Below are 264,541 nucleotides of genomic sequence, written 5' to 3' on the forward strand. Positions count from 1 at the left end.
GCTCCGGCTCCGGTGCCGCCTCGGGGGGATTCTAAAGCATCCCCGGCTCCACGCACCTCCTGCGGCCGGCACGGCCCGCCGGGGCCCGCAGCCGCCCGGCTGAGCTCCCCGAACCCCGCCGAGCTCCCGACTCGAGGTAGAACTGAAAGGGAACTTACTGCGCTCAGCCGGGTCTTATTCTGCTCCCCGCGCCGGGCACCAGCAGGGCTCTGCCAACTGACAGGCAGCTTAAATATTGCCAGAGAATCGGGGTTTGCCAGCGGAGCTGTTAACAGGGTCACAAGGGATGAGAAGGAATATTTATAGTCAAAGTTAAACTAATTGACCGAAGTTACTCTTTTGGTCTCCCGTGGCTCTGGTGAGAAGTGCATTATTTTCACTATCAGGGCTCCCGGGTCAAACTCCACGGAGTGCCATTCTCTTAAGCAATCTGTGCTCTATGCGAGGCACACAGAACAATAAAAAATCGGGGCTGATGTCCTCTGGAGCTGACGGCCCGTGGCACAGGGAGGAGCTGACAGCCTGTCCTGTGTCCGTGTTTGTGCCTGAGCCTCGCAGGGCGCAGATCCGGCCGTGGGCTGGGGTTTGTAGCACTCTGCCGAGGCTGGAGGTTAATCCAGAACCGAGTCCCTCTCTGGCAGCAGGCTGGAGGTTTGTCTTCAGCATCATCTGCCTGAAATCCCTGACAAACCATCAGGGCCAAAACACACGCAGAGTGATGCTGAATCTCACAGCACAGTGACTGTGGCAGGAGCAGCTCATAAACCCCAGAACTGGGGTGCCCAGATCCCAGCAGCACTGCTGAGCAGCCCCTTGCTGGGCAGGTGACCCACGAGCCTGCAGGGTGGATGGAGAATGGGCACTGTGCCCTCACAAGCCCAATCCTTGTCCCAGCCTTGAAGTTACCAGCAGGGATTTCACTGCAGGTGACCCACGGAGGGCATTGGAACCTGCCAGGGGCAGGGCTAGCTGGGATATTGGGAATAAACTCTTCCCCTGGCACAGGAGAAACTGTGGCTGCTCCATCCCTGGGAATGTCCAAGGCCAGGCCGGACAGGGCTTGGAGCAGCCTGGGACAGGGGAAGGTGTCCCTGCCATGGCAGGGCTTGAGAGTGGATGATCTTCAAAGTCCCTTCTAGTGCAAACTTGATAATTCCATACAATTTCACATCTCTATCTCATTGTTTCCCAGTCACAGCTCTGATGAACACAACTGTAACTCTTTGAATCTTGCAATTGGAGAGGCATTTATTTAATTTGCTATTTGGAAACCCCAATTTTTCCTGAAGGTGGATCCTCAAGGGCTGCAAACGCAGCACCAGGTGTCCTGTGCTGCCTGCCAGTCTGTGCCACCTTTCCCCCTGACTTACCACCCTCCCAGCCTGAAGCTGAGCTCCTTCTCTGTCCCTTGGCATCTTTCATGGCACCTGGAGAGCAATTACAGAGCGTGGCCCCTCAAGCCACAGTTGAGGTACTTATAGGGAAGTTCCCAGGTGGTTCCACTTTGCCTGGCACAAGCGTGCCCAGCTGTGATGCACCCTGGCTGTGCTCAAGCTGCTCATTTCCCCTCTGTTTCTTGCGCAAAAGGACGAAATCCCCAAATCCCCCGAGGTCTGGAATGGAAGCTGGGATTTCCAGGGACACCGTTTCCCAGCATTTGTCAGGGGATGGAAGTGGCACCCGAGGAGCAGGAGCAGCCAGGGCTGTGATCCCTGCCCTGCCCTGCCCTGCCCTGGCTGGGGTTTCCTTCCCAGGGCCAGGCTTTCCTGTGAGGGTGATCCCGAGGGCAGGGCTGGCCCAGGAGCCCTGAGCGAGGCTCAAAGTGCTGGATCTGGGCAGGAATGACCTCGTGGCTGCAGAAAACTTAGCAGAGCCCAGGAGAGGGGGGTGTGCAGGGAATGGTGTGGGTGCTGTGTGGCACGTGGGGATGGGGCCCTAGGACACCATTCCTGTTGGTTTATGGGCTCAGGAATGGGGACGTGGGGAATGAGGGCTCTTGGACACCATTCCTGTTGGTTTATGGGCTCAGGAATGGGGACGTGGGGAATGAGGGCTCTTGGACACCATTCCTGTTGGTTTATGGGCTCAGGAATGGGGACGTGGGGAATGAGGGCTCTTGGACACCATTCCTGTTGGTTTATGGGCTCAGGAATGGGGACGTGGGGAATGAGGGCTCTTGGACACCATTCCTGCTGCTTTATGGGCTCAGCCTGGGATGTGGGGAATGGGGCTCTGGGCATTGTTCCTGCTGGTTTATGGGCTTAGCAATGGGACTCTGGGACACCATTCCTGCTGGTTTATGGGTTCAGAAATGGGGACGTGGGGAATAGGGGCTCTGGGACACCATTCCTGCTGGTTTATGGGGCTCCAGGACACCATCCCTGCTGCTCCATGGGCTCAGGAATGGGGCTCTGGGCATTATTCCTGCTGCTCTATGGACTCAGGGATGGGGCTCTGGGACACCATCCCTGCTGCTCTATGGGCTCAGGAATGGGGCCCTGGGCATTATTCCTGCTGCTCTATGGGCTCAGGAATGGGGACGTGGGGAATAGAGGCTCTGGGACACCATCCCTGATGCTCCATGGGCTCAGGAATGGGGCTCTGGGACACCATTCCTGCTGGTTTATGGGGCTCCAGGACACCATCCCTGCTGCTCCCTGGGCTCAGCCGCACACCGCAGCTGCGGCAGCCGCGCTGGGCCGGTCCCTGGGGGCAGGAGGAGTCAGTCTGAGCGCTTGCAGCGGAATCTCAGGGTTGCTCGGGCCCCTCGCAGGTCAGCAGCTCCACCCTGCCCGCTCCCTGGAGCGCATCTCCGCTCCCGCGGCGTCGGTCCGTGCCCCAGGGCAGGAGGTGACGTGCCCGGCCGGGGACACCGAGCGTGGCTCTGCACGGAGCTGCTCCAGCCCCGGGCGGCTCCCAGGGCTGCTCTGAACCGGCTGGGGCTCAGCCCCTGATAGGGAGCTGCTCCTGTGCGTCTGCTCCCGGTGTCACGGGAGATAAACCCCCCTGGACGTGAACTCAGCCTCGGCCAAGAATTCTTTTCCAGAGGGAAACAATTCACTGGCTCATACAGCTCGCTAAATGTTTTCTTCTGAAGGCTGCAGTTAAAAATCCGTGCTATTTTAAGAATTTGCCGCTCGTTTTGGTCCCTCCGGCCTGGATGCTGTGGGGCAGGAAGGGCCTTCTCCCCACCAGCCCCAGCCAGGTGAGAGCCTGCAGGTGTCAGAGCCAGGATCGACAGTGCAGGAGGTGCAGAATCCCTGACACCATCACCAGCAGCAATTCTGGACAGAAGACAGAGGTCTGTGCAGTCAGGAGGCAGAAGGCAGTAGCTTTATTTCAGGAATAGCACATAGGCATTGGGTGGAGACTGAACTGGGAATATACATCGTCCCCTTATCAAATCTTATCACCAGAAGTTCTGGCTCTTTGAAAATATTCACATAAAAATACCAAAGGGGTTGGAGTCCTAACTATTTCAGAAAGTTACAACATGTAGCAAAATCTATGTACAGCATCTTCTGTCGGGACAGTTTCAAAAGAACCTGTGGTGGTTTAAATATTGGACAGGTTTTTTTAAAAAAAAGGAAAAAAACTCAACGGAATGCAGTGTGCAACATCCAAAAGGGAAAGAGGAGCAGAGGGAGCGTGGCCCTGTCCTGGACCTCTGGGAACACGAGGCTACCCCACTACCTGGCACTTAAAGCTGTATAAACGGAGAACACTTGTGAAAATATGCCTCACTTTCTACAGCGGGGTTTAAAAAAATACCAAAACCCGGAGATCCGAGGGTCGTAAGGTCTCCCGTAAATAACGAAATAACGAAATAATGAAATAATGACATAATGCACCGGTCGGTGATCGCGTCCCGGAGCGGCGGCGGCTGCGGGACACGGAGCCCTTGCTCCGGCCTCGGGCAGGCGGGACCTACACGGCGCTGGCTGCGGGGGGACAGGGGGACACGGGTGGCTTTTGCACGGAGGGGATGCTCACAAAGCACGGAGAGAGCTCGGGAGCCCCCGCAGGCGCAAAGCAGCGGCCGTGGAACGCGGTCCCTCCGTGCCAGGGGCACAACGGGGGCATCCGGGAGGGTCCGGGCAGCTGGGAGAGGGATGGGCACGGTGAGAGGTGGGGGTGCACATCTGGAGGTGGGTGTGCACATCTGGAGGGGGGTGTGCTCACCCAGAGGTGGGTGTGCACATCTGGAGGTGGGTGTGCACACTGGGATGTTGGTCTGCTGCACATCTGGAGGTGGGTGTGCTCACCCAGAGGTGGGTGTGCACATCTGGAAGGTGGCCATGGACACTCCTGGAGCTCCCTGGGATGTCCCCCATGAGACCTGCTCCTGCAGCAAAGGGGCTCCCAGGGTCGTGGAACCATTTATGTTGCGAGAGCCCTCCCAGGCCATCCAGGGCAGCTGCTCCCCCTGCTCTGCCAAAGCCACCCCTCAGCCAAGCACTGTCCCCGGGTGCCACACGCACGGACAGACAGACCGACAGCTGTTTCATCAGCTTTTGCACCCCTCCAGGGGGATGCCCTGCTCGCCCTGCCCCTGCCGTGCCCGGAGCAGCACCTGGGGCTGCAGAGCCCTCCTGCTCCCGTTCAGGCTCCCGGGCATTCTGTGCTTTCCAAGAGCCGCGGAACCGCTCGGGGCTGCCTGCTGGCGAGTTCCAACAACCTCGTGCTGATGGTGCTGCTCTCTTGGGAGGGTTTCAAGGCCCGTCAGCCTCTGGCACAGCTTTGTGCAGAGCTGAGGGCCAGGAAGGAGCCGCGAGCTGGAAGGATCAGACCGGATCCATCCTCGGGACCTCGGGGATGTGCCAGGAGGGTCCTGCTGCTCTCCACTGCCACTGGCTGCCAGGGGAGGGGACTGGAGCTTCTGGGCCACCTCCGGGGCTCTCTGCTCTGCTGTTCCCCCTGTGCTCTGCCCCGGGGCAGAGGGGCTTGGAGAGGGGCTGGACGGGGCTCAGCAGCATCCCCAGAGGAGCTGGGGGTGCCCTCCCTGCTGCTCATCCCCCTGCTGGGCTGCCCGGGGGCTCTGTGGCTCTCCCCCAGCCCAGGGCTGAGCCCCCAGGCTCGGGCAGTGCCCATGGGGGTGTGGGGAGGGTCCCCAGTCACAGGAGCAGTCACAGAGTTTGGGGAACGTGGTTCAGTGGGGTTTTACCAGATGGACACAAAGCCCGGGCTCGGGGATCTATGGAGGTGGAGGGTGCTGAGGAAGCTCTGTGAGGACCAGGGCTTGTCTGTGTGCCACCCTCACTGTGTCACCTGTGTCACCTTCGGTGCCTCCTCAGTGCCTGCCCGGCCCCTCTGCCGGTGACCCTGCTGGCTGGGAGCAGGAGGCAGCAGCGTATTTACACCAGGCTGGACAGGAGCAAATTGCACTTTGTTGGCAAGGAGCTGTCGCACCCCAGGTGGCTGCAGGCGGTCACCAGGCCAGGGGAGAGGTCATCCTGGGGCTGCGCTGGCTCTCGCCCACCTGCACGTCACTGAGAGCCCGCTGTGGGACACAAAGGGCACGGCTCAGGGGGCAGGGTGGGCAGGCCCTGGCACAGGTGCCCAGAGCGGCTGGGGCTGCCCCTGCATCCCTGGCAGTGCCCAGGCCAGGCTGGGCAGGGCTGGGAGCAGCCTGGGATGGTGGGAGGTGTCCCTGCCATGGGAACATGGGGTGATCTTTAGGGTTCCTTCCAATCCAAACCATTCCAGCATGAACAGGAACATGGGGTCATCTTTAGGGTCCTTTCCACCCCAAACCATTCCAGCATGAACAGGAACAGAGGGTGATCTTTAGGGTTCCTTCTACCCCAACCCATTCCAGTATGAACAACCACATCACTCTCCCCTGGGGCTTGGGCCCTCCCTCAGTGTCCCACCCTGGCCAGCTGATTTTTGTGTCACAAAAATTGCACCTCATCAGCATCAGAAAAGTTGCTTCTCACTCAGGCACAGCTGCTCACACAACCCCATCCCAGTCACACACAATAACACACCTCACTGACACCCACAGGACATCCCTGCTGCCCTGGAAAGCTTCAACTCACCTCAAACTTGCTCATGAATTCCGCAAAAATGCCAAAGAAGGCTTCGGAGGTCGTCATTTTTGAGTCCTCCCCGAAGAAGGACAGCACCTTGCTGAACTCCTCCATGGCCTTGTGCTGCAGGTCGTCCAGGGAGCGCATGGCGGGCTGGGCACTCTCCAGGAAGGACTGCAGGGCTTGGCTTAAGGGCAAAGAGCTGCTCCACGGCTGGCAGGGGTCCCAGCCCCTTATCAGATAGCTGGGTCCCAGCCCCTTATCAATCTCTTATCAGACAGCTGGGTCCCATTCCCCCCTTATCAATCTCTTATCAGATAGCTGGGTCCCAACCCCTTATCAATCTCTTATCAGATAGCTGGGTCCCATCCCCCCTTATCAATCTCTTATCAGATGGCTGGGTCCAATCTCTTATCACATGGCTGTTCCCAGCCCAGCTGGCAGCAGGGAGATGCTGACAGGCACACGTGGAGGTGCTGGCTGTCCCTGCCAGCACAGCTCCCAAGGACAGATGTCCCAGCACGTTCCTGGGGCTGTGCCACACAGGGACACCCCAAACCTGCTCTCCAGGCTGGCTGAGAGCAGGGACAGCTCCCAGCAGCACCAGGCACAGCCCCGGGCAGTGTCGGGGTCCCTGGGGGCACCAGGCACAGCCCCAGGGTCCCTGTGGGCACCAGGCACAGCCCCAGGCAGTGTCGGGGTCCCTGGGGCACCAGGCACAGCCCCGGGCAGTGTTGGGTTCCCTGGGGCACCAGGCACAGCCCCGGGCAGTGTTGGGGTTCCGGGGGCACCAGGCACAGCCCCGGGCAGTACCAGGGTCCCTGGGGGCACCAGGCACAGCCCAGGCAGTGTTGGGGTTCCTGGGGGCACCAGGCACAGCCCCGGGCAGTATCAGGGTCCCTGGGGGCACCAGGCACAGCCCCAGGCAGTATCAGGGTCCCTGGGGGCACCAGGCACAGCCCCAGGCAGTGTTGGAGTTCCTGGGGGCACCAGGCACAGCCCCAGGCAGTGTTGGGGTCCCTAGGGGCACCAGGCACAGCCCCGGGCAGTATCAGGGTCCCTGGGGGCACTGCTGCCCTCTCACAGAAGGATACGGTCATGACGATGGCAAACCTGTCCTCGGCGGTGGCGGGCATGCTGTGGCACGCCTTCTGGATGTCACTCACCGTGCTGTGCAGGTCCTTCAGGTCGGCTGTCAGGGTCCTCTGGTTCACTGCGGGGGACAGCGGGGTCAGCAGGGTGGGACAGCAGGGTGGGACAGCAGGGCTGGCTCTGCTCCCACAGGTGAGGTGAGGTGATCAGCCTGGGCCAGGGGCAGTTGTCGCCCTGATTTTTTAAGTTTTTCTCAGCCTTCTGATGTTGACATTCTTGTAAGGAACTTTCTCACACGCTTTGTGGAAATAATTCATTGTTTTGCATTATTTTATGGAGGAGGAGTGTCACAGACATCTTTTATGAAAAATCCTTTCTTTAGGGTTTTTCCTCAGCAGGGCTCAGGAACAAAATGTAAACATTGATTATCTGCTGCTGTGGAATGCAACAGGTGCATCTGTGATTGGTCTCATGGGGTTGTTTGTAATTAATGGCCAATCACAGTCAGCTGGCTTGGGCAGAGAGCCGAGACACAAGCCTTTGTTATCATTCCTTCCTATTCTATTCTTACCAGCCTTCTGATGAAATCCTTTCTTCTACTCTTTTAGCATAGTTTTAATGTAATATATATCATAAAACAATAAATCAGCCTTCTGAACCATGGGGTCAGAGCCTCGTCTCTGCCCTCATCCTCAGACCCCTGAGAACACGGTCACAGAGGAGGAATTTGATGGGCTGCTGGTTTGTCCAGTGTCACTGGGGAGGTGGCACTGTCACCCTCCAATCCACCATCACTCTAGGAAATCTATAAATGTTGGAGTCAGAAATTAAATGTTCCCTTTTTTCACCTTGAGAGCAGCAGGGTGCACTCGTGTTCCTTCATGTGCTACAGTGGCAGTCAGTCTGTCTGTCCACACTGCTCTGTGCCCATGTCCTGCTGTGCAGGCTGGGCGGACAGAGAGACAGACAGTCCTGCTGGGAGCAGCAGGTCACCAGGAGCTCCCAGTGCTCACACCCAGAGCAGCCAGGAGAGCCCAGACATGGCAAGGAGCGTGCAGGACTGGTGGTGATGGACATCCAGGAGGGACACGGGACACCAGGACAGGGGGACACAGTGCCAGGAGTTTGGGCAGCTGGGAGTGACGGAAGGGTTATTTAAGAGTTGGGCCAGACACAAATTCCAGCTGGGAAAGCTCCAGGTACAGACCTTCCTCCGGAGGAAATTCACAGCTCCAGGCTGGAGTTTGCTCCTTTATTTATGCACTGTGGCACTGATTCCCAAGGGAATTGCTCACAAACAGCAGGGGATGCTGGGCAAGGGGAATGCAGCTCGTGCTTTGCAGGGATTCAAGGCATCATTTAAGATCACAGACTGTGGAATCATTTAGGTTGGGGAAGCCCTCCAGGGTCACCCAGTCCAGCTGTTTCCCCAGCTCTGCCAAAGCCACCACCGACCCAAGCATCGTCCCCAAGTGCCACGTCCACAGGGCTGTTGAACCCTCTCAGGGATGGGCACCCCTGCCCTGGGCAGCTGTGCCAGGGCTGGGCAGCCCCTCCAGGAAGGAATTTTCCCTAAAATCCCACCCTGAGCCCAGCCTGAGGCCGTTCCCTGTGCTCCTGCCCCTGTTCCCTGGAGCAGAGCTTTGCCCAGGGGCAGCAGTGTGGGGTGGGTGGGTGACACCTCACTGTCACTGTCACTGCCAGCTCAGCCCTTCCCAAGGCTCTCTTGCTGCTCAGGACCTTTCCTGATGTGCCCAGGCTCCATCCTGCCCCAGGCACGCTGTGCAGCTCCAGGCTCACACCCAGCCCAGGGGCAGTGCAGGGACACTGGGGCTTGCAGCTCCTCTCTCCTTTACCTTTGGCAGCGAGCGGCACCGTGGGAAGGTCCTTGGCAAAGCCCAGGAGCTCTGGGAAGTGTTGGCTGAGGGATTTGGCGAGAATGTGCAGGAAGGTGGATTTCCCATCCACTGTCTTGGTCGTGTTCAGCTGCAGCAAAGCAGAACGAGTGAGGATCCCACCTGAGGGCTCACACACCGGGGTGGGCTGCTCCTCGTGCTGGGGCTAAGGGTTAAACTGCACATTTCATGTTCACACACAGTTAATGTTCACAGATCAGTGCTGGAGATGCCCCTCTGCAGGGCAGGGCTGTCCCCTGTCACCAGCCCTCAGGTGTCCCCCTGCAGCCCCTATGGGGTGAGCACCTCTCCCACCCAAACCTGGGCCTGGGTGGGCAGGATTCCCACCAGAACCACAGCAGAGCCTCTCTGAAGTCCCCCCTGTGGGTCAGTGCAGCCCCCTGCACCCTCCCAAAGGGTCCCAGGGTCCCTATGAGAGCAGCTCTGTGGGCACAAGGAGCCCCCAGCTCGGTGTGCCCTGCCCCAGAGCGAGCTGCTCTCCTCACCTCGGTGAGGAAGTTGATTTTAAAGCCTGTGGTTTTGCTGGTCTTGGGCTGCCCGTTGTTCAGGTAGTTCCCCATGGCCAGCACGAACTGCAAAGAGGAGAGCAGGGCATGAGGGGCTGGTCAGCTCCTGGCCCTGGGTCCTTCCAGCTCCTGGCACTCTGAATCTCTGTTCCCCACCCATTAATGTGCAGACCAACCCTGTCCCCATGGATTTAAGGAACTGGAGGGGGGGTCACTGGCCAGGAGCTACTGAGGAGTTTCATCCCTCCTCTGCAAATGCCTCTGAGGACACAGCAACCTCATTTGTCCCACCTGCTTCTTTTTTTAAAGCAAACCCAAATGAATCAACAGCAATTTGGGACAGCTCATCTGAGGAGGGTCATGCAGGACCTGCAGTGGGATTTGTTGTCTCTCTGCCAGGCTCAGCCCATCCCAGGACCCCAAAAACGCCTCCTCAGGGGGAGTGCAGTGTGGGGGTGCGCAGGGACCAGTGGTGGCTGTCCCAAGGAGAAGGGACCGCTCTGACCTCCAGGATCTTTGCCAGCTTCTTGCTGCTCTTCAGCTCCAGGGAGGCCTTGCAGATGCACTCGTAGCTGGCCTTGATCTCCTCGGTCTTCTCCTGCAGAGTGGTCTTGAAGTGCAGGCTGCGCAGGCGGATCTTGTACTCGGGCACCGACAGCATCTGGGCAACAGGGCAGGGTCACCTTCTGCAGGGCAGTGCCACCATCTGCAGTGCAGGGTCACCATCTGCAGGGCCACCTTCTGCAGGGTCACCTTCTGCAGGTCAGTGCCACCATCAGCAGTGCCACCATCTGCAGTGCCACAGCCCCTCTGCACAGGACCTCTGCTGCCCTGGGCATGGAGCAGGACTTACAGGTGGCACAGGGCAGGTGTGCTGCCATGGGATGGGCACTTCCACACCAACACCCACGGGTGACTTTGTCAATGGAAGATAAATCAGAGCTGGGCAAAGCCACTGTCACCAGGGAGCAAACGTGTTGGTGGCTCTGCAGCTCTGAACCAGCCCCTGCGAGCTGCCAGACCCCTCAGGCACCAACTGGGCATCACTCCCATGGTCCCAGTGCCACCAGCCCCAGGTGTGAGTGTGCTGCTGGCAGGGACAGGCACACTCAGCATCACCCAGGTGTGAATGCCCTGCTGGCAGGGACGGGCACACACAGCATCACCCAGGTGTCAGTGTGCTGCTGGCAGGGACAGGCACACACAGCCCAGGTGTGAATGCCCTGCTGGGGGGACAGGGCACACACAGCCCAGGTGTGAATGCCCTGCTGGCAGGACAGGGCACACACAGCCCCAGGTGTGAATGCCCTGCTGGCAGGGACAGGGCACACTCAGCCCCAGGTGTGAATGCCCTGCTGGCAGGGACAGGCACACTCAGCATCACCCAGGTGTCAGTGTGCTGCTGGCAGGGACGGGCACACACAGCCCAGGTGTGAATGCCCTGCTGGCAGGGACAGGCACACTCAGCATCACCCAGGTGTGAATGCCCTGCTGGCAGGGACAGGCACACACAGCCCCAGGTGTGAATGCCCTGCTGGCAGGGACAGGGCACACACAGCATCACCCAGGTGTGAATGCCCTGCTGGCAGGACAGGGCACACACAGCATCACCCAGGTGTGAATGCCCTGCTGGCAGGACAGGGCACACACAGCATCACCCAGGTGTGAATGCCCTGCTGGCAGGACGGGCACACACAGCCCCAGGTGTGAATGCCCTGCTGGCAGGGACAGGCACACTCAGCATCACCCAGGTGTGAATGCCCTGCTGGCAGGACAGGCACACTCAGCCCCAGGTGTGAATGCCCTGCTGGCAGGGACAGGCACACACAGCCCAGGTGTGAATGCCCTGCTGGCAGGACAGGCACACTCAGCCCCCTCCCAGAGCACGGTACCTGCAGCACGAACTGGTCGGGCTCGCTGAGCTTGCCAGGACTCTCCTTGTAGCTCTGGAAGCGCTGCACCTCCTCCCCGTCCGGGGCGTAGAGCAGCAGCTGCTTGATGTGGGAGGGCTCCAGGCGATCCGTCTCCATCGTCATCAGGATCTGCCGCAGCTCCGCGTGCGACAGCTTCAGGTGTGCGATCAGGATGGCTGGGGGAGGCACGGCCTGTCACTGTCACTGTCACTGTCACTGGGGGCAGCAGGGCACACCGGGCTGTGCCAGGGCTGGGGACACACTGCCCGGCAGGACAGGGGGACACTCCCCCATAGGACAGGGGGACACTCCCCCATAGTACAGGGGGACACACTGCCCGGCAGGACAGGGGGACGCTGGCCCATAGGACAGGGGGACAGGAGCAGGTCACCAACCTCCCCACGGAGTGAGACCCGTGCAGGTGCCCAGGCAGGCACAGCCCTGGCACAGGGAGGGTTTTCCCTCCCTCGGGACCCTGCAGGGGCTGCGTGGGGACCCAGGGGTGGCTCTGGTCCTGCAGCCCCCCAGGGCACAGCGTGCACCTCACCCACAGCCCCTGGGACCAGCCCTGCTCCCACAGCCCCAGAGCCAGGGGGATCCTGGGCAGGGTCCCACTGAGCCCTCCCACCCTCCTCCCCACCAGAAACACATCCTGGAGAGGCAGCACCACCCCTACACTGCCCTGCTTCCCTATAGGGGTCCCCAGGACCACCAGGCACATCCCATCCCCATCCTTGCCCAAAAGTTCCATCCTTGCCCCCAAAGTTCCCTCCTTGCCCTGCCCAGGCTGAGCACGGCCTGGGACAGCTCTGGGCTGCAGAAGAGTCCCAGTCCATCCTGGGCTGCAGGAAGAGTCCAGTCAGTCCATCCCAGCTGAGCTGTGCCCGTGGGATTGAGCTCATGGTCTTCCCCTTTACCTTTCCAGCTCTCTACATCCCACCTGTGGGCCCCTTTTGGGGGTACCTTCACTTACATGTGTTGTAGGCCTTTTTGTGGGACAAAATTTCAACCACGTCTTTCTTTTTAAAGTTTTCAGGCATGAGAGTTGGCTCTGGAAGAGAAACTGAAAGATTTAATCGTGGGTAAGGACAGGCTCAGGCGGCTCCAGCGGGAAGAACAGTGTCCTGCAAACATGAGACCACGAATGAGAGAGAGGAGGACGGATGCTTTGCACACAGCAATGGCTCCAGGAATCCTTGAATTCTGCAATTCAAAGATCTCCCCAATGGAGGGCTCAGCTGGAGCTGAAAAAGGCAAAAGGAGAGGTGAAACACACAGAAAATCCCAGACTGCTCAGAAAGATCCTACAAACAGTGTGCCCTGAGATGAGCCCCATTGCATTCCAGTGCCAGCTGGGCATCTTGGCCCCTGCAGGACAGCTCAGACATGCCACTGGCTTCACTGGAATGCCTCCCACAGGGTCACCACCACTCCACAGCCCAGCCTGGACCCCGCTCTGTGCTTGTGGCACCCAGAAACTGCTCTGGGAGAGGATCCTGTGGGGCTGTGGGTGATGGGAGCTGCACAGGCACAGAGCTCCAGAGCCATCAGCACAGCTCTGGGGACATCCACTGATTATCTGCATCAGGAGTGAAGTGCTGCTGGAGGTGATCTCCTTGGACACAGCAATGTTTTCATGGCGTTTTCAGCATTTCCAGAGCTCTCAAGCACTGGAGCTGCAATTGGTGAAAGCCTCAAGCTGGGTTTCAGTGCCCAATGAAACGTGGAGAGAAAATAGATCATGGCAGCAGGGATAATTAAGGGAGATAATGAAACCATCTCCACCTTAATGATCCACTGTGCCACAGCCACAAAATCCTGAGGATGAACAAATTCATGGCACGGGTGGTGTCACAGACTGGCATTGCCCTGCTGCCCATCCAGCCCCAGCTCCTCCCAGTCCCTCCCATCTGAAATGGTCTCTGCTGGCCCCAGGAGCCGTTCTGGGGCTCAGTACTTACTCGTGGGCTTCTGAGTGCCAAAGTGCAGCTCCAGGTCGAGGTATTTGACCATGTCACTGAGCTTGTCGTAATCAGAGTCCTCCCCGAGCTGTGGGAGGAGGAATAGGGGCTGTGCTGAGACGGGCACAGCCCCTCAGTGGCACCTGTGCTGGCACCTTCCCTGTCCCCACACTGAGCTCCTGCTCCCAGCACAGGCTGGTGTCACCTGCTGTGACCGGAGGCTCTGCCCTGCAGATTCACTCAGCTCCTGAACAGCTGGAATCCTACAGAGCACCTCTGGCCTCATTGCTCCTTGCACATGAGCCCCTCGCTGGAGGATAAACTGGGAATCACAGGAGCTTCGGGGATTGTTCTGCACAGAGGAATCACTGCGAGGAAGGATATTCCTCTCTGGAGTGCTGGGCAGAGGAACCTGCAGGGTTCAGTGCCTGCGGGACTGGAAGGTGATCCCACAGCTCCCCTCTGGCCGCTCAGGGCACAGGGAATGCGGCACGTCCTGACCACCGGGAGACAGCAGAGGCTGCGAGTGAAACCCCGGCAAGGGATGGGATCCAGCTCAGAGTTCTGCACCCTTTCATGGCCATCATGCCAAAGGGTGCTCCTGTCTTGTGTCACCCCTCAGCTCTGCTGTCCCTCCACTGTTCTGCCCTGTCTGGGGCTCTCCCATCACTGCTCCACCCATCCTCATCCTTTCACGCTGAAACCCCTCCCAAACAGCTGCAGAACACATCTGGAGGCAACCCCTGAGGGCAGGGAAGTGCTGCCCAGGATGCTGCAGACACAATCCGCACCTCAGAGGCTTTCCAAGGGCTCTGCCCAGCCCAGCAGTTTGTTCCAAACAGCTGAAGGATGCACGGGAGCCCTGCAGAGCCCCAGCCAGGTCACTGCTCCCCAGAACACATCTGGGACCCCCTGTACATCCCCTCCTCCCCTCTCCCGGGCCGTACCTGTCCCCAGATGGTGCCCTCCGAGTTCTCCACCTGCTCCCAGCGCAGCCTCTTGACGCTCATGTGGTTGGAGTCGCTGCGGCGGTGCAGCAGCCCGCGGTGCAGGGCGGGGGCGCAGGGCACGGGCGGCGGCGGCGGCGGCGGCGGCGGCGGCGGCACCGGGTGCAGGTGGCTCACCAGGGACTTGGGGACGGGGGCCACGCTGCCCTTGGGGGGCTCGGCCTTGGCGGGGCCGCCCTGGGGGTCGTGGAACGGCAGGGGGGGCGGCGGGGGCGGGGGGCTGAGCGGAGGCGGCGGGATGTGGTCCGAGAGCGTGGAGTAGGTCAGGGAGCTGCCCTCGTCGCTGCTGCTGATGTACTCGCTGCTGCTGACATCGTTGGTGACGTAGCTGCCCTGGTCATCCTGGAAACTCATCTGGGGAGCACAGGGCAGAGGGTGAGGGTGGCATCTTGTCCTCCATCCACCATCAGCCCTGATCCTCGTCCTCCATCTACATCCTCCATCCTCATCGTCCTCCATCCACATCCTCCATCCTTCTCATCCTTCACCCACCATCCTCCATCCTCCTCACCCTCCATCCACCATCCTCCATGACCCTCATTCTCCATCCACCATCCTCCTCATCCTCCATGACCCTCATCCTCCATCCACCATCCTCCTCATCCTCCATGACCCTCATCCTCCATCCACATCCTCCATCCTCATCGTCCTCCACCCACCAAACTCTATCCTTCTTGTCCTCCATCCACCACCCTCCATACTTGTCATCCTCCATCCTCCTTGTCCTGCACCATCTTCCATGTTCTTCACCCACATCCTCCATGCTCCTTGTCCTCCATCCTCCTCATCCTCCACCCGCATCCTCCATCCTTCATCCTCCACCCACATCCATCCATCCATCCATCCATCCATCCATCCATCCATCCATCCATCCATCCATCGTTCTCATCCTCCTCATTCATCCATCCATCCATCCATCCATCCATCCATCCATCCATCCATCCCCCATCCATCCATCCATCCATCCATCCATCCATCCATCCATCCATCCATCCATCCATCATCCATCCATCCATCCATCCATCCATCCCTCCCTCCATCCCTCCCTCCCTCCCTCCCTCCATCCCCACCACCCCGCTGTGTCCAGCCCCTCGTGCCACCTGCAGAGCCCAGGACGTGTCCCCTCACCCCTCACGTGGCCATCTCTGTACCCACGGCGCCTACAGCAGAGCCGGTGGCCCTCTCACCTCCTCGTAGTCGTTCTCGGGGGTGAGGAACTCATCGACGATGGTGACGCGGTGGCCCAGCTGCTCGCTGAGCGCGTCCAGGAAGCGGTCGGTGTCGCGGCTGCGCGGGGGCCGCGAGAAGGTGAACAGCTTCTTGCGCCGCGACAGCGGCGAGCGCGGCCGGCGCGTGGGCGACGGGGCCGGGCTGCTGTCCAGGCTCACGTAGGGGTTGGACTCGGTGCTGCAGGGCGAGGCCACGCTGCTGTGCAGCCGGTAGTAGCACGGCTGGCTCGCCAGCTCGCTCGGCCACGCCAGCCCCGGCTTGCGGCCACCTGCGGGACAGAGCTGTGGGTGGGGGTCCTGCAGCCCCCGGCGAGACCGTGCTCACAGGGGCGTCAGGGTGAGGGGAGAGACGAGGAGCTGACTCCATGGTTCAGGAGGCTTGATTTGTTATTTTATTATATATATTACATTAAAACTATACTAAAAGAATAGAAGAAAGGATTTTCTCAGAAGGCTGGCTAAGCTAAGAATAGAATAGGAAGGAATGATAATGAAGGCTCTGTCTCAGACTCTCTGTCCGAGCCAGCTGAGCTCTTTTTGTATAGATAATATATGTTTTAATATAACAGAGAATAGAATAGAATAGAATAGAATAGAATAGAATAGAATAGAATAGAATAGAATAGAATAGAATAGAATAGAATAGAATAGAATAGAAATCATAATATAATAAACCAGCCTTCTGAAACTTAGAGTCAAATTCTCATCCCACTCAGAGTGCCTGAAAATTCCACACTGCAGAGCCAGCCCTGAGGGTTCCCTCACCCACAGAACCATGGCGGCTGCCTTGTGAGATGGCACCAAGGGGACACTGCCCTGTGCGATGGCACCAAGGGGACACTGCCCTGTGCGATGGCACCAAGGGGACACTGCCTTGTGAGGTGGCACCAAGGGGACACTGCCCTGTGCGATGGCACCAAGGGGACACTGCCCTGTCCACACCCGCCAGGCCAGCACCCCCCCGGTCCCCTGAGGTCCCCAGAGGTACCTGCAGCAGCGTGTGGCAGCTCGGGGGCAGGGGGGGATGTCCTGTGCAGGGCAGCGTTGCCCACCTTGCCGCCAAAGCCCCCGATCAGGCGGTTCTCCAGCTCCGCGTACACAGCTGACATCTGGGGCAGGACACAGAGCTGCTGCCATGGCCAGGCCTGAGGAGCCCCAGAGAGCTGCCCCAGTGACCGGCCATGCCCTGGGGGCAGGACAGTCCCCACAGACCCGGCTGCCCAGAGCTGTGCCTGCCCCTGCATCCCTGGCAGTGCCCAGGCCAGGTTGGACAGGGATTGGGGCACCCTGGGACAGGGGAAGGTGTCCCTGCCATGGCAGAGGTGGCACCGGGCGGGCTTTGAGGTCCTTCCAACCCAAATGTTTCTGGGACTCTCTGGCCCACCAGTACCCATCTCTCACTCTCTAAAGGGGGGCTTCACCCCAGCCCTGTCTGAGCCCCCCAAGAGCCTCTCACTGATGAGGCTGTAGGGGCACACTGGCAGACATCAGCCTCATTAAGGGTGACTAATTGCCCGGGGACGTGACCTCAGAGAGGGGCAGGGACACCCTCAGCCCCTGCAGGTGTTCACCCCCACACACACCATTCCCTTTTCCTGCTGCCCTGTGCTCACAGCAAAGGAGCCGGGAACCCTCCTGTGCCCACACCACCCCGCAGAGGCGGGCAGAGCCCCACAGAGGTGCCCCCTGCCCCATCAATCACACCATTTTGGGGTTGGGTGTCTCCGGGAGGGACGTGCCATCTCCAGCCTGTCTCTCTCCAGGGATCAGGCGCACGGGGACCTCCACGGTGTCACTGCCTGCAGAGGGAGAGACAGAATCACTGCTCTGTGTGTGCCCCAGCCCCACAGCCCTGACCCACACGGGGCCCTGTGTGCTGCTGGGAGCCACAGTGACCCCCCTGGCCCAGCTCCTGGCTCTGGGGGTCCAAGGAAGCAGTGCAGGGCGGGTTTGGGGTCAGCAGACAGCTCCAAGCTGCTCTGTCCTTCCCTCGGGGCAGCTGAGGACAGGGCTGCTCCCACAGCTGGCCAACATCTGCCCAGCCACGGCTCCCCTGCAGCACACACAGCTGTTGGCTGCTCTCCAGGCTCTAATCCCCTCCAGAAGAGCTCCTCAGAGCCAGGGCAGAGGATCCTCCTCCCCTGGGAAGTGTCTCAGAGCCCCTGACAGCTGAGGGACACCACAAGGCCAGGAGGTCCTCAGGGAGGTCAGGGGCAGGTCAAGGTCGGGAGCACAGCTCAGGGCCCTTTGGCATCAGCCGGGGGAGATGGGACAGGCAGGGCTGTGTGCCCTGAAGGGAGGCTGGGCTGGGGCCTCAAATGGGGCTTGTCAGAGTCTCAAAGGGGCCCTGAACCACGATCTCCTTGCTCACATCATTCCACAAGTGTGGTTTGCCCTGTTAATTGGATGGACTCTGGCAATGTTCAGAGGGAAGCCATACATTTTATCCCCAGAAGGGGTGGGGAGCCCAGACCAGCAGGAGCAGTTCACATCTGAGTAATGAAAGGGGTTGGAAATAACATTCAGCCCTATGATCAAGTGGTCTATTGGTTCTTTCATTATGGAATTGCTGTCCCTGGATGTGGCTCTCAGTGCTCTGGGCTGGGTGACAAGGTAGGGATCAGTCACAGGCTGGACTCAATGATCTTCCAACCTCAATTATTCTATCATTCTGTAATTCTGTTATTCTGTTTCTGAAAACATGGATTCCCAACCAATACCTCACTGCTGGCTCTGCTCTGACCTCCCTCCACCTTTACCTCCATCTTTTCCCATCATTCTTGCTTAGGAATAGCTCAGGAATTTGTCTTGGGGCAGAGCAGGACACAGCAGGGACAGCCCCATGTCCCAGCACCAGTCACCCACCCTATCCCCCTATCCCCTCCCCAGTGCAGGGAATCCAGCCCCCTCACCCACCCTATTTCCCCCCTGGGACAGGGAATCCAGCCCAAATCACCCCCTGCTGCCCCTCTCCAGTGCAGGGAATCCAGCCCAAATCACCCACCCTGTCCCCTCCCCAGTGCAGGGAATCCAGCCCAAATCACCCACCCTGTCCCCTCCCCAGTGCAGGGAATCCAGCCCAAATCACCCACCCTGTCCCCTCTCCAGTGCAGGGAATCCAGCCCCCTCACCCACCCCATCCCCTCCCCAGTGCAGGGAATCCAGCCCAAATCACCCACCCTGTCCCCTCTCCAGTGCAGGGAATCCAGCCCCCTCACCCACCCTATCCCCGCCCTGGGACAGGGAATCCAGCCCCCTCACCCCCCTGCTGCCCCCTCCCCAGTGCAGGGAATCCAGCCCCCTCACCCACCCCATCCCCTCCCCAGTGCAGGGAATCCAGCCCCCTCACCCACCCTATCCCCTCCCTGGGACAGGGAATCCAGCCCCCTCGTCCACCCTATCCCTCCCCAGTGCAGGGAATCCAGCCCCCTCACCCACCCCATCCCCTCCCCTCGCCCACCTGCTGCCCCCTCCTCGGGCCGGGGGGTCCGGAGGCTGCCCCGGCACAGGGAGGCGCCTCGGATGGAGCTGCGGTACCGATCCTCAGCCTCGGCCTCGGCTGTGAGGAAACGCCTCTGTGAGGCACAGCCAGAGCCACAGCTCCCACTGCTGCTCCCCACCCTGCACAGGCACCCCCAGAGCCCCCCAGAGCCCCCCAGGGCCCCCCATGGAACCCACATTCCCAGGTGGCCGCTGGCTCCGTCCCTGGAGCTGAGCAGGTTCAGGGGCTCCTGCCAGCGCAGGGCAGGGATGGATGCTGAGGGATGGGACATCCAGTCCCTTTTTCTATCCAATCCCTTCTGCCATCCACCAGCTCATGGCCCAGGTGGAAATGCAGCCCTGAGCGGGGCTGGTCCCAGTAAAACCTTCCTGCCCCCAAAGAAGAGTTTACTGGGATGCTGTGGAAGGAGCACATGGCCCATGCACTGTCCATGTGCAGCTCAGGGAGGCTCACAGGATGGAGGGATCCATCCCTGAGGTACCCAGCACTGGGAGATCACCCAGTTTGGAGCCCAGGGGAAGGACCAGCCCAAACCCAGAGATCTCACCTAGCCATGGTGCTGCGGGGCACAGACACACAACAGACCAGAACAATGAAAAATGCTCATGCCCAGAGACTGCCCCGTTCACCCGAGACACTGAGAGGAGCCAGGGACCGGCCTGGGGCTGGGGACAGCAGCCTGGGACAGGGAGAGCTGTGCCTGGGACAGGGAGATCTGCTCCTGTCCCTCCCCTGGCTGGGCACTCCTGCTCTGCATCCCTGGAATGCAGCTGTGAACTGCACCCCGATTACAGGACATGAATTCCTGGGGATCCACAGCCCGTGGCTGAGCTGTGATCCTGCACACACAGAGCAGAGGGGCTCAGTGCAAACCCAGCGAGCAGACCCAGGGTGCACAGAGCACGTGGAGCACAGCATCCCATGCACAACAGGCAGGATTTGCACCAGGACTTGGGGCTGCTCTGTTTCCTGCTAAAGTCACTGTGTTCCTCCAAAACAACACTGTTTTTACCTTTGCTGGGTCTAAAATTAACACATCTGTGTGAGCAGCTGAGAACAGCAAAACTGGAAGCAATTAAGAGCGCACAGACACAGATTAGGACATTTCACTTCAAACCTGCTCTCCTGAGTCCACCACTGGCTTTGTGCTGCCACACAACCAGGTGAGGGTGATGCTGAGGGGGACCAGGGGATCACCAACTGCCTCTGTGTCTTCTTGGGAGAGCAGCACCACCTCTTCCAAGCAGGGATGTTCCTGTGGCATCCCAAGGGATGCTGTGTCACCTTAATTTCAGCTCTCTGATCTGAATGCTGCCCTTGCACCAGCTGTCCTGGACTTGCTCACCTCTAACACCTGAGCAGCTTCCAAAAGCCCCCAGAGTCACCCTCTGAGGTGCCATCTCTCCTCTCCATCCAAAACTGCACCAGCACAAGGGTCTGAGCTCCCAGCACCATCAGGACACGGCGTGTCCATCCTGGAGCACGGGGCTGCCTCTCACCTGCCAAGGCCTTGCACCCCAGAAACCTGTCCAGCTTTTGCTGGCAGTGCTCCTGCTCCTCGTAGCTCAGCAGCTGGTAGATAAACTGCCAGAGGACTTGCTTGGCTGGGGTGTCCAGCACCGGGTACACATCCACAATGAGAGTGTCAATGGTCCTGCAAAACAGGAGAGGGCTGGGCAGTGAGGGTGACAATGGTCCTGCAAAACAGGAGAGGGCAGTGACAGTGTCAGTGTTCCTGGAAACAGGAGGGTGGCAGCTCCTGGGGCCAAAGGCTCCATCTGATTTTGGTGTGTACATTAGGGAAAAGGGCTCTTGGGAGCAGCTGAGCACCCCATCCCATGAGAATAGAACAGCCTGCAACAGGATGAAATGGTGCCCTGGCACAGGTGCCCAGAGCAGCTGTGGCTGCCCCTGCATCCCTGGCGGTGCCCAAGGCCAGGCTGGAGCACCCTGGGACAGTGAAGGTGTCCCTGCCATGGCAGGGGTGGCACTGGGTGGGCTTTAAGGTCCCTTCCAACCCAAATATTCCATCATTCCACGGTCCTGTGACAGCCTCTGACAAAGCACTGCTGGGAGACCAAGCAAGGGCAGGAAAGGAGGTCGCTGCCCCAGGTGTGCCCTGCCTGACAGTGACCCTGGCAGTGCCCCGTGCCAGGGCAGGGGTCCCAGCTGGCAGGAGTTACCGGTGGTGGAAGAAGCCCTCCAGGGCCTTGCAGACGCTGAAACGCTCGGGGGGGGTCAGCAGGTGCTCCAGCTGCTGCGTGAACGTCCTTCCCTGGATCTTGATGCTAGAGGGGAGAATCTCTGCCACCCACTGCAGGGAGGTGAGGGCCGAGGAGCTGCTCGGGGACTCAGCAGAGTCAGAGTCTGCAAAATAAATATTCCATCTTTCCAAAGAAATATTCCATCTTTCCTTGGCTTCCCTCGAGGCCAGTGGAGCACTTTGAGGCCACTGGCTGCGTGCTTTGGAGTAGGTCAGGCTGGAGGGGGTTTGGAACAGCCTGCTCTGATGGAAGGTATGAGGGGTGAAATGAGAGCATCTTTAAGGTCCCTTGCAATCCAAACCATTCCAGGTGCTGGGGCTCTGTGCAGCAGGGAGCTGGTGGGGTTGCTGTGAGAGCACCTGCAAACGAGTTGGGGCATCCCAGGGCTCCTCAGGTGGGGCTGAGGGGAGCCCAGTGCTGCTCCAGAGGGAAGAGCCAGGCCTGGCTCCCAGCTCTGGGCATTTGGGAGCAGCACAGGGACCCTCCAGCCTCCTCAGCAGGATGACAATCCTGCACAGCTCAGCCCCGAGCACAGGTTGGTGCACAAACACCACCCTGCCCTGCCCCAGCACGCTGGGCTCTCAGCAGGCACCTATCCTGCATTGGGATGACAATCCTGCACAGCTCAGCCCCGAGCTGGGCTCTCAGCAGGCACTGATCCTGCATCGGGATAACAATCCTGCACAGCTCAGCCCCGAGCTGGGCTCTCAGCAGGCACTGATCCTGCATCGGGACAACAATCCTGCACAGCTCAGCCCCGAGCTGGGCTCTCAGCAGGCACTGATCCTGCATCGGGATGACAATCCTGCACAGCTCAGCCCCGAGCTGGGCTCTCAGCAGGCACTGATCCTGCATTGGGATGACAATCCTGCACAGCTCAGCCCCGAGCACAGCGTTGGGTTACTGCAGACAAGGACAGCACACACACTGCAGGAAGGACACTGCAAGGGACACCAGGGACAGCCACACAGCAGGATGAGCCCTCCTGGAGGGCAGCCAAGCCTGGGATCCAGCCTGATCCCAGCGTGCAAGGGCCACGTGCCCTGGGCAGAGGAGCATCCCCAGGCAGTGTGTTAAACCTGCTCTGCCCACGGAGGTGCCCAGCATGGTTAAACCTGCTCTGCCAGCACTGTTAAACCTGCTCTGCCCATGGAGGTAACCAGCATGGTCAAACCTGCTCTGCCCACGGAGGTGCCCAGCATGGTTAAACCTGCCCAGACCATGGAGGTGCCCAGCAGTGTTAAACCTGCCCAGCCCATGGAAGTGCCCAGCAGTGTTAAACCTGCCCAGCCCATGGAAGTGCCCAGCACTGTTAAACCTGCTCTGCCCACGGAGGTGCCCAGCACTGTTATACCTGCCCAGCCCATGGAGGTGCCCAGCACTGTTATACCTGCCCAGCCCAAGGAGGTGCCCTGCCATTACCCCCTGCCCAGCCCAAGGAGGTGCCCAGCACTGTTAAACCTGCCCAGCCCAAGGAGGTGCCCAGCACTGTTATACCTGCCCAGACCATGGGAGTGCCCAGCACTGTTATACCTGCCCAGCCCAAGGAGGTGCCCAGCACTGTTATACCTGCCCAGCCCAAGGAGGTGCCCTGCCATTACCCCCTGCCCAGCCCAAGGAGGTGCCCAGCACTGTTAAACCTGCCCAGCCCAAGGAGGTGCCCAGCACTGTTATACCTGCCCAGACCATGGGAGTGCCCAGCACTGTTATACCTGCCCAGCCCAAGGAGGTGCCCAGCAGTGTTATACCTGCCCAGCCCAAGGAGGTGCCCAGCAGTGTTATACCTGCCCAGCCCAAGGAGGTGCCCAGCACTGTTAAACCTGCTCTGCCCACGGAGGTGCCCAGCACGGTTAAACCTGCCCAGCCCATGGAGGTGCCCAGCACTGTTATACCTGCCCAGCCCAAGGAGGTGCCCAGCACTGTTATACCTGCCCAGCCCAAGGAGGTGCCCAGCCCAAGGAGGTGCCCAGCCATTACCCCCTGCCCCAGGAGCCGGGCAGCTGGCTGGGCTGGCTGGTCTCCAGCCCCTCCCTCTGCACTCTTACCGTTGGAGAAGCTGACAATGCCCTCTTCCACCACCAAGGTGGGCATGGCCCCGCTGCCCTGCAGCATCGACACCACCTTGTCGTGGGAGCAGTTCCTGCAGCACAGAGAGCTTGGTCAGAGCTGCCCAGGGCAGCAGGGAGCACACACAGCTGGCAGCTCCTTCCTCTGTCTGGGAAAGCCTCCTGGTGCTGCTCAGAGCCCCTCTGTGATTCCCTGGATTCTCTCCACCTGTGCTGCCCCAAGGCAGAGCCTGGCTCCTGCCCCACGAGTGGGCACCAAGGAATAACCATGGCGATGCCTGTGCCCACCCTGAGGAGTGCCACGGCAGAGTTAAGCTGCACCCAGACCCAGAAAATGATTTTTCCTTTAAATAACACAGCGCTGCAGGTCTGTCCTCGCCTGCCCTAATTCTGCGTGAGAAGAAAAGGCAAGGGGAACATGAAGTGTAATTTTGTAGGTGAGAAAATCTCGGGATGCCCTTGGAGAAGGGCATGGGCCAGGCTGGGACAATGCCTGCCAAAAGCAGGGCTCAGAGGACAATCCTCAGCCCGGTCTCCTTTTCCTGGCAGTGCTGCATCAGCCAAGAGTTCGCTGGATCAGCTGAAACGTGAGAACCCGAGCCCTGACAGAAGCAGCATCGCTTTAACCTTTAAATATTCATCACTCTCTCTTGTCCTGCAGCCTCCTCTCACCCTTTGCTCTTGGTTTTTATGCAGAAAGACACCCCCAAGGACACAGCACGGGTGAGGGGCACAAGTCCCTCTGGTCCCACTGCTTTGGTGCACAAACACACAGAATTAAATTCTAGGTACAAATGGGATTCCCACCTGACTTTAGGTTTATGACTTTAAGTTGATGTTGTGGGAGTGACTCCTGTGCTGGATGGGGCTCTGCTGCTCTCCAAAGCACAACCCCAGGTGTTTAACACCTACAGATTAACTCAGAGTGCCTGAAATTGGGAACTGGGGTGGGCTGCAGTCAGAACCAGGCTGTATAACCTGTCCTGCACAGAGAACCCAGAGGAGGAGCAGGGCTGGAGAAAATGCTCCTTTAGGGCCAGGTGTTGTACAGCAGCACCAAAGGGGCTGTCCCCAGCTGTCCCCTCAGGGCAAACCACGGCAGCACACGGGGACAGGACCAGCAGCTCCCATTCCCCCTGCCCAAGGGTGACCCCAGAAAACACAAACCCAGGGTGTGCCCAGCCCCTGCCCAGCTCGTACCTCATGTCCAGGCCGTTGAGGAACAGGATCCTGTCTCCAGCTTTGAGCGCAGCCTTCTCCGCCGGGCTCCCTGGGGGCACAAAGGGGCTCCAGCTGCAGCTCCCCTGCCTGGGATGGGCACCCAGGGGCATCCCCAGGCAGGGCACCCCTGCACCCGGCTGGGCTGGGCGGGCTGGGACCCTTCACCCAGCTGGGTGCAGCCCTGGTGGCATGTCAGGATGGTCACTGAACACATTTCCCTCTTCTCCCAACAAGGAGTGTGTGTCACTGACATATTTTCTGAAAAATCCCTTTGCCAGGGTCCTTTCTCCTGAGAAGCTGGGAAGCCTCAGCTCCTCCATGTTTTGCTGCTTTGGAATGTGATCTGGAGAATTGTTTACCCAGCATGTGAATTGTTTTTAATCAATGGCCAATCACGCCGGCTGTGTCAGACTGTCTGGTCAATCACAAGATTTTATTATTCATTCCTTTCCAGCTTTCTGATGTCTCATCTCTCTTTCTTTAGTACAGTTTTAATATATCATTTTCTTTCAATACAATATATATCGTAAAATGATAAATCAGCCTTCTGAAACATGGAGTCAAGATTCTCATCTCTTCCCTCGTCCTGGGGACCACCACAGGAGTGGATAAAGCCAAACTAAATTGTACCAAAGGTGCTCATTATTCCACTGGAAAAACTCCATCACTGAGCCTTGGGAGAGTCCCTTTGGCTCTTTCCTAGCAAACAGCACTCCACATTTGGAGCTCAGAGCAGAGATGAGTCCCTGGTGCCCCAAATCTGGTGTTCCTACCTGGCAGGACGGACTCGATCCACACCGGGGCATGGCCGCGGAGGGTGAAGCCAAAGCTCCTGTTGCCTTTATAAACTCGCACGGTTCTGGGGTGGAAAAGGCAAACAGGATGTCAGAGTACGAGATCCAGCCCTCGTTTCCTTCCCCAGCCCCTCCACAACCCTGTTAGCCCAGGTTCTCCTGAGTGCCCAAGTCCCCAACGCTCCCAATGCCCCCTTTGATACCAAAGTGTCTTTCAAAGGCGGTTTCAAAGTGCATTATGGGATAAATATAGAGATTTAAAGAATAAATATATGTGTAAGAGCTAACAATCATCTGGTTCCACCCCCCCATGACAGGGAGTAGGAATTGGATGATCTTTAAGGGCTCTTCCAACTCAAACCAGCTTGTGATTCTTTATTACAGAGAATTAGAGAGACAATGTGCTTCAGGGAGCAAAGGTCTCCAAGGCTGATGAGAGAGGAATTAAATTCCTCCAGGAAATTTTGGAAGGAGCATTAGGAAATCTCCCTGCTGGGAGGCAGATTGGAGCTGGGGCCTGTTCCTGCAGGGACCTGGGGGAAGGCAGCATTGCTGAGATCACTTCCAGCCAGTGGGATCCTGTGCTGGCAGGGAGGGACACTGGGCTGGGAGCGCATTTGGGACCAGCCACAGGGAAGATCAGCCTGGCAGGAAGGTGGGCAGGAGCCTGGATGCCCTGGATGCTCTCAGGCTGGCAGCAGGGTGGGCAGGAGCCTGGATCCCTGCTCTGCTGCTGGCTGGGTGGGGCAGGGTCTGCAGGATCTCCCTGCCCTCGGGCACTGCAGTCTGGCCATCTGGGCACGGAGGGAAGTGGGTTAATCCCTGTGCTGTGGGACAATCCCTGTGCTGGGGATTGTGCTTCCTTCCTCCCACAACACACAGACACCTGCTGGGGCAGGGCAGGGCCAGGCACCCACTCAAATCAAGGAATTACAGGGTTGGAAAAGACCTTTCAGGTTATGGAACCCACATGCCAAGCCAGCACCACCCCGTGCTCAGCGCTGCCCCATCTCATCGAGTGCCATATTCACATTTCCCCAGCATTTCCAGGGTGGGGACTCCAGCCCTGCCCTGTGACAATGCCTGACAGCCCCTGTGTGAAGGAGTTTCCCTGATATCCAAACTAAACCTGCCCTGCTGCAACTTGAGGCCATTTCCTCTCATTCTGTCACTCGTTACCTGGGGAAGGAGACCAACCCCAACCTGGCTCCATCCTCCTTCCAGCCTGCTCTGTGCCCTGAACCCTGCTGGCACAGCCAGGAATCCTGGCACAGCTGGGTACCCCAAATCCTGCTGGCACAGCTGGGTGCCTCCAATCCCGCTGGCACAGATGGGCACCCTGAATCCTGTTGGCACAGCTGGGCATCCTAATCTTGCTGGCACGGCCGGGCACTCCAGATCCTGCTGGCACACCCTGCATCCCAGCCAGCGAGGAGCAAACATCCCCTCTCAGCCTGCAGGTGCCACCCCAGCTGCTGACACAGCTCGTACAGCCAGCCCTGCAGAGCTGAGGGGACACAGAGCTGGGACAAGGGGCACAAAGCTGCCCAGCCTTCCAGAAGGAGAGATCCTGGTTCGCTATGGCCCCAGGGGATCTGCACACTGAGCGCCCTTCCCGCACTCCATCCCGCACTCCATCCATCCCACACTCCATCCATCCCACACCCCATCCATCCCCCACTCCATCCATCCCCCACTCCATCCATCCTGCACTCCATCCATCCCACACTCCATCCATCCCCCACTCCATCCATCCCCCACTCCATCCATCCTGCACTCCATCCATCCCACACTCCATCCATCCCACACTCCATCCATCCCTCACCCCATCCATCCCACACTCCATCCTGCACTCCATCCATCCCACACTCCATCCATCCCACACTCCATCCATCCCTCACCCCATCCATCCCACACTCCATCCTGCACTCCATCCATCCCGCACTCCATCCATCCCACACTCCATCCTGCACTCCATCCATCCCACACTCCATCCATCCCCCACTCCATCCATCCTGCACTCCATCCATCCCGCACTCCATCCATCCCACACTCCATCCATCCCACACTCCATCCCCCACTCCATCCATCCTGCACCCCATCCATCCTGCACCCCATCCATCCCGCACTCCATCCATCCCACACTCCATCCCACACTCCATCCTGCACCCCATCCATCCTACACTCCATCCATCCCTCACTCCATCCATCCCACACTCCATCCATCCCACACTCCATCCCGCACTCCATCCATCCCACACTCCATCCATCCCGCACTCCATCCATCCCGCACTCCATCCATCCCGCACCCCATCCATCCCACACCCCATCCATCCCACACCCCATCCATCCCACACCCCATCCATCCCACACCCCATCCATCCCGCACTCCATCCATCCCTCACTCCATCCATCCCTCACTCCATCCATCCCGCACTCCATCCATCCCGCACCCCATCCCACACTCCATCCATCCCGCACCCCATCCATCCCACACTCCATCCATCCCGCACTCCATCCATCCCACACTCCATCCATCCCTCACTCCATCCATCCCACACTCCATCCATCCCACACTCCATCCATCCCGCACTCCATCCATCCCGCACTCCATCCATCCCGCACTCCACCCCAAAGCCAGCAGGGCAGTACCTGCGGGCAGCCCCCGAGGCCACGTTGCTGCTGACGAGCGAGGAGGTTTTGCGGAGGCTCTTGCTGAGCTCCTCGTGGCTGCGGGGCACGGAGCTGGCGCGGGTGGACACGAGCAGCCGCTCCTGCTGGTCCTCGCTGCGGCTGCGGCGCAGGCGGTTGCCGTGCTCGCTGCGGGAGCGGCACAGCTTGCTGATGAGGCTCTGCGACACCACCTCGTCAAAGCGCTGCCGGTGCTTCTTGGGGATGAAAATCCTGGGGAACGAGGCGAGGGAGGGGAGTGAGGAGCAGGGCACGGGCAGGTGGGCACAGAGCTGGGGGTTCAGGCAGATGGGCACAGAGCTGCGGGTCTGGGTGTCCCTGTGAGGGAAAGAGCTGAACTCCTCATGTGAGCCTGGCCTCAGTCCTCACAGAGCTGAGAATGACGGGGCTGGGGACACCGAGGGTGCTGGGGACACCGGGACCTGACTGACTGCTGCCACCTGCATCTCTTCCTTCCATGCAGAGCTCAGCTGGAGCGATGATGATGTTGGAACCTTCCCCCAGTCCCACTCCTGGTACCCCAAAGCGCTGCCCCCATTTCTTGTCCCAAACTCTGCTCTCCTGGGCTCCAGCCGTGAATATTCCCTCATTCCAGCTCCCTCCACAGCCAGGCAGAGCCTGGTGGCCCTTGGGAGATGACGGTGCTGCAGAGACGGGCACGGTGATGCCAGAGGCAAGGGGACAGCCCTGGTACTCGCTCTGTTTGGGGTCACCTCCCCTCTGCCTGGTAGGAGCAGCCCGGTGCCCCTTGTGCCCTGCAGGGATGCCCAGGACACTCAGAGGATGCTCAGGGAGTGCACAGCAGGATCCCAGGAGGGAGGAGGAGGAGGCACCGCTCCCACCTGGGCCCAGGTGAGCTCCATGACCCGGCAGACCCTTCACCTTCTCCTTCTGCCTCACAGCAGGCAGAGGCGACACCTGCTCAGGATCCAGGGCTTCTGGAGGAGCCGGCGCCTCCGAGCGTTTCTATAGCAACTCCTGCAGCTGCGGCTCGTTCGCACAGAACCATCCCGAGAGCTCCGGCAGCGCCGCTTCCTTAGCACCGAGGGGCGTGAGGGGAGCGGGGCTGGTGTGATCACAGTTCCAAGGGCGGTATCACAGCCCCGAGGGTGTTATCACAGCCCCAGGGGTGTTATCACAGCCCCAGGAGTGTCAGCACACCTCACCCCGGCTGCCTGGGGACCACAGGTCCCACCTGAGCAGCGACTGGGCCAAACTGGTGCCACAGGAGCCGCTCAGAGGGGCAGCACCCAGGACACAGCCGGGGCTGGCAGGGCATCCCACAGGGCTCCCTCGGGCAGCTGCACCACGGGAACACAAAATCCTGGGTGGAGACAGGAGGAGAGGCTCCAAATCCCAAACCTACCGCGACCAGGACATCTCTGTTTCCCCCAGCCAAAGGCAGAGCTTGGAACAAGAGCTGGTGCAGGAGACAGAGCACGAGGCACCCAAAGCTGGCAGATGCTCACGCAGAGCATCTGGTGACAATTTAAAACAAGTAACAAAACACATTGGTGCGATTCCCAGGTGATTTGGGATTAAGCAGCAACTAGAGAAGAGTGACATTTTGCTAATAAATAGTTCAGCCTGTGGGACACAGGAGGATGTGAGTCCCCCAAGCTTCTGCTCCAGGCTGGGCACCCACCAGGGAGAAGTCTGGGTTCCTCACAGGCAAAATGAGCACAATCCCATTTAATTGGCCAAATTACATCTGCTCGTTCCAGCAGAGCTGTCCCACTTTGCAGCAGCCGCTGCTTCAGCCCTGGGCTGAGGAGCTCAGCCCCAGACCCGGACCAGGACCCAGCACTGGCTCAGAGGAGCTCAGCCCCAGACCCAGCCCAGGCCCTGGCCCTGGCACTGCCCCAGGACTGGCTCAGAGCTGGGGCACAGCAGGGCCCAGGCAGGAGAGACCCCACTCACTGCTACAAACAATCCCACCAGAGCAGGCAAAACCATTTCTGTGGCTGTTCCCCAGTGTCCTGCCATCCCCCAGGGCAAACCTGCCTTTGGGCACTGCCATGGCACCAAGGAGCAGTGCCCAGCTGGGGTTTCCCTCTGCCCACTGGGATTCACGGGGCAGGGATGTGCCCACGCTGTCTGTGGAGGTCAGGCAGGGCCAGGGTGCTACAGTGCTGGCTTTGTGCCTTCCTCTTCCTTCTCCTCCTCCTCCTCCTGGGGTGCTCCAGGTCAGCCCCAGCTCTGTTTCCTGTTGGACAGGGATGGGAAAGGCACCTCCATCCTGAGCCCTGTGCCCACTCCCATGCCCGGTGCCACTGAGGGCACCAGCCCTCCTCTGCAGCAGCTTTGCACTCACTCGGGAGAGCTCAGTCTGCTCGAACACATGGATGTGAATTCAGGGCATTTTCCAGGCCAGGAAAAGTCCCAGATGCTCTGGGCTGCTTCGCCTTCACCCCACCCCCAGAGCAGCCTGGCCAGGATGGTGGCAGAGTGGCACTGTGCCCGTCCCCTGCCCTCAGCTCCTCAGGACTCCCCCTTTGGTATCTCCCAGCCCGTGCCACACTCCCGTGCCACAGCTGCCAGGTGGGTCACTGGGCACCCAGCGCTGGGCAGGCAGTCCTGTTCCTGCAGCCCACCCTGCTGGGGGCTGCCTGCCCATTCCAGCCAGCCCCTGTGCCACACACACATGTCCTGTGAGGGACACCGACCTGTCCTGTGAGCCCCTGTGCCACACACACATGTCCTGCCACACACAAACATCCTGCCAGCCCCTGTGCCACACACACATGTCCTGCCACACACATGTCCTGCCAGCCCCTGTGCCACACACACATGTCCTGCCACACACACATGTCCTGCCACACACACGTGTCCTGCCAGCCCCTGTGCCACACACACATGTCCTGCCACACACATGTCCTGCCACACACACATGTCCTGCCACACACACGTGTCCTGCAAGCCCCTGTGCCACACACACATGTCCTGCGAGGGACACCGACCTGTCCTGGCCAGCCCCTGTGCCTCACACACATGTCCTGTGAGGGACACCGACCTGTCCTGGCCAGCCCCTGTGCCACACGCACATGTCCTGCCACACGCACATGTCCTGCCAGCCCCTGTGCCACACACAGCCGTGTCCTGCAGGGCACACCGAGCTGTCCCGGCCGGTCCCACCCCGCATGGCGGTTCCGGGGCTCAGCGGGACAGCCCGGGGACAGCAGGGCCGGGTCCAGCCTGTCCGGGGCCGGTGAAGCTGCCACAAGTTTGCCCAGCCGGGGAGCGAGGGGACCCCGAGCCCCGCTCCATCCCACGCCAGCCCCTCATCCTCATCCTCATCCCCCGGGCTGCCCTGCAGGGCTGGAGCCAGAGCGGCCCCACTGGGGCTCTGCCCGCCGCTCCCACCCCAATTCCCATCCCAGCACCGGTGCCAGGGCTGTCCCGGGACACAGCGGGGTCCCCCAGCCCCCAGAGGCAGCCGAGCCACCCAGGGACACCCGTGGGGGCTCTGCGAGCACCGCCAGCGCAGCGGGGACACGTACCGAAAATGCCGCGAGAAACTCCGGTCCTTTCCCATTTGTCGGGGTGCGGCGGCAACGAAAGGGAGACGCTTCAGATCCTCATGCAGCTGAGCCCCGGCTCACGCCCACGGTGCCAGCCGGTGCCGCCCCGCGTGTGGCACCCCCGCCGTGCCCGGGCACCGGCACTGGCACCGGGCACCGGCACCGACAGCAGGCACCGGCACCGGCCCCTCCGGCAGCTGCCAGCCCCCGGTGCGCCCCCGGCATCGGCCGAGAGCCCCCCTGGCCAGTGCCCGGCTCGGTCCTGCCTTCCCTCCTTGCCTCCTTCCCTCTCCCCAAAACTGCAGCGCTGTGCTCTCCAGCCCGTCGCTCCTGAGAAAGGAGGGCACGGCTCGGCGCCCAACTCCGGGGGGATGCCTCCCTGCTGCTAATTAGCGACTGCTCCAGCGCTTGTGTTTAAACTGCGTGCTGCGGGAAGGGGAGAGAAACCTTAAAGGCAAACGGCACCGGGGGTGGGGAGCTGGAGCTGCCAGGCTGGACCAGGAGCAGGAGCAGGAGCAGGGGCAGGAGCAGGGTCAAGGGCCCAAACCCTCACACAGAGCATCCTTTACCCCAAGGGGAACACAGCAACGCCCTTCAGCAGGAATAAAAGACAAAACCCTTCTTTAATTTACATAACGCACACATCACTGGTGTTTGATGAAGAGGATGTGAGGCTTCCCAGGGCTGCCAACATCACACACAATCCCCAGGTAGCAGCAAAGGAAGGAGAAATGGAAAATGCACGGTTTGGCCCCAAAACAGCCAGCAAAGACCTGACCTTGAGTTTGCCGATTGTGCAGGAAAACACGTCCCAGAGTGGATTAAAACACTGAGCTACACTTGGATTATGTCTGAACTGTGCTGTGGAAACCACTACCAGAAAAACCCTGCTGGCGGTCCCACAGCTCTGGGTCACAGAGACCCCCAAAGAGACCCCAGAAAGGCTTTTCCTGCAGCCCCAGGCTGCTTTCCCTGCTTTCCAGGCACTGGAAAACTCATTCTAAGTAACCCCTTCCCAAAATACAAGTTAGACCTTCAAAGAGACCCCAGAAAGGCTTTTCCTGCAGCCCCAGGCTGCTTTCCCTGCTTTCCAGGCACTGGAAAACTCATCCTAAGCAAGCCCTTCCCAAAATACAAGTTGTGGCTCCAGCAGGGTGCAGGGGGCCGGGTCGATCCCATCTGCATCCCAGCCAGGGTTTGATTCGCCCAAGGAATTTAATCTCCTATCAGGAGATTTCCCACCGAGGCATTTTGGTCATGACCTATTTGAACTCCGCCAATAAAAAAGGAACTCGCTCCCAATTGTCTCACTGCCGGCACGTTTTGTTCCCTGCTGCCCTAATTCCCCTCTTTTTTGGGCAGTTGAGCATATGCTGGGCCATCAGATTAGGGATTTCTTTTTTAATGGAAGTGAACAAGAGCTGCTTTTCCTCCATTACCGTCCTGTGACCCAGGTGGATTTCCAGTGGAAATGAAGGGACCGTGGGCAGTAGATCAGTGTCCACATCAGCACCAGGGACTCGGGGGGTTTCTCGAGCTCCATCCACATCCAAAAGAGCCGGGGAGCTCTCCCAGCCCTGGAGGGTGGGTACATGGAGGGGGTTGAGAAGCAGGGAAGCAGCACAACCCATAATATTTAAATCCTGATGGCTGAAATGAAATTTCTGATCCAGGGCCGGTCACAGATGGCTGGAGCAGTTTAATACAGGAGCACGCCAGGCAGTTTTATTGCCGTGAAAAACAAGCTGAGACAAATAGATTGTGTTGGGAGCGTTATTAACTCGGGCTCGGTGGGATTTCTGCCGCGCCAAGGGAGCCCCCGAGGGCAGCGATTTCGGCTGTGCCGCGATCGGGGCTGAGAGCGGGCTCGGCCCAGCCCAGCCCGGCACGGCCCAGCCCGGCACGGCCCAGCCCGGCACGGCCCCTTGGCTTTATCCCGGGAGCAAACGGAGCAAAACCCAAGCAGGGAGGAACAAAGCGCCCCAAACTGTCCTGCCCGCAGCCCTGAACACAACACGACTCACAGAGAGCCAGGAGAACATCTCACAGCCCAAAGAGAACCAGAGCTTCCCCTAAGGATGCAGCGGGGAACACACACATCCCCATCCCGGCCCGGTAACAGGACACTGCCTGTGTCACCGTGTCACCGCTGTGCCTGCTGCTGGCCCCAGCACTGGGCTCGGAGGGACGGCATCTGAATTCCCCCAGTTCCGCTGCAAACAGATGTTTTTAACCCAAACGGTGCTGCCGGGGGCTGGCACATCCCTGGCACGGCACCGCCGGGAAAACGCGCGCTGCAAAGGGACACGGTGCCCTGAGTGACACCGAGGGCATCCCCCGTGTCCCGCTCGGTGCCCTGAGTGACACCGAGGGCATCCCCGTGTCCCGAGGGTGGCTCCTGCCCCCAGAGCCCGGGGATGGAGCTGGCACAGCTCTGCAGAGCTCCGGGCGCGGGGCTGGCACCGCGGCTCTGCCCTGCTTTGGAACCAGCTCAGGAATCGGAGCAGCACCGAGGGATGTGACCCCCTGAAACCGGCCCAGAACAACCCACCCGAGGCCAGCCCGAGCGGGGACAAACCCCGCGGTGTGCCGTGATGGAAGAACCCAATGAGAGCCTCCCCCTCCCGGATCCCTCGGGCGGAGCAGCTCCTCGGATGCTAAGAGTTAATTAACTTCCAGCACACCTTGATTCCGCGGTGCCAGGGCTGCCACATTGCGGGATGAACCTGATTCAAACCCGTTTCCCTCGCTCGCAGCGCTCGTTACTCACCCGAGACAGCTCATCTTGCCCCCTGGCAGCCGGCTCTCGGCATCCTCGGGCACAGCTGTGCACTTTGCCTGCTCACATCAGCCATATGGGCAGGGGATGGGAGCGGGGAGGACGCGGCGCAGCACGAGCATCATCCCCGCTCCCCACAGCCCGGCAGAAGAAAGAAATGTCAGCAAATTGAAATCTGCGGGAGCTTAATTCCGGGCAAACGGGATGGAATCCGTTCGAGATCAAAAGAAAGGGGGGGAAACAATCCAATAGTGGGAAAGGCCGGCTGGAGGGCAGGGCAGGGCAGGGCAGAGCAGAGGCGGCTGCAGCCCCGGCAGGAACCGAGTGCCCGGCCGGGTCTGGGGTTACACTGAGCCCAGCGCCGGGCCGGGAGCTCGGCAAAGCCCGGGGGGAGCCGGGGGACAGCGGGGAGGGGACAGCAGAGACAGGCGGCAGCAGCACCAGCACACAAATAAATACAGCTGGTGCACAGGGAAGATCCAATCAGGGCAGCGCCAGGGTCAGTGGGAGACGGGGACGGAGCGGCGGCTGGCCCTGCGTGCCAGGGGACACAGGGGCACACAGAGCCTGCCAGGGACAGGGGACACACGGACACACAGCGTGCCAGTGCCAGGGGACACACGGACACACAGCGTGCCAGTGCCAGAGGACATGGGCACACACAGCCCGTCAGTGCCAGGGGACACACGGACACACACAGCCAGCCAGTGCCAGCCTCACAGGGATGCATGGCAGGTACTCCCGAGGTCCCAAGGAGGTCCCAAGTCCCCCTTGGGATGATCCCACAGGACAAGCCCCAGGACACCTCTGGGTCAGGTCTGAGGGGCCCTTCTGCCCACACTGCACCCACAGCAGTGCCCAGGGTGCCCCAGGAGAGCAGGACAGCCACAGCAGCACCCCCACACTGCCCCCAGCCCAGAGCCAGCACTGAAACCAGGACACCCCTGCATGAGCCCCCCCAATGGCCCTCCCAGCTGCGGGTGCTGCCCCAGGGCACAGAGCCCAGACCCCTCCGCAGCCACAGACAGACTGAACGGGCTGGAACCACCCTGAATCACAGAATCACAGCCCCCTGAAGCCAGAGCTGCTGGAGCTGCTCACACCCGCAGTGAGAGCACAGGCAGGGACAGCCCTTGCCTGCCATCAGAGAGACCCCGGCATCAGGCCCAGCCTGGCACTGCCCCAGCACCCACAGCTGGGAAACCTGCTCTGCAAGGCACCTCTTTTATTTCTTTTCTTGGCTTCATTTCATTAAGATTAGACAGTAAATCTTTTCCCTGAGCTAAATATTTCATTTCCATCAAAGCCAGATTAGCTGCCAGATCCATGGCGCCCCTCACCCAGCCCTGGGGTTAACCTTTCACAGGGGGCAGGGGCAATCAGGGGCTGTGACCCTGTTTGGGGGAGCCACAACGTGGTGCTGCCCCTGGCATCCATCACGGGCTGGCATGGGATGCCATGGGATGATGCCCATCCTTCTGGGGATGGCAGCACCGGCTCCAGCCTGGCTCTCCTCACTGGCACAGGCATTGCTGGGACAGGGACATGCTGGGGGGAACCTGCTGTGCCCCCCACAGAGGGGCTTGGGTCCGGAAGAAGATTTGGACACTTATTCAAATCCCCTCTGTGAGGGGAAGTAATCCTGCATAATTCCCCAGGGATGATGGCAGAGGGGATATCCGAGGCATTTGAGGTATTTTCACGGATCTTGCTGGGGAAAAGAATTTCCCTGAATTGTGGGTGGTGGGGGCTCATTTTGTGATTCAGTTTGGGGTGATGGGTCAGGCCTGGCTCAGTGCCATCCATCCCTCCCCAGCCCCAGCTGCTGGCACTCAGCTCCCCCCAGAATGCCCAGTGGGGCAGGACAGGCTGGCATGGGCACCTGGACAGGGTGACTGCAGGCAGCTGGCATCCCCTCTGCAGCCCGGCCCTGCAGGGCTCTGTGCCCGCTGTCCCCGGGTGTGCGGGGCTCTGGGGACCCAGAGCAGCCCCAGCATGGCAGGGGGACCCTGCATGGCCAGGGCACCAGCCACCCCCACCCTGCCACGGTGGGGCAGGGCACAGACCCCGCACAGGGACGTTGTTATGGAAACTGTAAAATCCTGCAATTGCTCTGATTAAACGGCAATTGGAAAGCTGGGCCCGGAGCGAGGCCAGATGGAGACCTGATTCCCTAATGGCCACGGTCTCAGCCTGGCTGTAATCCCAGCACGTGTCCCTGGGCCAGCCCAGCCCCAGCCCAGCCTCGCTGCCAGATCAGCTGGCACTGGGGCTCCAGAGGTGCCAGGGACCCCAAGCCCCATCACAGCACTGCCAGGCACCCCAGGGCCAGTGACCACGCCCTGGCACCCCGGGCAGCCCATGGCCCCAGCAGAGACCCCCCCAGCCCCCCAGTGCCAGAGCTGCTGGCAGGGCTGGCTGAGCCCTCACCCGCACCAGCTCTCACCCTGCAGAACCCAAATTATTTCTGGCCAGGCTTCTGGAGAATCTCCAGTGGCTCTGCAGCTAATTCCTCTCCCTTCCGCATCACAGCCAGGAATGGGAGCCACATCCCCTGCTGCAGGCAGAGCCAGTTGTTTGGTTGGTTTGGTTTGGTTCAGTGGCCCCAGGGCAGAGTGAAGGTGTCCCCGGTACCTGATGCTGTCCATGAGGGGCTGGTGGCGCTCGTGGGTGAGCAGCAGGTACAGGGAGCTGTGGTTTGGTTTGGTTTGGTTTGGTTTGGTTTGGTTTGGTTGGTTTGGTTTGGTTTGGTTGGTTTGGTTTGGTTCAGTTTGGTTCAGTTTGGTTCAGCGGCCCCAGAGCAGAGTGAAGGTGTCCCCGGTACCTGATGCTGTCCATGAGGGGCTGGTGGCACTCGTGGGTGAGCAGCAGGTACAGGGAGCCATGGTTTGGTTGGTTTGGTTTGGTTTGGTTGGTTTGGGTTGGTTGGTTTGGTTGGTTTGGTTTGGGTTGGTTTGGTTGGTTTGGTTTGGTTGGTTCGGTTTGGTTTGGGTTGGTTTGGTTTGGTTGGTTTGGTTTGGTTGGTTCAGTTTGGTTCAGCGGCCCCAGGGCAGAGTGAAGGTGTCCCCGGTACCTGATGCTGTCCATGAGGGGCTGGTGGCACTCGTGGGTGAGCAGCGGGCTCAGGCCGCGGGCCAGGCCCTCCACGCTCCGCTGGGCCGCGTACTGCTTCAGCACCGTGAACAGCTTCTCCTTCAGCTGCGGCTGCTGCCCCAGGATGGCGTCCACCTGCAGGGGGACAGGGGAGCCAAGGGGGGGACACTGAGCAGGGGCACTGCCACACGGACAGTGGGTCCCACTGGCTCAGCCAAGGTGGAGGGAAGCACGCAGGGAGCAGAGGGACCCCTCAGGGGTCAGCCATCACACACAGCTCTGCCCTGCTCCCACACACAGCCCGGGAATTGCTGGTCCAGACAGTCCCCAAGAACGGGGGTGTGACCCCAAACTCCCAAACCCTGCTGGGATGGGATCGGCTGGAGCCTGCCTGGCAGAGGATGCTGCCAGGGGCTTTTGGAGCTATTGAAGCTTTGTGCCTCACTCCCTGATCCCTCTGGGCAGCTCCATCCTGCCCTTAGCCCTGGGAAGCTGCTGGGAATGGGAGACAGAACATGAAGGTGAGTGCCAGCCCTGGAACCAGCACTGACCCCTCCCAGCCATGGCCCACCCTCTCCAGTTGGGACAGAGTAATTAGCTAATTACCATCGAGCCAATTACCTACATGGGACCCTCCTTATTCACCTCCTCCCTCACTGGGCACTGGGAGCTGGTTCCTCACCTGGACCTCTCCAGTGGGATGCAGGAACTCCCTGTGACTCCCTCTCTGTACCTGTGAGTGCTGGGATTTCCTGCAAGCGATGTTTTTGTGCAGGTTTGCCTGCAGGGTTTGCCTGCAGGACGGGGAGAGGAGCCCCTCACGCTTCCCTGGGCACTGTGCAGGGCTCTGGGTGCACCCCTGTGGTGGCACTGCCAGGGAGCCACAGGCATCCCCTGCCTGGGGAAGGGGAAGAGCCATTTAGAGCCATTTCTGCCGGTGTTGTCCCACCTGTCCCTCCCCAGGGAGGGTGACACTGGCACCAGGGTCCCAGCAGAGCCCCCCAGTGCTGCTGGCTCTGCACAGGCACTGCAGGGCTCCCAGCAGCAGCAGCAGCAGCAGCACTTCAAGGTTACCAAATCTGGGGCAGCACAGCAGCAGCGTCCCCTGGGCTGGCTCGTCAGCACGGCCCCCAGTCCAGCACAGGACTGACAGACACTCTGTGGTGGGATGGATCCCAGAGGGCTGCTGTGGGATTTCTGCCTGGGCTGGAATTGCAGGGCTTGGTGGGTGGGAATCACAGAATCACAAATGGTTTCAGCTGGAAGAGACCTCCCAGATGCTCGAGTCCCAGCTGTGCCTGATCCCAACCTTCTCACCCAGCCCAGAGCCCTGAGTGCCACATCCCTGAGTGCCACATGCAGCCCCTCCTTGGGCACCCCATCCAGCGCGGGGGTGCTGCCAGCCCTCATGGGTTCCCAGCGTGTCCCTGAGCACACAGGGGATGAGAGAAGGCTCTGCCCTGGAACTGGGACCCTGAGCACCTCCCTGGTGATGCCCCAGGATGTGGGACAATGGCACAGCCCTGCCCCAGAGCTGCTGGCACCACTGTCTGTCTGTCTGTCTGTCAGGCCATTCAGCCTGGGCTCCACCAAAGGAAAGAAGCTGGGAAAAGGTGAGCCGTGGGCAGTGCAGTGTGAAACACAAACCAGCAGCACCCTCTGACCCTGCAGCCTGGCAGCGGGCGGGCAGCAGTGCCCAGGAGCTCACAGCACCAACAGCACCGACCGGAGCTGGGATCCCGGGAAAGGAGGGGTAAAACACCCTGCTGGCTTTAGTGTTTGCTACATCACACAGAAACTGAAGCCGCTTCAAATTCTGTGCTGTGAATTCCCTCTGGAGAGAATCTGCCAGCTGAGCCGTGCCCCAGCAGCTCTGCCTTCCTGCCCAGCAGCTCTGCCTTCCTGCCCAGCAGCTCTGCCATCCTGCCCAGCAGCTCTGCCTTCCTGCCCCAGCAGCTCTGCCTTCCTGCCCAGCAGCTCTGCCATCCTGCCCAGCCGCTCTGCCATCCTGCCCAGCCGCTCTGCCATCCTGCTCCTGCCCCAGCAGCTCTGCCTTCCTGCCCATCAGCTCTGCCATCCTGCCCCAGCAGCTCTGCCATCCTGCCCCAGCAGCTCTGCCATCCTGCTCCTGCCCACGCTGCTGCTGGGGCTGTCCCGGCTGCTTGTGGGGCTGGGGAAGGAGGGGACAGAGGTGCTGATGGGGTGCTCACAGCACCACAACAGACTCGCTCTCCTGTGATCATCCAGGAATGTTTCACTCGGCTGAATGCGCCTTCAGAGGCGGCCCGGAACAACCGCCCCTCCTGGTTAATCTCCTGTAATCAGCAGGTATCTGTTTCCCACGCCCATGAATCCAAACCTCAGAGGGTATTCGTGAATCTTTAATGGAGACGCTGACTGAGGGGATTCGCCTGATACCCACAAATCTCTTTATGGATGTCTTGTTCCTTCATTAACTCGGGATAAAAAAAAAAAAAAAGCCCTACCAGCCTGGTTATTTTCATAACAGCATTTTAAAAGGCTACTTTGAAATGGAAATTAGAAAGATTGAAAAAAACCAACTGTGATCAAATTTATAATTAGCACAAGGCGAGGTGTTTGCTAAAATACCCACTAGGAAGCTTTCAGGAGCACAATGAAGATGTAATCACATTGATGTTTTCCCTTTTGCAACAAAATAAGAACTAAAACGTCTGCAGGGTGACAGGCTCAGACTTTGAAGGGACATCCAGGGACCACCAGAGCAGGATCTGCCCTGTGGGTCTCTCCTCGCTCTTGTTGAGCAAGGGAACAAGAACAAGAGAACAAGTCTCCAGCTGTGTCCCCTCGCTGCAGCCGCAGCATCATCCCCAGAGGCCCTCCAAGCCCTTTGCAGCACCATCTCTTCTCCCAGGTAATTTCCAGACCCTTCTCTCGGGTGCTCATGCGCCACATGACCAAGCCGGGAGCATTCCCCATCCACATGCCAAGGCTGGAGGTGGCAATCTCCAACTCTGCTTGGCACAGGGGGTGCCCAGCGCCCCAGCCCCTTACCCACACGCCGGCCTCACCTTCCTGCTGAACTCCTGCGCCTTCTGCCCCCTTACCCACACCCCGGCCTCACCTTCCTGCTGAACTCCTGCGCCTTCTGCCTCCTGTCGCGGTGCGCGGGGCCGGCGCTGGGCCCGGCGTCCCCCGTGTTATCTCCGGCGGTGTCCCCCGCGATGTCCCCCGCGATATCCCCGGCAATGCCCTCGGCAGCGTCCCCGGCATCGTCCCCAGCCGCGTCCCCTCGCTGCGGCCGCAGCAGCGCCAGGCGCAGGCACCGCCCGCGGCACGACCCCACGAGCGCGGCCGCGGCCTCGGGCCCGGCCACCGGGGTCCCGTCCACCTCCAGCAGGAGATCGCCGGGCTCCAGCCCGCAGGCCGCGGCGGGGGACGCGGGGCTCACGCTGGCCACCCGCGGGGGGCTCTCGCTGCCCAGCTCGAAGCCGAAGCGGCCGCGGGGCCCCGGGGGGACGCTGGCCCGCTGCAGCCGGGACACCACGCCGATGCTGGGGGGCACGCTGCCGCAGCGCCGCGCCAGGGCCCGCAGCGCCTCCCGGCCCAGGCGGGACACGGGCCGCCCCTCCAGCTCCAGCACCTCGTCCCCGGGCCGCAGCCCCGCCAGCGCCGCGCTGCTGCCCTCCTGCACCCACAGGACGTAGCACGGCCCCGAGCCGCTTATCCCGAACCCGAACGACTCGGGCCAGCCCTGGTTGGTCGCCGGCATGGCTGCGACTGCAAAAGAAGGAGGGAAAGAGGGAAAGAGAGGAGTTGTGGTGGCTGTTCAGTCCTTAGGGGTCGTTCCTGTAGATGCCGTGTGGAGCCCGTCGGGTGGGGGTTACAGTGTGTGCCGTGTTCCCCTCACTGTGGGAAGAAACGCCCCAAGAGCCTGTATTTCCTCTACGTTTCCTTAAAATAACAGCTTTTACTCTATCTTTGGCCGCTGGTGGGGCCATTGAGGAGGCCACATTGGCTGGGAAGGTTGGGGCTACACGTGGCACTCAGATGTGACTGGCACAGCCCTGGTCTCACCTGGGGCACCCACCTACACCTTCCCCAGGAGCCTCACTTTGGCATCTTCTTGTATTTATTTGTCCATCAAAATGATTAGTTCATTTCTCTGACATGCTACATTACTGTTATATTAATGTTACATCTCTAATGTTACATTAATGAATAGATGATCCAAGGACTTAACCAGCTTGATTTTAACCAGCCCTTCTCAACACTCAGTATTTTAGCTGTTTGCAACTAGAAAATTACTGTAAATTCATTGGAATTTGCCAGATCCTCTCAGCTCTCCCAGGATCATTTCTCTGTGCCCTCTCAGTCCCGTGTATGAGTTCTCCTGACAGCAGCATCCCAAAATGGCAGGATGATGGTTTTCAGCAGGACTCGTTTCACGTGAAGGGTTTGGCCTGGCTCCAGGATGCCCAAGGAGAAAGGGGCACAGCAGCCCTGAACATCTGCAGGAGCTGCCTTTGCCCGAGGTAGCCCGGCTAGCTGATGGGCACAGTGCCCTCGGATGCCCTTTCCAAGCTGTGCTGTCCCCATGACCCTGCCATGGTCCCTTCCAGCCTCCCTTTCCGTGACTCTGTGGTGTGTAAGTGCCTGCACTGTCCGCTGACACTCACTGGAGTAACCCACACGGGGTTTTCCTCTGTGTTTGATCTCAGCTGTCTGTGAAGACTCTTTTTAACCCCGTGTTTATTCTATCTGTGTCACTGAACACACATTAAGCACTTACAAAAATGAAAACCAGACAATTTTACCTGGGCAAAAATGAAACTCTGACAATTTTACCCGGGCAAATCACCCTACAGAGACCACGAGACTCAGAGGGAACGAGCTGAGGGTGAAACTCGGGGATGAAACCCATCTGTGACCAAACCCCGGGGGCTGCTGAGCACGGGCTCTGAGCGCTCCAGCGGGAGCCCAGTAAGCCCTGGGACAGTCCCAGCACTGCTGCTGCGGGCTGTGCTGCAGGAAAAGCCCGGCAGACCGGTGTGAGCTGCTCGCTGCACCTCTGTTCCTACTCTGGACAATTTCTACTCCGTCTCACCTCGCCGCCCCGGGCCCAGCACTTACAGAAATCCGCGGCCATCGGGGGCTCTCGGCGGCAGCAGCTCCGTCCCACCGGGGGCTCGCAGCTCTCCCGACTCTCCTCCATCACCCCTGGAAGCGCTTCCCACGTACCCGCAGCGCTCCTGGGAGCATCCTCCCGGTTCCCCGTGCTCCCCGGGGCCGGGCCCGCTCCGGTGCTGCCGCGGCACCGGGACACGGCGGGCAGGGGTGGCCGCCCCTTGCCGGCCTTCTCACGGCAGCCCCGAGCCCTTCCAGCGGCTCCAGCTCAGCGCCACACACGCACTGAGCTCCTTCTGGCCTTTTCCTTTCCTGATTAACCTTATCTCCATCGCACAGAGGAGCGCGGGCACACTAATTGCCGCGCTCGTCCTGGCTGAGCCTGGCGCTGACCTGAGCCTGCAGATCTGGGGGGAATTAGGAGCTGGAAGGAGGGAAAACAGATTAGTGCCCGTGGAGGGAAATCCTTCAGGCACAGGGCAAATGCGGAGCGACAGCGCCGTGCGGAGCGGGGGACCGCGCCGGGCACACCTGGGCGAGCCGGGACCTGGGCACAGGTGAGCGACACACCTGGGGGAGGTTTGGGGACTGCACGTGGTTTGCTGCAGCGATTTGGGGGTCGAGGGCTTTGGGGCTCACCAGGAGAGCCGTCCCCAGCCAGGCTGCTCCTTGGGGTCATGGCAGGGGGAGCAGTCGAGCCCCGTTTGGCCGCAGAGCCCCCCGCGCTGGCACCGACTGTCCCTTAAGCTGCTATTTCTGATTTTCTCCCCGGCTTCCTCGGCACTGAGGGATCCCAGGGCTTAGCACGCTAAGAGGTTTTAGGGAATTACGCGTCCTGCTGCGGCACCGGCGGGCGGGGCGGCTGCATCTCTGCATGGAGCACTCTGTGACCGGCCTCCCCTCGGCCCCGGCACGGGCTGTGCTGCCGGCACTGATGGATGGGCTGGGAAAACCTCCCTGGACAGCTGGCACAGCTGGCACGGGGCTGGGCACAGCCTAGGCAAGGAGAGCTGCAGGGTTTTCCTCCTGCTCAGGACCTCTGTGGCCATGTCACTGCTTCAGGGGATTGAAACCCACTTCTTCCTGCTCTCCCTGCTCCTCCCGTCCTCTGCAGCTCCTTTCTGGCAGGTTCTCCTGCGCAAATCTCCTTCTGAGCAGTGCTCCTGGAGCTTTGGGGCATCTGTTCTCCCATACTGACACACACAGCTCCTACAAACTCAGGCATCTCTGTTACTATTCCCTGCCCAAACAGTCAAAACCGCAATTAATTCCCTTTTTCTGTTGTTGTTGTTCAGCCAGTGAGGTAATTGCTTCTTTTCCCTCCATTTTTAACTGACTTGAGCACTTTAAACACAGACAGCGAATTTTAATCCTTGAAAGAGCTGAGTTCTGGGATCCCAAGTGAATGGATGTGCCTTCCATTAAGACCTTCTGCCAGACTTTGGCCAGATGAGAGTTTCTAAGTGATTTTCACAGTGCTTGGACTGAATGAGCTCCATCCCTCTGAGTCTCAGCCCCTGCCCAGCTGTTTGCTGGCTGGCTGTCCTTGAGCACAGCCTGTCAGGGCACCGAGAGTGGCACAGCTCCCCTGCCAGTCCCAATGTGGTTGCTGTCCCTGCAGCTCCTGGCCTGGCTGTGGCACACACAGACCCTGCCTGTCCCCCACAAATAAACTCCCTTGTGCCCACCCCAGCCCCTCCTGTGCCACCAGGCTTGCCAGGTGACATCCAGTGACCCGAGCCAGGCTGTTTCTGTACCCGCAGAAATTCTGCTGTCTCTGTAGGATGAGGAAATGGCTTTTTCCCTCCATCCTCCATCAGGACCCAAGAGCCTTGGGCTGCACTCCAGGACAGCTGTGCCCTGGGAACATTTTGGCTGCATTTCTCCCTCTCATGTCCTGTTCGGTGCACTGGGCTTACCAAGGGAAATAAATAGAGACTCTTCCTGAAACTCAAGCTCCTCTCCTGCCTCCCACCAAGACGAATAATCTCCTCTTTGGCCGAAGCCCCTGGGGCATCCCTGGAACGCTTACCTGTGCTGTCCGAGCTCCGGCCAGCGGCACAGCGGGACCCGGGGCTGGGCAAACCATGCCAGCAGCTCGGGAGCCGGTGGATCGGCGGCACGGCCGGCCCCGGACGGGTTTCTCTGGCAAGTTCCAGGCAGGCCCCGTAACCCGATCGGCCCCGGCGGTTTCAGTTGTCACACAACAGCTCGGAGGGCCGGGCCGGGCTCAGCATCCCGCGCGCTCCCGGCTCAGCCCGGCCGGTGCGGGGACACCGGGGGCACGGTGGGACCGGGCGGATCAGGGCTACCGGGGAACGTGCGCTCACAGCTCGGGGAAAGCAAATTTTATTTTAGAGACTTCACCAAGGGCCACAAGCCCGCCGGAATCTCTGGCGATGGCCGAGGAACGGCACGGGACGGGTGAGAGCAGCGGCAGGACGGAGGCAGCATCAGCCCGCACGGTGCCGATCCGGTGCCGGGGTCCGCGGGCTGGTTTCACCGGTGCTTTACCGCTTCACCGCCGTGCCCCGCTCCCCGCCGGGCCGCGGGCGCTGCCGGGGCCGCCGAGGCGCCGGAGGGCGCTGGAACCGCCGCCAACCCCGAGCGGCGCCGCTTCCGCCGGGCGCGGCTGCTCCGGGCCGGCCCCGGTGAGCCCGGGGCTGCGGCACCGCCCGGGAGGGGAACGGGGCCGGAGGGGATGGGGAACCCTGAAGGGAACGGGGCCGGGAGGGGATGGGGAACCCTGAAGGGAACGGGGCCGGGAGGGGATGGGGAACCCCTGAAGGGAACGGGGCCGGAGGGGATGGGGAACCCCTGAGGGGAACGGGGCCGGAGGGGATGGGGAACCCCTGAAGGGAACGGGGCCGGGAGGGGATGGGGAACCCTGAAGGGAACGGGGCCGGGAGGGGATGGGGAACCCCTGAAGGGAACGGGGCCGGAGGGGATGGGGAACCCCTGAGGGGAAGGGAACGGGGCCGGGAGGGGATGGGGAACCCCTGAGGGGAAGGGAACGGGGCCGGAGGGGATGGGGAACCCCTGAAGGGAACGGGGCCGGGAGCGGCTGGGGAACCCCTGAAGGGAACGGGGCCGGAGGGGATGGGGAACCCCTGAGGGGAACGGGGCCGGGAGGGGATGGGGAACCCCTGAGGGGAACGGGGCCGGAGGGGATGGGGAACCCCTGAGGGGAACGGGGCCGGGAGGGGATGGGGAACCCCTGAGGGGAACGGGGCCGGAGGGGATGGGGAACCCCTGAGGGGAACGGGGCCGGGAGGGGATGGGGAACCCCTGAGGGGAACGGGGCCGGAGGGGATGGGGAACCCCTGAGGGGAAGGGAACGGGGCCGGGAGGGGATGGGGAACCCCTGAGGGGAAGGGAACGGGGCCGGGAGGGGATGGGGAACCCCTGAGGGGAACGGGGCCGGAGGGGATGGGGAACCCCTGAGGGGAACGGGGCCGGGAGGGGATGGGGAACCCCTGAGGGGAACGGGGCCGGAGGGGATGGGGAACCCCTGAGGGGAAGGGAACGGGGCCGGGAGGGGATGGGGAACCCCTGAAGGGAACGGGGCCGGAGGGGATGGGGAACCCCTGAAGGGAACGGGGCCGGAGGGGATGGGGAACCCCTGAGGGGAAGGGAACGGGGCCGGGAGGGGATGGGGAACCCCTGAAGGGAACGGGGCCGGGAGGGGATGGGGAACCCCTGAGGGACCCGGGCAGGGCTCACCTGGAGCACAGGGGGATCCCCAGGGATCTTTTCCCTCTCTGGCACTCCCTTCCAGGAGGGCACAGCCGGGGGATGTCGGGCTGTGCTCCAGGGACCAGGGACAGGAGCAGAGGGAACGGCCTCAGGCTGGGCTGGGGAGGCTCACGGTGGGATATTTCGGAGAATTTCCCCGTGGAAAGGGTGCTCAGGGATTGGAACTGCCCAGGGAGGTTTGGAGTGCCCATCCCTGGAGGTGCCCGAGGATTTCCTGGAGGTGGCACTCAGAACTCTGGGCTGGGGACAAGGTGGGCATCAGGCACAACTGGCACTGCATGGGCTGGGAGGGCTTTTCCAGCCTAAAGGATATGGGGATTCTTGCAAAGAGACATAAAGCTGCCCTCGGTGCTGGCTGCTGCTGGAGGGGCTGCTCCATCCCTGGGCACAGGGGATGCCAGGCTCTGCTGCAGGGTGGCACCCAGGGGTCCAGCAGCCTCTCCTCTCCATTGCAGGGCTCAGGGAATGCCAGGCTCTGCTGCAGGATGACACCCAGGGGTCCAGCAGCCTCTCCTCTCCATTGCAGGGCTCAGGGAATGCCAGGCTCTGCTGCAGGGTGGCACCCAGGGGTCCAGCAGCCTCTCCTCTCCCTTGCAGGGCTCGGCATGGATTTCCTGACGCTGTTCCTGCTGTACCTGTGCTCCCTGCTGGCCGTGGCTGCCCTGCTGTGCCTGATCTCGGGAAGACAGGAGAGCTTCCTCACCAGGAGTGTCACCAGGGCCAGCCAGGTACAGCTCTGCGCTGCCAGGGGAGCCAGAAGCTGCCCTGCTGGCAACCTGCCCTGCTTTGTGTGCTAAAATTAGTGCAACTGCTGTATTTGTTATAAAAAAAAAAACCCAACAAAAGCCAGTGTGTGTGGTCAGAGTGATAATATATTCCATCCTGCTTTAACGCCTGCTCTCAAGGAAGTGAGATAGGAAGTAGAAATGCACTTCTCTGAGATGGTTCAATCCTGCCCAAGCAGGTTGTAAAAATCATTTGGGTCTCCCAGCCCTGCCCGTGCCTGTCTGGGGTGAGGTTGGAGCTTCCCACCATGCCAGAAGTGCCTTCCTCACTAACTCCACAACACATCTCAGAAAAATTAAAGAAGAATCGGGCCCCAGGGATTTGCAGTTTCGTGGTGTTGCTGCTGTCATCAAGAAGAAAAAGGTGGGGGAGGTTTGAGGATTAAAATAGGGAGAGAATTATGAGTGGTGGCAGATATTTGAGGGAAAGCTCTTTAATGTGTGTACTAATGCTGCAGGCTCTTGTTCAGTAAGAAAGAAGCAGGAATGAAGAGCTTTAAAAGAGGATTAAGAATTGGCATTTTATTGTAAAAACGGGGAATTGGGAAAGCATCAGTTCATTTTTCTGTCTGTTGGGCTGTGTCTGAATGAAAAGGGAAAAAAAATGCTGTAATATTTTTGGAAGGTAAAGGATGAGAAAATTATCACTTAAATTGAAAATTATGTTTAATGCTGTTCACAGGAGTTCAGACAGACTTTTTTTATTACTGGCATTATACTTCCTTTTGGTTTATAGACACACTGTGCAGAGAAATTGATTTTTTTCCCCCATATCTTAATAACTGCTGCTATGAAGTGTTTAAACAGCAGCAATTAAATTACTGCTGCGGTATGAAGCCACTGTCTGGGGGAGTCCAATCAATACTTGTGCCTGGGAAATAAATACAAATGAATGTAATCAATATTTTACCTGGGATATGAATACAGGCAATGTTAAATGTAAGGTCACAATAGAAGATAAATGACTTTAAGATAAGGAGCAATGCAAACCCCAGAGTATCAGAAGGGTCTGAAGATCTTAGAGAGCATCCAGAAAATGGACATGGGGTGGTGAAGGGCCTGGAGGAGCAGCTGAGGGCACTTGGCATTAGGCTGCAGAGTGCTGAGGTTTTCTGCAGGCTCTTTTCTGCTGGGTTGTGTTTCATTTTACAGCACAGTTGGGAAAAAAAATCTTCTTTTTGCAAACACTCATCCCTCGAGCCGCCGAGCTGAGACGCACCAGTTCACACCAAAATATTTAGCATCTTCTCAGCTCCACATATGCTTTTTGCCTCCTGGTCTTTCACATCTGAGGCAAGAAGCTCTCACTGCATATTTTCCCTCTGTGTCAGCTAGAAATAGGCACAGCCTCTCTAATTGCTGTGTTGCTATAGAGATGTGTCAGCTCAGAGCAGGCAATTCCTGCTACAGAGATCTGTCAGCTCAGAGCAGGCAATTCCTGCTACAGAGATCTGTCAGAGCAGGCAATTCCTGCTACAGAGATCTGTCAGAGCAGGCAATTCCTGCTATAGGGATCTGTCAGAGCAGGCAATTCCTGCTACAGAGATCTGTCAGAGCAGGCAATTCCTGCTACAGAGATCTGTCAGCTCAGAGCAGGCAATTCCTGCTACAGAGATCTGTCAGAGCAGGCAATTCCTGCTATAGGGATCTGTCAGAGCAGGCAATTCCTGCTATAGAGATCTGTCAGAGCAGGCAATTCCTGCTACAGAGATCTGTCAGAGCAGGCAATTCCTGCTACAGAGATCTGTCAGCTCAGAGCAGGGAATTCCTGCTACAGGGATCTGTCAGCTCAGAGCAGGCAATTCCTGCTACAGGGATCTGTCAGAGCAGGCAATTCTACTATAGGGATCTGTCAGAGCAGGCAATTCCTGCTATAGAGATCTGTCAGAGCAGGCAATTCCTGCCATAGAGATCTGTCAGAGCAGGCAATTCCTGCCATAGAGATCTGTCAGAGCAGACAATTCCTGCCATAGAGATCTGTCAGAGCAGGCAATTCCTGCTACAGGGATCTGTCAGAGCAGGCAATTCCTGCTACAGGGATCTGTCAGCTCAGAGCAGGCAATTCCTGCTACAGAGATCTGTCAGAGCAGGCAATTCCTGCTGCAGAGATCTGTCAGAGCAGGCAATTCCTGCTACAGAGATCTGTCAGCTCAGAGCAGGCAATTCCTGCTGCAGAGATCTCAGCTCAGAGCAGGCAATTCCTGCTATAGGGATCTGTCAGAGCAGGCAATTCCTGCTGCAGAGATCTCAGCTCAGAGCAGGCAATTCCTGCTACAGAGATCTGTCAGAGCAGGCAATTCCTGCTATAGGGATCTGTCAGAGCAGGCAATTCCTGCTACAGAGATCTGTCAGAGCAGGCAATTCCTGCTATAGGGATCTGTCAGAGCAGGCAATTCCTGCTACAGGGATCTGTCAGAGCAGGCAATTCCTGCTACAGAGATCTGTCAGAGCAGGCAATTCCTGTTATAGGGATCTGTCAGAGCAGGCAATTCCTGCTACAGGGATCTGTCAGAGCAGGCAATTCCTGTTATAGGGATCTGTCAGCTCAGAGCAGGCAATTCCTGCTACAGAGATCTCAGCTCAGAGCAGGGAATTCCTCAGGTACAGCCCTGCCTGGGGGACTCACTCCATGGTCAGGGGCAGCTCCTTCTTCAGCTGTGCTTGAAAGGACAGTCAGACCTGGAGCCATGGGCTGGAGCTGCACAAACTGCATTTTTGGGGATCTGGCTGGCTCTTTTTTTCCCCCCCTTTCTTTTCTGGAGGCCACAAGCTTTATCCCTTTGCTTATCTCCCCCCCTGATCTGTCAGATGGGCTGATGGAGCATATTGTAGCTGGGGAATTGCTCAGTTCTATCCCCTGCTTAACCCAGCCCCTCCCCACACCCAGCCTAAGCTCCTTAGAACTTTCACACATTAACCCAGATATGTTTGTTTGGGCCTGGGGGGAGTGTGGAACCCCTGTGGAAAACCCCAGCAGCATTCCTGCCTCTCTTCCTCCTTCGTGGAGAGGGGGCTCAGGCGTGGGAGCTGCCCAGGGAGGTTTGGGGTCCCCATCCCTGGAGGTGTCCCAGGAACACCTGGAGGTGGCACCCAGAGCTCTGGGCTGGGACAAGGTGGGCACAGGGCACAGGTTGGGATCCAGGAGATGGAAGGGCTTGTGCAGCCTTCTGTGATTCTGTGTTATGGCAGGGCTTCATGGTCTTGAAGGTCTCCTCCCCCACCTTTGATTCTCCTGAAAAGGAGCCTCCTCCCCAGTGCTGGGGCTGTGCAGGTCCACAGCTGAGGGAGGAGGGTTGTACTTCAATCTGAGCCTGCCCCGAGGCAGCAGGGATGGTCAGGTAACATTTCCTGCCATTTCCTACGTTCCCTGCCATTTCCTTCATTTCCTCAGGTGCTGTCACTGCTGATCCCCAGCCAGCTGCAGAGGGTGGCACAGCGGGCACTGCACAGGCTCTTCCACACAAGGTATTGCACTTTTGTGCCTTTGGAATTATTTTCTTCTCTTATTTCTGGTTACTGTTGGGATTCCTGCCACCAGAGCTCTAGTATTATCCTTAGGAATTCTGTCTCCATTGGGGATGCCTGCCAGGATTGATTCCTGGTTCCCTTTGAGGTTTGCCACGCTGCTGCCTCTGCCTTCCTCGCCCATTGTTTGGAGGGTGGAGCCCTGAAATGTTGGAACATATTGACAGACGTTGATAATGTGGCTCAGTAGCAGATGTTGGTGGCACTGGTGGGATCCTGCATCCCACAGGAATCACCACAGCCTCTGTGGCAGCTGCAGATGGAGCCAGACAGACTCATCTCCATCCTCTGCCTGCAATCCCATTAGTGCCAGCCCAGCAGGCTGGCTGTCCGGGTGGCTGGGGGGAAGCTGCAGAGCAGCCTGCTGGATTCAGGTGCATCCTGTGTGTCTGTGAACTCGGGTGCCTCAGGAAGGGTTCAAACACCTTTTCTCTGGGGACAGCAGCTCGCTGTGCCTGTGACTGCAGGGCTGCAGGTCTGCAGCTGTGCTGGGAGTGCTGGGCTGGCTTGGTGCCTGTTCTGCTGATGCCCTGCTCTAACACAGCCTGAGACAGAGAGGTGGCACTGCCAGGGTGCTGGGGGCACTGGGGATCTCCACATACCCTGGAACTGGTGCTCACTGCCCACCTCCTGCCACCCTTACTTCCTACCAGCTATTATTGCAGAGTTTTAAAGATTATTTTCTTTGCTTTCAGAGCAGAATGTTTTGTGGCCTATTGCTGTGGCATATTTTGTCAGCAGCAAGTGATTATAGGACTTTGTACTGACAGGGGGAAAAATCCAAAGTACATGTGAATAAAGCAGGGAATTGAGCTGACGTATTTAAAGGAGCATATGTGGGAAGAAGAGAAGGAGAAGGCAGTGGATGGAGAAAACACTATTAATATGCAATCCAAGCTGGCCTGAAAACCTAAAAGAGGTGTCTCCTTGCATTTGGGAAGTCTTTGATCACCTCTGGGCGTACTTGACCTGTTAATCAGGATGCTGGGTATTAAGCAGCCTGTCCCTTTGCTGGCAGGAGCCGTTTGTTTGTGGTGCTGCACGTGGCCCTGCAGGCTGCAGTGTTTGGGGAGTACACCTGGGAGGTGTTTGTGTACTGCAGGGAGCTGCAGTTCCACCTGCTGCTGCTGCTGCTGCCCTACCTGCTGCTGGCTGGCAACCTGGGCTGCCTCCTGCTCTGCTCGCGGGCCAACCCTGGTGAGATCACACCCTGCTCCCTGAAAACACAAAAACCTGCTGCAAATCCCACGGTTTAGTTCTTTTTCCTGTCTCTCTGGCAGGTACAGTGACCAAATCCAACGCTGCATCCCTGGCTAAGGTTTATGCCTACGATGGGGTGTTGTTCCAGAGAGGCCTCGTGTGTCCCACGTGCACCCTGGAGAAACCAGCCAGGTCCAAGCACTGCAGTAAGGATCTGAGATTCCTTGATAACCATGGCACTAAGAGCTTCCCAAGGGAATTCTGCCCCAGGAGCTGCAGTTCCCCCCACAGCTGTTCTGTTACCAGCTCAGGGCTCACAGGGCTGGGTTTGTGTTCCTGAGGTCCCAGGTCACAGCTGCATTTGCCCATCCCTGGAGCTGGTTGGGTGCTGTTGCTTCTCACAGAAATTACCAGTTCTGAGGGATAATTCAGGGTCAGGAACAGCTGATAACAGAAATTGTCACCTGTCAGGACCTCAGATCAGGATTTTCTGTTTCACAGTCACAGAACCCTGTACTGGTTTGGGCTGGAGGGATCTTTAAAGCCCATCTCATGTCACCCCCCACACCTTCCACTAGCCCAGAGTGCTCCAAGCCCTGCCAGCCTGACTGGAACCCTGCCAGGGATGAGAAGCCCACCACCTCATTTTACCATCTAAAATAAAGGTGGGAGCTCCAATCTCTGCCTTTCAGGTGCTTTGCCAGGCAGTGCTGTCAGAGAAACCAAAGCCTTGGAGCTGCAGTCTTGGTGAATAAAAGAGGAAATGGAATATGTTGTTTTGCTTAGGATCCACAATTGAATTTATTTGCTTCAAAAGCTGCCAGCTAAACCCTGACTGCAACTCCCACATATTTCCAGCTTAAAAAACACCTAAAGATCCACCTGCTTACTTAAAAACCAAGTGCCAAGAGCTCAGAATCTCTGCTGGTCAGAGAGACTCTGAGATATGTACAAGCCTCTTTCTCCAGCCTGGCAGTTGAAGGAGTCAGGATTCCTCTGTTCTTGTTCTCAAGGTTGTTTATTATTTCTTATCTGTAACATTCCTTCTCCAACCTGCCATAGGTCTGTCTGGCAGGTTGGGTTGAGGCACAGTGGTGTCATCTTTTATACTAAAAACTACGTGTGCATTATTTACCATAACTTCCCAATACCTATCACCTGTGTTAGACAGTGAGCTTCTGCCTTAAACCAATCCCAAAGTGCCAGCATCACCCAGAAGATGGGGGCTAGGATGGAGAAAGAAGGACAGGGTACACCCAAATTCCTCCATTTTGGGACCCCTAGCCCCCATTCTAAAAATTTAAAAATCTATTTTTCACCCTGTGACACGCTAACTATTATTCTACTTAAACTTTCTTGACTGTAATTCTTTATATAAAGGTGGTAATTTTCTCCCTGGGTCAGAATCAAAGGCACGGGGGCCTGGGGCTCTGTGCCGAGGTCCCTGAGCCCCCCGGGCAGGGCTGGAGCCCTCCAGGGCGCTCGGAGGAGTTCCTGGCTTCTGACCCCTGGGCTCTCCTTTTGCCTCTGCCTCCCGGAGGCGTGTGCAGGGCGTGTGTGCACCGCTTCGACCACCACTGCGTGTGGGTGAACAACTGCATCGGGGCTGGCAACGCGGGGCTGTTCCTGCTCTACCTGCTGTCCCTGACGGCCACCGCGGGCGCCGTGGCCGCTGTCACTGCTGCCCTGCTCGTGCGGGTGCTGCTGCTCTCCAGCGCCCTGCACGGCACCCACCTGGATGCCCAGGGCCAGGAGCGGCCCGTGGGGATCCCCGTCCTCGTCCAGGTCAGTGCTGTGCCACGTCCTGGCTGCTGCTCTGCTGTCAGGAGCTGTGTTCTGTTCCTCCAGCACGGGGGCGGACTCAGGGTTGGGACAGACTGCAGGGTTTGGGGACAGGCTGCAGGGTTGGGACAGGCTGCAGGGTTGGGGCAGACTGCAGGGTTGGGGACAGGCTGCAGGGTTGGGGCAGACTGCAGGGTTTGGGACAGACTGCAGGGTTGGGGACAGACTGCAGGGTTGGGGACAGACTGCAGGGTTGGGGACAGGCTGCAGGGTGTTGGGCAGGCTGCAGGGTGTTTTAGCTGTTTTATAACTAGATTTAGAAAGCTGCCACTGCTGAATCCTTCAGAAATGGGGGGTTTTTCTCACAGCACCTCCCATCCTACAGGTTCCTGTCTCCAGGATCTGTCACTCAGTTCATATGTGGTTCATAGAGAAGGAATTTCCATCCCAATGACTACCTGATGTAGTAAGGTTTAGGAAACAGCTGAGAGTCCCTGAGGTACCTTTGTGGAGGTGTTAAAGCAGGACAGCCCACAGAATGCAGATACAGTTCCACGTGCACATGGATGTGCATTCCAGCTGGGGCTGTGCAGTGCCCATGGGATTCAACCCTCCCACATTTTAATTTACCTTTCTCTTTCTCTGCAGCACCTTTTCTTGACTTTCCCCAGGATTGTCTTCATGCTGGGCTTTGTCATCCTGCTCACCCTGGTGCTGGGGGGATATTGCTCCTTCAGTCTGTATTTGGCCCTCACCAACCAGACCACCAACGAATGGTGCAAATCCCGAAGATTTGGGGGCTCCCCCCCTGTCCCCTCACAGCCTCATGACAGACCCCTCGTCTACAGAAACATTTATTCCAAAGGGATCTGGAGGAACTTAAAGGAAATCTTTAACCCTCCTATGACGTTGGAAAGGAAGAAGAAAACATGAAGATATCCTTGTTTCTCTGGGCATTTTAAAATGTTTTCTAAGACTTCAGTTCAGCAGTGGGCTTGGCTGCCCCAGGCAGACTATGGAACAAGATTCTGGAACTGCAGATTTGGAACAAGATTACTGCAGAATTCACATTGGTGCCTCATTGGAGCTCCCTCCCTCAGTGAGACTCGAGGCCAGCTCAGTCCTGGCCCCTGTAGAAGGATTTGGTTCATCTTCCCAAGGTGAATCTTTCTCTCTGGGAAGGGCTAACACAGAGCTCCTGTGAATTTTGAGGAAGCAGCATCTTTTTCTATCTTTCTTAGGGAAACAATTAAGCCATGACTGTGAACAATGACTGCAATAGGCTGTGTGTATTTAGCTGCAAGAATGATTTCTGGCAGGATCTTACCTGCAGAAACCATGTCCTGCTGCAGCTTTGGAGCACTAACTTCAGGAAGGAAATTAAAGTGTCCCTGTTCACCTCTCCTTCCAGAAATTCTTCTGAGTATAACAGAAGAGAAATTGGAAAAAAATGTAGTAAGAACTTTAAATAACTTTATTTTTAAAAATGTATTTATTTACATGCCAAATCTGTACAATATGCAATTAAAAATCCAAATACGGTTTAAAAAAAACCAAATTCCTATACAATATGGCTTTCCAGCCCCCAGGCTGGCTCTCAGAGCAGCCTGGCTGGCATTGCAGGGTACAATGATGCATTCACAGACCAGTACATAAGGCTACTTGTCCAGGATACCAAAGAAAGGAGAAATACTGCAGTACCGTGCCTTGGGAGGCCTGAAGGAGTGAGGTTAAAGGCATGAGAGTGTTTCCGTGGTGCTCAACACACACCACAACTCCTTAGGTTTGGTTTTCTCAACTTGTTTTAAATGCATATATTGAAAAAAATCCCTTGTGAGACCCCACATACTTGCTACACTTTCTGAATCCTTTTAAAAGCCAGACCACTGCCGTCCCAGTGGTGGGCAGAGTGGGCTGATTCCCAAAGGATCTTCCTTCATTCGAGGCTGCTGTACAGAATACTGAGTGCCACTTGTGACCTGTCAGTCTCCTCAGGGTGACCAGGCCAAGGCTTTAACTCCTGGAATTGGTTTTAGACTGAGAACACCTCGGACCTGCCCTGTCCTATCCCATTTTAGACCTGCACTATCCCATTTTAGACCTGTGCTATCCCGTTTCAGACCTGTCCCGTCCCGTTTCAGACCTGTCCCATTTCAGACCTGTCCCATCCCGTTTCAGAGCTGTCCTGTTTCAGAGCTGTCCTGTCCCGTTTCAGACCTGCGCTGCCCCATGAGTGTCCCCTGGCTGCGTGGGCAGGCCCAGCGCCCAGGAGAGCACTCCCACCCCTCACACAATCACAGTCTGCACCTCCACGTCCCCCTCCTGCGAGGCGATGACGAACTCGCCGGTGTGCTCCATGATCTCGATGTCCTCAGACGCCACCATGGTGACGGTGGCCTCCTGCGCGGCCAGGCCGCCGTCGGTGGCCAGCACGGCGCCGTCGCCGATGGCCGAGGCCAGGGTCATGGCCACCTGCTCGGTGAGGCTCTCGGGGGTGGCGATGGTGATGGTGTCGGCGGCGTCGGCGCCCGCGCCGCCCTCGGCCACCGTCACGTTCTGCACGATGATCTGGTGGCCCGAGTTGGCCTGGTTCACGATCTGCTGCACCACCTTCATGATGTGGCTGTCCACCTGCCAGGGACAGGGGCTGCAGTTACTGACAGAGTTAAGGGCAGTTGTCACTGCTCGTGTCACCCCTGGGGCAGTGACAGGAGCAGCTCTGCTCCAGCTGTGCACCCAGCACAGACTCTGCAATGTGCCACCCCTCCTGCCTTACCTCATGTCTTGTTCCCTCTATTATTTCAGTAGCTTCACTGGTCTCCATGTCTTCGGTAGAAGTCTGGAAGACAAAATAAGATTATTCTCTTTTTAGGTTCTTATAAAAAGAATTTTATCACCAAGATATAATTCACTAATCTTTTACACAAGTCTTTGTGCTCCCCTCACATGCAGTAGCTGCTCCAAAGATAACTCCTTGACATTCCCTCCCAATCCCATTATCAGGAACTACTTAAAATGAATGCACAATGTTTACAAATAACTGAAAGAGAAAGTCCTCCCTCAGCAGGATTTGGCCACGCAGCAGATTTTTCTCTTACTGGAGAAGAACTATGGCAGCACTCAATAACTGAGCTGTGTTACCCTGCTGGGATGAGAGCTGGCTCTGTGTGACAGAGGGGAGAAAGTGAAATGCAGAATTCATTGCTTTTGGCAGCCTCTGTTAGAAACAACACAGATTATCTGGGACAAAGTAAGATAAACAGAAATGGGAGAAAATAGGAGGGAAAGTTGAAGCAAGCTTGTGAGGACTTAAAATCTGGTGTGGTCAGAAGTTCTCAGGCTCAGCCTCCTGGCGCACACAGCACTTTGGGAGGGTGGGGAAGCTCCAAGTGCTTTCCCTCCAAACAAGGCTGATCCCACTGGCTCCTGGGGCCGTGCAGGCAGGGCAGGGCCTGTTTTACCTTCTCCCAAAAGCCTGGAGCAGGAACATGAACAAGTGCAGGGTTTTCCCTGACCAAAGCCTGTGCTCAGTTCCCGGTGGGCAGGCTGGCTGCCCCTTCTCACCTCGATGATGTACTCCTGGGTGTCTGCCACCACTGAGGAGAACTCCACCAGAACCGTGTGCGGGTCTTCTGAAAGGACTGTGGCTGCCAAGTTGTCAGCAGACTGACTCTCCTCTGACACCATCACTTCTTCCACCTCCTTCATAGCAAGGAGGCAGCCACCTGCAGGGAATTCCAGAAAAACATCACTGTTTGTGTCCATCTCCAGTAGCAGCTGAAGGTGCTTTGCAGCACCAGCAAGGGGATGCCATGGACGAGTGACCAGTGGCACTTGAGGGGCTCTTGGCCCACCAGGACAGGCATAGGAACAGCCCAGGAGAGTCCCTGTGACACCAGGAGCAGAGCAGCTCTCCAGTGCAATTCCAAACATGGGTAAATGCAGGTGGTAAAACCACTCAGGGTATCCAAGCCATGTGTGAAGAATATACAGGAAGAATTTGGGTATATTTTAAATCATTGATCTTTTCTGCTGATACATCTCAGTACCTCCTACAAAAGTCCATTTTTCCTCCAGTAAACTTGTATTATTCCTTTGGAATAACACCGTCAGCACTACCTGAAGAAGTCTGGAAATGCCTGCTTAGGAGCTAAAGGAGCAGCAAGCCCAGTGCAACTAATCCCACCAAACCAGATTATTGCTGAGAACTTTACTCAGACATTTCCTTCCCAGAACATGCCCACTTCCATGTGAGTCATTAAATCCACAGAATGACCATGTTGGAAGAGACCTTAAAGATCACAGAGTCGAACCTATGCCCTACACCTCAACTAAACCATGGCACTGAGTGCCACATCCAGGCTTGTCATAAACACATCCAGGGAGGTGACTCCACCACCTCCTGGGCAGGCCATTCCATTTCTTTCTGTAAAAATAATCTGATATCCAACCTGTATTTCCCTTGGTGCAGCTTGAGCCTGTGTCCTGTGGTTCTGTGAAGTGTGTGAGATGCACCCTCAGCACCACTCCCAGCCTGCCCAGCTCAGGCCCAGGGCAGCCCAGCCCTGCTCACCTTTGGTTCTGAGGTGCCTGCTGAGGGTGCCCTGCTCACCTTTGGTTCTGAGGTGCCTGCTGAGGGTGCCCTGCTCACCTTTGGTTCTGAGGTGCCTGCTGAGGGTGCCCTGCTCACCTTTGGTTCTGAGGTGCCTGTTGAGGGTGCCGTGCTCGGCGAAGCCGCGGCCGCACTTGTAGCACTTGAAGGGCTTCTCGCCGGTGTGGTGGCGGATGTGGCGCACCAGGGAGCCCTTCTCCCGGAAGCCCCGGCTGCAGTACTGGCACACGTAGGGCTTGTCCTCCAGGTGGGTACGGAAATGCACCTGCTGGGCGTTCTGCACGCACAGGGAGGCAAGGCAAGCGCTCAGAAAGGACACGGCCAACTCACAGATGTGAGGTTTTGCTCCCAGGGTGCAACTCAGCATCTTTTATAGGATGATTTTCTTGGGTGGTGGTTTAGGAATGGTACTTCCCAAGCCAGTGCTCACACCATGACTCTCCAAACCGTGAGGCACTCACTTGTTCCCCTCTCCCTCTCCCCCTCCCCTCACAGTGGGCTGGAGAGAATTGGAGGCACAAAAGGTGAAGATCGTGGACTGAAATAGGAACAATTTACAGAAACAGAAATAAGATAAAAAACCACTACTGGTGACAGAGAGTGAGGAAGAGGTGAGCAACTCACCTGCCCTGATAACAGAGAGAAGGAACCCCTTACACTCATACCAGAATGTTCTAGACATGCACCCTCCTGGCTACTGCAAAAATCAACCTCATCCTGGCCAGAACCAGGACACTGTTATCACATATTTGTTCCACACATGAAGGAACAGTTTCTTCAGAAATGTGATGGTTTTACAAAGACTGTTCTTTTGCCCACTAAACCAAAACGTCTTTCTGGAGTTTCAGCTCACAGAATCACTGCATGGTTTAGGTTGGAAAGAACCTTAGGGAACATCTTATTCCACCCCCCTGCCATGGCAGGGACACCTTCCACTGTCCCAGGCTGCTCCAAGCCCTGCCCAACCTGACCTTGGACACTGGCAAGGATGGAGCAGCCACAGGTTCTCTGAGCTCTAAGAGACAGATGAGCTCTTTGAGGAGCAAAGCCCTGGGGAGGCAGTGAGGGGTTGGTGAGGTGAGGCTGGGGCTCACCTTTGTCTTGTAGCGCTTGCCGCACTTGGGGCAGGCGTAGGGCCGCTCGTCCGAGTGCACGCGCCGGTGCCCCTTGACGTGGGCGATGGTTTTGTAGAGCTTGCCACACTCCCCGCAGCGGAAGCGCCGCTCGTTCACGTGCACCTCCTGGTGCTTCTTCAGCAGGTAGCCCTTGGTGAACTCCTTGCCACACTCCTCGCACTTGAAAGGTTTGTACTCTAGAGGGACACAGAGAAAAAGGTGTGGTTGATCAGGGTATCCTGCAGCACAAGGATGTGGTACGGGTGGAACTGAATTGTCACAAAAGCGACCTGGAGAAGGGGAGGAATTGTATTGTCACCAAGTGTGTGGGCTTTCACAGAATCCCAGAATAGCTGGGGTGCAAAGGGACCTCTGGTGATCATCCAGTGCAGCCCCCTGGAGCAGGTGACACAGGAACGTGTCCACAGCTCTGCCACCCTCATTGCAAAGAGGTTCTTCCTCATGTTAACATGGATTTTGTTGTGTTTTGATTTCTGGGCACTGCTCCTCATCCTGTCACTAAACAGAGTCTGGCACCATCCTCTGACATCCCTGGGAAGGATTTGTATGGATTGATGGGATCCCCTCTCAGCCTTCCCTTCTCCAGACTGACCAGAGCCAGGTCCTGCAGTCTCTCCTCATCAGAGCAGCTGTACCCAGCTGAGGTCACTGAGCTTGTGTCACACAGCAGCCCCAGCAGCCCTTTACCTGTGTGACTTTTGCTGTGAGCTTCCAGGGCAGCAACTTCATTGAAGGCTTCATTACAGTGAGAGCAAACGTAACGTTTGTACCCGTTGGTTCCTTCTGCAGGTGTCTGCTGGAGAGAAAATGGGAAAACTGCTTTTCTATTTTTGTACTGGTGTGTCCAGTTAGGATTGCTACCCAAATTCCCAATTAAACACTCCAGCTTTGACAGGAAAGAGATCTCCGTTGTGAAAGAGACAGCACATGTGTGAAGGAACATTTCCCTTAAATCACACCTGCACAATGTAACTCTAAAACCTGACACAAAGCCACAGGCACAGGCAGACACACAAGGACAACATGAGGACAACAGCTGCCCACACCCAAATACAGACAAGGAAAGTTAAAAAATTAATGTGCTGATGGAATACAAACATACAGACTCTGCTCCTTCCAGTTTAACACACTGCTCCACACACGGCTCCTCTTCTACTTCCATCCCTTTGTTCTCCAGCTCTTCTGGAGCTGCTGCCACAGGTTCATCCGGCTTCGGCACCTCCTCCAGAGCCACCCTCTCGATGACAATCCCCGAATTCCTCATGGCCTGCCTCAGCAGGTTCTCACTGTTCACTTCCCCCTCGCAGGGCAGCTCCTTGGGATGCGGCTGCTGCAGGAACAAAGAGAAGTTGGGCACAGCAAACCCACAGTGTCCTACAGCAACACTGCTGCGAGTGCCACTCTGTCTGGGTGTGCTGTGCTATGGGGCTGAAAGATCAGCCAGGGAATACCTTGGGCTGAGGAGGAGGATGAGGTGGATCTGTACTCTGACAACCCAAGGGATGACAAGCCCAGAAGGAAACCAACCAAAGGAAGCCCTTCGTTCCACACTCAGATTTACTGCCAGTACCCCAGACACCTCTGCTCTGAGGTGAAACATTCTTTGTGTAAAACACACGGAGGGTGTTTGAAGCAAACAACACTCACATCTGCCTCCAGGGGCTTTGCATCCACCATGGGCAGTCCCTGCATCTGCACATGGACCTCATGGAGCACGTTGCCTTTTGCATCTGTCACGAAGTGGATGACAGGGGAGGCCTCGATGGATTCGCTCGCTATGGAGGACACTGTGTCTGCGGTGGAGCTGCAGGGTCCTGCAAGAAATGAACCTGCAAGAAATGAAGGGGTGGGGAAATGCACCCCTCAGCAACTCCCTGTGCCCTAAAAATCTGCCTTGGAGCACAAGGTGCCTGTTAACACCACCTTTGTTACAGATTCTCAAACATTCTTGAGTTCACACCTGGCTTTGAGGTAATAACTTTGCTTTATAAATTACTTTTTTGTGGTATAAAAAACATAAATTCAAAACCATAAGATTATTTCTTATCATCGAATGGTTTGGGTTGGAAGGGATCTTGCAGGTCATCCAGTTCCACCTCCTGCTATGGGCAGGGACACTTTCCACCATCCCAGGCTGCTCCAAGCCCTGTCCAACCTGGCCTTGGACACTGCCAGGGATCCAGGGGCAGGCACAGCTGCTCTGGGCACCTGTGCCAGAAGGAATTTCTATTCCAAGTGCTGGGAGGGTTTGGCTTTATCAGACAGGAGGCAGGTCTTGGCAGCACCACTGACCTGGTGGCAGATCATCTTTGTTGACAACTATTTCTTTGGTCATGTTGAAGCGGATTTTTTCAGTGCAAGGTGTCAGAGATTTAAGGTGCCGAGTCAAAGCTCCCGATTCCCGGAAGCTTTTCCCACATTTCTTGCATGTGTAAGGTCTTTCATCTGGAAATGACAAGAATCAAAACAACCATTTGAAAGCCAGCACTGTGTGGATCAGCTCTGTGTGACGGGCTGAAGAACACGTTCAGCTTTCTACAGCACACGACTGTGCCTATCCCAGAACCTTCCACTGCCTCCCAGCACCCCAAATGCTGAGGAGCTCAATGGTCTCAGCAAAACATGGGAAGCAGCAAGGAATTCCTCTGGAAGGCAAAAGGATAGCCACAGACAGCTCCAGTGACAAGGAGCTCTTCTTTGGGAGAACTCTTACCCGTGTGCCGCCGATGGTGCCGGATCAGAGACCCCTTTGTCCTAAAGGAAGTCCCACAGAGTTTACACTCATAGTCCTTCTTGCTGCTGTGGGTGATCATGTGAGCTTTGAGGATGCTGGCCTAGGGAAAGAATTTCCAAATAGTTTAAAGATTTTACATTTTAGCTGTAAAGAACAACAAGGCTCCTTGTGAAAGCAGAACTTCCCTCTGGGAAGGGCAGGCAGTAAAGCACACTGCTACTGAGTCTAGGGAGCTCTTATAAGGTTCACAGCCAGCCTAAAAGGCTCCCTAGCCCACAACAGCAGAGGGGATACTCACAGTTTTAAAGGTCTTCTGGCACAGCTCACACACGTATCGCCCCTCCTTGTTCACCTGCAGCTTGACCTTGGTCAGCTCGCTGGAAGCGTCCTGCTCCTCACTGACCTCCCCATCCACGTGGCCATTCGGGTTCTCAAACACATGGTCCCCTGCTACAATGACCTCTTTGATGTGCCCACTGCCTGGGAAAAGGTGGGGACACAGTTGGCTTCTTTACAGGACAACAAACCATCATCTGCTGTCTCAGCATGTCATGCACGAAGAAGGAGAAAAGATATTTTAAACCTGCCACTTGAATCTTTGCAACCTTCTCATTATGGCAGCATAAAATGGGCACTTCTGGAACAGAGCTTAACATCTAATTTGTATTAATTGGTTGTATTAATTAGGCTGAAGGAGGGTAGGTTTACAATAGATATTGCAAAGGAATTGTTCCCTGGGAGGGTGGGCAGGCCCTGGCACAGGGTGCCCAGAGCAGCTGTGGCTGCCCCTGGATCCCTGGCAGTGCCCAAGGCCAGGCTGGACAGGGCTTGGAGCACCCTGGGACAGTGGAAGGTGTCCCTAAACATGGCAGGGGTGGCACTAGGTGGGCTTTGAGGGCCCTCCCAACCCAGCCCATCCCATGACCATTCCATGGCCCTGATGGGGGAGGATTGCAGGGCTGGCCCAGGGCTGCCTCCCAGAGCTCTGCAGGAACAGCCCCAAATCCCAGTGACACAGACGTGTCACCCACCCAACCACGACCCAAAGCCATCAGAAGAGGTCACAGATGAGGGAACAGCTACCAGACCCCCCGGGCACACCAAGGCACCCCAGAGCTCACCTACGATGGCCGAGGCGTCGCTGATCTCCTCTGCTATGGAAGATGCTTCGACAACAATGTGAGCAACAGTGATGGACTCCTCGACAGCAGGAACCACCTGCTGGCACAGAGCACCTTTCAGCAGGCAGGTCCTGCTTGCCCGAGCACGCTGCTCCCTCCCCTCCAACCCAACAGACCGTAGCATCCCAATCATTTCCAGCCCCGCCTGGAGAGGCCGCGGTCACCTTTTGTCCTTCGTGGCCCAGGAGCCCGGCGAGCGGGTCGGGAGGGCGCTGGCAGCCCTTCTGCAGCTTGTGCTGCACGAACTCCTGCAGGGAGCTGAACTCCGACTGGCAGCGCCCGCACTTGTGCACGTCATCCTCGTCTGCGGGGAAAGCTCCGTCAGCGGGGCGGGACACGGGACACGGGACACGGGACAGGCCCGAGGCACCGGGCGTTCGGTGCGTCCCCGCTCCCTGCCCCGGGATCCCGTCCCAGCAGCCCCCCAGCCCCTCCCGGCACCGGCATACACCACCCGGCCCCGCCGCTCCGCCCGGGGGATGCGGGAGGGGAGCGGGGAGACCCCGGCCGAGGCACACCGAGACCGTCCGCCTCCCGCCCCGCTGGCGGCACCGGGCCGGCCCCCTCACCCAGCGGGCCGCGCCGCCCCCAGGCCTGGCAGCGCCGGCCGGGGCGCCGTGAGGGCGGTACCTTGCTCGCCGAAGGGCGGCTGGAGGCCGATGAGGGCGGCGGGGGGCGCGGGGGGCCCGGAGCCCGCGGCGGCCGCGCCCCGGCCCGGCCCGGCCGCTTCTGCCGTAAGCGCAGCCGGCCCCGCGCCCGTTGCCATCGCGGCCCCCGTGTCGCAACGCGCCGCAAGATGGCGGCTTTACGGCCGTGTCGTCATAACAACGGGACGGGGCTCGGCGGGGAACGCGCCCACCGCGCGGAGGTTCCGGGAGCCGGCGGGCGGTGTCGGAGCACGGTCCCTCCCCTGCCCCCGGTGACCGCCGAGCCCTGAGCCCCGGCGGAGCGGAGCCCGAGCAGTTCCCGAGGAGTTACCGCGGAGTTGCCCAACGCATTACCGAACGAGCGCCGGGGCGCCCTGGCCAATAGCAGCGCGCGGGGGGCGGGCCCTCGGGCCGGGCGGCCAATGAGAGCGCGGCGCGCCAGGCGCCATCGGCGGCGACGCGCGGGAGGACGGCGGGGGGGGACACCGGGCGCCGGCTCCCGGCGGGGCGGGCGTGGCCGCCGGCAGCGCCGCCCAATGGGGACGCGGTCCGTGCGGGGCGCGGCCAATGGGGAGGCGCGGGCGGCGGGCGCGGGGCGCGGCGCGGCCAATGGGGTCCGCGGGGCGCTCGGGCGCGGCGGCGCGGCCATGGCGGACGGGATGGCGGCGGGCGGCCCGCGGCGCTGCCGGCGGCTGGAGGGCGAGGCGGCGCGGGCCGCGCTCGCCAACGCCGACACGCTGCTCTTCGACTGCGACGGCGTCCTGTGGCGGGGCGAGGCGGCCGTGAGCGGCGCGGCGGCGGCGCTGGAGCGGCTGGCGGCGGCGGGCAAGCGGCTGTGCTACGTGACTAACAACAGCGGGCGGACGCGCGCGGCCTACACCGAGAAGCTGCGGCGCCTGGGCTTCCCGCCCGCCGAGCCCCGGCACATCTTCAGCTCGGCCTTCTGCGCCGCCCGCTACCTGCGGCAGGCGCTGCCGCCCGGCGCCGCCGCCTACGTGCTGGGCAGCGCCGCGCTGGCCGCCGAGCTGGAGGCCGTGGGCATCCCGCACGTGGGCACCGGGCCCGCCGCCCTGCCCGGGCCCGCGCCCGCCGACTGGGTGCAGGCGCCGCTGGAGCCCGCCGTGCGCGCCGTGCTCGTGGGCTTCGACGAGCACTTCAGCTACGCCAAGCTGTGCCAGGCGCTGCGGTACCTCCTGCGCGGCGGCCCCGAGTGCCTCCTGGTCGGCACCAACCGCGACCACCGGCTGCCGCTCGAGGGCGGCGCCGGCATCCCCGGTGCGCGGGGCCGGGGGGGCGAGCGGGTGGAGCGGGTGGGCCCGGGGAGGGGCGCTCTCCGTGCCTCGGGGTCGTGGTGGTAAAACGCAGAAAGTTCCAGCTCAGCCTCAGGAAGGACCTTTCCCCTGGGGAGTGGCAGAGCCCTGGAGCAGCTGCCCAGGGAGGTCACGGAGTCTCTGTCTGGAGATGTTCCAGGCTCGCCTTGGCACATTCCTGTGTCACCTAATCCAGGTGGCCCTGCCTGGTACGGGGGTTGGACTGGATGGTCTCCAGAGGTCCCCTCCAGCTATCCTGGGATTCTTTGAGGCAGCCTCGGTGTCCTGGAGCCTTTCCTGCACAGCACCCCGGGGGAAAGGGAGGGAATCCTTATTGATCCTTTACTTGGGAATAGCAGTTCCCTTTCGACACTGCGGGACGGAATTCCCACCTCCTGGCAGACTTTAAGCACCACTTCCCCTGGGACCCACCCGTCCCTCTGCCTGCAAAGCTGAGGCGTCCATTCCCCGTGACCTGAGCGGATTTGTCCTGGCTCGTGTGGGTGCTGAGAGCCTTCTGTCTCTAATCCCTCCGCGTGATCCTGCAGGGTGCCTGGTGAAGGCTGTGGAGACTCTTGTCCCTAATCCCTCTCTGTGCTTCCCCAGGGACAGGATGCCTGGTGAAGGCCACGGAGATGCCTTCTGTCTGTCCCTAACCCCTGTCTCTGTGTTCCCACAGGGACAGGATGCCTGGTGAAGGCTGGGATGCCTGGGGAAGGCCGTGGACACTCTGTCTGTTCCCCTGGGACAGGGTGCCTGGGGAAGGCCGTGGACACTCTGTCTGTCCCTAATCCATCCCTCTGTCTGTTCCCCAGGGACGGGGTGCCTGGTGAAGGCCGTGGAGACGGCGGCGCAGCGCGAGGCGTTCATCGTGGGCAAGCCCAACCGCTTCATGTTCGACTGCGTGGCGCAGGAGTTCCCGGTGGACCCCGCTCGCACCATCATGGTGGGGGACAGGCTGGACACGGACATCCTGATGGGCAACAGCTGTGGGCTGACCACGCTGCTCACGCTGACCGGGGTGACGGCCCTGGACGAGGTGCGGGGCCACCAGGACAGCGGCTGTCCCGCCAGGCACGGCCTGGTCCCCGATTTCTACGTGGACAGCATCGCCGACCTGCTGCCGGCCCTGGGGCCGTGAGGGGCTCGGGGCAGCCCTGCAGCAGCCCCTGGCAGTAACCCACGCACTCACTAGGTACTCCCCAGGGTTAGAACCCTTCGCTTGTCTCCTCTCTGTCCTCTCGGTATGATTCTGTTTACATCTCAGTCTGAAATGCACTTTGAACAAAGGGGGCGTTACAGGGGCTGGGCTTGGGGCTGGGTTTGGTTATCATGCATCGATCCAGTGCTGGATCCACGGCACAGCTCCTCTGGGCTGAGCTGGAGCTGGGTGATCTGAGGGGAAGGATCGTGTCCTGGCCAGGCTGGGCCATGGCTCAGCCCGGTCTGTTCAGGGAAACGACTCTTGGGATGTGCAGTAACTCTGGTTGTGCTTGGAAGCACTTGTGGAGCTGGTGTTTGCCCTTGGGGTGACTCTTTTTCCCAGTTAGGGCCCTGTTGAGGGGCACAGCCCCACGTCAGGTCACACAGATTCATCTCTTTCATTTCACTGCACGTTGCACTTGTGATGCAGATTGGGATGATCCCCCATAATTCCAGACCCTGTCTGCTGACCAGTGTCTGTCCAAGGTCGAGAGTGTGTAAAGCACTTGTACACACTGGCACTCCCTGAGCATAAAGTTAGAATATATTTAAATTATAAATAGAGTCTATGATAATATATCTTGTTTCCCAGGAGGGAGGAGGAGAGGAATGTACTTAGCACTGATTTAATTCTCCTAAACGGTTGCATTTGGTAATGCAGAGAGTCTGTGGCCACACAGGACTGTCCCTCATTCCTGCTGCTTCCCAGAAATCCCAGGATCAATGTGTACCGAGCTCCTGCACTTCCCTCAGCATCACTGAGCCTCTTGCCTTGGCTTCAGTGCACAATCCCAGTTCCTGCTCAGTCCGTGGATGGGTGTAGTGCCCAGGACAGCTGTCCCCAGGGAGCCCCGTGGCTCTGGGTGTGTGTGACAGCAGCTCGTGCTTCCTTCCCATCCCTGAGGTTCAGATCTTCCGTGTGTGCCCGCTGGGGCTGGGCACGCTGGGTGGTGAGGAGTGCTGGCTTGCTCAGGGATGATTCTCTTTGATCTCCAGGTGGGATTGGGCAATGAGGGGCTCACCACAGGGTGGTTTTTGTGCTGCCTGAATCCCACAGTGAAAGCTTTTGCGTTACAGAAATAATTGAAAATTATATATGCAAATGACTCGCTTTTATTGCATAGATTCCAGTACCTACAGTTCAGTTTAAGCACTGGTTTTCCTTCCTGTCCAGCCGAGGAGCTCGGGCAGTGCTGATTTCCTGCCTGGTAACTTGTCACCTCCTTTGCACAGCAATAACCCTGCAGTGCAGAGGCTCTCCGTGTTCCCAGAGCACTGGCTGAACCTCTGCAAGGCTGTTGTTTGTGATGTGGAGTTGTGGAAGGAAGTGTGGAAAATCTCTCCTGCAAAGTCCCAGAGGCAGAGCTTACCCCTGGTCCGGGTAACATGGAGATGGACATTGTGGACTCACTGCAGGTCCTGTCTGATGTAACAGTGTGGGTTTGGATTCAGTCTCTGTTTCTGGTGCTTTTTGTGTCAGGAGAAGGCCAGGAGAGAGTCCAGCATCCCTCAGGCAGCTGTGTCCCTGCTGAGGGCTCTTGCTGGCCAGGGAGCCATTGCCTGGGCTCAGGGGTGCTGGAATGTGCTGCTGGCGCTGTCAGTCGTGCTTCAAATCTCTGTTCTGGCTTCCAAACTGTTCCTAATCCTCTACTTGAATTCCCATTAAACTCTCAAACCTGCTCTCCCCAGCGTTGTCTCACCGTGTGGTCTGGTCTGCTGAGCATTGGGAATCCTGGGGGTCAGGGATGGTTTGGGTTGGAGGGACCCCAAATCCCCCCCAGTGCCACCCCAGCCATGGCAGGGCCACCTCCCACTGTCCCAGGTGCTCCCAGCCCTGCCCAGCCTGGCCTTGGGCACTGCCAGGGATCCATGGCAGCCACAGCTGCTCTGGGCACCTGTGCCAGGGCCTGCCCACCCTCACAGGGAAGAGTTTCTTTCCGACACCTCATCTCACCCTCTGCCATTCCCCTTTGCCCTGCCCATGCCCTTGGCCAAAGTCCCTCTCCTCCTTTCTTGTGGGCTCCCTTCACCCAGTTTGTTCAGCCCCTGTGCATGATAGGAGTCCGAAGCCTGCATTTTCCCTGGGTAGACATCACCTGAAGGAATTCTTGGCTTTTCCTTGCCTCCACACCTTGGTTATGTCTGTCTGGAACGTTCTGGGGGCTCCTGGACTGCTCAGGATCAGGACACAGGTGACAGTGTGAGAGCAGTGCAGGCTGTGGCAGTGACTTGGTGGCACAGCCCTTTTCCCTTTCCCTGCAGGTGGCACAGGTGTGTCCGTGTGTCTGTGCAGCCCTGCAGGGACGGCAGGATCGGCGCCTGGCTCCAGCCCAGGAGCTCCCGTTGAAATGTGGGAATTGCCGCTGCCACCGGGCAGGCTGCCACTGTCCTCTGGCCATTTGATCCCTCCAGGAGCCTCACCTGGGCCGTGCAGGGCCGTGCCAGCCCCGGGGCACTCAAAGGGCCCCATTGTGGCTCCCACCTGCCCCGGGGCTGGGCAGGAAGAGCCGCGCCCGGCACTGACAGCAGCGCTCAGCTGCGCTCCCCGCTCGGGTTTCGGCTCCCGCAGAGCCCCCGGGCTGCCGGGGACAGGTGGTGTTTGTGGGCACAGGTATTTATGGCCCACGGACACACGGCCAGGGTCCCCCGGCGTGCCTGGAGCCGGGACCATGCCCAGCCTGAGCGTGGGCAGCAGGCAGAGCTGCAGCAGCCGGGTCCTCGTCTGACGGGAGGATGGAAGGAGGGCACGGTGCGGGCCCTGCTGCCCCTGCAGTGAGTATTGCTGAGTATTGCTGAGCATTCCTGAGTATTGCTGAGTATTGCTGAGTATTACTGAGCATTCCCTGCCCTGCAGTGAGTATTGCTGAGTATTGCTGAGCATCCCCTGCCCTGCAGTGAGTATTGCTGAGTATTGCTGAGCATTCCTGAGCATTCCCTGCCCTGCAGTGAGTATTGCTGAGTATTGCTGAGCATTCCCTGCCCTGCAGTGAGTATTGCTGAGTATTCCTGAGTATTCCCTGCCCTGCAGTGAGTATTGCTGAGCATTCCTGAGCATTCCTGAGCATTCCCTGCCCTGCAGTGAGTATTGCTGAGTATTCCTGAGCATTCCTGAGCATTCCCTGCCCTGCAGTGAGTATTGCTGAGTATTGCTGAGCATTCCCTGTCCTGCAGTGAGTATTGCTGAGTATTCCTGAGTATTCCCTGCCCTGCAGTGAGTATTGCTGAGCATTCCTGAGCATTCCCTGCCCTGCAGTGAGTATTGCTGAGTATTGCTGAGCATTCCCTGCCCTGCAGTGAGTATTGCTGAGTATTCCTGAGCATTCCTGAGCATTCCCTGCCCTGCAGTGAGTATTGCTGAGTATTGCTGAGCATTACCTGCAGTGAGTATTGCTGAGCATTCCCTGCCCTGCAGTGAGTATTGCTGAGCATTCCCTGCCCTGCAGTGAGTATTGCTGAGTATTGCTGAGCATTCCCTGCCCTGCAGTGAGTATCCCTGAGTATTCCTGAGCTTTCCCTGCCCTGCAGTGAGTATCCCTGAGCATTCCCTGTCCTGCAGTGAGTATTCCTGAGCATTCCCTGTCCTGAAGTATTTCCTGTCCTGCAGTGAGTATTCCCTGTTCCATCAGTGAGTATTCCTGAGTACTCCCTGCCCCTGCAGTGCTCCGTGCTTGCCTGATCCCATCCAAGGGGCAGAGCTCCTGCCATTTCCACGGATCCTGGGCGGGTTCTGTTGATCCCCAGCCCAGCTCCTGCCAGGAGCTGCTGCCACCTGGGCTGAGGTGCCTTGGGGGTGCCCGGGTTTACCTGCTCAGGTTCCAGGGCAGAGGAGCCACAGCCAGGCTGCTGGGGATGGGGGTGAGCTGTGCCCTCACAGCTGGGAGCTGCTGGAGCTCTTTATCTGCACCTTTCCCACCAGAGGGAATTCCATTGCTTATTGAAAACCTGCCAGGCACTGCAGGGCTGGGGCTCTGCTCTGCTGGAATTGACAGGATTTCACATAGGCGCAGTTTTACCTCACTGCTTTTCTCAGGGAATAACCTGGGAGTTCTCTGTTTCCAATAAAGATCCATAACTGTCCCCAGGCTGGGTGAGCCCATCCTCGTGCAGCTGGAGCACAAGCAATCCTGGGCATGGATTGAATGTCTCTGTCCTTCAGAGGATGGGGAAACAGGTTATTTTTCAAATGTGGGCTGTGTTTGAGATTATTGAAAGCACATTTTCTGCTTTGTAAAAATCCCGTTATGCGCCATGAAGTTAAATTTAATTGCTTCAATGTAAGAATTAAAGTAAATTAATAGAGCCAATAGAAATGTCACAGCGCTGCCAAGCTCTTTTCCTTGGTCTCATGGAGAATAATTTAGCAAGAAAATCCAGCAGAGCCCAGCACAGGGAGGGGACAGAAGCAGGATCCCTCCACACGGGGTCTGATTCCAATGCTGACTGTCCCGCTGGGGATTTCTGCTGTAAACCACGGTAATTTAATTTGTTGTTCCCTGTGTCTGGAAAGCTGCTGCTCCAGCCCTGCCCTGGGGCTTTGCAGCTTCCCTGGCTGTGCCAGTGCTGGGTACCAGGATGCTGGATCTGAATTCCAGCACTGTGGGGTTACTCCAGGTGCTGCAATGGTTTGGCAGCTCCGCACTCCAACCAGAGCGCACGAGGCTTTGTGTCATGAGCTGGAAATTTGTTTGGTGAAAGAGAATTGGCAGAAGAGTAAATTTTAACTCCTGTTCCTCCTTCTTTTGCCTGGCTCCCAGGACAGGAGGGCCCCAGCACACCTCCCAGCTCCCTCCAGGACCTTCTGGATCATCTTGTCCGTTGCCTTGTTGTTTTTTGCAGTTGTTGGTGTCAGTGTCGTGGGGATTCTCAGCTTCTCCCCCAGCTCTGCCCAGGTAAGGGATGCTGATCTGGGCAGGCAGCCTGGGCTGTGTGGGAAGCAGTTCCAGGAGGGATGGGTGGGCTGAGCCTGGCTGGATCAGTCCCTGGGCAGAGCAGGGAGGTGCAGGCAGGGCTGGGGGTCCCCTGGCCCTTTCCTCCAGCCCCTGCTGCCCTTGGCACGAGGGGCACTGGGGTGAGGATGGAGTTGAGGATCGCCCTTCCCCTGGGTCAGAGCCTGCTCCTCTCCACTGCTGAGCCGGCCAGGAGCAGGGGGAGCCCGGGGCCAGCCGGGGCTGTGGGTGGGAGATGCTGCACACAGGCACAGAGCAGCTGCTGGTGGGCGCTGCCCTCCCTCTCCTCGTGCCCAGGCTGGCTCCCAGCTCCTCCGAGTGACGCTGCAGGGCCAGCAGGACCCGCTGAGGAACCAGACAGCCGTGGTGGACAAGGCCAGGAGCACTGTCACCTACTACATCACCTCCCGGAGCAACCTGAGCGCCGTGGTGCTGTACGACAGCAGGAACGTGAGTGCTGGGGCAGCCCTGCCTCCCTCTGCACCTTTAATCATCAATGCAGAGCAGGGCAAAGGGAATGGGCTCTTCAGGGCTCTCCATGGCCAGGGTGGGCGTGTGCTGCCTGCTCCAAGGGCACATCTGTCCACATCTGTCCATCTGGCAGGGCTACGTGTGCTACAAGCCGCTGGAGCAGCGAGCCTGCTACCTGAGGAGGATGGAGCCCTGGGACCTGCAGATGGCTCTCAACACCTCCGAGCACAGCGTGAGCAGCGGCAGCAGCACTCCCGGGACAGCTGGGGGGCACTGGGCTTTGCCCTGGGTCACCGAGTGCTCTCCCTGTGGGATTTGCAGGGGGGACTGGGCTTTGCCCTGGGTCACCGAGTGGGATTTGCAGGGGGGACTGGGCTTTGCCCTGGGTCACCGAGTGCTCTCCCTGTGGGATTTGCAGCGGGGACTGGGCTTTGCCCTGGGTCACCGAGTGGGATTTGCAGGGGGAACTGTTCCCCAAGGAGCCGGGGCAGGGCTCTCCAGCCCCTGTTGTGGGGCATTCATTGCTCCCAGGAGCAGAGCTGTGCCCCAGGCTGGGCTCCAGCCAGCTCTGAGCAGCAGCTCCTGCCTTTATCCGTGCCCTGACTCCTGTGGGAAGCAGCCTGGGGCAGGGGACGTGTGTGTCCCATGGAGGTGAATGGCAGGGCTCCTGCAGGACCTGCTCCCGCCGGGTTCTGTTACCTGCTCAAAAATCTGGGGGAGGAAAAACAAAGGGGGTTTGTTACCAACTGCCAGGGAAGGACAAGGTTGGAGGCAGTCATGTACAAGGACCCTCAGAACAAAGTGTCAGTGGATGCCTGGGCAGGGGCAGATTCCATTCCCAGGAGATAGAAAGCCCCCTTTTTTTGTGTCCCTGCCATCTGCTTTCCATTTCCATTTTCCTCCTGGGGGCTCCTTGGTCCTTACTCCCAGAGAAGTGTGGGAACACAGGCTCCCAAAAGGGATGCAGGCAGAGGGAAGCACCTGCCCAGCCCTGAGGCTCCTAAATGGAAATAAAACTTGGCATTGCTGGGGTTGCCAGCAGCCCACAGACAGGCAATGAGAGCTGGGAGCTGGACAGGGCAGCTGGCAGGAGACACCTGCGGGGGCACAGAGCACTCCTGGTGCCCTGGGAGCTGAGCAGGGCTCTGGGGACACACCCAGTGCCTGCCCTGGAGGAACCAACGGGGCCCTTTCTTTCAGGCCGAGCAGCCGCTCCAGCCCAACAACCAGACCAAGTTCTACAGGGAGTTCCTGGGCATTGTGGCCGGGCAGCAGCTGGAGCCCGGGGCGCTGGGGGAGGCTGTGCAGAGCCTGTGTGAGCACTCCTCCATCCTCTGGGTGCGCAGAGCCCACGGTAAGCGGGGCACTCCCCTGGCAGGGCGGGCAGGAGCTTTGCCAGCACCTCTAAGAGGATCAGGCTGTGCTGCACAGCACCTGATGCACCCCAGGACAGGCTGCCAAGGGCCAGGACAGGGACAGGTGACCTCTAGTGCAAAATGAGACCATTGTCCACCACCCCTGAGTGCTGGCTCGTACCCACCCCTGTCCTGAGCCGTGGCACTGGGATGGGCTCTGAGCTGCCCCAGCACAGCACAGCACAGTACAACCAGCACCCAGAGCTGTCCCTGAGACATCACTGCTTAATCCCTGCCACCTTCATCCTCAGCCAAAGCAGCCTGCTGAGCTGTCAGCCTGCTCCATCTGACTCCAGCTTGAATGAGAAAGGTCATTCCCTGAGGCTTTCCCCTTGCTCAGCTCCCCAGGGACTCTGCACGAGTCCAAAGCATCCCTGGGGACCACAGCCCTGCTCTCACTGCTGTCCTTGCTCCTTGGCAGGGCCGGGGAGGCAGCGCCTCATCTACCTGTGCATTGACATCTGCTTCCCCAGCAACATCTGTGTCTCCATCTGCTTCTACTACCTGCCCGAGTGAGTGCTGCAGCCACAGCCCCTCTGTGCCCTCACACTTGGACTGGATTCCTCAAGGGCCTCTGACCTCCATGAGGAAGGGAACACCCACAGCATCCCCAGAGCTTCCTGCTGATTCTGTGCTGCAGGTCAGGAGTTTAGAGAAACAGGATCAGGAGAGCTTAGAGAAACAGCAACAGGAGAGTTTAGAGAAGCAGGAGGCCTCTGCTCAGCACTGTCAGCACAGACACTGCAGCTCTGCTCCAGTGCCTTGTCCATAGGAATTAGGAGAGCCAGGCCCAGAGGAATCCCAGGAAGCAGCTGGAGGTTTGGGGCTCCAGGCTCTGCTCAGCACAAGGTGGTTGCTGTTACATCTGGGGGTGGTTGGCTTTAGGAGAGCGGCTCTCCAAGGCACTCTGTGAAACACTTTGAATAAAGGGATTGCAAACCAAGACAAGAGCTGCTTCTCCTCTTTGCTCAGCCTCTCCCATCACTGGCAAAGGCTGAGGTTTATTTTGTTCCCACTCTGGGGTACAGGAACATCCAGAGCTGTCAGCAGCCGACGCCCCAGGGATTCCTGCAGCTGTACCCGTGTCCCTGCAGTGGGACCGTGCCTCCCTCTCCCATTCCCTCCCTCAGGGCCACACACGTGTCAGCAACGTCCAGCCTGGAGCTGAAGGCTGGTCTCAGCCCAGGCAGCTGCAGCTGCCCCTGTCAGAGCCCCAGCCCTCTCCACACAGGAGGGGATGGGTACAGAGCGTGTCCCAGGCTCTGGAGAGGCAAGGCAAGGCAAGGGGAAACAAGCAGAGGTGCTGTCCTTGCCACACGTTATCCCAGGACGCTGTCATTGAAGGCCAGGCAGACCACGGCTTTCTGGTGGCCACTGTACTCCCTCTTGATCTCCCCTGTCTCCACACACCACAGTCTGGCCAGGTTATCCGAGGAGGCTGGAACACAGAGTGAAAAGAAGAATGGGATGTGTATTACCTTTTAAGTTTCTCTTTTACTATTATTCTAAGAAATACTTTGCTGTTGCTTCATTCAGCCATCCTTAGGGCTGGTGATGACCAGCAAGGCAGAGCAGCTCAGTGCACTTCTCTGCACGTGGGGTTTAGCTCTTTTGGAGAGCACTGAGTGTGGAGATTACCAGAGGTGTGTTCAAGGGACTAACAGGCTGTGAGATGAACAGCACACTGGAGATCTCCTCTCCAGTTCCAACAGCTGCCCCAGTGCAGCAGCACAGAACGCTCCAGCCAGCAGTGGCTGCTCCCCTCACAGCCCCCGTGCCCCAGGCTCTGCCGTGTCCCAGCCGGGGTCACTGCTCAGGCCTGGCCCAGCCCAGGTGCAGCCTGACCTGTGACAATGTACTGGGAGTCCCCGGAGAAGGCGCAATCCCACATCCAGCCCCGTGACGTCTCCCCGGGGTTGTTGCTCTTAATGCTCAGCTCTGTCATCAGAGAGAAGTTTGAAGTCCTCCAGATCTTGCACGTCTGATCTGCAGAACAGGTGGCCAAGAGCCTGCAAGAAGGAGACATCTGAGGGCAATCTCATCAGTCACTGTCCCCCTGTGAGCCTCTGGTTACACAGACCTGGGCCAGGGCCAGTGACAGCCTGGCGACCTGTCCCCAGTGCAATCAGATCTCCTTACACCTGCACTGTCAGACTGAGCAGATTCCAGCTGAACAGACTCCGTGAAGGAGCTCACACTGCAGCAGCTGGAGAACAGCTGGAGAGCAGCCCACGGCTGCAAACCTTGCTGAGCTCAGGGAGTGGGACAGCCCTGACAGCAATGCTGTGGTGCCACATGCCCTGCCTCGTGTCCCACTCCTCCCTGGGGAGCTGCAGTGTGCAGCCAGCAGCAGCCACGGCTGGGGGCACGGCTGGGGGCACGGCTGGGGGCACGGCTGGCCCCTGCCTGCCCTGGGAGCGTGCTGAGGGCTCCACACTCACGTGGAGTCGGGGCTGAACTTGCACTGCAGGGCGTAGCGGTTGTGAGCCGGGATCTTGGTCTTGGGGATGAGCTGCGTCACCTCCTCGCCGATGCCGCCCGTCAGGTTCCACACGTAGCAGCTTCCCTGCAGCAGAGGCACAGAGGGCCCTGTGCCCAGGCCGTGCCCGGGCTGGGGGACGCCCACCCAAGCCCAGCTGCCACCCCAGCAGGGCTCACCGAGCTGTTGACGGCTGCCATGTAACTGGCGTCGGGGTCGATGTGCACCGAGTTCACCGACACCTCGGGCTCGGGGATCAGCTGCTCGTTGTGGTCGGTCTTCAGGTCCCAGATGTGGATGGCCCCGCTCTGGTCCCCCACGATCAGCTCTGCCTGCAGGGCACACGGCTCTGTGGGCACCGTGAGCTGCAGCCTGCAGCTGGCACCCACACTGTGCCCCTGCAGCTGCACCAACACTGTGCTCCTGCAGCTGGCTCCAACACTGTGCCCCTGCAGCTGGCACCAACACTGTGCCCCTGCAGCTGGCACCCACACTGTGCCCCTGCAGCTGGAACCAACACTGTGCCCCTGCAGCTGTACCAACACTGTGCCCCTGCAGCACCACTGCAGCAGCAGCCTGCATTTGGCACCTATGCTGTGCTCCTGCAGCTGGCACCCACACTGTGCCCCTGCAGCTGACAGCTGGCACCCACGCTGTGCCCCTGCAGCTGGCACCCACGCTGTGCCCCTGCAGCTGGCACCCACGCTGTGCCCCTGCAGCTGGCACCCACGCTGTGCCCCTGCAGCACCCCTGCAGCCCTGCTCTGAGGTGAAGCAGCACCATCCTGTCCTGCCTCCTCCCTCCCCAGCTCAGGGCTGTCCCCCAGCCTGTCCCAGCCGGGTACTGACTCCACGGCACCCTGCAAAAGGCAGTTTCCCTCCCCAGAAGGGTTTGCTGATTTCCCAAACCCCAGAGCAAACAGAGCTGTCCCAGGTCCAGGTTTGTGGCACAGCCATGGCTCCAAACGATAGCCACAGCAGCCAAGTGGCTTTCAGCACGTCTGAGAGGCAGCATTAAGGGCAGGCTGGCCACTGAACAACTGAAGCACTCAAGGGTGCAGATAGCAGAGAACACAAGCTGAAGTGGGTTTTTCTGTGTCTCTCCCCCTCTCAGGGGAAGGACAAGAGCCAAGGGCAGGAGTCCTGGCTCTGATCCCGTGCTCAGAGCAGAAGACAATGCTGGCATGTCTCCACTCCAACCAGGCCCTTATCGACAGCCCTGCGCTGTCCACAATTTTAGCAGGATCCCTAGAGGAGATCAGGTCATCAGCACAGCTAATCCTGTCCCCGGGAGCACAGGCTGCTTCTGAGGAGACAAACACCATCAGTGCATTTATCTGGCTGCACAAAAGGCTCTTCTGGGCTCCTCAGCCCCTCTCAGCAGGTGTAAATGCTGAGTGCAAAGTCTTCATGGCTTTACTCAGGCCGTGAGGAATCCCTGAATAACTGGATCAGCATCTCTGCAGAGGGAACTGCAGAGCCACTGAGCTGCCCAAACAAATGCTGCCACCTTTGGTCTAATTAACCACCTTCTGCTCACAAACCAGCACTCTGGCCCTCAGCAGCACCGTGTCAGGGATTATTTCACATCTAAGACCAATGTTAAGCAATATTCATTTAACATAACACACTCTCACACCACTGACACTACAGCACAGTGGATATTCTACATTATTTGGATAGTCTGGTCCAAATAACTGATCTCAAATTTAGCCTGAAATTCCTGATTTGCAAAATGAACTGCAAGGGAACATTTCCTTTACTCAGGACTTTACAGAGGTTTGCACGGCCCTGTCTGCAGGCAAAACCACAGCCCTGCAAGCCCAGCCCAGCCATTAGCACTGATTGATCCCTATTGATTTCCCTGCTCCTGCTCCCTTCAGCCTCTTCAAGTGCCCCCACTCTCCCTCTGCTCAGCAACAGCTGCTGAACCCACTGGGGAACTTCAACCAAACCCCACCCAAAGGCCCCAGGATGCTCTTCCTTGGCACTGTTGTCACCCTCAGGCTCCCCAGCTGCCCCCACTCTGCCAGCTTTGCTCCCATGCCATCCCCAGGGATGCTGGGGGGCAGAGCCTGCTCCAAGGGCGTGTTTGCTGCCATGGGATGAGCTCAGTGCAGCCCCTGTGCTGTCCCTTTGCAAAAGCCACCAGGTCATCAGCACAACCACATTGTGTGAAGCCCCCAGGCCATCTCTGTGGTACCCCAACTTCTGCTGGAATACATCTCTGCAGCCCCTCAGAGAGGAGCCACAGGAACAGGGTGCTCAGGGTGCCCCTGCATTCCTGGCAGTGCCCAAAGCCAGGGTGGACGTGGCTTGGAGCACCCTGGGACAATGGAAGTTGTCCCTGCCATGGCAGGGGTGGCACTGGACGGGCATTAAGCTGTTCCTCAGGATTCTGAGCTGGGAACCCCAGAGGAGGCAGCTTCCTCACCTGGTTGGGGTGCAGGCAGACACAGTTGATGGGAGCATTCACCTGGAAAATGCGCTGGCACTGCAGGTTCCGGGACCTGTGACAGAGAGGGAGGAGTTATGGCACCTGTGACAGAGAGAGAGGAGCTCAGGGCTTGTGGCACCTGTGACAGTTAATGAGGGGTGCTCAGGGCTTGTGGCACCTGTGACACTGAGGGAGGGGTGCTCAGGGCTTGTGGCACCTGTGACAGTTAATGAGGGGTGCTCAGGGGGTATGGGATTTGTGACAGTGCGGGAGGGGGGTCAGGGCTCGTGGCACCTGTGACTGAGGGATGCTCAGGGCTGCAGGGATGCACAGGGATCTCGGCCCCGCAGCCCGGGACAGCCCCGGTGCCCACCTGAGGTCCCAGATGCGGGCCATGCAGTCCTCCCCGCCCGTGTACATCCAGCGCCCGTCCTCGTGGAACCCCACCGAGGTGATGTTCTTGCTCACGCCGTCGTAGTTGATCACGGGGTTGGGGTTGTTGGAGTTCAGGTCGTACATGCGGATGTGCTGGTACCCTGCGGGCACCGGGCAGCGCCTCAGCACCGACAACGGCCGAGCACCGGGCAGAGGCTCAGCCCCTCAGGCTCACCTGCGGCTGCGATCATGCTCCGGTCCGGCGTGATCTCCAGGGCGTTCACCTGCTGCGGGCGCCGTTAAGGTCGGTACGCAGCATCAGCGGGCCCGAGCGGGGCCCGGCGGCGGCGGCGGGGCCGGCCCGAGCCGCGGGGCGGCGGGGCAGGAAGGAAGGAAGGATACGGAGTCCTGGTGCTGCACCGTGCGGGTGCAGATGCCGCTGTGCGCCTGCCAGAACCGCACCGTGTGGTCGTAGCCGGCCGTGGCCAGGATGACCGGGTCGCTGCCCACCGTGCCCTGCGTCGCGTTCATGGTGCCGCCGCTCCCGGAGCCGCCGCGCCCGGGGCGCTCCCTAAAGCCTGCGGGTCTGTGTCACCCCGCGGGTCTGTGTCACCCCGCGGGGCGTGGGCCCGGCCCGCGGCTCTCCCTCACCCCGTGTCCCCCAGCCCCGCTCCCGCTCCCGCTCCCGCTCCGCTCCCGGTTCCCGGCTCTGCGCGTGCGCCCGGCCCGCCCGGCCGCGTCCGGCGGGAGCGCGCGTGCGCGGGAACGGCGGGAACGGACCATATCCCGGACGTGGGGGAAGCAATGGGCGAGACCACGGAGCGCGGCGGGGGGAAAACGCGTGCTCAGCGTGCCGCCAGGGGGCGCAGGGCTGGAAACGGGGATCGGGATATGGGGTTGGGACATACATGGGATATGGGATTGGGATATGGGATATGGGGTATGGGGTTGGGACATACATGGGATTTGGGATATGGGATATAGGATATGGGGTTGGGACATACATGGGATATGGGATTGTGATATGGGATATGGGATTGGGATATGGGGTATGGGATTGTGATATGGGATATGGGATATGGGATATGGGATATGGGATATGGAATATGGGATATGGGGTATGAGGTATGGGATGTGGGATATGGGATATGGGATTGTGATATGGGATATGGGATATGGGATATGGGATATGGGGTATGGGGTATGGGGTATGGGATATGGGATTTGGGATATGGGATTTGGGATATGGGATATGGGATATGGGATATGGGGTATGGGATATGGGATTTGGGATATGGGATATGGGATTGTGATATGGGATATGGGATATGGGATATGGGATATGGGATATGGGATTGGGATATGGGATTGTGATATGGGATATGGGATATGGGATATGGGATATGGGATATGGGATGTGGGATATGGGATGTGGGATATGGGATTGGGATATGGAATATGGGATATGGGATATGGGGTATGGGATATGGGGTATGGGATTGTGATATGGGGTATGGGATATGGCATATAGGGTATGGGATATGGGATTGGGATATGGGATATCGGATATGGGGTATCAGATATGGGGTATGGGATATAGGATATGGCATATAGGGTATGGGGTGTGGGATGCAGGACATGGGACGTGGGACACACGCTGGGCACAGGGCACACACTGGGCGCCAAGTATGGGACACAGTACATGGGACACACGAGGGCACACATCGGGCACGCGACATGGGACACAGTACATGGGACACAGTACATGGGACACACACCGGGCACACACTGGGCACAGGACCTGGGGCACGGGACACCGGGCACACACCGGGCACGGCACACGGGACACGGTACATGGGACACACACCGGGCACACACCGGGCACATACCGGGCACGGGACACCGGGCACACAGCAGGCACGGCACACGGCACACGGGACACGGTACATGGGACACACACCGGGCACACACTGGGCACAGGACTCGGGCACAGGACACCGGGCACACACCGGGCACGGCACACGGGACACGGTACATGGGACACACACCGGGCACACACCGGGCACAGGACCCGGGCACAGGACACGCACCGGGCTCCAGGCACAGAGCACACACCGGGCATCGCTGGGCGGGGGCGGGCACTGGGCACACACCGAGCCCGAACGGGCGCTGGGAACCGACACCGGGCACGCGCCGGGCACGCTGGAACCGCCCCTCGTGCCGGGGTCGGGGCGGGCGGCGGCTCCGCGCTGTGCCGGTGCTCCCCGCCGTGCGCGTGTGCCAGGGGCGCTGGGCACGGTGCCCGCTGTGCGCGGCGGCGCCCGGTGCATCCCTGCTCGCCTGCCGCACCGGCGGGCACCGGGCCCTTTAAGAGAGGCGGCGGCGGCGGCCGTGCCCGTGCCCGTGCCCGTGCCCGCTCCCGGCGGTGCCCGCGGCCGCCCCGCGCCTGCCGGTAAGGGCCGGGGGAGCGGGGGGTGCTCGGGCCGGGGGATGCCCGCAACGCGGTAGGCACCGGTACCGGGAGGATGCGGGGGGATGCAGGTGCCCGGTGCCGCAGGGAAGCCCGGGGAGGATGCAGGGAGACTCGGGGGGATGCAGGGATGCTCGGGAGATGCAGGGATGCTCGGGGGGATGCTCGGGAGGATGCAGAGATGCTCGGGGGGGATGCTCGGGGGGGATGCTCAGGAGGATGCAGGGATGCTCGGGAGATGCAGGGATGCTCGGGGGGGATGCTCGGGGGGGATGCAGGGATGTTCAGGAGGATGCAGAGATGCTCGGGAGGATGCAGGGATGCTCGGGGGGGATGCTCGGGAGGATGCAGGGATGCCCTTGGATGACGCACGTGTGCCTGGGGCCGCAGGGGTGCCGAGCAGAGCCCAGAGGGTGCTGTGGAGGGCGGGAGTGCCCAGGGGATGTCCTTGGTGCGGGGCATTGTGGGGTGTGCCGGGTTTGGGGGTGTGGGTGGGCTATGGAAAGGGTCCCTTGTGCCCAGGGGCTGCTCCAGGTGTGCTCCAGCACCACGGGAGGGAACGGGAAGGGACAGGGACCCCTCTGCTGGTCCGGGGGAGTGGCACGGGCTGGCAGCACGGGCTGCTGAGGGCCAGGCGGGCCGTGGAATGCTCTGGAAGCACGTGAGCGTGCACACGTGTGTGTGAGCGTGCCCTCGAGGTGTGCAGGGAGCAGCACGGCACCCCCAGGGCTGCACTGCCGGGGCTGCCAGGGCACGGCGCCTGACTGTCCCCATGGCACGGGGACACGGCCCTGGCTGTCCCCATGGCACAGGGACATGGCCCTGGCTGTCCCCATAGCACAGGGACACGGCGCCTGACTGTCCCCATGGCACAGGAACGCGGCCCTGGCTGTCCCCATGGCACAGGGTCACGGCCCTGGCTGTCCCCATGGCACAGGGACACGGCCCTGGCTGTCCCCATGGCACAGGGACACGGCCCTGGCTGTCCCCGTGGCACAGGGACACACCCCTGGCTGTCCCCATGGGGCAGGGACACGGCCCTGACTGTCCCCATGGCACAGGCACACACCCCTGGCTGTCCCCGTGGGGCAGGGACACGGCCCTGGCTGTCCCCATGGCACAGGGACACGGCCCTGGCTGTCCCCTTGGCACAGAGACACGGCCCTGGCTGTCCCCATGGCACAGGCACACGGCCCTGGCTGTCCCCATGGCACAGGGACATGGCCCTGGCTGTCCCCTTGGCACAGAGACACGGCCCTGGCTGTCCCCACACTCCTCAGGGCTCCCCCTCCACCCAGCGCCCGCCCCTGGCCCTGGCAGTGCCAGCCCTGGGAGCCTGCCCTATTTAAATAAGATAAGGTGCATTACAAACACCGAACCCTGGCGGGCTGACAGCGTCTGTCTAAATATTTATCCCCGCTCGATCAGGCGCTGTGTTCCCATGGCAGCGCCATTAGCGCTTGGCATATTTATGGCCTTCCTGGGTGCTGGGCTCCCCACGCTGCGTGCCCGGGGGGCACCGACCCCCCTCCCGCGTGCCCCCTGTGCCCTCCCGTGTGCCCAACAGTGCCCCCTGTGCTGGCAGCCATCCCCAGCCTGGCACGGCCCTGCCGCAGCTGCCGGGAATGCCCGGGTGGCTCCAATCACTCCCTCCCTACCCGGTGCCATCCCCGGTGCTGGCATGTGCCCGGGTGGCTCCAATCACCTCCTCCCTACCCGGTGCCATCCCCGGTGCTGGCATGTGCCCGGGGGCTCCCAATCACCTCCTCCTTACCCGGTGCCATCCCCGGTGCTGGCATGTGCCCGGGGGCTCCCAATCACCTCCTCCCTACCCGGTGCCATCCCCAGTGCTGTCATGTGCCCCGGGTGGCTCCCAATCACCTCCTCCTTACCCAGTACCATCCCCGGTGCTGGCATGTGCCCGGGGGGCTCCCAATCACCTCCTCCCTACCCGGTGCCATCCCCGGTGCTGGCATGTGCCCGGGTGGCTCCAATAACTCCCTCCCTACCCAGTGCCATCCCCGGTGCTGGCATGTGCCCGGGTGGCTCCAATCACTCCCTCCCTACCCAGTGCCATCCCCGGTGCTGGCATGTGCCCGGGTGGCTCCAATCACTCCCTCCCTTCCCGCAGGGATGCCCCGTGCCCGCCCCGGGATGCAGCCCCATCCAGCCGCGCTGTGACCGGCCCTGGGCAGGGGTGACCCAGCACCCCTGGGATCCCCGGCGGGGCCCTGCTCTGCAGCCCCCGCCCTGTTTGCTCGGGCACCGGCCTCGCCCTGCGGGCAGAGGGAGGCGGAGCCGCCGCTGGCCCCGCGCTGGGGCACACCAGGTAGGAGGGACACGGGGCACTGCCCAGCGCGTCCCCGATGGGCACCGGGCCGGCCGGAGGGGCTGCCCCCATGCCGCCCTTCTCTGGGCCTCGTGCTGCCCCGGGCAGGGCAGCAGGGCACGGTGTGTGGGGCTGGGTGGGCTCGCCTGTGCTTGGGGCCCCCCTGGGCACAGACCAGACCCCCTGTGTGTCCCCAGAGACCCCCGAGATGGCCTTCCAGAGGAGCCACCGGCTGAACCTGCTGCGCCTCGTCGTGCTGCTCCTCGTGGCCTTGGCTGGCATCAAGTTCCTCTTCCGTGACAGGTGAGGTGGCAGCAGGGCCCCGGGGGGGTCCGTGGCACCCCCTGGGCTGGGCTTACGTGGTGCTGGTGCCCCCACAACCCCACGGACGCCCCCATCCCTGCCCCACTCCCTGCAGCCTCACCCTGGAGCTGCACAAGCACGTCAGCAAGGACAGCGGGTTCTGGGGGGACACGGGTGACGTCGTCCAGGACGTCATCCCCCAGAGTCAGCAGGTCCTGGAGGGCCCTGCAGCCAAGATAATGACCCTGAAGCAAAAGCAGCAGGTGCCCAGGGATGTCGGTGCCACCCAGATGAGGCTGGTCCACCTGGACCTCAAGGGAGCTGCGCCCAGAGTCTCCTACCTGGAGCAGGTGAGGGTGCCCAGGGACAGGGAGGAAGGATGCACTGATGGGCATGTGCCATCCTGGGCTGTGCCATGCCCGCTGCCCTGCCCTCCCTGCAGGTGTTCCCCCTCCTGTCCCAGCTGGGAGCCAACGGCGTCCTCATCGAGTACGAGGACATGTTCCCCTTCAAGGGGGAGCTGGAGATCCTCAGGTCCCCGTACGCTTACAGGTGAGCAGGGCAGTGTGCCCAGCTGGCTGTGGGGCTGTGGCCCCTGCAGGTCCGGGTGGGTGTGACCCACCTGGCACCGTGCCCACGATAACCACGCTCAGAGTGCCAGGCTGTGCTGCCGGGCAGACCGGCAGCTCCTCCTGCCCTGACAGGCAATGTTTGTGCCCCTCAGTAAAGTGCACGCATTGGTGGGGTAACCAGGGCCATGTGGGCAGGGTGCCAGAGGAGGGGAGGAGGGGGAAGTGCCCCCATGCCCTGCCCTGGCACTGAGCCTGTCCCTGCCCTCCCAGCGAGGAGGACATCGAGCGGGTCCAGCAGCTGGCGGAGCAGCACAAGCTGGAGGTGGTTCCCCTGGTGCAGACCTTTGGGCACGTGGAGGTAGAGGCTGCCAGCCCCGCTCCCCATGCCAGCTCAGAGGGGTTCCCCGGGCACCCCCTGACGGCTCCTCCCGCAGTTCATCCTCAAGCACGAGAAGTACCAGCACCTGCGGGAGGTCGAGCGCTTCCCCAACAGCTTCAACCCCCACGTGCCCGACACGCTGGCCCTGCTCAAGAGCGTCCTGTCCCAGGTGATCGAGAAGCACCGCCGCTCCTCCTGGATCCACATCGGGGCAGACGAGGTGGGCAGGGGCTCTGCAGGGACCCCAGCCCTCTCCCCAGGCACTGGGGGCGCCCCCAGGGCTGCTGAGCATCTCCCTGCCCCCAAATCCAGGTTTTCCACCTCGGGGAGGGGACGGACTCCAAGAACTGGATGAGCCAGCACAAGGGCGACGTGGGCACCATGTACCTGAGGCACATCAAGGAGGTTCTGGGCTTCCTGACGGCGCAGTACTGGGGGCTGCGCGTGCTCATGTGGGACGACATGCTGAGGAAGATCAGCGTGGGAGCCCTGCGGGGTGAGGGCACAGGGATGGCAGCGCTGGCACCCGTGCCAGGCTCCCCAGCCGCGCCCGCTGTGTGCCCGCCCCGGCAGGCATCGTGCCCTGTGCCAGCAGGAGCCTCTGCCCTGCCCTGGGGGAACGTGGCTCTCGAGGAAGCACAAGGAGCCCCAGGCTCCTGCTGCCAGCACCAACACCCCCTCTCCCTGCAGAGTCCGGGATAGCCAAGCACGTCTCACCCGTGCTGTGGTTCTACGCACCCGACTTTGAGGCTGAGCAGATCGGTAAGGTGATGTGCCAGGGCCCTGGGGGCGATGGGGGGAACCCCCCCGAGCCCCTGCAGCCCCCGGGGATGGTGGCACTGGTGGTGCTGTCCCGCTGCAGTGCAGTTCCTCACCAAGTACGTGGAGAGCGGCTTCGAGGCCGTGTGGTTCGCCAGCGCCTTCAAGGGCACCACGGGGCCGGCGCAGGCCTGGACCCCGCTGAGCTACCACCTGAAAAACCACCTGAGCTGGCTGAAGGTGATGCAGGCCGTGCCACGGCTGGCCCCGCTGCGCTTGCAGGGCGTTGTGCTCACCGGCTGGCAGAGGTGAGGGGAGCTGGGACCCTCTGTGCCCTCCCGGTGCCCACAGAGCCGTGCTGGCACGGTGCTGCCTGTCCCTGTCCCTGTCCCTGTCCCTGTCCCACAGGTACGATCACTACTCGGTGCTCTGTGAGCTGCTGCCCGTCAGCATCCCCTCGCTGGCCATCTGCCTGCAGACCCTGGTGAACGGTGAGCCCCAGCCCTGGCAGCATGGCCGGGCTCACCCCCAGCTCCCACTGCCTGCCAGAGCCCGTCCTGCTGGGCAGGGCGCTGGGGAGGTGGGAGGAAGAGGAGGAAGAGCTTCAGCTCACTCAGTTTTGGGGTGTGGTGAAGCCAGGGTGAGCCTGACGGTGTCCCTGCCTCTTCTGTCCCTTTCCTCGCCCTCCCAGGGGGGTTCACAGAGGAGGCAAAGAGGAAGGTGCTGGATGTGCTGGGCTTGGACAGCGTGCAGCTGGAGCAGAGCACCTGGTGCGTGCCACGTGCTGCGGGCAGCTGCACCACAAGGGGTGCACTGGAGGGAGGCAGGGCTTGGTCACCCAAATGGTGCCAGACCTGCCACAGTGCTGGGGTTCACCCAGCCCAGGGCACCCCACATCCTGAGCCTTCACCTTCCCCTCCCTTCCCCAGCGAGGGCAGGGGAGCGTTCCCTGGTGTGGAGATCTACCACATGGTGGAGCAGGTCAATGGCCACCTGAGGGAGAGCATCCTCAAGGTGCTGGAGGAGGAGAGGTAACAGGCATCGGTGCCTCTGGCCACGTATCTCCAGGGGAGGGGACCTGCCTGATGCGCAGCTCCCCATCCCCGGTGCCCCCCGTGCCCCAAGTCCCCTGTGCCCCTGCAGTGCCATCAAGGGCTGGTTCAGCCCCTACCACAGGAAGCGGCAGTTTGGGAACCCCCGCAACATGGAGAGCTTTGGCAGCAAGGTGCTGAAGTAGGTGCTGCCGGGGCTGGGAGGGGTCTGCCCGGGGCTGGGGGGCTCCCTGGCAGGAGGGAGCTGCACCCCTGCTCTGCCCCTCAGGCTCCATGAGGACTGGGAGAGCTTCGTCCGTGACCTGCGTGCCCAGCTGGACAGGATCTACTTCCCTGACACGGTGGAGGAGTGGCTGGAGGAGAACGTCAACCCCTACCTGGACCAGCTGCGGGACCTGGTGCGGGACTACCGAGCCATCATCCGCCTCAAGGGCCGGCCCAAGGCCACGTAGGGGCTGCAGCCGTGGGTCCTGCTGCCCCCTGGCTCTGGGGCCACCGTGGTGTGTGTGTGTGTGTGTGTGTGTGTGTGTGTGTGTGTGTGTGTGTGTGTGCTGGTATGGCCACCATGGTGTGTGTGTGTGTGTGTTTGGTGGTGATGGCCACCACGGTGTGTGTATGTGTGTGTGTGTGTGTGTGTTTGCTGGTATGGCCACCACGGTGTGTGTGTGTGTGTGTGTGTGTGTGTGTGTGTGTGTGTTTGCTGGTGATGGCCACCACGGTGTGTGTGTGTGTGTTTGCTGGTGACAGGCTGCTGCTGTCTGCGCTGTGCGGAGCCCCTGCACTGCCCCTCCACAATAAAGTATTTTCGTAGATGTTGCTGCTTGCTGAGGGGACACAGGGTGGAGGTCTGGGCTGCACCCTGTGCCAGCCCCGGACCCCTGCTCAGGCTCTGATGGAGCCGGAGGGGTTGGCAGACACAGGGCAGAGTGTGACAGAGCCCGTGGGGACACCCGAGTGCCTCGTGCTGGCCTCGAGGGTGGCAGTGCCATCCCTGCGCAGGACCCAGCGTGTGGCTGCTGCGTGTCCCAGGCCAGGCTGGCACCCGGGACGGAGCAGGGACGGAGGGACGTGCAGGGGCCCTGGCAGGCTCCCACCATCACCCGCTGCCCAGCACTGCGTCTGCTTTCAGTCCTCTGATCGCTGGGCGGGCTGTGAGCATAGCGGTGCCTTCCTCAGCCTCCAAACCCTGCCTTCATCTCCTCCTCCTCTGCAATTCCAGCACAGGGCCCCGTGTGCTCCCAGACCCCCCCTGCCTCCCCCCAGGCCGGGCACAGGCCCTGCTGTGCTGCTTTCCCATGGAAAGGCAGCTGTGCTGGGGGATCTCTGCGTGGGACGAGCCCTCCTGCTGCTGCCGCCGTCTCCGGTTCCCACAGTCAGATTCCCACGTGCCCGTTGCCCTCGGTGCCCACCCTGAACCCCCCGTGCCCCAGGCTCTGCCCGTTCCGGGCGCTGCTCTCTCCCGGCGAGCGCAGGGCAGGAACGGGGACATTTCACTGCACATTCTTGTGCTCTGCAAAGACCAACCCGACTTGGCAAGAGCCCGAGGGAGCCGCAGGAACGCCAGGCTGGAGCTCCTCCCGCAAACCCGGCTCAGGCGGGGAGAGGGACAGGGCTGGTGTGCCCCACGGCCCCACAGCCGCTGCCCGTGTGTGCCCCGCTCCCAGCGGTCCCGGTGCCCCGTGTGTGCCCCGCTCCCAGCGGTCCCGGTGCCCGTGTGTGCCCCGCTCACTGCGGTCCCGGTGCCCCGTGTGTGCCCCGGTCACAGCGGTCCCGGTGCCCCGTGTGTGCCCCGCTCCCAGCGGTCCCGGTGCCCCGTGTGTGCCCCGCTCACTGCGGTCCCGGTGCCCCGTGTGTGCCCCGCTCCCAGCGGTCCCGGTGCCCCGTGTGTGCCCCGCTCACTGCGGTCCCGGTGCCGGAGCTCGGTGCGGGGTGACCGGGTGTGGGGGCCCAGCAGGAGGGAGCCGTGGGGCACAAAGGGAGCTTTGTTGAGGCGCTCCGGTTGTTATCAGGTGGTGGCAGATGCGAGGGAAGCCCCCGAGCCTTGCGGAGCCCCCGGCCCAGCCCCCAGCCCCGGGCCCGGCCGCGGCTCAGGCCCCGTGCGGCGCCGGCTGCGGGATTAGAGGGCAGATTAGACGGCGCTCCGTGCCGGCAACCCAAATGTCCTGGATTGGAAAGTGGGGGTGGGGACAGGAGACGGACCCCGCCGTGCCCGAGGGGGGGTCAGCCCGGGGATGGGGCCTGGGCGGGAGCTGGGGGCACTGCAGGGACCCTTGGGCTCCGGCTCGGGGGGCACGGGCAGCCCGGGGCGGGCAGGGGGCATCGGGGACAGCCGGTTCCCTCCTCCATCTTCCCGTGTGCCGCGGGGCTGCAGCTCCCGGTGCCCGCACCCCGCGGCCCTGTGACCGCACCCTGGTGCCCAGCGCCGGTGCCCGACTGGCCCGCAGCCCTCTGGCCCCGTGTGCCCCGGCGCGGATTGCTGGAGCCGGGACCGCGCGAGGCTTTGAGCTGGGAACTCGTCCGGCAGGGCAGAAATTTGGGCTGATTCCGCGCGAATGATGTCGGTGCTCTGCTCTGATGGCACCGCGGGGACATTAGCGCCTCGTCCATCACCGGCCCCATTTCCTACCGGGCTCCTCGGCTTCCTCAGCCCTCGGCACAGCCGGGAACCCTCCGCAACCGTAATGTCTCGGTCGTTTCAGCCTTAAAAGTGAAGGGGACGAATGTCACCGGCCATTGTGTCAACAAAAGTGGAAAATGACGCGGTAATGAGCGCTTTATTTACAGAAATAAGGAATGCCGCTCCTGCCCGGATTCCGATATCGGCGCTGCTGCGATGGTCAGGCGGGACGGGGAGCGGCGAAGGGCGCCCCGGAGCCGGGCTGGGGAGCAGGGGGTGCCCCGGGAGGGGATCTGCTGGATCCCCCGGGACCCTCCCTCGGGAGACAGAGCCCCCGAGCAGCCGCGCTGCCCCTTCCCCTCCGGCCGCCGAGCCCCGCCAGCTCGGTACCGGCACGGCTGCGCGGCGGCGCCCACCGGGGCGTCCCCCGGGCCCGGCACCGGGGAGGGGATCCCCGCGCTCCGCCCGCAGCACCGGGCGGCCCCCGCCCTCTCCTCCTCCTCCTCCTCCTCCTCCTCCCGCTGCTCGTCCTCCTCCTCCTCCTCCTCCTCTTCCTCCTCTCCCGCGCTGCCCCCCGCGCTCCCGGTGCGGCCCCCCCGCCCCGCCGCGCCCCGCCCCGGGCGCCCGCCGCCGCCGCCGCCCCCGCCCCCGCCTCCGGAGCGGGCGGGCTGGGCGGGGGGGCCGCGCCGTGCCGAGCCGAGCCGTGCCGAGCCGCGCCGTGCCGCGCCGAGCCGCCCCCCGCCGCCCCCCGCCCCTCGCCGCGCCGCGCCGCGGAGGATGCTCGGGCCGTGAGCCCGCAGCCGGCAGCCCCGGCGCGGCGCAGCCATGGGCAAGGACCAGGAGCTGGTGCAGGCGGTGAAGGCGGAGGACATCGCGGCCGTGCAGAAGCTGCTGCAGAGGCCCAAGCCCGGCAAAGCCAGTGAGTGCGGCGGCGGAGGCGGCGGGGCCGGGCGGGGGGCGCCGCCGCGGGGGGACACACGGAGGGGGGGCGCGCACGGGCACCGGCGGCGGGCGCGGCGCCTCGGGGCCGCATCCCAGCGCCGCTCCCGGGGCCCGGCCGCGATGCCGCCCTGCCCGCCCCGGAGCATCCCCGGCCCTTCCCCGGCTGCGGCTCCGAGCGGGCGGGCGGGGACCGCGGACGTGCCGAGGACCCCCGGCGGCGGCCCGGGAGGGGCGGGGGGCGCTGCCCGGCGCGGCTCGGAGCATCCCCGGGCGCGGAGCGCTGCGAACGCTCCCCTCGCCGCTCCCGGGGCACCCCCGGCGGCTCGGGCTCCGGCCGGGCCGCCCTTGCCCCGCGCCCCGGAGCAACTCCGGACCCCCGGGAGCCGGGCCCGGTGCTCGCGGGGCTCCGGGCAGGGTTTGCGGCCGGGCGCGCCGCGTGTGCGTGCCGGGAGCGCGGCCGGGCCGGCGGGAGAGCGCCGGGGCTCGCTGCCCGCACACCCGCGTGTGTCCGCGCTGCCGCGGGCGCGTGTGCCGCTGTGTTTGGGTGCGTGGGGTGTTTGCGTGGCGGTGTGTACCCTGGCATCTGCGCGTTTGGCTGGGCTGTTGGTGTTCCTCGCTGAGGGGGTGTTTGGATGTCGCTCCCGGGTGTCTCCCGGAGCATCCCTGCGGCTGTGCCCGGCGCCGCGGGTGCGTGGCCAGGTGTGAGGCTGCGGGGGCGTACGTGTGCCGTGCGTGTGCGGCTCCGGGCGTACGTGTGTGTAGCTCCGTGAGTATCTACTCGCTGTAGGATGGAACTGCTCCGTCGAGGCGTTCCGCCCGGGACTGAATAATTCATGGTGCTGATGCAGCCGCAGGTTTCAGGCCTGGTGCCGGGGACGAGCTGGGCGGCCGGGGACGGTCCCTGGGTACGGACGGGGACCGCGGGGAGCGCTCGTGTGGCTCTGGGTCACTGGGCACACGGTCCCTCCGTTGCTGTGCCCACTGTCCCTCTCTGCAGGGCCGGCACTCCCCAAATGTGGGCGCCCCTGGAGCTGGGCAGGGCTGGTGATCTGTCCCCTGTCCCCTGTCCCTGGTCGTGCAGGGCCGTTTCTGGCCAAGCAGGGCCAGCGTGGGGCTCCGTGTCCTGGTGCTGAGCAGGGTTGGCATGGCATTCCCCATGTTCCTGCTCTGGTGTTGCATCCACCATGTCCACGGTGCCACATGAGGCCAACATGTGTTTCCTCATGCCATGCAGGGCTGGCGTGGCATGCTGTACCCCCTGTCCCCAGTGCCATCATTGCTGTCACTGCTGAGGGACTGGGCAAGAAGAACCTCCAGCTCAGAGCCCCCTTCATTCCCAACCCACCAGTCACTGCTGCTGCCGTGGCCTCTTGGGGCAGTGTGTGGGTATGGGCACAACGCCTGGCCTGTGCCCAGCAGTGTCCCCACACACCCTTCTCCAGCCCCTGCTGGCCTGGGCACACAGCTGGCGTTGCTGTGGGAACAACCAGAGGTGCTTGAGTGCCACCACCTTCTCCTGCATCCCTGTCCTTCCCAGGGCTCTGCTTCATCTCCCATGGCTGGGCCCACCAGGCAGGATGGCCGCGGGTGCCAGCAGTGCTCCCGTGCCAGGGTCACAGGTTAGGGACAAGGGACACTCGGTGGGGCTGAGCCTGCTGTTGGGGTGGATGTCACCCCTTTCCCTTGCTGGGCTGTCCATCCCCAGCTCTGCCGGACCCACAGTGCCAATGCCAGGCTTGTCTGGGGCCATTTCCCCACCGGACCCCGCTCTCCCCTGTGCCGGCGGGTGCCACGCGTGCTGTGGGTGCCGTGCTCCCAGCCTGGGGTGCTCAAGCACCTCTGGCCGTGGCGGTGGGGCTGGGGTGGTGCATGGAGCGGCAGACAGCGGGCAGGGCTGTCCCCACACTGTCCCCACGTCCCCTCCGAGTTCTGGTCCCACGCACGCCCGCGGCGCTCCCCGCGCGGCACCGCCGAGGTTTGTAACTTAGCTCTGTTATCTGATAATATCCTATTCATGTGGGGTTTAATACGCGAGATTTTGGAAATCCTTGCGTGAATTAGCGCGGGTTGCCATGGTGACAGGGGCCCCGTTGGTGTGAGTGCGGGTCCGGGCCGGGCCGGCCGCAGCGCGCACCGCGCCTGCTTCGGGCCATCCATAATTGATGAGGTTGTCTGAAAGTTGCGCAAATCAGATGCAGGGATTTGGCAGCAAACTGTTTCCCTCCCTGTCCCCTCCTTCTCCGTGCTACCTCGAAGAAATGTGGTGACTTGGCGTTTTCCCCTCGGCTCCAGCAGCCTGGCATGGGATGGCATGGGAGCGTGGGGTGTCTCCAGGAGCGCTGTGCCCGCTGTGCCATCCCTGTCCTGGGCACCTGGGGCTTTGGGCGGTGGGAGAGGAGCTGTGCCATGCTGTGCCATGCAGAGGATCCACAGTTCCGTGGCTGTGGAGGGTTGGAGCGGACTGGATCCTTCCCTGCCCGGGCTCATCCGCGTTGGGAATGGCTCCTGTGTGGTGCTGCCGGTGCTGAGTGTGGGACCTCCAGCCAAAGGATCCTCTGCTCCAGTTTCTCCTCCAGCCAGGCTGGGAGGCTCTATGAAGCACTTCCACCCATGGCAGCTTCGTGTGGCCGCGGAGATGTCCCAGCACGTGGCCCTGCAGCGGCAGGACAAGCACCCAGCACGGCAGGAACTGGCTGTGTGGCTGGAACCCAGGGCTGTGACCTGTGGGGCTGTGCTGCCCTCCCCATGCCTGGTCCTCAGAGCCACCCTGGTCCCCCAGGTTGCCATCAGGACTCGTGTCCTGGTGTGCTGTTGGAGCTCTGGGGCCACCCAGGGCTGGGTTAGCCAGGGCAGGGGGCAGATCTCTGCATCCCCTGTGTCCTGCCACATCAGGGTAGCCCTGGATAACCCAGCCCAGCCTGGCCCCACTGCCCAGGGTGCAGATGCTGAGGCCTGGGCAGCTCTCAGTGTGCCCCCGCTCTGGGCAGGAGAGCCCTGTTCCTGCAGTGCCACCTGGGCAGGGCTCTGAATGCTGCCCCGTGTGTCACTGGCAGCAGCTCTGATGTCTTGGGGCTCGTCCCATCAATCCTGTCCTGCTGCCATGTGTGTCACTGCCCCGTGTGTCACTGCCCCGTGTGTCACTGGCAGTGACACTGGCTTGTCCCATCAGTCCTGTCCTGCTGCCATGTGTGTCACTGCCCTGTGTGTCACTGGCAGTGACACTGGCTTGTCCCATCAGTCCTGGCCCTGCTGCCATGTGTGTCACTGCCCCGTGTGTCACTGGCAGCAGCTCTGATGTCTCAGGGCTCGTCCCATCAATCCTGTCCTGGTGCCATGTGTGTCACTGCCCTGTGTGTCACTGGCAGCAGCTCTGATGTCTCAGGGCTTGTCCCATCAATCCTGTCCTGCTGCCGTGTGTGTCACTGCCCCGTGTGTCACTGGCAGCAGCTCTGATGTCTTGGGGCTTGTCCCATCAGTCCTGGCCCTGCTGCCATGTGCAGGGAGCAGGTCCTGCCCTGCCTGGGAAGGGACCTCAAAGCTCAAAGGAGCCTCAAAGTAAGAACCCCCGGTGTCCTGCTGTCCCTGGGGAGCCGTCCTGGGATGTGAGTGGAGCTGCACTGGCTGGGTGGGGACGTTCCTTCACTGGTGCTCCAGGATTTGGGGACAGTGGGCAGCAGAGCCAGAGCACCTGGGGACGTGGGCTCTGGGCAGGGCCTCGCCAGCTGCCTCCTGCCCTCCCGTGTGTCCTCCTGCACAGTGGCCAGTTAATTCTGGCTTTTCTTGCCTGCATTTGATTGCATTCATAATCTGCTCTGATAACAGTATTTAATAAAACCGGGCTAATATGGTGCAGTTAGGAAATGTCTTTGACATTTTACAATTCAATTTCCATGCAGTAAAAGGCAGGGCAGATGCAAATCCAATTGTGGTGCAGTGCCCAGGGCACACGTGGCCGGCAGTCGCCGGAGCTGCCCGGTTCCCCCGGCCTTGGGAGAGAGCAGGAGCCTTCCCTGGGAGAGCAGGAGCCTTCCCTGGGAGAGCAGGAACCTTCTCAGAGAGCAGGAACCTTCCTTGGGAGAGCAGGAGCCTTCTCAGAGAGCAGGAGCCTTCTCAGAGAGCAGGAGCCTTCTCAGAGAGCAGGAACCTTCCCTGGGAGAGCAGGAACCTTCTCTGGGAGAGCAGGAGCCTTCTCACAGAGCAGGAACCTTCTCAGAGAGCAGGAACCTTCCCTGGGAGAGCAGGAGCCTTCCCTGGGAGAGCAGGAGCCTTCCCTGGGAGAGCAGGAGCCTTCTCAGAGAGCAGGAGCCTTCTCTGGGAGAGCAGGAACCTTCCCTGGGAGAGCAGGAGCCTTCTCAGAGAGCAGGAGCCTTCTCTGGGAGAGCAGGAGCTTTTCTTGGGATGCAGCCATCCCTGATGGCCCCTGCTGCTGCTCCCTGGGCACTGGGCAGAATCTCCCTGCCCACAGAGAAAGCCAGGCAGGGATGAGCAGGTGATGGTCACTGGAGCGCTGGAGCCCCGATGCTGCTGTCTCTGGAGCCATCAGTGCAGGGCCGTGCATCCCCCATGGCACGGCCAGGCTCTGCTCCCACGCCTCCCCTGTGCCCTTGGCAGGGACGGAGGGGCAATGCCCAGGGGATGGGCTGGGGCACAGGGGCAGTGCCAGCAGGGGGAGGTGATGGTGATTCCCAGGCGTGGCCCGGGCTGTGCTCTGAGCCCTGCTCACAGGCAGGCTCCCCCAGCTGCTGCCCAGCTCCTCCGTGTGTCCCCCATCAGCCTCTCGGGGCTCCCAGCCCGTGTGAAGCCTCGCTCCCAGCAGGACTTGGCAGGGAAGTGTGGGCTGGAGTGTGCCAAGTTTCCTTCCGCAGGGGCACCATTGCCCAGCCCGGGGTGGCTTCTCATCATTTTACATTTCCTGCCTCCGTGGCTGGGCAGAGCCGTGCGTGCACACCCTCAGTGCCCCCTGCCCCCAGCACAGCCCCGTGCCCAGGCTGGCTGCAGGGTCCCTGTCCCTGCTCTGGGGGATGGTTGGCAGCTGCCATGGAGGGGCGGTGAGCCGCGGGTTGGCAGCTCCGTTCCCAGCTCCCTCCTGGCCTGGATTTCTCTCAGCAGTCCCGAATGCCCCTGGCTGGGCACCAGCAGCCCTTTGGCAGCCCCTGTGCGGGGCTGTCCCACAGCTCTGTGCGCACCAGGGCCTCGCTGCCCCTGTGCTGGGGTGGCACTGGGGGGGACACGGCAGGGCCACCCGAGGGTGGCAGGGCTGGCACTGAGCAGCTCTGAGTGCTGCGGGTGCCCTGAGCTCCTCTCCACAGCCGTCCCAGTGGCTGCCAGCCCAAGGTGGTTTCCAGTAGCCAGGCTGGCGTCTGGCTCCTCTGCTCCTCTCTGCGCTCTGTTTAACCCTTCCTTCCCCTCCCCAGCTGCTGGGAATGGCTGTGATCAGTCCCCTGCCCATGTTGGTGTGCCCAGGTACCCCCAGCCCCTTCCCACACGTCTGCAGAGGCTGCAGCAGCGGTGCCTGGGGATGGCAGCTCCGTGCTGCTGTGCCCAGGGCCCGGGTGGGTCCCACAGCGGTGCTGGGTGCTCAGTGGGCACATCCCTGCCTCATGGCAGGTGGGAGCTGTGGCAGGGCTGGGGGTGAGTGCTGCAGGGGACAGCCCAGCTCTTGGGTGATACCTGAGCTTGTTTCCCACAGTTCTGTCTGTCCCCATACTGGTGCTGGCTGGTGTGTGCTGGGAATGGTGCTCAGCACTGTTGGGACAATGTTGGAGAATAAATTTGCTGATTTTTAATGACTGGTGCTGGTCCTGCTGGGCCAGGCTTCCCTTCCAGTGAGGGAGAGGCACTGGGAAGCAGAACTCAGGAGCGCCTGCATGGACACTGTTGTTCTGCCACTGTTTTGTGTCCTGTCCCTGGCCAAGTGCGCTGCAAGGGTGGGCCATGGCCAGCAGGTCACCGAGCCAGAGTGCAGCGCTGATGTCCCCTGTGCCCTGGCTCACCATCCCGTCCCACATCTGGGGCACTGGGTCTTGCCCTCCTGGTTCTCCCCTGCCCGGCAGGACGAGGGCTGGCTCATCCTGCCCGGCTGAGAGGGATCTTTAAGCGCTAATGAAATGTTAATAGTATTTTCCAACTCAATCCGGGAGTAGAAAATGAGGTGTTTAACGCTGGGCTCTGCAGCGACAGGAGCAATCAGCCTGAGAAATGGGAACTGGGATGCAGAGCTGGCCGGGCCTCTCCCGACTGCTCCCCGGTGACGGACGGGTCCCGGGGCTGGCACCAGCCACCCGGTGGGGCAGCACCGTGCTGGGAGGGAGAGCGGCTGGCAGCGAGTGCCAGCTCTGCCCGGCTCTCCTTGGGTGTCCCCACAAGGTCACCGCCAGCACCTGGAGAGCGCTGAGCAGGTGGAGGGGGCTGTGGGGCTGGGGTGCCCCAGGGTGCAGCAGGGTGAGGGGACCCCAGCGCTGTGCCCTGCCACGGTCATCTGGAGATGGACCGAGCTGGAGACGGTGCCCAAGGAGCCCCCACAGGCTCTGCTCCTCGGCACTCGGGTGGCTGGGGGCTCCTCCCGTGTGCCCACGTGTGCCCCTCTGCATCCCTGGGCATCCATTGGTGTGCATCCTGTGTGTGCCCAAGCTCCTGTGCATGCTGTGCGTGCCCCTGTGCATCCTCCGAGTGCCCCAGCCCCTGTGCATGCTGTGCGTGCCCCTGCGCATCCATGTGAAGGCGTGTGCATGCTGTGCCCATGTGCCTCTGCCCCGTGCCCCCTGTGCCTCTCGCCTGCCCGGCCATGGGGCCGAGGGGCCGAGGGGCCGGGCCCCGGGCACGGCGGGCTCGTGGCGGCGGCAGCAGCCGCTGATCCCTTCCAGATGTGGCTGCCGGAGCTCCCCGAGAGGCCCCGCGGGTTCCCGGCCGCGGCAGCCGCTGGAGCAGAGACAAAGCGGCGGCGGCTGCCCGGCTCCTGCATTGCAGCTGGGCTGTTTACGGCAGCGCGCTCCTCGCAGCCCTGCAGCGGCACAGCCCCGCTCCCGGGTGTGCTCAGCGGCTGCCTGAGCCTCGGCCCTGCCAGCCCTGCCAGCCCTGCCAGCCCTGCCAGCCCCTGCCTGTGCCCGCCGTGCTGGGGGCACTGGGGACACTGGGGGTAATGGGGGCACTGGGGGCACTTGGGACACTGGGACGGGTCCTGCCAGCCCTGTGCCTGCCCTGCAGCTCTGCCAGCCCCCTGGGAGCAGTGTGAGGCCTCCAGCCTCGCTCCCCGTGCTCCTGGATGATGCAGGGCATGGCCTGGCTGCACGTCCCTGCTGCCCACCCACCCTGGTGGTCGCTGGCACACCCCTGAGCTGCCAGGCCACAGAGCTGCCCGTGCCTGTCCTCCATGCCTGCCGGGAATGGAGCCCTGGAGCAGAAGGTGGGCACGGTGCCCCGGGCGGGGATGAGGACAAACCATGGCTCTGGAGGCACCAGGTTCAAACGGAACCCAGGGCCTGTTTAGCTCTGCATGGCCGGGAGCTCAGAGCCAGCGCTGCAGCAGCCCCCGGAGCCTCTGAGGGATCTGGGCTGCCTGCACACAGATGTGCACACACTCAGGGCACACCAGGAACTGACCTGGGCCGCCTGCACACAGATGTGAACATGTGTGCACACCAGGAACTGATCTGGGCCGCCTGCACACAGATGTGCACACATGTGCACACCAGGAACTGATCTGAGCTGCCTGCACACAGATGTGCACACATGTGCACACCAGGAACTGATCTGGGCTGCCTGCACACAGATGTGCACACACTCAGGGCACACCAGGAACTGATCTGGGCCGCCTGCACACAGATGTGAACATGTGTGCACACCAGGAACTGATCTGAGCTGCCTGCACACAGATGTGCACACACTCAGAGCACACTGGTCTGGGCCGCCTGCACAAAGATTTGCACACATGTGCACACACTCGAGGCACACCCTGAGCTCCCAGCACTTCCCAGTGCTGCTGCACCGTGCCGGGTTCATGGGAGGCCAGTGATCAGCGCCTGCCTTGGTTAATGGTGCTTTGAGATGCACAAAGCTCCGGTCCCGCCCTGCAGCCAGCGTGGACAGGGTCCCTCCTGCCAGGGGATGAGGAGGGGGAGGAGCTGGGGAGGATGAGGATGAGGATGAGGATGGGGATGGTGATGGGGAGGATGGTCTCTGCCCAGGGTGGAGGTGAGCAGTGTGTACCCATCTCTATCTGCTCCCGTGTCCCAGGAGGTGCAGTGCCAGCCGTGCTGGGATGGATGGATGGATGGACAGACACAGGTGACAGTGGCCCTGAGCAGCCACGTGCCCATCCCTGCCATGCCAGCCTCGCTGTGCCAGCAGCAGCTCCTTCCAGCCAGGGTGATTATTGAAAATTACCTGTTTGCCACAGGCTGCCAATTAGGGCTCCCTGTAAGCGACACCAACATTCATTTCCACAGAGACGAGCGTGGGCGTGCGGCTGGCACCAGGCACGGCAGGCTCTGGCACCAGGCACGGCAGGCTCTGGCACCAGGCATGGCAGGCACTGGGCACCAGGCATGGCAGGCACCGGGCACTGGGTACAGTGGGCAGCTGTGATGCTTGGTGCTGGTCCCACAGAGCCGGGCACAATCCCTCGTGTCCCACCCATGTCCCCCTGTCACATCCCTGTCCACATCTCTGTCCTGCCCATCCCCGCTCTGCTTCCCCACATTCCTGGGTGCCCTGGGCCGAGTCACCAGGGAGCCCCTGCCCAGCGGAGCCCCATGAGGTACTCGGGGCTCTGGGGGGCTGGCACTGCCCAAAGGGGTCCGGCTGATGCAGCGTGGCATGGCCTGGCTGCACGGCACCACACAGCAAAGGTCAGGTGAGGATATGGCTCGGGAGTACAGGGGGAGAGTGGGGATCTCCCTCCACGGGAGCTGCTGGAGGGTGCTGGGCCCCCTGGCCAGCCCCAGCCCTGGTGGGTCGGCTCTGCCCTGGGTACACCCGTGTCCCCTGTCCCCGCCTGCCCTGGCAGCCCACAGGCTCAGCCCCGCGCCATCCCGAGGGACTGAAAAGTTTCCTTTTTGTAAAAATAAAAGCATCACAGTGGAGTCCCTGCTGCCTCTTGAAAGCTGCATTTAAGCTGCTTCCTGCAGCCCCAGGGAACAGCGCTGCGCGGTGACTCAGGCTGCCAGAGCCCAGCCAGCCTCCAGTGCGGATTTCACCCCTCCTTCTCCAAAGGGTCTGCCGGGGACGGGCATCCGGAGCACCTGTACCTGCGCTGGGCACATGGGCAGCCTCCCCCAAAAGTGCCTTGGGATTTGGGGAATGGCTGGGGATGGGCAGAGGGGCACACAGGTGTGGGTATGCAGTGGTGATAGGCAGTTGTTATCCAGCTGTGGTGGGCACTGGGGTGTGCAGCTGTGATGGGCAGTTGTTACCCAGCTGTGGTGGGCACTGGGAGGTCCAGCTGCAGTGAGAGGTGTATGTCCAGCTGTGGTGGACAGTGGACATCCAGCTGTGGTGGACACTGGGATGTCCAGCTGCAGTGAAAGGTGCGTGTCCAGCTGTGACGGGCAGTGGACATCCAGCTGTGATGCACAGTGAGGGTGTCCAGCTGCGGTGAGCGATGTCTGTCCAGCTGTGGTGGGCAGCAGTGATCCAGCTGTGCCGAGTTCTGCCCTGCAAGGGCTCCATCCCATCCCAGGCACCCCTTAGCCCCAGGCAATCCCTTTCCCTGCACAACGAGCCTCCCGGTGCATTATTTATACAGTCCTGATCGATCGGAAGATGATAACGGCTTCATTAGCATCTGAGCATGGCGGCCCCAGCGCCTGACACGACCTTGGCTGCAGGAGTGCCAGCTTTTCCCTGTTAGGACGGGCTCCCCTTGGCTGCAGGAGTGCCAGCTTTTCCCTGTCAGGACCGGCTCCCCTTGGCTGCAGGAGTGCCAGCTTTTCTCTGTCAGGACCGGCTCCCCGGTGTCACCATCATCACCGGCCCCAGCCAGGGCTGCTGTGGCTGCCTCGGTGGGGTCCCCCCATGGCACAGGCCGCCGTGGGGACCCCGTCCTCGCAGTGAGGAATGAGACCCCCCCATGGCAGGGCTCCTCGTGCGGTGCCCGTTGTTTGCGTGGCGCTCGTTAGCAGGGATATAATTAAGAGCAGCTATTTTGGATGCTTCCTTTATCCGGCAGCTCCCAGCGATGCCGCTGCAGGATCCTCCCCCCTGTCTCTGAAACAGGCGCTTGCCTCGAATCTCTTCCCTGTGGGTTTTGGCTGCTCGTGGGGTCCTGTTGTGCTTGTGGGGGCACACGCAGGGCTCTGGCCGCCCATGGGAGCTGGGGAGTGGGGAAGCAGCAGGGCCGGGGCTGGGGGGCAGTGGGGTCACTGCAGAGGGGTCAGGGAAGGGATGGAGAGGAGGATTTGGGGGTGCTCCTGTCTGATCCGCTGCTGCCACGCTGGGGAGGGGGCAGCAATGCTTTCCCCTCATTAGGAAGATGTTGATTTAGCAGAGGCTGGAGCCATCTGCTTGGAGCAGCCGCCTGCTGCCTGCCGGGGAGCTGGGTGAGGATGTGCTTCGTCAGCGGGGGCTTGGCCGGGAGCCCCCACGCTCGGGCCGGGCATCGATCGCTGCTGGCGCTGCGCTGGCTGCGGAGGCTGGCACAGGAGCACAGGAGGGGGTGCTGGCAAGGGACAGGAGCCCCCCGAGCAGCCCCTCCACGTGGGGCCGTGGCCTTGGACACGTGTGCAGGGAGGGGATGGAGCAGCCGGGCACAGAGGGTTCACTGCAACCTGCATTGGGGCGCCCAGAGCTGTGCTTGGCCACTGGGGCATACACCGGCCACCTGGGCACAGGTGTGTCCATACAGCAGGTGAGATACCTGGGATATCTGGAGCAGGGACTGGGCACTGTGGTCTCCCTGTGGCATGTACTGGGATTGCTGCTTGGGCACAGGGGTCTCCACATGGCCATGCATCACAGTGCCCAGAGCTGTGTTTAGGCACAGGGGTCTCCACGTGGCCATGCATCGCTTGCCCACAGCTGGGGTTGGGCACAGGGGTCTCCATGTGGCCATGCATCACAGTGCCCAGAGCTGTGTTTAGGCACAGGGGTCTCCATGTGGCCATGCATCACTGTGCCCACAGCTGGGGTTGGGCACAGGGGTCTCCATGTGGCCATGCATCGCTGTGCCCACAGCTGGGGTTGGGCACAGGGGTCTCCATGTGGCCATGCATCGCTTGCCCACAGCTGGGGTTGGGCACAGGGGTCTCCACGTGGCCATGCATCGCTGTGCCCATAGCTGGGGTTGGGCACAGGGGTCTCCATGTGGCCATGCATCACTGTGCTCACAGCTGGGGTTGGGCACGGAGGTCTCCTCATGGCGTGCTCCAGGACACCAAAAGCAGCTGCCAGGCGCAGTGCCAGGAGCCCCGGTGACCCTGGGGCGGGGCACAGCGGGTTCCCGTGCCCAGGCCCTGCACGTGCCAGCTGCCCGTGCGCCGCTCACACCGCGGTGCCCGCCGGGGCCGGGGCTGCCGCGGGGCCGGCGAGGAGCTCGCTGCACGCGGAGCGCCGGGCTCAACCCGAGCGTGATGGAGCTCCCGCAGTGCCTGTGTCTGAGGAAAGGCGTTCCTGGAGCGGAGCAGAGCAGAGCAGGCCGCTCCCGCCGCGCTGTTTACTCCGGCAGGCGCTGTTTATGGCTGGTGTCGATGGCAGACGCTGCGGCTCCCGCTGCACCGCACAGCCCACGGTGCCAGGGCCTGTGTGTGCCCCCCTTCCCTGGGGCTGCCATCGTAATCCAGGGCTTTGTGGGGTGCAAACCGCTCTGAGAGCCGTGGAGAGCTGGGCCGTGAGACACCAGGGCAGCCCTGTGATCGTACACGGCACAATCATCACCTGAGCGGCCCATGGGGAGCCAGAGGGGACATTGGGGTGTCCCAGGGATGGTGGCGGGGATCAGGCTGTCTGAGCAAAGATGTGCCACCCCTGATGGCACTGCATGGAGAGGGCAGGATGGTGACTGCAGGTGCTCGGTGCTCCCTGCCACCCCCCAGGGACCCCAGCAGAGAGGACAGCCAGGGACACGCTGGGTGCTCACTGGCAGTGTGGCCATGAAGGAGCTCTGCTCTCCTCCGCACCGTGCCCATCTCCTTTTGTAGCCGATATTTTTAATTGGAAGCACTGGGCTCCCTTCTCTCTGCCTTGTTAGCGGAGGAATGTTCCTTGTCATTAATTCCCAGCCATTAATGAGCTCTCCTGGCTCTTGTTGCCCCAGACTGGCTGCAAATCTCACTGTGGACCTGGTGGCCAGGGCAGCCATCCTTCCTTCTCCTGCTCTGGGAACCGGGGTTATTCTGAGAGCCCAGCTGGGCTCCGTGCTCCAGCTGCCTTCGGCACGCTGACGGCCACTGCCAGAGCTCTGAGGAAAGTCAAACCAGCGCATGGCTGCAAGTCACTGACTAAGCACTTGGCACGGGCAGCGATGGAAGTGCTACACGGAGTTTGGCAGCCGCAGCCTCTCCTGCAGGTGCAGGGAGGGAAGATTTGCCGCTGCTCTGCGCCGGGGCCATGGCGGTTTGGTGATGCCGAGGGTGCCACGTGCCTGGGGATCACCAACGGCATCACCGCTGCACCCTGGTGCCCGGGCACTGCCCCGTGCCAGCCCCTCGCTGGGATCCGCCTGTGGGAACGGCCAGGCACCGCAGACCCGCTGACAGCGTCCGTCTGTCCGTCCGCCCGCAAGGCCCCGTCGCCCGTCTCGGGGCCCGTCTCGGGGCCGCAGGCCGGAGCCAGCGCTGGGCACGGTGCCGCTCCTGCGCCCACGGCTCCTTTTGTCCGCTGGCCCTGGCATCCCTGGGGGCAGCTCAGGCCCTCTCCTGGGAGCTGGCTCCTGGCGCGGGCAGCAGCGGAAGCGGCGCTGGGCTCCTCTCCACGGGGCTGAATGGCACCTTTGTTGGGGACGCTGGGGCAGCGCGGGGCTGCGGGACCGGGGCAGTGCCGGTGCCACAGGGGCTGTGCCAGGGACCGGGGCAGTGTCAGTGCCGGTGCCACAGGGGCTGTGCCAGGGACTGGGGCAGTGTCAGTGCTGGTGCCACAGGGGCTGTGCCAGGGACTGGGGCAGTGCTGGTGCCACAGGGGCTGTGCCAGGGACCGGGGCAGTGTCAGTGCCGGTGCCACAGGGGCTGTGCCAGGGACCGGGGCAGTGCCGGTGCCACAGGGGCTGTGCCAGGGACCGGGGCAGGGGCAGTGCTGGTGCCACAGGGGCTGTGCCAGGGACTGGGGCAGTGTCAGTGCTGGTGCCACAGGGGCTGTGCCAGGGACTGGGGCAGTGCTGGTGCCACGGGGGCTCTGCCCACCTCTCATGTGCAGCCCTTCCCAGGGGAGCACGGTGATGCTCTGGCAGGGATGGGATCCGGGGGTTTCTGTGGCATTCCTGTCCCTCACCACACCCTGGGGACCCCAAGGTGTCCCTGTCCCTCTCCGGGCACCCTGCAGTTCTCCTCATCTGGGAGGGGACCCTGGGCACCTGGTGGCTGGAGGGTGGCTGCTGTGGCTGGTAGAACCTGTCCTCTGCAGTTGTCACCTGTCACACGGGGCTGTGTCAGCACCAGCAAATGTCCTGCAGCTCGGACAGCCGGGCAGCCCTGGAGTGCAGGGGGCAGCCAGCTCTGGGTGCCAGAGCCTCTGTCCTGGGCCCATCCGTGCTGTGTGGCCTGGGCAGGGCTGGCTCAGCCTGGCACCCCTCCCCAGGTTTGAGGTCAGGGCTGGACACAGCCACCCCTCCTGCTGCCGGTGCCCTCTGAGCCCCGTGTGCCCATGCAGAGGCTCCTGGGCTGTGGCACAGCCCTGTGCCCAACAATCAATAACCACAGGGACGCTCACAAGGGGACACGGCAGAGGGGCAGAGAGCAAGGCCGTGGCCAAGGCGCACAGGGAGTGTCTCTGTGGCCCTGCACTCCCTTTCCCTGCCCGAAGCAGCCCCTTCCAGGCAGCTTCTCCCAGCAAGAGCTTGTCCCTGCCTTCGAGTGCCTTTGGGTCCCGTCCCAGGGCTCAGGGCTGGAGCTGTGCTCGCTGTGCTGGGCTCAGGGGCTGCTGTGTGGGTCCCCTGTGGGGCTGGAGCTGTGCTCGCTCTGTGGGTCCCCTGTGGGGCTCTGCCGTGCTGCTCCCACCCTCCTCTTCCTCCTGCTGCTCCTGCTGTGGGAAGAGCAGCTCGCTGGAAAGCCTGAGTGGCATTTTTCGGGTAAATCTTATGTAAATCTGGCTCCATCCTTCCTCGTGCTGCTAATTGGATTGCCCCGGCGCGGTTTCATTTCGCAGAGGGTGGGGAGGGCAGTGCAGGGGGCTGGGGTACAGGGGGATGTGCTGAGCTCTGCCCAGGGGGGGCTGCAGGGGCCATTCCAGAGCCTCAATGGGTGAACGAGCCAGGGGAACATTGCCCAAGCAAACCAGGGCAGAATGGGCAGAACCAGAACGGTGCCAGGAGGAGCCCCCGGGCTCTGCCCCCTTCGGCAGGGCCCCCACCCTGAGCCTGCAGGTTCGGGCAGCCCCACTCAGCACCTGTGCAGCTGCAGGGAGCCCCAGCCTTGGTGTGCAGGGAAACCTGGAGCTGCCAGCACGTCCCCTCCCCGGAGTGCCCCTGACCCTGCACCAGCCTCCCCCTCTAACACCCTGTCCCCTTCCCTCCCTTCCAGAGCTCCTCGGATCAGCCAAGAGAGTCAATGTCAACTTCCAGGACACGGACGGGTGAGTGGGAGCCCCAGCCCGGGTGTGGGTGCTGTGGGGTGCTGTGGGAGTGCCCGGGGTCTGTGTGGCAATGCCAGGCTCCCCGAGCTGCCAGCCCCAAGGCTCTGGCCCCGTTAGCCCCCGTGGCTGAGCCCTGCCTGCACCCAGAGCCGGAGCTGGAGGCAGGGCAGGGCTGTGCCCACATCTCACCCCACTTTTCCCAGCCCTGGGGAGCTCAGCCCTGTGGGGAGCTGGGTGGGAGAGCTGTGACCCCGCCAGGCACGGGTGATGCTGCACAGCCACATCCAAGGAGCAGGAGCAGCAGGAAGGGGCTGCAGACCACCCTGCTAATGACACTAATGAGGCTGCAGGGAGGCCACGGGGCCCTGCACAGGGGGTGCTGCCCTGGGAGTGCTGCTCGTGGGGCTGGGCAGCAGCTGCCCCCAGCTCCCCCTGCCCCAAGATCCCCCTTGAGCGGGGCAGCAGCACCATGTGACGCCACTTGTTCCCTCTGCTGTGCCAGGGCAATGCCAGGGAGAGCAGCAGAGCGGGAGGCCATGCCCTGGGGATGTACAGCCACGGCAGCCCGGCTGCCTCCTCATCCTCGTCACCAGGGTGGCGGCAGTGGGCATCCCCCGGTACCTGCCAGCTCATGGCTGTGCCAGGGGCAAGGGGCACCACCCCAGGGGCCACCTCAGGCTCAGCAGAGCCAGCAGGACGGAGCAGCAGGGCTGAGCATCGTGGCAGGGCTGGGCAGCTGCAGGCAGGGCCGGCTCGTGTCTGGCTCCTGGAAGGCTCAGGGGGTGCTGAAGCACAAGGGGAGCAGCGTCCAGCCTCAGGCACTGCTCCTGGAAAGGATGCCTGGGATGCAGGCTGCAGCCTGGTTCTGCTCTGTGTGAGCTCAGCCAGCTCTGTGCCTCAGTTTCCCCATCCCGGCAGTGCTGGCTCGTTCCTGGCTGGGAGTGCTGTGGGTGAGCACCGTGCTGGTGTCCCTGCATGGATGACACTGTGCTGGTGTCCCCACATGGGTGACACCGTGCTGGTGTCCCTGTGTGTGTGAGCACCGTGCTGGTGTCCCCGTGTCAGTGAGCCCCGTGCTGGTGTCCCCGTGCTGGCCCCGGTGCCCTGCTCCCCTGCTCCCCTGCTCGTGGCCGAGGTGCCCGGCTGGGCCAGGAGGTGCCCGAGGGAAGCCCCCGAGGCAGCCGCGGGCCGGGCTGCGATTTGCACCATCTTGAGCAGATCTGAGCAGGGCGCTGGAGCGGAAAATGTTGACATTTCCCAGGCAGACGCTGGGGATCGGCCTCCTGTGCAGGCTGTCTGCTCACATCGCCGCGCCCCGCTGGGGACGGCAGCCACCGCTCCTGGGCACCGCCGTGCCTGCGGCCTGCTTCCCGTGGGACCTGTGCCCTCAGCCTGGGGCACAGGGCCGGGGGATTGTCACCCACAGCCCCGCGGGCACCGGGGAACGGGCCCGGGGGGATTGTCACCCACAGCCCCTCGGGCACCGGGGAACGGGCCCGGGGGGATTGTCACCCACACCTGCCCCTCGGGCACCGGGCAGCCACAGAGGTCAGCGTGTCCTGGGGGCTGCCATGCTCCAGTGGTGACACCGGGGTGGCCCTGGGGACGGGATGGGGACGCTGTGCAGCAGCACGGTGGTGCCAGCGCAGCCACACGGAGGAGGATGCCTCTGCCGGGAGCACAAGTAGGTCAGCTGCTGGCCTGCTTCCCAGGCGGGAGCCTCGGGAGCTGCCAGAGCAGAGGGGTGCGGGGCCGGGGGCTTTCCCCACCCCAGAGCTGGGCACGGCAGCGGGCACGGCAGCGCTGCCATCTGTGCTCGTGGGGCCAGCCTGGGGGAAGTGGGTCACTGGGGAGGGGGCTCCCCGGTACCCCCACCCTCCGTGCCTGCCCTACCCTGCATGGCCCCACTGCTGGGGCCAGCCTGGGGAAGTGGGTCACTGGGGAGGGGGCTCCCCGGTACCCCCATCCTCCGTGCCCGCCCTGCCCAGAGGGGTCTCAGCATTGCCAGGCCTGCAGCAGCTCTCACCCCAAAGCCCACAGAGGGATAGCGGGTGGCTTTCCCAGGGACATGGAGGGCAGGGCAGCCCCGGGTGCTGCAGAGGGGCGGGTTTCAGGCTGTGTGCTGGGCAGGGCTTGGCAGGGCTGTGAGGGGACAGTGGCCCTGACACCAGCCCGCTGCCCAGGTTCTCAGCTCTGCACCATGCGGCACTCAACGGCAACATGGAGCTCATCTCGCTGCTGCTGGAGGCACAGGCTGCCGTGGACATCAAGGACAACAAAGGCGAGTCCCGGGTCCCTTGTCCTGTGCCCCTGCGGGCCCTGCCCGCTGCCTTGGCACATGGAAGGCTCACACGGGAGGCTCACAGCTTCCTGCCCCTGCAGGCATGAGGCCCCTGCACTACGCAGCCTGGCAGGGCAAGAAGGAGCCCATGAAGATGGTGCTGAAGGCAGGCTCCTCTGTGAACATCCCATCAGACGAGGGCCAGATCCCCCTGCACCTGGCGGCACAGCACGGGCACTACGACGTGGTACGGAGGGCACGGGGCTGGCGGGGGGGGTGCCACCCCTCCAGCCCTGCCCTCACCAGGCCGGGGTCTTGCTTGTCCCCAGTCGGAGATGCTCCTGCAGCACCAGTCCAACCCCTGCATCATGGACAACTCGGGCAAGACGCCCCTGGACCTGGCATGCGAGTTTGGCCGGGTCGGGGTAAGTTCTCACGGGGATGGGTGTCCCCAGAGGAGCACTGGGGGGGAACAGGGGCACTGTGAGGTCCCGGGAGGGGACAGGGGCACCGTGAGTCCCGGGGGGGGACAGGGGCACTGTGAGGTCCCTTGGGAGGGGGACGGGGGCACTGTGAGGTCCTAGGGGGGAACAGGGGCACTGTGAGGTCCCGGGGGATACAGGGGCACTGTGAGATGCCAGTGGGGAACAGGGGCACTGTGAGGTCCCAGGGGGGACAGGGGCACTGTGAGGTCCCGGGGCAGCTGGAGGGGCACAGGGATGGCCGGCACTGGGGCAGTTTGGTGCCAACACCATTGCAGGAGAGCTCTGGCTGCTGGCAGGGGGAGGCAGGGGCCAGGGGCCGGGGGCTGCAGCCCGGGGGCGGCCGAGCCGCCCTTGCAGCCCTGCTCCGTCTGTGTTTGCTGAGCCAGGTGGTCCAACTGCTCCTGAACAGCAACATGTGCGCGGCGCTGCTGGAGCCCAAACCGGGGGACACCACCGACCCCAACGGCACCAGCCCGCTGCACCTGGCCGCCAAGAACGGCCACATCGACATCATCCGGTGCGTGCCGCGGGCAGGGGGGGCAGCACCCGCGCCCCCCGTGCCCCCCTGACCCCGCCGTGCCCCGCAGGCTCCTGCTGCAGGCTGGCATCGACATCAACCGGCAGACCAAGGCGGGCACGGCGCTGCACGAGGCCGCGCTCTGCGGCAAAACGGACGTGGTGCGGCTGCTGCTGGATGTAAGGGCCCCCCTCGGCACCCCCAGACAGCCCCAGGCACCCCCAACCCAGCCAGGAAGGGGGGACCCCACAGCTGGGGCTCAGAGCAGCCTGTGCAGCTCTCCCTGGGAGCAGAGCTGAGGGTCCTGGGGGCATGCACCAAGGCTCTGAGGGTCCTGCAGGGGATGCACCAAGGCTCTGAGGGTTCTGGAAGGGATGCACCAAGGCTCTGAGGGTCCTGCAGGGGATGCACCAAGGCTCTGAGGGTCCTGGGGGGATGCACCAAGGCTCTGAGGGTCCTGGGGGCATGCACCAAGGCTCTGAAGGTCCTGGGGGCATGCACCAGGGCTCTGAGGGTCCTGCAGGGGATGCACCAAGGCTCTGAGGGTCCTGGAAGGGATGCACCAAGGCTCTGAGGGTCCTGGGGGCATGCACCAAGGCTCTGAGGGTCCTGGGGATGCACACTGAGGGGTGAGGGTCGCAAGGGGGGTACACACGAAGGTCTGAGAGCTGTGCCCTCCAGCTGCTGGTCTGCTGGTGGCCTAGGGAGTCCCAGGGGTGGCAGGACGGGGACCAGCCTCCTCCCAATCCCTCTCGGTGCCATTGCAGAGCGGGATCAACGCCCACGTCAGGAACACCTACAACCAGACGGCTCTGGACATCGTCAACCAGTTCACCACCAGCCAGGCCAGCAAGGAGATCAAGCAGATGCTGCGGGGTAGGGGGTCGGAGGGCGCACGGCGGCCGCGCTGGCACGGGGACGCCGGGCTGGGGGTGCCAACTGGCCGCCGACGCCCCCGTTCCATCCGCAGACGCCTCCGCAGCCCTGCAGGTCCGGGCCGTCAAGGATTACTGCAACAACTACGACCTGACCAGCCTGAACGTGAAAGCCGGGGACGTCATCACCGTGAGTGCGGCCGGGGGGGCCGGGCACGGCGCGGCGGCGGTGCCAGCCCCCGGCCCGGCCCTGACCTGGCGCGCCCGCAGGTGCTGGAGCAGCACGCGGACGGGCGATGGAAGGGCTGCATCCACGACAACCGCACCGGCAACGACCGCGTGGGATACTTCCCCTCCAGCCTGGTGGAGGCCATAAGCAAACGAACAGGCAAATAACCCCCCCAGACCCCCAGCCCCGGGGAGCCCATCCTGGCTTGGCGGGCACCGGGCTGTGGGGCTGCAGCGGCCAAGGCAAAGAGGGGTGATGCCCCTCGTGCGTGTGGGGTTGGTGTCCCCGCCGTGGGCACGGGGATGGTGCCCAAAGTGTGTGGGGTCAGCGTCCTCGTGGTGCCTGTGGGGCTGGTGCTCCCATCCAGTGTGCGGGGTCCGCGTTCCTGTGCTGTCTGTGGGGTTGGTGCTGGCAGCCCTGGGGTGTTTGGGGTCGGCCCTGGCTGCCCTTGGGCTGGGGGAGTGTTTGAGGTGCTGGGAGGTTGGTGCATGAGGAGATCCAGGGTTTGGGGGGACTGGCACGGCAGTGGGGTGGCAGGAGCTGGTGCTCAGGGTCTGTGCGGAGGCTGGGCACACAGAGAGCGTCTTTCCAGCCAGGGCCATCTCAGGGATCGGCCCCTGCTCCCCCGCCCTGTGGCTGCCTGTTCCCATCCCCATTGCCATTGTCATCCCTTCAGGCTCCTGGGGGCGTCTGCAGCCCCCTGGGCTGGTCCCTCTGCCAGGAGAGTCCCAATGGGGCTGGTGCCTCTGCAGGCAGCACTGAAAGGCCCCACATCAACCATCTCACCCCTGCCCTGGGACTGGATCCTGGGGGCAGCCACACCATGGGGCCACGGGCAGGGAATGGTGGCACTTGAGCAGCGTCTCAGGAGCCCGGCAGCACAGGTGGCTGCTGGACAACCCACAGCACCCCTGGAGGCACCTGGTGCTGGACAGGCAGGGCCAGAGCCACCCTCCAGGTGTGGGTCGTGTGCCAGTAGCAGAGATGCCATCCATGACTCATGGGCTGTGCTCTGTGGCTCCTGGGCTGCAGCTGGCCCACGGCAGTGCCAGCCGGGCTGTAGGTTCTGTACCCACCCCACTGGTGGCAGCAGTGTGAGGTGCAGGCGCTGTGTCACAGCTCACCCCTGGACACGGGGGTGGCAGTGCTGCGGCCCCAGCCCGGCCCTGCCTGCAGCCCCACCGCCCTGGGATGGCCCTGCAGGGAGCAGGACCCTCAGCCTGGCTGTGAGAGCCTGTGAGCCGACCCTGGGGCTGTCCCAGGGATGTGTCCGTGCCCTGTGCTGGGCTGTGCCTGTGCTGAGCTCCCGCTGCTGCTCCTCAGCCCTGCTCCGCATCACCTGGGTCCCGATTCCGGCTTCTCCACGTCCCTTTGGTCGCATTTTTGATTTGCTGCCTTCTCCCCCCTTTCTTTAATTTTCTTTTATTTCCTTTCCTTTTTTTTTTTTTTTTTTCTTTTTTGGCGGCACCGAACGTGCCTCTATTATTTTGATTCTTTTCATTTTGTCTCTTGTTATGTTTTATTATCAGGTTCATGGGAGACTGTAACAATCCCCCAACACTTCCAAAAGATCTCGCTCCCGGCTTACGGGGCTGCTGTGCTAAACGGTGACGCCTCGTCCCATCCGTTCCATTCCCTGCCTCCACCTCCACCTCCACCACCACATTCCCATCAGACTCTTTTCAGTTCCTTTGGCTATCACAGGCTCTCCCCTAGCAGTGCCGACGAGCCGCGTTACGGACAAGGTAGTTCACCGCTCGCTTCGTGCTCTCCATGGATTTTCCTTTCTCTCCCTCTAAAGCGTGTGTCGAGTCCTTTCTCTCTGCTCGGCCTCTCGCCCCCACGGGGGCTGCAGGGCGCGTGTGTGTGTGCATGCAGCGTGTGCATGCGCGTGCATGCGTGCAGCGGGGGCGGCGGGGGCACTCGGGTGGCACGCGCTGCCACTGCTCCCTCCACACCTGCGCCGGGGCTGCTGGCACAGCGCATGCCCAAGGCACAGCCACCCTCCCCACCCCGGCGTCCCTGTGCTCCTTTCCGGGTGCATGGGCACCCCCATGGCAGGGCTGGCAGCGCAGTGCCGCAGCTCAGTGCCACAGTGCAGTGCCACAGCTGAGTGCCACAGTGCAGTGCCACAGCTCAGTGCCACGGGCTCAGGGACCCTCTGCTGGCCACAGGCTCCCTGCAGGGCCCAGCTCTGAGCAGGTCCTGGCTGTGCACGCAGAGCTGGAAGGGGCTGTGGCTCTGGGGCTTTGCCAGGGGATGCCCTCAGGGCTGGCTCAGCGCAGGCAGAGCCCAGGTGAGCCCTGGGGACCGTCCCCAGGACACAGGCAGGTGACAGATGCTGCAGGGCTGTGCGTCAGGAGCACCCAGGAGCAGGGATTGCAGGGGTTCTGTCCTCCATGGCTGGGGCCAGGGCTCTTTGCACATGCCCCGGTGGCAGTGCCTAAGGAGGTTGTGTTGGGGGGCACTGGGTGGCCCTGCTGGCACCAGGGACAAGGGAGCACTTCTTTGCCCTGGGGCTTTCTCTCCTGCTGGGATCACATGGAGCTGCACTAGCCCAGACTCCTCTTGGTGTGAGCGTGGCATGTGCAGCTCAGGGATGTCCCAGCCTGACTTGGTGAGGCTGTTTGTCCCTGCTATGCTCCTTCAGTGACTTTATCACCTGGTACCACCTGTCCCCTGCTATGGCTGGTGCTGTTGGGGCGAGCAGCTCCATGAACAGAACTGGCCTGGTTGGCAGTGGGGTGACAATGTCCCACAGCTGGTGGCGGGGTGGCAGTGCCCCATGGCTGGCAGGACAGTGCTGGGGCCGTGGTGGGGCCGTGGCAGCACTGGCCCTGTAGGGCTGTTGTCCATCTCACCTGATGCTGTTTTCCCCCTGCACTCGGAGCTGGCTGTCCCTGGTGCAAGTGGGACCTGGCAGAGGTGGCCAGCACAGGGAGCTGGTGAGGAGCCATGCCCTGCCCCAGAGGAGGACCAGGTCCTTTCATCCACTGCTGTGTCCCCTGTGTGTCACCTGGGTTTCAGCACCCAGTGTCCCCACAGATGGGTGCAGGCAGCTGCAGGGACATGGCCAGCACGGCCTGGGACAGGGGACGGTGGGGTGGGAACCTTGGTCCCCACTGCCTGAGTTTGCCCAGCTCCCTTTGCTCCCTGCACTGGTCATGTCCCCATCCTGTCCTGTGAAGGGATGGCACAGTCCCTGTCCCTTGTCCAGGCTCTGCCAGGGCACTGGATCACCCCACCATGGGTCTGTCCTGGCTGGCAGCGAGGAGGGGATGCTCTGCACGATGGAGCCCAGGACAGGTCACTGTCACCTCTGCCAGCTTGGGGTGGGACAGGGCCCTAGGATGGCTCTGGCATCCCTGGGCATGGATACAGCCGGGGTCCCCACACCTTCCCTGTGGGGCTGTTCCCACCCCGTCCCTGTGGAGCTGCTCCCACGTGCAGCAGTGCCAGTCCCGGGGCCGTGGTCACCTCCCCGTGCCACAGCCGTGCGAGGCGGGCACAGTGCCACACGCCTGACAGCCGCTCTCTCTGCTCTGCCACCAAGGGTCCCGCGGGGCCGACATGAGCCCGTCCCACCTGTCCCCGTCGCAGGGCGGATCGGCCACGGCAGCGCCCGCCGAGGAGATCTGGGTGCTGCGGAAACCCTTCGCAGGTACGGCACTGGTGGGACGTGCAGCGCGTGCCAGGACGCGGCGGTGGCTCCGCGGGGCACTGCCACGCCGTGGTGTCCCTAGGAGCGGGGCACAGAGCCGTGACAGCTTCTCCCCTGTTGCAGGTGGTGACCGCAGCAGCCTGGGCAGCACGGGCAGCGTGGCCTCGGCGCGCAGCTCGGGGAGCGGGCAGAGCGCGGGCAGCGGGGCGCACGCCCTGCACGCCGGCTCCGAGGGCGTCAAGGTAAGGAGAGCCCCGAGGCGGCCGTGCCAGCTGCTGCTGGCTGCACTCTGCAGCGTCTGCTGCCTGCCCGACCTCAGCTGGTGCTTGATAGGGTGCTGTGCAGTGTCATCGATACCCGTGTGCCACCAGCTGCGCTGTCACCAACAGCGGCCACCAGCGTGTCCCCGCCAGCTGGCACCTGAGTGCTGCCTGGGCAACCTGGGCTCAGGCCCTGCGAAACATTCCACAGGTCCATGGGGGCTGCTGTGCCATGTCTCTGCTGCCACTCGCAGGGGCCTCTGCACCATGCTCTGTTCTGCACACACTGCTGCCACCAGCCTGGCACACTGCCACCATGCACTGCTGCCACTGGCCCAGCACACTGCAACCAGCACCATGCGCTGCCACCACCATCATGGCACACTGCCACCATGCACTGCTGCCACCAGCACCACGCTGTCACCAGTGCACTGCTGCCAGCGTGACACACTGCCAGCAGTGCACAGCCGCCACCATCCTGGCACACTGCCACCAGTGCACTGCTGCCCCTGGCATAGCACACTGCAACCAGCACCATCCACTGCTGCCATTGCAATGGTACACTGCCACCAGTGCACTGCTGCCACCAACATGGCACACTGCCACCATACACTGCTGCCACCATCGCTGCACACTGCCCTGCACGCCGCCCTGCCACCACCGCCACAACAGCCCTGCAGTGCCATTCCCTGGCGATGGCACCTGCCAGCCCACCGACCCCAGCACCCGCCAGCCCACATCCCCTGGCACCCTGCCTGCCGTGCCCACACCCCAGCGTGCACCACGCTGCCAGCCAGGGGGGCTCCGTCCTGCGGGCACAGGGACCCCCAGCCCGTGCCGGCAGCCCAGGCTGGGCATGTGCCAGGCTGGCTTTGGGGTGCGGCCGTGCCGTGGGCTCTGCTGCCGGCAAAGCACCATCTGCTGCTCCCGCTCTCCCCGCTGCCGCCGAAATCTGCTGCAACCCTCCCTGCCCACCCTCGCCCGAGCTGGCAGCACCCGCAGCACCCACGGCACCCGCGACACCCGCGACACCCGCGACACGCAGCCCCGGCCCGCCGGCCCCTCCGCCCGCCTCACTGTGCCTGCTCTCCCCCCTTGCCGGGGTGTTTTTCAGCTGCTGGCAACCGTCCTTTCCCAGAAGGCTTCTGCGCAAGAGTGTGCCGTGGGCGATGGGCCGGCCAAGGCGCAGGACATCCCCGCAGGTGCGTGCTGCGGCCGCCCGGCTGCCGGAGCAGGAGGAGCCCTGGCCGTGCCGTGGATCCAGGGATTTGTCTTTTTTTTTTATTGCCACGGCACCCGTCGCCAGAAGAAAAACGTGTGGGTAAAAAATGACTCTGTCGCCTTTCGGCTGCTGCCAGGCCTTCTCCTGCCTCGGTTAGTGGGGGCCCGCGGGGGGCGGGGGGCGGCGCGGGGCGGGCAGGGGGGGCACCGCCGCTCCCCGGCCCCTTCCCCTCCCGGGCCCCCCGCCAGCCCTGCTGGAGCCCGAGCGGGGTCACCCCCGCCCCGGCACCGCCGCCGCGCTGGGGGGCCGCGGGAGCACGGCCGCGCCACCGGGGCGCCCACGCCACGGGAGCGGCACCGACCGGGGAGCGGGGGGACACACGGGAGAGGCACACGTGGGCGTGGGCGTGGGGGGATGCCCGGAGCTGCCCGGGCCGCGGGCAGGGAGAGGCGGGCAGGGGGATGCGCTCAGGGGAGGGGGCGCGCACACGGAGGGCGGGGGGCACCGGGGAGGGGGCGCAGACGTTGCTAGGGAGAGGGGGAAACGCTGGAGCCGTGCAGACGCAAGTGGGATGCAGACGGGAGGGAGATGCACACGGCAGAGGGATGCACATGTGAGGAGGATGCCCACGCGAGAGGGATGCAGATGCCCGAAGGATGCACACACAGGGGGGATGCACACGCACACACAAACACACACACGGGGGGGATGCACACGCACACAGGGGGGATGCACACACACACACACGCACATGCACACGCACACACACATGGAAGATGCAGCTGCTGGCGTGCGGGAAGGGGCTTCTCTTGTACATCCTGATCAGAAACATGAAGGAAAAATTTCAGGGCAGCCCTCCTTACCCTGGAGGGATGCCCGTGGGGGAGCCCAAGGGATGAGCAGCTCCTGCGAGCCTGCCTGGCGGGTGGCAAGGCCAGAGGAGTAGGACCAGAGGATTTTGGGCACAAGAGCCCCTCTGGCTGCTGCCTGGGCTCCACGGACACTGGCTCTGGGGCACAGGTCTGGCTGGGTCCCACTGCTCAGGGCTGCGCAGGGTGCAGCAGCTCTCCTGCCCCTCCCCGAGGAGCAGCACCCTGCTCGGGGCACCGCGGCTGCTCCGGGCTGCTGTGCTGGGCCGGGTGCCCTGCGTGCCCTCCTGTGCCTGCCTTGGCCCTGCCAGCCCGGGGCTGTGGCACCTGCCCAGGGCAGGGCTCGGCTCTCCCTTCCCTCGGCCGGAGCCGGGGCCGCGCTGACCGCCGCCCCTCCGGCAGGTTCGTCGCGGTCGCAGAGCGTGGCCAGCTCCCCCTACGCCCCCCAGCCCCCCGCCGAGCCCCAGCTGAAGAAAATGGAGCCTCCATCAGAGGGGAAGGTGAGCAGGGAGCGCTGGGTGCCGTGGGGAGCGTGGGGTGGGGACGGCTTGGGGGACAGGGGCAGCAGTGGCGGGTCCCCATCCCCAGGGCGGGTCCCCATCCCCAGAGCTGCCCCATCCATCTATGCCCTCTCCGCAGAGCTCGGAGGCCGTGTACCAGTGGCTCTGCAAGTTCCAGCTGCAGCTCTACGCTCCCAACTTCATCAACGCCGGCTACGACATCACCACCATCAGCAGGATGACGCCGGAGGTGGGGCCGGGGGCGGTGGGAGGGAGGCGCGGCCGGAGCAGGGCGGCACTGACCCCCCTCTCTGCCCCAGGACCTCACGGCCATCGGGGTCACCAAGCCGGGCCACAGGAAGAAGATCGCCTCCGAGATCAACAACCTCAGCATCCCCGAGTGGCTGCCCGAGTACAAACCGGTGAGGGCCGTGCGGGGCCAGGGGGACAGAAGCCACAGCCACGGTGGCAACGAGTCCCGTCCTGTCTTTCGGGGGAGGGTGGCACTGGACAAGGGTGGAGCTGGCTCCATGGTCCCAGAGCTGCCCATGTTCCGTCCCGGCAGCTCCCCAGGGCCCATCGGGCTGCTGCCAGTTGTCCTCCCGGTGGATGTGGCACTGTGACACCCCTCCTGCCCCAATGTCTGGGCACAGTGAGAGGCTTCCCATGGGAACAGGGCTGGCAATGGGCCAGGATGCTTGTGGGGCACAGGGACAGCACAGGGACAGGGAGAGTCCCCTGGGGCTGCGATCCCTGAGCAAGATGGGCTCTCCTGTGTGCCGTGGGTGCCTGGGTGGCAGGGCCAGACCCCGCTGCCAGCTCCTGATCCATGCCCTGCACCCTCCCCAGGCCAACCTGGCGCTGTGGCTCTCCATGATCGGCCTGTCCCAGTACTACAAGGTGCTGGTGGAGAACGGCTACGAGAACATCGACTTCATCACCGACATCACCTGGGAGGACCTGCAGGAGATCGGCATCACCAAGCTGGGTAAGGCCCCGCGCGCGGCGCTGCCCACGGTGCCCTTGGCGGTGACGCTGATGGCACGTGCCGCCCGCAGGCCACCAGAAGAAGCTGATGCTGGCGGTGAAGAAGCTGGCGGAGCTGCAGCGCGCCGAGCTGGGCAAGTACGAGCCGGGCACGCTGAAGAGGAAGGCGTCGGGGCCGAGCCCAGAGGTGCTGGCCATCGAGTCCCCGCCGCCGGAGCCGCCCGAGTGCCAGTCGCCCAAGATGACCACGTTCCAGGACAGCGAGCTCAGCAGCGAGCTGCAGGTGGCCATAACGGGCGAAGGCCCCGAGGAGCCCCCCGAGAAGGCGCCGAACCCCGCGGGCCCCGCTTACCGCTCGCCGCCGGGGCTGGGCGGCCGCGCCCGGGGGATGAGCAGCTCGCAGGAGCTGCTGGGGGACGGCCCGCGGGGCCCGCCCGCCGCCGCCATCTCCAAGAGCCAGGAGTACCTGGCGGAGGGGGCCGGGGAGAGCCCCCCCGCGCCGGCCAAGGAGAGCCGCCCGCCCCGGCACGGGCACCCCGTGAAGCGCGCCAGCGTGCCCCCGGTGCCCGGCAAGCCCCGGCAGCCCTTCCCCGCCTCTGCCGGGCAGCTGACGCCGCCGCAGACCCCCGGCAAGGCGCGGCCCTCGTCCCCGCAAGGCCCGGCGGCCCCGCACGCCACGGCCAAGGTGAAGCCCACCCCGCAGCTGCTGCCGCCCGGCGAGCGCCCGGCCTCGCCCCGCTCCCTGCCCCAGTCGCCCACGCACCGCGGCTTCGCCTACGTCCTGCCGCAGCCCGCCGAGGGCGAGGCGGCGCCGCCGGGGGTGCCCGTGCTGCCCGTCTCGGTGCCCGTGCTTTGCCTGCCGCCCGCGGGCGAGGGCGAGGAGGAGCCGGGCAGGCCGAAGAAGCGGGCGCACAGCCTGAACCGCTACGCCGCCTCGGACAGCGAGCAGGAGCGGGACGAGCTGCTGGTGCCGGACGCGGGGCCCTACGCCACCGTGCAGCGCCGCGTGGGCCGCAGCCACTCGGTGCGGGCCCCCGCCGGCGGCGACAAGAACGTCAACCGCAGCCAGTCCTTCGCCGTCCGGCCCAAGAAGAAGGGACCCCCGCCGCCCCCTCCCAAGCGCTCCAGCTCCGCCATCTCCAGCGCCGGCATGGCCGAGGACTTCCCCAAGGAGGGTGAGGGCGAGGCGGCCGTGGGAGCCCCGAGCGCCGAGGGCGAGGGCCGCCGGGAGCAGCGGCGGGCGAGCGACCTGGGCGGCAGCGTGGACACGGGCAGCGCCGGCAGCGTGCGCAGCATCGCGGCCATGCTGGAGATGTCGTCCATCGGCGGCGGGGCCCGCGCCCTGGCGCTGCAGAAACCGCACGTGGCAGCCGGGCCGGGGCCGGCGCCGGCCAAGGCGCCCGAGGGTTACTACCTACAGCCCGGGCCGCCGCCGGGCAGCCCCGACCGCGCCCGCGTGGCCACCGTGCTGGCCACCGTCAAGCACAAGGAGGCCATCGGGCTGGACGGGGAGGTGGTGAACCGGCGCCGGACCATCAGCGGCCCCGTCACCGGGCTGGTGGCAGCCGCCCGCCGAGAGCGCGCCGACAGCGTGCGGTCGGAGGCGGCCGCCGACGGCCCCGGCGAGCGGCTGCGGGTGGAACGCGGCGGCTCCCCCGACGGCATCCCCTTCGCCGAGGACGGCACCCTCACCATCAAGCAGCGGCCGCGGCCCCTGGGGCCGGCCCGCGGGGAGACGGGCGAGGGGCTGTCCCCGGCCCACCGCCACGGGGACCTGGCCAAGGTGGAGGCCAGCGCCACGCTCAAGCGGCGGATCCGGGCCAGGCAGAGCCAGCAGGACGGCGTCCGCTTCGTCCTCACCGAGTCCGACACCGTCAAGCGCCGGCCCAAAGCCAAGGACAAGGAGCCGGCGCTGGAGCCGACCACGCTCGCCGTGTACCAGAACGGCACCGGCACCGTGAAGCGGCGGCCGGCCTCGGAGCTGAGCGGGGCCGAGCCGCCGCCCACCCCGCCGCCCGCCGCCCGCCCCGACGGCCCCGAGTTCGCCCCGCCGCCCGCCGAGCCCAAGAAGCCCTTCAAACCGCCGGTGTCTCCCAAGCCCGTGCTGACGCAGCCGCCGCAGAAGATGCCCGGCCCGCCCGTGCCCGTCCCCAAAAAGGTGCCCATCCCGAGCCCCGGCAGCCCAGGTAGGTGCCCCGCCAGCCCCCGGGACGGGCGCTCCGCGGGGCGGACGCCGCGGGTCGCAGCCGGCCCCGCCGCCCTCCTGCCCCTCTCCCTTCTCTCCGCAGAGGTGAAGCGGGTCCATGGCACGCCGCCCCCCGTGTCCCCCAAGCCCACGCCGCCCCCCACGGCGCCCAAGCCCCCCAAGCCCCACGCCGCCATCCAGTCGGTGAGCGCCAGCTCCACGCCGGCGCCGTCGCCGGCCCGGCAGCTGAGCCCCGCGGGCAAGCCCTCGAGCACGCCGCCCTCGCTCTGCTCCAGCCCCGCCAAGCCCCTGTCGCCCGGCGCGCAGCCCCAGCAGGTGCCCGTGAAGCCGCCCCGCTCCACCATCGCCAGCCCGTCCGTGGACAGCGGCGGCCCTGAGCTGGCGCAGCAGAAGCTGGAGGAGACGAGCGCGTCCCTGGCGGCCGCGCTGCAGGCCGTGGAGGAGAAGATCAAGCAGGAGGACAGTCAGGCGGCAGAGTAAGGGGGTGCAGGGGTGGGGTGTGGGCCCCAGGAGGGTGTGAGGCCACTCGGTGCCACCGAGCACAGCAAGCCATAAGGAGCATGCACAGGGATCAGGCTGTGACACCACGGTGGGAGTGAGGTGGTGCTGGGGGACACTGGTGGGGCACCAGGGGACCCTGGCTGGAACTGCCCTGGGGAGGTGACACTGAAGGTCATGTGGAGCAGCATGGGCAAGGGTGGCATGTGGGTGCCCTGGGGCCTATCTTGGAGAGGGGACACAGGAGACATGGAGGTTGAACACCGTGCCACGGCACTGGGAACACAGTGCTGGGCACCGCAGCACAAAGGGGCAGGAGGGCCGTGCCATGGGGCCCAGGGGACTTGTGCCCTGTCCCCATACCATGCCCTGCCCTGACCCGTCTCTGTCACTCTCCAGCTCGGCCGTGGAGTCGAAGAGCACCGTGAGCATCCTGGACGACATCGGCAGCATGTTCGACGACCTGGCGGACCAGCTGGATGCCATGCTGGAGTGAGTGAGGGGCGCCAGGGCCCCGAGAACCTCAGGGCTTACGTGGGCACAAGGGCACAACGATCCACGACCCCCCGGCCCCGCCGCCCTCCCCCCGTCCCCTTTGTACAGCCGTCCCCTCCCGGACATCCCGTCCCTCGGGGTTTGCACAAAGAAGAAGATACCTCAGGATTGTGCTCACGGACTCGGCGCCGGCTCCGGCAGGACTCCCTTTTGCAGAAGCAAAAAACAAACGAACAAAAACCACAGAAATAAAACCCGACAGAAGAAACAAAGCAACACAAAGCTCCGCACCGGGGCTCGGGGGGCTCGGGGCTGACCCTGGCAGCCGTGGTGCCGCGGGTCACCGCCGCCCGAATGTAGCACAAGCCCTGCCCGGTGGCTCTGCCAGCCGCGTGTCACCGACGGCGTTTGCTGGTGGCGGGGCCGGGCGGGCAAATGCACTTGGGTTTCTTTGCTCCGTTTTTAATTTTGATTTTTAAACTTTGTTTTCTTTCTCGGTCGGCGTTGGCGGGGGCGGGCAAGGCTGGCGGTGGCCCTGGGGGCAGCGGGACGTGCCCCTGCCCGGCCCCTCCCCGCCTGGGGACAGGACGGTGATAAGCTATTAAAAAAAAAAAAAAGTATTAATTTATTGGAGGGGAAAAAAAAATAAAAAAAAAAAAGGATATAAAGCAGATTTCCCCCAACCCCAAAATAATAAAAAAGAAATAAACTTTAACAAATATATATTTAAAAGATTTAAAAATATTAGCAATTATATATAAAGCAGTTTAAAAGAAATCAAGAGAAAACTGGATTTTAGCTTGAGAAAAACTATTAGATTATACTAAGCTGTGTGTCTTGTGGCAAACTCATTCTAAGAGTAGCACAATATTTACCTTTTCTCTGGGTGGAAGGTACGTGCGAGCGGTTCTGGTCGGGTTTTCCGTTGGGATTCAGTGTCGCGTCTTTCTTTTTCCACCGTTACGAACTCAAAGGATGTGCCTTGTTTTATGGAGGTTTTTGTTAATTCTTACACCGGAGGTGTTTCATTTCCTTTGGAGTTGTCTTCAGGGTTTGGTTCGGTTTCTTTTCCTCGCTTTTGCTGTCGGTCTGTGTCTGGGTGCGTGTGGGTGTGCGTGGGTGTGCACGCGGGGTGCGTGTGCCCGGCGCGTCCCGCGGGATGCGCCGCTGTATATTCCTGTACAAACTGGAGTTGGAGTCTGGTTCAGTCGCTTGAGTCCTGATGAATGCATTTTTTGCTTGTGGTTTCCAAACAGAAGTGTTGCTGTTCCTTTCTTTCTCTCGAGACGTGGAGTGGTCTCTCCCTCCTTCCCTCTCCCCCCCTGCCCTGTCTCCCCCCGTCTCTCCTGTTGTGGTCGCTGATCCAGATGTGTTTGGCACAACTTTGAAATTTCTTTTGAAAAAAACAAAAAACCAACAAAACACAAAAAAAAAAAGACTTTAAAAATAATTTAAAAAAATAAATAAATCACCCGCCTGAAAATATCTGTTGAAAAGAAAAAAAAATATGTATCTAAAAAAAAATCCATAAAGTTCTACATGATGGATATATACATATATATATTTTTTATGATTAAGTTATGGACTCTGTATCGTATCCCATCTGTCCAGCTCTGCATCTTGGTGCTGCTCCCTGCTCTTCTGTGCTTAGATTTCACCTCTACTCGTCTTTATTCTTCCTATTCTGAATTGTAGATGGCTCGTGGTGCTGTGAAGACGTTTGCTCCTATACCAAGTCTGGCAACAAATATTTAAACAAAAATAAAAAAATAAAACCCCTGCCGGGCTGCCACCACTGTTTGTGTCCCCAAGCCTTCCTGAGTCCTCGTGGCGTGCTGGGTGTTTGTGCTGCACAGTCTGAGGGCACCCCTGGGTGTCTCTGTGGGGTGCTGGGGCCTGGCTGGGAGCTGTTCCCTGTGGAGTGTAGGGCCCAGGCACTTCAATTCTCACCCCACGGGGCCAGTGCTGGCTGCTGGCTCCCTGCAATAACTCACACCGGGCAGGAACAACTCTTTCTGCTTTTATTGTCAATGAAGAAATAATCAAATCTATATTACAATCTTAAAAACAGTAGAAAATGTGAGTAAAAATGCAACGGAGGCTTTTTGTCTTTAATGTGGAGACCATTATTACAGGGTGGTGAACAATGGGCTTGTGGAACTTGATTTGAGAACTAGCTGTGGCAATAAAAATCGTACCTGGCTACTCAAGGAAACACCTCTTCCCAGCTGGATCGGCCCGGCGCCTTGGCAGTAAATTAAATACTAGAGACAGACAGGGGTCGGGTGCCCACCCAGGGTACGGCCTAAAGCTCAGTCCTGCCACGGACAGGGGCCCAGCCCGTCCCCACAGGACACACGGATCTGCCCAGTCCTGGCACTGGCTCTGAGCCCCCAGGCCCAGTGTCACCCCAGCGCCAGCCTGGGGGTGTCCCTAGCTGGGGGGACACAGGCAGAGGAGGGCACTGGCACTGGAAGAGCTTCCTCTTTTCCATCATCTGGGGCAATCTGAGGGAACACCTGGAGCGTCCGTGGGGCAGAGCCGTCCGCAGAGCCGCCGGCCGAGGGGCAGCAGCAGCAGGCAGTGGTTGGTGCAGGAGGAGCTGCAGCAGTCGTTTCAGTGGTGTGGTCACCCGCAGGCCGATGGAGGGGAGAGTTTTTGGTCTTTCAGTGTGCAGGACTCGTGTGACGCTCTCGTTAGCACGTCCAGACCTGCGGACAGACGATGGCACCGCAGGCAGTGACTCCTGAGCAGCCCTGGGGGCTTCTCCTCATCCCCACAGAGCTTCCCTCTGCACTGCCAGCATCCACAACACTGTCAGGAGAGAAACCTCCTGCCCCTGGAGAACCATCCCCTTGTTTCAGAGAATCCCAGAATCGTTAAGGTTGGAAATGACCTCCGAGATCATCATATCCAACCTGTGACTGGTCCCTACCTTGTCACCCAGCCCAGAGCACTGAGTGCCACCTCCAGGATGAGGACTCCACCACCTCCCTGGACAGCCCCTTCCCTAGCAACCCTTTCCATGAACAAATTCTTCCTGACGTCCAACCTGAACCTCCCCTGGCCCAGCTGGAGGTTATGTCCTCTTGTCTGGTCACTTGTTCTCTGGCAGCAGAGCTGAACCCTCACCTGTCCCCACCCCTCCTGTCACTCTGACTCCTAACTCATTTAATGCCCTGACTGAGCCCAGACCAGCAGGAGCAGCCTGAGCAGACCCACCTTGACAGTGCTGTCCACGGCACCGGAGAAGAGGCGGCCGCGGGACACGGCCAGGGCGGTGACACTGCCCTGGTGGCGCAGCAGGGTCTGGGTGCAGATCATGTTGTCCATGCTCCACACCTGCGGGGACACACGGGGAGATGAGCCCAGCTCAGCCCGGAGCACCATGAGGGACAGGGATGCTGCATGTCCCGGGTGACACGGGTGACACGGGTGACACAGGTGACACACAGAGGCCCCTGGGGTTCCCGCCACCCTTCCCTCGGGGCCCCTGGGCTGTGTCAGACCCTGTGTCCAGCCCCACACGCACCCTGAGCGAGCGGTCGTAGGACGCGCTGAAGACTTTGGTTTGATCGGGCGTGGAGATGACGGCGAGGGCGTAGACCGTGCCCACGTGCCCGGTCAGCGTGCGCACCTGCTCCTTGGTCTCGATGTCCCACACCTGTGGGGACAGCTGGGCTTGGGCATCACGCTGTGCTGAGGCCACCCAGCTCCCCTCTGGGAGCTGCTCCTGCCTCCATGCACAGTGCCAGGGGGGTGCGGTGCCCGAGGGGATGAGCAGAGCCAGGTGCCCATGCCATACATGGATGAGGTTCCCCTGTGCCCATCCCCAGGCCCTCTGCCCGTGCCATACGTGGATGAGGTTCCTCTGTGCCCATCCCCAAGCCCTGTGCCCATGCCCAAGCCCTGTGCCCATGCCATACGTAGATGAGGTTCCCCTGTGCCCATCCCCAGGCCCTGTGCCCATCCCCAAGCCCTGTGCCCAATGCCATACATGGATGAGGTTCCCCTGTGCCCATCCCCAGGCCCTGTGCCCATCCCCAGGCCCTGTGCCCGTGCCATATGTAGATGAGGTTCCCCTGTGCCCATCCCCAGGCCCTGTGCCCGTGCCATACATGGATGAGGTTCCCCTGTGCCCATCCCCAAGCCCTGTGCCCAATGCCATATGTGGATGAGGTTCCCCTGTGCCCATCCCCAGGCCCTGTGCCCGTGCCATATGTGGATGAGGTTCCCCTGTGCCCATCCCCAGGCCCTGTGCCCATCCCCAGGCCCCGTGCCCGTGCCATATGTGGATGAGGTTCCCCTGTGCCCATCCCCAAGCCCTGTGCCCCATGCCATACGTGGATGAGGTTCCCCTGTGCCCATCCCCAGGCCCCGTGCCCGTGCCATACGTGGATGAGGTTCCCCTGTGCCCACCCCCAGGCCCCGTGCCCGTGCCATACGTAGATGAGGTTCCTCTGTGCCCATCCCCAGGCCCTGTGCCCATCCCCAGGCCCTCTGCCCGTGCCATACGTAGATGAGGTTCCCCTGTGCCCATCCCCAGGCCCCGTGCCATACGTGGATGAGGTTCTCGTAGGTGCCACACACGATGTGGTGGTTGGTCACGGCGATGGAGTAGACGCTGCCTCCCGACGTCTGCAGCACGTGCACACACTCCAGGTTCCGGATGTCCCAGATCTGGGGGAGATGGAGCAGAGGCATTATGAGACCCTTCTCCCAGGGGAGATCCCTTGCAGCCATTCTGCCATGCACAGAGCCAGCCTGGCTCCCCGTGTGCCCAGATCACACCTTTAGGGACCACCCTATCCAGCTGGGAACATTCAGCACTGCAGAGCAAATCCCTGTTATCTTATTTAGCTGCCCAACTTTAAATATCCAAGCTGGAAAGGTTGTGTGGAGACTTCACACCCTCTGTGTGTGACTGCACACACAGCCCAGTCCTTGATAGCACTAAAACCCATCACAGACAAATTAACAGAGATTCATTAACCCTGAGAAGGGCAACTTCCAATTTTCCTGTGTCCCCCAGACAGCTGACCCCTGAGAGGTGACCTATTCATCAGAACCTGAGCCAGCACAGAGGAGGGAGGGCACTGGGAACCCTCGCACGGATTCATGGTCGCTCTGCAGCCAGGCAGTGACCTTCCCCCGTTATCAGCAGGAGTGTCAGGGCAGATAAGGCTGCAGCAGCCTCGAGGCGCCAGGGCTGAGGCCCCAGTTTGTCCCAGGGAGCCTCCCCAGCAGCTCCCAAAGCCCAGAGATGCAATCAGCACAGGAAAACCCCACGTGTCAGCAGTGCTCTCACATCCCAGCAGCTGCCTCAGGTGCTGCTGCCCCAGTGCAGAGCCCAGAGAGGGACAGGGAGAGGGGCTCAGGGTGTCCCCAGTGCTCAGCCCCACCTTGATGGTCTGGTAGGATCCACTGTACAGGTAGTTCTGGGAAGCCACCAGCGCTCGAACCCAGTGGTTGAGACCTGTCAGCTCCTTCTTCAGCTTGAGCTCAGTTCCCACAATATCCCACACCTGTGGAAAGCAGGGGCACACACAGGGGGAGGAAGCTCAGTGGGGCTGGGCAGGACACAGCAGTGCCCACCCTCCCTCACAGCCCTTGTGGGGATCCTTGTGCCAGCTCTCCTGCCTGATGGGAGCTGCCTGATCCCACTGACTTGCAGTTAAAATGCAGAAACTGCTGAGCAAGCACATTCCCTGAGGGAGCCAGCCTGGAGCCTGCATTACTGCTGGCAGAGACCCTTCCCCAGCAGAGCCACGCTGCAAAGCCCAAAGCACAGCTGCAGCAAGGAGCTGCCCTGCACTTCCCCTGCCACCCTGGCACACAGGGACTGGCAGAGCTCACTCCCCCCACTCTGAGCCTGCCTGCCTCATTGGCAGCAAGTGGCCAGGCATGACAAACCCAAAAGGCCCCAAATTCTCCTTGTGCTGTGTGGCTGCTCCAGCCTTGAGCCCTCTCCAGAGCTGAAGCACTCCAGGCCCCAGATAAAGAAAAGAGCACAGTCCTCTTACAGATGGACGGGCCCATAAGCTGTCTCACCAGGAGCTGGAAGCACAACCACAGGAATCTAGCCAAGGCTTTAAAGGGCAGCCTGAAAAGCTGTTTCTGGTTTCTGCATGTTTTAGGTAGGGAATGCAGACTCAAGATCCTTTGGAGGTGGTTTCAAAACAGACAGCCTGAATCTGCAGCCAGTTCTGGAGCCCAGACACAATTCCCAATAGTCTGGGCAGGTCTGCTGGGGGCCTGAGGACACACAGGCTCAGGAACTGCCAGGATACTGCAGCTGCAGCCTCAGGTTTAGAGCTGGAAGAAATCCAGTGCTTCTGCAGCCAGAGAACAGCTTTCCCTTGAGCACAGAGCAAGGCTAAACCTCTGCAGTGCTGGCTGCCCTGTGGCTCAGGAGACCTTAGCAACAAGGCCACCCACAGCTCAAAAATGGCACTTCCTTCCTCTTTGGACACTTCTGCCTCAGAGTTTGTGTCCCTGATCCCCAAGCAGCCCCAGAGGGGCCCTGGAGCTGCACCTTGATGGCTTTGAGGGAGCCACTGAAGAGCATGTTGTGTGAGGAGACCAAAGTGCAAACAGGATTGTCGTGTGCTCGGATCGTGTTCACCTTCTGCAGGTTCTGAATATCCCAGACCTAAAACAAGAATCATGGAACGGCTTAGGAGGGAAAAGCCCTCTAAGATCACTGTCAAGCCCACCAAAGCAGAGCCCATGAGGGGCTGGGCAGGCTGCCCTGCCCCAGCCCAGAGCAGCAGCCCCCTGCTGCCAGGGAGGAGCTGGGAGTGGGAAACGCAGCCTGCAGGAAAGCCCCAAGCCCACCCCAGGGGTGGATCCAGCACAGGAGGGTTCTCAGTGCTCCCTGGCAGAGGAGGGGCAGTCCCTGCTGCTGTGGGTGCCCTGTACTCACGATGATGGTGCAGTCAGCAGAGCCACTGTACAGCTTGTTCCTGCAACGACACAAGGGGGTCACCGAGGGACAGTGCCATGGCACAGGCAGGACACAGGATGGGGAGTGTGAGGGCATGCTCAGGGGTGCCAGGGCTGTCCCCCACTCTCCCCAGGGACGGGTGCCCCTCCTCACTCACCCCTGGATGCAGAGAGCCAGCACAATTCCATCGTGACCCTCCAGGGTCTTTTGGCACTTGTACGTGGTACAGGTATCCCACACCTAACAGAGAACACGGGGCTGGAGCCTGGGCAGCATGGCAGCAGCCAGAGGAGGAAACAGGCTGCCTGGCACCTGGGCACTGCCTGGCACCTCAGCACTCAGTGCCTGGCAGCTCCCAGCCCTGCAGGCCTGGCTAGCACAGGGAAAGGGTTGCAGAGGGCCAGGCTGAAGCTAATGAGACACAGGCCAGCAGCTGCTCCAGCTCTGCTCCCTCAGCCCAGGCCAGCACCACACTCTGACACGGAAGCAGCTCTCAGGCTCCTGCTGCAGCACTTCCCACCCATGCCAGGGCTCCAGTGGCACAGCACAGCTTCCCCTGCCACTGCAGAGGCTTTTCCCTGAGCACACAGGGAGGAATCCTCTCTCAGGAGGAATGTGGTGCCCAGAGCAGAGCAGGGGAGAATCTGCTCTCCAGCCCTAATGTACAGCAATATCCATTTCCCTCCACGTGGCCCTACAAGCAAGGAAGCTGAAGCACAGCTCTGCTCCTGGCAGGGTCAGCTGTGGCAGCCATGGTGTCCCCAGCCTGGCCAGCAGCCACCACAGTGGCACTGGGCAGGGCTGCTGAGGCTGCACTGGGGCAGTGCTGTCAGTCTGAGCTACTGAAAACAGGACAAAGGAAAACAACCGTGCCATAAAAAACAGGGAAAGGACACATCGGATCAGGGACCAATGTTTTGTCCAAAGATGACTTTTTATGACAAAGGAACATAAAATCAGAAGCTGAAATAGTCCTGAATACCCTAAATGCCACATAAAGCAAAACCAGCAGCTGCAGGAATGAGATTCTAATCTTGGCCTTGCAAAGATCTCTGCTTGTCTCTCAATTTCACTAGCACATAATGTTTCCTTGCAGATAATTTTGTCCAGCTATAATCATAAAGAATCATTTGATTCTTGGGAGGAAACTTTAGGAAGCAACATCCACCCACCCCACAAACGAACTCAGCTTCTGTTCCACGTGCAAATGCAGAAGGGGCATGGAAGAGGGAAGCTCTCACCTTAATGGTTTTGTCTGAGGAGCCACTGAAGAGCAAGTCTCCTATGGAGTACACACACAGACACCACACGGGGCCCTGGTGGCCCACAAAGGTCCCCTTGCACTTGAAGATCTGCTGAGGATCATAGGCTGCAGAGAGGAGAGCCAGGTGAGGGAGGGAGGGCAGTGCTGCTGCCCTGCACAGCTCTGAGAGCAGCCAGGAGGGCTCCCTGGGCTCCCCACACCCAGCCCAGGCCACAGGGGGGATACTCACATCCAAGGATGCCCATGTTGAGCCGAGCATTGATGTGGGAGAGCTCGTCCTGAAACACACAACAGGCTGTGTGAGCTGTGGGGCCGTCCAGGCCAGCGTGGCCTGGACACGGATTTAGGACTGTCCCCTCCACTGCTCCAACCCCTCTTGTCTTTGTGACTCCCACAGGGCCCTTCCTGAGCAGCCAACTCATCCCCTGAGGCCATCAAAGAGGTCTCTGCTCTACTCTGTGACTGCCACATCCCTCTGCCACCTCCCTCCAGAGGCCACAGGGCTCTGACAGCACCTCACACCAGCACTAAACTCTCAGTACTCAGAGAGGCCCAGAAATACCTCTCAGAATACACTGTCCTGTCCTCACTCTGCAATTCCCCACACTGCTTGGATCTGCCCATCTTCTCCCTGCTTTCTGGGGACAATGCCCTGTAAAAGGCCCAGGCTTTGGAGCACAAGGCTCTCCCCAGAGGCTCCCCCCACTGCAGGGAAGCCCAGGCAGGGGCAGAGCCAGGTAACCCCAGCCCAGGGTCCCTCCTCACGTTCAGCATGGAGGCGTCCCTGCGGAATTCCATCAGGTCCTCGCTCAGCTTGCTCTGGTTCTCATCCAGCACATCTGTGAGACAGGGACAGGCCCACAGTCACTGCAGAGCCACTGCTGGCACCCCAGGGAACAGGCAGAGGGCACCCACTGCCCCCAGCCTGGGAACACGCCGCTGCCATCAGCAGGGAGAGCAGCCCTGCAATGCAGCACCCAAGGGCAGCCCTGTCCCTGCAGCTCTGAGCACACAGCTCGTGTGCTGCACACTCACCAAACTTCAGCTCCAGGTTCTTCTCCAGCTGGTCGATTTTCTCCGAGAGCTTGCCCAGCATGGAGCGCAGGAAGGCGATCTCCTGGTCCTTCTGGGCCATGGCCACCTGCATCTCGTGGAAGCGATCGTCCGTCTGCTGCAGGAACTCCTTCAGCCCCTCGAACTTGCACGTCTCCAGGTGGGTCTCGTAGGTGTCCTGGTTCCCTATGAAGGCACACCTGGGGGAAGGCAGGTGCTGGCTGGAGCAGGGCTCTCCTCGAGACTCCTGGCTCAGCCCGTGTGGGTCCCCAGCTGTCCTGCTCCTCCTGCCAGCAGCAGGGATTCTGTGGTTCCTGATCCTTCAAAGGGTGGACTTGATCATCGTGGAGGTCCTTTCCAGTTTTAATGATTCTGTGATCCTGCTGGGAGAGGCAACTGCAGGACAAGAGAGGCCAAGCAGCTCCCATTCTTCCAGCCAGGGCACTGGCCCCAAACTGCACTGTCTGTCTGGGAAGTTGCAAGGAAAAGCAGATCTTGGGCAGGAGACAGAGGGTGGTGTCAGTTTGTTGGGCTCACCAGGAGCCATCAAAACCAGTGGAAAAAACTGCAGCTGACCTCAGCAGATGCTGCCTTGGGCCTGCAGCATGGCACAGAGTCAGGGCTGCTCTGCCAGGACTTGCCTTGCTCTGCCTCTGCCAAGACATGGCTCAGGATCATGGAATCATAGAACTGCTGAGGTTGGAAAACACCTCTAAGATCATCGAGTGCGTTTGTGCCCCAAGGCCACCACTAACCCACGTCCCCAAGTGCCACATCTACATGGCATTTAAATCCCCTGGGGATGGGCACTCCTCCACTGCCCTGTGCCAGTGACGGAAGAACTTTCTGTGAACTCTCCCTGCAACAGTAAACCCAAGCAGGGGCTGCCCTGGGGCTCGGGTGACGGGGAACCCTCTGGGGTGGATCAGCACTTCCCTTGTCTGGGACAAGGCCTGGCTGGCAAGACACAGCCATGGTGCTCAAATTACTCTTGTTCTCACCTCCCTCTCTTCGTGCTCTGACTCCTCCAGCTCTTCTGCCTGTGCACTCACCCTCCTCACCCTCCTCCTCACCATGACCTGCTGTTCCCACCCCGAGGCTCCAGGGCTGCCTCCTGCCACCCCTGGAAGCCCCAGCTCAGCCTCAGGCCAATGCAGAGCACTGAGGAGAGCTGCTCAGAGCCTCAGGCCACCCCAAGGCTGCAGCAGGCAAAAGCAGCTCAGTCATGAGCTCAGTGCAGTTCCCCATCCCAAAGCATCAGCTCCTTACCCGTATTTGGAGTGGGGACACTTGATGTGCTCACACTCCTTCAGGTGAGCCTCCAGGTTCATTTTGAGGAGGGGAGGGCAGCTGGGGTTGTTGGGGCAGCGCACGGGCCTGTAATCACAGCTGCTCTCATGATCCCTGTGCACGGAGAGAAACAAAGGCAGGAAAATCAGCAACGAGCAAAAATTATTGGGAACAACACAGATCCTCAGGAGAGGAGCAAACCAGCCCTGGGAGGCTGTCAGATGATCCAAAGCCCCCTGCTCTGAGGCTGCAATTCCAGCTTTAAGTTCTCATTTGGCCAGAAAATTGAGAGTAATAATAGGCCACATTTTCACAGGGCACATCTACTTCTGCAGCTGATGGGCTGAGCCTTCAGCCAGCCATCAACAACAGGAATGGACAAGGAAAACAGGGATGGGGAGGGAGATAGATTCCAAATTCATAGGATATAATGAAGATAACAAAAAGAATCCCGAGTTCTCTACTTGACCTCAGCCATGGAGTTTCATCCCAGATGTGAGATGGTTGCTCTCAATGCACCCCCTGTCCCAGTGCTGCCACTCAGGGAGCAGAAAACTGTGTGCTCCTTCTGACACCAGCCCTGAGCTGTGCCCTGAAGCCACCCTGCCCATTTCCTTGGCACAGCGAGACAGAGCAGTGCTGGCAGGAGCTGCATGGCCCTGGAGCTGCAGGGCAGCTTGGGCAGGCTGGGCTGGCACAGCTCTGGAGCTGCAGGGCAGCTTGGGCAGGCTGGGCTGGCACAGCCCTGGAGCTGCAGGGCAGCTTGGGCAGGCTGGGCTGGCACAGCCCTGGAGCCACGGGGCAGCTTGGGCAGGCTGGCAGTGCCCTGGAGCCACATGGCAGGCTGGGCTGGCACAGCCCCGGAGCTGCAGGGCAGCTTGGGCAGGCTGGGCTGGCACAGCCCCGGAGCCGCGGGGCAGCTTGGGCAGGCTGGGCTGGCACAGCCCCGGAGCTGCAGGGCAGCTTGGGCAGGCTGGGCTGGCACAGCCCTGGAGCTGCAGGGCATGCCAGGCTGGCAGTGCCCTGGAGCCACATGGCAGGCTGGGCTGGCAGTGCCCTCTCCCTGGAGAGGATCCCTGGAAGGAGCACTCACTTCCTGGCACTGAGTTTGATGGTGAAGGGGCAGCCCCGGGGGTCCACCTCGAAGGCAGGGCTCTTGCTGCTGGCGGCAGGCCGGCAGCCGTACTTGCAGTGGATGAACAGCTCCCCGATCTGCTCGGCCACCGCGATGTTGTTCACCACCACCGTCAGCTTGGCGTTGTCCACGGGGCACTTCTCTGCCAGGGAGGGAAGGATGGCACAGTCACTGAGGGCTGAGACGGGGCACTGGCGTCTGCCAGAGCCCTTGCGTGCAAATTGTGGTTTGTGCTTTCCCAGGTGGGGTCAGCCAAGTCCCAGGTGAGTGGCCATGGAAAGAGCCAGGAATATTCACCAGGAACATGCCAGCCATCGTCTTTGGTTGTCTCGGAGTGTGGGAAAGTTACAGTTTATGTTAATGCATAATGATTGAGGGAGCTGCCAGTGAAAGGAGCCCACACTGATGCCTTGTGCTGGCTGAAGGGTGAGTGTTCACAGGCAGTGAGCACCAATCACCAGATCCCCCAGCCATAACCTGCTCCTCACCCAGGCCTGGGCTCAGCTCCTGCTGCCAGCCACCATTGAAACCCAGGATCCTTCAGCTTGGAAAACACCTCCAAGATCATCGAGTCCAAGCCTTGGACTGATCACCACCTCATCAACTGAGCTCTGCCACATCCAGCTGTTCGTGGAACACTCCAGGCATGGGGATTGCAATTGCAAAGCCTTTTGCCATAAATCTGTGGGCTGGGGTTGATATAGCAGAGCACAGTGAGGGGATTAACATGCAAAGCAGAGGGACCTCTTGTGTGTGGAACACAAAAATCTTAAGGCAGAAAGAGCTGCTGCTTTGCAGGACTCCCCAGGGAGCCTCCTCAGGGCTCACTGTTCTGGTAATGCCAATGGCTTGGCTCTGTGCTGAACAACAGCTTGCCAAGAAGGGCACAGGCTTGTGCCAAAAAAAGTCTTTTCTTTGCAGCCAGAGTCCAACCCAAGTGGGAGCTGGTTAGCCCAGGCCAGCAGCCAGGAGCTTGGGCTCTCCCAGGGCTCTGGAAGAGCTGGGTGAGCTAAAGCAGCTCAGTGGGGCTCAGTCAGGGGCCAGAGCCCTGGCACTGAGGGGATGGAGAGAAGGAATTGATGCCAAACGTGGCCCCTGCTTCTTTATCCAGGCAGCCACAGAAAGCTTTCAGTTTGAAATCAGTGGGTCAGCTCTGGGCGAGACATGTATTATCCTGGGATTATCCAGTGCATTTTCCAGGATCTGAGAACATCCTGTGCCCAGCCCATGCTCCAGAGTGCACCACTGGCCCCCAGCCCCTCACTGCTGCAGTGCCACATCCACTGACAGCTTGTTTTAAGCCCTGTGGACATTTTTCTGCAGGTTTCTCTTCAGGTGAAAGCAAATCAACCAGAAAATAAGTGTGCTCTGGCTGCATCACACAAGAACAGCTCTGTACTCACCAGATGTTAAGGCACATCTCCTGCAAAACGTGTGCTGTGGAGACAGAGAGCAACAGCAGCGTCAGCATAAAACCAGAGGGCAAATGATTCCCTGTGGCTGCCCCTGGGAAAGGGGGGACACAGCACAGCCTGGGCTCAGAGCCTCAGCAGCTGCTCTGCGTGTGCTAGCCCAGGGCAAACCCCAGCTGCTTGCTCAGGGGGAAGCACAGGTCCCGAACACACAGTTTGGAGCTTTGACCTTCTCCCCATTCAGGATCAGTCCGTGATTGTGGCGCAAGCCAAAGCCCAGGGTGTGTTCTGCCACACTGACATTCATGGGATCACAGAATCCTGGAATGGTTTGGGTTGGAAGGGATCTTAGAGATCAAGTTCCAATTCCCTGCCATGGGCAGGGACACCTCCCACCAGACCAAGGCTCAGAGCTCCATCCAGCCTGCTCTTGGACACATCCAAGTCTCTCCTACCCTCCACATCTGCACAGGGTTTCTCTATGGGTTTCACCCTCCCCTGTAGCCCATGTCACCCCTCTCACTCCCCTGAGAAGCCCTTGGGGAAGGGGAAGCCTGGGCTGTCCCCTGTGCCTCTCCCTGTCCTTGCCCAGCCAGCCCACCACAGCCATCCCTCTGGAGCCCTCTCAAGGCAGCAGAGGCAGCCCTGTCCTGCTGCCAGGCAGAAGGAACAGCTGGTTTGTAAGCCCATTAAATGCTCTGTAAATGTGAGCACTTTAAATAGCTCCCCTCTCCGTTGTGACAGTTTAACTTGACAAAGCAGCAAGCACAGTCTAACACACTGATGAACACAAAGGCTGCAGCTTTCACTGGTCCTGATCCTGCCCTGTGCATTCCCTGGAGCCTCCTCAGCCACGTTCCCTGGCCAGGGAGCCAGCTCTTGGCAGGGCTGTGGGTCCCCCTCTGGAGCTGTTATCTGCTGCCCTGCTCCCATGGCCTTTTCCTGCCCGGCACAGCTGCACTGAGCTCCCTCCAGAGCAGGACTGCAGATGAAGCCAGGCTGCTTCCTGCAGTGGGCCTTTTTCCACATTAACCACTAAATCTCAGTGTCTCTGTGCAGAGCTGCTCACTGGAATGGTGCAGCCAAACTGCAGCAGCTTCCAGCGCTTTTGGGGAATGGCACCCTCGCTGCAATAAACAACCCTGAGCTCTGCTGCTGCTGCTACAGCCCCATCCTGGTGATCAGACCACGTCACAAGCATTAGAGCCGCCTCAAAGCCATCTTTCTTCACAAGGAGCACAGCAATAATATACAGCTTCTATTAAACCCCAGTAAAATGGAATCCAGAAGAATATTCATAACACCCCGTGCCTTTCATTTGAGGATCTCAAATCCCTGTGCAAGCATTAACTAAATGAAGCTTCAAGCCATTCTTGTTTTATAAGCAACACTTCCTTCACAACTGAAGCACAGCCATTCCTGGGGTGCCCAGGAGCTCCTGCAGAGCCCTTCAGAAGGAGTTTTTGACCTCATGGAAGCCACAGCAAGGAGACTGAACATGGCCAGGATGGGGTGGTTGGCAGTCCAGCTCTCCTGGGAAAAGCCATCCCACCTTAGTTTTGCTTGGCAGTCCCCAGGGAGAGACAGAGGGGACAGTCCAGGCTTGAGCGTGGCTCAGCCAGGGTGTTTGGGAGGGCCATGCTTACCCCACAGGTTGTGATGACGGGATCCTTGAAGACACTGCAGCACAGCTGGCAGCACAGCTTCACAGAGGGCTGCTCTGCAAACACCAGGGGCTCCTGCAGGGCACACACAGGGACACACACAGCAGGGATTAGTCCAAACCAAGAGCCTGCAGCTCTGCAGGAGGAATAACACAACCCCTCCGTGCTGAGCCTCGGGGAGCCTGGGGCACACTGAGGGTTTTCCATGGTCTCAACATAAAATTCTGTCTGGATCTGCTGAGTTCCAGTAGGGAAAGAATGAACTTGGGAATGGCTGGAGACCCTCGCTCAGCTCATCACAAACTGGGGGCCAACAGCATCTGGCAGGATCAGCACCTGACAGCAAACTGCACAGACCAACTCCAGTGATTCAGTCACCAGAACTGCATGAGCTGCTCTGGCTGGGACTTTCTCCTTGGTAGGCCTAAGCATGGAGTTATCAAAATTGTACTAAGCCTGAGCTTGAGAGCAATTTTAAAGCAGCCTGCACTCTTGTGCTTTTGAAGCATTCTGAAGGAAGGGCTCCTTCACTCCTCAGGAAGCAGAAACAGCATTGTTTCTGCTGCAATGGGCCCATCTCCCCAGTTTTGTTTACCAACTAGGACAGGCAGCACAGGGCTCCAAGCACGTCCTCCCAGAGCACCACGGCTCTCCATGCTCACATTTCAGAGCATTTCCAATCAATCTCTGCAGTTCCCTCTGTCTTTTCATCCTGTGCTGCTCTCAGAAATGCAAACACAGCCCCCTGGGTTCCCTAATATGAAACAAACTCTTATCCTAGATCAGTGGCAGAACACTGCCTGACCTCTTATTCATCCAGTTTGGGGTTGGTTACTGGGTCACAAGCTAAGCTCAGTTTAAAAGTTTCCTCCCCCAGCATGCAGACAATTCCTTGCACCCTCCTGGGGCTTACAATCAAGTCTGTGGGGTGCCACACAGCCCTGAATGGGGATGGGGCTCCAAATCCATGGGGAATTGTATTTTTTTGCTGCCTGGGGCCAGACCACCAGCCTGAGCTTTGCAACCCACCCTGCTCTGCTGCTGGGCCAGGGAATCAAGCAGGACTTTTGCACAGACTTACAGTTTTTCTGGGAAGCAGAAAAGCCTCACCATTGTCCTTGCTTTCCAGGCAGGGAAGTGGTACAGGAGGAAGCAAAGTCAGTGGTGGAAACAAAGTGAAAAGCAGGAGCCTGAGGCAGGCACCGCACAAAATCGGCCCCAAGAGCTCCGCGTACTCACAACAGCCCACTAAGTTACTCTGACACTGAGCTTCCCAATCCTGCTCCTTGAGGCAACCCCAAATACCTACTGGCTCCTCCTCTTCCTCGTGGAGCGAGAACGTGGAGCGCAGGGACATGTTGGACTCGGAGTGCAGGGAGCGGACGGAGATGGCGGAGTCGGAGCGGCGCGGGGTGCTGATGGGAGGCTGCGGACACAGGGCAGCTCTGGTCAGTGCCATCGTTCCCCAGCTGCAGGCAGGGCCCCCGGGCTCAGCTCTCCCCCTCCACAACACTTCACCGAGCGGCCCTGCTGCTGTGTGCCCTGCCCTGCCCCGTGCCCACAGACAGGAGTCACTGGGGTTTCATCCCTAAGCCAGGCTGGCGCCGACATTCCAAGCACATCACCTCTTCCAAGGTGCGTTCCCTGCACACTTACCGTGCACACCCGCAAAGCAACGGCCTGCAAGAACTAATCCTTCATGGAAAGCTCTGCAAATCTCCCCCAGAGACCGCTCCAGCTCCTGCAATGCCTCTAATCTCTGCAGCAGCACTTGTTGTTGCACTCGCTATCTAACTTCTGCCAAATTTCTTTGCGTAAGTGCGGAGACTTCCTTCTATTGAATTCTCTGTGAGCCCGGCTCTGCCGCTTCCTGCTCGGGAGGGGAGAGCAGAGCACACACTGAGCACCAATCCAGAGAGATCCTCTGTCATGGCAGCCCTGGGATTGGCTTGGAGGGAGTGCTGCTGCTGGAATATTAACCACAGCACGTCTCCCAGGGTGGAATGGCAACCAGCAGCACGTAGCCAAGGTGCCATTCGGTGTCAAAGCACCACTGGAGGCTGCAGACCGTGGGGAGGCTGCATCCGAGGAGCCAGTGCAGCTGGGAGTGCAGCCACTGAGGGGTTACTCTGGGAGAGATGCTGCTGCTGGACTGGAAAAGGTGCAGAGAGGAGGAATAAAGGTCTTCAATGAGCAGAATGCATGCTTGGACAAGGAAATGGAAGAATGAAGCCAGACACTTCAGACGAGGCATGGTGGATGAGCATCTGCACGTGCCACACTCGCCAAGGCCTGGCTGCAGCCCCTGTCAGTCCCTAGCCATGAGGAGTGTTGGCTGGAAGGAGCTCTGGAGATCCCTGGCTGCCCACTGGAAAAGGGACTCTCTCCCACTGCCCAGGGAACAGGGAAAGCTGCGTGACCAGACTCTGCTGAGCTCCTCTCCTGCACCTTGTGGGAAAAACACTTTTCCTCATGTTCCACGTGAGCCTCGGGAGCTGCGTTCTGTGTGCCTGCCCTGGGTGAAATGGGTGAGCTCAGAGCCAGGGCCAGACAAAGGCAATGCAGGAGGGCAGAGGGGCAGCAGGAAATCCAGCCATGAAAGCTGCAAGATGAGGTTCAGAGGCTGCTGCCCTCCCCAGAGACAAAGCTGCAGTCCCTAAAGCCTGGCTGGGCTGCAGGAGAGCAGCAGACCAGGATCCTGCTGCTTCCTCATTCTGCTCTGCTGCCTCATTTTTATGATCCTGGGCTCTGAGGAACTCAGAAATGCTGCATCTGTTTAGAAGCCAAAGCATAAATGTCTCTCCCTTAAAGACAGCATATTTATTGACTAAATACATAAACCTTAAGGAGGAATGGCTATAATGAGGTAAATCCATTTTATGTGTATCCATTCATTTTATGATTTTCCTCCACTAGAAGCAGAAATTATTAAAATAACCAGAATGACTGTGCACAGTTCCCACTCTGGAGGTGACAGGGAGTGAGGGCAGCAAAGGCAGGCCCTGCAGGGAGGCAACATCCATCTTCTCACCAACAGAGAAGGGGACTGCAGCATTCCAGGGGTGTGAGACACAGAAGGTTTGTGCAGGACTCTGGGCTGAGCTCCCTGTGTCCTGGTTTGGATAATGCTGGTGTTAACTGCACAGCAGAGTAGGGGATGTGCTGAGAAGGATCCTTCACTCCCCCCCAGGCTGGGGGGAAAACACAGAATAACAGAGGATGTGTTGGCAGTTCCAGACCCTCTGGGTATCTGCAGCCTTGATCTGCCAAGCAAACAAGGATAAAACTCAAGAGACCTCATTTCTGCATTAAACATCAGGCACACCTTCAAAGAGCCCAAGGATGGAGCACTCAAACATCTGATGGAAGATGGAGAGTTTCCACCTCTGGCTCAGAGGTGAAGCTCCCTGTAAACAACAGATCTGGACAGGCAGGCAGCCTCCATCCATGGTATCCAATGTTCCAATATTGAGCCAAAATCTTTAGCTGCAGTTCCCACCACCTCAGCAACAGGAGCAGCCTCCAGGTGGAGGCTCCAGCACAGCCCTGGTTCCAGCAAGGTGGGGACCTGTGGCACTGTGCCCAGGCAGGATGACAGCAGCAATCCCTGCCCTGCACACAGAGCACACTGCTCTGCTCCTGTTTCAATAACAGCAATCCCTGCCCTGCACACAGAGCACACTGCTCTGCTCCTGTTTCACTAACAGCAATCCCTGCCCTGCACACAGAGCACACTGCTCTGCTCCTGTTCCATTAACAGCAATGCTGCCCTGCACACACAGAGCACACTGCTCTGCTCCTGTTTCACTAACAGCAATCCCTGCCCTGCACACAGAGCACACTGCTCTGCCCCTGCTTCAATAACAGCAATGCTGCCCTGCACACAGAGCACACTGCTCTGCTCCTGTTTCACTAACAGCAATGCTGCCCTGCACACACAGCACACTGCTCTGCTCCTATTAACAGCAATCCCTGCCCTGCACACAGAGCACACTGCTCTGCTCCTGTTCCATTAACAGCAATGCTGCCCTGCACACACAGAGCACACTGCTCTGCTCCTGTTTCAATAACAGCAATCCTTGCCCTGCACACAGAGCACACTGCTCTGCTCCTGTTAACAGCAATGCTGCCCTGCACACAGAGCACACTGCTCTGCTCCTGTTTCAATAACAGCAATCCCTGCCCTGCACACACAGCACACTGCTCTGCTCCTGTTTCAATAACAGCAATCCTTGCCCTGCACACAGAGCACACTGCTCTGCTCCTGTTTCACTAACAGCAATGCTGCCCTGCACACAGAGCACACTGCTCTGCTCCTGTTCCATTAACAGCAATGCTGCCCTGCACACACAGCACACTGCTCTGCTCCTGTTCCATTAACAGCAATCCCTGCCCTGCACACACAGCACACTGCTCTGCTCCTGTTTCACTAACAGCAATCCCTGCCCTGCACACAGATCACACTGCTCTGCTCCTGTTCCATTAACAGCAATGCTGCCCTGCACACAGATCACACTGTTCTGCTCCTGTTTCACTAACAGCAATGCTGCCCTGCACACACAGCACACTGCTCTGCTCCTGTTTCACTAACAGCAATGCTGCCCTGCACACACAGAGCACACTGTTCTGCTCCTGTTTCAATAACAGCAATCCCTGCCCTGCACACAGAGCACACTGCTCTGCTCCTGTTTCAATAACAGCAATCCTTGCCCTGCACACAGAGCACACTGCTCTGCTCCTGTTAACAGCAATGCTGCCCTGCACACAGAGCACACTGCTCTGCTCCTGTTTCAATAACAGCAATCCCTGCCCTGCACACACAGCACACTGCTCTGCTCCTGTTTCAATAACAGCAATCCTTGCCCTGCACACAGAGCACACTGCTCTGCTCCTGTTTCAATAACAGCAGCTTTACAAGGAAAGAAAAGGGGCGGTGGAGGTCACAGGAGGGCTCTGACTCCTCTCCAGCTGTCTCTCTGATGGCTGAGAAGCCCTTGGCAGCTTCTGGAGGAGGGAAAACTCAGTGATGAGGAAGGGAAATCCCAGATTATTCCTTGACAAAGCAAATGAAGCTTCCTAAGAGGGTTAGTGAGCCTGCCTGGAGCAGCAGGCAGAGCAGGACCGAGGCGGTTCTGGTTTGTCAGCGCCTCACGCTGCTTCCTGAACCACTCATTAATCCTCTCACTGTTTTTGCTGAAGAATATTTAACACTCCAGGGGAAGTGGCTGAGACTGTCCAAGAGGACTGAAGCTGGCTCTCAGCAGAGATCTCCCCCATTCTTGGCTGCACACCCCAGTTTGTGCCAGCGGGGTTTCCAAAGGAGTCGGGGAGTTTCTTTATCAGACCTGGCTCAATGAAATATTCACAGCCTCCCCTCCTCTGGAAAAACCCTCCCCTCTGCCCTGTGAGAGCTGCCCAGCTTGTGAAAAGGGCCCAGAGGGTCAGTGCTGACAGCCAGGGGGGGCCTGAGCCCTGGCCCAGCTCGTGGGGTCAGCGGTGGGCTGGAGAGCTGCACTTGCCAAGGACACCAGGCACATTTTCAAAGGGCTTGTTAGAGAAAAGACCAACAACAAACAAAACCCCCACGGGCTCACATAAAACACAGCAAGATCTCTGAGCAACAGAAGGAACTTTATAGGATGCTGACAATAAAATTCTTTGCAATCTGGTGTCAAATTTATTTTAAGAAGTGCTGCAGCTCCACACTGTTGCTGACCCCAGTCTCTAACTCCAGCAGCAATGATCCATTTATGCCTGGCGTGGAAATTGGGTCTTGTAACCTAAGTCTACAAATACTTCATTTGATGTTTGTTACTAACATGTTTAGATCTGAATAGATCTGAACTGTGAGATGTGGCTGGAGCACCAGGGACAAGACAAGGTCCAGCCTCAGAGCTGTCCATCCTTTCTGTCATCCTTGCTTTGCTGTTGCTGTTCTTTATTTAATTGATTTAGCTAATTTAATTTCTCTCCAAGCAGCTAACCCTGAAGACTGTTGAATCACTAAATTCCCCAAAAAGAACTTACTCGGAAGTGAGTGATAAAACTGGATACAAAATTGGGAACTGCTTTACCACCAAGACACTGGGAGACACAGGAATGGTTTGTGTGGGAAGCCCAGCACAGCCCTTAGTGTCCAGCATCCCAATCTGCAGGTTTCAAACCCTCTCCCTGTGGTCAGAGGCCCCATCTGGAGGTGGGAATAGGAATGGATTCTCTGGCCATAACTGCAGAGCCAGCTGGGATCCATCCAACACAGCAGAGAGAGTGCCTGGCCCAGCCACAGCCCAGACATCCTGGCAGGGGCTGCTTCTCCCAGGAGCCAGGTACTGCCTCTCAAGGAGGCTCTGGGATTTGTAGTTCCCAGGCTTTGGACCCCCATAACAATCTCTAGCAGTGTGAAAAGCAGCAGCAGCAGCTCCAGCCTGAAGCCCCAGGTGAGAATGAGCTGCTCCCCCATGGCAGCAGCAATGCTGAGGCTGGTCCTGCCTCTGGGGCACACATCACAGACAATGCTGAGGGAGGCAGAGCAGTCCAGAGGAGCTCTAGACACCTCTCATTTCACCTCTGCTCTGCTCAGCCAGCCAGCAGAGCCCTGCCCACACCTACCATGCCATCATCCTCGTCCCGTGGGGAGTACGTGAGGGTGCTGGAGGAGGACGGGGTCCGACGGTGCTGCTTGAAAGTGTTGGTCCCGTCAGCTTTACAGGGAATTCAAAAAGAAAAACAAGCAGTTAGGCTCCTCAGAAACACTGCCAAACTATGGGACAGCCTCTGTAGCTGTAAGTGTTCCTCAGAAAAGGAAAAGACTGGGGAATCTGCAATGCTGGTTCATGACTGGATGTATCAGCACAGGCAGAACCACCCTGATCTCTGAGAGCTTGCCCAGAAAAGAGCACAGGTAATATCCCTAAAAATACTATTAAAAGGAAACTTTATACTCCCATGTATCTCAGTCACCAGGAAAAACTGCCTGGATGCAGGGAGGTCTGGATATCCCTGAGGCACAGGGGAGCCATGCTAAATTAAATATGAAATATTTGTATAGAGATCATGTAACTGACTCTGATACGTATAAAAGTCTGAATGTAAATATTTGGGAGTCCAAAACCATCCAGAGTCCAGGACAAATGTAATCCAAACATTTTTCTCGGGTAGATGTTCATATCCTCATCAAAATCAGTGTCAAGTCTTTTTGTTTCTATTAAAGGAAGGATATTTGTATCCCAAAATGAAAGCAGGCCTCTTCCTACATTCCCCCCACGTGCCAGGGCTCAGGCTCCCCTCACCTGCTGAGCTTTGAGGAACAAGGCACAGGAATTGTAAATGAGCAGGGACATCTGCATCCCCTCCTGTCTGAGCTACAAGTGGCCACGGGGTTTTACCAAATCTCCAGAGTGACTCACAGTCAGGCACAGAGGGAAGATGGAAATTTTTAGCATTGGTGATGATTGTCACAGGGATCAATAAGACTTGGTGCTGAGCTCAGCATCAAACCCTGCTGTACTACTCTGCTTTCAGCAAAGGCTTCCCAGTGGTACTGCTCAGTCTGCCTGAGGAGAGAAAACTCCTGTGCCTGCGCATTTCCATCCTGTCAGGACACACAACACCAAACCAGCCCCTCAACACCTGGTTAATGACCAGAGAGATTCTCCCAACAGCTTTGTCATCTGTAAAAGGACAACAGCCACACACATGAAATACCCACCCTTTGTGATGGTGGTCACAGCAGAGAAGGCTGGTCCAAAAGTTGTTTCCATTCTTGTCTGAAATATTGAAAAAAACAATGTCAGGGCATTTAAAGCCTTCAGGCTTTGCCTGGGCTGCTGAAATGCTGCACATACACTGTGAATAGCGAGGTTTTGAGTGGCAGGCCAGCAGCCTGTTCCAAAGGAGGATGGGAGCCCAGGAAGCAGGGCTGTGCTGTTTGCCTTACCCCGTTCGTGTTCTCAGCAGTTGTGATGTTGGTGGTGCCACTGGAGAAACGATTGTAGCGAGCGCTCTTGTTTGAGCTCATAATCTAGGCCAGCATCTGTTAGTCATGGGAAGCGTGCTCTGTGGGAGAAAGGGACACAAAGGGAGTCAGGCTCCTTCTGGGTATTTCCCTGGGCTCAGAGATATCAGAGAACACTCTCCTGCAGCACACAGCACAAGTGTTTACCTAAACTCACATAAATCTGGATTTTCAGAAGCAAGAGCACCAAGGTTCCTTCAAATCATTCCTGAGTGAGTGTTCAGCATTTTTAAAATATATTATTATCTTTTAATAAGAGCCTCATTTCTCTCCCTCCACCGGTCCATTAGGCTCAAGTTTGCCAAGTCAAGAATTCCACAACAGTAATCTGCAGAAACACACGGAGTTTGCTTCCTTTAACCTCTGCTGAAACCTGACACTGCTTCAGGGCACAATTATGCTGCTGTCCCAGCAAATCTGACAAGATGTTCTCAGTCTCCTTCAGAGCCAGGAGAGCCTCAGGGAGGAGCTGCAGCTCCTCTGCCATCACACAGAGGTGCTCCTGGCCCAGGCTGGAGTTTCCCTCAGAGAGAGGTGAAGTGTCCCAGGTGTTCCCAGCAATTGGTTTTCTCTTACCTGGGAGTGACCAGCCCTAAATCTCCAAGCTCTTTATAAAACCACCACTGGGATTTCTGCACTTTCCAGAAAGGGAAACTGAGGCTGACAGAGAGAGCCAGGATCCCAGCAGAGCTGTGAGCTGGGATTTGTGCAGGATTCCCACCTCCCCGAGAGCCCTGGCACACAGGACTGGGCACATCTTGCACACACATTTTGAACACTGCAAGGGTGGCTCTGGGGCTGTCCTCGGCCAAGGCTCTGCTCAGGGTCTGACACAGCAGTTCCAGGGCTCCTGCAGCTCTGGATCCAGCAGCTGGCAGGCAGCCACGACAGCAGAACCCTGGGCAGGGGATTGCTGCTCAGGTCTGAACTCTCAGAAACAACTACGGTCAGAAATTATAAAAAATCCAAACTTCCAAAGAAAAACCAAACAAACAGAAACCCCGAAACCAAACCCAAATCCATGTGAAAAGCAGGGACCTGGATCATGTTTTCCACACACGTGACAGCACTGTCCTGGCTGCTTGCAAATGCCAGATCCCTGAGGAGATGCTGAGCACAGAGTCTGGAGCTGTCTCAGAAGCAGCAGGAACGAGCAGAGCTGTGCTGCAGCATCAGGAGACCTGCAGGGTTCAAAGCTGGGCTGCAGCAGCCACGGGGCTGGCTCTGCCCACTGCATCCTTTGATTCTGTCTGTGCTCCCGAGGGCACAGAGAGTAGAGGGAGGTGGCAGAGGGCAGACAAAGGGTTTGGCCACTGGCCCCAGGATTTCTGAGCCCCTCTGACCCAGCCCCTCTCCCTCTGGCAGCCCTGGATGAGCCCTTGGCTTCCGCCCAGCAAAAACTCCCCCCTTGTGCACAAGGCTGAGGATTCCCCTCTCCAGCCACAAAGGCTGAAGATGAGAGGTCTCCAGCTGGGGTCTCCAGATGATGCAGAGCTCATAAATTAAGCAAAGCAAGTACTTCCATGAGTGAGGGCAGGAACTGCTGCATCTCCTGGCATTTCCCATCTCAAGGCTGCATTATCTCATGGCCAGTAACATGTACATCCCTAAAATGTAGGTTCCCTACACCTAGCAGCACACCTGGGCTCACCACTCTCCTCTGGAAAAGGGATTCAGCATTCTGCTCCTCCCATAATTGGCTGAAAAGAGAGAAATATTCAAATTTCCAGGGATATAAATCCATGCAACACCTACCCACACCCCCTTTATCCTGCCCTGCTCAGAGCAGGAGCAGGAATTTGCTCCCACCTCATCAGCCATGTCAGTGAGGGTTAAGGGAGCCTGGTATATCAAATATTCCTCATGGGGTTTAGGGCAAAGAGTCATTCCCAGATGGAAAGAGAGGAAAGGAGGATCCTGATGGAGGATCTGGGCTGTCTGGAGACTCAGGCACAGCTCCATTCCCTCTCATTTTCAGGGTATGTTTCACCTTCAGATGAACAGATGGAGACTCAAGCAATGGGAAACACTCAGAGACAGGGAAAACAAAAATGGGGATAAACTGACAGTGTGAGGAGCTCTGTGATATCATCAAAGGTTGGATCAGTTGTGACACAAACAGTGACTGCAGCCACCTGAGCCACTGCAATGGTCCTTCAATCCCTGCCTGGAACCTCCAATACACCCAAAGTGGGGAAGGAAAGTGGAATTCAGGGATTTCCCACTCACTGCTTGGCTATAAGCTTGGCTGAGCAGGTACCTGCAGCAGCAGCAGCAGGAGGGAGCCTGCTCATGTCTGCTCCAAGCAGAGAGCAGAGGAATGTGAGCAACGGCAAAAATCTCCAGCAGAATATCAGCCAGGCTGCACAACCCCAGCAAGGTGTGATTTCAGCCCAAACCTCTGCACCCACCACAGCCGGGAGCATTTCAGCACAGCAGATGCCTCTCCGCAGCATTGTCTGACAAGCTCCTCACACTCTCCTTTCCATCTGAGAACCTTTTCCAACTGATATCAAAGAATTTAAAAGGAGGCAGAAAAGAACTGATTGTGTCAACATTAACACCAACTTCCTACAGCACTTGCAAAAATCTCTGCACCTTTGCTTGGATCTGAACCCTGCCAGCTTCACTGCCCTGTGCTCCCAGCCTGAGTGTCCCTCTTGGGTGGCTGCTGCTGGGCACCCAGCCTGTGATCCACATCCTCCCGGCCTGCACTTAATTCTTTTAACATGCAACATCAGTGGTTTTTACAGTAAACAAAGAGGGGGGGAAATCTAAATCTCCCCTGGAAAAAAGGAAGGTGTGGGGTCCCAATATTCAGTAAATCCCACAGCTGATCATAACCAGATGTGAGGGGGGGCAGGGATAGGTTTCAGCATTTGCACATCGCAGGGATCAACTCGAGGCTTTTGAGACTCAATGAGAGGAAAAGCCTTAAAATCCTCCTTTAGTAATTCAGGCAAGGAAAACCCAACCAGCAGCAGCTGCAGAGGGAGGCAGTGCTCCCTGTCCCACTGCTGAGGGGAGACCCAACAGGATCAGCCACACATCACCCCAGAGCCGGCAGGAGAACCAGCACCAGTGGCCTGGCTGATTGCTCTCTCTGAGGTTATTCACCCCAAGGAAACTGCTGGGCTGGCAGATTGTGCCAGAGCAGGAGTGCCTGGCAGTGGGAGAGGCAGGCACGGGTTATCCTGCCCTGCCTGAACTTCCTTATCTCACTTCTTGGGTATTTATGATGTAAGACCTGTTCCTCTTACAACAAACACTGCACTCTCAACAGAAGGGTTACACATCCCTGACAGTGTTGGCACATCCCAGGGAAATACTCCCACAAAAGCACAGGCAGGTGCCAAGGGCACAGGGTGATTGTGGGGTAATTAACCACTCTGGGGTAATTAACTACTCTGTGACCAGCAGCACCTCAGGTGCAGCTCCTGACGAGGGCTGTCAGCATCTGGTCTGACCTGTACAGCACAGGGTGTGGGAATGCAGAGCTACAGCAGCTCCTGAGACAGGCACCTCTCAGGGACACCTCTCCATTCATGGACACCTCTCAGGGACACCTCTCCATCCCTGGACACCTCTCCATCCCTGGACACCTCTCAGGGACACCTCTCCATCCCTGGACACCTCTCAGGGCACACCTCTCCATCCACAGACACCTCTCCTTCAATGGACACCTCTCAGGGACACCTCTCCATCCCTGGACACCTTTCCATCCCTGGACACCTTTCCATCAACGCCTCTCCCTGGACACCTTTCCATGGACACCTTTCCATCCCTGGACACCAAACCAGAGACAGGCAGTGCAGCCCCCTGGTCCCCCCTCAGCCCAGGAACACCTGGCCAGGGCTCCCAGCAGCACAGCTGAGCCAGCCTGGCCCAGCCCCAGGTGAGGATGGGCAGTAGAAGCAGCAGTGAAACCACCAGGGCTGCAGGTGACACCCAGCTCTGCCCAGCAGGCAGTGCCAGCTGGTGGTGAAGAACTTATGAAAAACCTCACAAAACTAAGGAGACAAAGAGGCTGCAGAGAAGATAAAATCTAAACCACCTGAGCCAGCAGGACATTTCTTACACTCCTTAGATGTCAGGCAGTGCAGGAAGGACATAAAGCATGAACAGAAGCTCAGCCTTACTGACAGGACGTGGCACCTCCACCTGATGAATCTGTGGAACAGACTTTTTACTGTTTGTGAGTTTTTCTTACAAGTCACATCAGCTTTTCTGAGTGTCTTACAGTGGGACCATAACTGTACTGAGCCGTCATCAATAAAAATTTAATTGCTGCTGCTTTTGCCAGCGCTTGCACTGACTGCAGGACTGAGAGAGAACATTCAGCAGCTGCTTGAACACTGCCATGCCTTTGAACAAATGCAGTTCAGAAAGGAAAAGCATTTCATACGGTGCTTTTCCCAAAGGATAATGAAGCCTTGGGATAGGAGAATATTTGCAATACTCCATGGGAAAACCTGAGGCTCCAGCTTTCAAATGTCCCCACAGCTGGATCTAAAGTGATTGCTCTGCTGAAATGAAGCACCTCAATTTTCCCAGAAAAATACAATTAAATTAGAAGTTAGGACAGAGGCCAATATTCAGTGCTGTTCCATGACACAAAAGCTACATTTGAAGTTTTATTTCCAGTTCAGGTAACCTGGGAGGATCCACCTACAGCACCACTTTTGTTATGCAGCCCAGCTCTGACCCTGCAACCGAAATTGTCCTGTGTGGGCTCAGCAGCTCCTCAGGCACTGCTGGGCAGAACAGGCACATCCACAGCTCTGCCACACAAGGCCCTTAATCAAAAGGTGCTTTAAAAGCTGGCCCTGGCACTGCACAGCTGCGTGCTGTGCCTCTCACAGCCTGTGCTCTTCCACATCCTCCCTCACAGAACAGACCCCTTCTGAGAACATCACACCGCTAAATTATGGATTTGGTGAAGGAAAAAGAACAAAACCCCAGCCAAGGCCTGAAACCAACAACATCCTCCCCCTCCAAGGCAAAATCCTCAGTGCTGCTGCAGCTCCTTGGGAGGGAATGGCCAGATCCTGATGGAACATCCCCCACCTGAGAGCTGAGAGCAGCCACCCTCACCCCGCACACCACAGCTGGTGCTCACTGGGGCTCCTCACACCTGTCTGACAGAGTGGCTGCCAGGGCTCCACAGGGTCCTGTGGGCTGCTCAGCTCTGCCCTTGGTGTCCCTGCTGCAAATCTGACAGAGAGAGGGGCTTGCAGCTCAACTGAACACAAGGCAGGGCAGCAGCAAGGACTGGGGATGGAGAGACCTGGCCTCTGCTCTTCCAAGGAGGCCAGAGCAATGTGTGTCTCACCTGGACTCTGCTCTCCTGGAGCTCTGCTAGACCCAAAGCAACCGAAGCTCCTCTCTCCTCTATTCCCCAATTCCTGTGCCATGGCTGAGGCCCTTCCCAGCTGCTTTTCCTTCTGGCTGGCTGCACTGCATCCTCTGGAAAGCTGTAACCACCCCAGCACACGATGGGATTCTTCCAGATTGAAGTCACAGCAAACCTGAGCCCATAGCCATGACTCAAAAAGCACAAAGTAGCACTTCCACCCCCTGTTCCCCCAACGTCCTCCAAAGCTTTGACACCTCGTGACACACACTCTTCTCTGCCCTCTGGATGAGGCTAGAACACTTCAGAGATCCAGCTGAAATGCATCATCTCCTTCAGGAAAAAAAAAATCCAGCAAATTCCAGTCACCTGCTGTTATTTTGTACAGCTCCCTTGGGTTCTGCCACTGAGAACAAGCAGGAGGCACCTGTGGACACCAACACCCATCGATCAAATCAGTGATCCTGGGAGAAACACCACCAAATCCTTGACTCCAAAAGAGACCAGGGGATGTGGACACTGCCACCATGGCAGATCTGCTGACAGCTTTGAGACAGAAGCACCAGGGATTAAACTCTGCCCCAGGGTGACTCAGAATTCCAGGGGACACAGAATCCTCCAGCCTGGCTGCTGTGCTCACAGCTCTGCCCAAGGAACATCGAGGATTTCCCACTTCTGGAACACCAGACCAACCTCAGCATTGGGCTGCTGCAATCCAACACTCCACACCCTTGCACAGGTCACTCTGAAGGACCAGAAAACCAGCCCAACACAGCTGCAGCTGCTGGACAGGCCACAGGTACCCCTGGCAAAGTCTGCAGGGCTCCAGGTGCCTCCTAGAGGGATGGAAACAGCTCCTCCCTCATTCCCAAACTGCTGCAGGCTCCAGGTGCCTCCTAGAGGGATGGAAACAGCTCCTCCCTCATTCCCAAACTGCTGCAGGGCTCCAGGTGCCTCCTGGAGGGATGGAAACAGTTCCTCCCTCACTGCCAAACTGCTGCAGGGCTCCAGGTGCCTCCTGGAGGGATGGAAACAGTTCCTCCCTTATTCCTAAAGTGCTGCAAGCCTCCAGGTGCCTCCGGGAGGGATGGAAACAGTTCCTCCCTCGCTGCTGCAGGGCAGCAGCTTCCCAGGAACGCTGCCTGACACCCGGCACCCGGAGCAAACCCTTCTCCTTGGAGCGCACTCACCCCTGGCCATCCTGGAGCAGCAGAGCCCAGCAAGATGCCCAGTTCTGAGCTGGGGACAGGCCTCTCCTCAGCCAAGGAGATGCCAGCAGCATGCCCTGAGCTGGGGACAGGCTTCTCCTCGGCCTCTTCCGCTGCAGCGTGCGTGTGGATGGCTCCCGGTGATGTAAACACAAAGGCATGCGGAGCAGTGGGCGATATGTAAATGCAGCTGGAAAATCCCACAGCTCAGCCAATCTCCAGCTGCCTCCCGGCTTTGCCCCGGCTGCTCCGGGTTCAGCTCGGTGCAGGAAAAACAACCCTCTCCCAGCGCAAGGATTTATTCCCTGATCGCAGACAGAAAGTTCTTCGCTTGCTTCAAGGGGAGTTGGAGTTTCTCACCCTCTTCCATAGTTCCCAAACTATTCAGAATGCTGTGTAACAGCAGCAACACGCTCTCTGCCTGGAGAGACAGTCCAGGGAAACCCAGTTACACGGAACAGCCACAAAAGGGCACAGCTGGGGAGCAGGACTTGCCCAAAACACAGACACTGGTACTGGTGAGGGATTTCCCGTGCCAGGACAGCCCTGCAGAGCTGAGACTGTCCCAGGAGCAGGCACTGCCCCCTCCGGCCCCAGGACACCCCGTTCAGAGGCGCCTCTGAAGCTCCAGGGCTGTGCTCAGGGCAGAGCAGAGCAGCCTGAATGGGTAATTCGGGGTGCAGCTGCCAAAGGCTCCTGGGGTGAGCTCAGAGAGGGGTGACAGGAACCCCTGCGAGCAGCCAGCTGCCTCCTCCTGGTCCCGGCTGTCCCTATAGCCCCTGATCCAGCCCTGTGGCTGTGTGTGACCCCCCAAACCCGCTCCTGGAGCGCTCAGCAGCCCTGTGGCTGTGTGTGACCCCCCAAACCCGCTCCTGGAGCGCTCAGCAGCCCTGTGGCTGTGTGTGATCCCCCAAACCCACTCCTGGAGCGCTCAGCAGCCCTGTGGCTATGTGTGATCCCCCAAACCCACTCCTGGAGCGCTCAGCAGCCCTGTGGCTGTGTCTGAGCCCAGCAGGGAAGCGGAACCAAGGGGAATTCTCCCCGCTGCCCTCCCCAGCTCAGAGCGGCAGGGATAGAGCCCGAGAGCTCGTGTGGAATGAGAAGGGGATGGCAGAATCCACAATTCACAGTTCGCAATCCGGACCTGCACATGTTCTGCGGCAGGCACGGAGACCGACCCGCATTTTGTGTATTGTGAGCCCAGAGCCCAGGGAAAGGAGCTTAGTGCGAGGGCAGGAGAGAGGCAGCAGCAACACGTGCTGCTCGGACGGGGAACGGGGCACACAACGCCAGAACTGAGCAGAAAAAGCCAAAGCCAAGCGGACACTGCGATGGGAGCCAGCGAACACCCCGGGCGGGCAGCGGGGCCGGTGAGCGAGGCCTGGCGGCATTCACCGGGACGGAACAGCGCCGATGGTGCTCGGGCTGCCCGGAGCGCCCCGGCAGAGCCGTCGGCACCCCACTCACAGCGCCCGGTGGGCACCGGGAGCCTCCGCCGGCACCTCCCCGGCCCGCGGCCCGGCGCCCCTGCCCGGCCCCTCCCCTGCCGGAGCCGCCCGGCGCGGCCCGCCCGGCTCCCCCCGGCCCGCCCGTACCTCCCAGCGGCGGCGGCGGCCGCAGCGCCGGTGCCCGGTCCCGGCACATCGCGCCCGGGCCTGCTGCCCCCCGCCGCCCGGCCCGGAAGAGCCGCGCCCAGCGCTCCTCGGGACTTGTAGTCCCCTGCGCCGCTTCCGGCCCGCGCCGCCGAGCCGCTTGGACTACAACTGCCAGCAGCCCCCGCAGAGAGTCACTCCGTGCTACAACCACTGCTGCTACTGGCTCTGTCCGGCCTCCAGCAGTGACCAATCAGAAGGCGGCAACTGCCGCCTCGGGCCACGCTGCGCTGCGCGTCGCCATTGGCAGGGAGGAGAACGGCGGCCAATCAGCGCTGGGAGAGGTGGGGCGGTGGTCACGCCAACCGCTGGTGATTGGCTATGTCCACAGCAGTCTGACCAATAGCGGCGTCGCAGTGGCCATAAAAGACGTAGCGCGGAGCACGTGCGGTCTTTCCAGCTGGAGGTGCGGGTCCCGGCGGGCTGGGCGGGAGGAGGGAGCGGGGCCGGTAACGGGGCTATTACCGAGGACGGGCCGCTGATGAGCCACATTTACCTTTCTGACACCTCGTCTGAGGGCGGCGGGCGGCCGCAGCCCCTGCTGAGCAGCCACGGCTGAGGCCTGCAGTGCCTGCGGCCCGGCGGGGCGGGCGGGCGCGCTCCTCCCCTCACGCGCTGCCTTCTCCCCTCAGGCTCGGCGGGAAGCGGCCGCGATGTGCGCCTCGGCGGTGGCGGCGTCCCGAGCCCCGTGCCCGATCCTTGGCGGTCCCCGGTGCTGTGGGCCGGTAAAAGGCGGCGATCCCTGCTCCGGTGTTTGCGGTAAGTGCGGCTGAGCCCCGGGAAATTCTCCTGCTCTGCAACGAGGCGGATCTTGAAGCACAAAGAAGCAGCTGCGGAATGGGCTGGAGGGAAGAATTGACCGAGTTTTGCTCTCCCTCGTGGGATAGTTAAAGGTGAATATCCTGGCTGGGTGGTGGGTGCAGTAGTGTAAGTGAATGGATTTACGTTCTTAACTGTAGTGCTACAGTGTGTAGATTCAGAATTAAAATCTTTTTTCTGTTTACCTCCGTGGTAGATAAAACAAGCTACTCCTCTAAGGTTTTCCCTCTCTCAAGACCAGCCTTAATTGTGAATGTTTTACTGTTGTATTTCTACTTCAGCTTCTATATAAAGCAAATTTTGTAGCTTACAGGTGAATAAAGTTTTGACAAGTCTGGGTTTTGTTTCTGTTTATCTGTGTTTCCATGGGACACGTGTACCTTTACAGACTGAAATGTTGTGTGGGTACCCAGTGGAACTGGAGTGGGTTAAAATTTGACGGATTTTTCTCAGCCTCACTCCACATTGGAGTCTTGAAGTCACTTCGGTTGCATGGGGACTACAGCAGTGCCCCTGGCAGCTGTGCCAGGGCTGTTCAGCCCTTTCTGGGGAGAAATTACCCAAAATCCAGTTTAAACTGTGTCATACCCTGGTTCTACCATGTGGATCCAGATGGTTTTAAGGCTGAAATATTTAAACAACTTTACAGTGCTGTTTAGACAATCAAAACACCGCTGTGGCCATGGAGATTGTTAAAAAATTTTATTAACAGGAATGAACCGAAAGCTGTAAACAAGAGCCAGCAGAAATGGGATGTTGCAGGTGAGGCCGAGCCCTCGCACGTGGCTGGGTGCTCTGAGCAATTAACGGGAATAATTAACGCTGCGCTGAGCGGTTCCGCGTGGTGGCAGCAAAGGCCCGTGGAAAATCCCAAGTGAGGAGGAGCTTGGGGCCAGCCCAGTGTGCAGGCACTGGAAACCAGTCCTGCACTGGGAGAGGGGCTGAGCCTGCTCCAAGTTTGGGTCTAAACCACGACCAGGGCTGTGAGAGCTCTGCTGGAGCAGGGTCTGTTCCCCACAGGAAGTGCTCTAAAGGGAAACATTTAAATCTTCCTCATTTTATGGGGTTTTTATTGGCTTTAGACCACACCGAGCAAGAAGTGAGCAGCTGCAACCCAGACAGATGCCAGTCTGAGGGAGGGGGAAGGTAGGAACCTAGCAATAGGAATCCTAATCCATTGGGAATCCCAAATTTTAGGGACAATGCTTGTCGCCTCGGGATGGGGCTGCTGCTGCTCCACGGGCAGGATGAGGAAACAGCCATGGAGCTGCCAGGCTGGTCCTGCCCCACACAAACCCAAATCACTGGGGTGAGGGGGCCCCGACAGCCCCTCCATCACCCGGCTGCTCCTGCAGGACTGGCTGCAGGGTTTGCTGGGAGTGCAAACACTCCTGCACAAATGGCTTTTCCACAGGTGAGTTTGAAATTTAAATCAGACAACTTTAAGAATTGTCTCTCCCCTAAAGTACTATTTAGGGAAGAAAGCTGGTTCATTTTAAGATCCTTTTTCCCCGTGTGAAGCTGTAGCTGCTCGTGTTGCTGTAGCTCCCTGAGGAGCGGAGCTCGGAGCACGTGGGAGCTGCGGAGGCTCCTTGTGCCCATCAGGAAGGCAGTGCTGGAGCCAAAATCCAAGCGAAACGAGGGGCAGGGGTATCTGAGTCAGCAGCTGGGGGCTGCTGCTGGCTGGAGGGCAAAGGATGCGTGATTTATTCTGCTCCATGTGGAGGAGCCACCGAGGCTCAGCGGGCACCTGCTGATGTGTGCGTGGAGTTTTCAAAGGGAGGAATTGCCAAAGGCCAAACACTTCATCCAGATTCAGATTTGTACTGAGAAGTGCAGCTTGACAAAAAAAACAGCCAAAAGCCTGACACAGACCAAAGGGGTGAGGAGGCCCTTGAAGAGAGCTGGCAGGAGTCTGCAGCCTGTAAAATCACTGCCTGCAGCTTCCCCCCAGCTCTCTGCGGTGAAAAGAAAGAGCTGCCCAAGAGAACTTTGAAGATATCAAAGCGTTGTTGCAGTCTGAAAACACCATCACACTTAGAGGAAGGTATTTAGAATAAGCTGCAATACATTAGGATTCTTCTCAAAGTACCAGGAAGGGCGGAAGGAGGAGAAGCAGAGCCTTTCCCAGAGGGATGAACATTCAGAAATCTCTGTGCACAGCCAGGTGTGCAGGAGCTCACTCAGACAGTCAAGCTCTGCCTTGGCAGGGAGCAGAGAATCCCTCACTGTGGGAACGTGTCCCACCTCACAGGGATGAACAGACAGGAGAAAGCACCTACAGGAATGGCTGCCTTCAAACATCCTTCCTGCACGCCCCAGGCCAGGGCTCTCAGCTGGATTCCAGGTACACAGGGAGAGAAAAGGGAATTCAGGACGTTCTCCTACCCAGAAAAAATCAGGACTTTTTTCCTCCTAGGTGGGGAGAAGGCGTTGGTTCCCCTGCAGCACAGCCTGGCTCTCACCAGGGTCAGAGCAGCCTCACAGAGCAGGCACAGAGGGAGACCCCAGCCCCTTCCAAACCCCCTCCCACCTGTGAGCAGGGCAGGGACGCTGGCCAGGGGAGCCGGAGCCGATGGATGCGGGGGCTGCAGAATCCCAGAGAGCTGCTGCTGCTGCTCTGTGCCCTGCTCTCAGCTGGCCGTGGGGGCAGACACAGACACGACAGACGGACATGCACACACTGCCCACGGGCCTGAGTCTCTGTACAAACACGCGTTAGGACCTGCAGCACCCAGAGCCTCGCACTTCCTTCTTCACGTAGTCGTGCAGCTTGAATTTGGGCTCGTTGGGCAGCTTCATGGACCTGTGCTTCAGCTCCCTGGGGAAGGGGAGAGGTGTTACTGCTGCTTCTGGCAGGGAGAGGGTTTTGTCTGGAAGGAGCCAGAGAGGGAGTTTGGGCAAGGGTGTGGAGTGAGAGGACACAGGGAATGGCTTCTCCCTGGCAGGGTGGGGGTAGATGGGATGTTGGGAAGGAATTCTTCCCTGTGAGGATAGTAAGGCCCTGGCACAGGGTGCCCAGAGCAGCTGTGGCTGTCCCTGGATCCCTGGAAGTGTCCAAAGCCAGACTGAACAGGGCTTGGAGCAACCTGGGATGGTGGAAGATGTCCCTGCCATGGCGGGATGGAACTGAATGGCCTTTACGGTCCCTTCCAACCCAAACTATGCCAAGATTCCAAGCTGCCCTGCCCAGCTCAGTTGATCTCAGCGTGGCTTGGACGCTGCTAAAGCTCCTTTGGAGGACAAGGCCTCTGCCCTGCTCACTTACTTGGCGATGGCTGTGAACGCTAATTCCACGTTGAGGCCGCTCTTGGCGCTGGTCTCCATGAAGGGCACTCCGTACTCCTGTGGGATGAGACACAGCCCTGTCAGGGGTGCCACCAGGGGTGCTCCCAGGGCTCTCAGGGAGTGATTCTTGAGGACAAAAGAGGTGTTAGTAGAAACTTAAAGGAAGAACAGATGAGGAGAAAGGGGAGAGCATGACAAGGGAAAAAAGGCCAAGTGTTCCCAGGTGTACTTTGGGTCGGACTGGTCTCCAGGTGACCATTTCCTGTACACATCCTCAGGGACATCCTCAGGTACCTCACCTACCTTGGCAAGCTTCTCTCCATCTTCCCTTTTCACCACTCTGTCCTGGGCTGAATCCACCTGCAGCAGGAATGGCCAAGAGCAGTTTGTGGCGATTGGGAAGGTCACCAGCGTGTGCCTCCCTGTCCCCTCACGCCCTGCCAGGCTCCCCTGCCCGTGGGAGGAACAGGAGGCTCTGCAAAGCCCTGGGGCCAGGCTCACCTTGTTTCCTAGTAACATGAGGACCACATCCTGCTGTGCATATTCGTGGATCTCTGTCAGCCAAGCCTGGAGGGACACAGCCAGAGAGAGGGGTTGGCAATGGCTCCAGAAGGAGCAGAGGAACAGGAGGGATGGGGAGCTGCCCCAGTGCTGCCATGGACACCCCCAGGAGGCAGTGCTGCCATCCCAGGCAATGCCAGGGATGTTCCATGGATGATCCCTGTCAACAAGAGGGTATCTGGGCTTCCCCGGAGCCCTGGGGTACCCACTTGGCCAAGCAAGCCCAGCACCCCACTTTGGCTGCCAGCAGATCCCATTTCCCAGGGTAACATCAGCCTCTGACCCAGGATGTGCCCCATGCCCATGTCCTGCACGTGCTGCCCCGTGCCAATTGCACTGCTCCCAGCAGGCACCTGAACCTGCCCTCTAATCCAGCCTAATCCAATCAAACCTGCTCTAATTCCCTGTAATCCCTGGCCCCGTGGTGTGAGCAGCTGCCTGCTGTCTCCAGTGCTGGGGCAGTGAATCCATCACCCTTTATGTGCTCTGAAAGGGAACACTTGCTCTGCCCGTCCCCTGCCTGTCCTTGCAGGTGCTCAGAAGTGACCAGAGCCCTGCTGCAAGTGACCACAGCTCCCACCAGCAGCACACAGCTCCTGACCAAAGCCACAGCCAACCACAACCCAGCCAGTGGCACGAGGGGGACAGCAGGAGGGCCCAGGCTGCTGCTGTACCTGGATGTTGTCAAAGGAGGCTTTGTTGGTGACATCGTAGAGCAGGAGCAGGGCTGTGGAGAGAGGGACAGCCCGTTAGTGCCTGTGCCAAACCCAGCCCACAGAGCACGCAGCCCCCTGGCCATGAGGGCCCTGTGAGACACAGAACACAAATCCAGCACAGCAACACCTCGCACTGCTGGTGTTGGCACTGTGGTGCTGTTCACAGGGGTCCCAGGATGAGGGAAGAGACAAGGATCTGACTCCATGCTTCAGAAGGCTGAATTATTATTTTATTATATATATTATATTAAAACTACACTAAAAGAACAGAAGAAAGGATTTCATCAGAAAGCTTGCAAGCAAAGGAAAAGGAATGATAATAAAATCTTGTGACTGGCCAGACAGTCCGATACAGCTGACTGTGATTGGCCATAATTACAAACAACCACATGAGACCAATCCCAGATGCACCTGTTGCATTCCACAGCAGCAGATAACCATTGTTTGCATTTTGTTCCTGAGGCCTCTCAGCTTCTCAGGAGAAAAAATCCTGAGGAAAGGATTTTTCATAAAATGTGTCTGCGACAGCAGAGCCTGCTCCATCCACAGTAGCTGCTTCCCATGGAAAACCATGGAAAAAATCCAGTGATTCCTGGCTCACCTGGCGGGGGCAGCTTGAGGACGGGCTCCCAAGGAGCAGAGGTGGCCGTGCTCATCCAGAGCAGGATCCCCAGGATCAGAGGTGGCCATGCTCACCCACAGCAGCAGCAGGGTGCTGTGCTCACCCACAGCAGCAGCAGGGTGCCGTGCTCACCCACAGCAGGATCAGAGGTGGCCGTGCTCACCCAGAGCAGGAGCAGGGTGCCATGCTCACCCAGAGCAGGATGCCCAGGATCAGAGGTGGCCGTGCTCACCCACAGCAGCAGCAGGGTGCCGTGCTCACCCACAGCAGCAGCAGGGTGCCATGCTCACCCAGACCAGGATCCCCAGGATCAGAGGGTGCCATGCTCACCCACAGCAGCAGCAGGGTGCCGTGCTCACCCACAGCAGGATCAGAGGTGGCCGTGCTCACCCAGAGCAGGAGCAGGGTGCCATGCTCACCCAGAGCAGGATCCCCAGGATCAGAGGGTGCCGTGCTCACCCAGAGCAGGAGCAGGGTGCCGTGCTCACCCAGAGCAGGATCCCCAGGAGCAGGGTGCCATGCTCACCCAGAGCAGGATCCCCAGGAGCAGAGGTGGCCATGCTCACCCACAGCAGCAGCAGGGTGCCGTGCTCACCCAGAGCAGGAGCAGGGTGCCGTGCTCACCCAGAGCAGGATCCCCAGGAGCAGGGTGCCGTGCTCACCCACAGCAGCAGCAGGGTGGCCGTGCTCACCCAGTGCAGGAGCAGGGTGCCGTGCTCACCCAGAGCAGGAGCAGGGGCTCCCCAGGAGCAGGGTGCCGTGCTCACCCAGAGCAGGATCCCCAGGATCAGAGGGTGCCATGCTCACCCAGAGCAGCAGCAGGGTGCCGTGCTCACCCAGAGCAGGATCCCCAGGAGCAGAGGGTGCCGTGCTCACCCAGAGCAGCAGCAGGGTGCCGTGCTCACCCAGAGCAGGAGCAGGGACTCCCCAGGAGCTCCCCAGGAGCAGGGTGCCGTGCTTACCGTGCGCATCCCGGTAGTAGGCGTGGGTGACGCTGCGGAAGCGCTCCTGCCCGGCCGTGTCCCAGATCTGGAGGGCAGACGGGAGCAGAGGGATCAGACCTGAGCAGAACCCACCCAAACCAGCCCAAACAGAATGGTGCAACCCCAGGAAGCTTCTCCAGCTTTTGCTCCCGGGGATATCAATAGGAAAAATGAGCAGAGCAATAAATACGGAGGCAGCGCCTTCCCGCTCCTCGGTGTGGGGACACGGCGTGGCCAAGCGCTCCCAACACGGCCATTAATTGGAAAATCCATGGAGCAGATGGATGCATGGGGAGCTGCTAATGTGATTTATCAGTCCTTAATGCAGCAGGAGGTTTGCAGAGAGCACGCTGCTGCCTGGGCGATCTGTGTTACCGAGCTGCAGGCAAAGGGCTCAGAGGAGCTAAGGGGGCTGGAGCAGGGCTGGGATGGCATCACTGTGGCTAGAACAGCCCCCAGCCCTGTGCAGGCTCCTGCAGAGCAGCCAGAAGGGTCTGTAAGGCTGACCCAGGGCAGGAGACACGAGCACAAAGGATAGAGGTGGGGCCCCATTTTGGGGATGCTCCTCTGCTTTGTCCTCTGAGGGGCTTTGGCCATCTCTGAACTCCCAGGGCAGCAAGGGACATGTTTCCAGGGACATGGGGACATACCTGCAGCTTCACCTTCACCCCATCCACCGTCAGCACCTTGTTCTGAAAGAGAATGGAGAGGGTGGTGAGAGGTGAGTGCAGCTGCACAATGCCAAGGGAGACACAGCCAGCCCCCATCCCAGCCAGTGTTGCCCCAGACCCTCGGGCTGATCCCCTCTCCTGCTTCTTAAACCCCCATCCACTGGTCCCAGCACCTGCAGAGCCATTTTCACCAGGGCCCAGCCAGAGGATCTCTCCCTGCATCAGCAGAAGTTGCATCTATTTGGGTACCTAAACCCTGGCAATGCCACACCCAGCTCAGGCTGGAGACTGCTGGCCATAAATTAATGAGCACCAGCATCCCACCTTAACAGTCTTCAAAAGATAGAGAAAACCACTTCACACACAGCCAGCAAATTAAAAATAATTCCTGCTCCTGCCTCTTGGAGCTGTTCTTCTCCTGGTTTCTCTCTTAGGATGTTTTCCCCTCCTGTTTTGCTTGGTTTCAGGAAAGGTGGAACCAAGGAGCAGAGGGGGAAGTGTCCCTCCACAATGGGTTTTCCCCAAAGCCAAGGGGATATTTTGTGTGGAAGGATGCCCTGGCAGAGCTGGGAGCTGTGTGGGAGCCCCTGAGGGTGGCTGTGCCAGACAGGGAGGGCAGGAGATGGATCCTGACCATGTCCCAGAGCAGCCACCATCCCTGCAATCTGCACCAGCCTCTCCAAACACGAAAGGAATGCAAGCCAGGGTCCCAGGGGAAGGAGCAGAGAAGAGATTAATTTGCTTGCCAGATCCACAGAAATTAGCACAGCAATCAGTGGGACGTGCTGGAACCACGGGCAGGGAACAGCACAGCAGTGGGACGAGGCAGCTGGTGGCTGCTCTGCTGATCATTTAAATCCCATTTCCTCCAATTGCTCCGGAGCTGCTTTGGGATGCTCCCATCTCCCATCTCCCATGGCATGGGATGGCCAAGGCTGCTGTGACCCCAGCTGGGCTCTGCTGGCTCACACGCACCCTGGCACTGGGCACGCCACCAGCCACTCCAGCGCCACCAAACCCCCAGGGATCCATGCCAAGCCCTGTCCCTGCACATTCCACACCCCTTCAGGGGCTGGGGAGGCTCTTCATTGATGGTTTCAAGGAGGACAGAGGGAGCGTCTCATCTCCTGCACATCTCCACGAGGATGTGGAGAGGAGGAGAGGGCAGGCGGAGCCGGAGCGCTGAATCCTCCTCTGCTCAGGCAGCGCAGGGAGACGGCCCAGGGTTATAAATACCTTCAAAGGCAGCGACGGAGACGGGGGAGAGGAGTGATTCACAGCCCAGGAGCTGTAAAAATAGGCACCAGGGACTGGGGTGGGGGAGCAGGGAGGGACTCGGGGAGCAGGCCGGGGGTTTAGGGCTCCCCACACGTGGAGCTGAGCCTCCCCAGGATGTGACACCAGGGCTCCTCAAGTGCCTCAAAGCCAGCGTTCCCACCGCCACAGAGTGCTCCCTGGACCTTGGTGCGTCTGGCTAGGGCTCCCAGGTGGGCAGGGACAGAGCCATGCCCAGGGCAGAACCACAAACAGCGCTGAGCTGCACTTCCACCTCGTCCCAGAGAACGGGGAACAGCCCTGTCCTAACCTGAGCCACAGCTGAGCTTTATGCAGGGGCAGCTTTATGCTCTGCAGGAGATCCACTCTCTGAGCTCACCTTGCTCTCCAAAACCCTCCGTGCTCCTCTGTGCAGGTGCTGGACCCGCAGGTTCATCCCACAGGATCATCCATCCCACAGGATCATCCATCCCACAGGTTCATCCATCCCACAGGTTCATCCCACAGGTTCATCCATCCCACAGGTTCATCCATCCCACAGGTTCATCCCATCCCCCAGGTTCATCCATCCCACAGGATCATCCCACAGGTTCATCCATCCCACAGGTTCATCCATCCCACAGGTTCATCCATCCCACAGGATCATCCCACAGGTTCATCCATCCCACAGGTTCATCCATCCCACAGGTTCATCCATCCCACAGGTTCATCCCATCCCACAGGATCATCCCATCCCACAGGTTCATCCATCCCACAGGATCATCCATCCCACAGGTTCATCCCATCCCACAGGTTCATCCCACAGGTTCATCCATCCCACAGGTTCATCCCATCCCACAGGCTCTGCACCAGCACAGTGCCACTCCAAACACCATTCCCAGCTGCCAGTAGCACCTGCCAGGGACCGTGCCAGGCACTGCAGAAGAAGGCAAAGGCTCTGTGTTCCACCATCGGCCCCAGCTCTCGGCATGAGGACACTCGGTGTGATGGATGGTGACAAGGACAAGGACACAATGAGTGTCACATCCCCATGGCCACACTCAGCACCTCCAGCTCCCAGCAGCGTGGCTGTGCCCAGGGACGTGGCCAAGTCCCCATGGTGGCCGTGCCCAAAGGCTGGCAGGACACCACGGGTGCCAGGACAGACACCATGGCCCCAGCCCTGAGCATGCATCACCCAGGCCAAAGCCACCTGGGGAGCAGCCAAAAGGGCTGAAGCTCCAGAGGTGCCCCACATGCTCTGACCTCCCCTTCAGGAGTTAATTAACACAGAGCCAGCAGCATCAGCAGTCACACTAATTATTGCTGACCTATATTTTAGGGAGGTAAATGCTCAGACCTAATTAAACTCCGCACAGGGATCCAGGTGCTGCTGGGGGAAAAATTGATTTTCTGAGGACTGGGTGTGGAACAGAGCAGGGTTCCAGGGTGAGAAGCTGTAGAGGGGCTCCTGAAGGCAGCAGACACAGCCAGAGCATCACTGGTGCTGGCATGCCTGCCTGCATCCCAAGGAAGCTGTGGCTGCTCCATCCCTGGAAGTGTCCAAGAAGTTCAGATGAACCAGATGCCCAGGTCTCCCCACACCACAGCTAAGTGACTTTCCAGCCTCCAATTTTTATTTTTTTTTAAGGAGATGCCTCAATTCCCTCCTGTCAGCCCTTCCCAGGCACAGCTGGGGGCTGAGCTCCTGCTCAGCACCCAAAGACAAAAGCTGTGGTGTGTCAAGGCACTGGGATGTGAAATGTGCTGCCAGCCCTGCTGGGAGGGAGGGCTGTGCTGCTCAGGGCTCCTGCCCATCTCACTGTTTGTCAGAGCTCCCACAGCCTCCTGCCACAACTTGGGCAGCAAAACCAGCCCTGCACCTCAGCTCTGCTCTCGCCCTTCCCAATTTCAGCTTTGTGTCCTTTTTCCCGAGGCAGTGCAAATGTTTCTGAAATCTCATCTAGCAGGGGCGGCAGCGGAATGCCTGCAGTGCCCAGGGTGGACAAACACGATGCACTGAAGTTAAATAATCGTCAGGACATCAGATAAACAGAGTTGGAACCTTGCAGATGCAGGAAAAATTAAATTACCAAGTGCAGATGGTCCTCAATTAGGAGCAGCATTATCACACAGCGAGGCCCCTCTGGCTGCAGCCCTGGCACCATCCTCAGCCACGAGCGAGCAGCACAAGGGAGGGAGGGGAAGGCAATGGGGTGAAACTGTGCTGGTGCTGAGACGTGCACAGACAGTGCTGCCACACAGAGCCAGCGCTGCCAGCCCTGAGCAGCTGCAGGATGGGCAAAGCCACAGCCTGGGTCACAGGGCACCCACAGGACGGGCAGATGCCATCACAGGGTACCCACAGTGCCCACAGGATGGGCAGATGCCATCACAGGGTACCCACAGGATGGGCAGATGTCACAGCTGGGTCACAGGGTACCCACAGGATGGGCAGATGCCATCACAGAGTCCCACAGTGCCCACAGGACGGGCAGATGCCATCACAGGGCCCCCACAGTGCCCACAGGATGTGCAGATGCCATTGCAGGGTCCCCACAGGATGGGCAAATGCCATCACAGGGTCCCACAGCGCCCATAAGCCCCAGCAGGAGCAGCTGGCACGTCCCCAGTGCCTGAGCCCCTGGCACTGAAGCTGCAGCACAGCCCGGCCTCTCGCAGCTCTCACACGCATGGACTCATTAATTAAAGCCTTTAAAGTTAAATTGGATACACGGATCAATTTGCTCTGCAATTAACGGGACAAATGGGGAGTGCTCAGGGCACCGCTCAGGCTCCAGCCTGGGGCCCCCTGCCCTGGCTCCTGGAGCTGTGGCTGTGCTGGCTCCCGTGGTGCTGCCAGGAGTGCACCCCAATTTACCATGGGAAAGGAGCCCCTCTCATGTTGTTATTGGGCCTTGGAGGCATCTCCTGCAGCCGAGGGGGGGCAAATTCCTGTCACAACGGGGATAAATGGCATCAGTGACTATAGATCAAAGCAGGCACGGGCGCTGGGGCAGCACGGAGTTAATTAGCGCCACTAATGAGCTGTGGGACTGACAGTGCAGCCACCCAGAAATGTCATTAGGTTGTGGTGTCACCGGGCCAGGCCAGCTGGGAGCAGATTGGGCTGTCCTGTATTGCAGGGAGCGGGAGAAATCCAGAGTGCAGGAGTGGCTGGAGGGGGGCTGCAGGGTGACCGTGCTCACAGGGCATGAGGGAAGGGACGAGGATCTGACTCCGTGGTTCAGAAGGCTGATTGATTATTTTATGATATATATTACATCAAAACTATACTAAAAGAATAGCAGAAAGGATTTCATCAGAAGGCTGGCTAAGAATAGAAAGAAGAAATAATAACAAAGGTTTGTGGCTCGGGCAGAGAGAGAGCCAGCTGACTGTGATTGGCCATTAATTACAAACAACCCCATGAGACCAATCCCAGATGCACCTGTCGCATTCCACAGCAGCAGATAATCAATGTTTGCATTTTGTTCCTGAGGCCTCTCAGCTTCTCAGCAGGAACAATCCCGAGAAAAGGATTTTCCATAAAATGTGTCTGTGACACTGGAGCACCCCAGCCCCACGCCAAGGCCACACCAGGAGCCAAATTCCCCCCTGGCAAAGCCCAGGGAGCCCCTGCGAGCACAAACACTCTGTGCCAGGAGGAAATGGGCTGAGCTGTGATAGAGCAGACACACAAATAACCACCTCCAACGGCAGCTGCAAAAATAGATCAGGGATCGATATGGAAATCTGCCCAAAACAGCAGGACGCTGCATTAAATCTGCTCGTTAAAACCCTGAGGCTGGTTTTGCCAGCCAGGGAGCTGTTCCTGGTGGCTCAGCATCTCTCCAGGCACAGCCCCGTGGAGGTGCCACCCCTCCTGTCCCCCCTGCCTCATCCAGCCTGGAGCAGCCAAGGCCTGGCCCCAGAGCCACCCCACAGCCCCTTGGACGTGTCACCCCTCCTGTCCCCTCTGCCACACCCAGCCTGGAGCAGCCCCAAGCCTGGCCCTGCATGGGTGCCCCCAGCCCTGGTGTCCAGCTGGGTCCCCACAGCACCCAGAGAGGGATGTCAGCAGCACCAGCCCCTGTGCAGAGCCTGCTCACTGCATTAAATCCCAATTACCCATTAAATCCCATCTCCCCGGCTGCCAGCCCTGCCCAGATAAGAGCCCAGGCCCTTGTTGGAGCAGGCACGCTGAACATTTACTGACTTATCATCTTCTAGTCACATCAGGCTGCAAATAAAAGGGGTTTCTGGCAAGAAGAGAATCTTCTGGCAAGAAGAGAATCCTGTCTTAGGCACAGATTAGAGGTAAGAGGATCTGCTTAGGATGATAGGCTTTAAACCCAGCCCTGCTCTGCTTCCCGGCATTGCCTGCAGCATTCACGGTCCCGTGTGAGGGCTGTGCTCCCTGCCAGCCCATGGGACAGCAAAGTCTGGGGTGATCCAGGAAAGGATCCTTGAGGGAGGCTCAGGCAGATGAGGTTTGGTGCTCTCAAGCCCAACGGGGCTGCTCAGGTCTCGGGTTTTGGTTGATATTTGCTGCCTCCAGATGTGCAGGGTGTCTCTGCTTCAGCCCACACAGCTGAAGAACAAGTCTGGGCTCTTCACTTTTCAGTCTTGAGGTTGTTTATTAATTATTATATATAAAATTTTCTCTCTGCCCAGCTGAGATCTGCTCAGCAGGGCAGCCACAGGCACTCTGTGTTGTCCTTTTATACTGCAAACTACGTATAACATATTTACACTGAATTCCCAATGCCCATCACCTGTGTTAGACAGTGTACTTCTGCTCTAGACCAATCCCAAAGTGCCAACAGCACTGCAGAAAATGGAGAAGAAGGAGAAGAAGGAGAAGGAGAAGGAGAAGGAGAAGGAGAAGGAGAAGGAGAAGGAGAAGGAGAAGGAGAAGGAGAAGGAGAAGGAGAAGGAGAAGGAGAAGGAGAAGGAGGAGGAGGAGGAGGAGGAGAAGGAGAAGGAGAAGGAGAAGGAGAAGGAGAAGAAGAAGAAGAAGAAGAAGAAGAAGAAGAAGAAGAAGAAGAAGAAGAAGAAAGACTGGACATGCCCAGTTTCTTCCATTTTGCCCCCATAACCCCCGTACCAAAAATCCTAAAATCTACATTTTCACCCTGTGATTATTTTGTTATTATACTATTTAAACTTCTGTGACTTTCGGGTCCTCATACAAAGCTGGTACCTTGCTCCAGGGGTCACAATCAAATCCCCAGGGTCTCTGATCCCCACAACGGGGTCCTGGGCAACTCTGGACACCCAGAGGGATGCACTGAGCTCTGACACTCAGAGCAGGATGGAGATGGGGCTGTGTGGGGCATTGAGAGTGGGAGTGAGCCTGAGCCCCATCCAAGGCAGCCAGAGAGAAACCACCCCCAAAATCCCTCAGGGCAGGATTTGCTGCAGCCATCCTGGGGACCAGAGCACCAGAAAGCAGCAGCCAGCAGGAAACTGAGCCCAAACCTGCAGCTCCAGCACAAGGATGGATCCTCCCCACCCTGGATGGTCTGCACAGCACCCCCACCACCCTGCCCTGCACCACTCACCCCCTCCATCTCTTTCTCCCATACTTTATAAAATAAGGGATTTTTTTAAAAAAATATCTCTGCTTATTTCTAAGCCAGGAAGCCTTGGGAACAAAGGGGGCAGAGATGGCTCAGGCAGGTCTGTGCCAGTGCTGGGAATAAGGAACGTGGCACTCGACATATTTATCTTCATTTTGCTCATCAAGGCCACGGCACGCTGCAAAGCTGAGCAGGGATCTCCACGGAGCATTTATTGCTCTATCATTTCTCATCTGCAGCAAACACGGCCCCGTCAGTGGCACAGAGATGAAAAATGGCTCATCAGGTCCTGTTAGGCAGGGAGTCATTTATCTGGGGAGAAATAAAGCCTAGCAGCACTTGTCTGAACTTAAAGGTCTCTTCAAACCTACACAGTTCCAGGATCTGCCTCGGTGACTGCAGCCAGCCCTGGGCTCAAAACTCCCCTGAAGTTTCTGAGAAGACTCCACAATGCAAGTAAAGGAAAAGCAGGGCTGCACGTGCAGCAGCAAACACTCTGTCAGCACCCAGCAGCAGCACAGCAGCGCCCGCAGACAGCGCTGCAAACAGCATTACTAAACAGCACTTCTCATCCCTGAAGGAAATGAAATCCCCAAAGACCTGACAAAGGAATCTGCAGCTTTTCATCCCGAACACTGCCACCCTTCACCCACAGCCAAGGCAGACAGCTCCCAAAAAGCGCTGAGCAGCAAACCTGAGCCCGGATTCTTCGAAGCATTCAAGGAAAATAGGGCAATAGGGGCAGGGCAGTGGCAACAGGGACAGACAGGGCTGAAATGCAATGACAATAGGGACAGCCAGGGCAGTGGCAATAGGGACAGACAGGGCAGTGACAATGGGGACAGACAGGGCAGTGACAATAGGGACAGCCAGGGCAGTGGCAATAGGGACAGCCAGGGCTGGAGTGCAGCAGGTCCCAGCCCCCTGTGCAGGGCAGGACCCTCCTCACCCATGGTGCTGCCTGGCCACCTTATGCAAGGAGAATCCTGAAATGGCCCTGGGACAGAGCTGAGGACACAGAGACAGAGCTGGGGACACGGGACAGAACTGGGGACAGGGGGACAAAGCTGGGGACATGAGGCTGAGCTGGGGACACAGGGACAGAGATGGGGACACGGGGGCTGAGCAGGCAGAGCCCTGCCCACCCTCCTGTGCCAGTGCCAGGGCGGCCACTCGGGTGCCCCACGGGTGGCACGAGGCAGAAGGCACAGCACAGGCACCGTGCACTCAGAGCTTTGATCTTTGCAGAGCTTCTCCTCCCCCCTGGCAGCAGTCCCAGCTCTCCCATTTTCTGCTCTGCTGGAGCAGGCTCTCCCCCAGGTCTGGGCACCACGGAGAGCCCCGGGTGATGCAGAGGTGCTGAGGAACTGCAGCACACTCAGCTCATCCCTTGCACACCACAGCCACCCCAGGCAGCCCAACCAGCCCGGCCAACCCAGCCCCACATTTGCTGTCCCCGTGTGGGGCTCTGGAGCTGCAAGCCAGGGCTGTGCTGGGAAATCACCCAGGGAGGCAAAGCAGCCCAGATCCCTCACCGTGGGTGCTGGGGTCTGGGCAGCGCAGATCACACTCCTGGGAAGCTGCTCCAACACTGCCAACCCTTCACAAACAACACTGAACCAAAACACATCGATTTTTTCTTTTTTGGTTGCACGTTTGGGAAGGCCAGGCTCAGGCAGGGGCTGCAGCTGGAGCAGCCAGGGCCCCGTGGGAGGATTCCCAGCTCTGCACTGATCTGTGGGGCTGGTCCCTGCAGAATCGGCCCTCCCAGAGCTGCTGTGCTCCCCCAGCATGGCAGGAACACTCTGACCCCACGCGTGTTACCCAGGAGGGAAAACACATCACATCTGCCAGGCATTAGCGCTCGCTTGGGAACAAAGTTATTTTGGGCACTGCGGGCACTCCTGCCATTAACTCACGCACGTTGGTAGGTGCAGGTAACGAAGGGCTGAGCCCCAGAGCCACCCGGCCCTGCCAGCGGCCACCGGGACGTGTCACCCCAGTGCAAAGGGGTCTGGGGAGCAGCCCCGCAGAGCGGGACCCCCCGTCCAGCTCCTCAGCACCGGCTGGGCAGGGAGGGCACCCCAAGGGCACGGGGGGCTCACATCCCACCAGCTGGCACAGGTGGGGCAGGACCCGCAGCTCCTCCCGAGCCTGGCACAGGTGGGGCAGGAACCACAGCTCCTCCCGAGCCCGGCACAGGTGGGGCAGGACCCGCAGCCCCAGTGTGGGGCAGGACCCGCAGCCCCTCCCGAGCCTGGCACAGGTGGGGCAGGACCCGCAGCCCCTCCCGAGCCTGGCACAGGTGGGGCAGGACCCGCAGCCCCTCCCGAGCCTGGCACAGGTGGGGCAGGACCCGCAGCCCCTCCCCAGCTGGCACAGGTGGGGCAGGACCCGCAGCCCCTCCCGAGCCCGGCACACATCACAGCCAGGGCTCTCCCCCGGTAACAGCGTTAATGGCACGCAGCCTTGGCTGGCATCGTTGCCGTGGTGATGCTGCACAGGCAAAGCTGGAAAAGCCAAAGGCTCCATTTCCCCCGTGTGTCACCGAGCCTGGAACAGCGAGCCTGGGCAGGCGGGGGGAAAACAGCCCGAGACACAGGCGGCAGATGGCACCAGGGCTGGCGAGGTGGTGCCATGGCTTTGTGGGTGCCATGGCTCCGTGGGTGCCATGGCTTTGTGGGTGCCATGGCTCCGTGGGTGCCATGGCTTTGTGGAATCTGATCCCTCCTTTCCACAAACGAAACGGAAAATCCCCACACAAAATGGAACAAACCCTGCCCAGGTGTTCCCAGCAGGACCGGTCACACCTCAGAGATGTGCCAATGGTTTTGTGGCCCCTAGGAGATGGCCCTTCCTGCCTGCTGACCTCCTGTGGGTGGAACTGACCCAGCCCAGCCTCACCAGCACCTTCCTCAGGCTCAGAGGCACCACTGAGACCCCCACAGCACCCAGGAACCCCCTCACCCTGGGACAGCCACAGCCCAGGGCAGGGGACATCACCCTGTGAAGCTGAAGCACCACGAGCTCCCAGCTCACATTAGTTGTGATCAGGGAGAAACGCTTTTTCCCAGGGGAGGCATAAAAATGAATTATTTGCTGCTGTTTCCGAGAGATTCACCAGTGCCCCAGGGCAGCGACTGGGTGCTGAGGCACAATAAAAATGCTCGGTGTCCCTGTGAGCTGCAGGGCTCCTCTGGGCCCCTGGGCCAGGGCAGCTCCAGCACCCTGGCATGGAGCCAGGAGCTGCCCCTGGTGCCAACCACAAACTGTTCTGCTTCCAAAGGCTCTGCAGGCAAAGCCCTCAATCCCCATTGCCATAGGAACTGTGTGTGCCCCACCACCATCCAAGGACAGGGACACACCAACTGCAGCTCCCTCCATCTCAAACACGGCTCTGATGGGGCTGCTTTTTCTCAGTTTTTCCCATTTTTTTCCATTTTTTTCCATTTTTTTCCCCCAGTTTTCCCCAAGGAGGGTGCCCTGCTGGTGCTCACTGTTCCAAGCTTTGGCGTATTCAATTACTGCCTTGCCTTTGAGCACGGTGATGCTCAGTGCCACCATCACCCATGGATGGGACTGACCCCGTGGCTCAGGTCTCAGGGCAGGGGCTCTTTGGGGAAAGGGGAAAAGGGGAAAGGGGAAAAAGGGAAAAAGGGAAAAAGGGAAAGGTGCTTTTCAGGGAAGAACAACACACAGAGAGCAGCTGGTGAGCTCAGCCAGAGCCAGCTCCTGCCACTGCAGCAGTGCCAAACCCAGGACTGGCACCTCACCCTTCCCCACACAGATCATCAGCATCCACCCTGGAATAACCCAAACCCTGCTGGGAGCGATAATTAATTAACAAAACGAGGCAGCAGCTCAGCAGAGAGGCAGCAAGGGCTTTTTCTCAGTTTTTCCCATTTTTTTCCATTTTTTTCCATTTTTTTCCCCCAGTTTTCCCCAAGGAGGGTGCCCTGCTGGTGCTCACTGTTCCAAGCTTTGGCGTATTCAATTACTGCCTTGCCTTTGAGCACGGTGATGCTCAGTGCCACCATCACCCATGGATGGGACTGACCCCGTGGCTCAGGTCTCAGGGCAGGGGCTCTTTGGGGAAAGGGGAAAAGGGGAAAGGGGAAAAAGGGAAAAAGGGAAAAAGGGAAAGGTGCTTTTCAGGGAAGAACAACACACAGAGAGCAGCTGGTGAGCTCAGCCAGAGCCAGCTCCTGCCACTGCAGCAGTGCCAAACCCAGGACTGGCACCTCACCCTTCCCCACACAGATCATCAGCATCCACCCTGGAATAACCCAAACCCTGCTGGGAGCGATAATTAATTAACAAAACGAGGCAGCAGCTCAGCAGAGAGGCAGCAAGGGCCCAGGGGAGCACAGGAGCTGAGCCACAGGGCAGGGATGCCCCAAATGCCCATCCCAGGGGCACAGGGGGGGCAGAGACACCCAAACCCCACCCGTGCCCCCTTTCCTGGGCGCCTTCCCTCTGCTTTCAAAGAACAACCCAGTTCTGCACAGCTGAGTTCAATATTTTCTCACAAATAAAAGATGAAAGTGAAATTAAGCCAAATGTATTCCATTAAATATTGAAAGCATTTAGGCTTGCTCTGGCCCCATTTGAACGTTTTAGAGAGTTTGAAAGGCTCCCTGTCAGGCCTGGCACCGGCAGCGGATCCAGCCTGGCTCGGGGCCATGCCAGGGGAGGCTCCAGTGCCCAAATTCCCAAATTGGCCCCTCCAGAGCCAATTCCCCACCTGGCAGCAGCCAGGCAGGAGCCAGCACAGCCCAGCCGTGTGCCCACAGCCCTCCCAGCCCAGCTGCTGCTGCACAGGACCCTGCAGGGCTGCAGCAGCGCAGGGATCTGACCCAGACACACCGTACAGGGCTGGGGATTGAATTTCCCAGCTGAGTTTTGTGACCGTGCTCACAGGGGTTCTTGGATGAGGATCTGACTCCGTGTTTCAGAAGGCTGAATTATTATTTTATGATATATATTACATTAAAACTGTACTGAAAGAATAGAAGAAAAGGTTTCATCAGAAGGCTGGCTAAGAGTAGAATAGCAAAGAATGATAACAAAGGTTTGTAGCTCGGGGCTCTCTGCCCAAGCCAGCTGTCTGTGATTGGCCATTAATTACAAACAACCACACGAGACCAATCCCAGATGCACCTGTTGCATCCCACAGCAGCAGATAACCATTGTTTGCATTTTGTTCCTGAGGCCTCTCGGCTTCTCAGGAGGAAAAGCCCCAAGGAAAGGATATTTCATACAAAGATGTCTGTGACAGAGTTCCCCATGGTTCCCATCCTCTGCAGGGGTTCTGGGCTCCCACACAGCTCTGGCCAGGAGGATGCAGAGGCAGGTTGTGTGAGCACCTTTACGAGCTCCCTCCTTGCACCAGCAGCTCCCAGGTTTGTGTTTTCCTTGCCTGTGTCCTGCACTGCAGCTCCTGAGCAGCCCAGGCCCTCTCTCTCCCCCTGAGCTAATGAAATCCATCACTCCACCCAGGCCAGGCCAGGACAGAGCCACAGGGACACCAGCTACCAACAGGCACCAGGAGCACCGCGAGCACCAGGGCTGCAGGAGCCCGGGCACACTGGTGCCCTTCCAGAAGCATCCTGCAAGCCCCACATCCCCAGCACCATCCTGGCAGCTGGAACGGATCAAAAATTCCACACCCAAACTATTCTGGGTGGTATTTCTGACACCAAGGAGGTGGAGGAGGCACCTTCCCACCATCCTGCAGAGAGGATTAAGCTGGGTGAGAGTTTTCTTCAGCAGGCTCTGGGGCTGGCTGCCACCCCAGCCGCTCAGGTTTTGCTTTGAAGGCATTCATCTCCTCTCTGTGCCTGCCCCGGGGCAGGGTTGGAGTCCCTGGTGCCTGGGATCCCCGCCTGCACACAGGGTTTGCATCTCCCTGCTGTGCTGCAGAGCTGCGGCGGGTTGTGGGTTTATTTCCCAGGAGCAGGAGGCACAGGAGGATGGATGAACCCCGGGAGCTGCCAGCAGCGGGCACGGGCACCGCGGGCACCGCGGGCACCAGCAGCATCCCCTGATCCCCTGGCAACTGAGCCCTGCGTGCAAACCACAGGCTGCAGAGCTCTGAGTGTCCCTCTGCCAGCCCTGCCAGGAAAGCAGGGCTGGGTTCCCAGGGAAATGGGCATCTACTGCCCTGAGAGCCCGTCCTGGGAGTGGGGAATGGGCACCAGCAGCTGTGTGGGAGCAGCACCCTCAGAGCCACACACAAGGGGCACAAACGTGCCAGGATCTGCCTCCCCGTGCTGCATTTGGGCACAGCTGGTGCCCAAGCAGGGTGGCAGCACCATAACCATACCCTGGAACCAGGCAGAAGGTGGGGAGCATGGCAGGAACCGTCAGAAACTCCTGGAATGGTTTGGGTTGGATCTCAAAGAGCATCCAGGTCCAACACCTTCCACCAGAGCAGGCTGCTCCAAACCCCATCCAGCTCGTCCTTGAGCGCTCACGGGGATGGAAATCTGCTCTGGGCAAAATGAGCCCAGCTCTCCACACAGTGAGAAATGCAAAAACATGAAATCAGCTACTGGCTGCTATTAAAATTCATCCAGCAATGGGAGCTGCAGAGCAAACTGATTTTCAGACAAAGAGCTGCTGGGAACACACAGAAACGTGGAATGGTTTGGGTTGGAAGGGACCTCAAAGGGCATCCAGTTCCAAGTATTTGCCACGGGAATACTCAAGGTGGGAGCACAGGCACCCCCTGCCTGCTCCTGCCCCACCTGCCCCGTCCTGGTTGCACCTCTGTTCCCACTGGTATGGCCCCATGAAGGGAATTTGATCCAAACAACTTGGCAGCACCAAGATGTTTCTCCCAGGAAAAGAAAAAACTCTTCTCTGCAGAGCTCCAGCCCTGGAGACCAACCCAAAGCCACCCCAAACACTCTGCCCTGTTCCCTCCCTCCAACATCCAGGGCTCATTCTGCACAGAAAGACACTGAAATTAATTTTTTCCCATTTCTTTCTTCTGGCCTAAGCAGCTCCCCTCCCACTTTTTCCAGATTGATCCACCAGAAAATGAGCCCTGCTAATGCTCCGTGCCAGGCGCTGAGATAAAAGCCAGCCCCGGCTTCCAGGAGGCTCCAGGCTGCTCCAGCCCTCCAAAGGCTGGGAGGGCAGGGATGGGGCAGGGATGGGGCAGGGATGTGGGCAGGGATGGGGCAGGGATGGGGCAGGGATGGGGCAGGGATTTGGGCAGGGATGGGGCAGGGATGGGGCAGGGATGGGGCAGGGATGGGGCAGGGATGTGGGCAGGGATTTGGGCAGGGATGGGGCAGGGATGGGGCAGGGATGGGGCAGGGATGGGGCAGGGATTTGGGCAGGGATGGGGCAGGGATGGGGCAGGGATGGGGCAGGGATGGGGCAGGGATGGGGCAGGGATTTGGGCAGGGATGGGGCAGGGATGGGGCAGGGATGTGGGCAGGGATGTGGGCAGGGATGGGGCAGGGATGGGGCAGGGATGTGGGCAGGGATGGGGCAGGGATGGGGCAGGGATGTGGGCACGGATGGGGCAGGGATGTGGGCAGGGATGTGGGCAGGGATTTGGGCAGGGATGGGGCAGGGATGGGGCAGGAATGGGGCAGAGATTTGGGCACCTGCTGGGGAGCAGAGCATGCCCCAAGGGCAGGGATTTGGGTGCCCACTGGGGACCAGCAGATGCTCAAGGCACCCACAGCACTCTCCCAGCACCCCCAGGACCAGTCTGGGTGGATCCAAACCGTGGTCGCTGCTCCTCTGCACACCCCACAGAGCTGGGGAAAATACTCCCATCCTCCTGCAAAGCTCAGCTCAGCAAAGCTCAGCTCGCTGCAGGAGCAGAGGGCAGCCCCTGGAAGGGGCACACACAAACACAACAAAAAACAACCAGAGATGCCACAAACCTCCCATATTAAAAAAACAAAAACAAACAAAAAAAAACCACATTAGCACCGCTGGTTCCAGCCCTGAGCCGCACAGGGCTGGGCGTAATCAGGAGTCCTCAGAGCTCAGGGCCACCGGGACAGGTTTTATTTTATTGACAGCGCTCCCACGTTAACCACGGCACAGCCAAGGCTGGGGCAGAGCACGGAGCCTCCCGAGGGGGCTGGGCAGCAGCTGAACCCCCCCAAAGCCCTGAGAACCTGTGCACATCAAAGCTGGGCCTTCAAAGGGAATGTCCCCTGTGCCACCGCCTGCCCTGGCAGCTGGAGATGTGCCCAGGGGCCAGGACGGTGCTGCTGTGCTGCTTTGCTGCTTTCCTGCTTTGCTGCTGTGCTGCTTTGCTGCTTTCCTGCTCTGCTGCTTTGCTGCCTGTCCTGCACAGCGCTGACAGCCCTGCACACCCGGGACGGCACCAAGAGCAGCCCACCCTGCTCTGAACCCCACCAAAAACCTTCCCAGCGGTTTCATCCCCGGATTAACACAGGCACCGTCACCCCTGCCAATGCGAAGGAGCTCATTAGCACCTCTTCCCAGGGAGAAGAGCGCATCCTTAATTTGTTTCTTTTATGTTCTTCTCCTTTCAGGTCCAATTAGCACAGAACTCTTCCCTCGCCCAACCTGCAGAGCTCGGGGCTGTGGGGATGGGGCAGCCCCACGGAGCCCGGGTGTCACTGGGGACAGGGACACGGGGGGTTCAGGTGGCCCCCTGGCCCCTCACCTTGGCGACACTCCCACCACTGAGCTGTCACCGCGGGACTCGAGTCCCCCTGGCTGCACAGCTTGAGTTTCTGTCGAGGTTTCTGAAGCGTTGCCAAAATCACAAGGAGAGGCAGCTCCCGCCGTGGCACTGAGAAAATCGGGATTCACACCCCCGAGCGCCACACCTGCTCCTTTCCAGGAGCCCCTTCGCCCTGGAACCCCAGCGTGCGAAGCCAGGAGAGCCCCCACAGCCTGCCCCGAGCTGCTGTGCCCTCACCTGCGGGCATCTGTGGGGAGAAACCTGCCGGGACTCCCCGGTGCCATGGCACAGCTCACGGGGGGCAGTAATTAACCCCCTCATTATCTGGCAACGACACCTCGAGGGGGTCACCTGTGATCCAGGTGCTGAAGGCAGAGAGGGGTTTGTCCCCCAGCCTGGGGGACAGCTCGGGAGCTCAGACAGGGGTTTCTGCTCATACAGGGGTTTCTGCTCAGAGATTTCTGCTCAGGCAGAGGTTTCTCCTCAGATAGGGGTTCCTGCTCATACCGAGGTTCCTGCTCAGAGGTTTCTACTCATACAGAGGTTCCTGCTCAGGCAGAGGTTTCTCCTCAGACAGGGGTTTCTCCTCAGCCAAAGCCCTGCCAGAGCAGGACCCCTTGCCCAGGGCTCTGCCCCCATGGCACCCACCCATCGCTGCACCCTCAGCCTGGCCCTGTCCCAGCTGAACTGGGAAGGCTGGAATCACCCCCAGGAGCTAAGGATGCTCCCCCAGCAAACCACATTTTCCTGGAACAGAACGCTGAGGACGCAGCACCTCCAAAGCTCAAAGCCAACAGGTGCCATTTTGATGCCTTTGTTAATATTACAATCATCTTTATTTCCCCGGCATCAGTGGTTTGTTTTCCAAACACATTCAGATCAGCATCCCTCTTTGTTTAAGCGATGATAATAAACAAACACGTCTCGGGAGGCTCTCCCTCACATAAAACAGTGGGAGGGAACAAACCTCAGGGGCCATTAGGAATAGGAATGCCAGATTCATTTGAAATGGATCTCTATTCATTTACACTGGCTCTGGCCTGTGTAAGCCATTAGCCACAGCTCCGGGTGCCATCCTTGAGCACAGCAATGATCCCAGAGCCCAGTGGGAGCAGAGCCTGGGAGAGGAGGGAGCTGGGCTGGCCTGGGGTGCCCCAGAGCAATGGCAGGGACCGGGCGGCATCAGAGCAGTGCAGATGGTGCCCAGGGCAGTGTGGGGAGCTGGGCAGCTCCGTGCCCGTGCTGTGCTGAGCCAGGATGGCCCCAGGGACATGGCAGGGCCCGGCAAGGCCGGGCGTGCGCAGGAGCACAGCTGGCACACGCGCTGGCCTTGGGGAGCTCCCTGCTGCCAGCCAGGCTCGGAGAGTGCCGCGATCCCTGCCAAAAACCCTGCCAAAAACCCAAAATAACCCCCTGAGCTCGCTCAGCACCCTGCACAGGGGCCAAGAGAACACAGAGAGCCCCGGTGACACCTTCCCACTGCCACAAACCCTGCCAAACTCGGGGCTGCGGGGAGAAGGAGCTGGGATGTGGCAGCTCTGTGATTAAAAAGACACAAATTAAACCCTGCAGAAGCCTCCGGTGTTGCCACCCCAGAGCATCATCTGCATCACGGTGCCCACAGTTACCAAACAGGATTATCCTGCTGGGAATGCAGAGGCACACCAAAAAACTATTTCCATGTCCCCCCAAAATTATGAATGCCTTGCAAGGATGATAATAATGAGTTTTAGGGCATCCGCATGATCTCCCCCACTGTACAATCTGCCCATTTCAGAGACACGGAGCTCTAGCAGCTCTATTAGAGAAGTAAATTAACCCTAATTTGATTGCTCCTCAGCAACAGTCATTTCAGCACTCTAATCAATAAGTCACAGGGTTTTATGGCTGCCCTCTGTATCAATCACTCCGATCAGTAATAAAACCCTTTTATTTGAAGGACACCTGAACACTGCGTAATTACCTCTGTATGCAATTACAGAGCCCAGTTCACCCATTTCACCTGCAGCACCCCCAGCCTCGCCAGGCACGGACCATCCCTTCCTTCAAAGCTTTCTGAGCCGTCCTTCACCCTTCCACAGGGCTGTTACCCACAGCCCAGGCAAGCAGCAGGTTACAGGAGACACTCATCTCCCATAAAAGCCAAGAGCTGAGATCCTGCTGGGAAAAGGCAGCTGGGAAGGCACAACGCTGGTGTGTGGTGGCATCACCAGCAGCTCCTCACAGCAGAGCCCCCAAACGGAGCCAAATCCATCAGAGAGAGAGATGGCACAGCCGGGAGCAGGGCAGGGGGAGCAGCACTGCCCAGACAGCCCAGGGGGTGACAGGCTCACACTCTGGGGGTGGCAGATGGTTGGGGCACTGGTGAGGGCCAGGGAGTGGCAGATCCTGGCAAGCCAGGCTTCGGTGCCAGCCCTGCCTCGTGCCCTGCACAGCTGCTGGAAAGGCTCTTCTTTGGTGCCACCTCTGCCAAGTCACCGTGCCTGCGGCTCTGCTGTCCCACCCCACGGGGGGGATCCCCTTGGACAGGGCTGAGGGAGCCACAGAGAGCCCAGGCAGCCCCCCCAGCACGGCACTGACAGGGAACACGGCCAGGGGAAGGTTACAGGGCCCTGGTGCTCACTCAGATGTTCCTGCCTGGCAAGGGATGCCCTGGCACACCGGGGCACTGCAGGAATTGTGATGTGATCCCCTCTCTTCCCCCAAAGGAATTCTTCTTATTCCCTGTGTGGAGCAGTCCCCATTGTCCTCACTGGAGCTGCACAGCTCCAGCCACTGCCCACATGGCTCTCCTGGCATCAGGAGATGCTCCCATTGCTCCCAGCCAAGCAGAGACCCCTCAGCACAGCACAGCCCCACAGCAGCGCTCCAGAGCTGTGCTCAGGAGATTCTTCCAGGACATTCTGCTTTTTATCAGTTTTGGTTCCGCTGTTCCAAGAAAAAAACACAAACAACTCTTAAAGCCCACTGGAACTGCCTTAGGGAAATATTTCCACAGCAGATGTCAGGCCTCAGTCGTTACAGGAATTATCCCCAGGATCCTGAGCAGAGGAGAGGCTGCCCCATCCCTGACATGGCTGCAGAGGTTCGGTGTTTGTTACCCCCTGCACATCCCACCACCCACCTGCCAGACCCTCACGGGCCCCTCCACTCACCCTGAAGTCGATGCCCACGGTGGAGATGAAGCTGCCGGCCAGGAAGGCGCCGTCCTTGAAGCGCACCAGCAGGCAGGTCTTGCCCACCCCCGAGTCCCCCACCAGCATCACCTGCAGGGAGGGAGGGATGGAGGGATGGGCGTGAGGCTGCGGGGCTGGGAAGGCACCCCAAAACAGCCACCACCCCGCCCCATCACAGCACTGGGCAGCGGGGCACGGGGGGAAGAAGCACATCCAAGAGCGATGTCCTCAGAGCCAGGGGAGCGCGGGGAGGGCACACAAGGGGATTATTCAGGCCCTGCACCGTGTCACCAGACTGGAGACACCCTCCCCTGCCCTGACAGGCACTCAACAGGTCCTTCATGGGGGCACAAAGCCCCTGGAAACCAAGAGCTGCCCCCCACAGAACAGCCCACCCCATGTGAGGCATGCCAGGAGGGTGACACTGCCCTTGGGGGTCCCCAGCCATGAGTGCCAGCTCCAGCACTCTGCCCTCGCTTCAGTGGCACCCACACATGCCCGCGGCCACCCTGCCAGTCCCCCGTGGATGCCAAGGGAGCAGCTCCCGGCGCCGCCTCCCTCGGTTTCCCCACCTGCCTCAGTTTCCCCACCCAGCAGCTGCCCTGGGCACAGACAGGGCAAGCAGGTCCTTGCCACAAAGCAACGACTGAGGCTGCCTCCAAATGCAGCTCCCCAAAACCCCGGGCTCCTTCCCTCTGCCATCAGCCTTGCAGGAGCCATTAACCCGTGCCAGGATTGAAATGGCTTTATGGCAGGGACTGCCCCTGCTCACACCCAACCCTCCCAGGGCTGCCAGAGGTGGCAAATGCCACCAGCCCTGTGCAGAGGCGGCAGCAGCCCCAGGTGCAGCTCGCTTTGGCACTGCCAAGGAGGGCAGGATGTGCCCACGGTGCCCCACAGCCCCAGCAGAGCCCACACTGGTGTCCCACAGGAGCACCGGGCACTGAGCTGGGTGAGGGCAGCCAGAGCCCACAGGGGTACCAGTGTGAAGCCAAGGGAAGGGAGGAAAAAAGTCATTTTAGTCCAAAATATTGATTTCTAAAAAAATTTTCCAGACATCTTTTTGTAATTGGTGACTCTCAACAGCAGCTTCTCCCCACGCAGCAGCACCAAAGCCTCACCCGGGCACAGAGAGCTCCCAGGGCCAGGAGCCAGCCCTGTGCCCGGGATTGGCACAGATTGGGAGCCTCAGGAGAGGGGAAGGGAAGGAGAAAGTTTAATAAACCAGGCTTTTACTGGACACAAAGCAATTTCTGTCTGCCACTGGGTGAAAACCAGCCAGACCATCAGCAGATGCCTTCTGTACCCGGCGTGTTTGGGCTCATCTGAGACACATTTGGCTCATCCCTGTGCCATGGGGACCATCCCTAGGGAAAGCCCCGGCCTGGGCAGGCAGGGGTGAGCTCCAGGAGCCAAGGACCAGTGCAAACACAGAGGTGGCTCCATTTTAGGGAAGCTGTTGAACCATTAATGCAGCTGTATCAGGACCAAGCACCTACCAAAGCAAACAAGCACATTTCTGGAATGTCCCTCCCAAACCCCACACCCCAAACCCGAACACCTTCAACCCCAAACCCGAACACCTCCATCCCCACACCCCAAACCCGAACACCTCCAAGCCCACATCCCAAACCCCCAAACCACAACACCACAGGCACAAGCTCTCCCCACCACAGCGGGCAGGACCTGCCCCAGCAAAGCCGCTCTCTCCAGGCTCGGTGCCCCGGGCTCGGCACAGAGATCATGTCACAAACACACGGGGGTTTCACCGAGTCCTGGCCCCAGCCCAAATCACTAAATGAGCCCCAAAATCGCTGCGTGAGCCCGAAAATAATCAAATGGGCTCCGAGCTGGGTTTCCATCGGGTCTCAGGGGAGAGGTGGGGAGGAAGCAGATTCATTTGCGCTGTGAGGGTGATATATCGCTCGCCAGGCTCTGAGTACCGAGAAGCCACCGAGCCCGGCAGGCTGGGGACATCTGAGCGGCAGCCGGAGCACATTCGGTGCCCCTCGGGGGTGCCACCGTCACCCTGCTCACAGCCCCGCTTTCCTGTAGGTTCACAGGATCGGGGGCTTACAGCAACTCCCCGGAGCAGCCTTTGGCCGTCACTTGCACAAGTCCCGCAGCCCCAGCCCCGCTCCGGGGGCTCTGCGGGCGCAGCCCCCGCCGAGCGAGACCCCGAGCGGGCGGCAGCGGAGGGCGGGATGAGGGCAGGGAGAGGGGAAAGCAGGGATGCAGGCAAGCAGGGATGAAGGGAGAAGGGGATGCAGGGATGAAGGGATGCAGGGATGCAGCGATGCACGGATGCAGGGATGCCCGCCCGGTCCTGGCCCCCGGGAACTTCGGCGACGCCACCCCCGGCCCCGCACCCGCCTGACCCCGCACTCCTACAACCCTCCCCGCTGCCCTCTCCGCTCCCGCACCTTGAAGGCGAGGTCGTAGAACTCCCCGCTGCTGCTCAGCGAGGGCCGCCCGGCCGCCGCCGCGCCGCCGTTGCGGGGCAGCTCGGCGGCGGCGGCGGCGGCGTTGGCGGAGCTGCCCCGGGGGGCGGCGGCGGCGCGGCCGGAGCCCTGTCCGGCGGGGGGCAGCGCGGCGGAGGGCGCGGCACCGCCGCCCTTGCTGCGAGCCGCCTTCTTGCGCGACATCCCGGGGCCGGCGCCGCGGCCGCGCCGGGCGCTGGGGGGGCGCGGGAGCCGCCGCCGCCGCCCCGCCCGGCCCCGCCCCGCGCCGCCCCTCCGCCAATGGGAGAGCGCGGAGAGCGGGAGGGGGCGTGGTCTGAGCGATGGCCCCGCCCCTCCGCGCCCCGCAGCGCCGGCACCGGGGGGAACGGGGGGAGCGGGGGCACCGGGAGGAACGGGAGGAGCGGGGGGAGCGGGGGCACCGGGGAGAGCGGGGGCACCGGGAGGAGCGGGGGGAGCGGGGGCACCGGGGGGCACCGGGGGGAGCGGGGGCACCGGGAGGAGCGGGGGGAGCGGGGGCACCGGGAGGAACGGGGGAGCGGGGGGAGCGGGGGGAGCGGGGGCACCGGGGGCACCGGGGGGCACCGGGGGGAGCGGGCACGGCGAGAACGGGCTGCGTGGGGGTTTGTTTTTGCGTGAAGGGAGGCGAGGACGGGGCCACCACTCCCCGCGATGCCCGCTCCCCGTGGTGCCCCTGCACGCCCCGGCCCAGAGGCGCGTTACCGTGGGGGCACCGGGAGCCGCCTCGGGTGGGTCTGCAGGAGCGAAGGGAACGGCGAATGGAGGGTGGCAGCCGCACCCCGGGGAGCAGCGTGGGGTGCCCCCACGGGCGGGGTGCGCAGTGGGGCGGGGGTGCAGCTCCGCAGCTCGGATTGGGGTCCGTCCCACAGCCCGGTTTAGGGTCCGTCCCACAGCCCGGCTTGGGGTCCGTCCCACAGTCTGGTTTAGGGTCCGTCCCACAGTCTGGTTTAGGGTCCGTCCCACAGCCCGGTTTAGGGTCCGTCCCACAGCCCGGCTTGGGGTCCGTCCCACAGCCCGGTTTAGGGTCCGTCCCACAGCCCGGTTTAGGGTCCGTCCCACAGCCCGGTTTAGGGTCCGTCCCGCAGTCTGGTTTAGGGTCCGTCCCACAGCCCGGCTTGGGGTCCGTCCCGCAGCCGGTCCGTCCCTCTGGGTTTGCCGGCACGGTGTGGGAGGGTCACTCGGGCAGTCACAGACCCTCAGCCACCGGCAGCATCCCTCGGGGGTGCAAGGGTGGAACGGGGTCCAGACCACGGGGGGATGGAGCGTGGGCTGCGGGATTGGGAGCCCGGGTTCCCCCAGTGTGTCTCAGCAACTGGTTTCTCTCTCTGCTCCGAATGCCGTCTGAGGCACGGGCGGTCTCCCGGCTGGAATCAATGCCGTCGGCTGCCTGACATGTTCGGCAGCACCAGCACAGCCTGGTTGGGAATGGGGGCCGGGACAGGCGCAGCCTGGCTGGGAAGGGAGGCCTGGATAGGCACAGGGAAGCGGGAGCCAGGAGTAAATCCCTGCCAGGAGAAGCCAGGCAGGCACACGGTGGAGATGGAGTCAGTGGCAGCGCTGGCACAGGGAGTGACAGCTGACAGAGCAGGGATCAGCGTCCCGGAGGGCCCGGGGCCAGCAGCAGAGCTCGGGTGATCACTGTGGTGGTGCTGAAGGGTCATTCTCACTGTGGGCATGGACGGGATTTTCCCTTTGGGAGCATTTATGGTTAATCCCTGGAGCACCCCGTGGGGAGGAGGAGGAGGAGCAGGCAGCAGGGTTCTGATGGATTTAACCATGGACGAGGGAGACGGGCCGGGTTAGGAGCTCCCGTACACGGCTCCAGGGTGACATCCCCTGCTGCCACCCGAGTCTTGGGCACGGGCACGGCTGTCACAGGCTCCAGGGCATGAATGCTGAGGAGCTCCGGGTCTGCAGCGCTCCTCCGGCACAGCTGAGGCTGGAGGAAAAGCTGTCACGGTGGAGGCTCCTCATCCCACTCGCTGCATCCCGGGATCCAGCCGGGAGATGGAGGAGCTGCCTCGGCAGAGCAGACTGCATGCCACGGTTCTGCACTATGATCTGATTTTCCAGGACAGCTGCAGTCAATAGAGGCCGAGGCCTGGGAACAAAGTGCAGCGCTGGAACCATCTGCGGGCTGCAGCTTTTCCACCGGCCCCTGAGCCGCGGCCGTGGCGCTGCTTTTCCTGGCACAACCCGCCGGGTGGAGGGGGTACACCCTGCCCTGGCACCTCCGGGGCACGCCAGGACTTTGCCCCGCTGCCATCCCCGGGCGAGGCTGATGGAAATCTCCGGAGCAAACAAAGCCAGCTGTTCATCGCCGCCGCACCGGGGCAACGCCGGAGGAGAGGACGCGGCTCCCCATCGGCGGCAGCGCTCCCCGTAACCCCGTCTGTGCCAGGGCCGTGCCCTCCCCGGCTGCCCCCGGGCTGCTCCCGCTGCCCCCAGCCCCAAACTGAGCCCGGCAGAGCTCGGAGCCCCGCGGCAGGAGGAGCATCCCCGGCAGGTTCCCCTCCTGCAGGAAAGGCGTGTGCACAGAGCCAGCCTGCTCAGAACCGCAGTCACGCCGGGAGATGTTGCTCCTCAGATAGTTACAGGAACTAATCAGATAACGCAGCTGAACTAAGGGGGATATGTTTGCTAAAAATAGCGTCATGGAACAACAGGCGCCTGGAGATACGGCTGCCTCGGGGAAGCGGGGCTGCGGCATCTGGCGCCGCTCGGAGCGGGGCCGGCGCTCCGAGCCATCTACATATATGTAAATTTGTTCTTAGAGGCAGAAAAACAGCTTGTCCCCGTCACCGTGGTCAGCCCAAGAGGGCCCTTGTGCTGCGGCACCGATGTGAGCACGGAGAGGCAGATGGTGCCACCAGTGCCACCTGTGCCAGCAGCCGCGGGGATGGCAGCTGCCCTTGGCTCAGCCAGGGAGCAGAGCTGTGCACAGGGCTGGAGACACCAGGAGCCCACCCGGGGCTCGGTGCTGGGCTCTGCCCAGCTGCTCTGCACAAACACTGCGCCTCAGGGCTCCCAATCTGCCTGTTTGCTTTGGCACGGAACCTGGCAGGGCTCTGTGTGCCAGAAGTTCCGTGCCGTGCTCAGAGCCAGGGAGATATTTCGGTGTGAGGCCTTTCCTCCCTCCCTTCCCTTCCCTTCCCTCCCTGCCTCCTGCTGCTGCTCAGGGCTGATCCAAAGCTGGCTCGTGACACGGCTGCCCCCACACTCCCCAGCCTTGGCTGCTCCATGCCCTGGGCCTGGCCAGGCTCCATCCATCCATCCATCCATCCATCCATCCATCCATCCATCCATCCATCCATCCATCCATCCATCCCTGCCTGTCCCAGCAGCCTGCCCATCCTGCTGCCCTCCTGGTGCCAGCTCCCGGTGCCAGCTCAGAGGGAGCAGAGCTGCTCCAGCAGGCAGCCTGCAAGGACGAGCTTTTCCCACCAGGCACCATGTCAGCTGTGCCAGCTTGGGAGATATTCATCTTCCTTGCATGGTGAGTGCAGGGAGGATGCTGCAGGCTCTTCCCATGTGCTGCTCGTGGTGCCTCTGCTGTCACCTGCTGCAGTGCCACCAGCCAGGCCTTGGGGGCTTCTCTGTCTCTGCTGCTGCTGGTGAAGCTTTGCCTCAAATCCTGGGGGCAATTTTGGGACCTTCCATGACGTGGAGGGGCTGGAGAGTGTCCAGCTGGAGCTGGATCCCAGCCCCTGCCAGGGCACAGCTGGAGCAGGATCCCAGCCCCTGGCAGGGCACATCTGGAGCAGGATCCCAGCCCCTGGCAGGGCACAGCTGGAGCAGGATCCCAGCCCCTGGCAGGGCACAGCTGGGGCTGGATCCCAGCCCCTGGCAGGGCACATCTGGAGCTGGATCCCAGCCCCTGGCAGGGCGGGCACGGACTCTGCTGCCTTGGGAAGGGCGCAGCCCACGCAGCCCCGAGCAGGCACCGTTCCCTCCCTCGGCAGTCATTGTTCTCCCTCCCATCGCTCACTCACCTCTGAACGCTTCAATCTCATCCCTTTGTCAGTGTCGCTGGCTTTTAATTGAAATTCCTCAGCCATCTCCTCATCAGCGCAGCCCATCAGTGAGTTTTGTGTGGGAAGTCATTGTTTTCCTTCTGCAGCTGTGAAAGTTAAATTCCAGCGTTTTGCTCGGAGACTGCTTTTGTCTCTTCCCTTTCTTATGCTGCCAAGCCAAATCTTACAATCGCAGCCCCTTTCCTTTGTCTGGATATTTCATTTTCCACCTCTCCTCTTCAGAGCCCCTCTGGTTCCATCTGCGGCTCCTTCACTCCTCGGGCCCATCCTGAGGGGCAGCTCCCACCTGTGGCTCCCTCCAGCCACTGCCGTGTTTTCCCTGGGGAGGTTTGGAGAGCCCAGCCTGTTCCTAACTCTTCATTTCTTGGTGTTCAAATCCATAAGAGCAGCATCCAGCTCCTCAGGAGGGTTTGGACACCGTGGAGCTGGGCAGAGATGGAGCTTCCAGCGTGTGGAGAGCCTGAGCCCCCTCCTTCCCCCACCAAAGTGCCCCTTTAGCCCCTTCTCCCTCTCCGAGGCAATGAAAATGCCAACCCAACAGGGTTCAAGAGGAGGACCCACACTGGCAGCAGGAGGATGGATGGGAGCTCAGTGCCCTCCTCTGGAGCAGAGCTTTTCTCTCATGCCTGCCATGGCCCCATGGGCATCCCTAAGGAACTTTGGGGCTGCCCTGGCCCCCACTGCCCCCTCCCATGCATAAATAGGTGACTGTGCCAGGTCCTAACAGCTGGCACTGGGCTGAGGCCAGGCCATGAATCTTCCTTGTGCCAGGACTGACACGAGCCAAGGCTTCAGGAGCAGAGGGACCAGTGCAGGGCAGTCACCCACGAGGACTTTGAGGCAGGATGAAGGGTTGGATGTTCAAAAGGCCTTTGGAACAGAGGGAGGGCAGGGCAAGTGCCAGCCTCCCTAATATGAGATATTTCCAGGCTATTTTGTATATTTTAGATGCTTTTCTGATGTGCCTCAGCGGCATCAAATATTTTAGGAGTATAATATGTCAGCTTGGAAATATCTGAGGTATTTTGTAGCTGTACACAAGCACATCCTGAGCCAGGGAAGGGCTAGGCTGTGGTTGTGGTTTCAAAGCAAGGGTGTAAATGTCACAGGTGCCTGGGTTATCCCTGCACACTTGGCCATTTCCATCCCACAGCGATTCACAGCAGCCAGTGGCACGGAGCCTGGCACTGCCTGGAGCCACCACAGCACAGCCCAAGGAGCTGGAACAAACAAATCGCTGAAAACCCTCATCTCTGGAAATTAGTTTGGCACCACGGAGCCCAAGAGCTCCCACGGGCCAGCCCTGGGATGTGAGCAGCGCTCTGGGCCCTTGTAAAACAATAAACAGTGCTAATGAGCAGCACGGAAATGTGCAGAGGCTCGTAAAGCTGCTGCTCTGGAGAACGAGTCACCCTCCAGGGCCAGCTGGGGAGAGGCTCCCGAGGGACCCAGGGATGGAGATGGATGTGTGACTGCTGAGCTGTGGGCACGTCCCGGGGAGGGAAGGGCAAAGCTGGATCCTGAGCCAGCCAGGGAGGAGCTGGGCACACGCAAATGAGTGCCCGCGGCGTGCCCAGACGTTCATCAGCGCTAATTGGCGGCAGATGGCTGATGAGACACGGGTGGGATCCAGCAGCTTTTGTCTTTCTGCTCTGGCGCACCTGAGGTGACATTCCCAACCTGAGGTGACATTCCCAGCCTGAGCGTGAGCCACTCCGGGTAATTAACAATCTGGGTGATGACCATGACGGTGGAGCTCCGAGTTTAAGGCTGTTGTTACTGTTTTCCAAGGAAGGCCGGACATTTCCTCTTAGCAAAAATCCAGTGAGCTCGGGCAATTAGTTTTTATTTCAAAATGACAGTGTGCGAGCAGCACGGGCAGCCGCAGGCGGGCACTTCAGGCACTCAGAGCTCTGAAGAGCGATCGGTTCCTAATTCCTGATCTCTCCTCGCTCTCTGTCAGCGGGAAGCCGCTCCCCTTGTCCTTTAAAATCCCTTTGTCCTTTAAAATGTGGATGTGGCACTTGGGGACACATGTTAGAGGTGGCACTTGGGGACACAGGTTAGAAGTGGCACTGGGGGACACGCGTTAGAGGTGGCACTGGGGGCACACATTAGAGGTGGCACTTGGGGACACGCGTTAGAGGTGGCACTGGGGGCACATGTTAGAGGTGGCACTTGGGGAGACGCGTTAGAGGTGGCACTGGGGGACACGGGTTAGAGGTGGCACTTGGGGACACGCGTTAGAGGTGGCGTTGGCTCTGCTGGGGGAGCAGCTGGACCGGCTGCTCTCAGAGGGCTTTTCGGACCCACGGGGTTCTGTGATTCCGCGATCCCGGGCTCGTTCCGGGCCCGTTCCCGGTCTCTATCCCGGACGCGGTGCTAGAGGGCGCCCGGGGCCCGCGGACCGGCACCGGCACCGGCACCGGGGGAGCTGCCGGGGCTGCTGCTGCCATCGGGGGAACGCTGGAGCAGCGAGATGGGAAAAGGAGAAGGAATATGAAGGAGTCAGGACTGGGTGATGGAGATGGTCCCTGTGGGGGTCACTCAGGGGGTGTCACTGCCCCATCCCCGGGGATGTGACAAATCCACGGATGTGGCACTGGGGACACGGGTTAGCGTTGGGCTCGGCAGGGCTGGGGGAATGGTTGGACTCCGTGGTCTTTTCCAACTCCTACTGATCAGAGTGATTATGTTTCTCAAGGAACTGGTAGGGTGGAAGAGAAAATACACTAAAATGTATTTAAGAAAATTGTTTATAAATAAAATGTTAGCTTAATTCAGCTGACTTGGCTAACACATACTGTAACAACGGTTTTTGATTTTTTTGTTACAAAACAGGCTCAAAAATAAAGAAGCTGGTGTATCCTGCAGCTCTCATGGGTATTGGCACCTCCACGAGGTACAGTGGGTGGGTGCTGCTGGGGGCAGAAGGCTCCCTGTCCTGGCTCCAGTGCAATTTCCAGCTGTGCAGAGTTTCCCCTCCATGGGCAATGAACACACCTGGACAAGAAGGTGCCTGCGTGGCTGCTCCTGGACCTGCACCTGGCACTGTAGGAGTTTTTCCCTGTGTTTCCTGTGCTGGAGACGGGGTGCCACAGGGCTCCAGGGCTGTCCAAAGCCATCTGCAGTGGTTTCGGCATCTGGAGGCAGCAGGGGCATTCCTGGTCAGCCGCAGCTCTGTCACGTTTTGCTGAGCACGGTGTGTCTGGGACGGGCTGGGTGCCTGCATGCAGGGCGGGCAGAGTGAGCAGCCTCCTCACTGGGGCTTGAATTCTGCTCCAAGCAAGCAGTGTTGGGAAACTCTCCTGTTCCCGCCAGGGGGAGGATCCAGCAGAATCCCTTCCCCACCACGAGCCCTTCCCAGCCTCCCAAGCCCAGAGTGCATTTTCCACTTCCATCATTTTCCCCAGCTGCTGTCTTAAAACCCATCCCAGCTCAGCGGCAAGACTTTCCTCCAAGATGAAAAATCGTGATTTGATGTGAACAAAGGATTTTCTCGCTGCTGTGTCAAGGTTTTCTCTCTCCTTGCACACTCACTCAAGTATTTCCTTGCTCGCTGCCCTCATTACTGCTTGGCAGCCCTGGCTTTTGGGGGAGAGCCCTTAACTTCATTCCATCAGCTGGATTCCATTAGCCAGCTAATCTACTGATTACAATCCACACACAGGATATTTTCTCCTTGCTGTTATCTGAAAGAATATGGGCATCAGTACAAAAGAAAGGGAAAAGAACCCTACAAAAAGCAATTTACAATTGAGGGAGCGGAAATAAATATATTGTACTCACATGAGGAAATAGTAACCATGGAGCTATTTTGGGCACAATACATCATGCAAGGGATGATGTGTCTTTCAAGCACATTTCAAGCCCAACATTCAAGGCACAAAATGTTTTTGGAAAGTAAATTCTCACATACGTGAAGCACCATGCCAAGGAGTGGGGCTGGATGCTGTCAGGCTTTGCATTTCAGGTTTGTTCAGAGTTTGCATACAGGAAGCCAGAGCCTCAGCAGGGCGATCCCAAAGCTGAAACCACACAGGTGCTGATGGATTCTGTTGGATCAGGACCATCCTGGGTCAATCCCACAGGGCAGAGCCAGAGTTGGGGTCTTTTCCAAGTTAAATGATCCTGGGTGGGATTCACAGCCCACAGTGGATGCACTGCAGTGCTGAAGGGTCAGTCCCTTGTTCCCTAGAGAATCCCATGTACCCAAAATCACAAATGCCTTCAGAAATCCTACATGATTCAAACCCAAACCATCACCCTGGCTAACCCTTCTCTGTCCTGAGTAAACAGGTGAAACACCAACAAATCAGGGTGCAATAATCAGCTGTCACTGCTGTTCCACCCTCTCCAAGTGGGGCTGGGTTTGGGGAGATGCCCTCTGCAATGAGGCTTCTTTTGGTTGAATGGAGATTTTATTTTAGTTATATTTTAAAATCAGAAATAATTCAGTTCCCTGGGAGATGTTGTGGGATGATGGATTGATCTCACCAGGTCTGAGGCACAGCCAGTGCCCGGGGCTATTGCAGGGTGAAAGTGACATTGAAACCTGACAGATTTGTTGTGTTTGATGCTAAAAAAAACCCCAAAACACTGCAAAGTACCTGCCTCGTGCTTCCTCTCTCTCCGAGGCACCCGAGTTACCTGCTGTGTTACCTGGGGTGTGACACACACCCTGCAGCCCCTACCGCATCCCACAGCACAGCCTAGGGAGGGCTCAGGTGGGCACACCGCCCCGTGTGCCCGGGCACTGGGACACAATTCCCTGCCGCATTCTGTGCCCTGCCCGCTGTCTGGGCTGCCCCCACGGGGATAACCCTTTGTTCCCGAGATTCTCCTGTCCCGGGGATGCTCATGTTCCCCGCGATCCCCGTTCTCCCGGAACAGCTTTGTCCCGCGCCATCCCCCTGCCCTCAGGAGGACACCCCTTCCCCACGGGATCCCCCTGTTCAAGGACACCCCTTCCCTACGGGATCCCCCGTTCCTGGGGACACCCCTTCCCCACGGGATCCCCCTGTTCAAGGACACCCCTTCCCCACGGGATCCCCCTGTTCAAGGACACCTCTTTCCCACGGGATCCCCCTGTTCAAGGACACCCCTTCCCTACGGGATCCCGCTGTTCCCAGGACACCCCTTTCCCAGGGGACGCTCCTGCTGCCGGCCCCGCTCGCAGTCCCGGTGCCCCGGGAGCCGCGCGGTGCCCGCGGTCCGGGCCGGAGCGGGGGCGGCCCGGGCTGGAGCGGCGCCGTGTTTCCGCCGGCCGGGAGGCGGAGCGGGGGCGGCCGCGGCCGGGCGGAGCAGCGGCGGCAGAGCCGAGCGGCGCCGGGCCGGGCCGGGGCTGTCAGCGCGGCGAGCGGGGCCCCAGCGGGCCGGGCCATGGCGGGCGGGCGCTGAGGCGGCGGCGGAGCGCGGCGGGGCGGGCGGCCGGGGCGGCGGCGGCGCGCCGGGGCCATGCCATGCCCGTAGGGAGAGATGCCTTTGGGAAATGGAGCCGCCGGAGCACCGCGCAAACATGGCGCCCCGCGGCTGCCGCTGCCGGGCTGGTGCCTGCTCTGCTCGCTGCTGTGCGGGGGGCTCGCCGCGACCCCGGCCCCCGCCTGCCGGCCCTGCGCCCCGGGCTGTGCCTGCGCCGCGCCCGCCTGCGCCCTCAACTGCTCGGCCCGCGTCGGGGAGAGCCCGGGGGCCGCCGTGCCCCCCGCCGCCACCGCGCTGTGAGTACCGGGCGCGGCCGGGCAGCTGGGGATGGGCCCGCGCCGGGACGTGGGCAACCGCGGTGGCCTGCCGGGTGTATGGAGCGGGGAGCTCGGCGGTCGGGAGTTTGGTTTGCGGGGTTCCGTGCGGGGAGTTCGGTGTTCGGGAGTTTGGTTCGGGGGGTTCTGTGCAGGGAGTTTGGTTCGGGGGGTTCTGTGCAGGGAGTTTGGTTCGGGGGCCTCCGAGCCGGAGTTTGGTTCCATGCCGGAGTTTGGTTCGGGAGGTTCCATGTTCAGGAGTTTGGTTTGGGGGGTTCCATGTGGGGAGTTTGGTTCGGGAGGCTCCGTGTTCGGGAGTTTGGTTCGGGCGATTCCTTGCGGGCAGTTTGGGTTTGGGGGTTTCGTGTTCGGAATTTAATTTCGGGGGGTTTCGTGTTCGGGAAGTTCTTGGGGAATAACGGGAGGAGGGTGTGCGGGAGCGAGTGTTTGAATAAATTGGGGGGTTGCACACGTTTTAAAGCCAACCCGAAAGACGCAGCTCACACGTAACAAGCCTTTCTCCGTGGCCGGGATGACAGATGTGTTTGTGTCTGCTTGTTGTGGGTAGGTCAGTCAGGCGCGTTCGTGAGTGGCACTGCAATGGTCCATGTGCTCTGTCACTGGAATCAGCTCGCTGCGTGACGCAAGAAACAGACGCAGGGGAAAAGTTTGGTTTTCCATAGGGAGCAGCTTTTCAGTTCTTGACGAGACAAAAGCATCGAGTGATTCATATAAGAAAGATGACGTGGGGCCTGGCGTGGTGCACAGATCTCACATGAGCTAATTTCTGGTGGTATTTCGCTGCTTGAAGGGTCTGCTTCTCTGTTTGGATATTCTTAGCTAAACTTCCACTTTTGGTGTCAACACAGAGATACTGCAGAGGTTGTGGAGTACCACAGTAAACATACATTGTAGGTTTCGCAGGCTGTGTCTGGATTAACTTCAGGAAAATATGCACATCTCTAAATCCAGCAGCCAAGGTGTTTTCCAGCTCTTTTCTTGCTAGATATATTTAGACTTCTGCAAACAAACCAGCCATTGTTTGTTGCAGAAAGTCCCTAACTGGAAAAGACTGGTTTTTATTAAGGAGGTTCTGGATTTCTGTTATCTGTTGTTGCTTTGAGATGGGGCTCTGCAGCTCCCCAGGCTGCTCGCTGCTCACTGTGGAGCAGCCTCCTGAAGGCTGTGATGATCAGTCCTTCACTTGGCTTTTCGAGGATTTGGGGCTATTACAAAGTGTTTCTGTGGTTATTAAAGTTGGTAGTAAGTGTTTGAGACTATGTTATTGTTGTTCAGAGGCGCTGAGTTGTAAAAGCTCCCAGAATGTTTTGGATATTGTGCAGTGACAGATGGAAGTGGGACATAAAGCTCTTGCAGGTGAACAAAGCCATGGGAAGGGGAGATGCTCCAGAGCGATGGATGGTGTTTGTGGCACCGTGTTCTGATTGCAGAAGTGTTTGTGTAGGGCACAGAGCTCGAGTTTGGAATTCAGGCTGTGGAGTCATCCGCGTCAGGCAGCTCATCACTGTGTGTGTGCTGGCTGGAAATGTGTGCTGGTCCTGTTCTGAGGGCTGGGCTGGAGTGGGTTTCTTTCAGGTTTACTGCCCTGTTTGGCCTCCTGGTGATGGCAGAGAATGCAGGTGCAACCACTCTTGTTAAAACCATGAAGAGTTTACAGATTGATTTCTGTTGGGATGGAAGGGACTGTGCTCATGGCTCCATGAGGTTATGCCAGTGGTTTTTCCTAATAATTTCACATTCCCTTTGTTGAACACGGACAGATAAATAACGTTTATATATTCTCTCATTAGAGGAAAAAATATTTTTTAATATCTCAACAACCCCTTTTTAAAAAATTAATTAATCCAGAATGAAAGCAGCCTTTAGGAAGGCCGAGTTCTGAAAATTCCCAGCGCCAGAATTCCCGGCCATTTGCTCACAGCAGCGCTCAGCGACTGCGATTCCGAATTTCTGGCTGCGGCAGGGAGGCCTAGGAAATGAATTCCTCTTGTATTCCGACGTTTTAGACGGGGCAGCCTTGAGGAAATCAATGCCAACCGCGGCCGCGCTGTTACCAGGAGCACGGGGAAATGTCCCATCCAAGGAATCACTAAGGAAATGGGCTCTGCTGCTCGCAGACAGCACATAGCTCGCTGGAAGCGGTCTCCAGGCAGAGCGAGCGGGGATATTGGCCCCTTCCCATGGCCACAGTCAGGTTCTTGAAGGGTAACGCAAAGTCTGCCTGGAACCAGGAGCAAGGGCTGTTTTCCCAAATAATCCGCAGTGCGCGACACGCGGATCTGGACTGGGGGAGCGAGGCTTGGAGTGGCAGAGTTTGCACTTCTGAGCTCCTGTGTCCCAGGAATGCTCTCATCCATCTCTGTTCAAGTGCTTTGCTCTCAGCGCTACTGGATTTTGTTCACGTTTATTTAAGCCTGAGCTGTTTCTTGAGCTTTCATCGCTTATTTCGTTCCTGGAGTGGAAATAAATCTCATCGAGGCTTTCCGACTTTCCCTTGCAAATACTGCTTTCTTCTGACACCTCTTCGGTGTCGTGGCGGGTTTGAAGTGGAAATTAGAATCTCGATCTAAAAGGATGAGAGTGGAAACTTCCTTTATTTTCCCCTCATTAGGATGGAGTAGTGTTTGTGGATAGGTGAGAAGGAGAAGCTGGGATCAGAGGAGCTCTGCTGTTGCCAGGCTCCTGCAGAAGTGGGGATCAGAACTCCCATCCAAAACCCAGTGGGGTTTTTTGTGGATTTGGCAGTGAGCCCTGGGGTTGCACTGCCCAGCCGGTGACTTCACCTAAATAAACCTTAAAATAAACAGATCCTGTGATTCGGGAACCTGCAGTCTGGAATTTTAAATTTCAAGGGTCAGCAGCGATTGGTAGATTTTGATATTATTACATGAGGCAGGAAAAGCCTTTTCAAGGCTTGGGGTGTCTTCAAAAGCCATGAGGGGACAAAAATTTCCAGTTTAAATTAAAATCTAATTCAGGTAAACCCACAGGCAGTGGAGTGTCTGTACAGTAATGTCCAGGCCACAAAAGCAAAATAGCTCTGCTGCCGTTCCTAGAAAAAACGGAGACAGCCTGGAATGTCATTCTTGTAGGGAGCCATATCCCAGCGAAAACAAGGCTGCGTTTCTCTTTTGTGAGAGATTTTGGAGAGGGGAAAAAGGCCCAAATGAGGTGCTAGATAAATATTTTGCCAGCGAGATTCTTTCAGCCTGTGGAAGGGACCAGCCCCATGAGCAGCTCGTTCTATAGTGTGAGTGTGAACAAGGAGGCGATTCTGTGGGGTGGTGTCGGAGCAGAACGGGCTCCGCTGTTAGAGAGGGCTGGGCTGTTTATTGTGCTCCTTCCTAAAGCTCCAGAGAACTCTCAGTGCTGCTCCCACCACTGAGAAACTTTTTAAAAACGAAAACTTTTTCTTAGTGGTGTTTCAGAGTGTATTAAGAGAAATGTCCAGCTCAGGAAGAACAGGCATCCACCGGAGAGGCGGATTTGAAGGCGCTCCTGCTCTGTGGCAAAAATTGCAATTGAATAATCCCAAGCAGCATCAACATGTCTCACTTTTGTGATGTGTAGTGTGGTGCGGCCAAGCCTGCAAACCCCAGTAGTGACAAATCCCCACATGTTAAAGAACTGTAATTAAACCTCTTGGAGCCCCACGAGGCAGGACGAGCTGCTGGTGGAACCCTCTGGCTTTCCTCTGACACCTGGTGTGGTTTTTTTCCTGTGCACTGTTTACACTGATTTTTCCCTGTGTTTCCTGACATTTTGAAGTTTCCTGGTGGTCTCTTTCTGTGTGTTGCCTTTTCCTTGTTGGAGTGAAAGTGAGGGCTGCTCCTGCTCTTCTCCTGCTGGCAAGCCCCCGGCAGGTCTCTCTGCGTCTCACTCAGCTGCTTTCATTCTGCTCTCACAAAGAGTGGATTTGAAAGAAAACCACTCACTCAGAAGGTAGAACTCATATGGTTTGTTAGTGCTTCTCTGCCTTTTATCCCGTTTTAATGGGATTCCTTGTTTTATCTCTTGTCATGCCATGTTTTCCACGCTGTGGTTTCCATAACGCGGCTCGGCGTCATCCTTTCCCCGTTCCTCCAAGCTTTGTTGTCCTTTGATTGATTGTTGCAGTTCAGCTTGATTTTGTGTTTTATTTACTCCACATGTCCCCAAACATTTATCTGAGTTGTAGTAAGTGAGTAGCAAAGTGAGCAGGGGAAGGAGGACAGCTCAGGAGCAAAGCTGTGCATTCCAGTGCCAGGGTGGAGCGGGCTGGGAGCTGCCTGCATCTTGCTCTTGATGTGAGGAAAATGCATGGAGCAGTGTGGGCAATAGAATGGATTTTGGGGGACACAGCACTTGTGAGTTAGTCCCTCCACGGCCAACAGCAGGATTTTAGGCAGTCTCTGTCAGGCTCAGAGGGAAAATTTCCCGTCTCTTCCCCAGTGGAAAGTTGGCAGCTCCACTCCCGGCTGTGCTCACGGTGCTGTTGCTGTTCAGAGGAATGGCTGCTGCTGCTCACCAGCCCACCCTTTTCTCCCCCCACATCAAACCAGCCTCCTCTCCCTCCCCGCCATCCCTCCCTTCTCTCCAGCCCTTGCTGAAATGTGGCTCCAAGGCTGGAGAGCCGCGGTGGCTGCGGAGCTGCCGGCCACGCTCCCCTTCAGCTGCACAGACGAGCTGTGCTGAAGGACACTGTCCTGCCCCAAAGGAGGGTGCTGGTGTCCCACCAGACCTCTCCAGCCCTCATTTCTCTGCCTTCCTTTGCAGTAAAGAATGAGCCTGTTTTTCATATCGAATCCCTGCTCTTTACGTAGACGCTGAAGCGAAGTTGGCATCTCAGTTTGCCAAAACTAAAAATGTCAATTGAAACATAATGTTAGGTTTTTTGCTTTGCAAAGGGCACAAAAAGCAAAACTCATGTGATTGCTGCCATTCACGTTTATTTAAAGGATAGCTGTCATCAGGAAGAGCATCAAAAACGTGCAAGCTGTAGCATTTGCAGTGTATTTATAGGAACCGTGACCAATAAAGAGATTTTGTCATAGAATCACAGAATCCTGAAATAGTTGGGGTGGGAAAGGATCTTAAAGAGCATCTCCTTCACTCCTCTGCTGTTGGAAGGGATACCTTCCTTTGGACCAGGTTGCTCCAAGCCCCATGTCCAGCCTGGCCTTGGGCATTTCCAGGGATCCAGGGGCAACCACAGCTGCTCTGGGCACCCTGTGCCAGGGCCTGCCCACCCTCACAAGGAGGAATTTTTTCCATATATCAAACTTCATTTTTTCCTCTTTGGTGTGAACCCATTCCCACCTGTCCTGTCACTACAGGTCCCTCTCTGGCCTCCCTGTGGCCCTTTAGATACTGGAAGGTGCTGTGAGCTCTCCGTGCAGCCTTCTCCTCTGCAGGCTGAACTTCCTCAGCTTTCCAGCTCTTCCCTTTCCCTTGAAAGATCACATCCTTTTTGATGATGTGCAGATAAGCAAAACACATAATTAAACCAATTCCTCAGCCAGCTGTTTCTGCTGCATTAACAGCAGAATAGTTGCCCTCAGGTTAGGAGCAGGTAAATCTCCTCTGCTTCCTGGCATCAGGCCTTGGAGGAACCTCTCTGAGCTGAGCTCGGCAGGGAAGTTTCAGACGTGGCATATGGTCCTGTGTGACTGTGTTTAACCTGCTGTCATGTTGAATTCAATTAGCAGCCCGTGCTGAGGCAGTGTGATGGGCTGGGTTGTGACAGGACTGGATGTTCATTCACTCTGTGGTAGCAGATCTCCCACCTACGGCATTGCTGGGTGCTGGAGCGTGGCCCTGCTGTTCCTGCAGGCTGTGGGTGCCCTCTGGGAGCTGGGGGATCCCCATTTCTCACTGCAGTGGTGCTGGCAGATGCTCTGGGGGACCATGGGCTGTGCTGGCTGCCCCAGCAGCCCCAGCCTGCAGCAGCTTGTTCCAGCAGGGCAGCCTGGAGGGACACAGGGTCTGGATCCGAGCCATGACTCCACCAGCTTGTTCCTATTCATCCAAAATTGTCCCTGGCCACCACACCATGGCCTCCTTTCTCCTGGTGACAGCTGGCAGCTCATTTTGTGCCAGCCTGTGCGGGCAGCTCCTTGTGTGGAGAAGCACTCTGGGCTCTGTATCATGCAGTTTGTGTGTCTGTGATGGAGCCACAGGGTCTAACCCTGGTTTGGAAGGGACATATGCAGGGTGGGTTTGTAGCCTTCCCAGAGCCTGTGCTCACTTCCTTGGACAGAGCTCCTGGTCCTTCAGAGAGCTCCAGGAGAGCTGGAGAGGGCCTTGTGACGAGGGCATGGGGTGCCAGGACAGGGGGGAATGGTTTCACACTGCCAGAGGGAAGGGTTGGACGGGATATTGGGAGGAAACTGTTCCTTGTGAGGTTGCCTGGAGAAGCTGGAAATTACCCAGGCCGGGTTGGACAGGGCTTGAAGCGCCCTGGGGCAGTGGAAGGTGTCCCTGCCATGGCCGGGGTGGCACTGGATGGCTTTGGGGTCCCTCCCAGCCCAGAGCATTGGGTGATCCCCTGGTTCTGTGGTGCTTGCAGATCCCCAGCCATGGCCTCTTCCCAGCTCCATTGCAACATCCCTGGCAGCCCCTCAGCCCTGGCTCCCTCAGGATCCCTGTGGCTGCTCCGGGCTCCTCTGGCAGGGACAGCACCAGCATCCAGAGGCAAGGGAGGGTTTTCCCTGCAGGGACAGGCAGTGGCTCCTCTCTGTCCTGCCCCTGGCCTGGGAGATTGGCAGGGATGCTGTGGAGCCCTGGGACAGGGCTTGGGGGCTCTGCTCCTGCTGGGAATGGTCTCTGGTCCTGGTGGGAATGGGTTCTGATCCTCCTGGAATGGGTTAAGCAGGCTGCTCGGGGTTCTGTTCCTTTTGGAATCCGTTCTGCTCCTGCTGGGAATGGGTTAATTTGTCTCCTGGGAATGAGTTAAACGGGCTGCTGGGAAAGGGCTCTGTTCCTGCTGAAATGGGTTAACTGGGCTGCTGGAATGGGTTCTGTTTCTGCTGGAATGGGTTAAGTGGGCTCCTGGAATGGGCTCTGTTCCTGCTGGAATGGGTTAACTGGGCTGCCGGGGAATTCTGTTCCTGCTGGAATGGGTTCCGCTCCTGCTGGAATGGGTGCTGTTCCTCCTGCAACGGGTTAAGGGGCTCCTGGAACGGGTGCTGTTCCTGCTGGAACGGGTTAAGGGGCTGCTGGAACGGGTTAAGGGCTCCTGGAACGGGTTAAGGGCTCCTGGAACGGGTTAAGGGGCTCCTGGAGCGGGTGCTGTTCCTGCTGGAGCGGGTTAAGGGCTCCTGGAACGGGTTAAGGGCTCCTGGAACGGGTTAAGGGCTCCTGGAACGGGTTAAGCGGTTCCCGGCCGAGCCGTGGGAGTGGCGCTCCGAGGAGCGGGCCCGGGGTGTGGGCTGAGCCTCCGGAGGGAGGAACCCGAGGAACAGCTAAGCCTGGGAAAGCGGAGCCCGGCCGGGCTGTGCTGGCCCGAGCTGAGCGTTTCTCTCTCAAACCCGGCCGGGGGTGGAGCGAGGCCGGGCTGGAGCTGCGGCTTTGGGTTTGGGTTAGGTTGGTGACAGCGTCTGTGTGCTGTCCTGGGGCATTCCTGCAGCGACAGCCCCAGGGTGATGAGCTGGGGGTGATCCCTTCATCCCTAAAACCGTGCTGGGAGTGCGTGGATCCCTTTGGGAGCTGCAAAAAAAAAAAAGAAAAAAAAAAACCAAACCAAAAAACCGTGATTTTTTTTTTTTTTTTTTTTTTTTTTTGGTATGTGTATTTTTGTAGCACAAAAATGCTGCTTGAAGAGGCACTCCAGAAGTGCCTCTTTTGGTATTTTTGTATTTTTGTATTTTTTGTACCTCTGTGCTCACCCGCTCTCCTCGCAGCTGGCTGGGTGTGTGTGTTAGGGTTTGAATGCAGCCTTTGCACGTGTGGCTTGGAAAATCCAGCTGTTCATTCCTGCCTCTGCTGCCGGTGCTCCCAAATGCCACCTTTCCAGGAGCAGGATGCCCATCCTGGCACAGGGGACCTGGTGAAAGGCTCTGAGCTCTGGCAGAGCCTGTGCAGGCAGTGTGGTGCTCAGCAGAGTTGGGTTTCACCCCTCCCCAGATGAAAAAAACAAGGTTTGGAGAGCTTTGTGGAAAGAGTGAGCTTGCAAAGGAGGAGTTTGGATAGGGAAAGAGCAATCAAGTGGCACCTTCCATGTTTCCTATTGCTGCACCAGCTCTGGGGTCTCCTGGATTGGTTCAGGCATAGCAAAAGGGCAGCTCTTACCTGAGACCCGATCCAGGCAATCCTGCAAAAGCATCAGCTTGGAGAATGGGCACTTGCCTTTGAGGCTGGCAGAGCTGCTGCCATCCCAGCCTCCCCAGTGATGCACAGTGACTCCGCAGGGATCTGTGTCCCAGAACTGCCCTCACAGCTGAAATGAAATATTCTCCCATTCCCTAAAGCCAAACACAGCTCTCATCTGAAATACTCTGCAGAGTGATTCCCTGGGAGAAGAGTTTCCATTGGAAAATATCCTGGCTCCCAGCCGTGCTCTGTGGAGCAGTTGTGCAGGACAGCCTGCTGCTGCTACCTGGGTGATTTTCTGGAACAGGGCTGCTAACACGAGCAGGAGTTGGTGGAGCCGTTAGTCAGGATCCCTTCTGAGCTCCTTCACTACACAGCAAAAAGGAGATTCCCTGTCCTGCCAGCCTCTGGACACAGCAGCAAACACAGAGCCACTGCCATGAGGAGAGTGGCGTTGGCCAGAGATTCATAAGTAATGAATTAAATCTGTGCAGAGCAAAGGTTCCTATTGGAGTGTGGGAACATTTTTACTCCTGCAGAGGGAAAACATGAAGTCAGTGGCTTTATAGGCTGAGCTCTGCCCCCCCTGATTGCATGGATCGGTGCAAAGGCTGGATCAGAAGTCTTAAAAAAATTACTGTAGACAAAACTGAGGTGGGAAAACAAAAGCTGGAAGAAGCCAAGGGTTAGGCTTTGTTGGTCTCTGGGTTGTGTTAAGAAAATTCACTGTGGCTGGTATCTGTGGTGGGTTGTGTTCCTTCAGCAGTGAGGAAGGGCTTTATTGAAGGAAAATTAAAGGAAAGCTGCTTCTCCTGTGTGCAGGAGAGCTGTGCCGGGCACAGCACAGATCAAGCAGCGCCCTGGAGACAAAGCTGGAGCTGTCTGGGTGGCACTCGAGGTTCTGCTGCGCTGACACAAGACAGTTGCCAAGGTTTAATTGAGAGGGAGGACACACCCTGCTTTCTGCAGGGACTGCCAGGAGCATCCCTGGCTCCTGGATCTGGGTTTTGTACAACACAATAACTTCAGTAGCCCGGCAGCCAGACCCCGAGCTCCAGAGCCCTCTGTGTGCTCCCTCCTGTCCCTCCCTGCATCCAGCAATTAACCATTGCTTGGGAAGCTCTGAACCATTCCCTGGAAAGATCTGAACCGTTCCTTGGAGAGCTCTGTGCCTTCCCAGTGCCTGCAGCACAGTGGCCTGTCAAGGCAGCAGTGCCACTGGCCTTGGGGAGTTCAATTTCTGGTTACATGCACAGGTTGCATCTGCCACAGCCACAGATTTAAGTGGCATTAACTTGGGTTTGCTGTGCTTTGTGTGTAGTGCCCTGTGCTGTGCAGCCACTGGGAACATTTCCCTCTGGATCAGTGTCTTTGCAGCAATTAAAGGGTTAATTACAGCTGGCCATCAGATCTCTCAAGCAAGCCAGCAGAGCCCACTGTTGTGCTCTGTGTTCCTGTGGATTAGCCAGGCACATCCAGGTCTTTAGCTTGAGCCTATCACTTCAGAGGGAGCTGGGAGAGTTTGGGAATTCCTCTCCCAGCACGGGAGAGTTTGGGAATTCCTCTCCCAACACGGCAGAGTTTGGGAATTCCTCTCCCAACACGGGAGAGTTTGGGAATTCCTCTCCCAACACAGGAGAGTTTGGGAATTCCTCTCCCAACGCCCATTCCTGCAGGACCCACAGCTTCCCCTGAGCTAGCTCTGCTCTGGCTGCTTGGGAAGGACATTCCAGAATCATCAGAGGATCTTTTCACAGAATCCCGGGGTCATTTAGGTTGGAAACACCTCTGATCTCAGCGGGTCCAACCTGTGTCCGCTCCCCCTTTGAGGATGGATGCTGCTCTCACAGGTGGGTGCTCTGATCAGCGCCTTCAGCTCCCTGTGCACACTGAGCACAGCTCCCCTGTTCCCCGGGGCAGCTCCTGGAGCTGCTGCTCCCTCTCCTGCTTGCCCTGCAGCAGCCGTGGGGGCTGTGAGCAGGGCCAGAGGAGCTCCTGTGTGTGCCCTGGGTGCTCGGTGCGTACCTTGGCTTGGGAGGGAGCTGAGCTACTGGGGGCAGTGTTGTCTAAGGGCTGGAGCAGGATTCCTGCTCTTGTTTGCAGCCCGACCCTGCTGCTGCTGCGGGCTGGGCTCTCAGGGTTCCTCTGCATCCCTCTCCTGACTGAGCCGTGGCTGAGGCTCCACTGAGTATTGCCCTGCTTGTTGATGGGAATCGGTGCTCCTGGAGTGTTCAGTGCTTGGCTGCCCTGGCTTTGTGGTTCCTGCTTGCCTGGTGCTCTGCTCATCCTCCAGTACAACATCCCCAGCAGCTCTTGGGAAGGTGAATCTCCAGCCTGAGCAAGGTGAGCATCAGGGCAGCAAAATGGAGATGTGGGCTCACTTTGACAGGATCACTGGGACCCTTGGTCCTGCCTTCCCACCCCTGCTTGGCCTTCAGCCTCTTCTTCCTCATCCTCTGCACCAAGCACAGCCTTGTGCTGGGGGAGCATCCCCAGTGGCAGGTCCTGGAGCAGCAGGGTCCCACTGTGCTCCCGTGGCTGGACAACATCAATTTTGCTTTTAAGGCATCTGGAAAAGAAGCCAAGGTTAGTTTTCTGCCCAAGTTGTACTTTTTGTTCAGGGCAGAGCCATCAGTTTCCCAAACAGAGACATCAGGCCCCAGCTGGGGGGTCAGAGCTGTGTGCAGTGCAGGGAGCAGCTCCTGAGGGGAGTGTGGCTGCATTTCAGTGTTCCCACGGAGTTTGGGATGGCAGGGAGGGCTCCCATCCTCCTCCTGCCTGCAAACCCGCCTGTGCACTTCTTGGAGTCCTAATTCTGGCTGCCTCCCAGGCTGTGTGGCAGGAGAGTCGTGGAATAACAGAATTGTTAAGGCTGGGAAAACCCTCCAAGATCCCTGGGTCCAACCATTCCCCCAAGGCCACCACAAATCCTGTCCTCGGCCTTTCCTTGGACACCTCTGGGGATGGTGACTCCACCACCTCCCTGGGCAGCCCCTTGCACTGCCTGACAGCCCTTCAATGAGGAAACTCCTGCTGCTGTCCACCCTGAGCCTCTCTCTCAGGGAGATCATTGGGTGGCACAAGGGGAGCCAGGGGGGACCATTTGGTGGCACAAGGGGACCTAGGTTCCATCCTGGGCCCGTGCTGGGGTTCTGGATTAATCATTAGTGCCCTTAATGGGTTGCAGCTCAGAGGCAGAGCCAGCACATCACCTGAGACCCTGCACAGCACTCAGGGGGATCAGGTGCTGGCCCAGCTCTGCTGCCCAGCTCTGGGGCTGCCAGGAGGGAAAGGAGGCAGTGGTTAATAGGTAGGATGGAGTTAATCATCCACTGAATTCCTCGGCTGCAAGCTCTCTCCTCAGTGTTTTTTCTGGTGCTGCTGCTGGAAAGGAAATGGGGCTGTGTGGAGCAAAACCACACTTAGCAGCTCACAGTAGCCCGGGTGTGTGCAGGATTTCTTGCCTTGTGCTGAGGGTGGAGCTCCCCTCTGAGAGGAGACGCTTGGATGATCTGAGCAGTGCTGGGATATTTGATATATTTGATATATTTTCACCTTTCCCTTTGGGTGCCTGGGCCAGGCCCTGGAGGAGGAAGTGTCTGCACTTTCACTGCCTGACACCCAGGAAATATCTATATTTTTCTCACAGTAGTCAATCCCCAACAACTCAGACAAAAGTGAGAGAAGTTATCTTAATTAATAAAATAGCAAGGATGCAATTGCTTACAAAAGTCCAGCTCTGGCAGCCCAAACATGAGTCAACTACCTCTCGTAAATCTTGAGATTAAAATGAAACAAAAGAAGGCCCAATGCTGATGCCTTTTGTGACTCCCATGTAGGAGACACCTGGGAGCATCTGTGTCTCACTGAGGAGATACAGAGCAACAATAGATTCCAACAAAATAGAAGGGAAGGAAAAAAATAGAGATTATAATTTTTGTCATGATTCCAGGAGACAAGGGAACCCACCCCTTCTTTTAGGACAAAACTGAGTGTATTTTCTAATTGTTTTTGGGGTGAGGATGAGTGATGTAGAGCCACGTACCATGGGAGCAGGTACAGGAATTTGTCACATGTGAGTGAAAAATAACCCAGTTGGTGTTAGTCATGCTGCAGAATGTGTTAGCAGCTCAACAATGGCCTTAAACACTGAGTGGGATCCAATTTAAACCCATAAAAGTGAGGAAGTCTGGACTTGGAGCCTGTTCTTGTACCTGTGTGCACAGCTGTGCGTGGAGCAGCTGTGGCATAAACGGCCCAGGATGGTGTTGGGATTCCTTTTTACTCCATTCAACAGTTGTCATTTGTTTCCAAGGGTTGGATTTTATTGCTCCTCCTGTTTCACACAGCAGGAAATTAAAAAAAAGCAGCCCAGCACACGAGAAACAAATGCAAATTCTTATTTGCTCAAATTCGGCTGAATGTAGGAGCTGGGGCTCCAGGTTGCTTCACAAAAATGTTTTAATGTCTGATGATTCTGAATGTGATAAAAAGATGTGAAATCCATGCTCAGGCCTCTGAGTGGTGACTTAGAGGTCTAACCATGGTGATTCTGTGATTTGCCTTTTTGTGTTACATGGGAGCACCGTCAGGAGCACAGAGCCCTTTCTGCAGTTCCAGCCCAGGCTGAGCATGGACAAAAGGTGGTGACCTTGCTTCTGGTGCCTTTCCTTCTCTCTTCCCAGCCCTGGAAGTGTCCAAGGCGGGTGGAATGGAGCTCTGAGCGCCTGGTGCAGTGGAAGGTGTCCCTGCAGAGCAGCCCATGGATCAGCAGCACCCTGGAGGTTCAGTCCTTGTGCCTGTGTGGGTTACACAACCCCTGTGCACAGAGCCAGGGCAGCAATGTCCTCTTGGATCTGACGGGAAGAGGGGTGCTATGGAAACCTAGCTTGTTGTTATTATATGGGAATGAAATTTATTATTTCTCTCTTCTGCCTCGGTTTGTGATCACGCCATGCAGCAATTTTTAGCCTTGGCAAGAAGGTGGTTTAGCATCAGACCAGAGATGCAGCTTAACTCAGTGTCTGCTGCAAATCCTCAGTGCTGGGGCTGAGGGAGAGGGCAGATTCTCCTCCTGCTGGTTTATGAGTGTCATCCTTCTGTGGTGGCCAGAGTTTGCCAGGGATGTTTACCCAGAGCTTGCAGCGTGTGTGTGGAGCTGAGGGGGGATCAGGCTTTGGTGTCCTGCTGATCCCAGCCTGCTCTGGAGTCCCTGCAGGGCTGGGAGCTGGGCACAGAGCACTCTGCATGCCCTGGCTCCTCGGGGCACCCTGTCTGTGCCATTCTGTTTGTCTTGGCCTTGCCTCGGTGTTTCCTTGCTCTTCTTTCCCTTTTAAACAAAGCAGATTTGCTGTTGGTTTGTGTGTGCTGTGAACAGCCTCTTACACAATCACCCTGGTGGCTTTCTGCAGAATAGGGAAGAGTGATTTGGGATTTAATCATTAAACTGGCACGGTCCAAGACAGTTACCTGAGCCTGAAGTGCAGCATCAGCCTTGGGCTTCTGTTTTAACCAGCATGAATCGAAACAACAACAAAATCAATCTGTTTTACTGTAGGAAAAATGTCCAGAGTTCCCCAGCACAGGCCCTGGGTTGATTCACCTGAACTCCAGGTGTTTACTGCTGTAGATAAGTCCAATACCTGAAGTCTCCACACATCACACAGTGAAAAACTCACCAAGAAAGGGCAAATGAACCACGAGAGACCCACCAGGGCAGATGTCCCTGGAGCTAACAGACTGGAGTGTGTGAGGTTCTGTGCAGCAGTGTTTAATGGGATCAGGAAAGGGATCCCTCCCAGCAGTATTTGCAGGTATTAAATCATTAAGGAGATTAGCAGAGTTGCAAGACCTTTCTGTTTTTTCCCCTCTAGACAGTTTATTCCCCATAATGATGTTCTTATAAAAGGATTAGAGGCATTGGTGCTGTGAGAGAAGGGAACGGGCACTGTGGTGATCCTCCCTTTGACAGATCCCTGACAGGATTGCAGTCTGAAGTGAATGGAATTATCCTTCCTCTGATTCCTCAGAGAAAAATCACAGAACAATGGAGTGCTTTGGGCTGGACCTTAAAGACCATCTCATTGAGGGACACCTTCCACTAGAGCAGGTTGGTCAGGCCCCATCCAGCCTGGCCTGGGACCCTCCAGCTGAGAGAGAACCAGAAATGTGCATCACCTGCACGTGCTCTGACTTGAGAGCACTCTGAGGAGCAGATTTAGGTGGGATATTGGGGTGAAATTCCTCCCTGTGAAGGTGTGGCAGTGTCCAAGGCCAGGCTGGGTGGTGCTTGGAGCAGCCTGGGAGAGTGGAAGGTGTCCCTGCCATGGCAGGGGGTGGAATTGGATGGGCTTTGGGTTCCTTTCCCACCCAAGCCATTCCAGGATTCTGTGAGCTTCGCAGGGATCAGATGGTTTTCTGTCTCCCAAACCTGTTCTGAAGGTCTCCTAGAGGGGCAGCTGAGGCCCAGGCAAGCTGCTCCTATCCTCTGTACCTACCCTGGGCCTCTGAACATCAGCGTTCTTGAGGCAGAAATATTCTGACTGCATCACAGAAGACTTCCTAATGCTGAAAGGAAGCAGCCCAACCACACACGTTATTAATGCCAGAAACATGCAAATGGCTTTTGTACGGGAACCAGCAGCTCTATATTGGGTTCTAATTGGGTTTTGTTTTCAGAAGGAAGATATTTAAGGTTCTATACTGAACATGCTGCAAAAACATTGAGAGCAGAGCCCTCCAACCCAAACAAGCACGTTTGAAAAAGGCTGGGGGAGCTCGAATCAGGGATTAGGGGAAGCCTGTCCTGTGGCATCTCCAGGCCAGGTCCCTGTGCTGTCTGTCCCTGGCTCTGGGCTCTGCCCTGCCCTCTGATTTACAGCCCTGAGCATCCACCAGAGCTGCTGCTTAAGGAATTCCTCGAGTGTTTCTGTTCCAGTAGGGATTTGTGGGCCTGACTTTGAGTTATGGAGCCTTTGTGCTAGAGAGATGTTTACAGCCAAACTTGGAAGCCCTTTCTCCCTTGGATTCCTGGAAACGCTGTTATCTCAAGCTTCAGGAGGGGCTTCTGCACAGAGACCACCCAGGACTCAGAGCTACCTGTCCCCAGAGCACCTCCCTGCCCCTGGAATTGGGCATGGCTTGCACCTGGAAGGGCTGGAGCAGCAGAGATGGAGACATCCTCATCTGCAGCGTTTCTGCCTCATGTGTGGTGCCTTCAGCCTGGTGGGCAGAGAGTTCTGTGCTTGTTTCTGTGGGGGAACATCCCTCCTGAGGGCCTGCAGGATTCTCCCTGGTGCCTTCCCTTCTTCCCTGCCCTGGAGCTGGCTCTGCATCCACTGCTCTTGCTGCTCCTGCTTTCCTTCAGAGGCTTTTTTAAATTTTATTTTGTGCATCAGTTGCATTGTTACCACATCTGCATCCTGCCAGCTAGTGATCACTGCATGAGGAGGGAACGCTGTCCCTGTTCTGTCACCTGCCCCGTGGCCACGCCAGGCGGGCCACCACAAACCAGTTTAACCAGCAAACCAGTTTAACCAGCAAGCCTGTAGGGCCACAGTGGGAAGCAGCTCCTCTTGCTGCTGTGGCAAATTGCTGCTTTTCAGTGGGGATGGAGAAACACCCCTGGTCTTGTCTCTCCTGGGATTTCCCTTAGCACAAGAAAAGGTTGGTCCCCTGGAAGAAATGTGGTCCCCAAGGGGGTGTCAGCAGTGGGAGCCTGGCTCTGTCCTGGCTCTGGGGGAGGGCAGGGGAGCTGAACAGAGAGATCTGATCAGAGCAGGGTGGACAGGGGGATGTGGCCAGAGCAGAGCTGGACAGTGGGATGGGACTGGACCAGAACTGGACAGAGGGATGTGGCTGGAGCAGAGCTGGATAGTGGGAAGTGGCCAGAGCAGGATGGACAGAGGGATGTGGCCGGAGCAGAGCTGGACAGGGGGATGGGACTGGACCAGAACTGGACAGAGGGATGTGGCTGGAGCAGAGCTGGACAGTGGGAAGTGGCCAGAGCAGGATGGACAGAGGGATGTGGCCAGAGCAGAGCTCCAGGCAGGAGCTGGCCCAGCGTTACATAACGCACCAGAGACACGTTCAAGTGATTAATTTGAGGCTCTGGCAGCCGCTTCCCTGTAATAATATTTTAAACATGACTTTTCCACTGGCCCTTGCCAGCGATCGTTACTTTGCGCTGTGGAGGCTGTAAAATTTCACTTCAAGGATGGGTTTCACTCCCGTTACAGAATGTGTCTGGAATGTGCAGATGTTTCCTTCGGGGAATAGGGAGCCAATGGGCTCTAACACACCAGCCCTGCGGGGAGGACTCAGCGTGCTGAGCAGCCCTATTCACAAAATCCCAAACAAACGCTCACACACACAGGGCCCGCGGAGGTGCCCGGCCGTGGGCATGCAAACCCAGGCTCTGCTGGAGCCCAGGGAGGTTCTGGGCTGGGGTGGTCACAGAGGGGTCTCTCGGAGGGTCCTACACAGTCCCACAGATTCCTGATTTCTGGAGGGGTTGTGCAAGCTGTGGCTGGCCGGGTGCAGATGAGGTGCTTCGGGATGATGTGGTCGCTTCCAACCCAAACCATTCTGGGTTCTGTTGGTTTTGAACTGGAACAGGGCAGGGTTAGATGGGAAGAAATCTTTGACTCAGAGGGTGGTGAGACCCTGGCACAGGTTGCCCATCCCTGGCAGTGTCCCAGGCCAGGTTGGACAGGGCTTGGAGCACCCTGGGTTAGTGGGGAAGGTGTTGGGATTGGAGCTGGATGGGCTTTAAGGTCCCTTCCAACCCAAACCACCCTGGGGTTCCATCATTAACCTCCCACAGGTATCCAAGGGTTGTGCATGTCAAGGACAAAGCAGCTGCTGTGGATGTGCCAGAATTAGAGAAAATGGGAAGATGGGGTTTAATTGCACAAAAAAAATAGATTGCATGGAGAGCAGAGAAGGCTGAAAATTGCTTTTTATGGAACAGCTTCAAATTAAGGAGCTTCAAATTAAGGCTGTAACCATCCCTGAGGGATATGTGGTAGGGCTGGTCCTCTTTTAATAGGATGATACAGCAGAGCATTAATATTTTTTACTTCTCTAATTTTCTCTTTCCTTATCATCTTCAGTGCAAAGAAGGGGAGAACAAAGCACTGGGGCATCAGGTCCTTAAAGAGGAGCCCTTAAAGGGTCAGTGATGGACACAGGGAAAGCTGCAGAGGGACGTGGGAGGGCCAGGACAAGGGGAATGGCTTCACACCAGCACAGGGAGGGTTAGGGGGGATTCTGGGGAGAAATGCTTCCTGTGAGGGTGCTGGAACACTTCCAGGGCACAAATTGCCCAGAGAAGCTGTGGATGCTCAAAACTCTGCCTCTGGCACTGTGAGAGCCTGAATTAGCAGTGGAAGCTCTTAAGAGAAAATAGATAAACAAGATAGAAAAGAGAAATGTTGGTTGTGATGAGCATGGGCTCAGCTCAGGCCCATTGAACACTGATAAGCAAAAGAATCTTAAAGCAAAGTCTCTGTCCAGCAAAGTTGGGAAGAGTAAAGAGTTTTTCAATTATATTGGGAATTAAAGGAGATAGATGATACTGGTCTGTTAATAGATGAGCATGGTCAAGTTATCAATGAAGATACAGAAAAGGCAGCACTGCTCAGTAAATATTTCTGTTTTCTATTTGGGAAAAAGCCAGGTGATGTATTTGTATCATATGAGGATGATGAAACACTTTCCACTCCAACAGTAACCGGGGAGGATGTTAAACAGCTGCTATTAATGTTAGACCTTCTTAAACCAGCAAGTTCAGAGATTTTGCATCCAAGAATTTTAAAAGATCTGGCTGAAGAGTCCTCTGGGCTATTAATGCTCACTTTTAATGGATTTTAGGGCCTCGGGGAGATTCCCAGGGACTGGATCAAAACAAACGTGGTGCCAGTGTTAACAGAAGGTAAATGGGGTGGTACAAACACTCATTAGCCCAATGTCCTGATTTTCTGTCCCAGGGAGAAACAATGCTGTGCCTAGCATGGCATCAGCTAAAAATTAAAGGGCACGGTGTAATTAGTGGCAGTCAACGTGGAAAATCCACTTATGGAAAAAAGATCTCCCAAACCTCTGCCTTTTTAAGTAACTTTGCAGATGGAGGAGCAGAAGATGCTGACGTTGATGTAATACACATCTGATTTCTGCAAGAAGTCAGAATTTGAATTCTGAGTCAAGTTTTTGAGTTTTGACTCAATGTCACATGTATTTGTGACACTGGAATGAAAAAAGGCAGCACTACAGATGTTAAAGGGATTAAACATTGGCTCCAGGATGTTTCATGGAAGGACAGACTTGACCCAAAGGGTTGTTTGGGTTGGAAAACACCTCCAGGCCATCCAGTTCCAGCCCCCTGCCATGGGGAGGGACGCTTCCCCCGAGATCAGTTTGCTGCAGCCCAAACCTTTCGGTGATTCTCGGTGTTTATGTGGGACGGGAGCATCCTCTGGAAGGCTGGGGGTGCCTGCTGGGGCTTGGGCAGGAACAGGAGTGTGGAACCTGTGTGGAACCCGATGATTTGCAATATTGGAGCTGCTGGGATGAGCCATGGGTGGAAAGCACCCCTGGGCTGTGCTTTGGCTGTGGTTGGGGTCTGAACCTGCTGCACTTTTTGCTCTTTTTGCTCCCAGCCCTGCTGCTCTGGGGGTTTCCTGTCGCAGGCAGTGGCTGTGAACCCAGGGCTGTGCTCAGCCTCACACAGCAGCACCAGAGTTTACTTTGGGCTATTTTTAAACATATCAAGCACTAATCTGACGGCCCCAGATCCGTGAGTTTTCCCTCTGGGAGGAAGAAAATAAATCAGGAGGCTCATCAGCTCTCCAGCACAGGCTGTGCTGCAAAACCCTGCTCAGAGTTGGTTTCCTTTGCTCACAATGCTCTGCCAGGACCTCAGTGGGTTTTCCTTTCTTCTTGTCCTTCTCCCCATCAGTGTTTAGGGAACATCCCATGCTGGAGCTGAAGGATGCTGGTGAGAGCCTGAAACGGGGAGCCTCTTAAATGAAATGTTGTTGGTAAAACAACATTTGCTGCTGTTTCTCTGTGTTTCATGAGACATTCCTGCGTTTCTGGATGTGTGTCTGCTGTACCTGCCACGAGAGGCTTTGCTGCTGTTTCTGCTGAAGCCTCAATCCTTTCTGAGCTCCAGGGCTTGGAGCACCCTGGGCTGGTGGAAGGTGCAGGAACTGGGTGATCCTGAAGGTCCCTTCCCACCTAAACCATTCCAGAGTCCCTGATGCCTGTGAGGGCTGTGTTTTGCTGCCTGTGCTTTGTTTTCCCTTTGTTTGTGCTGCTGGTGCCTGACAACCACTGCCTGCTCTGTGTGAGGAATGGCAGAGTTATTTCCCAGCTGTCTGAAGAAATGCCTTCTGATCTGAGGCTGCCTTATCAGTCTCACATTCCCTCAGCTGGGCTGTGCTCTGAGCCCAGCTCACAAGTGGCAGGAAGGGTTTTGCAGGTCTCCCTGGGTTTTGGAGGGTCAAGCCTGGTTTGTGAATCTCGTTCTGTATCAGTGATGCCCAAATTGCTCCCCTGTTCCTTTTGGGGTACAAAACACAGATACCCCAGGGGGTTTCCAAGGAAACATTCAGACTTTAGCAGTGTTTGCAGATGGGATGTGTGCTTTGGAGAAGACTCCTGGAGTTCTCCATGTCCCCTGGCTCCAGCTCAGTGTCACATCCCTGTGACCAGTCCAGCATCATCCCGAGCCCTCTGCATCCTGTGAGCCCTGCCCGTGGCTCCTTTCCTGTGCACTGCAGAATTTACAGTGCTAGGGCTGGATAGAATTGGGGTTTTACTGTTTCTCACATCCCTAGAGGACAGCTGTCCAAGGAAAAGGAATTATTCCAATAGAAAAGCCTCACTTACAAAAGAAATACAAATTGAGTCATAAAAAACCAGGATGCAAAGATTATCTACGCCATTCCCTGTCCCAGTGGTGAGTTAATATCAGCAATACCTAAACATTTATTGAAAACTCTTCACTTTGTGTAAGGAAGATGAAGCACTGAGCGGCTCAGCTGTGTAATCCCTAAATTACAGCTTCCAGAGGGCTCCCTCTTTATGGTGAAATCAGATGTTCCTGGGCTCCCAAAGGCTGATTTGGAGACGTGCTGGGTTCTCAGAAGGGCAGAGCTGGGCACTGGGCTTGCTGTGAGCTGGCACACAGGGCACAGATGAATTTTGGGGGAAGAAGTGTGACCTGCATGGAGAGCACTTGTCTTTGGGCTGCAGTAGCATCTGCTCGAGCTGTGCCACGTGTGCTGGGAAGATAGTTGGATTTATCACATCTCTGGTTGCTCTGCAGAGTTTCCATGAGGCAGATGAGTGTTTGCAGGGCTGACATTTCCCTGGCTGGAGCTGCAGACAGCTCGTTTGCGTGCGGCGCTAATTGCGGACAGCGGCTCGATTGCAGTGTTTGGGTTCTGGAGCTCTCTGCTCTTCCCCTCCTGGCCCTGCTGGCACAGGGCTGGCTGTGCTGAGCTCTCTCCTTGCTTTGTGCCCCCTGAGGTCAGCCCTGGGCAGAGAGGGCAGGAGCAGGGCTGGTGCCAGCCCAGGCAGTGCCAGCTCCTGCTGGCTCAGAGAGTGGCAGGGACCTCTCAGGTTGGTGCCATCCCTGTACCCCCCTCCCTGTCCCCTTCCTGGCCTCCCCAAGCTCTCCTGGTGATGCCCCAGTGCCCCCCTCACCTTTGGCTCCCTTGTTTGACTGTTGGGGATGCAGGGATGGATCAGCTCAGGGTGGGGATGACTTGGAAGGGGCTGAGCTGCTGATGCCCCAGCGCCCCCCTCACCTTTGGCTCTGTGTTTGACTGTTGGGGATGCAGGGATGGCTCAGCTCAGGGTGGGGATGACTTGGAAGGAGCTGAGCTGCACGTCCTGGCTTTGGGATCGCCCTGGGCAGGGAGAGGGATGGAGCACAGGGTGCCATGGCTGCAGGACAGCGCTGCCAGAGCCTGACGTCCTGCCTGAGGTCACACATCCCTGTGTCCCGGGCTCCATCCAGGCTCCACAGCCTTATTTGGGAAGGGCTGCGGGGAGCTGCTGCCTGCAGGGCTCTGAGGAGCTGCTCCTGGAGCACAGCTGCTCTGCAGACAGCTCCCACCTGCAGGGAGCCCTTGTGCTGACCCTGCCGGGGCTGCCTGGCCGTGCTGGGAATGCTCCATCCATGGCTGGGCCACCCTGGCCGTGACAGGGCTGCCCTGGCTATTGTGAGGGTGTTCTGAGTGTGATTGGCATGCCCTGGCTGTGGCTGGGATGCCCTGGCTGTGATTGGGATGCCCTGGCCAAGGTTGGGATGCCCTGGCTGTGCTTGGGATGCCCTGGCCATGACAGGGGTGCCCTGGCTATTGTGAGGATGCCCTGGCTGTGCTTGGGATGCCCTGGCTGTGCTTGGGATGCCCTGGCTGTGTTTGAGATGCTCTGGCCATGACAGGGGTGCCCTGGCTATTGTGAGGGTGTCCAGGGTGTGATTGGGATGCCCTGGCTGTGGCTGGGACACCCTGGCAGTGGTGCCATAGCTGTGATTGCAATGCTCTGGTCGTGTCTGGGACACCCTGGCCGTGCTGGGGGATGCCCTGGCTCTGTCAGGCTCTCACAGCCCCTTTCCTTAGGCCCCAGCCTTGGTTTATTCCTGCAGACCCAAGGGTTTTTGTTGTGCTGGTGCTCAGGGAGAGGCTGGAGCAGGGTGAGGCAGGGCTGTGAGCTGAGGGAGCAGCGTTGCTCCATGCCCTGCTCACGGTGATGGAGTGACCTGCTCGTGGTCCTGCAGAGACCCCTGGCTCTGCTCCTGCCCCGTGAGGGGGCACTGGGAGGGCTCTGCTCTCCTCGGGAGAGCACAGGGTGAGCAGAACATGGCAGAGATGCTCGTCTCGCCTTGCATTTCCTATCAGCAATCGGGATTTTGCTGTAGGGAGAAAACCATTCCATTTTTAGATGAATTCTTGCGAAAAAGTGTTTTGGGGCAAATTCCTTAGAGAGAGCCGAGGACTTGGGCCAGCGTTTGAAACTCGTAAATTCAAAATGCACAAATAAATTGTCCTGGTGCTGTGACAGCCTTGGGGAGAGGAGGGAAAGGCCCCTCTTGGTGATGTGTGACCGTGTTCACAGGGGTTTTGGATGAGGGAAGAGATGAGGATCTGAATCCATGTTTCAGAAGGCTGATTGATTATTTTATGATACATATTACATTGAAACTATACTAAAAGAATAGAAGAAAAGGTTTCATCAGAAAACCACAGAATCAGAAAGAATGATAACAAAGGCTCTGTCTGAGACAGTCCTAGCCACCTGACTGTGATTGGCCATTAATTACAAACAAACCAACACGGGCCAATCCCAGATGCACCTGTTGCATTCCACAGCAGCAGATAATCAATGTTTGCATTTTGTTCCTGAGGCCTCTCAGCTTGTCAGGAGGAAAAACCCTAAGGAAAGGATTTTTCATGAAAAGATGTCTGTGACAGTGCTGGGCTGCAGCTCTTGGGGTGATGTGTGGTGGACCTGGAATCCTTTTGCCTTGGAAAACCCCCATTTCAGCATGAAAACAGTAACTGTGGGTGAATATCTCCCATTTCCCTCCTGCCTGTGTTGAAAAGCAGAGAGCTCCTGGTGCAGGAGAGGTGTGAGGGTGTCCCTGTCCCTACTGCAGGAGCACAGCATTGCTCCCTGTGCCCAGCACACAGGAAAACCCCTGGCTTTCCAGATTTCCAGAGCCATTTGTGGAAATAATCTCTCTCATCACCTCTGCTCACCAGTGCTGCTGCTTCTGCAGTGCTTCCTTGGAGAGGTGCAAGCCAAAAGACGAAGGGAAAAAAGGAATCTGATCAGCAAAACCCTGTAATTTTTCCTGGCTCGGGCAGGCAAAAGCACACAGAGTTTTTCCTGCTCTTTTCTGGAAACTCTGTTCTGTGTGTCAGGCAGGATCAGCTCTGTGCTGCCTTTTGTTCCTGCAGACAGGCAAGTGCTTGCCATGGCAACCTGGAGGCAGCCCTGGGGCTCTGCAGGGCATCTCTGGGCAGATCTGGCAGGCCATGGAAGGCTCTGGAAGCTCCGGGCTTTGCTGTGCCTCACCAGCCATCCCACGTGTCCCTGTCCTTGTTGTCACTGCTCGCAGGGTGTGGAACAGTGCGGCCTGGCTTGTCGCAGGATCCTGCAGTGCTTTGGGTTCAGAGGGCCCTCAGAGCCCACCCAGTGCCAGCCCTGCCATGGCACGGACACCTCCCACTGTGCCAGGGTGCCCCAGCCTGGCCTGGGCACTGCAGGGATGCAGGGGCAGCCTCAGCTGCATGGTGGGGTGAGAAATGGGAGCAGTGCTGGGAGCTGTGTTCCCTGTGCCCTCAGGGGCTTTGCTGCCCCTCAGGAGCCTCAGCCCTGCTGGTGGTGTTTTGTGGAGATACAGCCAAAAACTCCACAACTTTGTGGAAGTTGTAAAGCCGGTATGTTTATTATTGCAGTGCCAGACGCATGCGGAGATTGCTCTCCTTGAAAGACATGTGTACCTCTGGGGGCTTCAGGTGCCTTTTTATCCCCCTCTCAGATACACGCGCATACAGTTCCACAATAGGTTCATACATATTCATTTTTACGAATTTCAGGTGACATTTGCCGCTAGTTCTTCTTTATCAGAAAGAATTCCTGGGTCAGGTTGACCTGCTCTCACAGCAGTCTCTGTCTCTCTCCCCTTATCTCTGTCCTTCACTGAATCCCTGAGCCTAGGCCTTGCAGTCAGGCTACATAGCTATGTTTCAAACTACGGGCTTAACTCAAAAATGTACATTTCACCTAAATCAAAATGGATTTCTGCCCTGGAAAATTTTCCACTTTGCCTCAGTGGCTCTCAGACCTGGAGCCCTGGCCCTGCTGAGCTCTCAGCCCTGGGGCTGCTCTCCCTGCTCTGCCCCAGCCATGGGCTCCTCTCACTCAGACGTTCTCCGTCTCTGGATGCTTTTCCCATTACTGTTCTGGCAGGGCTCCCTGCACCAGAGGGGCTGGGGAAGCTCTGCCCTGCCTCTGCCTCCCTCCCTTTTGGTGAGATGGAGGCAGAGCCCACAAATGACATAATGAGAGCATGACATCAGCCTTGGCAGCGGGGCCGTGCTCTGCTGAGCGTTCTGTGTGCCGTGGAAGGAGGGAGCAAACAGCAGTGCCCAGACCCAGCCTGGCCACAGCCCCTGGGCTGGCACTGAGGGGGCTGCTGGGCATCGCTGAGGGATGGAGGGGTGCCACTGAGCCCTCCTGCTGCCCTCAGTCCTCTCGTTCCCTCCCTCTTCCATTGGCAATGCAGCAGCTGAGAAAGGAGCCAGTTCTTGGGGCTTTTCCCCCAGAATTCCCCGATTCCATGGGCAGCAGTCTGGCTGGTGCTGTGTGTGCTGGATCCACCCTCACCCTCTCTGTGTGGCTATGACAGCTCAGGGATGCACCCAGCATCACACAGCGAGTCCTGGCAGGGCTGGGATGGAGCTGAAGGCTCCCAAGGCTCAGGCTGACGCCCTCATTACTGAATATTCCCTTATTTCCCAAAGCTTCACCTTCCTCACTAAAGCACCTCCCTTTTCCAGAGCGTTTGCATCTCTGCCTTAGCTGGGCTGGGAGTGGAGCGTGGCAGTGTGGGGAGCTCTCAGTGACACAGTCTGTGCCCTGTGCTGTGGCTTGGTGAGTTCTGGTGCCCCGTGTCCCACAGAGTGACATTGCGTGGCTCCATTTGAGCAGCTGTGACTCGTGGCTGCCCTTTCCAGGAGGCACAGCGTGTTCCCCAAGCCCCCCCAAGCCACAGGAAAGGACATTTCTCCCTCTCCTCGTGAGGAGGGCGTCAGGCTGTGTGTGCAGGGAATGTCAATGGAGAGCCTTGTTTGCTGCTGGCTCCAGCTCTGCCTTGAACCTGCTCTGAATTTCCTCTGGCCTGGCAGTGGGCTGGGAAAACACAGTCGTGGCAGTTTGGGAGCTGCGTCCCACAGCCTTGCCTTGCCTTTCATTGCTCAGGGTTTCCTGGTTTGTGTTTTTCTCTGCAGCCCAGGCACCTCTCCCATGCCAGGGAGGCAGTGAGGGATGATTTTCCACGCCTGGTGCAGAGGGAGCAGGGGGAGAGGGCAGCTCCTGGCTGGAGGTGGCTCCACCACCGTTCCACATCCTCCCAGCTGTGCTGCCACAGCAGCTCTGCTTCCCTGTGTACCCAGCAGGTCAGGGAGATGAAAACTGAGGGGTTTTATAGCAGTTCCTCGTGGCATCATGAGGGCAAGGAAACAGCAAGGAGGTGCCCTGGTTTGTGGGTACCAGGGGGTGCCAGCCTGGCCTGGATGGGGCTCAGCAGGGTCTGGAGACAAGAGCTGGGGATCCCTGGGCAGCACCTGGGCTGGAGTGACAGAATGTCAGGGTTTGGGTTAATTGCAGCCTCCAGGGCTTCAGCCAGTGGAGCTGAGCCCAGCTCTCCCCTGGGAGATCTCTGCACGCTGGGCTCTGGCTCAGAGGGGTCTTGAAGAAAATGTTGGTAAAACTTACTGGAGATGAAAATCAAGTGACAGGCGGGGCTAAAATAGACACAAAACTGTTTTTCCTCAGCAACCACCCAGGAACCTGGAAAAGTTGCAGGTGTTGGAGGGGGCTGTTTGCCCTGAAGGCTGAGCAGATTGGGGCTGTCAGCTCTGAAGGGAAAGGTTTGAGGAGCGTTACCTGCCCTGGGAAGGGGCAGTGCAGGTCTGGGGTGATGAGCTCAGCTCATTATTGATCATCACTGATCAGCTCACCACCGATCATCACTGATCAGCTCACCACACCTGATGCCAGCAGGGAATGGAGGATGTGCAGGATGCCATCTGACATCTCCTTTATCAGCAGATAAAGGACAGCAAGGCACAGGAGCCCTCTCCAGCTGTGAGCCACAGCAGTGCTGCCTCCCCAAACAGGATCCCAGTGTCTGGCACCTTCCCCAGCTCCCCTTGCCCCACACTCCCCTGCAGCCAAGGAGCACCTTGGAAGAGGCTCTGGGACATGGCAGAGCCCTGTTTTTGCAGCAGCTAAATGGTTTATTTTGGAGGTTTTGCTTGTCTGGGCGAGGAGCAGGAAGGCATCTGAGCTGGAGCTCCCATTTCCTTTCCTTGGACTTGAGGTGCTGCCTGAAAACCAAATGGGCGATTTCCAGGTATTTCAGAGGAGAAGGGGAGTATTTGCACTGCTCTCCCTGTAGGGTGGCTGTTGGGATCTGGTCCTTCCCCACACGGGTGCAGCAGGGCCAGAGGGGTTCAGGGTACAGAAATGCTCAGGGGAGATGGAGCTGAGGTATCCCCAGGGAGGGTCTGTCCTGGCTGGAGCACCTGGGTCCAGTCCCAGCTGTCTCTGTGTCATCTTCAGTGGGAGCTGGAAGCAGGTTTGGGGTGGCTTTGCTGTCCCTGTGCAGAGTGGGGCTCAGCCAGGGCTGCTCTGTGCTCCAATCACTGGCGTAATCCAATATTTCTATTAATGTCCTTTTCCTAATGTATTTACTGAGCTGGTGTTTTGCACATTTCTTGGGCTTCTGTATTGGAGTTGCTGGTGAACTCCTCTGAATCCAGTCTCAGCTTGGCAAATAAGTCCCAGACAGCAAAACCAGGGAAAATAAACCTTTCAAAGAGCCATCCATCCCTGTCACTTATCCCCAGTTTCCTGGAATTGCACGTCGTTTTCCTGCCAGTTTGGCAGAATTCTTTTCATTTGGATAAATGAAGTTTAAATGTCAGATCAAACCAAGAAATAATTGATTAAGGGGTAGGAATAACAGCTGAGACAGCCAGGAGAAGCGAGAGGAGGTGTTTGTAGGAAAAAGGTGAGGAAGGAGATGGCAAAGTGTGTCCAGCCCTGTGCTCTCCTGGGAGCTCGGCCAGGAATCCATGAAGGGTCAGAACCATGGGTTTTGGTGCTGCTGAAAGGAAGTTTAGGCCAAAGGAGATTTTTCTGAAAACGAATGGTGAGGTTTATTGGGAACAAGTGGAGATGATGAGCGAAACTTTCATTCCTGTGAGTGACTTTTAAATGTGGGGAGGAAGATGATGGGTGAGGAGAGAGCTGGGCTGGACAGGGACATTGGTTTGGATGAGCTGAAGGCTCTTGGTGTTACTGGGAGATTTTTTAAGCAGTGTTCTTTTAGAATGACTGTCTGTCCTGATTTCAAATGGAAAATATTCTTTATTGCTGCTTTTTCTTCCATTTTAAGCTTTTCCAAAGAGAGACAAAAAGTTGTTTAAAACGCAGAGTTGACGCATCAATTGTGTAATTACTGATCAGGGTTTTGGCACGAGAAACACACTTGGAAGTTCATAATAAATTTGTATCTGAGTTAATTACTGCTTGAGTCTAAAGTACTTCTTAATGACTTCTTTGAGCATAGATTAGACTTGAATGTCTTTTGAGAGGATGAATCACATTCGGCACTACGTGTGGCATGGTGTAACTGCTCCAGGTGTGCTGCAGACTGGGGGCACATCCTGAGGCTCCTGGTCTCTCTTTACAGGTTATGTGAGCAGCAAATGCTTTATGGTTTTGGGAAAGGTGTTTTCTTTGGCTGGGAAAAATGCTCTGCCTTGAACACATCCCGTTTCCAGTCAGGATTCTGGCTGGGGTTTGGAGAGAGGCTCTTCTGAGGTCTGCTCAGGGAGGTGTGACAAAACGGGCTTGAACGAAGGCTGAAAATGGATTTTTCTTTTTTTCTTTCCCTAGGAATCTTTCCAATAGCAGGATCAGTGGTTTAGATGTTGAGCTATTCAGAAGCCTGACTTCTCTGGCAAAGCTGTAAGTACTTGCTGCTCCCCCCAGTGCCCCCAGTGCCCCCCAGCACGGCTGAGCTGGGTCTGGCTCGTGTTGCACTGGTTTGCTTTGTTCTTGCTCCACCTCATCTCCCCAGCCCCACGTGCCCCTGTCCATGGGCTCCTTCCCTGAGGCCTTGAGCTGCTCACTCCAGGGATTTGGGAATTATTGGCATTTGGAGCTGGGCAGGGTTTGACCCTCTGCGCTGCTGGATGGAGAGGAGCTCAAGGCCAGAGAAGGAGAATTATCACAAGATGTCTCTTGGTACTGGAAGGGACCTTAAAGCCCTTAAAGTTCAACTTCCACTGTCCCAGGGTGCTCCAAGCCCCATCCAGGCTGGCCTTGGGCAGTGCCAGGGATCCAGGGGCAGCCACAGCTGCTCTGGGCACCTGTGCCAGGGCCTGCCCACCCTCACAGGGAAAAGCTGCACTGATGAGGAAATTGCTTGTAAGATGATGAACTCTTCTCTCTTTTACAGAGATATAAGCCACAACCAGATTTCTACATTAGAAGATGGAATATTTGATAATTTATTTAATTTAAGTGAAATGTAAGTTCATCTCCTTTGTTTCCCAGTTCTTTACTTAGACCTTTCCTTGAAACATCCCTTCCTTTCCTGCTGTGGTGTGGGCTGTGCTGGCTTGGAGAGATATTGGGCAGGTGCCCACCCCAGCAGCTGCTTTTGGGGTGTCTCCAGTTCTTTTCCCAAGCTGTTGGGTCCTGTTGTCCTCCAGTCCTGACCTCCTCCTTGCCTCTGCCTCTGTCTCCTGGTATCTCCAACCTCTGCTGCTGCCTTCTTCTCTTCCTGGCTCCTCTCCCACACCAGCTCTGCTGAGGTTCTTGTCTCTGCCCATGGGCACACTGTCCTGTTGGCGTGGTCACACCTTGGGCCTGGAGCACCCAGTGGCTCCTGCAGCATGGTAGGTCCTGACTGAGCTGTCCAAGTCACTTAGGAGGTTGTCCTTAAGTGATTTGAGTTTTGTTGTTTAATTGAGGTCTTTTGATGCTAAGTGAAGGGAGGTGAGAGGAAGCCACACATTTCTGGGAGGGATCCCTGAAGTCACAGCACAAGTGGCAGTTCTGCCTCTGGATGAGCCAGGATTAACCCCAGGATTAGGATTAACCCTGTGCAAGCCCTCCTGGCAAGAGAGAGAATAGCTCAGCCCCACGATGTCCCTGAGGACAGGACACAAGGGGCATCCTCAGCTTTGCCCTTTGGCTCCCCAGTGGCTCTGGAAGGACACAAACCCCAGGGCTGAGTCCCAGGGAGCTGTCCCTGATCAGCCTGGTGGCACAGTGCTGCTTTCAGCCCCAGGGTGCTGCTTTCAGCCCCTGCTGGCGTCAGCTGCACACACAGCTCCAGCTCTGTCCTGCTCACAGCTGAGAGCCAGAGGCTCTAACTTGGATCAAGCTTAGCTGCAATTAAAGTTTCCCTCTTTTCATTGAGCTGCCACGTGGAAAGATTATCATTGACTTTGCATTTCTTTTTTTTGACAGATGAATTTTATTCTCTTAGCTATTTTTTCACGGGGCTGTAAATAGTCTCCCTGAGCAGGAGAGGCTGCTCTCATACCCTGGGGCTCTTGCATGGCAGATTTTTTTAGATATATGATTGTGTCTGTCATTTGCTTCTAATTGCAACAATTATTTGTAGAGTTAAAAAAGTACTTGGAGTACTTGCCTAATTCTAGCCTCTAGAAAAATCACGTTAATTATTGCTTGATTCCCTATTCATTAACTCCTCTCCCAGTTATTCCAAAACCTTTCAGTGGAGTGGCACAGATGGGAGCAGGGAGGGCTCGGCACACTGCTGTAATTAAGGCTTAGCACATGTCACATTAATCCCTAACTTGTTCTGATCTCCCTCTGACAGAAACTTAAGTTGGAATCCATTTGTTTGTGACTGCAAGCTGTCCTGGCTGCCCCGCTGGGTGGAAGACAGGAGAGTGAGAGTCCTTGAGGCATCAGACACGAGATGTGCCCACCCCCCCGAGGTGGCCAACCTGTCCCTGTTCGATGTGCTGGTCCTCAATGCCTCCTGTGGTAAGGAGGGGCTGGGATGGGGCTGGCTCAGTGGGACTGGGGGGCTCGGGGGCACCTGGGGCCTCCTCACACCTTCAGTGACCAGTTCTGATCTAATGAATCAGGTGTCGGTCACACAGGCTGTGCCCCGAGGACCAGGGCAGCCACAGCAGGGCTGAGGTTGGCCCTGAGCACAGAGCAGACACCACAGGAGTGGCTCTGTGACCTGCAGCCCCAGGCTGTCATTGTCCAGGGTTTGAACAGGCTGACCCCCAGCACTGGAACCTCATGGGAGGTGATGGCACCTGGGACAGGCTGAACTGGCAGGGCTCCACTTTGGAAGGGAATGAACACTGCCCTGACCTACAGCCACTGCTCCAGGGGCATTCATTTTACTGACTGCTTGGCCAGGAGAAATGTCAGGCAGTGATTCCCTGGGAAAGGGATAGCCTGAAAGAAACTAATCCTGCCTGGATGCTCGGTTATTCCAGAATAAGAGAGAGGGAGGGAGAGCAAGGGCTCCCTGTGGCAGGCAGCAGGCATCTCCTTTAATCTGGGGCTGTGTGACAGGAGGATGCAGGGCTGAGGACCCAGAGCTGTGTGACAGGAGGATGCAGGGCCGAGGCTGAAGGAGCCAGCTGAGGCTGGTGGGAGCCAGCTGAGCTGCCTGCTGAGGCACAGTGTTCCCCAGGACCGAAATCCAGGTGGTGATTGTTCCTCTTCCCCCAGCAAAGCTCGCAGCATCTTGCAGGAATTATCAAAGGGGAAAACACTTGGCGCTGTTGCTGCTCTTGATAATTAGTTGTTCCCTCTTGCACTTCTTCAAGCCAGTGTGGAAACAATAATGTGAGGCTGCCTTCTGGGTAATTCAGTGTAATGGGAGTAGGCTGGGACAGCCTGCCAGCCCCTGCCAGCTCTCAGTGATCAGCAGGGGATGAGGAATGGCCATGCTGGTGGTGGAATCAGAGCAGCTCCCGTGCCGTGCTCCTCTCCGGGGACTGCTCTGAGGAGAAGTGGCTCAGCATTTGCAGGAAGGCCGTGGAGGAAGCTGGACAGCTGGATGGGTTTGATCTGGGAGGATCACAGGGGCTGGAGCTGTTGGGATGTTTGGGGGAGATGTTGTAGCAACAGCAGCGCAAACGTGGCCGGGCCACGTGGGCAGAGGGCGAGGGAGAGAGAGGCCCTGCCTGGGCGTTTGTGGCAGGGAAATGTCCCAGCCCTGCAGGCCAGGGGACTGAGCTGTTCCTCTGGGCCTGGCTCTGTGTCCATGTGTGTCCCTGCTCCCTGTCCCAGCTCGTGTTGTTCCTGGGCATCCTTGCCATGGGCGTTCCTGGGCCTGGCATTGCCTCCTCTGCAGTTCCACATTTTCCTGAAAGGAGGGAGATTCTTGGCTCTCCCCGTGGAGAAAGGTGTCTGGTGGAGGGTCCGTCAGTGTCTCCCCACTGTGCCACTGCCCAAGGGCGTTTGGTTTTGGGTTTGCTGCTGGAGGTCCCAGGCAGCACATGGTGAAACATTCTGCACTGACCAAGCCACCAAAGGACATCCTTTTGTCATGGTCTCACTTGGAAACAAGTCCTGTGGGCCCCTCTGGGTGCCAGACTCAGTGGCTCCATGTCCCATGGGAGTGTCAGGCTCTCCAAAGCCCCGTTTTATTTACTGAGTGCTGCTGCTCCATAAATCTGTGTGACTGGCTTGTTATTTCTGTCATCACTAATTAGCATAAAGAGTTTGGAAACTGTTGCTGGGGGATTAAACACTTCCCAGGCAAGTCTCAAAAAGGAAACACTTAGAGTAGGAGCTGAGCAGGAGAATTCCATTCCCAGGAGTGTGGGGTGGTTCTCTTGGAGCGTCTCACCAATCCATGGCATCCCAGAGTCTGTTTTGCAAGAGGATCTTCTGTTCTGTCCTGCAGGAGCTCAGTACATCACGTGCCTGACAGGAAACGACACCGAAGAAGCTGAGCTTGTCATCCTCTTCACGTCTGTGCACCCTGGGAACCTCACTGAGGAGACCTGCAGTGCCCTGTGTTACTCCCAGGACCAGGAGTACGGGGCTTTCAGCCCCCAGGGGCAGTGTCTGTGTGGAACTGCCCACGGAACGAACTCTTCCTCCGGCTGTTTGCCGTTTTGCACTGAGCATGTGTCTGGGCAGGGCTGTGGTGGCCCCTCGCTCGTCCCCTCGCCCTTCCAGGCCCAGCTGCCTGTGTCTCTCACGGGCCTGCAGCCCCGCTACAGCCTGCAGCAGCCCGTGCTCCTCAATGTCAGTATTCCCATCGCTGCCAGCACTTTACTGTGGGACTTTGGGGACCGCAGCGAGGTTCTCAACACCACTGCGCACTCGGCCGTGCACAGCTACGCCTTGCCCGGCCGCTACAACGTCACCGCCACGCTCCTGCTGGGCTCCAGGCTCCTGCAGGAGCAGGCAGAGGTGGAGGTGGTGGCTCCACCCCAGCAGCTGGAGCTGCTGTGTCCTTCCCTGGTGGTGGCCAACGAGAGCCTGGACATCCGGATCCGCAACAGAGGAGGCACGGGGCTGGCTGTGCTCTACGGGATCACTGCGGGGCCTGGAGAGCTGGCGAGGGGTGAGCAGGGCTCCTGGGGGGCTGGGGCAGGTGGCTGTCTTGGTTTGGAAAGACAGGAGGCTGCTAAGGAAGGCAGGAGCCTCCCCTGAAATGGAAAATGGAATCCTTCCCCACCTTTCTGAATTGCTATGAATTTTAAATTAAGGGGCTCTCAGGCAAAGATACGGGAGCAGAAAATAACAGTTCTTTAATAGGGAAGAAAATAAAAGGATAAAATAAACAGTGCAGTACACTAGAACAACACTGGCAGAGTCAGAACCCAACCTGACACCCTGTGGGTCAGGGTGTTGGTGGCAGTCCCATTGGAATTGTGGCTGCAGCCCTCCTGCAGTGTCAGGGCTGGTTCTGTTGGAGCAGGGATCCTGTAGGGAAGGATGTGTTCTTCCTCTGAAGATCCAGTGGAAGAAGAGACAGCTGCTGTTCCTCTGGGGAATCCCATGGGGAAAGCCGTGCTGGTGTCCCAAAACCTCTGGATTATATCTGGGTAGCAATGCTTGGCTCCTCCCCCTGGATTATATCTGGGTAGCAATGCTTGGCTCCTCCCTCTGGATTGTATCTGGGTAGCAATGCTTGGCTCCTCCCCCTGGATTATATCTGGGTAGCAATGCTTGGCTCCTCCCCCTGGATTGTATCTGGGTAGCAATGCTTGGCTCCTCCCTCTGGGCTCACATCTCCCAGTGGGATGCTGTAGTTCTTATCAGCCATGCAGGGACATTCAATAGCTGTTATCAGCAATGTCCCCTCCTGAGGGAGGTGTGAATGTGGTCACTCAGAGAGATAAGGCAAACTGCCCACTTGACCAAAGATAATCTGCCATACAGATGGTGACAGAATCTTGCCTTGCAATCTGGAACAGTGGCACTGCCTCCTGGGTCTCCTCTGCCTGCAGTCCCGGTGAGGGCTGGCTCCTCTGGGTGTGCTGTGTCCCTGGCTGAGCTGTGTTCTGTGCTTTAACAGCAGCGGTGGGATGTGTTGGCTCCAGGGCTGGCACATTCCAGAGCTGTGTGGCCCACAGAGAGGACATCACCCCTGTGTTCTTTCTGCAGCAGTTCACCCCATGTGCCCCCCTGAGGGGCTGGTTTTCCCGGGGAACAACCACTGCTACCAGCTGGTGGTGGAGAAGGCGGAGTGGCTGGAGGCGCAGCGGCACTGCCAGGAGCTGGGCAACGGGGACCTGGCCTTTGTCAGCAGCCCCGACATCCAGAGCTTCCTGGTTGCTCATGTCATCAGGTGAGTGAGCAGGGCAAGGTTGGCATCGCCTGGGCACGGGGTTTGGCTTCCTGAGGGCAGAGGGGTCTGGGTATGAGGAGATGGAGGGGGTGAGGCTGCTGAACACAGAGGGGGAATGAGCAGAGCTCGAGCCCTTCTGGACTTGGATTCTTTCCTTAAAGGCTCTGGAGGGAAGAAGAGGAATGGGAAGAATCACAGCTGGGAATTGAGGGATTGGAGGGCTTTGTGTGCCCTGTGTTCGTGCCTGTGGGTGCCTCTGAAATGTGAAAAGGGATCCTGTGCCCTTAGACACGGCTGCAGCCAAAGCCCAGACCCTTTCCCCTTCTGTGTCTCGCCCTGGGAAGCAGCAGTGCTCCTCTCCAGCAGCATCTGTTCCACCTCAGCACTGGCCTTTATAAACAGGGAGTGCTGCAAGTGTCAGCCTGTGATTGAACCCACCCCTCGGAGCGCCCTTTCTCCAGCCACCCATTCCGGGGCAGGGAGCACAACCGGCAGAGCTCTCACAGCCCTTGTCAGCGCTCCCAGCTGCAGCTGTGCGAGATGGGCTCCTCACAAACACATCCCAGAGAGCACATGGAGGGGAGCAGCTGCGTGTGACGCGGGCTGTGAGCTCCAGGGCTGGCAGCTCCTTCTTCCCAAACCGTGCCCCTGCCCTGTTCCCTCACACGGGGCTGCAAACTCACATTGCAGACGTGTTCTCTGCTCTGGGGAGGGAACCTGTCCCTCAATGGGTGAGGAGCTGGCCATGGGATGTGGCAGGGAGGTGGCCGTGGCTGCTGGGATGTGACAAGGAGCTCGGATGTCACATTGAGCTGGCCATGGCTGCTGGGATGTGGCAATGACCTGGCCGTGGCCCCTGGGATGTGGCATGAGCTGGGATGTGACAGTGACCTGGCCGTGGCCCCTGGGATGTGCAGCAATCGCGTGTGGAGCTGCTGGAACCACCAGGCTCTTCCCCAGCTGCTGCCCCACAGCCTCTGCTCCCCAGCCCCCTCCAGCCCATGTGTTTATTTTATTAATCCATGCAGATAAACACGGGGGAGGCAGCTCCAGGATGTGATTTCCCTGCTGATGAAAGGCAAATGGGCCGAGCTGCAGGCTTTTGGAACATGCAGCTTCTTCCACAGTTTCTGATGGGAAGGAAGATGGCAGAAGCAGGAGACTGTTTCCCTGTTTTAGGGCACTGGGCAGGTCTCCTCTGCCTTGCTGCTGGAGTGGGCTGCCTCCCCATGTGCTGGGCTGGCCCCTCCCTGCCTGCAGAAGCAGGGGATGGGACCATCCAGGGCACCCCACTCTCAGGGCAGCACTGAGAGCCCTCCCAAGCCTCCCCAGGCTTGTTCTGCTCCTCCTGCCCCAGCAGGGCAGCTCAGTCCTTCCCCACAGGCAGAGGAGAGCTCACATCTTGCTTTATAGAAAGATTATTCAGAGTCCTCCTGTTTCCCCTGCAGTGCAGTGGGCTGGGCAGTGGGGCAGGGTGGGAGCCAGCCAGCAGCTTGTCTTTTAGTTATTCCTTTCTTTCTTACTTTTTGATTTTATTTTTTTTTTTCCTAATGACTTGCAGTTAGATCATAGCTGGAATTAGAAGAGGAAAATCTCCGCTGAGTTTTCCTGATGGCAGTAGGCAGGCAGTTTCCTACCCTGCTCTCCCTCATTCCCTGCCAGTGGTTCAGGAGCAGAACACAGCCCTTATTTATTTTTTAATCTCATTTGCAGTGAAAACTACTGATTCATGGAACAAGTTATTTTTGTCATCGTTTTTCAGCATGACCTCATGAATCATTTCATCTGGCCTGAGCCTGGGGGTGGAGAGGCACCAGTTAGCACCAGTTATCTCCCCAGTCTGCCTTGGTACCACCCTGGGAGCACTCTGGGGCAGGCAGGGGCAGGGCTGGATTGATTTCCACCTGCAGGAGGGAGCGTGGAGGAGCTGAGAGCTCAGGAGGGCGCAGGGCGTTAATATGGAGAAGTTAATAGGAGTTAATATGGAACAAATGCTTCCCTTTCTGCTGGCTGAGATTAGAAAGGGCTCTCCAGGCTCTTTGTGGCCATGAGAGACCTTTCAGCACTTTCCACTGGGTCTGTGCTGGGATTGAGCCAGTTTCCAGATGGGGCAGGGACATTGCATGTCTAAAGGAGCCTGGCAGTGTGTGAGGGGTTCAGCTGCCTGCAGTGCTCCAGCTCTGCTTGTCCCCTCTGCCTGCTGCTTTCCATGGTGCCTGAGGAGCTCATAATGCCCAGGAGCTGCATCCAGGAGAGCTCCTGGACCTGCTGAGCTTTAATCTTCAACTGGGGCCAGCCCCACCTGCAGGGGAGAATGGGCTGGTGGTGAATCCCCCAGGTGTGCACAGGAAAAGCACAAATGTCCTGAGGGATTCAGCTGTCCCAGGCAGCTCTGTGTGACCACATCATCCCTCTGGGGTGGTGACTCAGGGCAGAGTCTGGGAGGGACATTTGCTGACAGAGAGCAAGTCAACCTGAGCCATGGAATCATGGAATGGTTTGGGTTGGGAGGGATCTTAAAACTCATCCAGTTCCACCCCTTTCCATGGGAGGGACACCTCCCACTGTCCCAGCTTGTTCCAGGCCCTGTCCAACCTGGCCTTGGACGCTTCCAGGGATCCAGGGGCATCCACAGCTGCTCTGGGCACCTGTGCCAGGGCCTGCCCACCCTCACCAGGCTCTTGGGGAAGGCTGGAGGAGAGTGATGCTGTGCAGCGGAGGGGCAGTTCCTGAGGTCCTGCTGGTACAGTGGATATACTGAAACCCTTCAGTAATTAAAAGGCTCCATGAAACACAGCCCATGGCACCCCGATGGAGCTGCCGTTATTTTGTTAATATTTTTAGAGAGAACCATAGATGGCAGCTGTCCCAGCTCTTTCTAATACTCATGATTTCCTGAAATCCACCCTCCCCCTTCTCTTCTTTTTTTTTTTTTTTTTTTTTTTTCCTTTTTTGCAGGAGCCTGGATGTCTGGATCGGATTCAATGATTTTGCAAGCCCTGGAGCGCAGCAGAGAGGGGAAGGATTCAATCTGGAGAGCTGTCAGAACTGGCTGCCTGGAGAGCCCCATCCCTCCAACGCCGACCACTGCGTGCGCATGGGCCCCACGGGCCAGTGCAACACCGACCTGTGCATGGCCAAGCACAGCTATGTCTGCGAGTACAAGCCACCAGGTGGGCTCTGCTGCTGCCCCCAGGGCTGGCCAGGGCTCCCCTCCCTGCCTCTGGTGTGCAGAAAGAGGGAAAAGGGGGATATAGAGGGATAAAGAAGGATAAAGAGGGGTGCGTGGAGAGGCTCCTCCGGAGCATCACCACAAAGCGAGTGTGACTTGCAGCAACATTCCCAAACCCAACTTCTAGAAACCCAACTTCAGCCCAAAATGAAGAGTTTGGCTTACTCCCATCTTTGCCATGAGCAGAAGGAGAGAGGGGAGCAAAGTTCTGAGGCAAAGCATTGGAAATAGCTTCTCGCTCTTACTTAAGCAATCTCTGCTGCTGCCAGGATCTGAGGCCGTGCTGCTGCCTTGGTGGCTTGGTGTACCCCATTGTGTATTTTGGGAGATGTTGGGGTGGCTCAGAAGTTGATTAGGTGAGGTGTGATGTGCTGTGCAGGTTTGTGGTTATTCAGCTTTCCAAATCTTCCACACAAGTAAGAAAGAGAAGTAGGATGGACATGAAACAGGGGAGTAGGTTTATTTAAGAAGGAAAAGCCATGGCCAGAGGGGCAGCAGCAGCTGGCCAGTCCCCAGAGAGCCAGCAGTGTTTGGAAAGCAGTTGGTTGTGGCCACATTGCCCAAGAAGTGCAGGGGCACAGGGAGGATGAGAAGGTGCGCCTGGTGCTCAGAAATTCCAGGCAAATAATGAGTTGTTGGAAGGGAGAATTACTTGCACAGTTCCTAGAAGTCAAAATTGCTGAACGCTGCAAATGGAAACGTTATTTGTGCTGGATGAGAGAGAAATCAAGATACCTGTAAGGAGAAGGAGGGTACAGGATTATGGAGCTGCTGCTCTGCTGAGTGGTCCAAGGGAGGGAATGGCCTCAGGCCCTGCTGAGCCTCACAGCTCTGTTCCAAATCTCCTTTGCCAACAGGAGTTCTCCTCAACGCCGAGAACTTCTTTGAGGGGGACGCAGCGCTGGCGCCACGGGAGGCCCTGAGGAACGTGAGCGAGGCCGCGGCAGCAGAGCCGTGGCAGGCTGAGGAGGTGAGGGGGCTCTGCTCCTCCTGGGCTGCCCGGGGAGCCCTGGGGGCACGGGCAGGTGAGAGCTGTGCGTGTTCTGCAGGTGCTGGAGTTCCCAGAGCTGCCCTTCAGGCACCACGGCTTCCTCACTGCCCTGGAGTTCGCGGCGCAGGAGCTGCACCAGCCCGTCCAAGTGAGGTTCCAGCTGCACAGACTGCTGGATGGAGAAGGTGAGGATGCTCCTCAGCTCCTGTGGGGCTGGTGGAGGTTACACCATCAAATCTGGGCTGGCCTTGTGGCCCCTCTGCTCCTCTGACCCCTAAAGGCTCAGAAGTTTGGTTCTGTTTCTGGAGGAGATCGAGGGGTGGGACCCACAGCCTTGGGGCAGTGGTTATCCTGGAGAAAATAACAGGGAGAAACCTCTCTCCATGCATGAGGAGAGTGTGAGGACCATGTGGAGAAGCTCATTAATCTTCTGAGCTGTACTTTTTGCTTTGTGAAGACACATGTCAAATGGGGAATGTGTTCTGGTCCATCTGGCCCCACGGGTTAACAAGGAAGAACATTTTCCTGAGCCCATTTCTTCCTGATGGATGAGATAATCTAAAAAGCCTTTTATTCCTTGTACAACAGCTCAACAGTCACAGTTTTGGCAACAATTAATTCTGCAGCAGAATGTTTGTTGTAGCCGTGGGGTTGGCTGGTTACTAAAGGATCTTTTCTGACACTGACATGCTGATACTTTGACATGGAAACATTAACTTCAGAAAAGTTGCTTAATGTGTTTTCAATGCCAAGGCCAGCTCTTGCTTTCACTTGGACCGGCTTTTGCTGTAGCACTGATCCTTTCAGATTGCAAATTGGTACGTTCTCATTGGAAAAGAGAGAACTTTGGGTTTAATGATCTTGGTGGATTTTTCCAGTAAAAGAGGACATTTATGTAGCAGCAGGATGTGCTGCAGTTGCAGCTTTTGCTAAGAGTGGAGCCATCACCAAAACGGAAAAAAGGGTGAATTATGAGGAGAGGAGTGCATTAGTAGTGTTACTCACCAGAGTGGCTATCACTGATTTCTCTTTCACTTCTTCCAGACTACCAGGAGGAAAACAATGCCACAGAACCATTCCCCAGTGCTCAGGATGATGGGAACTGGACCCTGCTGGAGTGTCCCCCTGGTTTCCAGTGGTGTCCTTTGACAGACCTGTGCTCATCCCACAACAGCTGCTGCAATGGGAGCGAGTGTGCCAACAGCTCCTTTGGCAGCAGCCCTGCCCCTGGGTCCCTGCAGCCCAACACCAGCCAGCCCAGCTATGAGCTGCTCAAGGAGTTCCTCTTTATGGTGCCAGCTGGGCCCTCTTCCCAGTACCAGGTCAGTGGTTACTGCTGGGACCAGTGGGTGGGTGGGGCAGGTTCCTCCTGGGGGTTTGGGTGAGTTTGGGTTGTTCCCCTGTGGCAGATGGAGCCACTCAAGTCCATTGGATTGAAAGAATGTGCCCATTGGCACAGGGGCTGTGGGCTCCCTGCAGTGCCCTGCTGTGCCTGGGGTGCTGGAGGGTGTCCCTGCCTATTCAGGGGGTGGAACAGGATGGGTTTTGAGGTCCAGGATGGGTTTTGAGGTCCCTTCCCATCCAAACCATTCCATGTTTCCATGTCAAGGCTGTGCAGATTCCGCAGGCTATTCCCATGGCATTAGCACAGTGGAGATGGAGCATAAAGCTGATTTCCCTGCAGGCACATTTGATTCAGAGAGGCCAAGGAGGGTTGGATGGTGACAGGTTTCCCTGTGCTCTGTTGGGATCTGCACCTTTTCTGTTGATCCCACCTGGCAGGAAACCCAGCACTGTGCCCGGGCAGGAGCTGGCTGCTGACTGCTCTTAACGTGAGCCATTAACCCAAACCCTCTCCTCTCTCTCTGCAGGTCCCGTTCAGCAATGAGAACATCTTTGTCAGGCCTGGGGACGTTTTCAGCATCCAGCACAGCGCCGCCCCGGGCTCGTTCCTGCAGTGCCAGCGCAGTGCCAGCTCCGTGGCCGGCAGGAACTCCTCGGGGTGGGCCCTGGGGCCGTCCCCCAGCCCCGTGGGTGCCCCCAGGGCCGGCAGCACGGCGTGCTCCGTGCGTGTGCGCTACGCCGAGGAGCAGCTGGTGCCGGTGCTGAGCCCCGGGAACGCGGGGCTGGAGCAGCCCGGGCACTACAGGCTCCGTGCCAGCGTGGACAACGGGCTCTTCCGTGCCAACCTGTCCTGCTCCTTCCGCGTGGCCTCGCGCGTGTCCGGCCTGCGCGTGCTGCACCCGGCCCCGCTGGGCTCCAGGGTGTACCTGCCCACCAACCACACCTGGCTGCTGCTCAGGCTGTCCTCGGGGACCAACGCCACGGCCAGCTGCCTGGGGGACGGCTGCAGCAGCGTGCCCTTCGTGGCCACCTGCCCCGCGGCCGTGGCCGCGCTCTGCGCCAGGGACAACAACGACACCTGGTTTGCTGTGCTGCAGCTGGGCGGCCTCGGCGAGGGCCTCAGCACCCACGTGCTGGTGGCAGAGAACGCCGTGAGCTCGCAGAACATCACGGTCACCGTCAAGGTGGAGGAGCCCATCCGCGGGCTGAGGGCCACCCCCGACCCCGAGAGCAGAGTGCTGCTGAACACGAGGGTGGTGAGTGCTGGTTTGCTGCTGCTCTGGACCCTTCCCTGCCCTGGGGTGTTTGTCCCTCCCCTGGGGGGGTTTATCCTCCCCTGGAGCTGCCAGGGTGTGTTTGCCTCGGGGCAGGGGGCACTGCTTGCTGCTAAGCTGCCAGGCCGGGCGCTGCTGCAGGCACAGCATGTGGCACCTGCACTGGTGCTGTCCAGCAGGAGGGCAGCTGAGCTCACCTGTCCCCCTGGAGCCCCTGAGGCAAGGCAGGGCCTCCTGAGAGGGGTCACTGCCTGTCCAGTGACCCAGGACACTAGGGACCTTAGGAGAGGCCAGTGCCTACTTTGTTTTGCCTTGTCCAGATAGTTGTTCCTTGAGGTGTTCAGATTTGCTCTGCTTATTCCTTACAGCAGCTGGCTGAAGCTGTAGAGATGTTCCACCCCTCCAAGTCTTGGAGTTTGCAGTCTTGTTTTTTCCAGTCCCCCATCCCCACAGCTACAGCCTGGGAAGCTGCTCAGTAACTGCCCCAAATGCTCTGTGCAAGCTCTGGCTGCTTCTGGCAGATGCTGTGCCTGCACCTCTTGGTCTCACCCTTCCTGCTGCCACAGGCTGCTCAGGAGGCACTGCTGGAGTGAGGAGGGACCTGCCCTGTCCAGCCTCTTCAGTCCTTGGGTCAGGCACCATCCCTGGACGAGGGTCAGAGGCTCAGCTTACAGGGGTAGCTAAAGCCGGACTGTTTCTGCAGAGATTTTAGAAGGTTTTTTAGTCAGCAACAGGGACCTGATCACAAGAGCAGAGTGCTGGGCTGTGGGAGCAGGGAGTGTGGGGTCTGCTCCCAGCTCTGCTGGGGATTAATGGAGTCAGGGTCTGCATTTCTCCATCAGCGGCAGAGCCACAGATGATCTGTCACCTCTGTGCCATGCCCTGAGGGCACTGCAGCTGTGGGAGCCTCCCAGTCTGGCTCTGCTCCCTCTCCAGTTCAGCTGGAGGTCTCTGGGAAGTGCTGGGCATGCTTTTCTCTTGCACTAGTGTGAAATGTTCTCGTGCCTTTCAGAGCTACATCCCTGTGATGGAGGCTGGCTCAGATGTGACTTTCCGATGGACAGTAGATGATAAGCCATCTTTCACTTTTTACAATGTTGTCTTCAACGTTATCTACCAAAGCCCAGCTGTGTACAAGCTCTCGGTAAGCCAAGGCCTTTCCCATGACACCATTTCACCCCTGGCTTTCCATCCCATCCCACAAACTCCTCAGGAAAAGCAGCAGGGAGAGAAGGCAGAGTTGAGTTGAGGTTTTCACTGTGCTCGTTTGCTGTTTCTCACGGAGCTGCTCTTGCAAATGCAGACAGTTTCTTGTACTCCTACATTGCTGTGCTGTGCTCCTCCTCTGTGCTTTCTCCTCTTTTCTCCAAGCTCCCCATTCTGTTTGTGGAGTGTCTGTGTTTCCCCAGCAGGAATGAGCAGGGAGCCCCTGCTCTGGCAGGCAGGAAATCTGGATTCAGAGCCTGGCAGAGGCAGGGTGCATCATGAGACTTCCATAGGCAGGCCAGAGCTTCTCCCACGAGCTGCTGTGTTCTCTGTCCTGCTCTGTTTCTCCTGGTGCAGACTGGAGTGCTGGCTTTGCCACGGCCCCTGAAGGAGGGAGCAGAGCCTGGGCCAGGGGAGCTGTGTGTTGTGGGGCAGGAGCTGAGCTCTGGCCAGCACTTTGTGTGTCCTGCCCTGCTCTGGTGCAAGGTGCTGGATCTGCTCTCAGGGTGTCCCTTGGCCTCCTGAGCAGACACCAGCCCAGCCCTGAGGCCATGCTTGCTCTGATTTGCTGGGTGCAGCACTAATTTGCTGGGTGCAGCACTAATTTGCTGGTGCAGCACTGTGCTGAGGGCCTGGGCTGCTTTCACCTGCAGAGCTGCCAAGGTGCTGTTGGCCTGGGGGGCTCTGGGTTCAGTGCAGCACATCCACAGCAGCCCAGGCAGCTCCTCCCTGCTGGGCTAGGAGGTCTGTCCCAGTGGGTTTGAGCCACTCAAACCAGCAGCTCAGCCCTGCTGCAGGTGAGAAGGTGAAGCTGCTCTGTCAGTGTTACATGCCTAGAAAACCATGAGGATTCTGCTCTACTTCTGTCATGTCTCTTCTTGTGTCCCTTTCCCTCCTTTGCCCAGCCTCTGTCCCTCTCTGTGCCCACCACACCAGGATCCCGGAGCTGCCCTTGCTGTGCTTGGTTTTACGAGCCTCTCCCCTCCCTGCTCTGTGCTTGAAGCCATTTTCTGCCACTCTCCTGAGGAAATTGGGTGGCTCCTGTCCCCTTGGTGGCAGCAGATGCCTGTGCTCAGCAGCTGGAGCTGCAGGGCACATTGGAGCAGGCAGAGGGGCAGCTGGCACGTTCAGAGGCAAAGGATGAGAAGCTCCTCTCCTTGTCCTCTTGCTGTAGCACCAGCCCTTCCTCAGACTGGCTGTAGAGCTGAATACGTGGCCACTCTCTCTGCCCTGACCTGCTCACTTCAGTCCAGCAAACCCCACTCTGAGGGCAGCAAGGGGACCCCAAACCCATTCTTTGTCCCTTGTCCTCCCCAGCTCACCGCCTCCAACCACGTCAGCAACTTCACAGTCAACTACAACGTGACGGTGGAGATGATGAACAGGATGAGGAACCTGACGGTGGTGGGGGCCCTGCCCGTGGTGCCCCAGAACAGCAGCGTGGAGTTCAGCGCCCGCGTTCACGTGGACTCGGCTGTGGAGGCTCTGTTCCTGTGAGTCCTGTGCTGCTTCCCCAAAGTCAGGATCCTTCTGTGCACATCTAACCTTGCCTGCACAGTTTCTCTTCCCAGGGCCAGCTGGTCCCTCTCAGCTGCTGTTTAGTTATGTGAAATCTCTGTGAGTGGGGGTCAGTCACACACCTGTAATTCAGGCTGAAATCCTTTCCATTTGAAGTGTTACGACACTGCTTTAATTTGGGTTCTTCCTCCTCCTCCTCCTCTCAGCACAGCTGCTTGGTACTTGGCATTCTGTTTCCTGTGGTTTTTTTGGACAACCCAGTCCTGACCTGAAAGACAAGCCAGGATTGCTCTGGAATTTCTTGGATTCTCCTGTTGTGCAGTGTAACGTGGTTTGCTTGTTTTTCCAGGTGGGATTTTGGAGATGGTGTCCAGGAGACATACCTGTTCAAACCTCCCTACAACAAGTCTTTCCTTGTTCCTGATCCCAGTGTCCATGAGGTTGTCATTGAGCACAACGTTTCACACATCTACCAAGACCCAGGTATGCTCAGCAAGGCTCTTTGGGGAAGAAGGGGCTCAGGCATTTTTGGTCTGAGGGGTGTGCACAAGACACTTCCAAAACACCCAGGGCTTGTAAATCATTGCCTGATTCCTGAGCAGACAGCCAGAGTGACTGAGTGTCTCCAGCAGTTGCCATCCTCTCTAACCCTGTTTCCCAGGGAAGTTTGGCCACGCTGTAAGCAGCAGGTCCACCACACTCAGCCCCTTTTTGGGCAGTCTCAGCAGAAGGATGAGGGGCAGGCAACCCCCAGGCTGGTGGGGTGGGTGGGCAGCAGGAGGGGTCAGTTCTGTGGGTGAGCAGCAAGAAAATCTTTTATGTCTACCTGTTGGACTGGCTCCTTTCTTGATGCTGGTCCCCATACACACGACCTGGTGTAATTCCTGCTGGTCCTGGGCTGGAGCAGGACAGCCCAGAGTGTGCACAGCACAGGAGCAGAGTGTCCCCTGCAGCCCCTGTCACACTCCCCACCCCATGACAGCACTGTTGTCAGGCATGTCCTCACCCTGCCCTTGTTCTGCTCTCTCCCAACGCAGGAGAATACGCCCTGATGGTTGTTGTGTCCAACCAGTACGAGAACCTCACCCACCTGAGCGCAGTGCAGGTTCACAGCCCCCTGGTTGCCGTGCAGGTGGAGGCAGAGCAGGATGTTCTGGTGGTGGGCCGGCCGGTCACCTTCCGAGCCACCGCCCTGCCGTCCCCGTACGGCGTGGTGTACACCTGGGACTTTGGGGACAGCTCCTCGCTGCTCACAGAGCCCCAGCCCACAGCCACCCACAGCTACCCCCGCCGAGGGGTCTACAACGTCACCGTGACAGCCAACAACACCGTGAGCAGCGTGGGCGCCGTGGAGTGCTACCAGGTGTTCGAGGAGATAACGGGGCTGCGCGTTTCCGCTGACGAGGCTGCAGAGCAGGGGGCACCTGTCACCATCAACGCCTCCGTGCACACTGGGGACAGCATCACTTGGATATTCGACATGGGCGACGGGACAGTGCTGAGGAGTCAGGTGCCAGTGGTGGAACATGTGTACATAAAGGACATCAACTGCACCGTGAACGTGACAGCCGTGAATCCTGTGAACTCCGTCTCCCAGGCGGTTCCTGTCCGGATATTTGTCCTGGAAATACTCAAAATAGAGCCTACTTCTTGCATCCTGGAGCACCCCGACGTGCAGCTCACCGCCTACGTGACGGGGAATCCTGAGGAGTACATCTTTGACTGGACTTTTGGGGACGGCTCCTCCAATGTCACGGTCAGCGGGGACCCTGTGGTGATGCACAACTTCACCCGGAGCGGGACGTTCCCGCTCACCCTGACCCTCTCCAGCAGCTTTAACAAGGCTAACTACTTCACCAGCGTCTGTGTGGAGCCAGAGATCCTCAACGTCACCCTCCTGCCCTCCAAACGCTTTGTGAGGCTCGGGGAAGAGACCTCCTTCCAGGTCAGTGCTGTGCCTCCCTACCAGTACCGCTACCGCTGGGATTTCGGCAACAACGAGTCCACCAGGTCCAGTGGCACTGAGGTGACCTACACCTACAAGAACACAGGGGTCTTCCTGGTCACGGTGACCGTCTCCAACAATGTCTCTTTCAACAATGACACGGCCTTTGTGGAGGTCCAGGAGCCGGTTGGGGTAGCAAAGATTGAGTATAACGGGACCGATGTTCTGGAGCTGAACCAGATCTACCTGTTCTCTGCCAGCATGAATGGGACCAAAGTGAGTTACTGCTGGGACTTTGGGGATGGCACTGTCCAGCCTGGGCAGGTGGCCACCCACTCCTACAACAGCACAGGGCACTACAGCATCACAGTGATGGGGCAGAATGACGTGAGCTCCAACGAGACCACCATTGATGTCACGGTGAAGCGGCGGCTCTTTGGCCTGACCGTCAATGCCAGCAGGACAGTGGTGCCACTGAATGGCTCGGTGAGCTTTGTGGCCACCCTGGTGGCTGGCACTGCCATCCGCTACTCGTGGATCCTCTGTGACCGCTGTACTCCCATCCAGGGCTCCTCCACCATTTCCTACACCTTCCGCTCCGTGGGCACCTTCAACGTCATTGTCACGGCCGAGAACAAGATCAGCTCGCTGCAGGACAGCATCTTTGTCTACGTCCTGGAGCAGATTGAGGGCCTGCAGGTGGCCAGCACTGACCTGGTGGAGGACTTGTATTTCCCAACCAACAAAACACTGCATTTGCAGGCCGTGGTGAGAGAGGGCACAAACATTTCCTACAGCTGGATGGTCCAAAGGGATGGCAGTGCTGTGCAGACCTTCACTGGGAAAACCTTCCTCTTGAGCATCCTGGAAGCTGGGAACTACACTGTCTACCTGAAGGCCACCAACATGCTGGGCTGTGCCACTGCTAACAGGACACTGGAGTTCATTGAAAGCCTTGGTGTCCTAAAGCCCTATGCCTTCCCCAACCCAGCTGCTGTTAATGCCTCTGTGAACATCAGTGCCACCATAACCAGTGGCACTGGCGTCATGTACGTGTGGTACCTGGAGGATGGCTCCTCTCCTGTCACCTCTGAACCCTTTATTATACACTCCTTCCAAAGCCCTGGGATGATTGAGGTCATTGTGGGAGCAGAAAACAAGCTGAATTCAACCAATGCCACTGTTTCTGTGTGTGTGGAGGAGGCCATCGAGGGGCTGAGTATAGGGACAGCAGAGCTGGACTGTAGGTATGTCTCCTCAGGCTCCACGGTGGTGTTTGAGGGGGAGCTGCAGAGGGGCACTGAAGTGACCTGGCTGTGGGAGGTGCCAAATGGCACACTGAGTGGCCAGTCCGTGGCAGTCACCTTCCCCACGGCGGGGTGGTACACGGTCCACCTGAACGCCTCCAACGACATCAGCTGGGCTCTGGCCAGCAGGAACATCTCCGTGCTGGACAGGATTCAAGGTCTGGAAGTCGTCGCCAGCAAGAAGGTGGTGGAGCCAGGAGAGCAGGTCACCTTTGAGATCAGGATGCTGTCAGGTACCTCTGTGAACTACCTGGTGAGCATTAGTGGGGACTACTCCGTGGTGCTCAACAGCTCCAGGTACAGCCACGAGTTCACCAAGAGCGGCGATTACCTGGTGACCGTGACCGTGCAGAACCAGATCAGCATCGCCCACGCCCAGGTGCTCATCTCTGTCCTGGAGCCCATCCAGGGCGTCAGGCTGCTGAACTGCTGCGAGGAGGGCATTGCCACGGGCACGGAGAAGAGCTTCAGTGCCCGCGTGGGCAGCGGCTCCCGCGTGTCCTTCTCCTGGCAGTTCTGCCTGTGGAAGGAGCGAGGCCGCTCCGTGGTTGCTGCGTCAGGAGACAGAGTGTCCTATGCTCCAGAAGCTGCAGGGCTGCTGGAGATCCACCTCACTGCCTTCAACGATCTGGGAAGTGTCAACATCACCAGAACCATCCAGGTGCAGGACCCCATAGTGCAGGTGTCCCTCAGTGCCACCAATGCCTTTGTCAACAGGACGGCGCTGTTTGAAGCCGTGGTGCTGCCCAGCAGCAGGAGCGTTGAGTTCTTGTGGAGCTTTGGGGATGGCTCTTCCACTCAAACCACCAGGGTTGCAGTGGCCAACTATTCCTACCTGAGCCCCGGGGATTACCTGGTGGAGGTGAATGCCACCAATCTCATCAGCTTCTTCATAGCCCAGCTCACTGTCACCGTCAAAGTCCTGGAGTGCGAGGAGCCCGAGGTGGAGCTGGCCCTGCCACCACAGGTGGTTATGAAGAGATCCCAGAGGAACTACCTGGAGGCACAGATTGACCTCCGAGGGTGCTTCAAGTACCAGACAGAGCACCTGTGGGAGATCTACCGAGCGCCCAGCTGCATGAACCTGGATGACTCCAGCAGGATCCGGCTGCCCAACGTCGACGTGAACAGGCCCCAGCTGGTCATCCCAAAGCTCGGCCTGGAAGTTGGGAACTACTGCTTCATGTTTATTGTCTCCTTTGGAGACACCCCGCTGTCCAAAAGCATCTTTGCCAACGTGACTGTGATCCCGAGCAAGCTGGTCCCAATCATTGATGGGGGCTCGTACCGTGTATGGTCCAACACCCAGGACTTAATCCTGGATGGGGAGAAATCCTATGACCCGAACCTGGATGATGGGGAACAGACCCCCTTGTTGTATGAATGGTCCTGCACATCCTCCTCCAAGGTAAGAGCAGCCTTGCTCAGCCACAGTGACCATTTAGGAGCTCCAGCTCCTCCACAAACATGTCTGGGGTGAAATGGTGTCGCGGGAAGCTTTTGTGAGCATCTCTAACAGAGCTGCTCTGGCAGGAGGGTTGCAAACGTTCAGTTCCCAGCTCAGGATGATGCTACAGAAATTGGTGTGAGGTGTGGTGCAGTGCAGTGCCCCTGGGCAGGGCAGAAGGGCTGGCTCTGAGAGGGAGACATGGGCATTGCTGCTTCCATGGCATTTTCCTCTGGTCCCCGCTGTCACTGATGCTGTTTCTGTGCCCTGAGAGTGTTACGGAGCTGCTGATGCAGCCTGGGAGCTCAGGGCTCTGGTCCCTCTCCCATGAACAGTTAAATGTCTCTAATGCCATCAGGGGACAAAGGTAGACTTTGGAGAGGTTGAGTGACCATAGCTTGTGGTCACTAGCAGGTCACTGTCCTCGTGCTGCAGTGATCTGACCCTGCACTGATGGAAGGGCAAGGGAGACCTGCCTGGCAAATCGCCATGGGAATCCACCTCAGCAGCATTTTTGATTGAATTTGGAACTCTTTTGCTTGTACAATGTCATGTTTTCTATCTTTTTCTCAAATGTGAAGTGTGTGGGGGTTGGACTTTTTGGTTTAATGTGACCTTTTTGTGTTGCTTGGCAATGTTTGTAAGGTATTTAATGAAGAATTAATTGCTGTAAACTACAAATGTGAAACTCAGATGAAATACAGGAGTATTCCAACTACTGTTTACTAACCTGAAGAGTAGAATAATGTGTTTTATTGTCCACACACGCCCTGTTTCTCCCACCCTAGTGGTGGCACTGCACAGCAAGGTCTGTGACAGTGACTCTGTGTGGACCTGAATGTTTTGGCTGTGGACTAACCCGATGTGCACCCTTACCAAGGAGGGTTTGAAAGTTCTTTTCTCCTTGCAAGCAGAGCTCGGCTGCAGGGTGCTCTCTGAATTTCAGTGCCAAGGAAGGAATTGTCACAATTTCCAAAGCTCTATTAGAGGCAGATGTGGAGTACACGTTCGACCTCACCGTCAGGAAGGAAGGGATGAGTCCCGAGGCCACCAACCAAACCGTACGTACCACACTCAGCTGTCACCTTCTCTGTGTGGCACAGCCACCTTTGAGGCACAGAGTCTGGGATGGTTGGGGTGGAAGGACCTAAAGATCACCCATTGCCATGGCAGGGACACTTTCCACTGTCTCAGGCTGCTCCAAGCCTTGTCCAGCCTGGTCTTGGACACTGTCAGGAATCCAGGGGCAGCCACAGCTGCTCTGGGCACCTGTGCCAGGGCCTGCCCACCCTCACAGGGAAGAATTAGTCCCTTTCCCAAGGAAATTTCTATAGACAAAGGAAACTTCCTATCCCACTCTTCAGCATTCCCAGCTCTTCACATGCTACAGGCTCTGCCCTCATTTTACCCAGAGAGCTTCCTAAGAGCCAGGGCTCAGTTTTACTGTCAATAATTCCTCTCTTCTCACCTTCCAAGCTCTTTTAGGGGAGGGTTTTTTCAGGGCACGTTGTTTGTGTCCCACGAATCCCAGGGCTGAGCTCACCCGCTCAGTTCTGTCGGGAACATCCATCGTGGTGCAGTTGGCAACTGGAGATGGACTCAGGCTGGAAGTGGAAACTCTTACAGCCCGGGTTTGAAACCAGAGCTGCGGGATGAAAAGAAAAAAATGAAATTGATAGTCTTTCAAGGACATTCCGTACTATCTGGTTTCCATGCAGGAGCACAAAACAACGCTCCCAGTGTCGCAGGAAATGTGCAGATACCGGCGGGATGAGCGGGGCTCCAGCGCAGGGCTGGGGAATATTCATCCCCTTTTAAGGGTCTGCCATGTTAAACAATGTCTTCATTACTGTCTTTGAATTCATAACACTCGTTATGCCAGGGCAGAGGGCTCAGTCCAGTGCTGGACAAGCCCATTTCCTCAGGGATTAAAGGAATTTAGACAGAGCGCGGGAGTCAGAGTTCAGCTGCTGTTGTGTCTGAGCCACCGGTGCCTCTGGAGCTCCTCGAGTGCTCTGCCAGGAAGGTGTGGTGGATGTCTGGAGATGTGCAGTCGGATTCCAGCTGGAAGCCTGGAACAACGTGCTGCTCCCTGGAAAAGGTGGTCCTTCCATCCCCACCTGGCAGCACCAGCAGGGTTTGCTGGGCATTCAGCACCAGGGACCAGAGGGCCATTTCAGAAGTCATTTATGTTGTTTAAAAGTGTAAATAAATAAATCCAGAATAACCTAGATCGGCCCAACTTGGTGTTGGGTGGCCCTGGCAAACCGCTCATGGAACTGGGCAGTGTGAGAGCGGAGATGCAGCTTAAATCTGACCCCAGATCTTTTGGGAATCCCTTCCTGCTGTTCCTTAGCACAGACTGGGCTGGTGCAGAGCAATTCCTCCCTGCAGCACCAGGTGCTGGGGTGTGTCCTTACCTGTTAGGTGTGTGTGCTTTGGTGTCAGACCTTCTGATGGAGCCTCTTGCCTTCCCAGGTGTTCATCAAGAGGGGAGGAGTCCCCATTGTGTCCCTGGAGTGCGTTTCCTGCAAGGCTCAGTCTGTCTACGAGGTCAGCAAGAGCTCCTACGTGTACCTGGAGGGCACCTGCCAGAACTGTCACAACGACTCCAAGCTTGGGGTAAAGTCACAAGGCTTTGCTTCACCTCTGGGGGCTCTGGGAGAAGGGGCAGGCAGAGGTGGAGAGGGAAAGAGAAGTGAGGTCCTGGACCTAAATTGCTGTGGAGACAAGGAGGGGAAGCAATCTCTGGCCACAAGCAGCAGCAGGTGGGCCTGGCTGAGTCCTTGTGGAGTCATTCTAAGCCAAAGCCATGAGTGACCAGGTCTTTCCACACAAAAGCCACTTTTTTTTTCCTATAAGAGATCTGTAAAGTAGTTTTTCTCCCTGCTGATTGGCATTTAGCCCGTTATTCTGATGGTTCAAGCAAAGGTGGTTCAGTCTCCCCTCTTGTGCCCTCCTCTAATTCCAGCTTCCCCTGCAGCCTGTGGAGTGAAGCAGTCTCGGAACTGGAAGTCCTGTTGCTCCCAGAAAGCCCAGCATGTCCTTGCTTGGCATTTTCTGCTTGGTTATCTCACTGTTTCTCCTGTTATCACAATTGTAGGTTTATGCTATTAACAGTAACCACCCAGGCCACGTTCAGCTTGAAGCACATAAAACACGGTATCCCGTGGAGACTCCACCAGCCCTTCATTTATTTCCTGTGTTTTGTACTCTGTATTATGAAATATTCTGTTGGAGGGTGATGTAATTCCAGAAACTAAAGTAGATCTCACAGTGGAAATATTCCCACCAGACATTTTGGAAAGGTTCCAGTTCTTGTTGCTGTAGCACACAAGACTAAAGCTGAATTATCAACTGCAAATTTGGCAGACGCTCCCACTAGAAATCTGTTACTTTTTATAAAAGACTCAATCTGAAAACATTTTAAGGACATAACTTGAGCTTCAAACCGAACCTCTGGTGTCTTTCCCCCTGCAGAGGTGGGCAGCTCACAGCTTCAAGAACAAGTCCCTCATCCTGGACAGAACAACCACGTCCACCGGCGACACGGGCATGAATCTGGTGCTGAGGCCAGGAGCCCTGCGGGACGGCGAGGGCTACACCTTCACCCTGCACATCACAGACCTCACCACGGGGGAGGAGGGCTTCGCCTCCATCGACCTGCTGCCCAACCAGCCCCCCGTGGGGGGCTCCTGCCGCCTGTCCCCCGAGGGGCCCCTGCGGGCGCTGGAGACCAAGGTGCACTTCGAGTGTGCAGGTGAGAGAGAGCCCCTGCTCCTCAGCACCCCCTGCTCCTGCCACAGAGGTTCCCTTCACCCCAAACTGCTGCCCCGGGGTGCTGCTGGCCAGGGCTGGGCTCAGCAGCGGTTTGGACCATGAGCAGCTTTGTGTGCCCCAATCGTGGAGCTCCCCAGAGCAGGCAGGCAGTTTAAAAATTCCTAACCCACGTAGGTGAATGATGGTATCCAGGCCAGGCCAGTTCTTGTGGAAGGGACTGGGTATTTCAGTGCAGGAGAATGAAGATGGTGCCCAACACTGAGTCACAGTATGTGGGAAGAGTCAGAAGATGAAGCAGTGGGGCTGTCTCTGCTGTGTGGGCTGGATGTTCCCACCAGAGCCACCTTCCCAACCAGCTGCAGAGACAGCAGCAGCGAGCCCAGCGTTGGGAAAGTGGCCTGGCCGATGTCCCGTAGCCTTGGGCCAAGGACTAAGTGCCTCTGGAAACCAGATTTCCCCAAATGATCCGTGGTGGAGATTAGAGCTGTTTGTGCACAGTGCCGGGAAGCCACGCTGGGAGGGGATGAGCCCTGCTGCCTCCGAGGGCTGGGCACCAGACTGGGGGAGCAGCAGAAACGTGTTCAGGGTTTGGGGTTCTAACTTTGGTGTGTTTTGAGCTATCCAGAATAACCCTGGAATCAGTTCCCCCTTGGAATGGTGGGGATTTCAGCTCTTAGTGATTGTTTTTAAGCTGAAGTGACAGACACAGTGGCAGTGCCGGTCTGGGTCGCTCCAAACCCTCTTTGTGCTGCGGGGCTGAGCAGGATGGCACCCTTCAAGGGAGGGCAGAGGCAGGAGCTGGGACAGGGGCAGGGGCAGGAGCAGGAGCAGGGCAGGGGCAGGAGCAAGGACAGGAGTAGGAACAGGAGCAGGGGCAGGAGCAGGAGCAGAGCAGGAGCAGGAGCAGGAGCAGGAGCAGGGGCAGTGCCAGCTCCCCTGGGGCAGTGCCTGCAGCTCCCCAGGTCCCTGTCACAGCTCCCTGGTTTCCCCGCAGGCTGGCGGGACACGGAGGACGCGCAGGCCCCGCTGGTGTTCACGCTGCTGGCATCGCGCCGCCGGCCCGGGCACTGGCAGGAGCTGTGCGTGTACAAGGGCAGCCGCGCCGAGCACGGCGCCTTCCTGCCCCCCGGCTTCCACGAGAGCGGCTTCCAGGTGTCCGTGGCCGTGCTGGTGCAGGACCAGCTGGGAGCCACCGTGGTGGCCGTCAACCGGTAAGGGATGGCTGGGCAGGCTGCGCTGGCCCTCGGCCCGTGCCCGACCTCGGATCCCCCGTCCCAGGCTCGTGGCTGGGCCAGGGGATCCCTGTCCTGGGTGAAGGGATGTGACAGTGATCACAGGGGTCTGAGGATGAGGGAAGAGACGAGGATCTGACTCCGTGTATCAGAAGGCTTGATTTATTATTTTATGATATATATTATATTAAATCTATACTAAAAGCGTAGAAGAAAAGATTTCATCAGAAGGCTAGCTAAGAATAGAAAAAGAAAGAATGGTAACAAAGGCTTGTGGCTCGGTCTCTCTGTCCGAGCTAGCTCAATGTGATTGGCCATTAATTAGAAACAACACGAGCCAAAGATCCACCTTTTGCATTCCACAGCAGCAGATAACCGTTGTTTACATTTTGTTCCTGAGGCTTCTCAGCTTCTCAGGAGGAAGAATCGTAAGGAAAGGACTTTTCATAAAAGATGTCTGTGACAAAGGAGTGGCCTCCTGGAAGAGGCTGTTGGCAGGAGAGGGAGGGGAGGCTCAGCAGAAGTGCACACAGAAAATCTTTGTGGATCATTTCTTGACAGGGAGGTTTTCCCACTGCTTTCATAGACTCATGGAATTGTTAAGTGGGAAAGACTCCTGGGGTCATGCAGTCCCAGGGCTGGGTCAGACAGGAGCCAGGCTGCAGGTCCATGGTGTTTCTCATGCAGATGGGGCACCAGGGCAGCAGCAGCAGCAGCAGCAGTGCTGCCTTTGTGGGTCACCCCCCTGCCTCCCCTCCTGTCCCTTCCCAGCCCAGCCTGCACTTCACCCAGATCCTCTTTCCCTGCAGCTCCATGGAAATCGGCCTCCCCGAGGGCTTCCCCAGCCTCTCCCACTGGCTCTACAACCAGACTGACACCGTGCTCCAGGGCTTGGTGAAACAAGGGGACCCTCAGCAGGTCATCGAGTACTCCCTGGCCCTCATCACCATCTTAAATGAGGTAACACAGCTCGTTCTGCCCAAGAGGGGCCTCCAGAGATCTTTGCAATCACCAGGAGAATTTTTGGGCCAGGTTTTGTACAACGATCTCTATAGGGAGGGCAGGAATTCGGGGCTATATTCCTGTTTCCCTGCCCAGGAAGAGGCTGCAGTACACCTGGAAGCCAGGCAGGGATGGTCCCCCTGGGCACAGGCACCCTGCTTAGCTGGATAAGGACTGCACTGCAGGTACTAGTGAGCTGCTGAGTGCCAGGCTGTTCAGATAATTGCTTGGAGAGCAGAAGTGATAGTGAGGAAGTTCTGCTGGAAAACCAGCTCGTTAGATAGATCCCTTTGGGGAGAAGCAGAGGCAGGAGATGTGGAGTGCAGGGAACAGGCGACTCCAGCTCAGCTCAGCAGCCTCTGAAACCACTCCTCACTGCAGGAGCATCGGGGGGTAGTATGGTTGGGACGGATGGAGATGAGAGATCTCTGCAGCCAGGTTGTGGAATTTGGGGTTTATTGCAAAGGGCCTGGGTGCAGGGCCCTGCTGGGATTTGGGGTTTATGGCAAAGGGCCAGGGTGCAGGGCCCTGCTGGGAGCTGCCACAGCTCAGAGCAGGGCTGAGAGAAGAGAGGGGAAGAGAGGATGAGAGGGTAAGAGAGCAAAAGCATAAGAGAGTAAAAGGGGTAAGAGCGTGAAGTTCCCGTTCCAATACAATAAATCTTCTGTGCTGAATATTCTAATTCTCACTAACCAATCTAGTACAAGATACAAATCCTACAGCATTTACATACAGCATGTAAGAATCATTACATTACCATACTGTGTTACATTTTAAACCCTAAAAACTCCTCTTTGGGCCCCTTCTGCCAAGCTGCAGGGTCTGCTCTGACCCTTGGGTCTGTCTGCAAGCAGCGGGTGTTGTTCCATCAACAGGGGATCACCTTCAGCTGGCCATGCCATTGTTTTCTATTTGTTCAGTAACTGAGGGATCTCAAAGCTCGCTTTCATTTCAACCTCACTTATAGTTTCCATATTCTCAAAATCTTTTGCCAGGCAATCATATTGATAAGGCTTTCCTGTTCCATCTTCCCCAGCACTCACTGTGTTATTTCCTCTCCTCCCTGCTCACCTCCTCCTGCTGTTCCCACCCCCAGTACGAGCGGTCGGAGCTGCTGGAGCCCGAGGCTGGGCAGGAGCTGGAGCTGCGCACCTGGACCCGCAACACCATCACGGAGACGCTCAACGCGCTCAAGGTCAACACGGTGGATGACATCCAGCAGATCTCAGCTGCCCTGGCCCAGTGCACGGTACGGCCACCCCACCTCTGCTGCAGCTCCTCAGGGCTTGCTGTGCTCACCTGGCTCTGCCCACACACACGGGGACAGGTGGCACTGCCCGGTACTGTGACGGTGGTCACAGGGGTCTTAGGATGAGGGAAGAGACGTAGATCTGACTCTGTATTTCAGAAGAAATACAGAATTTCTTCTGAACAGAGAGTCCTGAGCTGCTCCCTCCCCGCTTCTGAGCCTGCAAACCTCATAAATCCCTTCTTTCTGTGGGTGCCCGGGTTTGGGGTTGAGCACATCCCATTCTGTGCTGGAGCAGTTTGTTTCTGCCTCTCCCACCTCCTCCTGCCTCGTGACTTGGTTTTGCTGTGGGAGCTTAGGGCTAGAAATAGAATTTTTATTCCACGGGGAAAGCTGACATTCCAGGATTACTCTGTGCTCTGGGCTGGAATGAAAAGCTTAGGAAAACAGAACTCCAGAAATTCCCAGGTGGCTGGGACAAGTGGAGCTCGCACATTCCTGCACAAGTGTCCATCAGGGCTGGTACATTCTTGATTTTACCTACAAGGGAGAGGAAAAATCAGAATTAGTTTCTCCTGGAGGGATAAAAAAGGAATCTTGGACTTTTTGGTCGTTTCTCCTCCCTGAGTAGGAGCTGCCCTTGGGTGGTTCCTCCCCATAACCCAGTGTCATCCCCACCTCCCTGATTCCTGACTCCAATTCACACAGCCTGTCCTGGCTTCTCAGAGCTTACAAATAAAGCAGAAAAGGGGGAATTCAAGACCTGCAGATGCTGTTTTGATTCTTCACCAAAACATATGGTGAATCACGGCTGAATCCTGTGATGATTAAAAGAAAAAAGATGAATAAGAGCGAGGAAGGGGGTTGTAACAGCTTCCATGTGTTCCTCAGTCCCTCCCATCCAGCCCTGGAGAGTGCAGGGAGCTCCAGGCCATGGCTGGAACATTCTGTTTCTTGGACACATCTGGGAGCAGAGGGAGGGACATCCATCATGCCTGAGTGGCAGGATTCCTCCCACAGCCTTCAGGAGGATTTGGACACTGAAATGGATTCGGTTGTGGCTAAATCCTGCTTCCACTGGAGGTCGTGGAGGGGATGGAGGAATCCCATGCAGCTCCTCCTGCTTGGTTGCTGTGTGTGGTCCCAGAGAGGAGGTGTGCACACCAGGGAAAACATGAATTTAGAATCACAGAATCCTGCAGTGGCTTGGGTTGGAAGGATCAGGGTGCTCCAAGCCCTGTCCAACCTGGCCTTGAACATTTCCAGGGGTGGAGCAGCCAAAGCTTCTCTGGGCAGCAATTTCCTCCCTTTATTCCTCTTCCCAACCGAAAAGCATCCTCTGCCTGCCTGTACACTGGCACTTTGGAGTGTTGTGGGGGGCAGATGGAAGAGTCTTGGGGCCACCAACAGGTTGCTGACAGTGTCAGTGTGAGAGGGCAGCCCCTGCTGGCCCCTGCCTAGAGGGAAAGCTCTCCTGAGGGCAGAGCCACTCCCTTCCCTGGGCTGCTCCTGCCCTGTCACACCCTGGGCCCTTTGCAGGTGGTGAGCAAGGAGCTGGTGTGCAAGTCGTGCCTGACAAGGACCCTGAACAAGCTGGAGACCATGATGACCATTCTGCAGGGGGAGACCACGCAGGGCACGGTGACCCCGACCGGCATCGCCGACAACATCCTCAACATCACAGGTGAGCCTCGGCCTCTGGTGGGGACAGGGACAGGGACAGGGACAGGTAGGAGCAGCCTGAGGGGAGCTCTCAGGCTCCCTCCTCTGCCATCTGGGCTTTGGCACAGATTTTTAGGAAGTGGCATCTGCCATTTGGAGTGTGGCATCCCAGCCCTCTCTGCTCCCTGCGCTTTTCCCAGGGCTGTCCTGGCTTTGGCAGCTGCTCTGTGGACATTTCCATCTGACAGTTGTTAATATAACCCACTAATACTCCTAATAAGATCACTAATACTCCAGGGGATTCTCTTTTTAGTAAACAATGAGTAACAGCTATGGCTTCCAGATGCCTGTCTTCCTGGTTGGAGTCCAAGGAACTGTCAGACCTCACTGGGGCATCTGGGAGCACTGTGTGGAAATTCCCACCTGGGTGACCTGGGGGAAGCAGAGACACCTTCTCTGCACCCCTGGTTACCTCTGCACTCCCTTCTGAGCATTGTGCACTTTATGGTGCAGAAGCTTGGGAACATATGTTTGTTTTATCCATTCCCTCCCTCTTTCCTGAGCTGTGGTTCTCTTCATTACACAGGAGGGAAATCAAGCGTGTGGTGATTAAGTATTCCTCACCAAACCCGGTAGATTAGAGAGGCTGCAGGAGCTGCTGACAGCTTTGCTTTTAGCTCTGGGCTATGAACACTCCAGTGAGGAAGGTCATGTGCAGAGGAACAGTGAGAAGACAGCAAGGAAAGCCTTGTCTGATTGCTTTGGAAAGGTGTCAGGGGTTCTGACTGTAGCAGTTATCCAGGCCTTTTACCACCTCCTCTTCATGTCTCTCCTGGCAGGTGACCTGATCCACCTTGTCAATACAGTTTCACAAGAATCCAAGCCCCAGGAGCTGCTGGCTGATTCTCACAATTTGCTGCTGGCTCCCAAAGCCTACAACCTGTCCTCCAGCCTGATGCGGATCCTGATGAAATCCCGGGTGCTGAACGAAGAGCCCCTCGAGCTGGTGGGAGGAGAAATTAAGGCCACAGGCAAGAGGTCTGACCCCTTTAACCTGCTGTGCTACGAAAACACACCAAACTGCCAGTTCTCCATCCCCCAGGCCTTCAACTCCACCCTTTCCAACCTGACGGATGTCATCCAAGTCATGTTCCAGGTGGACTCCAATCCCTTCCCCTTTGGCTACATCAGCAACTACACCGTGTCCACCAAGGTGGCCTCCATGGAGTTCCAGACACACAACGGGGTGCAGATCCCCATCGGGAGCCTGGACTCTGAGAAAGCCATCACTGTGATGGTCTCAAACAGCACAGAGCCCGACAATCTCGTGGCTGGCACTGAGGTCATCGAGGCGAGATCGTCCGTGAACCTGATTGTGATCATGGAGAGCAACAACAGGGAAGCAGGACTGCACTTTCAGCTCACCTACAGAGTCCTCAATGGTAGGGCAGACAAATCCATCTCTTTGTTGGTCCTTTCTGTGGGAGGGGAGGGCTGGGTGTGAGGGATAACCAGTGTGGGAGGGGATGCTGGGTGCCTGCAGCACGTTTCTCTCTGCATGGTTGAGGTTCTGGTGTCCTGGACAATCTCCATGCCCAGTGTCATCCTTGCTCGTGGGTTCTGGCCCTGAGAAGCCTTTTGCTTTTCCCAGCCCTTCTGCTGAGCCACATTAGCCCTGGGAGGCATTGGGGTGCAGGCCCAGTGGTACCCAGTGCTCAGGGATCCCCTGAGGTGCACACTGAGGGAGCACAGTCTGGAATAGCATCTCCCACAGCTCTGCATCCCTTCTTCCCTGAGCCCCAGACCTGTGGCTGAGCCTGCCAGGGGTTTTTAACGCCCTTTCTGTTCCTTCCCCTCCCCACAGAGCATTACCTGGCCAGTGAGCCCGAGCCCTTCATCATGGCCTATCTCCATCACGAGCCCGAGCCCAACGAGCACAACTGCTCTGCCTCCAAGAGAATCAGCCTGGACGCCCTGGCTGGAAGTGACCACAAGCTCTACACCTTCTTCACCTCACCCAGGTGAGAGCAGCCTCCCTGTCAGCCTCAGGCTGTGCTGTGGATGCGTGTGAGGGGTGCTCAGGTGGTCTGTGGAGCCCCTGAATACCTGCACAGCCAAAGGGTGTGAATTACACCACGTTCACTGGGCTTTTCTTCCTCTCTGAGTGCATCCCTGCCCCTGTGGCTGGAAGCTTTCTGTGGTCACACCTCCACCAGAATGGGGCTGGTGTCCCTTCAGGAGGCAGGGGAGTAATCTCCCTGCTCTTTCCCTTCCCCAGAACGGATGACCCCATCCAGAAATACTACCTGAACATCACCAACCACTTCAGCTGGTCGGCAGTGGAGGTGACCCTGGGGCTGTACACGTCCCTGTGCCAGTACTTCAGCGAGCAGGAGAAGCGCTGGAAGACAGAAGGAATTGTCCCCCTGGAGGAGACCAGGCCAGACCAGGCCGTGTGCTTGACCCAGCACCTCACAGCCTTCGGGGCCAGCCTGTTTGTGCCCCCAAACTCTGTCCAGTTCATCTTTCCCGTGAGTACAGCAAAGCAGAGGCAGTGCATATCACACATAGGACAGGTTGTTGTCACCTGGAGCAAAGCCATAGGCTCCTGTTGGTTTCACGTCCAAGCTGGCACCAGCACAGGCATCTGGGAGCCTTTGGGAGGTGCAGATGGGCACAGCTCAGGAGAAGCTGTGTCCCCTGGTTGGGAATCCTGGCTGGAAACAGATCTTTGCAGATGGCTTTAGTCCCTGGCCTGGACACCTCACGCTGTGCTCCCATCCTGGGGAGATGCCAAAGGTTCCTCCCAGCTGTCACCCAGCACTGTTTGATCCCAGGGAGCTGCACCTGCCAGCTGCTCCCTGCTTCCCAGGGGCATCCAGCCCTGCCTGGCTGTGTCCCTGTGACGTGAGCAGGAGCAGGGAGCTCCTGGCAGCTGCGGGGCCGCGGCCGTGAGTGGGGCCATGGCCAGGAAGGGAATGGGAATGGGAATGGGAACGGGATCCTCCTGGGCTGGCCTTTCAACACTTCTCTCTTGTGCAGGCTCCAGGCCCGGGGCTGAACTACATCGTGCTGCTGACGTGCGCCGTGTGCTTTGTCACCTACTCGGTGGCCGCGCTGATCGTGCACAAGCTGGACATGATCGACCTGCACCGCGTGGGGGTGATCCCCTTCTGCGGCAAGAACGGGATGTACAAATACGAGATCCTGGTGAAAACGGGCTGGGGCAGAGGCTCAGGTGAGCCCACAGCCTGCTCCTGTGTCTGCTTCCCAAAGGGACACCTGTAGCTCACCTGAGATCCCATCTCAGCACGTCACACTCCCTGCAGGACCGAGAGCTGCAGCTTCAGACCAGGGCTCCCCACAGCGTTCCCAGGGTTTATTGTGTGATGATGGGGCAGGTCAAGAGAATGGTTTGGGTTGGAAGGTTCCTCAAAAACCTTCTGGTTCCAAACTCCTCACATGGGACACCTTCCACTAGCCCAGGCTGCTCCACCACTGGCCATTGTGGTGGGACAAGCAATTGCTGCTGGAAGGAGCCACCCAGGAGAGAAATCCCCCCATCCTTCCTTCCTTGACTGGGCTGTGGTTGCAGAGGCAGAGGTTGTTCCTCACTTCTGACCCTCTCCTGCCCAGCTGGCCCTTTGCATGGCTCCTTTTGCTGTCCTCCAGGACCCATCACTTTGTTCTGAATCCTTCCCAACAGCAGGCAGGCACCAAGTTTAGCTTCCCTTCAGGGTCTGGTTTGTAGATAGAGCTGTCACAGGCAGGGCTGGGGAGCAGCTGCACCTCGGGTGGGCTTCCCTGAGGGAGCCCCTTCCTTCCCTGCAGGTACCACGGCCCACGTGGGCATCGCCCTCTACGGGGTGGACAACAAGAGTGGGCACAGACACCTGGATGGGGACAATGCCTTCCACCGCAACAGCCTGGACGTGTTCCAGATCGCCACGGAGCGCAGCCTGGGCAGCGTCTGCCGCATCCGCATCTGGCACGACAACAAAGGTGGGACACAGCCCCCCAGGAGGGGCCTGCACGGGGGGAGCTGGCCCCTGGATTGGGGGCACACTCTGGGGGGACTCCTCACTGACTGGCCAGGTGCCACCCCAGACACAGAGGATGCACTGTGACCATAAATGTCACCTCAGGGTGAGCGTGAGGGGGCTGTGCCACGCTTCCCTCATGGGTGCTGTGCAGTGCCCACCAGTGATAGCCATGTCACTGTCCCTCTGACAGTGCTTATAGCTTCACGGGCTTACTCAGGGAATGTGTGCCATGCAATATTTCCTTTGTGTGCCCCCATTCAGGCCTGAGCCCCTCGTGGTACCTGCAGCACGTCATCGTGCGGGACCTGCAGAGCAGCAAGAGCTATTTCTTCTTGGTGAACGACTGGCTGTCAGTGGAGAGCGAGGACAACGATGGCCTGGTGGAGAGGGAGGTGTTTGCTGCCAGTGAGTGCCTCACATACCCTGGCTTCATCCCACCCCTGCTGCCTGGGCCCCTCCTTTTCTCCAGGCTGAGCCCCTTTCCAGCTCCCTCAGCTGTTCCTGGTGCTCCAGCCCCTTCCCCAGCTCTGCACATGCTCCAGCCCCTCCAGCTCTTTCCTCTTGTGAGGTTCCCAGAACTGACCCTGGGACTGGAGGTTCCTCAGCAGTGCCCTGCACGAGGGACAGGCACTGCCCTGGGGTGCGAGCCAGGTGCCATTGGCCTCTTGCCCACCTGGACACAGCTGAGCTCACGTTCAGCCCATCACCCCCAGATCCTTTTCTGCTGGGCAGCTTTTCCAGCCCCTCATCCTCAGACCTGGAGCCCTGTGGATGGAGTGTGGGTACTCTGGAGCTTCTGGGATGGATGTGGCCAGCTCAGCCACCCTGAGCGTGTCCCTCTGTCCCCAGGTGAGAGCGAGCTGAGGAGCTTCTGGCGGATCTTCGTGGCGGAGCTGCAGCGTGGCTTCTTTGAGAAGCACGTGTGGCTGTCCCTGTGGGACCGCCCGCCCCGCTCCCGCTTCACCCGCGTCCAGAGGGCCACCTGCTGCTGCCTCCTCATCTTCCTCTTCCTCTGCGCCAACGCCGTGTGGTACGGCGTGGTGGGCAGCGTCCACTTCAGGTGTGTAAAGGGTGTGGTGGGCAGTGTCCATCTCAGGTGTGTGCATTGCGTGGTGGGCAGTGTCCACTTCAGGTGTGTAAAGGGTGTGGTGGGCAGTGTCCACTTCAGGTGTGTGCAGGGTGTGGTGGGCAGTGTCCACTTCAGGTGTGTCCCCAGCCAGTCCCACCCTGCCTGTCCCCTTGGGGCAGGACACATTTTCCATCTGCTGGGAAGAGCTTCCTTGCTTGGGTGTGCCCTCCCCATTCTGAGCACTCTGGGACCAGGACGTGGATGATGGATGACCCAAACCAGCCTGGTTTTGGTTTCCAGGCCCGTTTCCTTCTGTGCACATCTGGAATTCCTGGTTGTGCACTGTCTGCTGTTTGCTTGCTGGCAGCCCCAGGGCTGCTGCTGACCCTGTCTTGCTCCCTCCCTGCAGCAACGTGGCCGTGTCCAGCCTGCTCCCTGTCAGCGTGGACACGGTGGCTGTGGGCCTGGTGTCCAGCGTGGTGGTGTACCCTCTCTATCTGCTCATTCTCTTTCTGTTCCGGATGGCTCGTGGCAAGGTAAGGAGGGGGGATGGCTGCAGGCTGCTCAGGTGGGTGGGTGGGAGGCACCCGGTTGAATTCTGCCTTTCCTGGGACCTCTCTCCTCCAGCTGGGCTCTGCACTTGCCTGGTTGTGTTGCTCCAGGGCCAGACCCTTCCCTGGCCTCTGTCCCCTGAGCTCAGATCGCTGCTGGCCTCTGTCAGTGCCCAGGCACCAAAAGACAGATTATTTTAGAAGCTGTTTAGGCACCCAAATGCCCAAGGCAGGAGCCAGGAGCTGCTCAGTGGAGCCTCTCTGATGCCTGCCCTGGGCAAAGCTCAGCTGGGCAGGGATTAGCTGGGGATTTATTTACCGACTAGTTAAGCACAATTAGCAGCCCCATTAAGTATTGCAGCCAGCTGCTTGGGGGCTGATGAGCAGCTCGTGTGGCTGATGCTGCTGAGAGCACACAGGGAAAGCTCTCAGACTCTGGGTGGCCCTGGCTGTGGCGCGTGTGGTTGCAGGTGTCTGGGGGGCAGAGGAGATGGCACGTGGCTGGTCTCAGTGGCAGTGTCACCTCTGTGCCCCCTGTGTGCCCTGCAGGTCTCCATCAGCCACACCGTGACCCACTCAGACCAGCAGTCCCTGGAGATCGACAACTACCTGGACTCCTCAATCCTTGACAGCTCCTTCCCCACCTTCCCCGGGCTCCAGGCAGAGGTGAGTGCTTCCCTCCCCGCAGCTGGGCGGGCTCCTGGAGGGCTGGGAGCAGCTCAGTGACCCCTGGTGTTCCCAGCCACTGCTTTGACCAGGCACACCCCTGTGTCCTGCTCCTGAAACCTTCCTGTTCCCCACAGGCCTTCTCTGAGCAAACCAAAACAGATCTGTTCCTGGAGGACTCCAAGAGGTGAGTGGGTTTCTGGAGATGGAGCAAGCAGGGCTCCAGTCTGTGCTTTGCTGGGCTGGGCTTGGCTCCCACAGCTGTTTCTGCAGTCCCACCAGGTTCCTTCCCTCTGCTCCCCTCATTCCTGTCTGTTCCCATTCCCATTTCCCCACAGCCTGGTGCCCTGGCCCTCCAGCGAGGCCCTGCTCAGCTGGCCAGACCTGCTGAGTGACCCCTCCATCATGGGCAACACCATCCAGAGGCTGAAGAGAGGCCGGGCCAGCCGCCACCTGGGGCTGGAGGCGCCCCTGGCCCCCGAGGAGGACACCCTGTCCCTGGGCATCCACCACCAGGGCCAGCCCCGCTACTTCTCAGCCTCAGGTGAGCCCCTGGCATCAGCACTGGCTGCACCCCAGAGGGCAGGGCAGAGGGTTGTGTCTGCTTTTAGTCTGGAAAAACAGAAATCCTACTGGGCAGCAGGGTGGGAGCCAGGAGAGGTGTGTACCCATGGGAATGCTGCAAGCAGCCAGCACTGCCTCACTGCTTTCAAAGCCACAGGGTGGCCCTGAGGCTCTGGAAGTGGCTGGAGAAGGAGAACTTGCCTTCTGAAGCAGCTCTGTCTGCCCAGCTCTGTGGGCCAGCTGGGATGGACAGGAGCTGGAGGACAGGGAGCAGGGGAGGGCTGTCCTGGGGGAAGGACATGGCTGTGACCCTCCTCCTCCTCTCCCTCGTCCCCAGCTCCAGCAGGTGCTGAGCCGTGCCCTGGGGTGGTGCTGGGGGCTGAGCTCTGAGCTCCTCCAACCCTGGCTGTGCTCTCTCTTCCCAGATGAGGATCTGATCCGGCAGATCCTGGCAGAAGGAGCCAGCGGCATCTCCCAGGACCTGGGGCCGTACATGAGGGCAGAAACAGATCTGATCTCAGGCCTGTGAGTGTCTGGGGAGCAGAGCCACATGGGGGCTGAGCTGAGCTGCCTTTGGGATGCTCTCACGGGTCACTCTGTCCCTGCTGGCCATGGCTCCTGCTGCCCCCACAGCCACAACTCACTGCCACCCTTCCAGGACCCACCTGGAGCCTCCCCTAAGGCCACAGCTGTGTCTCCAGCAGTGTTGGGCACAGTGCTGGCATGAGGGCTCCCTTCCCACCTGGAGCCTCCCCTAAGGCCACAGCTGTGTCTCCAGCAGTGTTGGGCACAGTGCTGGCATGAGGGCTCCCTTCATGGCACTGATGGGAGGGAGAAGGGGATTCTTCCCAAATCCCTGTAGTGTTACCAAGCCCAGGATACCCTGCTGGGCACCCTGACCAGCACCCCCAGGGCTGGCAGCCCCCAGGCACTGCAGAGTGGCCAGCCAGGGGCGGGGAGGGACACTCAGGCCCTGTCCATGAGACACAGCAGTGTTTGTGCCCTGGGACGTGTGTGATGTCCCAGCCCTGGTGCTGGCACTGGCATTCAGCCCCCCTGGTGCCAGCCTGCTCAGCACAGGGCCAGCAGAGACACAGCTCTCAGCAGTTCCCCCTGTGCCTGGCAGGTCCAGCGTGTTTGGGGAGAAGGTGGAGGCTGTCATGATGCAGAGGCTGAACGACAAAGGGCAGAGCGTGGCACCTCCTGCCAGGGAAGTGAGCAGATCAGCCAAGTCCACCTGGACAGGTACCAGGGTGTGCCCCGGGGTGTGAGGGGACAGGGCCCATTCCACACTACAGCTCTGTGGGGTAAATGGGAAATAAAACACAAAAGGAGCCTTGGGAAGGGCTGCTCCCTGCCTGGGATATCGCTGCTCCTGTCAGCTTCTCTTGGAGCCTGGATCTCAGTGAGGCCTGGGCCAGCACCGTGCTGTGCCAGTGCCTGCAGTGTCCCTGGGGAGCTCTGCTCTCTGCCTGCAGAATGTGTGGGCTGGTCCGTGCTGTGCCAGTGCCTGCAGTGTCCCTGGGGAGCTCTGCTCTGCTCCCTGGAGAATGTGTGGGCTAGTCCCTCCAGACCCTCCCGGGCTGGTGGCAGCTCTGTGCTGGGATGAGCGCTGAGCCCAGCCCCTCCTGTGCCCACGGGCCCTTGGCAGTGATGCTCACACCGCTCTCCCTGCTCCTCCTGCTGCCCCCAGTTGCAGAGCAGACGTTCAGGAAGCGCCTGCTCCCTCCCTGGTGCTCCCTGCTGGCTCATGGCATCAGCCTCCTGCTCCTGGCCGCCGCCGCGGGCGTCTCCGTGTGGATCGGGGTGGGCTTCTCCTCCAGCGTGGCCCTCATGTGGCTCATCTCAGGGATATTCAGCTTTCTGGCATCGTTCCTGCTCTGGGAGCCCCTGAAGGTGAGCGTGGCACTGACCTGTGTGTGGGATTAACTTGTCCAGCTGCTGATCACAGTCATGGAATTGATGAGGTTTGAAAAGCCCTTTAAAGTTACCAGGGCCTTCAAGCACCACCCCCGTGTTCACCACTAACCCGTGTCCCCAAGTGCCACATCCACATGGGTTTTGAGCACTTCCAGGCGTGGTGAATCCACCACAGCCCCTTCCAATGCCTGACAAGGCCTTGCACAAAGAAATGGGGTCAGCGTGGGCACTGAATGGTCTCTCCCATCCCTGCATCCCTCAGGAAGGGTGGGATGTGGACACCAGAGGCAGGGCTGCTGGCAGGGCTGGTGGCACTCGGTTTTGAAGGTTCGGGTAGGAGCTGTGCCGTGCTGGCTGTGCCAAGGGAGCTGCTGCTGGTGGCCCAGCTCCCTGCAGGCTCAGCTCTCTCCCTGTGCCCCAGGTGCTGCTGGAAGCCCTCTATTTCTCCCTGGTTGCCAAGAGGCTGCACCCAGAGGAGGATGACACCTTGGTGGAGCAGCCCTGCGTGGAGCACGTGTCCGAGAGGATCAGCAAGGTCCGGCCCCCGCAGGGATTTGCCCTCTTCCAGGCCAAGGAGGAGGCCAGGAAGGTCAAGCTGCTGCACAGGATGCTCAAGGTGGGACATCTGCTGCTGCCTGGTGCCCAGGGCTCAGACACATCTGAGTGTGGGCCCTCCCAGTCAGGCTGGGATGCTCTGAGCGCTTGGCTCCAGCTCCTGCCTCAGTTTCTCAGCCTCTGGGTCTGATCCTGTTGCGTGGCCATGGAAAGCACTGCTCTGCAGCAGGATGGGGATCCAGCCCTTCCATGCCATCCCATTTTTACCCTTTGCTTCCCAGAATTTCCTCATCTACATGATGTTCTTGCTGGTGGTCCTGCTCACCAACTACGGGGACGCCTCCCGCACCAGCCGGGCCTTCCTCCTGCAGAGCTCCATCAAGCAGCAGCTGGGCAGCAACGACTTCCTGCTCATCAAGAGGTACTGCCAGCCCCTGGGGGATCAGGGGGGTCGGCTCCTGGGCTGGTGCTCCACACTCTGTCCCATAGGAGGTTCCTTGGTGCCCGTGGGGAGCTGGGCACTCCGCAGCAGTGAGCAGCTCCTGTTTGTCTCTGTGGTTCTGCTGCTCCCCTGGAGACCAGAGGGGCCTCTGGGGATTGAGAGGTTTCATTTCTCTGAGGTTTAGTGGTTTCCCCAGTGGGAAGGGGCTCTGGGAGCTGATGTTGATCTTTATGGAGCTGCTCTAAAGCACAAGAGTTTCTCTGTCTCCAGAATTTACAGGCACAAGTTGTAGCCATGAATAGGGTCACAAGAGCCAGAAATGGCATCTTGGCCAGAGTCTGCCTTTCCTCACTCTGCACATGAGTTTAACTGGATTCGATATTCCCAGCTGATTTTCCACAGCCCTGGGAGCTCCCAGTAGCCTAGCCTGGCACTGGCATCGCTGGGCTGAGGCTGTGCCCCTGCAGAGCCCTGGGCTCTCAGTGCACATCAGCGTGGCTTGTTCATGCCCTAAAGCCCCTGGAACGTGGACTCAGCAATGTCACACCTTGCCCCTGCAGGTCGGATCAGTTCTGGGTGTGGATGTCCCAGGTGTTCCTCCCTTACCTGTACAACAATGGCTCTGGCCAGGAGAGCCACAGCACCACGCTGGGGACGGCCCGGCTGCGGCAGCTGCGCCTGCACGGAGGTACCAGGGAGGGAGGGCAGGGCAGGGAGGGTGGCACTGCTGTCACTCTGCCAGCTGACAGTCCTGCAGGGACAGCTCTGGGTGCAGTGGGGCTGAGGGAGGAGCACAGCTTGGGCAGGCAGTGGTTCTGCTCTGCACACATGAACTGGGACAGTGGATCATGGAATGCTTTGGGCTGGGAGGGACCTTAAAGTCCATCCAGGGACACCTAACACTTCCTGGCCTTGGGCACTGCCAGGGATGCAGGGGCAGCCACAGCTTCTCTGGGCACCTGTGCCAGGCCTGCCCACCCTCCCAGGGAAGATTCCTTCCCAATATCCCATCTAACCCTGCCCTCTGGCAGTTTGAAGCCAGTGATGTATCCAGAGGTCAGGTCCCCGGTTACCCAAGGCCAGTTGGGATGTCTCTGTTTTCCTCCACTGGTACCCAGCTAATCCACTCTGACCTGGAGGCATGGCAGTATCATGACTCCTAAATTGGACATCTATTTTTATTGTTAATATCCATCCTTTCCTGAATCCCTGACTTGTGCATGCCCATTCCCTCACCCTGGGGCACTGGTGGGGATGGGTTTGGAGGGGTTGGGAGGGAAGCTGAGCTCCATGCTGGGCTCACAGGGTGGTCTCATTGCAGCTGAGTGCCAGCAGAGTGCCCAGGACATCCTGCAGGGCATGGGCAGTGCCCAGAGGAGCTGCACTGACCAGCACAGCTTTGCCACTGCTGACTATGGCGTGGGCTGGGAGAGCCCAGCCGGGAACGGGACGGCAGCGTGGGCACACTCAGCGCCCGACCTGGCAGGGTAAGGCTGCCCTGTCTGCTGCCAGCCCTGCTGCCAGCCCTGCTCCTCCTCCAGGGACCCTTGCCCACCTCTCCAAGGTCTTTACAATGCCCTGGGTTGTTCCCAGCCCTCACCTCAGCCCCTGAGCCTGGCAAAGGGGGGATGGACACGGAAATTCTGAATGGCCTGAGCAGCTGCGTTGTGCTGTTCTGGGGGACAGGGGATCAACTCTGCTCCTTCCAGGGCACAGACAGGGCAGGGGAAGCCAGCAGCCCAGATTTCTGCTCAAGGGGTGACAGCATGTTGTCCTTCACCCTGGGCAGGACATAAATCACACTTGGTTTCTTCTCTGGTTTGTCCCCAGAGCCATCATCTCCATGCAGCTGTGGGCCACTACAGGGCTTGGGGCTCTTCTGGGGTTGGGAGCACTGAGGTGGATCAATGCACCCCTGTAATCTGTCCTGTGAAATAAATCCTGAGGGGCAGGGTCTGCATCTGCACACCACATCCTGGCCTGCCACGCAGGAGAGCAGCCAGTGTCCTTCAGCCCCACCCACAGCTCCTCTTCCTCTGCAGGATCTGGTACTGGGGCTACATCTCCTTCTACGACAGCAGTGGCTACGTGCAGGAGCTGGGCCCTTCCCTGGAGGAGAGCCGGGCTCAGCTGGAGTTCCTGCAGCAGCACACGTGGATCGACAACATGTGAGTGAGGCAGGGCAGGGGGAGCGTCCTGCTGCCACCTGGGTTCTCAGCAGTGCTGCTGGGGTGTCACAGGGCCACAGGACCCATGTCCCCCCCGAGAGTGGCCCCTGAGCTGGTGCTGTGCCCTGCAGGAGCCGGGCAGTGTTTGTGGAGCTGCTGCAGTACAACCCCAGCGTGGACCTGCACGTGGCCCTGACGCTGCGCCTGGAGTTCCCTGGGGCCGGCCAGGCCATCGCCGCTGTCACCATCAGCCCCTTCCCCCTGCTGCGCCTCAGCACGGGGGTCACCCTGCAGCTGCTCATGATGGTCAGTGTGGGCCCTCCCCCGCACCCCTGCCCTCTGCTGGGGGGCTCTGGGGACCCTCACCCAGCTGGGCACTGTGGGCTCGAGCTGCTCTGCCTGTCCCCATGTCTGTCACCCTGCCTGGGTGGGTGTCAGCAGAGCCCTCGTCCCCTGGGTGCTGCCACCCTGCCACAGGGCCACTGGGTGTGGGCACTGGGGGCCTTCAGCAGGGATTGGGGTGCTGGATGAGCGAGGAGGGCAGGGCAGGATGCAGGGGGTGCCCCAGGCGTGCAGTGGTGGAGCTTGGCCTGGTTTGGGGGGATTTTGCTGTCCTGGGTGCAGTACAGCAGTCAGGGCTTGTCCTCTCATCTCCTGTTACCTTCCCCACTCCTCTTCTCCTGGTCATGTCTCTATCACCTCTCCTGGTGACCGCTCTGTTCCTCCCCCAGGTGTTCCTCATGCTGTTTGTGGTTTACTTCGTGGTGTCAGAGTGTCTGGCCATCAAGAAGGAAGGCAGAGCCTACTTCACCCTGTGGGGCAACTACAGCCAGTGGCTCTTCATCCTGCTCACCACGTGCACGGTGCTGGTGCACCTCAGCCAGGCCACCCTGGCTGACCAGCAGTGGCTCAGGTACCTCAGCAACCGCAGGGGCTTCACCAACTTCTACCAGGTGGCCTTCCTCAGCTCTGTCTTCAGCAGCCTGGCCGCGTCCCTCCTCTTCCTCCTGACCGTGCAGGTACAGCGGGCTGGGGGAGCTGCACGTGGGTGCTGGTGCTTTGGTCTTGCTGTGCTTGTCACCCCTGCACAGCCCTGCCAGGGGAGGGGGTGGCAGGGAGGCCACCTGTGTCTGTGCTGGGCACTTTGAGTCTCTGAGCCCTTGATTCCCTTGGGGAATTCAGTCAGATGGTTCTGTCTGCAAGGAACCTGCAGGCTGGGGCGTTTGTCAAGGAACCCTCTGCTGGGGTTTGGGTTTCTCACGTGTTTCTCACCCTTCCTGGGCTGGGGGTATGTCTGTAACTGCCTCCTCTCCCCTCCCAGGCTGCCCAGCAGCTGCGCTTTGTCCGGCAGTGGTCAGTGTTTGGGAAGACCTTCCAGAAGTCCGTGAAGGAGCTGATGGCTGCAGGGGTGGCCTTCGCCCTCCTCCTCCTGGCCTACGCCCAGCTCGGCTTCCTGGTAAGCACCTCTGGCCTCCTCCCTCACAGAGGGGTTGCTGCTGCTCCTGCTGCCCCTTTTCCCTGGCATGACATGAGCAAAGCCCCTGGGTTCCCTGAGCACTCTGTGCCCGTCCTGCCGCTGGCACCTTTGGCCAGGGGCTGTCCCTGCCCTAGCCCATTTGTGGGCCACCCCTCAGGACCCAGGTGGGAGGGCATATTGAAGGTCAGGAGAACACTTTGCTGTGCTCCCTTCTCACACATCTCCTCTGTCCCTCCACAGCTCTTCTCCTCCTCCTCCGAGTCCTTCCGCAGCGTGGGCAGCAGCCTCCTGCTGCTGCTGGCCCTGCTGAGGGGCAGCGCCAGCCTGCGGCCCTGCCTGCCCGAGGCCTCGGGGCTCTACTGCCTCTTCTGCACCTCCTACGTGGTGCTGGAGGCGTGGGTCGTGCTGCGGCTGCTGGCGGTGGTGCTGATCCACAGCTACCGCGAGATGCACTTCGAGCTCTACCGGCCCGCCTTCGAGCCCCAGGACTATGAGATGGTCGAGCTGTTCATGCGCAGGCTCAAGATGTGGATGGGCTTCAGCAAAGCCAAGGAGGTGAGGCCAGCCTGGGGGCTCTGTGGAGAAGGGGCATGGTGGCACAGAGCAGCACCCGCCATCCTTAGCCTTTTCCTGCCTCTGGCTCCTTCCTGCAGATGGGTTTCTCTGGCAGGCAAGGGTAGGAGCAGTGGCCACCCCTGGGGGCCCAAGAGAGATGGGAACTGCACAGGCATCAGCTGCCCATTCTCAGCCCCACAGTCCCGCGTGGCTTTGTCTGGGATCCAGCACGTGCCTGTCACACCAGGAATGGCTGGAGCAGCCCTGGAGCTGTTTGGAGTGTTCCCCCTTCCTGCCCTAACGCTGCCCTTTCTCCTCTCCCCCCCAGTTCCGGCACAAGGTGAGGTTCGAGGGGATGGAGCCGCTGCCCTCGCGAGACTCCAGCGACTCCAAGTCCTTCCGTGGCCCCACTCCCAGCGCCGCCTCCGACAGCTCCAGGACCTCCACGTCCTCCAGCCAGCTGGACGGGCTGAGCCTGGTGCTGAGCGCCCGCGACAGCCTGGAGGTGGACGCCGACATCCAGCGGCTCCTCTCGCTCTTCGAGATGCTGCTGGTGCAGTTCGACCGCGTCAACCAGGTGACGGAGGACGTGTCCCGCATCGAGCACCTGCTCGAGTTCTCCCGCAGCCGCCGCGCCCGCAGGAGGCACCGCGGGCCCGAGGGGGGCCCGGAGCAGGGCCCGTCCCCGGAGGCGCCGGGCACGGAGCCGCTGTCGCCGCGCTGTGGCGGGGCCGTGCCCGTGCCTGTGCCCGTGCCCGGGCGGCTGCTGCGGGCCAGCCGCGGGGTCAGCGCGGCCGCGGGCACGGCGGGCAAGCCCTGCACGGCCAGGAGGAAACGGCCCCTGCGGGCCAAGAACCGGGTGCACCCCACGGTCAAGTAACGGGGTGCGGGAGCGATGCCCTGGCAGGGCTTTGTTGGGTGGGCTGTGCCCGCCCGGAGCTGCCGCGGCGGCTGGGCCGGCCAGGCACAGGGGGCTCCGGCCACGCCGCTGGCACGGCCACCGGCCCTCCAGAAACGGCCCCAAGGAGCGTTCCAGGGGGAGAGATGGACGGGGAGAAGGCCGAGCCTTTCCCCGGGGCGTGAGCAGGTGCAGGAGGTCCCTGCTGGCTCACAGGGTGTTCAACGGCCCCGGCTGCAACCGGCCACAGGTGGGACTGGGGTGGGCACAGGGGGACGGGACAAAGCTCCCCCCCTTCCCTGCTGGCTGTGCCGGGTGGGAAAGGGAAAGGAGAGCCCCAGGCCTTGAAGGTTTGAACCAAGTCTTGGATTTTTGTCGACCAGACGCACTGTGGAGGAAAGCGACAGCTTTCGAGAAGGTATTTAACCCTCCTTTTTTTTTAAGCATAAATAGATATATAGAGAAATGCTATCTACACCCAGAGCAGTTAATTTCCAGTATTGGCTACTTTTATCCTCCAGAAATTGGTACTATTATTTGTATTTAAAGAAATCCAATATTTAAAACAAAGGACATTGCAGCGAGCTGGGGACAAGAGACCCCTGGGCTGCCTCAGCCACCTCCCATTGTGGGGTTCCCAACCTCCCATTGTGGGGTTCCCAACTCCCAGTATGGGGTTCCCAACGTGCTGGTGTCACTGAGGTCCCCACCTGCCCTGTCCCCCCACTGTGGCCCCGGGGTGCAGGCGCCGCTGGCTGCTTGGCTTCTCTAACCCAAGGAATGTATTGCCCTAAGTATATGTATTTTTTTTTTGGTTTACTTGTTTCTATGTACTGCCCAGCACTTTAAACAAGGCTTTCCTCGGCTACCAGTGACACGTGCGAGCTAAGAATGGGATAATATATCACAAAAGCAGTATTTTGTTTGTTTAAATCATAAACTGAAATGGGCAGGGAGGAGGGCAGCGCAGCCCCAGCTCGGGCAGCAGTGCCAGTGCCTTCCCTGAGCACAAAGGAGGCAGGTGGAGCCCTGAGGGAGCTTTTTTTGGGCTCCCTCCAGCCCTGCCAGCTGGGATTCACCATGTGCTGGGCTACAGCTGCTGGGCTACAGCTGGCCTGTGCCATGGGGCCCCCCAGATCACAGCCTGGGGGTGCCTGAAGCCCCCCAGGGGCTGCCTTGCCCTCCTCAGCCCCATTTCACCTTATGGCTATTGTAAGTAATTTATACGGGGTTTGTTTGGTTTTTAAATGTATATATTTTTGTATGTTTGCTATATTTTCATAGCATCGGTACCGTGTTTGAAACATGTAGATAGGAGACAGAACACTATTGTCAGAGTTATTTAAAGGATGTATTAAGTGCTTCTTCCTGGGAATGTCCCGTGTATATAAGGATTGGGTGTCTGTGTGTGTGTGGTGTGTGTGCTCTCCTGGGCTGGCTCGGGGCAGTGGCCACAGGTGGATGGGGAAGAGCCCCCAGTGGGCTCCTCTGTGTGTTCCAGAACCTGCTCCGTGCTTTGGACAGTGAGAGGGTGGAAGGAAGGATGAGGGGGCAGAGCTGCAGGGCAGGGGCCTTGGGTTCAGCTGCCTCTGGTGCTGGTGGGCCTGGAAGCACCTTCCCAGGGCAGGGAGACTTTTCCAGGTGGAGAGAGGGGGCTCCTAAAGCACTTCCATTGCTCCATGCCCTCCTGAGCCTCCCCTCCAGCCCCCAGCTCTGTTGGATACTTGTGAAGATTTCATTCCAGTGTCCCTGTGCTCCCCTGGCTGTGTGAGTCAGGGTGGCTGCAGGGGACACTGGCGGCTCTAAAGTGCCTTTGGGACAGGTCTGAGTTACCTGTGGAAAGCTCAGGTGCTGTGCAGGACAGATGTTGTGGAAAGGTTGCAGAGGGATGAGGGCAGGAGAAGACAAACGAGGTGGTGCTTGGTCAGCAGGGAGGTGTTGGAGAGCAGGGAGCACAGAGAAGTGGAGTGCAGAGAGGGGAGAAATGCAATCCTGGTAACCAGGACAAGGGGAGAGAGGGCAGAGAGGGGCCCAGAGGGCAGGAGTGGGACAGGGAGGTGCCTGCAGCAGGCAGGAGGCTGAGCCCAGGGCTGGGACCAGGTGCTGGTCAGCTTTGTGCTCAGAAAAAACCCTGGTTTTCAAGCCACAGATAGAACACTGTTTGCCTTGGGTTTTTTGTTCCTTTACCTTCCCAGGCAGCACAGCACCAGGCTCATGTCCATGACTCCTTTTTGGTGACAGGGCCAGTGCCATGTTCCCAGAGCAAGGCAGTAAGAGGAGCAGTGGTGAGGTGTCCCAGAGAGCTGGGATGTCCCCAGAGCCCAGGCTGGAGTCTCTCCAGCTCCAAAGCTCCTTTCCCCACAGCCCTGCCCTGGCACAGCCCGTCTCACCTGTATGGAGCACCAGGGGTGTAGATTCAGCCACCCCACGGGCTCTGTGGGAATATTCAGTGATTGAAACGTCCCAAATAAACCAAGCAGGTCTTGGAAGTGTCTTGAAGAGCCAAAAAGTTCAATTCCTGATGGTCAGTTCTCAGCCGGAGTATCCTCATTAGAGGAGGTTGGGAGCAGGAGGGGCCAGCAGGTCCCAGATGTTTCTGAGCAGCCCTTCCTGAGCTAAGGGGCAGCTGGAACAAAGATGCTCCCCAAATCCATCTGGATTTTTGTTCCAAGTGCCTGTTCCCCGCCCTCTGTGTGTGTGTGGGTGTGACTCGGTGTGTGTGCCTTTCCCAAGTGCTCCTCCTGATGCCAGGGGAGCAGGAAGGGATCAGACAACTGCCCTACTTCCCTGAAGTACGGGGAGCAGCTGTGCCCCCACAGTCCCTGGAAAAGCCCAGCCCTGCGTGGTGGGCAGCACCCACAGCTTGCAGCACTCTCACTTCTGCTCCAGCGGCTCCTGTGCCAGCTCCAGCAGGGTCCCAGGCTCCCCTCCATGTCCCAGCTAAGGGGATTCAGCCATGGAGTTACACCCTCACAGCAATAACCTTGACTCAAAGCC

At 58.8% G+C, this 264,541-nt stretch overlaps 11 protein-coding genes and 1 non-coding gene across 20 annotated transcripts; 7 read left to right on the top strand and 5 right to left on the bottom strand.

The window, feature by feature from the left end:
* Positions 1-5,418: 5,418 nt before the first annotated feature.
* GRID2IP (Grid2 interacting protein) lies at positions 5,419-44,749 on the bottom strand. The gene is made up of 24 exons (XM_058035483.1): positions 44,726-44,749; positions 40,805-41,346; positions 40,691-40,723; positions 37,568-37,722; positions 28,156-28,407; positions 25,483-25,568; positions 24,689-24,758; positions 23,468-23,562; positions 21,342-21,525; positions 20,658-20,812; positions 19,117-19,215; positions 17,361-17,455; positions 16,599-16,765; positions 15,615-15,894; positions 14,368-14,781; positions 13,421-13,508; positions 12,433-12,510; positions 11,439-11,635; positions 10,052-10,207; positions 9,526-9,612; positions 8,981-9,110; positions 7,127-7,245; positions 6,042-6,206; positions 5,419-5,500 (listed from the first exon to the last, which is right to left on the bottom strand). Exons 2-24 carry the CDS (start codon positions 41,336-41,338, stop codon positions 5,429-5,431), a joined length of 3,711 nt encoding a protein of 1,236 aa, XP_057891466.1. The 5' UTR covers positions 41,339-41,346; positions 44,726-44,749; the 3' UTR covers positions 5,419-5,428.
* Positions 44,750-45,056: 307 nt separating this feature from the next.
* Positions 45,057-55,294, top strand: ZDHHC4 (zinc finger DHHC-type palmitoyltransferase 4). 3 transcript variants are annotated; one of them, XM_058035649.1, is made up of 8 exons: positions 45,057-45,117; positions 46,472-46,700; positions 47,047-47,177; positions 50,626-50,699; positions 51,778-51,956; positions 52,040-52,165; positions 53,500-53,744; positions 54,390-55,294. In XM_058035649.1, exons 3-8 carry the CDS (start codon positions 47,055-47,057, stop codon positions 54,672-54,674), a joined length of 1,032 nt encoding a protein of 343 aa, XP_057891632.1. In that variant the 5' UTR covers positions 45,057-45,117; positions 46,472-46,700; positions 47,047-47,054; the 3' UTR covers positions 54,675-55,294. The 3 variants fall into 3 exon arrangements, with proteins under 3 accessions (XP_057891632.1, XP_057891630.1, XP_057891631.1); XM_058035647.1 differs by lacking the exon at positions 45,057-45,117 and adding an exon at positions 45,303-45,344; XM_058035648.1 differs by lacking the exon at positions 45,057-45,117 and having other exon boundaries at positions 46,381-46,562.
* Positions 55,193-64,500, bottom strand: E4F1 (E4F transcription factor 1). The gene is made up of 16 exons (XM_058035788.1): positions 64,406-64,500; positions 64,035-64,207; positions 63,569-63,708; positions 63,345-63,441; positions 62,522-62,703; positions 62,203-62,323; positions 61,782-61,934; positions 61,137-61,303; positions 60,592-60,819; positions 60,177-60,282; positions 59,448-59,665; positions 58,432-58,630; positions 57,306-57,466; positions 56,518-56,580; positions 55,959-56,372; positions 55,193-55,863 (listed from the first exon to the last, which is right to left on the bottom strand). The coding sequence occupies exons 1-15, from the start codon at positions 64,498-64,500 to the stop codon at positions 56,028-56,030; spliced, it is 2,448 nt and encodes an 815-aa protein (XP_057891771.1). The 3' UTR covers positions 55,193-55,863; positions 55,959-56,027.
* Positions 64,501-64,587: 87 nt separating this feature from the next.
* Positions 64,588-68,245, top strand: PGP (phosphoglycolate phosphatase). The gene is made up of 2 exons (XM_058035464.1): positions 64,588-65,326; positions 66,177-68,245. Exons 1-2 carry the CDS (start codon positions 64,588-64,590, stop codon positions 66,500-66,502), a joined length of 1,065 nt encoding a protein of 354 aa, XP_057891447.1. The 3' UTR covers positions 66,503-68,245.
* BRICD5 (BRICHOS domain containing 5) lies at positions 67,951-74,044 on the top strand. Its single transcript, XM_058035789.1, has 7 exons — positions 67,951-67,992; positions 69,176-69,336; positions 71,357-71,453; positions 71,808-71,960; positions 72,115-72,213; positions 73,182-73,335; positions 73,818-74,044. Exons 1-7 carry the CDS (start codon positions 67,951-67,953, stop codon positions 73,910-73,912), a joined length of 801 nt encoding a protein of 266 aa, XP_057891772.1. The 3' UTR covers positions 73,913-74,044.
* Positions 74,045-74,353: 309 nt separating this feature from the next.
* MLST8 (MTOR associated protein, LST8 homolog) lies at positions 74,354-79,357 on the bottom strand. The gene is made up of 8 exons (XM_058035378.1): positions 79,089-79,357; positions 78,922-78,973; positions 78,685-78,847; positions 78,309-78,384; positions 76,055-76,207; positions 75,838-75,962; positions 75,242-75,405; positions 74,354-74,834 (listed from the first exon to the last, which is right to left on the bottom strand). Exons 1-8 carry the CDS (start codon positions 79,215-79,217, stop codon positions 74,716-74,718), a joined length of 981 nt encoding a protein of 326 aa, XP_057891361.1. The 5' UTR covers positions 79,218-79,357; the 3' UTR covers positions 74,354-74,715.
* A 1,718-nt stretch (positions 79,358-81,075) lies between these two features.
* On the top strand, positions 81,076-87,360 carry LOC131090256 (hexosaminidase D-like). Of its 5 annotated transcripts, none has more exons than XR_009115307.1 (16): positions 81,076-81,138; positions 83,288-83,485; positions 83,683-83,788; positions 83,904-84,138; positions 84,231-84,340; positions 84,631-84,718; positions 84,795-84,959; positions 85,052-85,235; positions 85,430-85,501; positions 85,602-85,806; positions 85,907-85,989; positions 86,190-86,268; positions 86,428-86,529; positions 86,642-86,731; positions 86,819-87,241; positions 87,298-87,360. XR_009115307.1 is itself a non-coding variant. In XM_058035520.1 (15 exons), exons 3-15 carry the CDS (start codon positions 83,694-83,696, stop codon positions 87,000-87,002), a joined length of 1,692 nt encoding a protein of 563 aa, XP_057891503.1. In that variant the 5' UTR covers positions 81,076-81,138; positions 83,288-83,485; positions 83,683-83,693; the 3' UTR covers positions 87,003-87,360. The 5 variants fall into 5 exon arrangements, 3 of the variants coding, with proteins under 3 accessions (XP_057891503.1, XP_057891505.1, XP_057891504.1); XR_009115308.1 differs by having other exon boundaries at positions 86,819-87,235; XM_058035520.1 differs by having other exon boundaries at positions 86,819-87,360.
* Positions 87,361-89,931: 2,571 nt separating this feature from the next.
* On the top strand, positions 89,932-121,826 carry CASKIN1 (CASK interacting protein 1). 2 transcript variants are annotated; one of them, XM_058035952.1, is made up of 21 exons: positions 89,932-90,086; positions 104,773-104,824; positions 107,008-107,105; positions 107,207-107,352; positions 107,435-107,530; positions 107,977-108,107; positions 108,178-108,286; positions 108,875-108,983; positions 109,078-109,172; positions 109,253-109,370; positions 110,741-110,956; positions 112,765-112,872; positions 112,996-113,114; positions 114,247-114,334; positions 115,626-115,723; positions 115,863-115,973; positions 116,044-116,145; positions 116,573-116,711; positions 116,782-118,896; positions 118,999-119,392; positions 119,814-121,826. In XM_058035952.1, exons 1-21 carry the CDS (start codon positions 89,993-89,995, stop codon positions 119,908-119,910), a joined length of 4,635 nt encoding a protein of 1,544 aa, XP_057891935.1. In that variant the 5' UTR covers positions 89,932-89,992; the 3' UTR covers positions 119,911-121,826. The 2 variants fall into 2 exon arrangements, with proteins under 2 accessions (XP_057891935.1, XP_057891936.1); XM_058035953.1 differs by lacking the exon at positions 110,741-110,956.
* Positions 121,827-121,916: 90 nt separating this feature from the next.
* On the bottom strand, positions 121,917-150,919 carry TRAF7 (TNF receptor associated factor 7). 2 transcript variants are annotated; one of them, XM_058035955.1, is made up of 21 exons: positions 150,844-150,919; positions 142,610-142,728; positions 142,382-142,439; positions 141,283-141,374; positions 135,983-136,099; positions 134,656-134,748; positions 133,001-133,034; positions 131,556-131,739; positions 130,442-130,576; positions 129,155-129,372; positions 128,885-128,958; positions 128,349-128,397; positions 128,097-128,224; positions 127,013-127,095; positions 126,835-126,874; positions 126,445-126,561; positions 125,312-125,434; positions 124,470-124,589; positions 123,442-123,573; positions 123,132-123,251; positions 121,917-122,620 (listed from the first exon to the last, which is right to left on the bottom strand). In XM_058035955.1, the coding sequence occupies exons 2-21, from the start codon at positions 142,688-142,690 to the stop codon at positions 122,606-122,608; spliced, it is 2,013 nt and encodes a 670-aa protein (XP_057891938.1). In that variant the 5' UTR covers positions 142,691-142,728; positions 150,844-150,919; the 3' UTR covers positions 121,917-122,605. The 2 variants fall into 2 exon arrangements, with proteins under 2 accessions (XP_057891938.1, XP_057891939.1); XM_058035956.1 differs by lacking the exons at positions 141,283-141,374; positions 142,382-142,439; positions 142,610-142,728; positions 150,844-150,919 and adding an exon at positions 136,330-136,475.
* A 454-nt stretch (positions 150,920-151,373) lies between these two features.
* On the top strand, positions 151,374-151,464 carry LOC131090526 (small nucleolar RNA SNORD60). Its single transcript, XR_009115322.1, has one exon. It is a non-coding gene; the product is annotated as a small nucleolar RNA SNORD60 (small nucleolar RNA).
* A 942-nt stretch (positions 151,465-152,406) lies between these two features.
* Positions 152,407-179,906, bottom strand: RAB26 (RAB26, member RAS oncogene family). The gene is made up of 9 exons (XM_058035389.1): positions 179,685-179,906; positions 177,241-177,351; positions 158,540-158,581; positions 157,869-157,935; positions 156,243-156,295; positions 155,509-155,574; positions 155,311-155,367; positions 154,988-155,064; positions 152,407-154,540 (listed from the first exon to the last, which is right to left on the bottom strand). The coding sequence occupies exons 1-9, from the start codon at positions 179,904-179,906 to the stop codon at positions 154,438-154,440; spliced, it is 798 nt and encodes a 265-aa protein (XP_057891372.1). The 3' UTR covers positions 152,407-154,437.
* A 9,347-nt stretch (positions 179,907-189,253) lies between these two features.
* On the top strand, positions 189,254-261,526 carry PKD1 (polycystin 1, transient receptor potential channel interacting). Its single transcript, XM_058035195.1, has 46 exons — positions 189,254-189,492; positions 217,528-217,599; positions 218,093-218,164; positions 219,488-219,657; positions 221,549-222,217; positions 223,264-223,447; positions 226,406-226,620; positions 227,537-227,649; positions 227,729-227,855; positions 228,715-228,992; positions 229,542-230,270; positions 231,301-231,432; positions 232,812-232,987; positions 233,362-233,495; positions 234,050-237,672; positions 238,626-238,772; positions 240,190-240,333; positions 241,192-241,471; positions 242,486-242,702; positions 243,533-243,683; positions 244,822-244,974; positions 246,514-246,658; positions 247,476-248,078; positions 248,501-248,657; positions 248,915-249,167; positions 249,679-249,874; positions 250,468-250,638; positions 250,941-251,084; positions 251,529-251,739; positions 252,158-252,284; positions 252,849-252,965; positions 253,103-253,152; positions 253,304-253,509; positions 253,955-254,054; positions 254,656-254,774; positions 255,223-255,425; positions 255,871-256,065; positions 256,286-256,425; positions 257,007-257,134; positions 257,768-257,933; positions 258,489-258,614; positions 258,746-258,920; positions 259,346-259,633; positions 259,936-260,070; positions 260,332-260,646; positions 260,975-261,526. Exons 1-46 carry the CDS (start codon positions 189,254-189,256, stop codon positions 261,524-261,526), a joined length of 13,047 nt encoding a protein of 4,348 aa, XP_057891178.1.
* Positions 261,527-264,541: the final 3,015 nt, after the last annotated feature.

Source organism: Melospiza georgiana, chromosome 16 (assembly GCF_028018845.1).
Source record: "Melospiza georgiana isolate bMelGeo1 chromosome 16, bMelGeo1.pri, whole genome shotgun sequence".
Taxonomy (NCBI): domain Eukaryota; kingdom Metazoa; phylum Chordata; class Aves; order Passeriformes; family Passerellidae; genus Melospiza; species Melospiza georgiana.

Coding starts and splice junctions, on each gene's coding strand:
- GRID2IP (XM_058035483.1), bottom strand. CDS start 41,338: ATGCCGGCGACCAACCAGGGCTGGCCCGAGTCGTTCGGGTTCGGGATA. Junction 24,759..25,482: donor GATCGAGTCCGTCCTGCCAG/GTAGGAACACCA, acceptor TTGTGCCCCCAG/GGAGCCCGGCGGAGAAGGCT. Junction 16,766..17,360: donor AGACACCCAACCCCAAAATG/GTGTGATTGATG, acceptor GTCCTGCCCCAG/ATGTCAGCTGTGTACGCGGA.
- ZDHHC4 (XM_058035649.1), top strand. CDS start 47,055: ATGGATTTCCTGACGCTGTTCCTGCTGTACCTGTGCTCCCTGCTGGCC. Junction 47,178..50,625: donor GTGTCACCAGGGCCAGCCAG/GTACAGCTCTGC, acceptor TCATTTCCTCAG/GTGCTGTCACTGCTGATCCC. Junction 52,166..53,499: donor AGCCAGGTCCAAGCACTGCA/GTAAGGATCTGA, acceptor TGCCTCCCGGAG/GCGTGTGCAGGGCGTGTGTG.
- E4F1 (XM_058035788.1), bottom strand. CDS start 64,500: ATGGCGCCTGGCGCGCCGCGCTCTCATTGGCCGCCCGGCCCGAGGGCC. Junction 63,442..63,568: donor TGGGCCACGAAGGACAAAAG/GTGACCGCGGCC, acceptor CTGTGCCAGCAG/GTGGTTCCTGCTGTCGAGGA. Junction 62,704..63,344: donor CGACGCCTCGGCCATCGTAG/GTGAGCTCTGGG, acceptor ACCTTTTCCCAG/GCAGTGGGCACATCAAAGAG.
- PGP (XM_058035464.1), top strand. CDS start 64,588: ATGGGGACGCGGTCCGTGCGGGGCGCGGCCAATGGGGAGGCGCGGGCG. Junction 65,327..66,176: donor GGGCGGCGCCGGCATCCCCG/GTGCGCGGGGCC, acceptor TCTGTTCCCCAG/GGACGGGGTGCCTGGTGAAG.
- BRICD5 (XM_058035789.1), top strand. CDS start 67,951: ATGGAGATGGACATTGTGGACTCACTGCAGGTCCTGTCTGAT. Junction 71,961..72,114: donor TGCTGTACGACAGCAGGAAC/GTGAGTGCTGGG, acceptor TCCATCTGGCAG/GGCTACGTGTGCTACAAGCC. Junction 72,214..73,181: donor TCAACACCTCCGAGCACAGC/GTGAGCAGCGGC, acceptor CCTTTCTTTCAG/GCCGAGCAGCCGCTCCAGCC.
- MLST8 (XM_058035378.1), bottom strand. CDS start 79,217: ATGAACGCGACGCAGGGCACGGTGGGCAGCGACCCGGTCATCCTGGCC. Junction 75,406..75,837: donor AAGTTCAGCCCCGACTCCAC/GTGAGTGTGGAG, acceptor TCCTTCTTGCAG/GCTCTTGGCCACCTGTTCTG. Junction 74,835..75,241: donor CTCCCAGTACATTGTCACAG/GTCAGGCTGCAC, acceptor TCTGTGTTCCAG/CCTCCTCGGATAACCTGGCC.
- LOC131090256 (XM_058035520.1), top strand. CDS start 83,694: ATGGCCTTCCAGAGGAGCCACCGGCTGAACCTGCTGCGCCTCGTCGTG. Junction 84,341..84,630: donor AGGTCCCCGTACGCTTACAG/GTGAGCAGGGCA, acceptor CTGCCCTCCCAG/CGAGGAGGACATCGAGCGGG. Junction 85,807..85,906: donor GTGCTCACCGGCTGGCAGAG/GTGAGGGGAGCT, acceptor CCTGTCCCACAG/GTACGATCACTACTCGGTGC.
- CASKIN1 (XM_058035952.1), top strand. CDS start 89,993: ATGGGCAAGGACCAGGAGCTGGTGCAGGCGGTGAAGGCGGAGGACATC. Junction 109,173..109,252: donor AAGCCGGGGACGTCATCACC/GTGAGTGCGGCC, acceptor GCGCGCCCGCAG/GTGCTGGAGCAGCACGCGGA. Junction 118,897..118,998: donor CCCGAGCCCCGGCAGCCCAG/GTAGGTGCCCCG, acceptor TTCTCTCCGCAG/AGGTGAAGCGGGTCCATGGC.
- TRAF7 (XM_058035955.1), bottom strand. CDS start 142,690: ATGAGCTCAAACAAGAGCGCTCGCTACAATCGTTTCTCCAGTGGCACC. Junction 131,740..133,000: donor GAGATGTGCCTTAACATCTG/GTGAGTACAGAG, acceptor CCTCCCTGGCAG/AGAAGTGCCCCGTGGACAAC. Junction 125,435..126,444: donor GCTCCCTCAAAGCCATCAAG/GTGCAGCTCCAG, acceptor TGCTTTCCACAG/GTGTGGGATATTGTGGGAAC.
- RAB26 (XM_058035389.1), bottom strand. CDS start 179,906: ATGTCGCGCAAGAAGGCGGCTCGCAGCAAGGGCGGCGGTGCCGCGCCC. Junction 157,936..158,539: donor GGGTGAAGGTGAAGCTGCAG/GTATGTCCCCAT, acceptor TCTGCCCTCCAG/ATCTGGGACACGGCCGGGCA. Junction 155,065..155,310: donor ATGGAGAGAAGCTTGCCAAG/GTAGGTGAGGTA, acceptor CTCATCCCACAG/GAGTACGGAGTGCCCTTCAT.
- PKD1 (XM_058035195.1), top strand. CDS start 189,254: ATGCCTTTGGGAAATGGAGCCGCCGGAGCACCGCGCAAACATGGCGCC. Junction 248,658..248,914: donor ACCTTCTTCACCTCACCCAG/GTGAGAGCAGCC, acceptor TCCCTTCCCCAG/AACGGATGACCCCATCCAGA. Junction 254,055..254,655: donor ACAGATCTGATCTCAGGCCT/GTGAGTGTCTGG, acceptor TGTGCCTGGCAG/GTCCAGCGTGTTTGGGGAGA.